This window comes from Corvus hawaiiensis, chromosome 14 (assembly GCF_020740725.1).
Source record: "Corvus hawaiiensis isolate bCorHaw1 chromosome 14, bCorHaw1.pri.cur, whole genome shotgun sequence".
NCBI lineage: Eukaryota > Metazoa > Chordata > Aves > Passeriformes > Corvidae > Corvus > Corvus hawaiiensis.
The window spans coordinates 10,905,438-11,192,864 of NC_063226.1; the positions used below are offsets into that span (position 1 = coordinate 10,905,438).

General features: G+C 42.9%; 5 protein-coding genes and 2 long non-coding RNA genes across 19 annotated transcripts in view; 5 read left to right on the forward strand and 2 right to left on the reverse strand.

The window, feature by feature from the left end:
* Window positions 1–29,316: 29,316 nt before the first annotated feature.
* On the forward strand, window positions 29,317–32,927 carry LOC125333490. Its single transcript, XR_007206880.1, has 2 exons — window positions 29,317–30,108; window positions 32,035–32,927. It is a non-coding gene; the product is annotated as an uncharacterized LOC125333490 (long non-coding RNA).
* Window positions 32,928–39,767: 6,840 nt separating this feature from the next.
* On the forward strand, window positions 39,768–63,153 carry WDR44 (WD repeat domain 44). 3 transcript variants are annotated; one of them, XM_048318575.1, is made up of 20 exons: window positions 39,768–39,897; window positions 46,255–46,288; window positions 48,707–48,781; window positions 49,278–49,908; window positions 50,506–50,636; window positions 50,733–50,825; window positions 51,766–51,902; window positions 52,900–52,983; window positions 53,303–53,409; window positions 54,394–54,458; window positions 55,955–56,093; window positions 56,186–56,250; window positions 57,521–57,634; window positions 58,411–58,533; window positions 59,456–59,647; window positions 59,808–59,909; window positions 60,171–60,286; window positions 60,739–60,866; window positions 61,507–61,638; window positions 62,077–63,153. In XM_048318575.1, exons 1-20 carry the CDS (start codon window positions 39,824–39,826, stop codon window positions 62,169–62,171), a joined length of 2,637 nt encoding a protein of 878 aa, XP_048174532.1. In that variant the 5' UTR covers window positions 39,768–39,823; the 3' UTR covers window positions 62,172–63,153. The 3 variants fall into 3 exon arrangements, with proteins under 3 accessions (XP_048174532.1, XP_048174533.1, XP_048174531.1); XM_048318574.1 differs by having other exon boundaries at window positions 39,769–39,897; window positions 54,394–54,545; XM_048318576.1 differs by lacking the exon at window positions 62,077–63,153 and having other exon boundaries at window positions 54,394–54,545; window positions 61,478–61,637.
* Window positions 63,154–72,903: 9,750 nt separating this feature from the next.
* Window positions 72,904–153,847, forward strand: DOCK11 (dedicator of cytokinesis 11). 5 transcript variants are annotated; one of them, XM_048318569.1, is made up of 54 exons: window positions 72,904–73,089; window positions 89,670–89,786; window positions 90,007–90,096; window positions 90,780–90,862; window positions 91,958–92,027; window positions 94,214–94,309; window positions 96,845–96,979; window positions 97,980–98,157; window positions 98,603–98,682; window positions 99,077–99,160; window positions 101,024–101,164; window positions 102,810–103,019; window positions 103,353–103,475; window positions 104,465–104,547; window positions 105,980–106,102; window positions 106,284–106,360; window positions 106,868–107,052; window positions 107,141–107,206; window positions 107,383–107,475; window positions 107,866–107,989; window positions 108,617–108,738; window positions 109,155–109,241; window positions 110,494–110,583; window positions 112,120–112,238; window positions 113,902–113,971; window positions 114,048–114,173; window positions 114,746–114,817; window positions 115,196–115,342; window positions 115,797–115,880; window positions 116,301–116,412; window positions 119,903–120,081; window positions 122,343–122,456; window positions 122,957–123,032; window positions 123,317–123,420; window positions 125,339–125,450; window positions 125,572–125,638; window positions 126,114–126,161; window positions 126,348–126,413; window positions 126,655–126,788; window positions 127,446–127,561; window positions 129,364–129,501; window positions 133,940–134,122; window positions 134,788–134,901; window positions 136,555–136,770; window positions 136,854–136,911; window positions 138,606–138,712; window positions 139,691–139,813; window positions 140,682–140,795; window positions 142,591–142,737; window positions 143,604–143,814; window positions 144,135–144,328; window positions 144,990–145,090; window positions 146,376–146,514; window positions 149,042–153,847. In XM_048318569.1, exons 1-54 carry the CDS (start codon window positions 72,988–72,990, stop codon window positions 149,162–149,164), a joined length of 6,273 nt encoding a protein of 2,090 aa, XP_048174526.1. In that variant the 5' UTR covers window positions 72,904–72,987; the 3' UTR covers window positions 149,165–153,847. The 5 variants fall into 5 exon arrangements, with proteins under 5 accessions (XP_048174526.1, XP_048174527.1, XP_048174529.1 ...); XM_048318570.1 differs by having other exon boundaries at window positions 109,158–109,241; XM_048318572.1 differs by lacking the exon at window positions 133,940–134,122.
* Window positions 153,848–156,692: 2,845 nt separating this feature from the next.
* IL13RA1 (interleukin 13 receptor subunit alpha 1) lies at window positions 156,693–175,114 on the forward strand. The gene is made up of 10 exons (XM_048318579.1): window positions 156,693–156,852; window positions 160,007–160,164; window positions 163,409–163,544; window positions 165,322–165,442; window positions 167,215–167,399; window positions 167,791–167,942; window positions 169,115–169,247; window positions 169,708–169,804; window positions 170,069–170,153; window positions 171,305–175,114. The coding sequence occupies exons 1-10, from the start codon at window positions 156,771–156,773 to the stop codon at window positions 171,407–171,409; spliced, it is 1,254 nt and encodes a 417-aa protein (XP_048174536.1). The 5' UTR covers window positions 156,693–156,770; the 3' UTR covers window positions 171,410–175,114.
* Window positions 175,115–179,713: 4,599 nt separating this feature from the next.
* Window positions 179,714–201,148, reverse strand: RADX (RPA1 related single stranded DNA binding protein, X-linked). Its single transcript, XM_048318577.1, has 15 exons — window positions 200,489–201,148; window positions 198,998–199,140; window positions 198,057–198,249; window positions 194,828–194,936; window positions 194,606–194,697; window positions 194,389–194,511; window positions 193,190–193,297; window positions 192,468–192,635; window positions 191,812–191,972; window positions 191,196–191,389; window positions 190,092–190,160; window positions 185,343–185,422; window positions 184,550–184,843; window positions 183,149–183,331; window positions 179,714–182,719 (listed from the first exon to the last, which is right to left on the reverse strand). Exons 1-15 carry the CDS (start codon window positions 201,129–201,131, stop codon window positions 182,574–182,576), a joined length of 2,706 nt encoding a protein of 901 aa, XP_048174534.1. The 5' UTR covers window positions 201,132–201,148; the 3' UTR covers window positions 179,714–182,573.
* Window positions 201,149–204,770: 3,622 nt separating this feature from the next.
* NRK (Nik related kinase) overlaps window positions 204,771–287,427 on the reverse strand; it is a 92,041-nt gene continuing 9,384 nt past the window's right edge. For 3 of the 7 annotated variants that reach the window (XM_048318453.1, XM_048318452.1, XM_048318455.1), the window contains 29 exons: window positions 265,670–265,726; window positions 259,780–259,905; window positions 258,898–259,008; window positions 257,007–257,097; window positions 254,818–254,948; window positions 252,772–252,826; window positions 250,635–250,713; window positions 249,779–249,954; window positions 247,961–248,033; window positions 247,350–247,545; window positions 245,828–245,992; window positions 244,886–245,047; window positions 241,361–241,513; window positions 234,867–234,998; window positions 233,985–234,052; window positions 232,777–232,892; window positions 230,256–230,353; window positions 229,752–229,873; window positions 226,033–226,126; window positions 223,813–223,986; window positions 223,306–223,435; window positions 222,750–222,908; window positions 220,959–221,102; window positions 219,608–219,742; window positions 217,765–217,865; window positions 217,061–217,210; window positions 213,836–213,995; window positions 209,320–209,459; window positions 204,771–208,540 (listed from right to left, as the gene is read on the reverse strand). In XM_048318453.1, coding sequence (XP_048174410.1) covers window positions 208,457–208,540; window positions 209,320–209,459; window positions 213,836–213,995; window positions 217,061–217,210; window positions 217,765–217,865; window positions 219,608–219,742; window positions 220,959–221,102; window positions 222,750–222,908; window positions 223,306–223,435; window positions 223,813–223,986; window positions 226,033–226,126; window positions 229,752–229,873; window positions 230,256–230,353; window positions 232,777–232,892; window positions 233,985–234,052; window positions 234,867–234,998; window positions 241,361–241,513; window positions 244,886–245,047; window positions 245,828–245,992; window positions 247,350–247,545; window positions 247,961–248,033; window positions 249,779–249,954; window positions 250,635–250,713; window positions 252,772–252,826; window positions 254,818–254,948; window positions 257,007–257,097; window positions 258,898–259,008; window positions 259,780–259,905; window positions 265,670–265,726 — 3,582 coding nt within the window. In that variant the 3' untranslated portion in view covers window positions 204,771–208,456. Of the gene's footprint in view, window positions 208,541–209,319; window positions 209,460–213,835; window positions 213,996–214,987; window positions 215,153–217,060; window positions 217,211–217,764; window positions 217,866–219,607; window positions 219,743–220,958; window positions 221,103–222,749; window positions 222,909–223,305; window positions 223,436–223,812; window positions 223,987–226,032; window positions 226,127–229,751; window positions 229,874–230,255; window positions 230,354–232,776; window positions 232,893–233,984; window positions 234,053–234,866; window positions 234,999–241,360; window positions 241,514–244,885; window positions 245,048–245,827; window positions 245,993–247,349; window positions 247,546–247,960; window positions 248,034–249,778; window positions 249,955–250,634; window positions 250,714–252,771; window positions 252,827–254,817; window positions 254,949–257,006; window positions 257,098–258,897; window positions 259,009–259,779; window positions 259,906–265,669; window positions 265,727–282,845; window positions 282,888–287,427 lie in introns of those variants that run through there. The other 4 variants (XM_048318451.1, XM_048318450.1, XM_048318454.1 and 1 more) reach the window with 4 other exon arrangements.
* Window positions 209,455–213,212, forward strand: LOC125333013. The gene is made up of 2 exons (XR_007206714.1): window positions 209,455–211,143; window positions 212,122–213,212. It is a non-coding gene; the product is annotated as an uncharacterized LOC125333013 (long non-coding RNA).

Below are 287,427 nucleotides of genomic sequence, written 5' to 3' on the forward strand. Positions count from 1 at the left end.
TACGGGTAAAAGCTCTGTTAGCAGGACTTGTCTCCAGCAGCTTGGTGCATCAGGAGAGCTGCTGGAACAGCAGGGAGGACAGAAAGAGGCAGCAACAGTCATAAAATCACAGCATGGCTTGGGTTGGAAGGGACCTTAAAGACCACTTAGTTCCAACCCCCTTGCCATGGTCAGGGACACCTTCCACTATCCCAGGTTGCTCCAAGCCCCACCCAGCCTGGTCTTGGACATTTCCAGGAATGGGGTTGTGAGGCACAGCTTCCCTGTGCCAGTGCCTCACAACCCTCAAAGTAGATAATTACTTCCCAATATCTAATCTAAACCTACTCTCTTATCTGGACATTTTTTGCATTGTCTTATCAAAGCCAGTGCAGCATTTATCTCAGAGCAAAAGATATCCTGGTTGAGATATGCTATGGGCAGTTTTGGGTTCACTTCTGTTCTCACATCATTAAGAGCAACAGAAGCAAATTCAGGCACAGGGAACCAAATCACCTCTACTCTGAAGCTGACAAGAAAATCAGTATCTCAGTTGCAGAAGAAAGCATTTTTTGTGTATATTTTTCCAACTCCTGTCCTTGAAAATGACCTCTTGCATAAGCCATTGACAGTCTCAACTTAACTTTACAAAACTTTAGGAGGAACTCACCTCTGCTGGGAAGAGACAGGGACAGAGTGACGCACTGGATATTACACAAATGTTCCCAAATAGAATATCTCCAGTATAGGAATGTGATTAGTCACAATATTTTATAAAAAGAAGGTTGCAACAGTGAGTTCTTCACCTTTTTGCTTCTTTCTTTCCATTAGAAAAGGAACTGAAATTTAGACGGACAGTAGCTATAAAACACATGCCACTCCAGATATTGCTCTTTTTTCCTACTGCTCTTTTTTATCCCAAGCCAAGGTAATGTCTCCAATGCACATTTCACATGGGTTCTCCCAAGTTCAAGCCCACAGTTCCAATGGCATAGAAACTTTCTGATCCTCTTTGCTCATTTACCTGGCAAAAGTGGTTTTTTACAGCCCAGGTTCCATCTTGTTTCGCAGTTGAATATTCCCTTTTTTTTTTAACTAAGGACTTGGCAAATGAATCAACTGCTCATAGTGCTCCAATGTTCTTCCAACAGTTCCACCTTGAAAACCAGGCAAGTTTTCCTGGTCTTTACCTGGGACCTCTCAGCACCAAATTCTAGCATGTATCTGGAAGCCCCCAGGAGCCCAGCTGTGCAGGGGAGGGCTGCAAAGCTCTGTTCAGAAGACCTAGGCTTTGTCACCAAGGAGTTCTTGAAAATATATGTACTAGAGTTGCTAAGATATTATATTGTCATTTAAAAACTTGTTCTAAGCATACTTTTCTACAAAGCTTTGATGCCTGTTATGTATTTCTCTGCAAGAAATTCACCAGAAATTTGCTGCAGACTCTGTCAGGCATCTCAAAGTATCAACACAGCACAAGACAAATACACTAAATTACTAATACAAAGCAAATTACAAAGTAAGTTTTATGCATAATTATATATTACATATTATATTACAGCAAGACAGTATTCACAAACATTTCCTGTATAAGTCTACTTACAGAATAGTTCCTTTCAAAACAGCATTCTAAGTATTTAGGCTGTCAAATCTGATACAATTTGAAAATTATACTGAACACAATTTGGTGTGATAATTTATGTTTTCAGCATCTAAGAACAGTATAAAAAATGAACAGTTACCAGTTCAGGCAGAGCAGGTTTACATCAACCTCACAATCACTTTGCATTGATATTACAGATTAGAGAGAGCAATATCCATTAAGCAACAGTATTTCCTGTTCAGAAATTATACAATTCGATTTTATCTCAAAAGAAAGCACATACCCACCACTACCTGAGCTTGAAACAATTTACTCTGAGCATTAGCCATAAATTGTAACAGAATCTATTACAAAGCAGAACACAGAACTTGGGTAGAGGAGAAACTAAGCTCTATTAAGTTTCAATTGCTTGTGACAACATTAATTCACTATTTGCAGTTCTGCAGGTTAATGTTGAACTTGATTTGAGCATGTGAGGAGCTGCAGCTCACGTGTAGTGAGTACCCACATGTGTTTAAGGCAGCATTTCTGCAGCTCTTTCAACCAGCATTGCCGGCCAAAGTGGACTGTAGCATCCATGACCCCTTCTCCAAGTGCAGGGCTACAGGTAGAGAGGCACCTATGTGCTTCCAGATGTGAAATGAGCTCCTCTGCTGCATGAATGCTTTTTATTACCTCTTACTTTCTTCATTCTGCAATTTGGAAAAGTTACTTTCAGGATTTATACCTTTTCTATAGTGAAAATATACTGTGTAGGATAGATCTGCATATTCATGCCACAATAACAGCCTCACAAAATTAAAACCATTCTAAAATGGGAGGCAAGGTGCATTTTTGTCAAGCAGTAAACACTGAAAATGTTTTGTGGTAAAAAATCATTCATTTAAAGGGTTTTTAAAGCTGACTTTCCCCCTCAAGACATCTTGATTCCAGCCACGCATGATGCATTTCCAAAGTTCACTGACAATTCTGGCTCCCTCTAATGCACAACAAAGCCTATGGAGATGGAGTAGAAAGGAACATCTGCTGAGTTCAGGCAGATCCTGAGCTCACGGCTGCTCCTGCAGGCCGCCATCCCATTCCAAAGGCCGGGACATGCAGACGGAGCAGCTCGGTGGCTGACCATCTGGAGTGGCTCTGTGAGCACTGCTCCAGCCTCCAAAAGAGAGAGAGGGATCTGAGCAGCAATACACCAGGTTTGCTGAGGCTGATGAAGCCTCATAAAAAATCTTCATTCAGAGTGGAGTGTACCTACACCCTATTCTTGGTGTTTCCCCACGGTGTGAATTGGAAATTTCCCCAAGAAGGTTATCAAAATAAAAATCCCTAGAGGACAGAGCAGTGCTCTACAACTTTGCCCTACTCCATCTCCACTTCCAACAGCACCTGGGAGACACCAGCAACTCTCCAGGAACATCAGCAAGGAAAGCCTCCCAATTTCTCAGATATTTCCTGGAAGAAAGACAGCTGACAGCCTCTCTCCCTATCCTGAGATGCAAATATGAGATACTTTTGGTGACCAGCATGAAAAATGGAAATTGCACCTACCAGCCTCATGCTTTAGGGAAGAGAAATGGGTATTACCTTCCTCACCACCCGAGCACTGGTCAGATCAGAGCCAGCTGAGGTGCGCAGAGACACAGCTATGCCTCCCCAGACAGCTGCAGGTAGCCCTCAAAAGCAAATGACACTGAAATATTTATTAAAGCTTTGTCAGAAAGATATTTGAAAGGTCTCTCCTTACACAGTCAGTGCCGTTGCACAACAAAAGTACCAGATAGTAGAGTTGTTCAAGGTGCTTGGAAGAGGAAATAACTGCCTGGTCTGTGCTAGCACACAAAAGCATTTTAAATTAAATTATAATACCTATAAATCCTGCATATGCAAGCCTCAATTTTCAACCTTTTTTTCACCATCCACAGCCATTTTCACAAATGTAAAAATGAGGGCCAAACAACAACCTAAAGATTAATTTTTCTTGATACCACTTTGAATGCCTCATCCCTCTTTGCCCTCTTAATGTTTTGTCTCTCTTTGCCCTCCACACAGTCACCCACCACTGAAATGGGAATTACTGAGGCTGCAGAGAATCACAGACAGCTTGGACAGCCTGCCCTTCTCTACCAGGCAAGCTCACAGCAGAACAGGGAAGAATTCAGCATAAACATCATTGCTCCTCTCAGAGAAACATTTCCAATGTAAATGGAGCATCTCACTGGAGAGACATAGTTAAAATATTAAAATATGTTGGAAGGGGGAGTTATTTTAGCCTCTAGCATGAAAATTCATCATGTGGAAGAAAAAAAAAGACAGAAAACATTTAGGTTACAATTGATCCAAATCTTAGGAGTTTGGGAAGACAAATGAAATGTGAAGGGAGTAGAAGGAAAGATGGGGAAATCAGAGAAGATGACTGCAGGGAGTACAGTCTGTAACTAGAATTTAGGCAGAAAGGAGGCCATCCAGAGCAGGCAGAGATTTAAATGCCTCAAGGATTCGGAGTGGTTCTAAAATTTAATCCAACAACTACAAAGAGAGAATCTGACCTAAATACGCCACTTACATTCTTACATTGTCCAGTGCAGCAATAACCTCTGTAGTTTGAGGCCATAAAGGACTGATATAGAAGCATCACTGACATTTTAATGCTATTTTTAAAACTCATACATGCTAAAATTGTTGATCGACTTATCCTTTTCAAGACATACCAGTGGATTTTACATTCTGTATCACGCCAGCTGTGCATAAAAGGGTGAAGTGGGGATCAGACAGTCAGAGATCCATTGCCCAGGGTATAGCTTCTTATGGTAGACACACAAAATGTTTTACCCACTTTGTCTTGCAGGGTATGATTGCAACATTTCCATTTGTAGCAAGGACTCCCTCATCTTCAGTTGACTAAATTGTTTTGGAAGCCTTCCTTGGGAACATAAGCACTGACAAATAACAACCTTTACCAGCTGCAGTCTGCCAGTCCCATCCCCAAGTCTTCCCTTACCTCAAAGGATTTAACTCAAAAAATAAATAGCAGTGGAACGTGTCATTTCCTCCGAAGTTATTTTGGAGTTTATCCTGCTTTTCCTCCAGCAAAAATCAGCAAAGCAGAATTTCAGATTTAGAGGAAGAGCTATTTTTAAAATATATTTCTTCATGCTATAATATGTTACAATAAAACATCACTACCAAAAGATCAGAGAGTGCTTTTCCTTAGCTGAGGTAGAGAGCCATTTGGGAGCCAGGGCAGGCTGCATGTTGTGCCTGAACTTCGTGCAGGACTCAGTCAAGACATTTCTTTGGTAATTCAGGTACTCTTCCACAGCAGCTTTCATTTTTAATACAGGAATTTTCCTTGCTTGCTCTCTTTGAGATTCAAATCTATAAAGATAAGTGAAGCAACTCAGTATTTTAGTTGTATTATTTCTCTACATGGCTTTTATCTTGATTTCCTATACATATTTTGAGGCAGTCCAGAGAGGGGTAGGAATTTGAAGTCTGAGTTATAGATTATCAGCAAGTTCAAAGTCTCAGTTATCTGGGTTTTTTTACTGTCAGATTTGTATCTTCATTGTAAACACAGTGACTTTTGTAAAGTTTGGCTTGTTTTATAGCTTTTACAGTCCTGGGGAAAAAGTAGCCAGATGGAATTCTTTCTCACTGTGAGGCAAAAAGTAGTAGTAATAGAAGTAGTGCAAGTCAGGAAGTGCTTCCAACAAATGTCAGACAAAAAAAGCAAAATACAATACTTTCTTTCAACCCTGTACATTTCCAAAATGCACTACAATAAGGTGTTTGGTATCATTCCCATCAATCTCTCTTTTATTTTTTTGAATGTCTGTACAGCAGAATGTACCAGCATTGAGCTTTGAAGTACTAGCAGAGGGATACTTTATGATTCATAAAATAATTATGTTTGCATTCACCATATACAAGTTCCAATAGCCAACAGAAATGCTGGGTTAATCAATGTCTTCTGCAAGTTCTCACTGTTCTTCTAGCTTCTCACTGTTCTTCTGGAACAACACTTTTTGCACAGAATTACTAATCACCACAGATAACTACTTCCACCACTGTAGACTGTATTCTCCAGACGAAACAATTTGTCATTGCATGCTTATGCTTTTGTTCCCTGCTGGCAAATGTTTCTAACTCCTTTCATATGACTGCAGGGCAGCTTTCAGAACATGACAGGAATTTTAAAACACTAATAATAATTCTCAATTTGAGTAAAATCACCTTACTTTTAACTCATAAAACTGGTGTTACAGGTCCTTCTTATCACCAAGAGGAAATGGGAGTTCAACAGGGCCAGGAATGCAGCAAGATAAATAACATCACTTTCATCTTCCTTTCTTTCCCACAGGTGGAGATGAACAGGGAACAAGTGCCAGCAGAGGAAACTGCTTCAGCCAACACAGTTCAGCCAGGATGCAGGAGAAGTGGCCTGTGCCAGATGGAGGGATTATATATACAATTCCCCCTGGAGAAGTAGGGAGAGCAGTAGTTCTTGATGAAGCAATGGAGCCTTGCAGTACAGCACTGCACTCCTTGTTTGCTCACTGCACATGGCATAATCCATATGCTGGTTTGATACCTGGGAATTTCTTCCCATAGTAAAGAAAGCAGTGCACCTTTGTTTCCTTATAATTAGCAGTAAGGATAGAAAATGTGGAATTCTAGAAACCCCGTATGTCTTAATAAGTTATCATTTATCACTACAATATCAAAACAAGACATGAACTTCTGTCGTGAATTATTTCTCCTATCACAAAAAGAACAATATTAAAGGCTGGATTTTGCTTGCCTTTTGCAAACACTCATGCTGATCTCTGGAGCACTGCTCGTGTGAAAGTTGTAAGATCCGACCAAAGTTGGGTGTGACAAAACCTGGCCGTATCCTGGCAGAAAGAGCTGCCTCTGACCTCCCCTAACATCACAAAAGCAGTGAAAGCAACTGTGTGCTCTCATTCTCCTCAATGTGAGCTGCTAAATGGGCTTTCTGCAGCAGATGATAGTTCTTATATCAAAGCAATCTGTCTTTAAGGTTCACTCCCAATTAGAGATCACAACGAATATAAAATAAATTATTGATCGCTGTCAGGAAATACATTAACAAATCCATCTCCAAGCAAGAGCAGCTCAATGGTTCCAAGTGGAGCAAATTTAGTGACTGTCAGTGGTGTGGAATGACCCATTCATCAGCTGAGTTCACCCACTATTACTGCAGGCCTTTGCCCTAGGGTATATCACCGTGTCCTGCAGCCGTAGGGAGGAGGAGGAGGAGAGAAGATCCAGCAGGCAGGAATTGTGCAGCAAGATTGATTTATTTAATTCTTTTACAAACTCTTTTATAGACTTTTTTCTTCACAGTCTAATTGGACAAAGGATCAGCCACCCCTTGGGGTGATTGGCTAAAATGCTGAAACATCCATTGTCAAAATATTTTTCTACTGTACCATAAACAAGACTTTTCAAGACTGCAGGTGTTTGGTTGTTTACATAACTGCTACCTCTTCCGTGAGAGAGAAAAGTCTCTCACGGACTTAGAAAATAGCAAGAAAATCCTCACTAGCAGCATTTTTATATCTACAATTCCCCCTTTTTTTTGATAACAACTCTACTATTAATCCTAAATAGATATTTACATCAGTTATTAATTCTAAATATGTCCTTAAGGCTTTGTCTTGGTTTGAAAGACAGGTGTCTGCTAAGGAAGGCAGGAACCCCCCTTGGAATGGCAGATGCAACCCCCCTTCCCTCCAAGTTATTATAATTTTGAAATCAAGGGGCTTTTAGGGAAAGATGCAGAAAATAGGAATGACAGTTCTTTACTATTAATATCTATATGTGTATAACCAGTCAAACAAACAACAATAACTATGGCAGTAACAGCAAACAATCACAAACCCAGTCCCAGCCTTCTCGGCTGTCAGGCCCTTTCCCCTCGGGTGCAGTTCCGCTCGCAGCCGGCAGGGGCGCTGGCGGCTCCCGGTGAGCAGGGCAGGTGCGGTGGTTCCCCCGCGGCTGCAGGGGGCGCTCTGGAGCGAGCTCGGGGAGCACGCGGCACCGGTGCCCTGGGATCCCGGGAAGGGATGGAACAAAAAAGCTTCACAAACCCCTGGGCAGCCAATCCTGGTGTCCAGCCGGACCCTCGGGAACGGCAGGCTGGAACGGCAGGGACGAGCACAAATCCCGGGTGGCAGACGAGATGTATCCAAACGGAGAACCTCCCGGAGGTCTGGACAGGCAGGGCGAGCACGGCTACAACGCAGCGAAGGCTCGAAGCAACAGCGGGGCAGGGCGGCCACAGCCCGGCCTCCAGCGGGGTGGGGAAGGTGGGCTTTGGGATCCCAGGGCTTCTCCAGCAGAAGGAAAAGCAGCCGAAAAAGGCAGCCTCCCTCTCTGTCTGAACGCTGGAGACCGACTGCCCACACACCCAGGTGAAACAAAGGAGTAGCCAGCTCTTTTGTTTTTCTCAAGTACCCAGCCATTTGTCCCCCTAGCAACACATATGGGGAAAAAAAAAAACAGGAGAGCTCCTAAAACCCCAACAGGCTTTAATTATCTGACTCCAAAACAAGAAATTTAAAGTTCAGTCTCTGCTTGTGGAAGGACCATCCCAGTCTCTGCTTGTGGAAGGACCATCTGCCTGATGGTTCACATCCTGGTATTCATCAGAAGAGTCATTAGGCTGATGGTCTATATTCTGGTCACCATTTGAATGGTCTGCATTCTGGTCATCATTTGGAGGTTGTCTGTTCTGCCTCTGGTGCCGTAGGTCAGGGCGAACGCATTTTGAAGGTAGCCACCGTACCCCAGTATCTGTGGAAACGCAAGCATACCCATGACCCCAAACGATAAGCTCATGCGGGCCTTCCCACTGGTTAGTGAGTAAATTCCACACCCAGACTTTTGCCCGGGGCAGTTGTGTCTCGCCTGAAGACTGCAATGAGAGAAAATGATTCAGAATAACAGGATTATTTGAATTTTGTGACACTGTAAGGTGATTAATTGTATACAAAGCTTTTTCTAGTCGGCTTCAGTAACCAAATTCAAAGGTTCCTGTGAGAATCATTGAAAAGCCATTATAACAGCCCTTAATTCAACTAACTGAGCAGAGTCTGACTCGGATTGGTGTGTTAGTCAACCACCGCAAAGGCAGTGTAGGATACTGTACGCCCGTACGCACAGTGACCCCTGCTAAAAATCTGTCCCAATCCGTACCCCCCAAGCTGCCAACACATCCCATCCCCAAAGGTTAAGGGAAGTGGTAGCAACATAAGGTCTAATTGTAACTGTGTGCCCCTCTGAGTCCTTCACCATCACAGGCCGTTTGCTTAAATAGCTCTGTGTGGTTCCTCCTAATCCTGCAATGGCCAATCCCACTGGGGCTAAAGGCCATGAGGGAGGCCACGCAGAGAAGGAGATGATAGTTACATCAGCACCCGTATCAATCAAACCTTGAAACTGAGTCCGGGGCAGACGGGCGTTTGGCAGCATCAGGATACATGTCATCTGTGGCCTTTGGTCAGAGATGTCTGCAGCCCAGAAGGCCTGCGGAAGTCCCGTAGATCCACTGCCGCTATCTTCGTGAGCTTGTTGTTCTATCCTGGGGACACAAGACTTAAAAGGCACTAATTTAGCAAGGCAGGTCTTTTCAGGAATAGTTACAGGGGGTTTTTGCGTGGACACCACAGCGCAAATCTGGCCTTTAAAGTCAGCATCAATTATTCCCTGAGTGCACTAAGATTCCTTGATGGGCAATGTCAGGTTTTCCCACCAGCATTGCACTGGATCCCTGGGCCAAGGGTCCATATGCATCCAAGGGAACCTTATAAATACTGCTAGAGTCTAAGACGACTGTGGCTGTGGTGTGGACGTCAAAACCGTCTGATCCCTGGGTGCTGTTTCTAGGGTGGCTGAGTAGGCCTGTGCCTGTACCTGTGCCACTCTCTGGGGGAACGACTGCATCGGAGAGCAATTCCCCCTCCTTGAACCCCGGTGGAAGTTTCCCGACAAAGGTAGACCATCAGCATGAGTCTGGGATCTACAATAGTCTGAGCAATGCCCTGGTCTGCCACACCTCTTGCACTGGGGGATCGGTGTGTTCTCTTTTTGGCTTGGCTTAGGCCGCTTCCGTTTTTTCGCCTGTTTGGGTTGCTTTGGTTCATGACCAGAAGATGCGTGAACAGGCTGCAGGAACGCAGCCAAAGCAGACCTTTTCTGGTTCCCAGATCCCACCTTAGCGCAGGCTTCGACCATGTCTGTTACCTCAGGATCCCCTGGCAAGTCATCTATGATTTTTCTGCACTCCTCGTTTGCGTTATCTCTCACTAACTGCCTTAACAACAGCTGCCTTAACCCATCATCCTCAACCTGCTTCTTGAGAGAAGCAGTGACTTTCTCTACAAAAGAGAGGAATGACTCTGACCTCCCTTGAACTATTTCAGTATATCGCTTTCTGGGCGCAGACAACTCTATGGTTTTCAACAGAGCAGCCATGCCGACCTGTTGAGCTTGCTGCAGGACGCTAGAGGAAAAAGTACCCTGTAGGCTGGGATCAGAGAAGGGACCAGTCCCCATCAAAGCATCCGTTCCCGCTGTCCGTCTAGGATTGGCAGCAGGGAGCTGCATATTCGCTAATGCAGCCTTGTCGGCCAGCTTTCTCCAGGTTTTCTCAAAAACTGTGAATTGTATAGGTTGAAATAGAATTTGACCTAAGTGTCTCATATCAAATGGAGCTAGCAAATCTGTATTTATCACCCTTATTATCTGCATAACCTCAGCAGAACCTAGCCCATGTTGTGCCACCTTGGATTGCAGATCCTGGGCAACCTTCCAAGCAATCACCTCATGCTTGTCATGCTCCCCTGAATTTGGGAGAGCCTTATACACTGGGAAAGCTTGGATGTCCCCTTTTGGGGAGTCACTACCATCCTGAACTTCTGGCACAGCCTGTGGATGGAGTGTACCAGCTTCCCAATTACCCCCAGAATCCTCAGATCTATTTGGCATTCCAAGTGTTTCCAATAACCCCCAGTCACCCTCCTCCAAAGCTCGCATTTTAACTGACTCTAAGAAGCGATTGTAGTGGGTCGGACGCACTGTTACTGTGCAGTCCTGAAAGGTCCAGGGGCAAGACCAGAGCAGCCTTTTCCTTTGCTGCCCGGCTACAGCTGCCTTACGACCTGGGGCCAGAACCTCATCTGCCTCACTTCTCGACAAGGAATCATCAGGCAAAGGCAACTCTGAGATGCTGGGAGCGAACAGAGGTGGATGGAGAGGGGAACTTTGGCTAGGCTGGCTAGCGGCAGAACAGACAGCACAGACTACAGCTGGCTGCGCTGCAGTTTGAACAGCAGCCTCTTTACGGGACGCCATCTCAGCCGGTCCCAACCGAACTGGTATTGCAGCTGCTGCAACTGTCTCTGGGACTGTAGCCACATCCGGCGCCACGCTCGTCTCCTGCTCTGCGGCAGCATTTGGCATCATTGTTGGCCCCCGTGCTGCAGCCGTGCCCGGCACAGCCGCTGGCCCTTGCTCCGCGGCCACGTTCAGCGCCGCTGCCGAAACTGCTGCTGTTTCTCGCTCCCCAGCCGCGTTCAGCGCGGCCGCCCCCGGCCGCAGCTCTGCAGAGCCGCAGCCGCTTCCGGGTTTTCCCACAGCAGCACTACTTCTGGGTTCGCCGCTGGCTGTGCCACTTCCCGGTTTAGAGCCGCGCCTCCTGCAGTCAGCGTGGGCCCAGCTGGCGGTGCCGGCCCGGTGCACCCCGTGCAGCAGGGTGCCTCTGGCATCCGCAGCAGCTGCTTTTGCAAGCTGAGCAATTCTCCCAGCTGCTGGCATATGTTTGGTAACTCTGTCAGCAAAGGCAGATACTGTATTAAAAGGTTGACAGCTGAGTTCTGCAGCCAGCGCCAAGAAGGGCAGCGGACCACACCCAGGCAGTCTCGGTGCAGTCACGCCTGGTGCTATGCCGGCTGAGAAGGGACATCCGGGCAGCTTTTGCTCTGCTGGTGCATATGCAAACGGGCTAGGCGCTGCCACGGTCCAATTCGCTAAGCTGCTAATTCGCGGCCCTGGATAAGCCGTGGCCGCTGCCGAGCCGAGTGACAAAGCATACTGCGCGCCCTCCCGCTGCCCTGACACCCCCGCCTCTGCTGGCGCGGGGTCCCTGGGGGCCACGGAGTCCTGCGATTGTGCAGGGTGAGGCGGTGCAGACTCTGCCTGCGGAGCTTGGTCAGAGGGGTCCCCTTCGGACATTCCTCCGTCACTCATCACCAAAATAGGTGAGCCAGCTCTGCTGCCACAGTCAAGGTCTGTTAGCAGAATAAATAACGAACACCAGGTTCGGTATAATTCTAACACTGCTGGGTCCCCAAACGGGAGTTCATGCCGGACAGCACAGCCGAGTTCCTGCCATAAGGCAAACTCCAGGGCAGTATCTCTGTCCATGGAAATCCCTTTTAAGGTAGCCCAATCTAATAATTCCCGAACTGAGCTCTCAGGAATGGAGGTGTGCATTATACTAAACACACCTTTCCAGACCATTACCACAGCGTCATTCTGTGAGCCACTGTTCGCCATTTCTCAGTCCCATCAGACCTCCCAGTCCCGAGGGTGAAGGGGAACAGCATACCTCTAGAGAAATTTGGCTTGGCTCGTAGCAGCAAGACACGTCAGAGAGTGCAGATCACGTCGGGGTCACCATATATTACCGCAGCCCTTTGCCCTAGGGCATATCACTGTGTCCCGCAGCCATAGGGAGGAGGAGGAGAGAAGATCCAGCAGGCAGTGTCACATGGACCACTGCTGTCTACAGCCCGGGCTAGCTCCAGTGGTGTGTGACAGGAGTGGGGAGCAGCCAGAGGCACGGAGCTTTAAAGCTGCTCCTCTGAAGCCTCAGTTCTACCCTGCGGAGTACCGGCTCCAGACACTGTAGCAGTCAGCAGCCCCCGAGGAGGGGAGAGATAAAAAGTAGCGAGGAGGCTTGCCCCGGGGGATAATCCAACTTTATTGAAGGGAACTCACAGAGGACAAGCCCCGCCTGCAGTGAGCCCACGCCTTACAAAGGGGGGGGTGAACAAGGGGAGTACACCAACCAGGGACCAATAAGCGGATTAGGAGGGAGGGACGCTGAAGGGATGGACTCACATCTGGTCCAATGGTCTTGGTGGGTGGAGGGAGAGGAGTCACATGCCCCAGTGGGACCTTGAGGTTTAGGGGATTTCCAAGAGGGGAGGTATCTGAGGGGGCAGGATCTTGGGGGACTGATGGGGGCCATATAAGGGTAATTAGGGAGGGCTCAGGTGATGGACACCAAACCTCCAGGAACAACAGGAGGGGTTTGGGTGATTGATAGGGAAAGAGCCAGAAGAAGGGGAGGAGAACAACCATATAGGGAGCACTGGGCGAGCGGCTTGGGTCTGGGATAAACCAACTGGGAGTAGGAGTAGGGAAGGTAGGGATGAACCACTGGGGTACAGAAAACATATGAAAATACAATAAAAACCTCGCATCACCACAGGCAGGAATTGTGCAGCAAGATTGATTTATTTAATTCTTTTACAAACTCTTTTATAGACTTTTTTCTTCATAGTCTAATTGGACAAAGGATCAGCCACCCCTTGGGGGTGATTGGCTAAAATCCTAAAACATCCATTGTCAAAATATTTTTCTACTGTACCATAAACAAGACTTTTCAAGGTTGCAGATGGTTTGGTTGTTTATATAACTGTTACCTCTTCTGTGAGAAAGAAAAGTCTCTCACAGACTTAGAAAATAGCAAGAAAATCCTTGCTAGCAGCATTTTTGTATCTACAACCCACCAGTAAAGCATCTTAGTAAACCTTCTGAGCCATGCCAAAATACGGACAGGACAACAACACAGGACTACCCAGTGGCCATTTCCCGAAACAATGCTTCAAAAAAAAGTTTCACATTGCCACAGGATAAAATGTAGTGCCTCATCACGATATTCCTGAAGGCAAGGGAATCTGCCCTGCGGCAAATTTAGGCACCCCTAGTAAAGCCAACCAGCACTCCAGCAACAACAGTGAATGGTTTATTTCCACAGAGATAAACAAATTGTTGTGAAATGTGCTTGCACCGCTGAGATGCTGCAGTGCGCACAGCATCAGCAGAACCCAGTGACAACAGCTATCTCATTACAGGGTATTTTACTGCAGGAGCTGCACAGGTATAAATCCCAAGTTTTGAGCCATGACTGCAGTTAAGTCTGTGCCTTTATTTTTCTGTGCAGCACAAAGATATTGACTGCAGAGAGAAAACAAAGATGTTCAGTCCAATACTTTATCTGCAGGGGAGCATTTCAGCTATTGCATCCTGAATAGGTAACACCAAGATCTGTTACAGCAGAGGCAACTGATTCTGCGTAAATAGCATAAGGAAGGTAAAATTCACAAACAAAAATGCAACACAACACGTATTAGAAAAGAAACAGGCTGAGCTCCTTGAAAGGTTCACAGCCCAGCTCCTGAACAGATTACGCAAGGTCTGCCCAGGAATGCCCATGCTGACCACAGAGATTTACTCTCTTCAGGAGCTTTCCAAGGTGGGCTTCATTTAGAGAGGGATATTTGACAACAAACAACAACAATCAGAGTGTAGTATCATGTAGTATCATGGTTCTAGTCCATCTTCTTTACAGCATAATGCCATGTAGAAGTTTCATTAATCTGCATATACATGTTCTGTATCCCTCAATAGGTCATCCTAAATTTTGTGTATGAGAAAGAGAGGGCACAGCAAAGAGTATCAGTACTGACAGAAACCTGGATCACCATCAGCTCTCCTGGCTGTGCCCCAACACTGATAAAATCCTGCTGGTTGTTGCAGGGGCAGTGGGGACATACTATTTTAATATTAAAACTTGATTCTCTATGTTTCAGCAGAAGTTCTCAGCAGTGTGTAATCCTCCCTTCAAGGAGACCAAATGAATTAGCGTGAGGTGGGGGTTGTAAATAACAGGTCATCAGTATTGCCAGGGAAATTATAGGTGTTAGGCAGCAGGATAAATACTGGAGGTGAACCTGGCCAATTGCTTTCGAAACTCCTTATTTACTGCTGGCCCCAGCTGCAGGCTCTGATGGCTATAAATATTGCCCTTGAAGAATGGGTTGGAGATTCCACAGAGCATCTCTCCATAGGGTAGAGGCAAACCCTTACACCAAAGAGAGAAATGCAGTATCGAAAGCAATACAATAATATGGGGTGTCTGTGTCAGTGAAACTGCGCTTCGTTTGGCTCAACACATCATTGAAACTTATTTCCATGAAACAATACAGAAAGGGTTTTCAAAATATCCTTGAAAGGCTCCTGGAAATAGTTGTGAATGTCTGACAAGGAAGCACAGTGAGTACTCCTCTTTGTGCCAGTAAAACCAGAGGCACAGGAGCAAGCCCTGAATGTCTTTCCTCCAGGGTTTTGTTGTCTTGGCTCTGTGACAGTGTTTTTTATGTGATGACTGGAGCCTGCACAGCTAGGAATTTGTGGAGCTTTACGAGGCAGATACTCCATTTTCTTTCAAATGCCCCAGATATCTGCTCTCTAACAATCCCTTCAGTGCCAGGGAGAGATCCTTAGGGAAGCTCTAATCCAAGTGGTCAGGCAGAGAGCAGAAAAGAAAACTGGTTCATTTCTCTTCAGAAGCAGAGGTTGCAACGGAGACAGTCCATGGGCTATGCCTTGCAGGCTGTCCTGTCTAGTCCATGATTAAGGATGCAGTTAATGGTCGTTTGCCATTCCACAGCTGAGCAGGATCACTTGATGTCCTGGGTGCCTTCCTGAGGATGCTGAACACTCTGTCATGCCTGGGTGTATTGTATCAGACCCATTTAGCACTCTGCCTCCCTTCCTGCCTTGTCACACTTGCCGCTATCTGGCACAGGGGCTCTTGCTGTTTCTTTCCACTCACATGTCCTGGGCACACCAGCAACAGTCGATTTTCCTTGCATGGGCAGATGTGAACCCAGGGAGAAACAGCCATTGCAGTGCAGTTGCCATCCTTCTGGGATGTTCAGAGCCACGCTGGGCCATGCAGGGATGCCCAATAACTTTGGCGGTTGGGGTTGGTTTTGCTTTTCTTTTTAATTCAGGGAGGAATTTGGAGCATATTTTAAAATTATTTTTAGTATACATGTAATATTTTTTATATTCAACTTCATTTCCTGGGCAGCCTATGTGTCTCAGTGGGGGGTTGTGCTTTCTCTGTGACTCCTCCTGGCAAAGAGTCAGTTTATTAAAAAATGAAATGAGGACTTTCATTAAATGAGAAAAATCCTGTCCATCCTGTTGGAGAGGATGAAAGTTTGGTAAGAAAGTTTCACAGATATGTAAGCTTGGCAGAAAGATCTCTGAATGTAGAAACTGAGGATGAGATAGAAATGAAAGCAAGTTTTGATATAGAGTAAAAGACGTTTTGCTGAAACACTGACCACTGAATAACTGAGAAGGCAAAGGTTGGAGATGAGTTGGAAGGAGATTTTTATGAATAGGACAAAGGTATGTGACTACAAACAAAAGACATGTTTTTCACCAAGTAAATAAGTCTCAAGAAAAGCATAAGTAAATAGAAAACATGTCTTTACCAAAAAGAGAGATATCGCAGGCAAACAGGAAATGTTGATGTAGGAAGAAGAAAAGACGTCTGAGAATTTTCCACTGCAAGCTTAAATTGTAACTTACTTACTCTTGTGATTGGATAATAATGACTATAATATGGTGATGGTAGTAGTTATGATAGGCTATAGGCGAAAGTAAAGGTATTGTGTATGGTGCTTATTGGTTGTTATGTATTAAAATACTCTGCAAAGAAAAGTATATAATGCTTTGTAACTTGAACAGAAAGCAACTTCAGGTATGCGTACAAGCTGGAGCTGACAGCTGTAGGGCTGGCTCTGGATACCCACTCCCTGAAATGCTGTAACTTCGCCTATGCAATAAACAGCTTTCAAGAGAGCCGCCTGAAGTCCAGACATCCTTCGTGAAACTTTCTCCTATACATCCTCAGAGCTTCTCTGTCTCAAGGCACCATTTCAGAGCTGCTTAACCCTTTTTTTAGTCTCCTGCATGAACTCTTTGTGTGTGGTACCCCAGAGGCAGTTCCCAAATACCATGGGCTTTTCAGGAGAAAAAAAAGACATTGAGGTACTTCCAGTGACTATTTTTTTCATCAGCAGACTTAGCATTAAAAATGCACATTTCTGACAGCAGCACTTTTTACTGTACCTACCACATTATGGCCCAGGGTGTCTGAACAAAAAAACTACTGCTTCTGCCTCACTGCGTCTTTCCTAGTTGCCCGTGGTGCTGCTGATGCCCAGGAATGCAGCAGGTATGCTGGATGCTGCCTGCTTTTTACTATGCAGCTCCTGAGGGGTAGTGAGGAATTGCACTTCAATACAGTGCATCTAAATTTTAATTGAATTGTAGCCTGCAGCTAAGTGGAAAGATATTAAAATGAAATTTCAGTGTTTCACTCCAGAGTTGATGTTCCACCACACCTCTGAAATAACTGATCAACTCTCCCACTGTCTCTGTCTTCACCCATGGCTCTGGGAGACCCTGCCAGCCGCCTGGTACAACTTCCCAGGCAAGTCACAGAGAAGTGGGTCTTGTCCCAGTGATACGTGTTCAAACCACTGCCTGATGCTGGCAATGCTGGACCACATGCGTTTCCTATATTTTAATGAGGATTACCGTAAGGACAACGTTTTCCAGGTAGGCCCTGAGTCTAACATGGGATTGTGGCAGTGTAACCTGAATCTACAAGAAAGCCTGGGTTTTGCAATCAGTTTTGCAGTCACTCCATCCTGGTGCTGCCAAATAGGTGTCAGAAATAAAAAGGTAATTGATTCACCCATCCTTTTGCCTTTGGGGTTTTTGGGCACACAGCACCCCAGAGACAAGAGCAGACAGGATGTCTTGTGGTGCCTCCCTGACATCTTGCTGATACATGAGACGTTCTGGTGACTGCGGGAGTCAGTGGAGGACCTGGTCTCTCCCAAGCAGCAATTTAATATAAACTTCTGCTACAGCAACTACATCCACTGGTCCAGGAGTGATTTAGCTCCCACCACGAGTGCTGTTGTTCTCAGTTACTCTGTGTAACACAAACATGGAAAATGTGCAGAGGAGGCTTGTAAAAGTTGCTGTTTTATCTGGAACAACATAAGAATGAGAAAAAAGCACAGTCAGAAACATGAAGCAGCTATAAATGAACAGACACAGCCTTGCAAGAGTGGAGATCTGATAAATATTTGAATATACTGACCTCTGAAATCAAAATGTTAAAAATAGTCTCTAGCTTTTGGTTTTCAGAAAGGAGAGTATCCCATTGCCAGAAGATTCCTGTAGTATTTCAGAGGTCACCATCATACCTACCAGCTGATGTGAACCTGCTGCTCACCAGGAGCAACAGAGAATATTTGGGCTTTGCAGAAGCTGCTTCCCACAAGGTGTATTTGCAGTCTCCACATCTGTCCCTGCTCCATCCCTGTCCCCTCAAGCTGCAGCAGGAGGAGAGGGCCCTTCTCCTGCACCCCCAGCTGCGTGTGACAGCAGGTGAGGAGGAGGAGGGAAGGGCTCTGGCAGCTCTGCTCATGGCATGGGAGGAACGATCACATTTCCCTACAGAAAAGGTTGAGGTTTTTTCCCAAAGCTTTGAAACCATCTGCAGAGCAGGGATGTGGCCGTCTGACCAGCCTTTGTTTGTATTACCTGTCTATGTGAAGTTGCGAGTGTGGGTGCAACACCGCAGTGCAACACAGCTGCCCTGTCACATCCCCTGCCACGCAGGGCTGCTGCTCTGTGGGGACTGACCTCTCCTTTTCCAGACAGTTCCACTGCCCACCACCATCAGTTAGCCCAGCACACTTCTTCTCCATTTGCATTTGAAGAGTTTATCTGGTATTTTAGACTTGAAGTGTGGGTTGTCTGTGCAAAGTGTGTTGGTTCCTCCAGCTCTATCAATGTCACAGAAGAAGCTGTGTCTTCATGAAACTTGTCCCACTTCCATTCTCAAAATACCACAGGTCCAGCAGTGCCACTGCTGAACATTTTCTAGCCGCTTTTCTGATTTCTCTGTTTTTTCAGAGAGTTTCCTAATTCAAAGAAGGTCGTAACAGTATAAAAAGAAACATTATATTAAAGAGCAAAACTTGCTCAGTATGTCTTGCTTCACTGTTGGAACAGGAACCATTTTTCCAGTTGCTGGTATATCATCAAGAAACTTTACAGACTGTGCTGAGGCCTCCACCAGGGACATTGCTAATTCTTGCTGCTGCTGCTTCTACAGCCTTGGCCTGTGAAAGGACATTTAAAAAATTATTTCTACAAAAGATTTTCGTTTCCATGCTACAGCTTCAGCTTTTCGGGCTATGCTCTCAAATAGGAAATCCTTGCAATTTTTAAAAGAAAATGGAGTTAAAAGTGCACAGTCCAACAAGTAGGACAGATGTGGCCAACACAAGCAGGGAGAAGACTATGGAGGAAAATGCAGTCAGAAACAGGGTGTAGTGTGTCAGCCTTGAGATTCTGATCCTTTGATCTCTGCTCCTTCTGTCCTGTTCATCTCAGGCATGGCTAAGCCAATGGCCACAGGCATTAACATGCTCCTGCCCTGCAGCCATCCAGCAGTGCTGAGCTCCATCCATACTGGGGGGTTGTATTAATTTGAAGTGCTTCGAGTTGCTCTCATATTTTCACATCTCTGTTCAAAGCATTTGCCCTATTTTGATTTAAATGGAGCATTGCATGGGTTGGGCTCTGCTGCTTTGGGCATCTGCACAAGGCTCAAGGGAACTTCAGGGAAGCGGGATCCCTTCTCATCCCCATCAGCTTTACACTGAGATTCATTTGAAGGTACAGGTACCATCACAGTATGTAATTGTGTTTACAAGCGTGAATGAAACGCATCAGTTTTGCTTATTATTTCAAGTGGTTTGGTTTTTGCTTGCTTAATGCTCCATAACTATTGTCTCTGCTGCAGAAGAGACAAAGCTATAGCTGTGTTTGCAGACACAGCTATTTATATCTTGTAATAACACTCCTCAGGATAAAAGGAAGGGTATGAAACCAATAGCATACAATTAGGACAAAGACACAACCGTCGGGGCCTTTCTGCTCAAAAGCTGTCACTAACATTACCACCTCACTTTTGTTTTCTCTGCTGGATTGCTCCTCTGCAATCCCTCAGCCAGATGGTCTTTATTCTGTTTATTTGAGCTTAATTCAAAGCAAAAGGAGTCCATGTTTTTGGGGACATCCATCCCACTTTCGGCACTAGAACTGCTGACACCTCTGAGAGCCCAGTGATAACAAACCATTTAAGAGCCTCTGAATGTTGGGGAAATCAGAGCCAGCACCGGTCAGGTCACACCCAGCTCTGCCTTTATTGCAGGTCTCCCTCTGTGTGGCCACTATGGGTTGGATATATCCCAGCCTCCTGGTCGGTGTGAACCCCCTTGCTGCAGAGGGATCCCCAAGGGAGCAAAGGGAGAAGTGACTGGTGGAAATCCAGACACATCTGAGCACTTGGCAGGTACTTACTGTGCCTTTTGAAATGTTTCCTCTAACTTTGAAATCACAGCTTGTCTTCTCAGGAGTTGGTTGAGATACTGCTTTGCTGCCCCTTTGATGTTTTTTCCTTAACGATTCCCTAAGGAGAATTGGCTGACAAAAATAAGTACTTAGTAATTCTGTGGAAATCAGATGTGGATGCTATTCCCTTAAATCTCCACTGCCAACATGAATACACGTACTCGTAGCAGGTATAGAGTTCCTTGTTCCCACTTGTATTCAGATGATTTTCTAATTTTTTCCCTTGCTATTAGCCTGTCTGCAGAGGATTCATAAACAACATTAGAGGTCCCACTCCTTCAAAAAAAAAAGTCTGTCCTAAAAGTGACTTGTAACGAGATGTGCCACAGTGTTACAGACACACACTGTGCTATTTTTATCCCTCCCTGTTTTCGTCAGTGATTAAAGCTTTTATGATGTAACCCAGCACTTCGAAAGGGCTTCTGCTGTTCCACACCGCAGCTCACTGCTCCATCCCACGTTAATCTCTCCCTGATTGCAGGGAGATGCTGCCCCAGAAGTTCCGGGAGACAGAGCTGTGCTTCGAGCCCAGCCGCCACCGCCTTCAATGGGCTTTGTTTTGAGAGGTGCCTCCTCTGGATAGGGATGAGCTGTCTGAGGTGGTCTTCCAGGTCCCTCTGGGCCTGAAGGAACACAGTTCAGGCCAGGAGATATAGGGGGATGTTCCCAGCCCGCCCTTGCTTTGTGCCTGCTTGCCAGTTGTGCCCCCCCCAACATCACTGGCCAAACAGCTCTGCAGCTGCTGGGAGACTGAACCTCTAATCTTCCCCTTCCTCTTTTTCCTACATTTCTCCCTTCAGAATACACGCAAAGGTTGACTGAAATGGTACTTGGTTTAAAAAAAATAAAATTACATTTCCTGATAAATTTGTCAGAAAAACATGAATTAAAACTCCCACAGTATTGTGTAGGATTTTTAAAAAAACACATTTAAAAAAAAACCCGAACAGCTGTCCATATTTCAAACCCCAATGCTTGTGACCAGGATCAGGGGGCAGAGCGGTGACTGTGTTTCCCAGTGCATTCCCTGTTCCCGCAAGCAGCACGCCTGGGGCTGGCCAGTCGCTCCTGGACCCACCTGCACTTCCCTGGCTTCTCCCAGTGCTCAGAGCTGCTGCCTCAGCACCAGCAGCAGGAGGGGGTGCATTGGACCTAGATAACAAATACGCCTTGTTCAACAAACATTTGGCTAGAAATGCAGACAATGTAATCAAGACACCCATCTGCTTCAGCAAAGGCTTCTGAGGAGTTAAGGTACACCCTTGCTACATCACATATCCAATTATAATTCAGCTACCTCCCCCTGGGAATTAGCATAGAAGCTAATCACTATGTAAACTGCAGAATGTGTGGGATGTGATGCAGAGTGTCTTTTATCAGCACCAGGGCTATCCCTGGGAATGGGAGGGTTCAGGCACCAGTATGCTCCCTGCAGCAATTCCATCTGCTGCTCCTGGATGCTGGGTGTTTGGGGTTTTTCATGCCCCAAGCCCCGTGTGGTGGACACCACAGTCCCCTGACATAGCTGTGGTCTAAGGTCAGGTCTGCTCCTCGCTGTGGGTGGGGAAAAAAGGATGCCAGGGCTGGTGGTACCTGAGAACCTTGCAGGGAGTGGCACAGGGATGTACAAGGAGCCAAACGGGGAGGAAAGCTCCAGCCACCAGGGCTGAGCCACTCCTGGTGCACTTTGGGATGCACACACACATATACACCCCACCTCCCACCCAGAAGGGCAGATTAATTCACCCTGAGCATCACCAGAGCTTCTGTAATACCCAGGGCCAGGGCAAGCTGTTGCTCTGTAGATAATGACAAGTCATTCCCCTCCAGAGCAGCAGCTTCCAAGCTACTGGACAGGATAAGGTTGGTTTTTTTTCAATCATGTTGAGTTTTTTACTTGCTCTTAAAAGGTGCAATTGCAAGAGTACGAAACAAATCTACACATATGGGAGAAGATGGTGCAACTTCATTTTGAGCAAGCCCTGGGAAGTCACCATTTCCTGTCCCAGAGCAGTGCTAAAAAGTTTTGCCATTTCCCACTTTACTCTTTCTTTCTCTTTAATTTTACATTTAACAAAGGCACAACACATGCCAAATGACCTGTCCCCATCACTGCTGAGCTTTGCTGAGCAAAGAGCTGCCCAGGCTTCATGCCCTGAGTCAACTCTCACCTCCCATGAGGCTGTTCAGGCTGAACCTACAAACTGGGGCTTGAGCTTTGCTGATGGACAGTGAGGCCCAGAATATGGTGGCATTGGGGATGGATGGGTGTCAGCTCACCAGGATATTTGGAAGGACACTTAGAAGAGGGTATGGGTGCCTTTGTATGCTGTTACATTACAGAAAATCTGTGGGTCATGTTCCATGATTCCTGAAGTCACCCTGCAGAGCTGCCTTTGTCTTTCTACAGCCAGGTATAATTTGTGGTTTCTTGTTGCTAGTATTGGCCCACAGCAAATAAGCAGCAAAAGTCCCATTAGCATTTTCCCACAATAGCCTCCTCGGAGCCAGGATGGTGGTATTATCTGCATCGGAGCACCAGCCAGACCCTGAGCCAGAGCCCTGATGTTCCCCTTGATTAGAGCCATGGTGCTGTACCAGGGGTGCCTGTGCCCAGCACAGCACTGCTGCACTGGAGAGCCCTGGGCTGAGCAGCCAGGCACAGTTCCATGCCAGAGCACTTCACATTAGTGGGCTCAAAGCAAATATTGCCATATTTTCACATTCCTGACTGACTTTGTGTCAGACTACATCAGCATAAGAAATTGGATGAAGCCTCAGGTTGAAGCAAGATGGTTGTTATTTAGATCTAATGAACTGCAATAGGCAGAAATACATAAATCATTCCTGGCCAAGGAGTAAATCAAATGCAAGTGCCTGAGATGACACTAGAGCTTGAATTTTAATCTGCTGAGGGCCAAATGTATCCAACAAGAGTACAAACACTGTTTCATGACAGGCTGCTTTTCCTGGCGCCCAAGTTAAACACTTTAAAATACTGACTGACCTATGCTTTCTGCTGAGATCACGGCTCTGGGACAGCCACCCCCTGTGAAAGTCTCTGACTTGGCCATCACCTATATGGAGGTGAACAATCACTTCTCCCTGTAATGTGGACAGTTCCCTGTGCTGTGCAGGGTTTTGCTTTCAGCCTCACTGAGCTTCCTTTATTCAGTTTTTAACGAATGGGAAGTAATTTGAACACTGGTGTAACCCCTTGATTCAGCGGAACTGCTGACACAGACAGGACTGGATCTGGCCTGATCCTCATTAGCAGAAAAAAGGACAGATTGTCACAGTTGCCATCAGAAGTCCCCACCTGGCCCTGCCACTGCACCCCAAAGGTTTCCATCTTGGACAAATAATAAATGCAAAGGCCAGCCTCACATCTTCCCCTTGAAGACTAGACAAAGCTGTGTTCAAACGAATTAAATCTGCTTGCTCTCTTTTGGTGATGAACTTGAGGCTGATGAAAGTGAACTATTTTTAGTGCTAGCTAGAGGCACAAGTGAATGGCTGGCAAAGCATGCAGTGCACTTCCCTGCCCTGCCAGTGCATCCAGCCAGGACTGCACCACCCTGGCACAAAGAATGCCAAGAGCCTTGATGCCATGCTCTACCTTGCCCTCTTTTATTTACAGTATGCACTTCAATGCCTGTTTCACAAGGAGAGGCTCCTTCCAGCTCAGAGCCCCCTTGGGTAGGTGAGTGCCTATTTTTCTTAGCCAGTGCCAGGGGATATGTTGCTGTGTTCAGCAGTGGGGTGCTGGCATGTGAGCCACACGGGTCTGCTCCTGAGGGAACACTGCTTTTCTGCCTTGGAGCAGCTCAATGGGAAATGCCCCAGGTGCAGCTGCCTCACAGTGCTGTGAGGCAACACTGTGACAGCATGGCCACGGACTGGAGAAGGAGGAGGAGTCTTCTACCTTTGGTTCAAGGTTGCCAATAGTAGCATGAGCATCTAAATTGGCTTCTGCTGCATGTCTTGCACCTCGCACCATGGGGTGGGGGAAGATGTTGATACTGGATGAGCTGCTATTTCCTCCAAGTGCTCTGAGGGCTGCTGCTGATTTCAGATTTACTTATTGTAATGTGTCCTTTACTGTGGTCATTTGTCTTGTTCTTTAAATGCTATGGTCTGACATTTGGTCTTTACTGGCTTCCACATTGCTTGTGAGCATAAAGGTCCTCTCTGCTTAAATAAAATTTTATCCAAGATGCTATTTGCAAGTTTCTCCAAAATGTCAATATTTGCTTTTCCTGCAAGCTGGCAGGGTGTATCACACTTACTGCCGGATAGCACTGCAAACTGCAGGTGCTCAGTGTCCAGCCAGATGGTGTTTCTGAGCCCTGTGAGAGTTTTTCTGGGTGCTGATGTCCTAGGGAGCTGCGCTCTGCACATCCAGCTGTGGCTCCTCCAGTAAGGATCTGGCTCCTTTATTTCAACATTTATACTAGCAGTTACTCATTGGGCTTTTTATACACAGATATTATCTCTTAAACTATTTTCTTCTGTTCCTTGACATATTTCTTTGTGCTGCATGCATGGAGCTTTTCTGTCTGGGATATATACTCAAAACAAAATGGGCACATCTTTCTTTATGACCTTGGTAGAATCGGCTGCTCATTTGGCTGTTGTAAAAACAAATGAGGAGTTTAAATCTGGAAGACAGGAAGATCCTGTCTTGTGTTTGCAAGCAGAGTGAGCAGGACCTATTGGAGGTGGAGGCCCCAATGGCCAGAGGGAGTTGCGAGTGTGAAACGGGGTCCCTGCCTGCAGCAGCTGCAGATTCAGGCCAGCACAGGCAGGCTTATCTGCCAGATGGCACAGTTGGAACATTGCTCCATGGGCTGCAGCTGTGCCCAATCTCCTGGTGCCAGCATCACCCTGCAAGCACTGTGCCAGGGAGGGACAGGTCTCCATGGCTTTGCAAACTGCCTTCCAAATCAGGTATTCAGACAAAACTCCAGCAGCCTGTGTGGCAAATGCTTGGGGGCCTTATACTGCTTTGGCTCTGGAGGCAGCAGGACTGCAGGGGTCTAGCAGCAGACATTCCCCTGCCTGCAGAGTGACCCTTGCATTCACACATGCTCAGTCCCGTGCAGCACTGTCATGTGCTATGGCACTGTGGAAACCCCCAAACTCCAGTGGCAGGAGGGGGAGACGAGCTATGGGTGCCATCCTCAGCACAGCACCCAATACCAGACACACTCCTGCCCCTGCTACCCAGGGGCTGCTCTGCCACAGCGCCAAGGAAGGGGGGATCTGTTTCCATTGCACCAAACTGCACCTATTTCCCCACAGCAGTATGTTTGTCCAAGTCATTCCCCCAGAAGCAATAGTGCTTTTCTGTTATACCAGAATGCCCTTTCACTGCTGCCTGAGGAAGTGGGTAGAACTGTTGTTTGCTCTGCTTTAAGACATGGTGAAGGGAGATAAGCACCAGACAGCAACCTAAGCAGCACAGAAGCTCTTTCCAATAGACACTGGCCTGCACTAGACCTCTGCTTTGTGCAATGAATCACTGTCCTTCCCAGAGATATTATAAAACATGATTTCCTTAATTCCATGATATTCAGGATACAGAGCTAAACTCTCAGGACTTAATCTATTTAATTTTCCCTGTGATATATATTCAAGAAAACAAAGACACACTCATAAGAGTTAATCCATTTTAAATTGATTTTGCCTCTCAACCTTTGTGAAATATCTGTGCAGGAGAGCCTGGGGGCTTTCTGCATTTTTTCAGTTAGGAAAGAGACCAGCCAAGTCAACAAGACACAGGGCAGATCTCAGCTTGCTTTATTGCAGATGTTCTGTATCCAGTATTTCAAATAGTACCTAAGAACCAAACTGTTGGAAAGGAGCTGGGAAAAGCCACCAGAGTCTTATTTCTTGCAGAGAAGATCAAAACAACCCCTGAGGACTGCTGCAAAGACAAGCGAGTAGAAAGGTCCCAAGGGAGTGAGCATGCTTAAGTTCAACTCTCATGCGGAGGCAAATAAACGGCTTTAAATTGCTTCCTTTGCCAGTCCCTGAATGGAGATGCAGAATCACAGAATGCTTTGAGTTGGAAGGGACCTTAAGGACCATCGAGTTCCAATCTGCCTGCCATGGGCACCTCCCAGGTTGTTCAAAGGCCCATCCAAACTGGCCTTGAACGCTTCCAGGGAAGGGGCATGATTAATTTTCACTTAAGGATGGCTTTAGTTATTGGATACAGTGGCAAGACATGGTGCCTTTCCCCTTGGAATATCAAACCCGTGTCGACTCAGGGGAAGTAGTGGCCCCCAAGCCTCCAGCGGGATTTGATACCGGGCCTTCACTGTGAGGCTCAGTCGAGGGGAGCCAGACTCTGCAGAGTCCCCCGCAGCCGCTGCGTATCACTTAAGGGCTCTGCGGACACCGCGGCGCAGCGCACATCCCGTGGAGCCCCTCGCTGCTCGGTGTCACCAGCCCGGAGCCAAGGTGCTGCCGGTGACACCGGCCCGTCCGTCGCCCATCGCTGCCGGCTGCACACGGCGGGACCCCAGCGCCACCCTCTGGGGACGTGGCCGCAGCCGCGCGGTCCCGGCTGCTCTCCCGGCCCCGCCTCCCCCCGCCAGCAGGGCCTTCGCTTCCCTCTTCAGCGTCCTTCAGCGCGGTTTCAGGGTTTAGCCCGTGCGGAGCATCAGGGACTAGGGCTGGGGCTCGCTGCAGGATGGGACTTCGGCTTCCCGGAAGCGCTGGGGATTGAGCCACTGCGCCTTTGTGCTGCCTTTTCAGCTATGGAAAGAGGATATTTATTGGTCATGTCAGAGCCAGCTGTTATAAAAAGGTGTATTTAAAAGATTCTTAAATCTCCCTCTCTCGGTTAAGAATCTCAACCTTTGGTTTGATCTTTTCACATAAAATGAGTTTGTTTGGGTTTTTTTTTTCTGTCCATTTCCCGATCAGGTCCAGCTCAAGAGAATCACCTCCAAGAGGAAGAACAGAAGGTCACTGCTGCAGAGGAAACCTTGAAGAAGTGAGACATTCTGTAGCACAGTCCTGTCCAAGTGCTGCTCATACCAATAGATATTCTGACAACAAATTGCCGTCTAAGTTTAGTAACATGTTGCAGATGTGAGCACTTCATATCTGCTTATAAAAGACTCCTCTTGTTATTTATTGTCCCTTTCAGGATTAGCTGAGGAAGGAAATGGGAAATTGTACTCACTGGCATGTCATGAAGCTGGTTGAGAGGCTGAGGAGGAAATGAAGCAGAAGCCAGCTGAGAACAACACCTTGCCATCTAACCCCACAGCGTGGTTTTGGCCCATGTGAGGAGCCAGGCAGCTTTGACTCAGCATTGCTCGGGTGAAAGTTTAAAATCAAATCAGCACAGCAGTGAGCATTTTTGCTGCTTCCTCCCATAACCACCAACTCCTTCCTGTCCAGTCACAAGCTTGGATGGAGGATCCTACTGCAGAGCTGAAGATGGTGAAAGACTCCCGGTTGCCCCAGACCAACAGTGACAATGTGCCATGTTCTCCCCAAAATCCAGCAGTGATGTGTTCCTCCCCATTCTCATGAGGGTCAGTGGTGTTCTGTATGCTGGGACACACAGAAGGGAAGGTCAAGCATGCTGCCTTCGTACTGAAGAGGGCATTTCCCTCCTGTACTAAATAAGTAGCCCTCTTGTTTTTCCTGGGGTCATGTGAGGCACAGAAAATTCTGGAGGAGGCTGTTCCTTTGCCTCCACTCCTGACTGCTTCCTTCCCATTGTTGGCAGAGCCAGAGCCAGCACAATGGGGAGAGCTGGTCTTGAACACGCCACTGCTGCTGCAGAACACTCACCTGAGTGGGTGCTCGGCCTCTGAGCGGCCTCTGTGCAGGGAACTTGATGCACAGTCACAAACAGGTATTTGTGTGGTGTTTCTTTCCCTATACCAAATGAACATTTGCCAGAACTCTGACCCTGCAGTGCAGTATAACCATGGGCAGGGCAGTGATTGTTGTGGGTATGAGCTCCTAAATCACAGCAAGAAAGAGAGAGGTGATTGCACAGCTTTTACTGCTTTGCTGCAGTCCTTGGCCAGTCCCACCAAATCAAACACCACAGGATATCTGGAATGAAAACATCAGCTCCACACAGGGACCAGGCATCATCCCTGGGATGCACCCCCAGCCCTAAGCCATCACAGCCCAGGGTTTTAGCAGGAGCTGCTTCCGTCCAGGAGAACACTGGATCTAAAATAAGTTACATTTCCTTCATTGTTTCTTGGCTTGAGCTTCTAAAAGTTCAAACTGTTTCTATTTTCCTGGTGTTAGTCATGCACACCAATTGGGAGCCTAACCTGTAATTCTGGCTTTGCTGCTGCTATAAAACATTCACACTGGGTTCTTCTAAACCAGGAGCAGAAACCTTTAATTTTATTCCACTAGAGGAGTTTAATCTAGGACTATGACATTTCAATTACCTAGTAATACATATTTAACACTCCCAAAATTAAACCAAGAGAAGGAAAAATGTAGTATATAAGCAACTACAAGGATTTTATTTACAGCCAGTAAAAACTCTTAATTTAGAACAAACATCTAAACAAAGACCTTACAGTAACTCCTTCTGCATGTTAGGCTGCATATTTTAGGGACTTCTGTTAAAAACATAATGTCTGAGATTTTAATTTCTCCGTAGTTTGAATTGAATCAGGGGGATGGGGAGCAGGAGAATTAGTTTGTTAGGAACAATGCATCCAGCTTGGTCAGCATACCAGGGCAGGAAGAAAAGATAAGAGACCACTGATAAGGGCAGAGGGAGTCTCAGACAGACATCCTGCGCTCAACCCAAAACTAGCTCAAACCAGTCTCGAAGCTTAAACCCAGGCCAGGGGTACAAAAGAGCATGCGTAGGGAAGAAAGGTGAAAAGTTCAGGATGATGAAGACTCCTGACTTCATCAAAAAGACCCTAGGAAGACCCCTACCAAAGCCGCCAAACCACACTGCGCAAGCGCAACGCGGATGTAAATGACTTTTGGGTTCATTATAATACGAAGCGAGGCTGGGTGGGGCTAGGTGATGAATATGTATAGGCGTGTTGAGAAACTTAATGAATATGGAACTTGTAACCCGATAAATACCGAGCTGAATGCAGCTGTCCGCACGCATGATTTTGGAGGAGCGATCCCCCGTGCGTCCCAGCGCTGGAAATAAACATACCTACTTTACTACTTCTTTAGTAGTGGAGTTCTGTCCGCTCATCAGAATTTTTGGCTGATAAGGGACAGAAAAGTCTAAAATATTGAAAATTTCCCTAAGATGGGAAAACCATTTCTGCAGGATGCTGGTCCTACTCTGGAGCACACAGATGTTCCTCATCCAGAGGGGTTCAGTGCAGCAATACGGGAAACCACTCAGGTTGTTCCCATCACTGCCAAGGAACACATGTGCTGGTTTTCAGCCTAACCTTCCATAAAATAATGGGATAAACAACAAGCTGGTAGTTTTGTCTGTCACACGAAGAACCAAAGCTTGCTACTCCCTCTTTATCTCCTGGTAGCTATAGGTCCTCTTTTGGTCTTCAGTGGGGCTGTGAATTCCCTTGGGCAGGGTGTTTCTCATTGCCCCATGCTGGTGCAGATGCTGGTCCAGCAAGGTGCTGGCCTAGAGCTTGGCAGTGCTGTACTGAAGTATGTGAAGTGCTCCATGGCTTGGCTGTCTTGAATAACTGTGTCACTAAGAAATATATTCAATTTTATATTATTTAACACCTCTGCTTTCTGTGCCTCCATAGATGGTTGTTTATTACCCACAGCCAGAGATGGTTTTGGCCCTCAGCACAATAAATCAAGCTCTTTTTAGGACAGCCTCAAGAATTTCTGGAGTGGTTTCAGCTCCCCCAGAACCACAGTGTGACTCAACATAGTGAACAGAAAACCAGACTTTCCCAGTAAGCTCCTATTTCTACACAGAAGTTATTGCTGGATATGGGTTGGTTTCTTTTTCATGGTGGTTGGTACTGGGGATCTTCAGCTTCTGGATTAACCTTGCCTTGGAGCAGGGCATTGCAGGGGAAGCAGGAGGCAGTCCTGGCTCTGGAGAGCCCACAGAATGGGTGCCTGGTGGGCTGAAATTGTTGGCAAGCAGGGGAGGGGCGATGAACAGCCAAGGGATGAAGGAAGAAATCCTGCCAGGCTGCAGGGATTTGGAAGCAGCCTTGTGGAGGCAGCTGTTCAGCGAGGTGAGGAGCTTCCTGGCTTGGGCTTACGCATGCACACTGGCCCACCACGTGCAGGATGCAGCTGGGTTTCTGCACTGCCTAAATATTTCTGGGATTTTTTTTTTTTTTTTTTTTTAAATCAATGCAGGAAATTAATGGAGGTGAGATTGGAAGTGCAGGTGTCAGCAAAGGAGCTGCTTTGTTATTTCTGACACAGAGTACAGCAGGGACTTGGAGCTGTTGGATAAACCACAACAATATCAACAATAGTCTTGGAGCTTCTTTTATTATAAATGACTACTGATGTCTCTATTAGCTTCCACAGCAGATATCAACACCTGTAGCAGGAAAGAGATTTATACCCAATAATAATGAATTCTGTGTTAGCAATGGGGACTAACTCAAATACCATTAGCTTTGCCTAATAATAAAACATAGAGGTCACATGGTGCCCTTTGAAAGCTCTGATGTGACTGTTGTGCTAAACTCACCACACTGCTCTCCTGCCTGTCAGAGCATACAACGATGTTAATGTGGTCCTCAGCAGTCTTTAGAAGAAAAGTAAAGACTGAACTTCATTAAATATAATAGCACATAATAAACTGATATTCATTTACTTAATCCTTATGCTATGAATAGCAGATATTGACCCAAATGTGAGAACAGCCTTATCCAGTGTTCTATCACCCAGCATTAATCCTTATCAGCTGTGTGGTCATGTTCAGAGATCTCCCTTGGTTATGTTTCCTGGCCACTATTAAACAAATAAATTGCTTCTGCTGCCTATAATTAAAGGCATATATTCAGCAGCAAAGAGGCACAAATGGAAGTGTACAGCAGGAAACTTCTGCACCCTGAGTTATCCTTCACATAGACCACGATGTTAGAATAAGACACACTCCCTGCTGGCAAAGAAAACGCAGAAAAGAGAATGAGATTAAACACTGACAAGCTGCAGCGCAGCCTCTGGGGTGCCGTAGGGTTACCACAGAAATACTTTGACGTACCAGCAAATACTCCTGATCTGGGAGAGCTCAGGCTCATTTGACTCCAACATCACTGTTTTTCACTGCTGTTATTCCAGCTTTTACTGCCACCCTGCACTGACACCTCTCTGACACCACCGCCACCACACCACCACCTCTCTGCCCATCTCTGTGCTCTGTCGACACCTCTTCTTGCACCAGAGTAAAGCTCATCCTGAGGAATTAGGCAGGTGGTTCAATGAGTGGGGTTTTTTGGTATATTCTTTCCATAAAAACTCAGAAGGCACATTTCAGACTTTTCTCCTGCATCTGTCCACCCAGGTTCACAGATATTCACCGTGTGCTCTTTCTGGGCATTGGAAAGAGCAGCAATGAACAATTTAATTTCCTCTGGGACCCAGAGTCTATTAAGAGAAAAAGCAGCAGAACAAGTCACTAGAAGCAAATAGTAATTATCATCAAAAGCACAGATTATATCTATATCTTTATCTATATATCTATATCTACTTGGGTTAAACTAATCCTAAGGTTTAGGCAGAAAACTATGAAAGCAGGAGAATTCAAAGCTGGGGCTGCCATGGCAACCCTGACTCATGCCATGGTGATTGGGCATTGCAGCATCTCCCTAAGACCTCCCAGCAAGTGCTGATGTGTGCTCTTCATTTTATAGGTGTTCTGTGGACAGGTAATGGAGCTGGAGAGAGCAGCTGGTGTGTTTGTGGAAGAGGATGCAAGTTTTGAGGGAAGAACTGGAAACCCAGATCTGGAGAGTACCAATACAGGCACAGGCCTGATAAATCTGGGCTCACAAGTGAGGCTGCACATGAACTCCTGAGCCCACAGCCCCAGCAAGCCATGGGACAATGAGAAGCTGGTCAGGAAGACAAAAGTTTTAGTAGTGAAGCTTGGAATACTGAAATCCCATCTGTGAACCCTAAATCAGTGCCATCTCAGGCATGGGTCCTGCCCGCAGAGCTACAACTTCCAGGTCCTGCTCTGCCCAGCAGGTACCTCTGTGCAACAGAACAGCTTCATTTTCCTCCAAGGAAAATTTCTTATGGTCATGGAAGTCCCTTCATACCACTGCGTTCCATTTGCAGTTATTCTGTGGAGGAATTGAGTCTAAACCAGAGACCAAGGGCTGATAAAATCTCAGTTAAAAACAGTTTGACCTGCTGGTTGTAGTCCAAGAGAGTCTGGGTTCTTCCTGCACCACATCAGAGAGGCAGTGCCCAGGAGAGCAGCTACAGATTATTAAATAGAGGTGTGATGACCAGGAACTGGAGAAGATGTTTTCTTCTTCTGACTGGCTTCATGTTAATTGTATATATAAAGTTATAACTTCCGGACTCCACAGTGTCTTTAGAAATCAGACTGATTTTTGTGAGCATTTTTAGAATGCAGCTGTTTCAGTGTGTATTTTGTCCAACATAGAAGATGTATGCAACATAATTCCTCCACTGTAATGTTATCATCTTTCCTATTTCTCTTTCCCTTTCAATGTAAGTGTTCTGCAAAATCATGTTAATAAAAGATATGTATTTGTTTCTCTTTCAACACTTATATTAATTTTGGATTTTTGAAATATTCACAGGTAACAAATTACCTTTTAAAATCTGACAAAATTCACTTCAAAGCAAGCCACTCACAATTGTTGCTTACAAAAACAGCCAATGCATTCTCTTTCAGTGTGCAGTCCAGCATTCATTGCTTTGATCACGATTTTTGGTGAGCTGCTATGAAGAACAAAGGCAGATGTTCAGAGAAAAACACAACTTCTGGCTCTGCTATACATTCATACACCAAGTCTGGTTCATAAAATAGCAGTGCGCTTTTAGGCATCTAGAGACAGAGTATAGAGAAAACAAAAATGTAACAATCTTATATGCATCCACTGAGCATTTTCAGACAAAAATAAAACATGGAAATTTGGAGGACAGAACATTTGCATTGGTGGCAAAGCTGAGACACAACTCATCTGCACATGCAGGAACTGTCAGCATGCCACGAAGAGCGATTAAACATCACGTCTGTGTTGTTAAATTCGTTTGTTTGTGAGAGCAGATGATTTAGTGCAAGTGAGAGCAGCAGGAAAATTCTTTGAATAGAAAGCCATGCACAGTCTGAGTTTTGGGAGGCCACTTCAAAAGACAGACAGGGCTTTCTCAACTGTTTCTTAACCCATTCAGCAGGCACTGAGTCTGCACTTCACCTTTGATTTAGTAGCTGCACTTCATCCTGCTTCACACTTTGGGCAACTGACCATAAAAATAACAAGGGTATTTCACTTCCAACAGAAAAGTTTGATGCTCTGCTTCTGGAAACAGGGAAATCCCCCAGACATTGCCAGTTTTGCTCAGCCCATCCTGGCTCCTCCTTGCCAGGGACCAGTCATTGCTGTTCAGTTCCAGGTACCATGTCCCTACACCTGTGGGATGGAGGCAGGGAGGGAGGCAGGATCCAGACTGGGCATACCCTGTGTTTGGAGCAAAAGGGCACCAACCTCCGGGTGGACATTAAACCTCTTCTTCCCACCTTTTGAGCCATGGGAAGGAGCCTCACGGCTGGATTTTCCCAGGGTGGATCTGGCCTTTGCAGAGAAAAAGCAAGCCAACCACTTCAGTTGCATAAAGCACACCCTGCTGGGCACTGCCAGGCATGGGAAGTGCACCTCCATAAGGAAGAAGTGCAGGGGCACTTCTCACTAGTTTGCTCAATGCCTCATCCAACCTGGCCTTGACACTGCCAGGATTGGACATCCATGACTTCTCTGGGCAACCTGTTCCAGTGCCTCACCACCCTCACAGTAAAGAACTTCTTCTGTATATCTAAACTAAATCTCTCCTCTTTCAGTTTGAACCCATTACTCCTTGTCCTATCACTACAGTTCCTGATGAGGAACCTTCAGAAAAAATAAGTCAGAAGACCTTCTCCTCTTAGTCACAACAGGAAAAGACCGCCCAGTCCATTCAGGGAAAATATTTTCCAGATCTGCTTTTCAGTTACGTGGGATATTTTCTTTCCTACAGCATGCCTCGTGCTGAGCACTTCCCATGCTTCCAGAAAGAAAAGGCATGCGTTATAGCATCATGTGCGCCCTATCAGTCTCATAACCTGCATGAAAACAAACCTGTTTCATAGCTGCTGGTGTAAATAGCCCAGGCACAGGGCTTGCAGTGTGACTTAGTAATAAGCAGCTGGCAAATGCCAGTGTCTGTTTCCACACCTGGCACATACAGCCACAGACAACATTGCCGTATCTCTCTTCGCTGCCACACCTTCTTCAGGAAGCATTTTGCTTTACATATTTTTGTCATTGTGTTTTCTGTGATCTGATTTGCTATTTATGAGGTTTTTATCACTGTTACCTGGGTGCCCAGAGCATTTCCTAGTGCAGGTACCCAGCTGGGTGCAGAGCATTTCCTAGTGCAGGTTTTCCACTCCCCTGTGCCCGGAAGTGGGTGTTGAACCACGTTTTACCAGTTATCTCTGTGTTTGCATTTCTCAGTGCATTTCTTCACCCCATTGCAGGATGATTTGAGTTCCCTCATAGCATTTTGCTAGCTGGGATCCTCCCCCCCTCCTCCAGTTTCCCCTGGTCCTTCTCTTTGCCAATACTCACCAAAGTTGCTCACCCCTCCTCATCCTCCTGTGACCCTCCTGGCACTTCTGCACCATTTTGGGTGCACACTGCACCCTGTGTGACCACACTTCACAAAAAGCTGCCTGTGCAAGACAGTTGTGAACACACTAAACCTCCCAGCAAGCTCTTCCTGGGACAGCACAGTGGCCAAGGTGACACTGTGATGGCTGTGGTGACAGGTGGCAAGGCAAGGTGCCTGAGTGACAGAAGTGATTCAACAGTGGTTTGCAGAACTGGGCAGGAGCAGTTCTCACAAAAAGAACCAGAAATCATGATTTACATCAATGGCTTGTCAAACAAGTTGGCAAAGATAGATGCTCCTACATGGTGCTCAAGGTATGCAGCTTTTCCTGTTTTCCTGCCTCTCTCAGACCTGCACAGGCTTGGTGCTCAGGATTTTGAATCAAAGGGACTTACCCTGTTTTATCTGACCATTGGTGTCATTCACAGTCCCACATAGTTGTCACATCTGGTCATCTTGGTCTCTTCTACTCTCACCAAACTCTGTATCCCCAGGGAGCAAGGTCATACAGAGAAGCATCTCCAAGCCGTGCAGGAAACCTCAATGTAATTCTTGGTTCAGCCACGTTTTGGGTTTCACTTTGACTGTCTTCATCCCATGGTAGACCTGGGGCCAGCAGTTCTTCCAGCACTTGTGCACATTGCTTCTCCATGTGCCCAGAGGGCACACAGGAGATTGCCCACTGTCTATGCTGCAGGATGGAATCAGCTCCAAGTCATCCCTAAAAATACTTTTTGCCCTTATGTGGATACAAATATTGCTGCTAGCAAGAATTTTTCTTGCTTCTTTCTAGTCCCGTGAGATACTTTTCTCTCTCACGGAAGATATTAGCAGAGTTCTGTAAGCTGTGAACACCTGCAACCTTGCAAAGCTTTGTTTATGATACAGTAGAAAAATATTTTGACAATGGATGTTTTAGGATTTTAGCCAATCACCCCAGGGGAGGCTGATCCTTTGACCAATTAGACTATGAAGAAAAAGGTCTATAAAAGAGTTTGTAAAATAATTAAATAAATCAATCTTGCTGCACAATTCCTGCCTGTTGGATCTTTCTTCTCCTCCCTACCACTGCGGGATACTGTAATACCCTTATTTTTTAATGTAATGATAAAAACCAGTTTTGCTTTAAAACCTTATGTCCCTAGGTGACCAGATGAATCAGGAGACTGGTGATATTTTGCAGAGGCTGAAAATCTACCTTGTATCTGTCTGCAGTGAGTATATTAAGATTTAGTGGAGCAAAGACCTATCTGCCAATATCAGCAGTGCTAGCAAATGAGCAACAGAGAGGGACTCCTATGATTTCTGAGCCTCAGAACCACAAAAGCAGCAGCAAACTCACTCAAAAAGACACAAGCCTTAATGCTTGAAGTCACCCTTGCCATGGCAAAAGACCAGGAAACTTCCACACATCAGTGGTGATTTTGGTAAGATGGTCCTGCTGAACACCATAGAGTGCTTGGGACAAGCTGATACATGAGCTCTGATTCATGGGAGGCCCTGGGGGAAGTCCATGTCCAAGCCAAAGAAGCTAAAAACTCTCATTACCTGGTCAGGATCAGAGAGGGTATGAAAGACCTTCAGCTGCTGGGCACAGGGCTCAGCTATGGTGTACTGGGACCAGTCTGCACTCACTTGGGTGTGAAATGCTGTCTTGGGGTGACTTTGTGATGTGTATCCCCTATCGCTGCCCCATGCCCAGGAATTAATTTTGTGCCTTTCTATGCCTTTAAACTGAGCCCAAGAGGGGGAAGGAAAAACTGAGCAAAACTTTTTCAAAGCAGTTTGCAGCTTGTTCAGCTTGTTCAAGGTCACACAGAGATAGCGACTTTTTTTCAGCTGCAGCAGGGGAGCGGGAGAGAAGGGAAGCACCGGCTTGCTCTTCTTTCCAGCCAGCTTTCGGCAGTTTTCTTCCCTCAGCTCGTTTTCCTTCAGAGAGTTGAACTTTTGTTTTCCTGGGACTTCGGTTTTTTCTCTTTTCTTTCTGCTGGACTGTTTCAACGTCAGAATACATTGGGAGGACTTTCCACCAAGGCCTTGGCCCTGGAGGTGGGCCCACCACCCCGTCTCTAGCTCCAAGGAGGGGGAGAGAGAGATCTATGGAAGGACTCTGAAATTTTCCCAGGTTTCTCTCAGCAGACCGAGAGCTTTTTATTATTTAGCATCATTATTTTTTTCCCTGTGCATTTGTTAAATAAATAGTTTTTATCTCTTTCACTTTCCTTCGAGGAAAATTTATTTTTTCCCAAACCTGGTGGGGGAGGGGTGGTAGTGCCTTCTCTCAGAGGATATATTTCTAAATTTGACCAAACAGGCACAAATGCATAGGCTAATGGTTGAGCAGGACATGGAAGTCAGAAAACAATTCAAGTAATTTAATTGTGTATGATTTTATGTTAGCAAATCCTAGCAAATGTACAATCTGCTATACCAAGGAGTCTGCCATTCATAAGGATTTTTACCTATGATCTCATCTTCTTCTCTATGTGGGTCTGGCTTTGGGAAAACTGGGCCAGGGACAATATTGGATGTAAGTCTGAGGATTTAACAGCTCCTTACAGAGCTGGCCATTGCAGTCCCTCCAAGCCAACACATGCCACTTCCATGGCAAGGTGAGATGAGCCCTCATGGCCATGCTGGTGCTCATCCCTGCCTGCAGCCTGGGAAAGAGTTGTGCCAGTTCTGGGGAGAAAGCAGCCAGGTCATTTGCAAACATTAATTATGACCTTTATCTTCTATCTTGGGAAACTTTGTCCCTGTTACGTCCAATTGTCCTCATGCTGATCTTTACAAGCAACACAGATAACAGCAGTCAGTCAGCCTGAAAACACTGCACAGCCCCAGCAGCGGCAGCAGCCAGCATAACCCCACCAGGAACAACAACTCCTTGTTCTGGCTCTGTCTTGGCCAGTGGGTTTCCTGATGCTTAGATAATGCCTTAGTAGTCACTATTATATTTGCCTCCATGGACAAATCGGGCTGGGCTGCGTTACTGTGGACCTGTGGTTATAATCCTCCTGATCTAGGGGCTCTATCAGCCTCTGAGAAGCCACTCTGATGCAAAAAACAAGGGGGTTTGGAGTGGAAAGGTCAAGACCACTGCAGTAAAGCCGAATTTTAATCATCGTGTAAGACCTGACTAAATACCAAAACTGGTCTTTTATTTGAGTGTTCCTTAATTCTGCAATGATGTAATTTCCTCTGCCTAATAAAATATGAAGTCATGCAGCTGCCATGAGTGACAAACTGATAAACAATTCAAGATGCTTTTCAATAGCATTTTTCTCCAGTTTCCAGAGCCATCTGCCTTCCCCAGCTAAGGTTACATCATTACTGACTTTAATAATTCAGAGGCCATCCTGTGTACTCTAATGCAATTGTCATGTTTGGCTGTCAGTTACAGCAGGAACTGTGTGCAGTGAATAACAAGTCAGCAATTTTCTGTACCAATTATTTACTCAAATTCTTCAACATTGAGAGCTTAAGGTGTATGCTAGGCTCATTCTTCCTTATTTTTAAAAAGAATCAGAAAAATTGCTCATGCATTTCCAGTGTGTCTCCTCCCTATCAGCACTTCTGCTGGTTTGGCTGAGAAGCATCATGATTTTTTAAGGGAATCAGACGATGTGGCCTCATGTCACCTGCATGTGCAAGGACATGTGTACATGTACATGCCTGCATGTGTACAACCACCTCTGTGTTGACCATTTGACACCAGTACCTGTCTCAAATACATTAAGCCTTTACTCATTTTACAAAAATAAGAGAATAGACCAAGAACTCCAATTTGTGTCAGGGCTTTTGGAAACTCTCTGCTTGTTAGAAGTCAGAAAAAGAGCTGTAACTGAGCTAAGGGAGCCAAAGAGCAAGGGGGACAGGACGTCAGTGCAGAGAATGTGGAGGGAAGCCGAAATTTATGCCCAGCCTGCCACTGTCACACGTCTTGTTGAAGGATCACGTGTTTTGGCTCAGGAGCAGGCACATATTGCTGAGCAAATATTAAAAGCAATGCAGGCTTGGGGAAAGCCTCTTTCCTCTGGGAGTGACTGTTGATCACTTATTGTTAGATGGGGGGTCAAAACCGACCAGAAGATCAGGTGAAAATTTATGGAAGGAAAATATGAGGAAAAACAAATAAGGAACCATATGATTTAATTCCTGCTGCTGGCTTAAAGCATTCATTACAGAAGTTAATGAGAAAAATTGTTTAAAAAGTTGTCATCATTTTGTCTAGTAGACTATCTTAATTCTCTAGCACCTGATTCTATCACAGAATCCTTCGGTTGGAAAAGACCCAGGTGGGGGTTAGGGAACCAGCGACAGGATAAGGGGACGAAGTCATAAGTTGCGCCAGGGGAGGTTTAGGTTGGACGTTAGGAAGAATTCCTTCACAGAAACGGTGATTAGACATTGGAAGGGGGTGCCCAGGGAGGTGGTGGAGTCACCGTCCCTGGAGGTGTTTAAGAAAAGGCTGAACGTGGCACTCAGTGCCATGGTCTAGTTGACATGGTGGTGTTGGGCCATAGGTTGGACTCGATGGCCTCAGAGAGCTTTTCCAACATATTTGATTCCGTGATTTTGCGATCCTGGGGTTTCGTGAACGGCCGAGAAGCGGCGACTCCCCTTACCCACCTCACCACGGTCGCCAGGGGGCGCTGCAGCGCGCGGGGGGAGCCCCTCCGGCCCGCCCCTCTCGTAGTTCCGCGCGGGCGGGGGCGGGGCCGTACCGCTCTCGCGATACCCGCGCGGCGCCGCCCGGCTCGCGGTGCCCGGAGGTGGTGGCCCGGCTCCACCATGGCGTCCGACAGCGACACCGAGGAGTTCTACGATGCGCCCGAGGACGTGCATCCCGCAGGCTCCCCCGCGCCGTGAGTTCGCCCAGTCCTGCCCTTCCTCCCTTCCTCCCTCCCTTCTTCTCTCAGCGCGGCCCCGCGGTCCCTGGGCATCTCCAGGGTGGGGGTAGGGGGGGTGGGGGGGAGGGGGGTCAGCGCGGCCTCGCGGCCCCCCCGACAGTTCGGGGTCTGCTCGGAGCCCGGAGGATGCGCGGAACCGAGCGGGGCTCGCTCGGCGCTGGTGCGGGCGGCAGTGGCCGTGAGAGGATGAGATCATACCTGCCTTCCTGAGGCGGGAGCGAGTGTAGTACTGGGAGGAGACGTGCGGAGATGGAATCGGGACCGACAGAAGTAATCCCTGAAATACGATAAAAGTAACAGGTTTTCTGAGGAAGGAGAAGCGAGCGAGCTTTGTCAGCAACAGGCAGCTGTTGCTGAGTGTAGAATAACTTCTGGTGTGCTCTGTGTTTTGTTTTTAGTGGTATCTTTAATACTTTTACTGTTTTTCGTGGGGATTGGACTAGATTATCTCCAGAGGTCCCTTCCAACCCTAACAAATCTGTGATTCTGTGTCGCTTTGATGCTTCTTGCCTTTAGCCAGTTGGTTCCAGTAGTGAAAATTTACCAGCGTTTTATGAAGTAGATCCCAGTGCTGGTGCCTCAGAACTACCCCTGACACCGTGTTGCTGGTGTCAGCCAAATATGCTCCCTCTTGTCGTAAATCTCTCTTTCTGGTTGTGTGCTGGACAGGTTATGACTTGTATCAGTTCTGTTTTTCGTGTAGCCTGGACCAAACTTCTGCGTTATTTTACTTGGTAGGATGAGGTTTCACATGGCTTGTTTATAGAGCAATAGATACAGACTGTGGGATCTATGCATTTGGAGCTTTAATAATGGACTAAGGAGCTTGTTTTAAACTGTGACTCAGTGGTCACTGGATGCCTAAAATAAAGGAAAGACTAGGTCTTTTCTTCTCACCTTCACATCCTGTATCAAAGTTTTTCTGAACTTAGCTACTTAGCTGTAGCCTGGTGAAAAGCACATTATTAGCATTCAGCTCTGCAAGATGTGATAAGCCAAATTCACAGTGCTTGTACTGAAATGAGGTTTTTCTCTAGCTGCTTACCGTCTTCTGGGAATAGTGATCATCAAACTCTTCTCTGAGTTGCTTTAACGCAAAGTAAATTGTAAACAGCTGAAAACTAGAAACAGCAAAAACTGTTCAATAAGGTAAAGCAGCTGCAACCTGTCAGGCTTGGGACAGGAGAGGGTGAAGGTAATGGATTTGTGTGACTAGAGGCCACAGACAAGAAAGGGGAAGCAGACCTTTTGGTAGAGGCAATCTATTAAATCTGCCCAACTGCACTTCCACCTTTTGTCTGATATAGATAATGCCATGTGTCCTGGCTTTGCAGGTTTCCACCACCAGTATCTAAACAGAACTTGATAATATGAAGTCACTCACTAGAAATTAAAGTGAAAGATGCTTTTAGTTTCTCTAGTGCTCTTCCATAATCTGTAATGATACATCATTGACTCTCGTCAATAGAATTCTGTGAGCCTGAGTCAAGTAAGGAGGTGACATCCATGAGCTTAGTTTGCAGTGCAACTACTGGTCTGTAATTCAGTCTATTATTGAATCTAACAATATGGACAGTATTTTCTCAAAATAAGCTTTGAGATTTTGTAAGAGCAAATTTCATGTGTGCATTGGACACTTCTAGGAAGCAGGCTGGTATTTTTTTACATGTGTAATGATGTTGAGTTGGGGCCACAAAAAGAAAAAAATCAAAACCTTCTTGTTGCAGGCAAGGCAAATGAAAACAAGTGTGTGTTACCCTCTGCAGTTTCAGATATTTTCTCCTGCATTCAGTGTTCTGATGATCAGCAAAACCAGTTGGGAATCCTTTTTGGCAGCACATGCTATAACCAGTTTTTAGCAAAGCAGTGTAAATATATTTGCCCTAATTAAAAATGTGGGGTTTGTAACTTCCTCCTTCCCTGGCCTTTGTTCTATGTGGGGAAGTCTAATAACTGCTCATAGACAAACTCTGAAAGTGGTGTCAAGTGTTCGTGTCAACTTGCTGACTTCTTTACTGTTTGTTTTATTAATTGTCTGTCTCCACACCTGTAAGAGTGGAGTTTTCAAGTTGGATGTAGGCTCCCAATTCCCACTGTTAAGTCATTAAATTACTTATGCTTTAGTCTCTCTCAGGGAAAGCACCATATCCTCATCCTCGAGTACATCTGTAACTGATGCTTTTTAAGAACAAATTGGCAGAAATTATAGAACTTGATGCAAAATGCTTCTTTCAGATTAGAATAGTGTGAGGTAGTAGTGCTCCTGGGGTAACACTTCTGGGGTGATGACTTCTTTAAGGTAAAGTGTGTTTGGAGGTGCTTTGAGACTACTGTATCCTCTCTGGCAAGGCCTTTGTGCTTCCCTTCCACTCTAGATCTTGCCATTTGCTTGTAATTCTGCTTTTGACAGGATATGTGGAGACTGTCTATTTGTTGGATAACTAAGCCCAGAGTAAAAAGGGAGAGGTAGTGTGACAGAAGATGCCCCTATGTAACCTCTGTCACTCGCTTTAAAAGCACTATAACCATGGAAAAAATTAGGAAAAGATGCTGAAATATAGAGGCCTGAACAGTCCCATGCAGGAGGATATCAGTTTTGAGAGAAGGAAAGTATGAAGTAAGGTACACTTGGTTAGATGCAGGCACATGACAGACCCTCTGTATTTTATTTATAGGGAAAGTGATCCACCCACTCTGAAACCAAGAACTGCCAAACCTAATAGGTTGTACTTCACGTGCCTAACAGTGAGGGGGGGCAAGTTTGTTCCTAGTATACTTGTATCCTAAAAATTTTTATGAGAAACGAAACAAAAGAGATGGTGTAGGTAATGAGAAATGTCCTCTGGTACTTTTGTTTAAATTCTTGACTTGTGACTTCAGTAGTCCTGTCTTTTAGAAGTTGCCTTGATGCTTTTCCTGAAGAATCTAGTGTTCCTCTGTGTAGGAAGACAGGTAAGGTTAAGTTGTGCCCCACTGACATGTGGGAGATGCTTAGTACAACTTTTGTGTATGTGAGTATTTTAGCCAACGTGCAGAGCTGATCCTGGCAGCAGATAGATGAAGTGTGAAGTGTTGGTTGTGTTCAGTGCTGCAGATGAGTTTCTGCACTCTGAGTTTGCTGAAGCTCCCACACAGGAGCTTCCCCAGGGCAACCTAAACAGTGCATTGCAGCAGTGAATCTCTGTAGGTTTGAACATGTGACTGCCATGGAGAGCTGCAGCAGGAGTAATAACAGCTTCCAGGGCAGCCACACGTTAGAGGGAACATCGCATGCAGGACACTGGTGAGCGGCTGGCTATTGAACCTGTTTGTTCTGTCCAGGGTACAGCTGCTATGTGTGCACTGCAAACCTCTTCCCATCTGCCTGCTAGCACACCTGTTGTATAACAATGTACATCCTCCCAGGAAGGCAGGCAATGTCGGTTTGGGATTTGCCCATGGCCAGTATTCACACTGTTTTTTGTTTGAAGGGCTGAAAGTTTTGTTTCCTGTCACAAAACTTAACAACATGTTGAAAATGCGAAGCCCATTTCAAACAGGTGCTAGGCTGGAGCTACCTGAATAGTGAGAATGGGAGCTTCCTGTGATTTGGTCACTATCAGGATGAATTTGATAGTGGGATAAACAATTTTTTAAAAAGTTTCTTTGTGAGTTTATTTGACTTTCAGACTAATCAGACATCTGTTTGTGCAGGTGAAATGGGATATTTCTTTGAATTGCGTTTAATCTTTGTAGATAACCTTGAAGCCTTCCTTTGTTAAACTGGTGTAAAAGTGGTATCATGTAAGATAATTTAGAAGTTATGTGAAACGTGGTCTAGAAGACGTGTGGCTATCAGTTTATAAATCCCACCTTTTAGTAAACGTTCGTACAAGATTAGTTTTTGCCTTATGTTTTCTGTGGCATTTGTCAGTTTTTATGTGCTGCCTGACCTTTCAAAACCAAATCAATATTTGATCTTTGGGTTGATCTTATGTAAATATTTCCAGACACTTTTGCCACTGTATATACTTTTCTTAAAAATGCAAGGATATCACGTACTGCATCTGTAAAACTAATGGCCTTCAAGTAAAACTGGTGTGGAGAAGGCTGGTAAGTTCAGGTGGTTGGGAAGACAAGACCATTCCAGAGTCATGTTGAACTACAAAAGATTTCAGTTACCAAGCTGGCTGACTTTGTGTAAATGTAGTAGCACATAAGCATTAACTGCTCATGACTAAGGGAGTGGTGGTGCTGACAGACACACAGCTCAAGTAATCTCAGGCAAGCCACTGAACTTACCTGGCTGTATTACAAACTGATCTGAAAGTCGGGTTTTTGCTGAACAGCTGTGGAAGCTTTGCAGTACTTTAAAAGCATGTAAATTCCATGGTAAAGCTTCTCTTTAATTGTGTGTGTGTGTTCTACACCTGCTGGTTCTGTAACCCTTATCACTCAAGCAGCTTTTTCCCAAGGTAGCTGGGTAGCCTGAGAGTGGAAAGTAACATCTGGTTTTGAGTGTAGATTTTCTGAAAAACTAATTAGCTAAAGAAGTCTGAAACAGTAGCAGTGTATTTTGAACCTCCTATTTTGGGTAACCAGCGTAGGAATGAGTTGCCTGTACCAGAAGTGAGGGGCTAATTAGTGGGAAGTGTCACAGTAGAAAACTGAAATATCTATTTGCAGTTGCAGGATTTGTCTTAAGTTGTTAAATCTAAGCAGTGTCTTATAAAATAGGACCTTGGCTGAAGCCTAGGCATTAATGTTGTAATTATAAATATATTTCATTGTTAAAGTAATCTCGTGGATTTAATAAACTGTGACATATTTCTGCCACTCCTAAGGAAATCTAAGAGTTGATAGTTGAACTGAAAATGGTTCAGTAACCAGAAATCCCACTCAGGCTGCAGCCTTTCCCAGCAATGTGTTTTGCAAGACAAAAAGTGTATTTGTTTTTGTGGTCAAAAGATTAATTTTTCTCTTTTTTTGCACATTGAGGTTAGAGCCTTTTAGGAGGATTATACCTCAAATCAGTGTCACAGGTATGGTGCACCTGAAGTGTTAATGTTTGGACAGAAGCATCTCAGTGTAACATGTTAAATTAGTTGGAATGATAGAGTGTTTATGTACCAATCCACTGTACTTTCTTGTTTACTTAGGTCTGCTGTATAAATGGGATCTTCACTTTTTGTGATTAAATGCTTCCAGATGGTAAAAAGAAGAGCTGAAATTCTTAAAACCTAAATGGAAATAGTTGTGGTTTTTTTCCAGGAACTATTGTTCCTTAAAATGATTTTGGAGGCAGGAGGGGCAAATGAGCCTGAGATCTCGATATTTGTCTGTATTGCTTGGTGCCACGTGATACTTGGGGTTGCAGAGTGTTGCTGATCTTGGTAGTCAGCTGGGATATGTGTGCAATCTAGGTAGTTCATTTGGTAGTGAGCTTTTAGGAAATTAATTTGTAATTTTGTCAGCCCAGGGTGGAAGAAGCCTGAAAAAATCATCTGGTCCAACCTTTCCTTTATGTATCAGTAAGATTCTATAGTCAGAGTAAGCAGTGTGACTCACTATTTAAATATCTTCTAGAACTGTGAAAGTCTTGTAGAAGATGTAAATTCAGGATATAATAAGAGCTGACCATCCACTAATTGAATTGACTTGACAAGAAGTAATTATTTGATACCATTCCCCTAAGATAGCTTGTTCTTTCATGTAATTAGTGTAATGAGAGGTGGTGTATGAGTGGTTGCTAATGCAAAGTCACTGTTTTACAGTGTGTATTTTGGAAAGTAGTGCATGCTGGTTCCTTCCTGTTACAATGTATTTTGTCTCTATTTATACCAAATGTCCTGATTAGAAACAAGATCTTAGGTTTGCTACAGAGTCTGAAGGGCAAGAGTGGCTGTGATAGTGTCAACTCTATGGATCAGGATTCGGGCACTTGATTTGCAGAGTATTTGTGCTTCTGCTTTCTGAGAATTTTTGTTTCTTTAATGTCCACCCAATGCTTGGCATACACATGCTAATTTTTAATTCTCTGTAATGCAAAATATTTTTAGTTTTGTACTTGGAGTAACATCTTTTTATTAGAAAAGGTTGATAGGTGATTTCTAGAAGATTCTGCTGACAAACTCAGAGTTTGTAGAAGCTATGGATCTGTGTGTGGTACAGAGTAGGGAGTTTTTACAGAAGTGGTATGAAAAACATTCACTTTGTTGCTCATCTAAATTATCAAGTATACAGTTCCTACAAAGGAAGGCTGTGTTACAGACTGTTTAAAACAAAGCTTACTGCCTTTGAACTCTACCTAAGTCTATCTTCTCTTTCTAACAGGTCACCAACAAAAGTTGGAACCCATGTAGTAAAGGTGAGTTTCTTCTTAAAATCAGTCAAGTGCTTGTTGATGAACACAGGGTTGAGTATTTCCACCTAATGTAGATGTTCTACTGTAGCCCTGACATCTGCACACAAAGGAAATTATAGACTTTCTTTGTTGTAGGTAGCAATTGTGCTTGTCTTGAAATTCCAGCTTTCCTTTTATTTAGGGTATCTTACAGTGTCTTTAAGCTCATTTTATTCTGAAATGTGTATGTGCAATTTAATTAAGCTGTATGTGATTACTAAACTGCCCTCTTTCAACTGATTTGTGAGTAGTAAGCAAGCCTCTGCAGCACCTGGGTTTTGGTCCTGATTTATATGAAATAGTTGATTGTGCTCTCTTCTGTCTCCAAAATAAGAAAAATCTTAATGTTTGTACTTCAGAAGCCTCTCCTCTAGGTTATGTGGAGATAAAACACTATATTTAGCTTAATGAGACAGCGTTGCCACTTCCCACGCAGGTAATTGGTATTCTGTGCATAGTGACAGTGTGGCTGAATCCAGCACACAGTGAATAGGTGAGGAGCTTGTGCAAATAACACTCATTTCCTGGTCTCAGAAGGGCCAAAGGTGGTGCTATAGAGCACTCTTGTGTAACGAAGGCTTGTAGTTTTGTCTGCAAAGTGTTGGGAAATCCTGGTGAAGCTAGTGTTTCTGAGCTGTCAGCAGCAATCTGCTCTGAATCAATAGTATTTTAACAGTGATACCATATCTTGTTATACCTCTTAGGGAACAGAGCCTTACCCCCCATTTTGTGTTCTGTTTAATATCCCCTTAATAATTAAGTATTACATGTGTAAGCCTTCCAAGTAATGTTGTTTTATCATTCTCACTAAACTTCAAAACTAATGTCTTCATGAATTACTAGCTATGACGCTCTCTATGTTGCTATTAGATTTTTAAATTTTTTAACGTATCTTCCTAAATCACTTGTTCAAAGCTAAGTTTCTGAAGGTGGAAAAAGTAATAGCTTCTCTGCTTGGTATCATATCAGTTCAGTGAATGTGTGACTAATGGTATAGTTTGTCTTGGAATGGGTAAGAAATATTTCCTAAGTTCAAAGTTTAATAGGTGTGTGAGTTTAATGTCAACAGAATTGGAGGTTAATATAATGGGCTTCTGTAGGCACTGATTATGCTTAAGTATTTAAGTCATCATACGTTTGAAGATAGATTTTAATGATCAGGCATAGTAGAGCTTGCATTTAGATTAGAAACACTGTGGCAGGAGGGGAAGGGAGTGGAGGGGGAGGCAGAATTTTTCTATAATTGCAGCTGTCTGCACGATATGCCATTTCTTTAGGCCAGAAGTCTTCAAGATGGATGTCAGCAAGAGTTTGAGGCAGGGTGAGGTTTCAAATGTAGCATGTTAGGATGCTCTAGGGATTGATTGTCTGAGAGTCTAGACAAAGTCTAAGGAGGAATTTCTTAAATATCTGTGCTAGACAGTCACTCTAAATAAGAAAACAGGGACAAATGATTGAAAATACCCTGTTCTAGTTGGCTTCACTTTGAGGGCTACTGGATCTCTGCAGAACTCTTACAGTGTCAAGAGTTCCATCAGATTCCACTTTAGATATTGCTGATATGTATGCTTATAGACAATGTGATGTTGTGACCTTTCATTGGACTAGATGGTCTTTAAAGGGGTTATTTTTCTAACCCAAACTCTTTAGGATTCTAGTAGTTCATGTAGAAGAGAAGGTGTATGATGAAGTTCTTATTCGTCTGTATCACCTGAGGTTAAAGCAGTATCCTATGGTGTAAAATACTTGTGGTTCTGAACCTAAAAATTTTCAGGAGTAGATTAAAATGTTTTCTCACAAATAGAATATTTTCAGTTCATCTTATTTGGATTTTGGAAGGATCTGCATGAAGATGGCTGATGGCTAAAATTGGCAATGTGCACTGAGAATAATTGTAGAATGTAAGATTCCATGTTAGAACCTCAGAAGCATATTTGTAACCACTTAATAGAGCTGCCTGCCTTAATTTGGAAATTTCTAAATAGTTTCTGCTATAGGTGGCTATTATACAGTTCTTGCATCTTTTTCTAAAGCCAATAAAGAAAATAGAAAATATTTTAATATCAAATTTCCTTGCTGCAGATTATTACATGTATTTGTTTCTCTAAACTTCATGCTGCCTTCAGTTTGATTTTAGTTCCGGTTGCAGCCTCTTATATGTAACTGCCTATTTTGTTGCATAGTGTGCAGCCTTTCTGTGTATGACTGTGAAATACTCCTCATGTGTACTGAGCATTACTGTTTAGGCATCTGACAGTGAAAATGTGAAAATGTGGCAGATTTCTTGTCCTTTATGCTATTTAATTTATTTGAGCTATATTTTTGTTAGATCATCTTACCGAAGAAGTTAGTACCATCATCTTATGACTTTTTTTTCTGTAGGATGTGGACAATAAACTACACAAAGCTGGAAATGAAACATTTGTACAAGAAATGAAACAAGATGATTCAAAAGAGGTTAGTTAAGTATTGCTTTGAGCTTCTAGCATCACACTGAAAATAGAAAATAATTTAGTGATCAATATTCATCCTGAAACTACCGTAGGTTAGAATTAGTTGTTAATGTTCATAAGAATGTTCATCTAAAGCGTAAAAATCAAACTTAAGTGTTCTAAAAACATATTTAGGATTGACCAGTGTTGAATTATTTGTGTAATTTACAGGATCATATTTAGCAGTACATGAGAACTCTGAAGAGTGAACAGCTTTTGTTTCCTAACTTTCTCTCCAAGTATGTTAAAGAAGACTGGAAATTAGTCACTTTGTTTTTATCTTTTGAATATGCCCATTTCTGCACGAAGGTTCTGGTCTCCTTTTTAAACCAAATGCATTTCGTATATAAACCAACTCTTCAGTGGAAGAGTTCTTGTGGGTATTGTGCGGGCTGACTGGTTTGTGTACCCAGGAAGTGCCTGCTGGTGACTGGTGGAATGGTTTTGGTTTGTTTCTCTAGATCATTGACAGTATTATAGAAGAAAGCCAGAAGGCCCAACAACTAGAGGATGATGCTTTAGCATCTAGAGGAAATGAATTGACTGTTCCAACTTCAGATGCAAATGCTTGGATTTCTGGAGCAGGTATCATTAGTGATATCCCAGAAGTACTAGCTGCTAAAATACCATTACCAGAAGACACTAGAGAACCAGAGGATCAGAGTGTGTGTAAGGACACTGAGTTGGAGTCTGGGAAGCTTTTGTTTAGTTCTGAGCAACAGGAATCCCATAAACTAACAAAGGTAACAAATGCAACTGACCATAAAATGGATGAAACTGAAGCACAAGGAGAAACATCAAAAAATGAGGACATAACTGACAAGAAAGAGGCAAATACTTTAGAAAAAATGGCTTCAGATTTATCTACCAAAGACCTGTCTACAACAGAAGAAATGCCCCCAGCAAAGCCACCAAGGCAGCTGACTGTAGAGCCTGACATAGTTGCAAGCACAAAGAAGCCTGTACCAGCCCGGCCCCCGCCTCCCACAAATGTTCCTCCCCCAAGACCACCCCCCCCTGCACGGCCAGCTCCACCCCCCCGGAAGAAAAAGAGTGAGCTGGATTTTGAAGTGCAAAAACCTGTTTTAGAAGGCAAGTATTCTATTTCAGATAGATTTATTTATCTACAGGGTTACTATTTTTGTGTTTTGAGTGAGGGATCATTCAGTCTTGTGGTTTTAGTTTAGTTGATGGATAAAAAATCCTTCAACAATCTTAGCTTATTACAATGAAGTAATACTCTTCTGCTTTAGAAGCGTTCCTCATTCATAGACTTTCTTGTAAGTAACACTTCTTACTAAAAATAGCTGTAGCTATGGCAAGGAGAAGTTGACTCATCAATACATAAGCTAAAAAACAGTTACTTCAAATAGAATGTGTGCGGTCTGTATTTGCATAGAAATGCAAATCAAGGTGTGGACTGAGTTCTTATGAAAATGAGTAGTCCTGGGCTACTAGGGAAATGAGTATTAAAAAAAAGGTCATGAACCTGAAGAGGCCTAGGTGTGAAATCATGCCTGAACCTCCAATCGTATATGAAATACATGGTTGTGAGTTAGATTTGGTGGCAGTTGATCTTTAAAAAATACCCAGCTGGTCAGAAAGGATGTTCAGGACTCTAACTCTGATGTTAGGATTTGATGCCTATGGCAGGTGTTATGCCCTTCTTTCTAATAAATCTCTTTTCAGTTTCTCGAGACAGCTTCATAGCTGGTGGTCTTTTAACTTCAAGTTCAGTGATAGAGGGTGTGCCCAAAGATTCTCAGCCTTCTTTGGATTTGGCCAGTGCAACTAGTGGAGATAAAATCGTCACTGCACAGGTATTGGGACATGGTTATAAGTTTGATAACTGTAACATTTTCTATTGCTTCAGTGTTGCAGTAGAGATAATGTAATCTATGTCTGCACAATTTCAGGAAAATGGGAAAGCAGCTGACGGCCAAACAACAAATGAAGTACTTGGACCACAAAGACCCAGGTCTAACTCTGGCAGAGAGCTCACAGATGAGGTATCAATGGCTGTGGTCTGTACATAGTACAATTTTGTGCTTGCTTTCCCTGTCTGTTAAATGAATTGTCGTAGTCACAGGTCACTCCTTGTTCTGAACCACTCCATGCTGTCTCCAGGAGTGCAAATAGGAGTGAGTGATGGCACAGCTGGCTTTGTCCACCTAAGCACTTTGTGGCCCCTGAGTCATGTGTGGCATTAGCCTTTGGAAGTGTGAGCTGTAATAGACCTGAAATGCCATCAAGTTCATGTTGATAACTATGCAAACACCTCAAAGGATTTGCATGGGAGGGAACATCAGCAGACTTGCCAATTTGTCATGTGTCTAAAAGGGGAAGGAGTCAGCAATACGAAAATTATCTTCCTCGAACTAAAAAATAGTTTCTTCAGTTAATAATTCCACTAATCCTGATGATATTTGGCTTTTGTAAGTTTTCATTTGTGTCTGTCACTGTATAGCTTTTTTTAACTGTTGCTGAACCTATGTAGGTGTTCAGGAGATGCTCCAAATAAACCTTTGCCTTTGTGTGGTGCTAGTTAGTTCTAAATTCCTTTTCTCTCTGTATGTTAAGTTTGCCTTTGGCTAAACCTAAGATACAGCAGTTGGAGTAGGGAAGGGGAAGACTGCAATGTCTTTTAATTACATAATAAGTTTGATATTAGCATGAAAGGTGTCAGGCAGTGGTTGATGCCTCTATAGCTGCATTTTTGATTTATGAAATTGAAGCTTGTGATATGTAGGTGCTCATCTTTGTCTAGTGGTTCATAATGTTTGCACTAACATGCTAATTTAAACTTGGCCTTTGTAAAATAAATATATAGTCAGCATCAGAACTTCACATTAAGATAAATAATTTATAAGCTTTTATGATTTCTGTTTTGCTCTAGGATTTGAAGTCTAATCAAGTTCTCTTCATTTCATATCTTATTTTTTTCCATAGGAAATTCTAGCAAGTGTAATGATAAAAAACCTTGATACAGGTGAAGAAATACCTCTGAGTTTGGCAGAAGAAAAGTTGCCAACAGGCATTAATCCCCTGACTTTGCATATCATGAGGAGAACTAAAGAATATGTCAGGTATGAATCATGAGAGCCTTCAGCTCATAAGATGCTGTTGCTCTCATTGTTTTTGCATAAACGGAGGCTGCTCTTACGCAGGAAAAAAGAGCCCCAATCCATCTGTTTGACTAATCTGAGCTAATTCACAGTTCTCAATGAACCAGGCTCCTTACTGATTTTTCTCAAGTTAACGAAAAGTTGCTGATATTGCTGAACTTGACAAGCAAATACATCTGAAAATCCACTGATATACAGTTAGCCTTTGATGTACTAAATGTCATTTCTATGCTGAATTAAACACAGTTTACGTTCAAGTACTGGATATTGTTCATGCCACCACCTTCTGTAGCTTTTTCAGCATTTCATAGGAGAGTGTTCCTCTTAAGATCTGTTGTCATTAGTACAGTGGACTACTTTGAGCTTTACCTGTTCTTAATAGAGCTTTAGATCCTTCTAATGTGTAAAACTGAGTCTTTTCACAATCTTTGATAGAAAAAGACACGTGCTTAATGATCAGAAAATCGTGTCAGTCTAGATGTTCTTTTCAAAGGCCTATATGAGTTTATAGAACAGACAATTTCTAGGGTTTTTGCATTGGTGTATTATTGAAAAGCTCACTTCTCTGTGAACAAACTATTTCAGAATTAACCACTATTAATTTATTTGATATGTGGAAAGCAAGATATGAGAACAAAGTGGCATGTTACCAGTTCCTAGTAATTTAATGGATTTTGTCTGCTCTTAGCTTTCAAAGTGTCAAAATAAGCTTAAGTTGGAAATTTGTGGAAGGGAATAATATATCTTTGGCACCTGCAGAGTGTATGCAGCTTTAGTATCAAGATGCCTAAGAATTGAAAGACCTGTTTATTACGTGATTAACGTGATGTCCATGTTTTTTCAATGTGTTACATAGAGGTATAAAAATGGATCCTAAAATGCAGAGCCTAGTTTACTGTTTCATTCAATTTAGATTCATTATGATTTCCTATTAAACAATCACTTCTGTATTTCCTAGTAATGATGCAGCACAATCTGATGATGAAGACAAAATGCAGACACAGCAAACTGACACTGATGGAGGGAGGTTAAAACAGAAAACGTAAGTGCTACTTTACGTTTTTTTCCTTTCCCTAGAAAGAAAAAACAGATTTTACTTTTCTAAGCTGAAGCTTCCCTTCTGACTACTGAACAAGTTGCCTTTTAAGTAATCACTTTATAAGTGATAACCTGATTTTACATAAGCCTGTAGCTCTGTGGTTGAAATGAAGATTGTATGTGCTGTCAAATTTACTGCTTATTTTAAGAAGCAGTAGTGAAAAAAGATAAGATTGCATTTCAAATCAAAATTATTGTTTCATAATAGCAAAAAATGAGAATTTTCCATTATTATGTGTTGAAAAAGTACCCTTGCTTTTAAGGACTCAACTCAAAAAGTTCCTTGGCAAATCTGTAAAGAAAGCAAAGCACCTTGCTGAGGAATATGGTGAACGTGCTGTAAATAAGGTTAAGAGTGTTCGAGATGAAGGTAAGTAACACTTAATCTTTTTTTTTTTTTTTTTTTTTAAATAGGATAATTTGTTCATCCTTGTGCTTTTTGGAATCAAAGCTGGCAGAGGAACATACACTGCTGCATTCTACCACTCTTCTACTGTTGATGATACAATTTTTTTTTTTTTTACGTGTAGCTTAGTAGGCATTTTGAGACAGCCAGATTACAAGGATAAATTCTTGTAAAGTAGTAGTTGAGAAACCTTTTCAGCTAAACCAGCTGAATACTTTGATTTTTTCTTGTGCTGTTAGAAAGAGGTTTTGATATTGAAATGTAAACATTTTTGGAAAGTTATTCCAGCAAAGGTAGAATTGGGGGTTATCTTCATTACTTTAGTAAATCAGATTGTTTTCTGGCAACCAGTGCCACAAATTAGAATTCTCATATATCTTGAGCTCCTGTTAGATTTCCCAACTACAACTGAATTCTCCCCTTCTTGTTTCATCAGTGTATCTTTCAGACAGACTTCTAGTGCTGCAGCAAGCTGGTGTAACCATGGCCTGAGATAAGTGCCACGGAACTGCTGCACTTCAATGTCTTGTGTTGCCACTGGCTGTTGGCCACAGCTCTTTTGCAATTCTTATGCTTCATGGGAAAATCACCAAGCCATTGCGGTGTACTCAGAGAGAAGAAACCAATAGACTCAGTTTCAGCACACATTAAACTGACACAAATCACTTAGTGTAGGATCTGCTGAATGCAAGACAGGTGCCAAGAAAGGGGCAGAACAAAAATTGATAGCAGTTCTTACTTTCAATGTTCAGTGTTTGGATTCACTGTAGCCTAAAATTAGTGCAGATGTATTTCTAGACCTTGATGCAATACAATTCTTATTTTGCTTTAAGATTTTAAAATTGCCTATAGAAATTGTCTAATTCAAGACTAATCTGCTACCAAAAAGCTTACTAACAGATTAAATGGGTGCTGCAATATATACTGCTGAATTTGTCTTCCTCTTAGTCTTTCACACAGATCAAGATGATCCCTCTTCCAGCGATGATGAGGGGATGCCTTATACAAGACCAGTTAAGTTCAAAGTAGCACATGGCTTCAAGGGACCTTATGATTTTGAACAAATTAAAGTTGTTCAGGATCTCAGTGGAGAGCATATGGTAGGTCTCAAATTCCATCTGTGGTTTTGCTGAATCTGTTCAGCCTGAGATTCAACTTTTCATCTACTTGGTGACCTCCAAAAATGACTGTCAGGTTTATTCTCTGTGAAAAACTTCCTTCTGGAAAATAATAGTCTGACAAAAAATGAAAATTTTTTGACTGGTTTGACCAGGTCTTCAGGGGATAAAAAGCATGTAGATTCCCAGGCATCAGGGATTCTCCAGAGCTCTCCTTTGAAGAGTTATGGCATCAAGCGATATTTGGGTTTTTTTGGTTCCTGCAGTTACAAATTTAGGCTGAAATAGGCTATTTTCCACTATCAGAACCAAGCACAGAGCAGCAAGCTTGACCTGCTCAGCAGTAAATAAATTAGTCTATTAGACAGATGAACACAAGTATTGAACAGAAATACTTGATAGGTTCCAAAGGCAAAAGTAGGGAGAGGTTAATGGAGTATGGGGATCAAATTGGTAAGGAGGGGAGAAACCAGGATAGGGTATTTGCAGAGATGCCTGCGGAGATTGAGGCAGAAGAGCTACCTATTCATCAGTGTTTGAAGTCTGCATGCTTCCCTATGGAGTCTGGAATACATTCTAGTATTCCTGGTTTCCCAAACTTTTACTGACAGCAGGCGTCTGACATTTGAAGCAATCCCCCATCTCTAAGTGTTCAGCTGAGGGTAATGACCTATAGCAGTCAGTGACCAGAGATTTCAAGCTTGTCATTCATAACTGAACTTTCCATACCTGCTGGTAATCTCTGTTAGTTTCCATCACACCAATATTTGACGACTTAGACCTAGGAGATTCCTCCAAATTGGTGGCTCTTGGTGGAGTCAAAGACCTAGTAACTCTTTATTCAGTAGCAGGAGGAAATGGGATACTGCTTGTGTGGTTATGTTTTATTGACTAGTAACTCTTTGGACTTTGCAATGGAGAAAGAATTGTTATCTTCAGAGGCTTTGCAAAACCCTCATGCCAATTATGAATATAACAAATATATGTAGTACCCATTTTGATTGCCAGTTGGTGTAACAAATCAGTTTCTATGTTAAAGTGTGCGAACCTCAAGTGCAGCTACAAGTACTTGTTGGTTCTACAAAGCAAACAGGAGGTTCTGAGTCCCTCTGACAACTGTGCTAGTCTTATGTGGAATTCTGTGGTAGTGCTGACCTCCTGTAACTCCTCTCCTACAGTCATCTGCCCTGTGGGCTTTTTCTTTCAAACTGTTTTTGCACATATGTTCCACAGTCTTAAAAATTACTTATCAGTGTTTTGATCTTCTGTTTATTTTACTTGTGGTATCTTGTGTATGTCTAAAATCTTGTCAATTGACATTGTAGAAAGTCTTTTTGGTACGCAGAGAAGCACTTTTTGTGACTTAAACAATCATCTCTTTATTTTGACAGGGTGCTGTTTGGACAATGAAATTTTCTCACTGTGGTCGATTACTGGCATCTGCAGGGCAGGACAACGTAGTAAGGATATGGGTTTTAAAGAATGCCTTTGACTATTTCAATAACATGCGCATGAAGTACAACACAGAAGGTATCTCTCTATGTATGGCTGGAGTTCTGAAACAGAAATTCTGGGTATTTGGAAACGTGATGTTGACCATGGTGTTTCTGTCTCTGTTCCAGGCCGTGTCTCCCCTTCTCCCTCACAAGAGAGCCTGAATTCTTCCAAGTCTGATACCGATGCAGGGGTAGGTACACAAGGTATTGGGAGGGGAAGAGCTGGGGGATCTGCACTGGTTTGTAATGCCAGATCTTCACTGTTGCTTTATCCAAACACACGTTAAGGTGTTCTTGGCTTGTGTCTTTGAGATACAAACTGTCATATCAATTGATGACTTCAATCAAATATGTTAATCCCATGTGTAAGGGGTACAAGCAAGGAAGTCCATCACTGAATTTAAAGCATTACAAAATCTGCATAGCTGTGCTGTGGCCTCCTACCAGAGGAGATTGCTGAGTGAATTGCAAAGGGGAAAAACCCTACATCACTGAATTTCCTGTCTTAGGGTTTTATCTCTGATCATTACTTGTGCTTAACATCTGCCTTGATGATGTTTCTTCAAGGAAGGCCAAAGTGAGCAGTGGGATTCTCAGAAGCATAATGATACCTGACCTATTTAAAGTTTTCACATTCATGTAGAAAAAAATGGAACATGATTGATGAAAAGTGTTCAGACACTCTTGTAGAGTTTCCAGATACTGTAGTAAACCTTGCCATTAAAATTAATGTATTTAAGGTGGGGTTTTTTCCTATTTTTGGCTTCCAGTAGTGTAAGAAACAAATGACAAAATCAGAGTTTAAGTGAAGATCTTGGCAGTAGCGTTACTTAGTGTGTGTTGTTTTGGCAGAGGGGGAAGCAGGGAGGCCAGCAATTGTTCTTTAACTCATGTAAATGAGTGGGCTTGGTAAGCCACACACACCAGCGATGTTTTGAGTGTTGGGGTTTTTTTTTGTTTGAGGGGTTTTTTTGGGGGTTTTTTTCTGGAAAGGTTTTGTATAGGAATGTCTAGGGCTTTTTCAATTACTATTTTTCGCTTATTAATTCTGAACTGGTCTCTTACTAGGAAGCTGTCATTCATGATAAGCACTAGAAACTTGGAAACCTGAACTCACAGTTTATATTCTGAAGTGGAATGCAGTTTTCAAGGTTGATGTACTTTGTTCCAAAAACTTATCTTCAGGTCTTTGCTTAAATTGCTGTCAAACTGATCCCACTGAAAAAGAGCTGAAAAATGGAAAATTTAGAACTTCTTAATTTTGCAATTTCAGGATGATGTTTCAGTGCCCACTGTACTAGACATTTACTTTGATTGTTTATTAGTGCAATATTGTTTATTTTAAAGTAGTAAGAGTTGTTCAAATTGTTATTGTCCTTATACTTTTTTTAAGCAGTAAGTGCCTCATTGTTAATTTTTACAGCTAATATTTGGTAATATTTCTGTACATTTTTCTGATAGATTTGCAGTGGAGTTGATGAAGACCCAGACGATAAAAATGCCCCGTTTCGTCAACGACCATTTTGCAAATACAAAGGCCATACAGCAGATCTTCTTGATCTTTCCTGGTCTAAAGTAAGTCATCTTAATACAGGCTACACAGTTCTTCTGTGCATTTTTCACTACCATATATTTAAACAAAGTGAAATGATCCTTGAAGTTAAGAGAAATTTTGTAAAGGCAACATTTATTCTAGCTGAAATAGTTGGAATAAAATGAGCAACCTTCTTGGGCTTGTGTAATTAAAAGTTGTCTTAAAAAAACAAAAACAAGCCAGTAACAATTACAGTTGCGTATTCAATAGTGAAAGTAAATTATTTAGAGTGGGAGGATTTTCCATTGAGGTCTGTGGTTTCTGTTTTATGGTGTTACTGCTTTTCTTGTCTTCAGTATGCTTCACTTTTTGTGCAAAGTGTACACGTTCTGAAGTTGCTGATAGTTGCATCTATCTTAAAATTAAAGAATTACCTTGTTTCACATCAGACTTATTCCAATAATTTTCCACATGGGAATGCAGTTGTACTTTTAGGAATACAGTCTGGTTGAAGCATCTCAGGCATCTCTGAAGTCTTGTCGTGCCATTTCTTCTCTGAATACTTTAACTACATTCCAAGTATTCATTTTCACTGAGATTCTTCCAGATAATTTTCTGTGACCCAGGGTCAGTGTACAGCTCTTTAGGAAAGTACCGATCCGTAATGGTAATTTCGATAAACCTTTTTATCTGAAAAGATAAAATGTTGAATTTCATGGCAGCATAGAAGTTGGTAAGGCTCTACCAATCAAATTGCTTCTGTATTTCCAGTTACTTTTGTGTCTGTTAATAACTGCGGAATTCTCTTGTTTCACAGAATTACTTCTTACTTTCTTCTTCTATGGATAAAACTGTCAGATTATGGCACATATCAAGAAGAGAATGTCTTTGCTGTTTCCAGCATATAGACTTTGTCACTGCTATAGCTTTCCATCCAAGGGTAAGTGTAACTGCCCTCTAGAGGGCAGTTCTTACTTCTAGAGAGGTAGAATTCAAAATTATAACATTCCACTCCTTTTTTTTTTTTTGAGTTTTTAAAAAATATGATTGAATAATAGAGTTTGTGCACTTTAAAAATATGCCTACTGGATAGTATTCCAGAACTTTGTGTTCATCTTCACTGAAGTTCACCGGGACTGTCCATGGGGTTTAACCATGTGTACATGTGAAGTGGAAAGTGAATTGTCTGTTGGCTGTACCATCGCAGCTGGTATAGTAACTTCGTGAAAAGTTAGAATTTCCAATGAGGGATATTGTGATTAAATATTTGTGGAAAAAAATCATAATGAAATTGAACAGATTGTCCAGAGACCACAGAATCCTTGGGAATTTTTAAAACTTGACAGGATATAATCCACTACAGCTTGATCAAACTTTTGGAACTGTCCTTGCTACAAGCAGGGGAGGTGGATCAGAGACCTCCAGAGACTCCTTTCAACTTATTATTATAATTTTTTAAAAATACTGTAATCAAGCTTCCTAATACTAATAAAACTGAAGTGGAAGAACAGTGTTTGTCAGTGTTCCCTAAACATACAGAACTACTAGATGTATGGGAAACTGTGAAAGGAGCTTTCAGCTCCTAGCAAGGTGAGTGTTGAGAGGGTAGAAGCTACCTGTGCTAACAGTGAGCAATTTTCTAACCTGAGGTATAACTGCATGTACATAATCTTGTCAAAAACCTGTAAGAATTTGAATTCCATTTGCCACAAATTTCTTAAACATTATAATCAGCTCATCTGCGGGCTCTTATTTGGGAAATTCTGTAGAGAAGCTGTTTGGAAATGGGGTGGGAAGGTTTTACGGAAGGCGGAGACATACTCATAGCACAAGCAGAGATTAAACCTTGTGTGTTTTCTCAGGATGACAGGTACTTCTTAAGTGGTTCATTGGATGGAAAACTCCGACTCTGGAACATTCCTGACAAAAAAGTGGCATTATGGAATGAAGTAGATGGGCAGACAAAATTGATTACAGCTGCCAACTTCTGTCAGAATGGCAAATACGCAGTCATAGGCACCTACGATGGAAGATGCATCTTTTATGACACAGAGGTAAAAACTTTGAGACTGTGGATGCTTTTATGTTAAATAACAAACTGATTTAGAAGTCATGATTATTTAAATATCAAGAAACGAGCCTGTTAGAGCTTGAAGCAAATGAACGTTTTTACACAATTTTTTCAAATTGGGACACATTTTAATATCTTTTCAGCACTTGAAGTACCACACACAAATACATGTGCGTTCTACCAGAGGTCGAAATAGAGTTGGAAGAAAAATTACTGGCATTGAACCTTTGCCAGGAGAAAATAAGGTACTGTCTTTCAGTGCAGCTTTGGCCCAGTATTGAAATTCTGATATTTAAATCTATTGCTTAGTAAGTTTGTGCCAAATCTTTTAACACTACTAAAATGAGCCCTACTCTTTGCTGATTTAGGCTAATACAACACTAAGTAGTGGTAAAATAGAATATATAGTCTTTTAATGACATTATGCTCTGATTAATGTGCAGGTGAAAAAATGGTTACAGATGGCTAATTGTTTCCACTCCTAAATTTATTTATTTCTTTTCTAGATACTAGTGACATCAAATGATTCCAGAATCAGGTTGTATGACCTAAGAGATTTGTCTCTATCTATGAAGTACAAGGGATATGTCAACAGCAGCAGCCAAATCAAAGCCAGCTTTAGGTAAGACAGTATTGTAACAACGGAGTTGTTGGATTTGGGAAATGCTGTGGCTGAAGTACAGAGGGTTTTGTTTAAATAATCTACATTGGCTTGAAACTGAGCCTCTGAAATGTCACTAGGGTCAGAATGCAGAGGTAAAAAAAGGCTCTGGTCAAGAGTGATGAGCTGGGAGCTCCTGTGGATGAGTGAATCCTGTTGCATCCTGTGGACAGTATGATGTGTGTCCATTACTATTGCTGGGAGTCCAGGAACTGTGCTAGAACTGAGGTTGGAAATGACCTTGGGAGATCATCTTGCTCAGCTCCTCTGCTCCAGATAAATTTCCCAGATTAAATCATCTCTACTTACTGAACTGTAGCCCAGTTAATATCAGAGTTTAGAGATCCAGAGCTACTGTAATGCATGCTTGAGCAGCTAAGAAAAGTAATGTTTTTCCTCCTGTGAATCTTCAGCCATGACTTTACCTATATTGTAAGTGGTTCAGAAGATAAATATGTCTACATTTGGAGTACATACCATGACCTGAGCAAGTTTACATCTGTAAGAAGAGACCGAAATGACTTCTGGGAAGGCATTAAAGGTAAAAACCAGCTTTTGATCTTTGTTTTATCAAAGCTCTTACGATTTGAAAATTGAAGTATTTTATTTGCCATGCATTTAGTTTGAAAAAATTATTAGCAGAATGCGTGGTAATTGGTGGCCTATCAGGAATCCTTGTTCACAGGAGACTCTCTTTGGGATGGCAAGAGACAGAGTAGCTTAGAGTTTGTCCAGCTTCAGTAAGAGATTCAGAATTAATGTAATGTTTTGCTGGCTGATTGTAGAAATCAAAGTAATTATCAAGCCATAATCCTTTATGTAAAAGTGACTTTGAAAACAAATGCAAGCTTTTTCTCTTTCTTAGCAGTCTAAAAACCAAAATGGGTGGGAAAAAAACAACTCTTTTATCTCCTCCACATACACACACTTTTTGGGAAATGTGGGGCCGTGTTTATATCAATTGTGTTTTGGACCTCTTGCCAGTTAGTTTTGGGCACTTGGAGTATCTTCTGAAATCCCTAAGATTATAGAACAATGACAATTGTTCCTTGAATTCTGAGCTTACCTGATACCACTAGCACTGAGATGCTTGGATATTTACTAGAACTTACGCCTGCTTTTCTTGTACAATTAACAAATTCTTGAAACAAGGTAATCAAAATTGGATTGTCTTTCTGAAGCGCACAATGCAGTCGTCACCTCTGCGATCTTTGCTCCAAATCCTGGTTTGATGGTGTCACTGGAAACTTCTGAAAAGCAAGAAGCTGAAAGTAAGGGAGAAGATTGTGAGATATCAGACACCATACCCTCTGGTAGGTGTTTAAGATGAGCTCTGCTTGGTACCATGGCATGAGCAGGAAGATATTGTGAATACTTTCAATATGGGTGGGGGGGTTTCTTGAGAAGAAAAGCCCTTGCAGTGGCATGGGTATATATTCCAGCTTGGCATTCCACCTTGAACATTTTGGCAGCTGTCGCATTTTTAAAAGCTGAGGATGTGAGATGAGGGGTACAGTTGCCATCCTAAGTACTTTAGGATTATTCTGTTTATATTGGAGGTAGAGCTGCACCAACCATTAATGAAAAGGCTTCTTTCCTAGAAATGCAGATGTTTCTTGAAGTATTGGCTAGAAATCAGGAATATGATAAAGGAAGAAGGGTATCACAGTGCTGTCACGTATTTTAATGAGAGCTTGATTTTTATATTTATTTTTTTAATGACCTAACAATTTATTCTCTTTCCTGTTAAGGAGCTCTGAAGACCGATCACACAGAAGTGCTTTTATCAGCTGACTTTACTGGAGCAATTAAAGTCTTCATTAACAAAAAGAAATATGTATCTTAGTTGGTTTGCAACTGACAGCATAAAGCTATGGTACTGTGGGATTAAAATTCCGTAAATAATGCAGGCAAAAGCAAAGTATCTAATATAATAATGTTACTGGCTGATTTATTTTTAAATCTTTATTTTAAGGCTACTCAAGTATTGGATCCTTGGAAAGCAGTGTGCCTATTAACACCTGGGCTTGTAGTATAGAAAGGAATGTGTGAGAATAATCTGGCCAAACATTAGACTCTAAACTTTCTACAAGCAGTTGTTTTGCAGTGTCATTGTGAACCTGCACAGGTTTCTGCACAAAAATGTGTTCGCACATGTGTGTGCCTTTTGGCATGAATATGCACGAATTGGATCCTGTATCAAAAGTATTTTAGTGGTGCTTGTGGCCACTAGATGTCAGGAACGGGGATGGGAAGGGAAGGCTGGAAAAACGCTGAATAATGTAGTCTGATCTTTGCACAAAATTCCATTTGAGAAAGATCTTGAATTTGTAGTAGCTAATATTCAGAGTTTTAAGTTATGCAAGTTTTTGATGGGTCAGCAACCATGTGTAAATGTTTTTATAAATTTCTCAACTTCAGGACGTGAAAATTTTTTTGTTGTCTTTTAATTGTTGTGGACTTTAGATTCCTTTCTTATATATAATTTTTTGCACACTGGAGCACAATACTTGTGTAAAGAATTCTCTCATTCCTTGTTCATGGGCACCAGGATATATTCACCTTCCAGATACAATTAAGCTGCATTAGAAAGTTCTTATATTTTACAACTACGTAAAATAAACTGTTTACATTTTTTAAGCATTGTAGCTTAAAGTTTTAAGTTCTTCTTGTTTGTTTAGTGCCACTGAATTTTCAAAGTCTTTGTAAATATTCATACAAAACACCTATGAAGTAGCATTCTGGGTATCATAACCCATGAACTGTTATTGATGGTCAGATGTTTCAGAGAACAAATGCATCATTAAACTTGGTCACACACTTGGAAATTGTTGCTTCTTTTCCATTTTGATTCGTTAATTTGCCTTTTGTCTGAGTAGTTTTGACCTTTCTGAGGTCATTGATCCTGCAAGCACTTACCTTCTGAGTTCTACTATTCCTTGTCACACCTTTCTTTCTGAAAGAATGGGGAATGGATTACTGCAACTGGATATTAAGCAGAATTAAGAGTAATTATATGATAGTTTAGCATGAGGAGGACACTTCAAAAGTGTGTACAGAATCCTCTCCTTCCCATTAGTGGAAGAATGAAAGACATGGAAAGGCAGGACGTAAGTCTCCCTCATCTTTTAATTCTTTCCTACTCAGGTGAATTTGGCTGTGGCTTTGTATAGAATTGTCTTGGACAAGAAAGGCAGTTGCAAGGCGTTTATCATCAGTCAAAATAAATACAAGAATGGTACATACATTATATAAAATTATCTTCAGTTTAACACAGTTGGGTGAGTTTGACTCAGAGTTGAAAATACCTGCATGGATGAAACAAGTGAAACTCTCTCAAGGGTCTTTTGTTACTTTGAGCTCCACTGAATTGACAGAAGTGAGGGGGTGGCACAAGAAGACATTTGGTTTGTGACTCCAAAAATCAGTTTCTATAACATATGCAATATCTGTAGAAGACTGTAACTTGACTGAGATTTCTGTGAGCAATTCCCTTTTGCAGGGGGGGTGTCCTGAGTGCTGGAGAGCTGGCCAGATAAACGACACATACACTGATACAATTTGAGCATCGTTCTCCGCTTTATTGTTTAACTATGCAAGCTTGTATCTACTTTGCAAAGATTCACACCCAGTCCCTCTAGACAGCCTCTAATCAGCGGGGGAGCCGACCAGTGCATAACTTTGCCAAGGACTCTCAGGGCTGCCTGCAGCCAGGTGTCTTCCAGGCTTGCCTGCAGCCAGGGGCCAGTTCAGGGGTTTTTCCTCAGCAACCGTGGGTTCTCCAGTCTTTCCAGGGATATCATATGCCCCTGTTCCACAAAGAATCCCTCTACAATTCCCAAACACTTCTAGGGTTTGTTATAGATGTTCTACATATTTATTGACTAACACAAGTTAAGAAGCTGCTTTGTGCAGTACAAATGCCATCACTTTGCTTACAGGTACCTTAATTCCAGAGTCTTGGCACATTGTGGCCTTCATGTCTCTGAAACAAAAAGTCCAGACTGGATGCTTTTGTGTGTGTGTGTGTGTGTGTGTGTGTGTGCTGCTGTTCCATTCCTGCTTTTCCCATATTATAGTTAAAATAGTAAATGCAAAAATTAGGGATGAGTAATAGGAGAAGGGAGCTCTTATTAGCTGGTAAGAAATACACAGAAGAGAGTGGGTTAAACCCAGCTTTGAGTGACTGAAGGCCTGGCTGCTGTCCACATGCAGTGTTGGAGGTACATGTGGGGCTAAGTGGGCTTCGGGAGGGATTTCTGCAACATGAATGGTCTGCATTTTGGCAGTTGTTTTACATATTCTATGCAAAGTCTCTGTAACCTCTTAATGATCTGAATGGTTTTGGGTTTTTTTTCCAACATGGCTACTTTGGAGATATAAGTTGAACTGTTAGTTTTGCATATTAGCTGCCATTAAGATGTTGTGTTGGACCTGTTAAGGATTTAGGTGATCGTAAAAAAAAAAAAAAAAAGGGTTATTGCTTTCGTTATCCAGGCAGTAAACAAAGCTGATCTTGAGGAAGACTGACTTCCATTTGTCTTGATATTTAGAATTTCAGCACTCAGAGTTCTGGTGTTCCCCTGCGCTGATCTAGTATTCTCAATGCTTTTTCACCAGTTGAACTGTTCTGCTCATTTTTAATTGTTCAGAAATCAGTGCCTCTTTCCCTCTCCTTCCAAAAGTTGTGTCAGTTAAGTGCTATTACAGTCTGAGTGGTGCTGTGTCCTGTCTGATCTTGGCCACTGCTGGGTCTGGAGGCTTCTCTGGTACCTTACACACTGCATTCTGCTTTTGTCCAGAGCCTCCAAGTTCTCCTTGCAGGTAAATGTTAAGTTGCAGGTAAATGTCAATTTCTCTGCTGAGCCTGTTTGGTTCAGGCAAGTGCCTTCACTGTCTGTACGTCAGGGAGTGCCCTTGCGCTGCAGTGATGTTCCTGGAACACAAGCACAGCATGGATGGAAATCTGTTGAAATAAAACACTTCCCTTTGTGCAGGAAGTTTCCTCTCTCTGGACTGTTTTTTCCAGGGGCCTACTTAACAAATTCTCTTAAAGAACAAAAGGTTGACATCCATGTCATCAAAATTCTGCTTCCAGAAAGTGATTGAGCATTCCCAAGAAGCAAAGTGAGGAATTGCCGTTGCAGAGGAACCTTGGTGCAGGAAATGTGAATTAACCCAGTCAGTTCCTAAGAATCAATAAAATGAGCTGATTGAAATGTCACACATCTTCAGCACCTCATTTATGCTGTAGCTGGCTCCTGGCACCTGGTTCTGGCTGTGGGTGGAAGCAAAGCTGTGTCTCTGCTACCTTTGTCTCTTTCAGAGCTGGGCACCAAGCCCCATTCATGTGCAGAGGGACAAAAACAACAGATTGAGTAGATGAATCATGCTAAAATTTGATTTCTAGATGCTGAACAAGTCATGTTTTCTCAAGTTAAAAAGGGTAGGGGTGTCTTTGTTTCTTTTGGTTGGTGAGATTCTTCTGGGTTTTGTTTTTTTAACTGAAAGCAATGCTGAACTCTGCGGCTGGTATGATACTAACACTGTTAAGCCATAGGCATGACAGAATCAATTCATCAGTCACAGAATGGCACTATGCTTTTTTTGTCTGTTATTAGCAATTTGCTGAACACGTTGGAAAATGGCCACTCTTCAAATGATCCAAAGTGAACCTGTGAGTGTAAGGAATGCTAAGCTGTTACCTTTTGAGGCAAACTTGCCTGCTGCTTCTGGCTGGAATATCAGCAATGCAAATTTTTTGGGTTTTATCAGAGTCTGTGTTCTAAGTGTTTTCTCCAGTTTCCTATATGATACCTTGCATGTCTGAGAACTTCTTATAAGCACATTGCTTCATTCTGTGAAAGTGGGAACAAACTGGAAGGATGCAGGGAAATGTTGACTGGTTCTGAGGATGTGCTGCTGGAGTCATGAATCCATGTTCTTTATGCTGATGTCTATAGCTGCTACTTTTGCTTTCCTAATTTTTCATATTTTGCTAACAGTATTGGTCTCCTGCCAAGATGCAGTGGAGGCTTTTCAGTTCACATGGTTAGAAACTGGTTATTTTTTTCTTGTATGTGCATTTGTGACAGTGCTTCAGGCTTTTGTGGGGAATTCTGCTCAGACTATAATGCTCAGTAAATGGAGCACGAAAAATGAGTGTAGCCAAGTACTATGTACAGAACAACACACAAAAGGCTGTTCAGAAAGGAACACGAGTACTTGTTTAAGCCTGTGGGTAAATTTGTCTTTAACTGTGGTAAGTGATGGGCACATGTTTAGAGCAGTGTCAGGAAGATTTTTCTCCCACTAACTGTAACTCTTTGATTTTTGTAGGGTCCATGCATAAATTTAAACCTATCCTTTAGTACCCTCCTGAATAAAGGCTGGTATTATATTATGGTGATTAACAGAACAGCTTGTTACAGAATCACACATTACTCAAGGTCCAGGGAGTCCTGTGGAGCTCTAGTCCAATCTGCTCTGCTCACCCAGGTCAGAGCGAGTTGCACAGGCCTTTTACAATCTCCAAGGATGGACACTACAGTTTCCCTAGGTAACCTGTCCTGGTATGTGACCAGCCTCACAGGAAGTGGTTGTCTTCCATCCTTCTCCCACTTACTTCCCCTGTTTGCATATCTAAATGTCGCAATGTCATTTTTGTCTTTTTAGACCTACTGGGCTTTGCTTAGTTCAGTTTGTGCCTAGGGTTTTCAACAGACTCTGTTTTTATGGAAGAACCTGCTATTTCCTTTTGCTGTGTGATAACAAATAATTAAGAGCAGTAACAAAGTAAGAAGATTTGAAAGGGTGAGAGATTTATTTTATTGGCCTGTGCAGTACTTGACTTTGCAGAGCATATTGTGAAATAGATTTATGTGAGCAATGGTGACCCCCCCTCCCTTACACTGTTTTCCAGTTGGCCTCACACATCTATACAAGGAAACAAACATCAGGGAGTTTTTTCTTCTGCCTTTTCACAGAGTTGTGAAAAATACTGGGCTGAGACAAGGCAGCAATGGCATTTTGACCTAAGGGGGGATGTCCAGCAGCTGTGTGTATCCACCTCTTAATTGCTGTATTCTTTGTTCAAGCTAGAGAGTTGCTCATGGGAGTTGTGTGAGATGTTAATAATGCTCTTGTGTGTGACAGTTACTCTAAATGATCTTTAAAGCTTTCAAGCAGAGGAAGATAAATAGGGGAGCGCTCATAAGCTGGACGTTGCTGTGTTATAGTCTACAGCAACAATCTACAGTCTACAGCTGTGTCTACAGCTTAAACTGAGCCCTGTGCTTTCCTTCCATCACTCCCATCTGATTAGTTGTACTCCAGGGTGCAGAAGAGAGGGGCAACAGCTCGGCGGCATCATCACTGTGCAGTGCTGGACTCCCCAGTACACGGAGAGATATGGATATGCTGGGGAGAGTCCAGCAAAGGGCTAGTCAGGTTATGGAGAGCTTGAGAGTGCTGGGTCTGTTTACCCTGGGAAGAGCCATCTCAGGGGGATCTTGCCCATGTGTAAAAATTCCTGACTGGATAAATGTTGGAGACTTACTGGTGGTATCCAGTGGAAGGACAAGTGGCCATAGACACAAATGAGATATAGGAAATTCCTGTGTTTAAAGAAACATTTTAAAAAGTGTTGGATTGGGGTTTTTTTCCTGTCAGAGTAGTAAAACACTAGAACAGATTCAAACATCTGCCTCTTGAAGTGTTCCAAACTTACCAGAAATTGTTCTTGCCCTTTCTCCCTGGGGTTAGGGGTAGAGCCTGCAGGGGCAGTGAGGCCGCCAAGGCAGTGCTGTCACTGTTGTGTGTAACCACGTTCATGATGTGCTGGTGCAGGCAGCAGCTCTGCAGTTGCTGTCAGTGCTCTCCACTTGTACAGTGAGACCAGTGCTGGCCCTCACCAATAACCACGTCTTGACCTCTCTCCCTGCGACTGTCTGGGTGTGCAGAATACATGGAATGAGGAGGTTTTATCTCTGCTCAGTTCTCTTTGGCAGAAGAAAAAAAGACACGTATCAAAAATGAAGAGGGGATTTAGAGACAGCTGGAATTCCTATTAATCTAATTTGTAGTTCTGTATCTGAAAATAGTTAATGCTGGGTGTTTCAGAAGCAGCATCTTGGTCTGATTTTCTTAGATATGATGAAGTTGCCTTATTTTTCAGGAGGTAAGCTTTGGGGGAATTTCTAAATACAAAATACAAAAATCTGGTGACTGCTGGGTCAATAGTGTCTCCTTAAGGCTGTGATAAGGACAGCCTGGCATATCACATGGATTCATCATTACTGGTGGTGCCTCTTAGTGCTGCTTCAATGACTCTTCATGCAATGAGGAGTTTACCCAAGGTCTCTGCAAACCCTTGTGTGCTCTTCCATGAAGGTGGGAACTGCCAGGATGCACCTGCAGCTGCTGTGACTTCCATACCCAGGAGCTGAAGGAGGTGAGCAAGGAGTACAGCAGCCCTGGCACGAAGGGCCGCAGCGTGTGATCCTGCAGAGCTGACTGCTCACCCAGAGGGTGCCCTTCTGGGAAAGGCAGTGCTTAGATTTGGCGCTCCTCCCATCCCCAGGAGCTATGGCCGTGCCATCCAGGATGAGTCAGCAGAGGGCAGCCCTTTAACGCCACTCCTTTGCAGCCTAAGGACCAGTTTCCTGCTGCACTGCTGGAGCATCCTCCCGTCACAGGCCTGGAAAAGCCAACAAGTGACTGCTTAATGACAGTGCCATTGAACAGCTCTAGCGATGGGTGACAGGGCATGTTGCACCACAGTCATAGCTGCGGTGTCTGACCAGCTGCTCTTGCCATACCTAGCCTTGCACAGTGTTTTTATCTCCTGAGATTTTCCCAGATTTCCCCTGAGCACACCAGTGGTGCTGGCTGGCTGCATGTGCAGCTGAGGAGTGATGTCTGATCAAGATACCCAAGTACTTCATTCGTCCCTTGCTTTGGCAGGAGGCACGAGCTGCACAAAAATTGTTGCTGAAGGAGTTCCTCACGTGTGGACCTGGGGCAGTCTGTGTCTTGGCTTTGCTATCAAGAGAGGTGAGTGTGCAGATGTCATTCTATGGCCACTTTCTGGTTTGTTTGGGTTTTTTTTTAAATTTTGAAGTACTTGAAATACATTCAAACATCACAGCTGTATCTCACAGGAATTTTGAAGCTGGGAAATGGAGGATGTAATGGCATGCATAATCCTCCTCCTGCTCAGCAAAAAAAGCACTTCTGGATATGGGTAACTGAGTCTGGCAGATTCCCTGCAGGAATGCAGGATCCTCTCCAATGCAGCAAAGTACTTGGTTAATCATGTGCTTAAATTTACCACATAGGTAAGTGTTTTTCTGGGACAGGCTCATGTGCAGGTGATAGAAAGGCCCACAGATAACCAGTGAAATCAGTGAAAAATGGGATTATTGGCTGATAATATTAAGTGCCTTTTATCTTGGATGGCTTGAGAAATTAAATCCTAAACCTGCCATTAACCCTTCAGCACCTTTGGGAGGTTTGCAGAGCTGGACCAGGGGTCCCCTATATATGGTTCTAGACCTTATGCCAGTGTCAGCTGCACTGACAGATATTTGTCAAAAAACAAAAGAGATTCTTCCTTAGTGCATCTTCTGTGCTATAGTGCTACTGGTAAGTGGGAAGGATCCCACTATCAGTCTAATATGATGTCCTCTGCAAATTTTCTCTTCCCGTAGTTTGTGCTGTCCAGCAGAGCTGGGGAGGAGGTGTGGCAGGTGAGCTGTTTTGCCCAGGTTGGCTACACCTTCCAATGTGTATCCTTACTGGGTACTATGAGCTGCTGCTGCTACTGCTCACCCTCTAATCAGTCAGGCAGGTGTGGGAGCAAAATGACATTGGGGACTTCAAGGCTGTAGTCTCAACAAAGAGACAAGAGGTGAAAATGTTAGCACATTTGAGTCTGTGAGATTCCGGTGGCAGATTGAGTTGGAGAAAGTTTGGTTGTCTGAGGCAGTGCAACTCCTCGGCACTTCTAGAATGCCCCTGGGTGTCCTTGGGTGCCTTTCTTATGCTGATAAACCATTACTGGCCTTCTTTCCCCGTGAAAAAGGAGATGAAAACTACAGTCCTTGCAGCCCTGAGTTTGTCTGTCACAGCAGTGCTGTGGCTGCTGCTGTCTTGCCTTAACACTTCTTGTGCTTGAGACTCTGATGTTTAATCTGCCCTAGACGGAGTCAGAGCTTTCTGCAGGTTGTTTTCACGTGTTGTGTCCTTCCCTTTGCTTTTATTTTCCTTTTCATGCTTTGCTTCAAAAAACAACCTCACTGTTCACTGGTCTTCCCTGGCTGCTGAGCTCAGGTCAGTGGGATGCTGATGGGCAACTCTCTGGATACTGGCACTGAACCAGGCTCGTAATCTTAGTAGGAACCTTTTGCTTCTGTCTGGATAAAAAGTGGAGTTTGTGCTTTAGAGAGGGTTTTATTTCTTGTCAAGTGACCATCACTGCACTCTCCCCCTGGACAAACACTCTGGTTCTCAGAGCTGTTCCTAATGTAGCAAATGGAAGGCAGAAGTGGCTCTGCCACAGGTGTTGACCCCAGTCATTGGTGCGGGCTCTCCTGCAGTGCCTAGCACCCTCTGAGGAACCACAGGGGCCAGGGGCTCTCCCCAGTAGCCAGGATGAACAGGGCTACCCTCACTCTGTGACAAGCATCGTTGTGTTACCTGTCCTTTCGTGGCCGGGTGAAGGAGACCTAATAATTTTATTTGCCAGTTCACTGCAGGGGCGTCACTGGAGCTGTGCTGTGAGTATTTGAAGTGGTTGATAAAATCTCTGCAAGAAGGTTCACAGATGTGGGGATAAGGAAGTGAACCTTACTGGGCTGCTACTGGAATTGTGCATTACAATACTTTTCATTTAACTTAGGTTTGGAAAAGCTTCATGTTTGTGAGAATGCAAGTTCTTTAACTTATCAACTTTTTCTGTCCCACATGTAATAGATATTTGATAGTTAACAATAAAATTTCAGATTTGTTTTGCCCCTGGTGTAAAAAAATCAGAGCAATGTTTCACATTAAATGGTGACTGCTGCCCCTTCAATGAACTGCTAAAAAGCAGAACAATAACTGGCTTGCATGCTTTAGGAGTCACAAATAACATTTTGAATGGTTTGGATCACAATGGCTGTATTCATTACCCCCTACAGATTGGCTCTCATAATCAAAACTATTTCTCTATATGTTGTGTGACTTATGGCATACCTATCATTCCAGTGAGATCCTTGTAGGTAGTATTTAATCAATCATATGGCACAATGAGTGTAAATTTCTCAAGCATATGACTATATGGCAACTCTATTCAATTCAATGTCTTGCTGTGAAGACACAACACACAAAATAAGTAAAAAAAAATTTAAAAGGCTTTAATGAACAAAACAAAGGCTCTCTACTGCAATTTCAAAATTGCCATCCTTAAAAGAAGTGCATAATGACAAAGTAATGAGGAGTAGGAATTGAGTCCTAAGGAACCTTCTTTTCATATCCTTACTTCTTGTTTTTGCAGCTGGGCAAGGAAATGTGATCATGGCCTCTGTAATCAAAGCACTTTCCTATAGCAAATTCTATAGGTTGGATGTTTTCTCAATTAACCCCACCTGGCAGCTCAGCTGCACACAGGTGTTCCATCCCTTCCCCTCAGTGGGATGTGGGAGGAGAATCAGAAGGGTATAAGTGAGAAAACTAAAGACAGTTTAATAGGTAAAGCAAAAGTCACCCACACAGACAAAGCAAAACAAGGAATTCATTCACAACTTCCCAGGGCAGACAGGTGTTCAGCCAGCCCCAGGACAGCAGAGCTTCGTCATGAGTAATGGTGATTTGGGAAGACACTCTGAATGTCCCCACTTCCTTCTTCTGACCCAGCTTTATACTAGTCATCTGATGCCATATGGTGTGGGGTGTCCCTTCAGTCAGTTGGGGTGGGCTATCCTGGCTGTGTCCCCCCCAGCTCCTGGTTGCACCCCCAGCACTTTTTGGGTGGAGTGAGGAACAGAAAAACTCTTGCCTTGACTGTGTCAACGCTGCTCAGCGGTAAGGAAAACATCCCTAATTATCAACACAGTTTCCAGCACAAATCCAAAACACAGCCAGCTACTGTGAAAAATAACTTTAATGCAGCACAGAGATGCTCAATAGAAAGGTCTTGTCCGGGATCCAGTTTAGCCTTACAGGAACATCTGGTACAGCAGGGAGATCACCAGCCTAAGGGGATCCGTGCCCCTTCAGCACTGAATAATGTTGTTCTCCGTCGGGTAATGTTCTGAATGTCCGGCCCCTTCAGTCGGAGGCTGCTGCCCTCGGGTGAGCCCCGCCACGCCGTGCCCCCTTGCTGGGCACAGCGCTGCTGCATCTCCGGAGCCCCACCGCGAGCATCCCCTGCGGTGGCGGCGGGGCATGGTCTGGCCGTGCCCGGCCGAGGCGCCGGAGCTCTCCGTGTGCCGGGCGGGGGTCGGGGCGCCTGCGGCAGGGACAAAGCGGGGCCGGGCGGGGCGGGGCGAGCAGGGACCCTCCCGGCCCCGCCCCGCGGCTCCGCCCGCCCCGCCCCGCCCCGGCCCGGCCGCGCCCGCCTGGCGGCAGCGAGGGAGAGCAAAAGGGAGGCTCAGGTTTGGCTCGGCGCGGATCATGTCGCCATGTCGGAAGTGAGGAAGTTCACGAAGCGGCTCAGCAAGCCGGGCACGGCGGCCGAGCTGCGGCAGAGCGTCTCGGAGGCGGTGCGCAGCTCCTTCGTCCTGGTGAGTGCGGGCAGCGCCTGGGAGGGGCCGCTCCCGGGTCCCACTCGGCGATGGGCGGCAGCGGGAGGAGCCCGGCAGCGCTGGGCAGGGGATGCGCCGAGAGCGGAGAGAGGAAGAGGAGGGGGCTGGAGAAGGCCTGGAGAAAGGGCAGAGCGGGGGATGCGCAGGGCGCGGCGGGGCAGGATTTGGGAAGGGCTGGGCAAGGCAGGGGATGGGGATCCCCTCCATGTGTGTTGTGCCGTGCCATCCCGCCGGCCTGCCCACCTGCCGCCACCGCGCCCCTCTGAGCGCTCAGAGCCGAGAAGATCACAGGGAAGCGGCTCCTCATCCTGGCGTGCATTGGTGCTGGGGTGGTGGCAGGAGGAATGAACGGGAACCTGTGAGTGCGGGGCACTGAGCAAACAGGTAACGGAGTAACAGGGTGCAGACAGTGTGGAACCGGCACATGGATAGGGCAGGACTGAAGGGCGCGACCTGGCAAGGTGAGAGGCACAGGCAAGCCGGGAGCCCGATATATCCCGGGAATCGCGCTCAAATATCTGGGGTGAAAGTCACGTGCGTTATCAGATGCGTTTCATCCCGGCATGTGGGATGCTGCAGCAGGTTGCCTTTGTTGTGCTCACAGCTGTGCAAATGGTAGTGCTGTGCATTGGGAGGATACCGGGGTCAGCTCACAGCTTCCCGGGGCTTTGTTGGATGTGTTTCACTGGTGCTCGTTGAATTACTGTGGTGTGTAATCAACTTTGACCTTGACTTTGATGGAAGAAAGGTTAGTCAATGGAATATGCAGAAAGTGAGGTACAAGTTCAGCAAATAACTCCAATTATTTCTCTACTATTAGACTGAATGGTATGTGCTGTTAAATAAATTGAGAAGTTTGAATATTTCTTTTAAAAACAGAGTTTTCTTGTAAATTTACAGATTTTAAAGCCTGAAAAAAAAGCCATGGTGATAATCCAGCCTGATTTCCTAGTGCTAGTTTTTGCGTCCTATGTGCGGTTGTTCGGGGATCCTTATGGGCTTCCATGTGATTTGCTTTCCCTCTTTCATCAAAAATACACAGGAACAAAGGCTTTGTACAAGCTGATGAAACTTTTCTTTAAAAATAAAATTGCATATTTAGGACCAGAAGAGCTTTGGTATCCTGCAGGCAAATGGTTACGTGGTGCCTGTGTCAGGTTCCTCCTCTTAGAAAGGGAAGGGATGGGTAGGACTACAGATGAAGATAAATAAAACCTTGACAGGAACCCCAAGGAGCTGTCAGAGTCCAGCATCCGTCAGGCAGCCACTCTTCTTCTGATCTTGTCTAGGGTTTTATTGTCCACACTTCCTGCCAACTTTTCTCTCTTTTTCTGGCAGGCAAATCCCCAGAGCTGCTGTGCTGCCTTGTGTGTTTGCAGTCATGCACCAGAGAAGGGTGAGGGCAGGTGTTTCTGATCCCTAGGTTCTGGCAGGGTTTCCTGCTTTTGACAGTTCAGCAGCAATGGATAAATCCCAGCACTTCTGCATCACTAGGAAGAGCCATAAGACACTGCAGTAATCCAGGAATGGGGGAGGGGGTGACATGAGCTTATAGGACTGTCTCAGATGGCATTTTGACCTTCCTCAGTGATTAAGGATGAGGTTTGCTCCAGCAAAAAGCTGACTCCTCTCTATCTACTAGTTTGTCATCCTTGTGAGGAAGGGGTGTCTGCGCACTGGTGTGCTGGTTGTTGGGAGGGTACAGAGAGGATCCTGGGAAATGATGGTGGGGAGTGGTGGAGTGAGGACAAGACTGAGAAGTAATAGTTTCTGATCTGGTTCCCAAGGTGAGTCTCAGTTTTGGAGTTGATGGTGCTGGGCAGCAGAGCATTGTGTGAGTATCTCCCCATCCAATCTACCCTTTCCTTGCCACAGGCAGTGTGGGGGAGATGGAAGGGCCCGGCATCAGGACTGTGCTAGCAGGCTGTGATCCCAGCTCTGCCTCACCCTGGGGCAGTGCTGAGCTCACCGGTGCCCCTGGGGAGCAGGGGGTGGCCAGTGGGTACACGGGTAATAGGAGTTGGTGTTTGATAAATGGGTGGAGCAGGCTGGCAGCAAGTGATGCACTGTGTCCCAGGATGTCAGGAGCTGGGACTTTCTGAAGCAGACTGGAGTTGCACTGGATTGCCTTTGCCTGGCAGGATCCCATCCTCTTCCTGCATCTTGAACACAGCAGGTGTTGAGTCAATAAAAAGCGTGTGAATAGTTTAATACTCCCTGGGTCATCCTGTCAGGGGCCTTGGCTGTCTACTTGCCTTGGGGCAATTGTAGCTGAAAGCACAGGTATCTCTGGTGGTGAGCATGAAGGAGATGAAGGGGTAGTGAGCAGAGCTAATGCTGCAGGTACCAGAGCACACACCTTCATCCCCAGGAGGAGTGGGCACTATGGGTCTCTTTCAGTGTGTTGGTTGAGCTTTGGTCATTCGGGGCACTCCTCGATACAAGGAGTAAGAAGCTGTTTGTAGTCAGTGAATGAAATGCTCATAAATGAAAACATCTCAGTGAGGAAAGCTTTTAGCATCATGGAAGTGGTCAGCTTGTACAGAGCCACAATTTGTGCTTTAAAGGAGATGTGTCTCCAGCCAGGAGCACTGTGTCCAGCCCGAGGGAGCGCGGTCTGGTACAGTGTGGTTACAAAACTGTTGTCCTGCAGGTGCAGTGAAGCCCATGCCATCTTATTTCTGTTCCTATTTTTCTATTTATGCCTGTCTAGTGCAAGGAGAAGATTTATGTTGTTGACTTTGGGAGGGCTTTGCTCCTTTGTGCTTGTGAAAGGGAAGCATTGGATATGGTGGCGGTTGGCAGTGAGGGGAGGTTGTCCCTTTCCAAGATGTCGTGGAGTACCTGTGTCCACCCACTGCCCTTTGGACCAGCTGCTAGGATGCAGTCAGTGCTGTTCCTGTCGGGGTAAGCAGGGCTGTAACCTGGAGCTGCAGCAGGGAAAGTAAGCATAGGCTGTGGTGGGGAGCTCGGGGGCACTTTGGGCCCTGTGGGAAGCATGGGGAAGGATGGAGTGCAGTTTACTTGGGGCTCTTGTTCCCTCTTACTCTGCTGCTGTTCCCAACATCCCGGCTGTCGTTCTCATTCACAGACAAGCTGTGTAGGGGGAGATCTTGGCAGGGAGGAAGAGTTCAGCAGGAATCCCTTGAAAGCAGGCACAACCCTGCACAGCAGTGTTGGGAGTGCTGGGGTGCCACAGGCAGCCGTGCTCTGTGGGAACCCTACTTCTCTCTGTGCTCTTTTCTTCAAGAGGCTGCAGGGCAGGTTGTATCAATTTCAGCTTTGAATGATCCCTGATGTGTGCTACTGATTACAACTGGAGATGAAGTTTTGGCAGGCTATTGAAAAATAATGTCACTGTTTAAATAAACAGACATTTAATGGAAGTGTTTGTTGGCAGGTGGGATAAATGGCACACTTGAAAGATAAAGGTAAATTTTAAGATTAGGTTAAAGAAAGGAGCAGTCAAAGCCCAAGTGTGATAACTTAAACCATTCTTGACCAAGAGATGACCTGCAGCTTAAACCTTGGAGCACCAACAGTAAAATACTGTGTTAGAAGTACAGCTTCAGAGCCGAAGTGCTGATTGATACCTGGGAGAGGTATCTGGGCTAGAGCTGAAAGAGAGCATTCAGGGACCTTTGGTGGTGGATGGACATGGGTGATTTTGGCTCAGACCTTCAGTGCGATCTCCCTCCTCCCATCCTTTGATGTTGCTGAGTGATAGTGGGAAAGTTGAGCAGCAAGGCAGGAGAACCCTGCTCAGAGGCACTGGCTGATGTGGGACCTGAGCAGCTGCAAAGCTCAGATACTTGACAGCAGGATGCACGTGTGCTCAGGTGTGCAGCCCTTGTTCTGATGGAGGTGCCTGTGCACCTCTCCTTCACCCCATCTGCACCCCATGGAGGGCAGTGGAGCATCGTAGAGTTGAGCAGTTTAAGAGCACGTGTGTGTGAATGAGATCCTGGGTCTTGTGGCACTGCCAGAACAACAGCAAAGGCTCTTCCTTCTGCCTCAGGATCCAAATCAGCTGCACATGGTCACTTGCTTGGGTGGATGTGAGGCCAAAGCGGAGAGACACCCTGGGCCTCCCCTGTCTCTTTGGGCTGTGCTCAGCAGCGCTGGGGCCCTTCAAAGAGAGGGGGCTGTGTCTCAACCCACATGCAAGTTTTCCAGAGGTGTCATTCTCTGTGTCGTGACAGAGAAATTAAAAGTGTGGGAGACACAAGATCAGAGCAGCAAGCACTTGACAAAACACAGATGATGCATTTTCCCACGGTGCTGCCAAACCCAGTCATCTGGTGGCAATTTTAAGTCTCGCACAATTGCTCTTGATTTTCTTTAGATCATTTCTATACAGATTAACTGAAGACACATTTACTGATTTGCCATAGAGATTTTAGAAAGGGTGCAGAGCCAGATTATTTTATCTGAGAAGGAACAGGTGCAAAGGATTTGCCCAGATTGTGTCAGCCAGCCCAGGGAGCATCTCTGGGTACCCCCAGGGCACAGCTTGGTGGTACCCAGGCACCAGGCACTCAGCTCTGGGGCACACATCTGCCAGCAATGGCAGTGTGGGAGAACCTCTGCTTACAAACAACTGTGTGGATCCTTGCCATTCAGAGGCATTCAGAGCAAGTGTCTGCTCTCTGCATTACATGGTGCTGTGGGATGTGCTCCCTGAAAGCTCCCCACGAAAGGGTAGGCAGTGTGCCAGGAGATGTGTTTTATTTGATCCTGGCTGGACTGGGCTCCTATGGGTGGCTCGGTTTCAGTCAGATACAAAAAGGAGATATAAAGCTCCTTAATGGTGATACAAAGGAAGTTTTGACTGGAGGCAAAAAGGCATTTTGTTCTTTTTGTGAGGTTTTTTTTTTCAGTTGAAACTATTATTAGTGTCTCAATTTATGCTCATGCAGAGGAAATCAGCTTTCTGCATAGAATCCTCTTTTAATTAGCTAAATTCACTTTGATCAATTTGAAGCCTGTTTATATGCAGCATTTGTAATAATCTTGGCACTCAAGAGAGACAGAATATATGCATGTTCCCCCTGGGGGTAGTCAACATGCTGTGTTTGCACAATTTATGTAGAAAAACAGACATATATGAGGCATAGGAGGAAATTCTGCCCCTGCGTAAGTGGGTGGGAGTTTTGCTGTTGGTTTAACCAGGATTTGCCTGCTGTGGCCAGGTGCCTCCAGAGTTGGTCACCTCAGCTGGCCCTGGTGACTCCTGTGGAAGTGTTTGCAGAGAGAATGTTGTTCATAGGGGCTTATTCAAGAAAAAAACTTCTAAAACATTCTTAAAATTAATCACATGCTTTCCTGAATTGGGGCTCTCCTGAATCCTTGAAGGGTTGGATTTAGCCCAGTGCTGGCCAAGTGCCATGGCACAGCCCTGGGCAACATGTGCCAAGGAAGTGGCTGGGTTTGCTCCTGCCTGAGCACACACCAGTTTTGGAATGGATGAAGGGCATGTCTTGATGGAGAGGAACAAGGCTCCGAGGACATTCTGGAGGTATGTGGGGACAAATCTCTGGCATATCTCCTACTGATACCCAGACCTTAAGAGACAGAGCAATCCCTTGCTCTCCTATGACAGCCTGTGTGCTGAAGTATGACTGTTATAGGATGAGCTGCAGCCAACGTGTCCGGTTCTCGAGGTTTTTGGAGGCAATGACAAGCTTTTGATGGGCATAAAATCTTATCCTTCTCAAGGCATCATTTAAGTGTTTGCATCCTCCTGCCTGTTACAGGAAAGCTCTAGGAAGAGGACAAAGCATCCAGCCCTTAGATGTATTTATCTCTTACCACATTTTGCTAGCTGGGGTTTTTAGCACTCACTGGGCAAGGTTGAGAGTGGTTTGTTCTGTGCCAAGGCAATGTCATGAAAATGCAGGTGTCCCTGCATTGACAGCATCTGCCCCAACCCGCCACCGTCAGTGCAGTGAAATGCCTGGAAACAGATGGTTGGTCGTGGTGCCTGCAGCCACTGCAGCTGGGATTTGGTGCACTCAGAATCCAGTGAGAGGATGGCTCCTGGGCTTTGTTTCAGCCTGTTCTTGTATCTGGAGATATTTGCAGGTATCTCCCCCACCACCAGGAGCATTTGAACCAGACCTATGTGCTGCAGTGTATAGTGTAGCATCATTTTCTATATGCAGATGGGTGACTCTTTCATCATTTCACTTAGCCCTCTGTGTGCTGATTTATTATCTCTAATGGTGCAAAATTGCACAAAGCTTTTGACATTTCTGTGGCCTGAGAATGCAAGTCACGATCACACAGAGCAGCTGAACAGCAGCCAGACATGGGGTACATGTGTGCTTCAGCATCCCTGTTTAATTGGCCTCCTCACTCCCGCTTTGTGTAAGGAAGAAAAGAGTAGTTTCTTATACCTTTGTGGCCATTGCTGTAATCTTAAAAATGCTGGAATATGTTTCCCTGCCACCAACTCTTTCCATCTCCTTCATTCCCTTTAAAGAACAAATCAAAGCTCTCCCTTGCTGGCTCCTTTTTCCTTCAACACAGCTCTGACTTATCTTTACAGTTTTTCCCTGCTTCCTACTGCTTCTCTAATGGGGTCAGGGCTGCTTGTTCCTGACCCCTTTCTCACCCCTCTCTCTCACTGAAAACAGTTTCTTCTCTCCCCTATTAATATCTCCTGTCACAGGACTGTTCCTGGGGAGTGGTTGCGTCTGGAAGGAGGCTCTGCCTGTTTTGGTCGGTCCACAGCGTTCCCCACTGCCTCATCCTGTCTCTGGCTTCATGCTGGGTGACATCCTCACTGCAGCCTAGCCTCTCTGTCCCCTGAGCAAGGACACTGCATGAGAGAAGCCAGGAAAACGACATCTCCCTTGTGCAGTAGTAGGACCTGGTGGTGTCAGAGTGCTGTACGTTGCTCTGGAGAACTGTAACAGCCATACATAAAACTGTGTTTTGCCAGTGGTCAGGAGCCTGGGATGTGGGCTGGACTGCAGCATCTGTGTGTGGAGCAGGGCACATGTTCTGGCAGTCTGGAGGAAGCCATGGCTCAGAATGCATCTGGCTGCATGCCTGCCAGGGCTCTGTCAGCCTGCCAAGCACAGGCTCTTTAGTTCAGCCTTCGGGGACATGGGGTTAGCTGTAGCAGGGACTCAAGGGAGCTGTTGTGCCAGCCAGAAAGGGATGGGGGGTCACAGGAACATGAGAGGCTTGGCAGGAGCTGCATTTGTGACAGGGACAGGTAGAAAGGTCATGGTAGGAAAAGGGAGTCTCCATCTCTTGGAGGGACATGATGGTATTGGCTGAGATGGGCTGAATGCCCACAAAGCTGGTGTTCAGGAAGGCAAACCCAGCTTCCAGCAGAAAACTGCTTTCCATGGCGCATTGGGGTTCCAGGAGAGTTGCACTGGCGTCGGACTGCCTTTCTCTCTGTGCCTGGGGAGCCCTAAATTCTCCCTTGTCCTGTTGCATGATGCTGGAACTTGTGTGGATGTCTTTATTTGGGGAAACTTTGAGGTGCTTCTGTTCACAGCAGCATTTTGTCTCTTATCTTCTGGCCTCGAAGAGTCTGTCCCTTGCAGAGCCCATCCACAGCCTCTCTTGCATTTGCTGGGAGAATAGAGTTTAACTTTAGAGCCCTGCAGCTCTTGTGTCCAATGCCTGCAGCCCAAAAATGGAGCACAGATGAGGCTGAGACAACTTCCTGAGCTGCTGAAACCACCACTGACATGGTGGGGGTTTGGCTGAACTGCTGGGGTGTTTGCTGTATTGCTGAGGCAGCTCAAAACTGGCCTGGGACTTCCTGCTCTGTTTTTCCCCAGTGCTGATCCATAGGCTTGGACAAGTCTCTTGGCCTCGTCATGGCTCTGTCCATGCCCCAGTGGGGCTGGGAGTGCTCCCCTGCTCTCCTGGGGCAGTGGCTGCACTGTTGGCTCGGCCCTGCGTGTGAGTGGTTTCCTAAGTGAAAAACAAGAGTTTAAGACAGACAGGAAAGGGAGGGGTTCTGCTTATGTGCCATTAATTGCTTTAAGATGTTCTGGCTCTTTTGGATCTGGATGCTAAATATAAAACTGATACTACATAAATAAATGATGAAATACAAGTGACATCTGAAAAGCACTTTGGGATGTCCCAGTTAAGAACCTAAATAAATAACATGTATTATTGTTGTTGCAATTACTGTTTTCCTTTTTTAGCATGGAAAAATGCCTGTGCTTACAGAATGTTTTGTGAAGTCCTATCTGGTAGAAATTCAGCTGTCCCATAGAAACCAGTACCCTTTTGCCAATTTCTATTAGCTCTGTTATTTTCGGAGGAGAAAATCGAAGCTGTAATGTGTTTGCACATCTCTCATGTTCTGCAGCAGATGCTCAGCTGGATGCAGGTGCAGTTTGGCTGAGGTAGAACTACCCTGATCCCTCCCTCTGCTCCTCGAGGAGAAGGGCTGGATTTGGCCCAGAATGTACCTATGCAGGCAGGGACTCACAGGACTTCAGGTGCTGTGGCTGGGGACTGGAGACTCCATGGCAGCGTGTACTGAGCTGTCAGTGTCGCACAGAAGCACTTGGTGATCCTGAGGAAGGTCAGGCACAGGGGACAAGGATACTGAAAGGAATCTAAGATGCATGTCCTAATGCACTGCCCTATGCAGTAACAGTGCTGGATCACCTCAAGTGTGTGTTCATGCCAGACATGGGTCATGCCCCCAGCTACCACTTGCCAGTTCTTTTCCTACTGACTCTGCACTTGCTCAAGGCATCATTTTCAGAGGTGATGTGTGAAGGTGAAGTGCAGGTGAGCTGGAGTGGCAGCACTGCCTTCTAGGCTGGGCCACTCACACTTGGGCTGTGAACTCTCACTGCTTCATTGTAATGCAGCTGTTTTCTGAGGGCAGTTTGCTTAAGTGATTATGCAAGAATCTCAGGCTTTCAGGAAAAAAAAAGTGTTCCTGCCCCTCGTGGCTGCAGAACTCTGCTTCAGAATGGGATCTGCTAAAGACTGTGAACTGTGGAGTCCAACAGTCCAACTTCTGAGTAAGTGGAGGGAAAATGAAGAGTCATATGCTGATTATCCTGGCTTCCTGTAATTTCTAAACCAGTTTGAAGATACTTCAAGGCCTGAATTCGTTTTATTTGACAGGCCTAATAATGACAGGTAAATGTTTGCATGTCTACACTGACATCAACTTTTTGACTGTTTGTTCAGGCCTTTTCCAAGCTGGTGTCTCGCACCAATACTGTGTCGCTCTCAGGGACAGCACTGTGACTGCAGACACTTGCTTTTTCATTGAAAAGCGGGCATTACATTGAAAAAGGAGACATCCACCTTACAAAATACCCAGAACCCAGGTTCTGGTGCAACCCAGGGCCATTGATGCAGGAGGGGAGAGGTGTGGGTCAGTGAAATGCTTTTGCACAGAACTTGGGCAGGGTGGAGGGAAGCACAGGAGAGGGGGCTGGGTTTTGCTCCGAGCATGCAGATGGAAAGAGTGAGTCATTTCCACTGCAAGTGTTTTCTTGCAGGGTGCCAGGACTGTGCACTCATCCTCCCCTTCCCTACCACTTAGCTTTTTATTTCTCTGAGAGCTCCTGTGAGGTGCAGCCATCTCCATGCCAGGCAGAGCAGGGGAAGAGTGGGACACAGCAGCCTTGTGCTGCTGGCACTGCATTTAGAGCTGGAGCGTCGCACTGCCACGTAACTCCTCAAAGGAGATGGGAGTGTGTGGACTCTGACCCAGCCCTCTGTCTAATGAGACCCTTAGCAATGATGTGTTGCTGTTTAGAGGTTGCTTTCCTGCTGCCCGTGGAGGGCTGTGCAAAGCCTTGCTCTGAGCTGTGTTAGCACCTGATCACTCCCTGGCAGGCCCCTTCTCCTCACCAATTCCTTCTTCCCTTCCTGTTTGCCCATGGGGCTCCTCTCCTGTCTGCAGTGCACACCTTCTCTGCCAACCCCTTGGCCTCCCTGACCCCCGTCTCCTGCCTCTTGAGCTACACAGCCCAACCTTTGCACAATTTTTGCTTCCCATGATGTGGTCCCTGCACAGATCCATCCCCAGGTGCCCCATTCTACCCTCCCCTGCACCCACCACCTTGGGCCAGCTCCTGAGACTCTTCCCTCTCCATGCTTCCCCTGCTCCTCCTCCTTCTAGTGAGGTTTTCCTCCCTTGCCATTTCACAAGATGCTCTGTGTGTTTGCATGCCCACTTTACAGTCCATCCCTCTCACCTGTTCCAGGTGCAGCTGTGGTGTCTCGGTGTTTTTGTGTCTTCAGCAGAGCCAGGATTCCTGTCTGGACATTTTTCTTGTGTTTTTAAACTTTTTCTGGCCAGTGTAAAAGTAGTTTTGGCCTGCTCATACCCAGCTTTATCAACTGTTTTTCATCCTTGAGGTTTTACCATCGTACATCTGCTACATCCAGCTGAGTGCTGGTTTTGCAGCAGGCTCATGGGCACAAGCTCCCCATCACCTGCTGAGAGCTGCCACATTGCCACCCTGCTGATTTCTTCCCAAAATGTGGCTTTGCTGAGAAGCCCACAAACCTCTTGGCATCAGCAAGGCTGCACTGTGTTGTGACTGCTGCCATATGTGCTGACTCACACTGTCTCCCTGCTTGCCCTTCCTTCCCTGATCTCTGTTCCTACCTCTTCCCTTTCTCCTGGACTTTTGAATGCAAAGTCGTTGGGGCACAGACTTTATTCTGGCTTTGCAGAGGTTTATGGCAGTTCCATAAACCTTGGATGGCCAAGCCCAGAGTTTGTTTTGTCATTATTCTCTCTTATGCCCAGCAGTCTGGAATGATTTGAATCTGAGCTTTTATAAATTGAGCTCTGTAGCCTTTCTGCAAGCTTGAGTGAGAGTGTGTAAGTGGGATCAGATGGCAGTGCAGGAACTGGGGTTGGAAAAAGTGAGGAGTCACAAATGTGATACTAAAAAAAAAGACTCTCAAAGACCACACAATTTGAGTTTGCCTTGACCTGATCTTTGAATGCCTTGCTGTGGAAAAGCTTTTCTGTGGATAGAAATTGCTCAATTCCATATGCCCATATGGTTTGCCAAGTGAGTTTGCTCAGTTCCCAGGCATCATTTAAATTCTCTCATGTACAGTCAGGTTTCTTGAGCAAAATAAAAAAATGAGGACTTCTCTGCTGTTTTTGAGGTATCCTCACATTTCCAGATTGTGCATTGCAGTGGGGAGTGGTCCCTCTGCTCTGGAGTGATGCCAGTCTCAGAAGTGATGTGGTTTTAGCTGTGACAGGTGTGTCCCAAGGGTAGTTGTACACCTCCATTTTCCCCTCTTCTAGCTTTTAATTCTCCAAATTGACTTTTCCTCTCCTTTTCTATGTATTTCACCTACTTGGTCCTTTGATATTTATTTTAAAATTGGGGCTTTGCTTGGCTTTCCACATAAGTGCACTACAGAGTTGCAACAAATGAGGCAGCAAATAGATAGGCTGTAAAATGGTCGCTAAATTTTGGGGAACAGTTGTACACTCTGAGATAATACAGTTATATTCATACATGTGATCTGTCCTCTTCCTCCTTCTTTCTTCAGCTGCTCTAAAGAACCAGCACTTTTAAAATTCATCTCATTTGTGTCTCTTGCTGCTTTGAAATGTAGATGCACACACTGGGTGGGGCTTCATTTCTGAGGATGTGAGAAAAAAATCACGTGCTGGGGGCTGCTGAACCTGTAGGTTTTTCAGTGGAAGGCCCGGAGGAAGTATTGCAGGGCAGGGTGTGTGTATCTCTGTGTGCTTGGTGGCCGTTGGAACCAGGAGAAGTGAAAGTCAAGAGTGGTGCAACTCCAGTGCTGGGCTTGGCTTCTGTCATGCACTGGCAGCTGCTGAGGACTTGTGTCACTGCAAAGGGACCAGAAAATTGGTTACAAACCAGCCTGGTTTGTCATTTTCTTCTCTGGATATTGTTTTAAATGAGGGCTGAACGGACAAGACTGAAAATACAAAAGCTTTCTCACAGTTTTCCTTTGGCTGCTACTTTAAAAAAATCCCCAGATGAAACATTTTTCATTCTGTACGTTCACATCACTTGGGTTGTATCTGTTGTAATTCTGGGAGAAATGGATCTCAGAAAAGTATTAATCATATATAACAAGAAAGTGGTGTGTTTTTATGGTATTCAGATGCAGAACACTGTAAGACAGGTGGCTACTGTTTTTCAGGCACTAAAAGTTTAAAATAGAAATGTTCTTTCCTATACTTCTCCACATGAACAAGCTGTCATTGTGAGCCTTTGTTTATAAAGCAAATAAAAGGAATTTTATATGCTTTGCAGAATAGATGCAGAAGGGTGACAATTTAATCTGACTTAAGTATCCCCCTCTTTGTTAATGGTAATTCCCTTGCTAAACCATTCCTTTGCTTTCTCTCTCTGGTGGTTTCTGTCTTGGGGAGGGTTTGGGCTCAGGCTGGCAGAGAGCAGTGGGTCAAGCAAGGCACGGAGGACAAGGACCTTACTTGAGTTTTCTCTCATGCTAGGCTCTTTGTGCTTGTGCTTGGCCAAAGGCAGAGCCTTGTGTTGGTGTTTGTGGGCATGTTTCTGTTGCAGCAATTTCTCTGAATTTCCTGTTAAAATGCCAGCCAGCTCTCTTGTGGTGGCGAGTCAATAGTCCAATACACAGGCTGTTGTTCTGCCTGTGCTGTTGTCCAAGTGGAGCCACGTGACCCAGCGTGGATGAGGTCTACAGCACAGCAGACAACCCTCTGCATGGCCCCATGCTGCGAGGAGCAGCAGTCTCGGGGCAGAAGCAGAGGACAGAGAGAGCAATGTGTGTTTTCAGGAGCAGGCTGGTGTGTGGGGCTTGAACCTGTGGTTTTTTAAAGAAGGGTGAGTGAGCTTGTCTGGGAGGATGCACTGCTCTCATGTTATCTTTGTTTAAAATCATGTTTGTTTTTCTCAAGGTATTTCCCTTGTTTTTTATCCCAGCACAGTGGGCTGCAGTGCTCTGGGCTGGATGCTGCTGCTGGGTGTGCTCCGATGCTGCATCCACAGGAACCACAGGAGAGGGCAGCTCACCCCAGCCTGCCCCTGCTGTGTTCTCAGGAGCTTGGAGGAGCCCAGGAGCATCACAGTGCAGTGTCTGCCTGCCCTGGGTGAAGAGCTGTTGTGTGTGTGCCACAGAGCAGGATACCTTTGGCAGCACTGCATGTTTTTTCCTGCAGAAATGGATTGATTTTGTTGCTGGACTGGCAGCATTTCTTTGTACTTGGGTATTGGCTTCCCCTGTGGAGGAATTCGTGGTTTCTAAGACTCTAATTGCTTTAGTGTAATAGTCTTTCCTCTGGTTTCATAATGACTTTGGTGGGTACCATCTGCTGTTGTGACAGTGCTGGGCAGTGTGATCTGAGCCCAAGGTGGTGTGGGGTATGCACTTCCACCCCCAGGAAAACTAAGACTTTGAAATCCCATTTTCAGCATTTAAAGCTTTATCTTCAGCCTTGCTGGGCTGAAGGGCAACAAATATTTGGGATGGCTCCCGCCTTACTCCACAGGTCTGTTTGCAGGGACATGAACGTGCCTGGCCCCACTGGGCAGCCTGCACAGGTCAGGATGGATGGAGGAGTTTGTTTCCTCGATGGCAGGCAGGAGCCAGGCCACATCCTTCCATGAGCAGCTGCTTTGATAACAAACAGGTTGGCTTTAGAGACATGTCTGTGGTTCCTGTCATGTCCTATGGCAGCCTGGGTGATGTGCTGAGTGTGAGCATGGTCAGTGTAACACTGAACTGCAGGGAATGGAGGGCTGCTGTGTGCTGAGACGGGAAATTTGCACACCTTGGGCAAGGGGAGCCCTAGGGACTGTGTTTCTAACAGTTCCAGAGGAGAAATGCCTGTCTAGGTGCTGCAGAACCCTTCTCAGTGGCAGTGCACAACCCTTCATCCCTGGGGCATCAGATGCGTGTCACAGGGCCTGGTACTGGTTTGTCAGATATAGATTACAGCCTGCACCATGCATTTTTTCAGTATCATTACCTACCACACTAGGGGGGCTGCAGTGAGTTTTTAAGGGTTTTTTTTCATATTTGTTGTAGGCAGTGATCTGTGAGTTTTCAAACATCTCATGTGAAGATCTGGGATCCTTTTCAGCTCTTACCCTTTAGCTGTCATTGCATCCCATGAGGATGACTGCCAGGACTTTATCTTGCTGGTCATCAGAGGTATCAGATCTAGAAAAGAAATGTCATCAATTCCCCAACTTTCAAAAAGGACACCTTTAGAAACAGAGTCCTAGTTTCAGGACCATGTTGCAAAATAAAAAAGAACTAAAAATACTGTGTGATTGGAAGGCCTGCATTCCCAAAGAGATGTGGAAGGCTTGTAGAGGGACTCTAATTTACTGTTACAGCTGCTGCAGGGTGAGGTGAGACGGGGGCTGGTGTGAGTTCTTGGGATTATCGCGCTGCTTTAACCCATCAACACCGCTGAGTTTTGCCAGGATTGCTGCAGTAAATCAGAGAGGTCGACAAAGATCTGTGTGTGTACTCTGTGGGGCCCTGGTGTTGTGGGGAGGACAAGCTTTGGGGCCCCAGACCTGCAAATGGATGTCCTGTTAATTCACATTAATTTGCAGAGCTTGGCAGACTTTCAGAAGCGCACCGTGCTATCCTGAAATAAGACCGGTGTTTCAGATGATTAACTGAATTCAATTAAGCATTTAATGAGCATGAGGCTGACTGAGAGTAAATGAGTTCCTTTTCTTTGTCTACCTGTTGGGTTTTTCAGACTCCTATTTTTCAGATGGACTCTTTCTTTTCTTATTAAAGCCCTGTACAGCTCAGGTCTTGGATATAGAAGCAAGAAGTTCTCTGTGTCCAGTGGGACTGGCAGCATTTGTCACCTCATTCCCGAATCCCCCATGGCTGAGGGAGCAGGCAGCAACCCCTGGATGCTCTGTCATCCAGCCTGGGCTCTCTGCTGACTGACCTTTGTCTTTCTCACTGGTAATCTGAGGAGTTGAGGTTCCTTTCAGTACTGTGAAAGAAGTGAAGCGAAGTTTTCAGAAAGTAGTTAAGAAGGAAACTTTTTCAGATAAGGGAGCTAATTCATGCTGGATTTCTGCAGCATGGAAAGGAGACATTTTAAATGCGAAACTGTCTGAGGCAGGAGGTGTTCCCTAAGTGCATCCCAGATCCTTAGGAGCCAAAGGTACAGAACATGCACAGGACTTTTGGCTAGGATTGGTTATGGAAGAGCAATGTTGACTTCTTTGCTTATCTCACGTGTCACAGAAAACGTTGAGTTGTTTGAACTCTTGGTGGTGTGGCTGTTTATACAGTGGTGTTATACAATGCTGAGCTTTCAGTCCTCATTTGGGACTCATTTTTTTAGGCTGCAGGTTGTGCTGTGCTGTGTTCAGCAAGAGACCCTTGGTCTCATCTTTAACTTTTATTGGTCTCATCTTTAACTCCAGTCATTGTGAACAGTTCGTCCCAGAAACGCCATTTGACTGGAAGGTAACATTTGCTGCCCGTGGGTAAGCATCTGATGTTTCTCTTCCGAGAGTGGAGAGCCCAAGCACGTTGTCCTGCAAGGATGTCATGTCCAGAGGCACATGACATCACATGCTGCTGGAGGGGTTTCATAAACACTGTCCATGGCAGGGCCAAGCATCAGGATTTTGGTCAAGGTTCAAAACAAGGCAAAGTTGATGTGTTAGAATTTGGTTCCTGTTTTAATGTGACCACTCCTATACAGAGTCATTGGTTGGCTTTTGGTGTGAAGTTTGATTTTCGCAATGCAGTGCTGAGAGTCTCACTCTTGCTCATGAAATCTGAAGTCAGGTTGGGCAGCTGAGGTGGCATTTGCCTGCTTCAGAAGTTGTGTTTTTCTCATTTTGCTAAGTTCTGTTTTCTGGACTTGTTATACAGACAAAATTGGTGCAATAGGGAATGTAATGAAGCTCTCCTAATAGTTTTTGCTCATGACTCCAGGGATTTTTGGAGAAGTTCCTCTTGCTTCCCTGAAATGTGAGTGAGAATAAAACTAGGCTCTAGCCTTTGGCTGTGTCTGGGGTGCAATTTATGGAGAGGGCTTTCCTGTCTTACTAGAGGGGTGCTGTTCTTCCTTCCATGGGCTGAGATTCTTGCTTTGGCAGTCATAGCAGCAGCCCTGCTCTCATCATTCCTAGGGGAGCACAGCTCTCATCTGCTCCTCAAACTAAACCAGCCCTGAGCTGAGCAGAACCAGCGCAGGGGCCTGTATTTCTTCCAAGCTGTACAGATGAGCTGCTCAAACGTAAAGATGCTGGATCTTGCAGCTGTTAAAGCTATGGCCTGTCCAGGAGGCTTTCTTACTCCATGAAGAGATTAGAGACTGGGCTGAGACAGAGCAGCATAGTGCTTAGTTTCTTCCCCTAGCTTATTACTTAAAACTTATCCCCTCATTTCCCTCTCTGCAAAACATGCTCATCAGTGGTTACCTGCAGCACAGGAGTATCAGAGTGCTGAATAATGGGCAGTACAGTGGTCACACAGTTTGAAATTAAGCACCAGAGGTTAGTTACTGGTTATTTTAGATGTTACATACATGTAATTTTTTTCATTACCTATTTTTCCTGCAGGAAAAAACGAAAGTGGTGGAACCCTTGGACTATGAGAATGTGATCCTTCAACGCAGAGTTCAGATCTACAGTGATCCTCTCCGGGACCTCCTGATATTTCCGATTGAAGATGTGTCTGTGAGTTTTCTCTGGCTGTTTCCCATGTTTGAGGCTCACTTGTCTCCCATCCTGGTTACCTTGGAAAATTTCCACCATTAACCGCGTGTTATTTTTGGCTGCATTACTGCCATAAAACTAGAATGACCCACTGGTGGTTTAGGCCCACCACATTTATTTAAAGTGAATGTCAAGCCCTGAAGATGGAGTTCGTGCTGAAAAAGTGTTCTTTTTCCTGCAGATCTCAATCATCGGCCGACAGAGGAGGACGGTCCAGTCAACGGTGCCAGAAGATGCTCTAAAGAAAGCTCAGAGTCTCTTTGTCAAAGAGGTAGGGGCAAAGTCTGTGTGACACCTGCCTTCAGCCCTTTATATCCCTTGGGAAGATGCTCAGCTGTAGCTCCTGATCCACAGGACTGCAGATCACTTGGCTTTTCCTTTGTGGGAAGCACTGCCAAACCTGCTGCGCAGGAGGGTTCTTACAGGCGTCTCATGTGCAGAATGTCTTTTCAATGGGTGTTTTACACAGCCAAGGTGTGTGGCTTTGCATCACTTGCCTGACAAGGAGGGGATCCACAACCTCCCTGGAGCATCTGGAGCGCTGTGGGTTTGTTGTGAAGTGCTGCTCTCCACAACCATTCCCTTCAAGTGCAGTGGAATAAGAAGCGATGATCGATGTCGAGTTAGACATGCTGTGTTTCCAAGGACAGAAAACTGGTGCTTTCCAGAAAGCAGTCTCCTCCCAAATCACTACTCCTTTTTTCAGAGCCTTGGAGTGATGTAAATACAAAATCTGTAGCTGTGTGGCAGGCCAGATGCTGTGTGATTTTTGTCCCTGTGCTGAAAAGGTTCCTTAGGAAATTCTGCATTGCTACATGAAACAAGTGAAGCAGCTTTGCCCACACCCTTCCTGCTTGTGCTTACCTCACCCTGCAGTGTGTAACTTTTCAGTCTGGTGCCAGGCTTTGTTTTGCTTGGTGTAGCTTTCTAAGAGCTGTATTGTTTTCCTTTCAGTGCATTAAAACCTACAGCTCTGACTGGTACGTGGTAAACTACAAATATGAGGAATACTCAGGAGACTTTCGGATGTTGCCATGGTAAGTGTCGTGCTCCCTTGGAATGCTAATGTGTGGTCACAGGACTTAGCAGGAGCAGTCTGCCCTTTCCTTGACGCCTGTTCCAAAAGCAGCCTCTCCTCCAGAGGTGTGTCACTGAAGATTAGAGCCAGAGGTTTGTGTTGTCATGCCATTGCCCCTCAGCTCTGTCAGGGAGATGCCCACAATATTGTATGGGTCAGTGCTTCACATCCCATCTACCAGTGTGTGCACAGCCCCTCCATTTGGGATGAGGACAGAGTGCAGCCCAGGCCTATGGCAGGATAAATAGCGTTGCCAGTGTCTGCACATCCTGACCCAGGAGCATCGTTGTCCCGCTGGGTTGATGTTGCCTGTGTGCTACACACTTTGTTCCCATGCCAAGCAGATTCTCCTTGTGTCCTCAGTACAGAGAGGCTGATGTGATATTGCTGCAAATGCTGGCAGTGCTGGGGAGTTATGTACTTGGAAACTCTGGTCTGTGCCAGTGCTTCCAGCTCCAAAGCTAATTGGGGTTTTCAGACAGGCACATACATCTCAGATTTCTGCTGGATTTTTATTTTCTCTGTGATGGTGCCTGCTCTGTTCTCACTGCCCATGCTCTGGGCATATCTGGACCCCTGTCCAGGCTGTTTGTGTGCTGGAAGCTTGTTAAATGCTTTTTCTTCTTAATTGGATGAAGTGGGTCTGTTCTGAGGGTCTCAAGGGGATGTGAAGCAGCAATGGAGTAATACTGTTGATCAAATAATGTTAAAATTTGTGAATAATCTTGTTGTCTGATCTTGCTTCTTTTTTTGGTAAAGACGGAAGTTAAACTGGGGTGCTCTCTCTTTGTTCCATAAATGCAAGTCAGCAAAAACTGCAGAATCCAACAGCTAACAAGAGAAAGCTAATTACAGACTTCTTGTGCTTAATTTCCATGAAATGCACTCAGAACTTAGCTTTCCCCAGTTGTAAGGAGCTGTAGGTCTCTTGCAGTGTATTTTCTGTGCTCTGTAGCCTGCAGTTTGGCTGTTGCTTCTGGATCCAGCATCAGCTGCTGGCTCAGACAGCCATCATGTTCCAGTCATTAAACATGAAAATATGTTGTGATTTCAGCAAATCCTTTAGGCCAGACAAGATTCCAAGCCATGTGTTTGAAATTGATGAAGACTTTGAAAAGGATGAGGTAAGGAGAAGGTTGGTTTTTTGGGGTTTTTTTAATGTATTCCTGTTAAAAAGCAAATTTCACAAAGCAAAGCCAGAATTCAGTTCTTAGGAACAGTTTTTTGATGAGATGCTTTCTGCTGTGAAAATGGGATCAAAAGTGAGGCAGTGATTTATTTCAACATATGACAAGATATAATCTCTTGCAACCAAGGGTCTCCTAAGTTATCTGGAAGATTAGTCATATTTCTCATGGCTTTTTCCCTTGAAACAGAGCATCGTAGGAAGAGGAAAGGAAGAAAACAGAGAGGAAGGCTTCCTTCAAAAGGAAGCCAAGTAGTTAGTAAGGAAAACTCTTCATGTCCAGAACTAAAACTGGGCAATCTGTTTTTCAACTCTACACTGTGATTCTGGGGTTTACCACATAACCTGCAATTTTTCATCAGTTGCTTCGACCCAGCTTGTTGACAGTGTGTCAGTCCTGCTCTGTACATACTGTGCCAATGCTGGGAGGCGTTTGCTTCCTCTGGAAGTTGGCATCTTTGTGCTCAGCTGGTTGTAGGGAAGATTTGCAGCCCTGGAGCTCCTCTGTGGGGGTGGGCTGGGGGCTCTGCCAATTGGGACATCTCAGATCTGGTGATTATTTTGGATGGTGCAGATGCCATGTTTCCTGCACGTGTATATCGCATTTGCTACAGAAGGGATGGGCAGCGCTTTTCTGTTTCAAGTACCATGTGGAGATTAATCCATGCTCGTGATATTAGGAAGTTTTTGTTTACAGAGGGAAGGATTTAGTCCAGCTGTTTAAAATTCCCATGTTACCAAGATGTGAGGAACTTAGAGAGGCAAAGGGAACTTTGTTGCAGAGCTCAAGATTTGGAGGGACTGTTTTGTGCACATTTCTGAAATTATCGGGGTATGTCCCAGCACACCTCAGGTCTGGACTGCATTGGCTTCTTTATAAATGGAAATGTTTTGTCAAGTTTGGCCTTAATCTTTTTTTGACTATGTTGTTGGTTTGCATTACGTCAGTAACTTGAGGTGCTGCCTCTTTAAAAATATCTGCTCTGGGCTGGAGACATTGCTGTGCACTGTTACCAGCATGCTTCCAAAAAAGCAAAAGGACAAAAATATATTACCAAAATTTGGAGACCTTTCTTCTTCTGGCCAGTGTCTCAAATATTCAAACAAGAGAAGTTACTGAGGTTTGTTGTGGAAGAGTATTCCAAGTGCTTTCATGGATGTTTTGACGTTTATATCTTTTGTCATGGCCATATCTAAAGGATTCTGTTACAGTTTCCTGACAGGGCATTTGCATTAGAATTGTGTAATGGAAATTCAAGTAAAAGAAATCTCTTGATGAAAAAAGGCGAACCATTATAAAGGACAAATCATGGGTTGTTTCACCCAGGGAAACAAAATATCAGAAAATTTACTGTGGAAGTTTGATATGCAAAGAGTGAAAACCTGCCCTTTCATGGCTCAACAGAGGCAGGCTAGGGCTGCCTCTGCTGCTGAGTCACTGGAAGCCCCAGGATGAGATTTTTTCATCACTCTGGGCTCTCATTTCCCTCCCCAGTGGAGGTCATGGTTAAGTATGAATAGAGAGCCATTCTCTCTTTCTGGGACCATGGGACAGGAGCAGATGGAAACCCCATCTGGTGTGCCAAGAGCAGCCTGGTTGGGTCACTTGAAACTTTGTGGTTTGATAAATGTGAAATCAGCCAGTTTACATTTCAGTTATTGGAGTTTGGTGGCTTTTGCTGAAATTTAAAATGTGAGAATGACAAAAGGAAATGACAGAATAAGTTTGGAGTTTTGCATTTTGCAACTTCCTAAACAGACCATCTTGAAAATTTCCATCTTCCCCAGGTTTTGAAATACTGCATAAGAACCAACAGGCATTGCCTCATTGCAAAATCACTGTGCAGCCCTATCAGAATAGATGTAATCTTTCTTTTTTTAAAGGTGACCCAATCTAGCCCGCTTTGCCTCTTTATTGGAAAGGGATATCCCTGATTTTTTTTTTTGTGATAGCACTGTATGCGTAGCTGTATCTGTAACACATACATTCTACATGTCACTATATTGCTGTAGTTAAAATGATATTGCTTTCCAGCGTGGACAAATGCCTTTGTCCAAGGGGAATTTCCTGTGGAAGACAGTTTACCTGACCTCCTCTTTTTCTTATTGTTTGCTGTCTTTCAGGATTCCTCTTCCCTGTGCTCCCAGAAGGGTGGTGTAATAAAGCAGGGCTGGCTGCACAAAGCAAATATCAACAGCACCATCACTGTTACCATGAAGGTGAGTTTGGTCCAGTTACTCAGGAACAAGGCATGAGGTGAAGTTCAGCCCACATCTCCAAAGCTCCCAGGAGCACAATGGGTGGGTTTGGGTTTGGATGGGCATCTGCCCCTCTTGTATCCCATGATAGACTGGAAAACCTGGTCTGGCAACAGTTTTTGACCCTCCCCTGCCCAGCATGTAAGACTGATGCACTTTGGACCACGACAGGCAAGCTGACCAAAAAAGCGAAACATGTTCTAGTAAAGCAAGATTGTTTTCTGGATGAGCAGCTGAGGCCCAGGAGGGGAAGGCAACCAGGATAAGTGGAACAGCTGCCCTGCAAAGATAGCTTTCTGAATTGATAGTTTCCTTGCTGGTTGGAAATGTGTAGAGAGGCCAGCTTTAAATTAAAATGATAAATCTTTGCTTTTAAAACAGGGGTGATATTACTGCAGAGATGTAGCATTACTGACCTAAAAGCAACAGCTGCCTTGTCTCCTGTTCTCTGCTCTTCGTCATGTGATGTGACATTGCTCAGACTGTACAGAGATTTTTAATAGTTCCACAACAGGTTTTTGCTATGGCAGTGAGCTTGTCTGCTCTCCCACCATGCAGCTGCCTTGTTACAGCATAGAGAGATTGTTAGGGAGTTATGCTCAATGGTACAGCTGAGAGATGGCTGCAGCAAGGCTGCTTTGTAAGGATATATTAAAAAAACTCAAAAAGCCTAATTGTTCCAAGGCTTGATTCAATGAGTTATGCTTTCAGGAGAAAAGGAACAGGACTGTTATTAAGGTTAATTTTAATTTGAGTTTTAAAATGGGCTTGAAGGCGATAGAACAGGATTTTCTGATCCTCTGCTTTTCCAATCATGGTTAAAGCAACTTTTTTTTCCTGAAACTTCTGGAGGAGGTATCATACATGCTCAAAGTAATCAGTTGGGTCTGATTCTCAGGACCTTGGCATCAGAGTTTCACTGGAGACTCTGGATCTTATTATTTGAACTGAAGCCAGTGTAGTTCAGATAATGTCTCTGAAAGGCAGGTCGAGGTGCAGGGCACTGAGACCAATACCACCAGAGGCTCAGACTAGAACAGACCCAACTGATTAATTTCAAATGATCGTCATCTTCTGACAGTGATTTCTGTCAGCAGTGCTTGCACGGGGGGAAGATCATAGGAATAGTGTTTGCTGTTTGATTACGCATTTACTTTTGAACAGAGTTCAGCAAATGCAAACTGTTTAGCATGAAATCCCATAACCACAAGGGATATCAACCCTGTAATATCTAGAGAGAGATCTGTCATGGGTTTCTGTAGCATCCACTGCCAAAATTCCTGAGATTGCTTCAGTGAAATGCTAAATCAGTGTTTAGGCTGGATTAATGCTTCACATCCTTAGCTTTCCATGTATCTTTATGCTCTGTTAAACTAAAGGTTTAGTTAAATCTTACGAAACTTAAAGTTCAACAACCCATGGAGCATCTCTCAGCTAATTAGTCATCCAAATGATGCCAGAGGTTACCTCTCAGAAGGCATGTGTTACAGTTCAGTGTGCGATGCTCCCTCCCAGTTCTCTGCAAGCAAGTGGGTTTACTGAACATTTGCTGGTGTCAGTAATGATAGGAGCAGGAAATTACTTGTAATCTCCCATGTGGAATGAAAAATGCTGTGTTTATTCATAGATCTTCCAGATAGACAGAACAGTAGAAATACTTGCAGTGCTGCTTGTCCTGGCTTCCTTCATGATTCTTCTAACACAGATACCTAGCAACTGTGAAATACACCCTGCTCCTTACAGCATATGATGCTACCACAACTGCTGCCAAAATGTTCTCCTGAATTATAGTCCAGTGGCTTCTGGCTGACAAGCATGAAGAAAGGTGTTCAGAGATACTGGAGAGTTTTTTTTTCTTCAGGAAAATCAGTATTACAAACACAGGAACACTTCTCCCAAAGTTACTGTTTTTTGATGTAAGAATTAAATGCTAAGCCAAAGCCAGTTTATGAAAGTAGGTTTGTATTAAATAACCCAAACCCAAAGCCACAAAAAACCCAGGCAGTTGAATGGACTGCATTGTCCCTTGGCTTGCATTTGAGTGCTAGGGATTTCCACATGCCTGTTCCTAAGTCTTCCAGACAGTTGCTTTGCAATTCTAACTGAGGTCTATATGAAAAAGACTCCGAAAGTACCTGCTCTAGGGTGGGATGGGTCTTCAAGTAAGGTGGTGATCTGAATTTACCATGCAGCATTACTTTGTAAAGATAAATAAGGCTGGAGTCAGCTGAGAGATGAGCTGGAAGCCCTGGGGCTTTAGATGGGCAAACTTATAACAACAACAAGGACATTAAAATTAAAGAAGGTGATGGAAATCTCTCTTTGTAAAAGCAAACCGTATTCAAATGGGTGAATCTGCAACACTCCAGGGTCAGCAGTGTTGTGTGTTACAGTATTTTCTCAGTAGCAGGGAAGGCAGATATGGAAAACATGGCCATGGTTTGTGATATACAGCAGAGTGAATACTTGCCTGAGCAAGAATTTGTGTTTTTACAGGTATTCAAGAGGAGGTATTTTTACTTGTCACAGCTCACAGATGGCTCCTATATTCTGAATTCCTACAAAGATGAGAAAATTTCAAAAGAATCCAAAGGCTGCATTTTCTTGGATGCTTGCAATGATGTGGTTCAGGTAGGTGTCCTTTCTGTGTAGCTCTACATGGATTTACAGATTGCAGGCTCCGAGATAGGCCTGCTCTCTCGAGTTCTGAAGGCATAGAATGGCAAACTAACCCAAAGCTGATCAGCTAAACTGATCAATGGGCCAGTAAGTAAATGATATGACTTTGTCTGGGACACCTTCCTCCTCTATTTGCTGCTTGCACCAGCTTCTTGTTTCTTAAGCTATATCTTGATAAGTCCTTGCAAACATGCAGTCCTTTGGAATTTAGGACCTGCTCAGGCCTCATAAGGTTTTAGGAGCAGGTATTTGTATGGGTCTAAATCCTGGGTTTGCTTAGTTGTGCTAGAGTGAAGTGCAGCAGTGGATTGTTGCTCTGCCTCCTGCCCCTTGCTGTCTCTGCAGAAGCTTCAAGCACTGAGTGTGGTGCAGGGCAGCTTAAATTACCCCAGTGGTTTGCTTCAGCATGGATGAGTCAGAGCCATGAGTTTCCATTTGTCTTTCTGAACACAGTAAAAGCGGTAATGCACACACCTCAGTGATGTATGGGATGTACTTCCCAAGTTGCATCAGATTTGCCTTGGCTTCTGGTTGGAAAATGCTGTTTAAAGGCCAGCACAGCTCCAAAAAGCTGCATTGTACCACTTGCTTTTTTAAGATCGATGCCTCTAAGTGTCCCAGAGTGCAGCATTACTTACCATGTCAGACAAATCCAGTTCCTGGCTTCTCTGGGTAAATATTAAAGGTCTGATGACATCAGAAGGAGATTGTTCTTGATCCTTGGTGCAATGTCTGTGTTTCAGTCTGGCTTTCCTTCACTCAGAGTAGCTGGCCATGCTCAAGCCACTAAGCTCTTTGTGATTGCAGCAGGATTGTTGTGTCAGGGAGGGTGCCTGCCTTGTATTTTGTGGTATTTCAGCTTAGGATGTTTTCCCAGAGAGGAGCTGTGTGGCAGGTGCTGTGCTGGGTTGTTGAGAAAAATGTAATATAAATCTCTTGTTTGTTTGTTCAGTGTCCCAAGATGCGCCGCTATGCATTTGAGCTGAAGACAATAGACAAGTACAGCCACTATCTTGCAGCTGAAACTGAGCAGGAGATGGAGGAATGGCTGGTAACTCTGAGGAAGATCATTCAGAGCAATACTGAGAGTTTGGTGCAAGAGAAGAAGGATGCTGTGGAATCTGTGCAAGGTCAGTTTGCAAACAAGCACCTACCTTCTTCCTTCTCCAGCAGGATGCAAGCAGTGTGCCTGGAGAAGTGTATACTGTACTGTATTTAAAGCAAGAATTGTGGCTGACACACAATATCTTGCAAAGGGGCTTCGTACAACACCGATGATAGTCTGAGGAATAAAAGTGGAGGGAAATGTGACCCTTCTTCTGGATGGGAAATCCATGGCAAAGTTTCCAGGCTCCTGGAAAATTGGCTCTGTGCTGAAGTTCTGCTTTGGACAGACCTAGCAGACTGTAATAGTACACTTTGATACTGGTAATGCATGGAAAAATCTTATTCTCAAGGAATGGAGAAGTCTCTCTAAACTGTTTCTGTGCTATTGTTAGCAAATAGTGCAGGATGCTTTCTGGCAGAGCAGTGCTCCTGCAGTTGTTTGAACATCTGTTTCTTGTGTCCTTGCAGATGATGAATCAAGCACGCAGGGAAAGTCAGAGAACATCCTAGAGAGCCTGGAGAGAAGCATGCATCCAGAGCTGATGAAGGTATTGTGTTTGCAGGATTGCTCTCCCCACCCACAGCTACTTCTGTCCAGCTTATCTGTGAGAGGGGTTTTCTACTTTCTGTATCTCCAGCTCTGACAGAGCTGAGCAGGCACCAAATCCTGGGGGGGTCTCTGTTATGCCACCTGTCTGTCTCACAGATGGAGCCCCATGGTTTGAGGCTGCATGTTCCTCAACTCCAAGTGTGGTTGCGGCTTCTGCCTGCTTTTTGCTTCAGCATAGCCACATCTCTGTACTGTCAGTGCTTTGCACCAGCTCATGTATCACAAAGGCAACCTGAAAAATAATTATTTTGTTTTGATTCAGTTCTTTCCCAAGATCGAGTCTTGGCCTCTGTGTGGCCAGGCACTAATATCAATGCCTTCCTTTGTCTTAGTATGGAAGAGAAACAGATCAACTAAACAAATTGAGCAGAAATGATGGAAGACAAAATATCTTTTCTTTTGACCCAGAAGTCCAGGTAAACATTCCCACATTTGCCTCAGTGAGTTTTTGTTCACTGTGTCATGCCTCCCTTGTTCCCTTGCATGGCCACAGCGTTTGCCTGCAGAAGCAGCATATTTTCCAGGAGAACAGAAATGTAGCCCATATTCCTGTCAGTGAGAGCAGAATGAGATGTCAGTGTTCAGGTGATAGCTCAAATACAGGGAAGAGTTGCAGCAGCCCCACACATGGCCTCCCTTCAGCTTTGCTGACATTTGTATAATGCATCTTGATGTTGCTGGATTTCAAACCGGATTTTCTTGGGGGCTCTGAGAAGTTCTCATGCTTGCAAGAAGAAGCATTAGAAGTGGTATTGCATGGATACCTGCAATGCTGTGTGGGCTCAGCACATCTGGTACAGGGAGCAGTGGTGGAAAAGACCATGACGGGTTAACAGGGAGAGCCTCAGTCTTCAGGGAGTTTTCAAATGTAGGGACAGACAAACTGAAAAATACACCCTGTGCTGGTCGGATGCACTGGAGTAGGAGGTCATTGTCTCTTGGCCTGTTTTCTTCTTGGCTTTAAACTTGAATTCTCTGCCAGGGTCCAGGTGTGAGATTTCAGTGGAATGAGCTGCAATTGCTAGCAGAGTTTTAGAGAACTGTTCCAGGGTACGTCATTGTTTCTGCTTCTCCTTCTGGCATGCTTTGGCATGTTCACACCTGTAAAATAGAACATTCTGGTTTAACAAGGAAATTTAATTAGTCTCTAAAAGGTTTAGTTGTACAAAATGAGCTTTTCTCTTGGCAATTCTTTAGAGTCTTTAACAGAAGGAAGATAAGCATCCAGGAGGCTTTTTGGTTTCTTTTTTTTTTTTTTAAGAGAAGCTCTGAGAAGCTTCCTGTATTCTAGTCAGATAATAAAAATGGAAATATTACTCAGTGTGAAGCATCTAAGAGAACTTCTTTTACCTAACCAAATGGTTAGGCTGAATTCACTGCCCTCTTTCTATACCCAGAGTTCTTCATTCTGGTGTGGGTCAGTTGGATCTGCTGTAACACAAGGCATTCAGTCTTTGCTCCAGTCAAGGCTGGTACGTGCACACTTTCATGCCTGGTGCTAAGGAAACTAGGAGAAACTAGCAGTAGAACCTGCAACATACTTTCCTCATGAAAAGAAAATAAGGGAAACAAAAATACCTGCTGGTATTTAGAGGTGTTTGGTAGCTCTGTCCCCAGTGCCCAGCATAATGGATTTGTCAAAGGCTGAGGGTCTTTGGTTGCACATGTGCCTGCTCTTCGAGGAGGGTAGATGTGGAGGCACAGACCAGGCGTGGGTGTTCTGGGTTAGGGAGGAGGTGATGGTAATCAAGTCTGTTTGGATTCCCCCGCCAGACAGTCTTTGCTGTTTCTACCCATGCCATTTACTGCTGTGCAGCTGGACATGCCTTCTGCTTTGAAGTGTTGCTCACAAGCCCATGTGTGCCTTCTCTCTATTTCAGGCACAGGGGCCATCTCTAACCTAGTCATACCTTCATGGTGGAAGATACTTTTCTGATTGTAACGTTGTCTTATGTTCCGCTTTCTTCCTCAAGCTCTAAGTGGTGTTTGGGAAGATCCCCAGGGTTACAGCAAAGCAGGAAGGAACTGAAATCATTCTGAGGTTTAGTTTGCTGTGCTCTACAAAACAGGCTGCTAAAAATTGATACACACCCATGAATTCATGTCTTGAATACCTTTGTGTAACATCACCAAATGGCACTCATTTGTGAATGTCTTGTACCTTTCGGACCACTTAAAAAATTGATTAAGATAGTATTGGCCGTAATGTGATCCCTTAACATTATTCAGGGGGTTGTTTTCTTTTTTAATGAGACCAGATTTGTTTGTTTACTGTCTAGAGACTCGATTTCTCAGGGATTGAGCCAGACGTGAAGCCTTTTGAGGAAAAGTGCAGCAGGCGCTTCGTGGTTTGCTGCCAGGACTTCTCCCTCAATCTCCTTGCTCAGCTGAGCGACACAGCAGAAGAAGGACCCACCAATGTAAGGGGAACTCCATCATGTCCTGCTTTGTCTTCTTTCCTCTCACCAGCAAGAAAATACCTTAGCAAATTAATCTGGGAGGGGTAAAACAATCCCATTTTGCCATGAGCACCACTGGGACCTGGACAGGCAGTGACTGCTGGCCCAGAGTCATTGCAGGATTTGTTTGCCTTGGTATTTTGGTGTTCCAAAAACGTTTTTGGGGACAGGGGCTGTGCTGACATGCCTCCGCCTGCAAGGAACTGGGACTGCTGGGAAACCTGTGGTTCCGGGGCACAGGGAACGGGGAATATGTGTCTGCCAAATTCTGCATCTCTGTGAAAGTCCTGTTGGTAAATGATTAAGCTCCATCTCCAAACCACTCACGGCTGTGTTTTATTTCATTTCCCCTAATGGCAAGGGATTTCCCTGTTCTGGAACCTTCTTCTGACTCCCAGCTTAACTCTATTCACAGCCACTTTATTATATGCATTGTTATTGTGCCAAAGGTGTGCCTTAGCCTAAAAACTCTTGTATTTTCTGAGCTTCTGATGTTTGTAGACAGCTATTATGTCTCACCTCAGCCTTTGTTCTGTTGGGCTGAACAGACCAGTCTCCTCTAGTCTTTTCTCCCAAAACAAATCCCTGCTGTCATGTCCTGCTCTTGCTCCTGCTCAGCCCTTTCTGCAGGAGTGCGGGGTAGTACGGGAGGCAGAGGTACCAGCACTGCCCCGTCTCTACTGATGCTGCCCTCTCTGATGCCTGGTGGAATCACAAAGGCTTTTTTGTGATAGTTTTATATTGGCAGCTCACAGCTCTGTTACACAACACCAGGCTCAGTAACTCCCAGCAGATGGATGCATCGCTAATAGCAAAGATTCTTGTTATCCATCCTTAATCAGGTCCAGAGTGAGACCTAATCAGCACATTTTCAGCATTGATGTAATGCCTCCAAGTCATGCTGTAATGTCTTGGGCATGCTACCGTTTTATCTTCAGGCTTGCATTTTTATCTTTCCACGGATGCACGGCTACTAGGATGTTTGAATTAAAAATACATGAATTATTGCTTGCCACTTGCCGGGTGCTGTCAAGGTCAGTAGCTACTAAGGAGTTGGCAGATTTTGCACATGCATTTCCTTAGCAGTGTCAGCCTTGTATTTGAGCTCTCCTGGCTGGGAGAGCTAACTTTCCTCCTGGGATAGCATCTGAGGAGATTTTTGAGTGTTACAGTTGAGCCATACAGAGCTAATGGGCTTTGGAAAATATATATAGTGATCTTTAGCAGATGATCATAAACACTCTTAAGCTGATTTCTTTCTCATTGCAAAACGATAAACAGCTCTGATAAATTGAGTTCATATTTTCTTCCTGACTTTATAGTTTACCACTTATGTAAAAAAGATATGGATTTCATTCTTTATATTTCATACAACTTTGTTCAAACTGACTAGATCAAAAGAAGGTGCAGAAAAAAATGGATCTGTATATTTATAAAGCAAATAAACATGGATTATCTGTTCATTAAAATGCTGGTGTACCAAACTAAAGGAACAAACAGAAGCAAAAGGTTCCCAGTTTCCTTATCCGGGAAAGCAATGCATGTTGATACTCTTGAGCCTGTGCCATGCATTTTTTATGACACACATATTCAATAAAATTTCCAGGTTGAGCCCTTTTTCCTAAGTTTGGCATTATTTGACCTGAAAAATAATTGCAAGATTTCAGCTGACTTCCACGTGGACTTGAACCCTCCATCTGTCCGGGACATGCTGCTGGATAACTCTGAGCCCAGAACAGAGGGCACCCAGGGACATTGTCCTGTCCAGAGCCTTGTGCATGGGATCCCTGAGTCCTGCCTGCGCTACATAAAATGGGTGAATATCTCACTTTCTCCTCATTCTGCGTCACTGCTGAGGCTTTTCAGTGACTTTGGAGTTCTCCACTGTGTTGGTATCCAGAAGCCAGCTTTTCTCTTGCGTTTTGGTCAGTGTTGAAGTTGCCACACAGGGCTCACTGGCAGTGACAGGTAAAGCGCCACAGAGAGTTTTCTAGGACTTGGCCATGCTCAAGCCTGGTGGGCCCCTGTGGTCCATCACGAAGGCAGGGTCTGTGTGGCTTGTGGAAAGGGGCAGTGGGATGATTGGGGCCAAACCCTGTGGTGCACATCGGGGTCCTGCTGTGTGACAGTTGCTGCTTCTCTGTTGCAGGGGGTGTTCTCTGTGACCAACCCACACACAGAGATCTTCCTGGTGGCCCGTGTGGAGAAGGTGCTGCAGGGCAGCATCGCCCACTGTGTAGAGCCCTACATGAAAAACTCGGACCCCGGGAAGGTAATGGGTGGGGCCATGGGAGTATCAACTGAGTAGTGTTGTGTGCTGCTGCAGGAAGTAGTGTGGGCTGAAGCACGGGTTGTTCTGCAGCTCTTCAGTTTCTTTCTGGCAAATACAGTCTTTGTCCATTCTATTTGCACTGTTCCCAGGCTGGCTTCAGTTGGGCTGTCCTGGGAGATTTTATTCCTTCCCCTGGAAAGAGGCAGAGGATTTTTAGAAAGCCAAGCATTTGGGGCCAGACCTTTCCCCATTGCACTTCAGCAAGCCAAAGCCTGGGCTGGCGGGAAAAAGTCAGACACTTCATCACCAGAATGAAGTGTCTGCATAGAATAATAGAATCCTTTATCTTGGAAAAACCCTGTAAGATCATTGAGTCCAGCCATTACCCCAGCACTGTCAACCCCACCACTAAACCATGTCCCTGAGCACCACATCTACATGTGTTTTAAATACCTCTACCACTTCTCTGGGCAGCCTGTCCAATGCTTGACTACCCTTTGAGTGAAGAAATTTTTTCCTGACATCCAAGGGAGAGGCCCTGCTGCTGCCACCAGCATCAGTCTCTGCATGCCAGGTGGAGCTGATGCTGCCTTGTTGCAGGCAGTCAAGAGTAGTTCCTGAAAAGTCAATTATAGAATATCTGGTGATGCTGGCATTCCCTTGGCACACTTTGTAAGTACGTCCAGGATGAGCCAATTGCAGTCAGCTTTGGAAAAGAAACTAATACCCTTTGGCAAATAGAGCACTAATAGCCTGACAGTTTAATCCTGAGGAGGTTTAACATGACTGCCCACAACATTTGCTATTGCTTTGCGAAGTAACAGCTGTAGGTGGCGTGAAGTGACAGACTGGTGTCTGTCAGCTGTGCTGGTGCCTGGGGAGAAGATGGAGAGATGCTCCTCCGTGGAGACTGCAGTGCCCTTCACTCCTGTTCCAGCGCAGCATCAAAGTCCTGGCACACACTGACCTGCCTTTCTCATGTTTTGCAGACTGCCCAGAAGGTCCATAAAGTGGCCAAGCAGGTGTGCAGCCGTCTGGGGCAGTACCGGATGCCCTTTGGCTGGGCTGCCAGGTCAGTGCCTTGGGCTGGGCCGTGCCCTTGGGCTAGGTTCTGCAGTAGTGGAAAGCTGCTGCTGAGAGTGATCTGGGATATGATTGGGCAAAGGGCCAAGCGACTGAAGTCAGTGAAGTTGCAGCTGAGGGCAGAGCTTGGCTCCGACTCCCAAGAGAGCTTTCCGGGCCAATCCCAAATCTTTATCTAGAATTAGAAACAAAGTACTAAAAAACAAACAGTGCTGGGGCTGGGAAGGCAGTAACCTTCCTACTGACCTGTAGCTACTGCTACCAGGGCAGAACGTTCCTGGGGACAAGTGTATACTATCCTATGCTACCAAGGGAATCACTGCAGAAATTCCCTCCTGGCATTAGCCATTGCTAGGGACAGGATGAGAGCAGAGGATGTCCCACCCTGGCAGTGGCAATCACATGGGGTTTGTTTTCCATCTTAAATTCTGCATTAATTAATGTTCTTGGGAATGGCTGAAGGTAGTGATCCCATTCCCTTGCTATTGTTTTACTGGGACTGATAAGTATGTCAGTGCTAACTCTCTTAAATCTCAGTCAGAGGAAGGCCTGAAGGCAAGATCATCCACTGCCTCCTAGTGCTAAATTGCATTTCAGTGCTGACAAAAGGGACAGGAATGACGTGGGAACACAGAAAGCTGTCACAGTGGGCTGGAATTTGGGGGTATACCAGTTGCAATATGTATTCTTGAACTGGATGTTCCTGTGACACTCATCTTTGAGGTGGTGTTTTTGGGATGCAGCTGGATCCTGGGAGCCAGTAATCAGCCCTCTTCCAAGTGGTGCCTCACCCTAATGGTGGGCTCTGGCTGGGTAAAGTGCTGCCTTTGGACACCAAGGAGCTGAGTGGCCTGCTGCAGGGAGCTTGTGGGTCTCAGAGCAAAGTGTTTGCACAGAAGGGGAGTGCAGATGCTTTAATGTTCTTATTATACACAGACACCCTTTACTTTCAAGGGTAGAGATGCTGGTATTCATCCAGGGCAGAGTCCAGTCTCCTGCTCTGGCTTCAGGAGGAAGCTGATGTGTGTCCCCAAACTGGTTTTTATTGTACACTCCTTTCCTAGGAGGATTTCTGTGCTCTGACCCCATATGCAAGTGGTGCACTAACACTTAGTGTTAGTGGGAGGGGATGGAAGAGTGTTCATGATTGTGCACCAGGCTTCAAATGGGCTGTGTCCTTCTGACCTGGCTGGATAGAGTGAAATTGTGTGATGTCCCATGTGATTTCACTTGACACGTTTTCAAGCCTGGGTGGGGTCTAAGCACCACATCGGGGTGGGAGAGCAATCAGGTCTGTGGTATTCTGAGCAGTCACAGGCCAGTGAACCTCTCACCTGATGGTCTGCCTTTCAGATGTGTCAAAGACCTCAGTGTCTGTATATTTACCAACATTTAGAAAATACACCTCTTGTTTTCTGCAGACCAGTTTTCAAAGACTCCCAGGGCACTCTTGATGCCAATGGAAAATTCTCACCCCTGTACAAGCAAGACAGTGGCAAACTCTCAAATGAAGATATGCTGAAGCTTTTAGCAGAGTATAAGAAGTAAGTGTGAGAGACTGGTGCAGGGGCTGGGCAGACATTTTAACATACATTTTTAAACAGCTAAGTGTAAGCATGAGATTACAATTTCTAAAATACTTGGAGGGTAGCAAAAAATGCTGATGATGTGCTCAGCACCTGAGCTTTCAACGTTCACACTCTTATTCCTTTCTCCCTAACACAGACCAGAGAAGACAAAACTGCAGGTCATTCCAGCCCAGTTAAATATCGTCATCAAAGACATCCCGCTAGACTTCACAAGTAAGGATCATGGATCTTAGCATAAATGCTGATGGCTTGAGCCTCAGGACTTAATGCTTCTAGGGGGGATTTTTCTGTTTTCATTAACAAGAGTATCTTGGGGCTGCAATGAGAAATGAGTAATTCAGCACAACTACTGACTTATAAGTCTTTCTGATGCATTGTGTGGAGATGTGGTCCAAGTGCAGAGATTTACCTGAGGGATTTGTCTGCTTTATAGTTTGGCCATCACATCCTAAATCCAAAGGAAGCCAGCTGCCTGCTTTTGCACCAATCTCATATGTTATTTTTGATCCATAATATTGTAGGGCTTTACAAACATGGTCAGTGTAATTCTTTACCTTGCATTTAAAGAAACGGAAGCAAAGAAATTATTTTGCTGAAAGGATGTGTTCAGTGTCATTCAGTGGGCTTTTGGCAACTCCTGTCACAGGTTATGTAGGCTAATCTCCTGTCCAAAAGGCTTTTCTAGTGGACCTAATTTTTTCTGTTCTTATCCTCTTCCAGATTGTTTCACAGCTTCTTTCATTCCTATAAAACCTTTCGGGAAGGGCTGTGAGGACATTGCAGTTGAAGTGGAGGAGCTTGTCCCAGAAGTTGCAAAATACTGTTACCCCTTCACTGTCTACAAAAACCACCTCTATGTCTACCCCTTACACTTGAAGTATGAGAACCAGAAGGTGTTTGCAAAGGTGAGTGACCTGGGGAGTGACCTGCAGCCAGGCTTGATGTGGGCCAGGGTGGTGCTGCTGCTCAACCTCCTGTTCTCCCATATTTCAGGCAAGGAATATTGCTGTCTGTCTTGAGTTCAGGGATTCAGATGAAGTTGATGCCAAGCCATTAAAGGTGGGTTAATGTTACCTGTTAACAGGGCTGCTATTTGACCACTGCTGTATGTTCTGTACTAGCCAGGCTCAGCAGGGCAAGAGAAAAGCACTGAGTTTCCATGATCACTGGTTTAATTTGGCCAGCTCATTTAGGGTGGCAGGACCCTGAATTCAGCTCTTCATTTGTGTTTCCAGTGCATATATGGCAAACCCGGAGGCCCTCTCCTGACCACAAACGCATACGCTGCCGTGCTGCATCACAACCAGAGCCCGGAGTTCTATGATGAGGTAAAAACAAAATGTGGGAAACAGCAGATTTTCCTGGATGTTACAATGCCAAGGGGCTTTTCAGGATACCTCTTTTTCAAGGGCTGGGTGAATTATGGGTAAAGATAATTACCAGCCATTTGCTTCAGCAGAAGGGCTCAGCAAAGCCAGAGCCTTTGTCAATTTTTAACATCAGTTTGTTTTCTGCTGTCTTTACTGTCATGCTTTGTGCACTCCAATCACACACCCCCATTAATAAGTAATGTTGCAAATGTGATGAAAATGTTAGGAATTATTTAAGATTAGTAAGAATGTGTCTTGTGTAACAACATAACACTTGTGAAATTAAATAGAACTAAAATACTACTCCACAACTAAAATACAGTCTGATCTATCATGATATCATTTTAGATTAAAATTGAGCTTCCAATTCACCTCCATCAAAAGCATCATTTGCTTTTCACCTTCTATCATGTCAGCTGTGAAATTAGTACAAAGGCAACATCGAAAAAACAAGACACCGTTGAAACTCAAGGTATGTTCAATGCTTAAATTCTGTTGGAGTGTAAAAGGCCAAGATAAGACAAATGTAGGGACATGAAGAAAATATGTGATTAACATATCAGGCTATCTGAATCTTCTTTTCTAAAAGCAACCTAATACAAAATTGTGATTCTAAAATGGAATAAACTCAATGTTTTGGGTTTATATTAAAACTCAAATTTTTGCTGCAGTCTGACAGCTCTTTCTGTATGTTCCTGACTTGCACAAATGTCCTGTTGTCAGGCAAGTCACCAGTAAAAACTTTCTGTGAGATCAGGGTCTTGGGGGCTGATCCTACCAAGACTAGGCATGTGCACACCTGGGTCCCACTGGTTGAGAAGCCTCTCCCTTCATCCAGTCCACAAAGGACCTTCATCACGGTGCACAGCCATGGCTCACGCACTATTCCTGCCCCTCAAACCCACTCCCGGTCTGTGTTGTGTCTGAATTTTGTTCGCCGGGTAAAAGGTGCTTTAATGACACTGACGTGGTTGATCCCTTGCCGAAGCCACTTGCACAACTGCAAGTTTGGACTTCTCAGTATGAGATAGAGCTCTTTTTGAGCTGAACATGTACCCCTGTGTGTCTGCTAACTCTGCTGCCCTGGTTGCCTCTGCAGTGGGATACGCCTGGGTGCCGTTGCTGAAGGACGGGCGGATTGCCACCCTGGAGCGGCATCTGCCGGTTTCCTCCAACCTCCCTCCTGGATACCTGGGGCTTGGAGACACAGAGTCACGGAAAGTAGGAAGGCCATTTAAAATGGGCTTAAGTGGAAAAGGAAGAGGAAAGTTGAGCTTTTCTTACCACTGTAAATTCTGGGCTTCTGTTGGTGCTTTGCTCAGCTGAAAAGATCTCTACTGCAGGGCACCCCCCAAAGCTTAAAGCTCTTAGGGATGGGAGACAGGACAACTTTAATTCCACTTTCTCTGGTTATGCAGGTTGCAGAGGGTATTTTAGTAGCAGGTTGGGCTGGGCTGTTGCAGATGGCACAGGGCAGGAGAGTGAGCCTGTGCTCTGTGTGCATGGGGAAGGTGGTGTTTGTGCTGGGGGTGAACCCCTTCTTCCACTCCAGCCAGTACCTTCTGACCAGGTGTCTGCACAGAGCCACCTTCTCACCACAGTCTGAAACCAAGTACTTGAATGTTATCTGTTCACAGCAGTCCAGCATGGATGCAAAGTGGGTGGATGGAGCAAAGCCACTGTTTAAAATCAGAATCCATTTGGACTCAACCATTTACACCCAGGTAAGTCAAGCACCTTAAAAACTTCCAGCACAAATGCAAAGGAAGGGACTGCTGTCTCTCTACTACTGCTAAGCCATAGGTGGTGTGGGACAGAGGGCTCTGGTACTTGGTTTGCAAAGCAGCACTGAGGTACTTCTGAAGCAGCATGGCTGGGATTACTTGCAGGGATCTGTTCCTTGACTGGATGGGATGAGATAATTGTGTGACTTGGGAGAATGAGCCTAGGGAGAGGCTGATGTTTCCTTGGCCAATTGCACTATAACTGGCAGGACCAGGGAAACATCTGAGCAAATGAGCTGCTTCGATGATACGAAAGAGAGAACTGGTGGATGTGAGAGGTTTCCCCAAACTGTAGAATTTTTAATGTTGAAAAGACCTCTTAAGATCATTAAGTCCAAGTTAGTATTAGATGTTTCATTAAGTTTTTTAAAAAAAAAGTTCTCTGACAACAGCAGACAAAGAAAATAACAGTCCTGGTTTCCCTCTGAAAGCAGTTCAGTCTATTTTACCAAGTCCCAGTATGTTCTACTGTCTTATGGTAGTGGTGGACTTCCATAAGTTTCACATGACGTGCAGCAAGGATCCCCAGCACATTCTCTGGGGCACCTCCTGTCAGCACTGCTGCTGGGGGAAATGCCCTTGGCTGGCTGTCATCAGCTACATTAACATTTAGAGAAAACGTGTTTCAACATCTGTTTTGGAGGTTAACTGATTCTGTACAGTGCTGAGAGCAGCACAGTCGTTGTGCTTCCTACCAAATTACATTTCCAGATGCTTTTCAGAGTTAAATAACTCAGTAATTAAAGCTAACCTTGGAGGAGGAAGGAGAGTAATGGGAAGGAGAGTCTGCCTCAGATGGACAGTAGGAGGCTGGTGATGCAGGTGGTGAGGTAGTTTCTGAGAGCTGCAGCTGTTGAAAGGGCTTCCGTTTCTCCAGGCCAGTGTTGGTTGGGGTTTGGGACTCAGGGCAGTACAAGCACAGGAGAATTTTGACACTGCTGGAAGTTTCGTGCTTAATATTGAGGTTAGTTGGGAGCCAGGGGCTGAGCAGTGGATGGGTATGTTGGAAAAGACAGGGAGCAGTCCTGGGAGATGGCAGCTGGGGATCAAGAGTGCAGCTGGCAGGGACATGGGGTTTGCTGGGGGCATGGCCCACTGCTGCAGGTTAGTCACCAGATTTCTGAGTGCAAACGGCAAAGTAGAGGCTGACAATTGTTGAGGCTGCTGAATTGAACTTGTTTGTCTCTTCCAGGACATGCACTTGCACAAATTCTTCCACTATTGCCAGCTGGTTCAGGCGGGAGCTAAGGAAGTACCAGGAGAGCTTGTTAAATACCTAAAGGTGAACAGTGCCTGTTGCTGGGCTTTGTTTGTGTTTTTACAGACTGTCAACAAATACCCAGAACCCTGCGCTGTGGAAACACACCCTTGCTGGGGCCGGTGCACTGTGTGGTACCCTTAGTTTTGCTTTATCCTATCAGATAGACTAATATTTAAATGACATGTTTTTTCATGTCCCTACATTCATTTTATCTTGTCAGACGATTGTCTGTGTGCTGCTTCCCTCTGCCTTCCAAAAGGGATAAAACAAGCAGTCAGCATCACTCTGCCATGCTCATGGCAAAGCTTCCTCCTGGTGGACTCAGACGCTCCTCCCTTGCTGCTCTAGGTTTGATTGAGACCTTTAAACTGTAGCACAATTCCTTATTTTCTGGAAGCCCATTCAAAACAGGAGGTTTTTTTCAGGCTGAAAAAGATATGTGAGATTATCAGCCAGTTAAATTTGAACAGAAGTAACCTATGACCTAGACTGAGCTTTTTGGTAATCACTGCAGCATGAGTAAGGGCCTTGGAGCAGGTCCAGCAAGGGCTTCTTCAGGGAATATAATTCTTGGCTATTTACTGTCCTTGTTTCCTTCCATAACTGCCTGTTTTTGAGAGTGCTGCTGTAGCAACAGCTCCACTTCCAGTGATGGGGATGTATCACCACAGGGTTACTTAATGTGTGTCAGATAATGTATAAGTACTTTAAGAAATAGAAATAATAGCAGGTTTTGAAGCCAAACACTAAAATCACAGTAGCTTTGTTGTGAGCATTTTGCCAGGTCCCAGCCCTGCCGAGCCCCAGAGCGCTCACTGCAACCTACAGACAGGGAGATAGGTATGTGCTGACCACAAGTGAGGGATTCTTAACCACCACTACCTCAATAATTTCAGTAATTTAAATAGATAGATACCGATTTAAAAACCTTTCATTAGATTTGTAGGTTTGAAAACTGAAAATGAAACGTGCTGTCTTTCCTAGACTCTTACCATGAGCTTCAGGCACAAGAGCTCTCTGAGACTGGTGGAGAGCATATGCACAAGATGATCTTGACCTTCACCAAGTGCCTTAAACTCCATTTTTGATAGCAAGTTATGCTCTTTGAAAAGTTTCTCTGCAAGTCATCGGGCAGCAGTTTTTCATGTTCCAAAGGCATTTGGGGAAATGGGACTTCAAAACCTGGCACAAGTGATGAGAAGACTTGAAAGCAAAACTTCAGCCTTAAATTCTGGGCTTTTCAAATCAAATAGTAGCATATGACCTCTAATTAAGTCATAGCTGCCTGGACACATCTGAGAGGAGGATTAATACCTGCCATGAGGAATTTATGTTGCTCCCTAAAGGTTTGCAGCTGGGATCTGTCAGCTGGAAGGAGGCAGCAAGTTCTGCTATGGGTCCAAGTTCCCCTGTCCTCCAGTGAGCTGAAGCATTTCCACACCCTGAAGCCTTTGCTAACATCTGTCCCATTCCCACAGAAATGTCTGCCGACTGTAAATGTTTAACATCTGCAAAATGTTGAACTAAAAGTGTCTGTGTTTTGAACATTTGTTTTAGTGTTTGCACGCGATGGAGATCCAAGTAATGATTCAGTTTCTACCTGTAATTCTTATGCAACTATTTAGAGTCCTCACAAACGTGACGCAGGAGGATGAAGTAGCTGTCAACTGTACCATGTGAGTATTGGGTGAACCATCCAGTGACAAATGCAAAGCCACAAATGGCAGTGCAAAGCAGGGTCTGGTTTCCCAGTACAGGGTGCTAAGTGACAGTACTGGCTGTCCCCTGCTGCTGTCTTCCCCTCGACCATGTGGGTGGCATGGTGGCATTGTGGGGCTCTTGTCCTGGAAGTTGTGTGAGGAAAAACGTGGTACTTTAAAGATACTCCTGGTTTGTTTCTCAAAAGAGAAAGGGTTTGGGTGACTCTGGGAGCAGAGTTATTGTCGTATCAAAAGCTCCAGAGTGCCCAGGCGTGTCCCAGCTGCAGGCAGCAGATTTGGGGAGCAATGTCGTGGTCTCATTCCAGCATGCCAGTCCCTGGTTTCAGGATTGCTCCCGGTGCCCCGGAGCTGGGTGTGTTGTGCTGCAGCTCCAGCTGTGCCGGCTCGGAGCTCCAGCGCTGCCCCGGCGGCCCCAAGAGGGCAGCACCGGCCCGGGCGGGCGCTGGAGGGAGCTCCAGCAAAAGCACCTTCCCTGCCTGGCGCCGCAGCGACACCCTGGAACCGAGAAATGCGCTAAAATATGCGCCTTCCTCCTGTGGTGCTTTCTCAGTGAAGTGCTGCCGTGCACAGGGGGTGCTGGATGTCATCCTCCTCTGGTCCCAACACATAGCGTGCATCCATGTACCAGAAGCATCCTGTTCCTGTGGAACTGGAGGCTGGAGGGTGAGCCCTGGTCCCCAGGGATGTGGTGCCTATTGCAGTCACAGCCCTGCACCATATGATGCAGGTTGTGAGAACTTCTCCTTTGTGGACCACTGTAATTCCACTCTGTTATAAGCACCAGAGGGCAAGGACAGGGGAACAGGTGACCCCAGGTACCTGTTGGTGACCAGCTCTCACCTTCCTTTCCAGAGATTTTTATCAAAGCTTGGCTTGATGCTTTCCAGTTTGTCAGTAGCTTTCTGTTTAATGAAATCTCTTTTATCATCAGATTTTCATAGTGGAATTTAAAATGCACTTTATCTGATAAATGGCTTGTAAATTCCTTGTGGTTTGGCTTGTGGGGTCTGTGACAACATGCAATAGTTTGTTGTTCCCTCTGGCTGGGAGTGGAATGTAAATCCCCAGTGCTGGCTGGGGAAACTAGGCTCTTGATGCCTTGATCAGCCATCTGGGAGTGTGTCCAGAGGGCTGGCATATTCTCCAGGGTCTGCTTGACCTTCCCACACTGCAAGGCAACAGACCAAAATAATCCAGTGCATGTAACAAGGAGCATATGATGTAAATAAAGTAAAAGAAAAAAAAGGAGGCTTCCAGAATTAATAAATTCCGGGGATGCAAGGAGGTATCAGATTATAACAATGATGGACAATGTTCCATCTCACCTCCTCATGCAAGGAGTCTTGAGTGTTAAAAGTCAGCTTGTCTGGGTGATTCCTGGGCCAGCACAGAAGTGGAGAAGGGGCTCTGGGCACCTCATCTGAGTGCTTTGTGCAAGGATGGTGCAGGAGCTGTGTGAGGGGGTGCTGGCCTGCAAGAACTGGCACTCTGCAAATCAGGCCATGCATGCCAGCAGTGAGCTTTTAGGGTTGACCCTGGTGATGTGGTGTCTGCTTTTGTGAGGTAGAGGAACTTGCCCTCATGTTGCGTGCTGAACACAAACCATGTTTCTCCCCAGGGTTCTTCTGCACATCGTGTCCACGTGCCATGAAGAAGGTCTAGACCACTACCTGCGCTCCTTCATAAAGGTCAGTCATGAGATACTGCCCCTCAAGACTCCCTGCTGGGAGCAGGCACACACTGACACTGCTGTTCTTGTCCCAGTATGTCTTTCGAGCTGAGAAACCGAGTGCCAAACAGGTGAAGATGACCCATGAAATCTTGGTCCTTTCCATGGCCACCATCTTGAAGCAGTCGGCAGATTTTCTAGCCATCAATAAGCTACTCAAGGTGAAGTATTGGCAGTACTTAGCTGCCAAGGGTAGAGGGGAAGAAAAGGGGGTCTGGTATAAAGCCCAACACTTACCCCCATCTAAACCCACTGCAGGGGCAAAGCTGCCAGGGAAACTCCTTGCATCCGTGTTCTTGAGATTCCCCCCTTAAAACAGAGATGAGTTCTTGCAGGGAACATCTATTCATGGCAGGAGACAGAAAAAGGCTGTTCATTTTGCCAGTTTTACCCATTTTCCTCCAGCCACACCTGAAGGGTGACTCACAGGAGTCAGACTGAGTTTCTGCCTCTCTGGGCCTTTGCAGGGCTTGCACCCCAAACTCTGCTAGTTCTTGGCAGGGTGCATTGGGGTGCAGAGGGGCTAAATCTGTTCCCACCCTAAGACTGGGAGGACGTCTCTGGGCAGAAAAAGCCTCTGTTCCAAGCCAACTGTGTAAGCACAGATGTGCTTACAAAAAGCCGTTTGAATGTGAGCTCTCCCTCCCACATGGGTGCTGCCCCACATACTCAGGGAATGTCAGTCATGCTCAATCCTGCTGAGAAAAGTAATAGTATTCTTTGTTCATTCTAGTATTCGTGGTTTTTCTTCGAAGCACTGGCAAAGTCCATGGCAATGTACTTACTGGAAGAAAACAAAATCAAGGTAAAAATGAATTTGGTCAATGCTGCATTACAGAACTGTCACAAACTCCTCCAAAAGCTTTTCTGAAAAGCTGTGTTACTCTTTATTTTAAAAAAAAAAAGCTGCCAAGCTGAACAGCTTAACTTTTTTTTTTTTTCACTTTGCTTTTACCTTTTCCGCCCTTTCACTCTCAAGTGTAATTTAAAAATTCCAGAAGTCCTTACGGCTTGTGCAGCCTCCTTTTCTGTTACTACCTACTGCGGTTGCAGCCAATACTTTCTTTGGCAACTGTTTTATTAGGAAGGCAACAAAAACAAATGGTAAAGAACTCGTGCCTGTGCTCAGTTCTCCCCAGGTGCTGGCTTGCAGCACTGAGCTGGGATGTGCTCTTGGTTTCAGCTGCCCAGAGGCCAGAGGTTCCCTGAGTCCTACCAGCATGCCCTGCACTCACTGCTGCTTGCCATCATTCCTCATGTGACCATCCGCTATAATGAGATCCCTGAAGAGTCCAGGAATGTCAACTTTAGCTTGGCTAACTTCCTGAAGGTCAGCAGTTTCTTTCCTTCTCTCAGGATTTTATCAGGGGGGAAAAAAAAAATAAAGATAGACAATGAGAAATATGGAGCAAGCAAGCAAATGTGGTTTTACTTTATCTTGTCTTTGTTTTTTGCAGTTGTGAAAACTCTGGGGGTTTTTTTCCTACTGTCTCTTTCCAAAGAGACAGTAACTCTGTATGTTACTGAGGGTTTTCAGGCATACCTAGCAACTGTTTGGAACCTGAAATATGTGTATTCTCATTTTAAATATTTCTGTTGTCCACTGGAGACTTAAGTAAGGTCATCCAAATAAATTCAGAGAAACAGGATCATGTATGTTTTGGAAAGTCAGCAGCAACCCAGAGGATGAAATCTGTCTGCTGGCAGGACAGCAGTATGGGGAAGATTTAGGATGATTGCTTTTACTTTTAGTGGTTGGTCACATGTTTCTATTTTCTCTCCAGCGTTGTTTGACTTTTATGGACAGAGGATTTGTTTTTAACTTGATAAATGATTACATTTCTGGATTCAGCCCAAAAGACCCTAAGGTAAGCAGTAGTTTTCTTGAAAAGTGGTTTGCAACTCTACATATCTACATTAGTCAAAGCTTGGTAGTGATTATTTTGTACAATTCTTGGAGGCCTTTTAGACTGTTCCTGCAGAGTCTTTTGGACCTCTTTGTCTGGGCCAAAAACCTGTACCCAGATGTTCTTTAAAGTAATATAAAGAGTCAGAATTAAAGGAAAGAGTGGTTAATAGACTGGATGAAAAAGACAAAGCAGTCCCAAGTGACACCCGTATGCGCTGACACTTACGGAGAACAACACAAGAATTTGCCAATTAATAGTGAGTTTTCACCATCTGTGCTATTTATTAGATTCTTCAATCCTTGTGCAACAAGTACATTGAAGTGGAAGAAAATGGGTCAAACTAAAAACATAGTTTGTGTTTGTCTTTTTTTATCTCAGCTGCTGGTTGAATACAAGTTTGAATTTCTTCAAACTGTTTGCAATCATGAGCACTACATTCCTCTGAACTTACCAATGACATTTTCCAAACCCAAGCTGCAAAGAGTTCAAGGTATGTTCTTTCTTAAGAGACTGGCTAAAGAGCTATAATTTATTAGTCTTGATGGCTTCTGACTAGATGAACTTTGGTTTGGTGTCAAGGAAATGTATGTCCTGGTTAGGACATTAACCTCAGGACAAGATGCTTTTCTGTCAGGTTTACATCGTTTTGTTCCAGAATGGTATGCAGTCAGTCTTTTCAGTATTTCCTATATTTTAAGTTTTCATGGGACTAACAATATCTGGAAGACACTGCCTGTGTTTCAGTAAATACACAAATTGTGCAATGTAATCCTTTGATCTCAGGAGTGTCAGTCTCCCCTGAAAAGTGTCTGTCTCATTGGTGGGTCCTGTAGGGAATGGAGATGCAGGAGAACAGAATGAACTCACTGCCCTGCTTCCAGCTCTCCTTGTGGCCACGAGAAGGGGATCTAGGTTGCCTTCTGCTTTCATGTTGAACAAGGGCACAGTAGTGCACAATGTGTTCATGCTTGTTCTCAAACCTGAAGGCAGTCAGCAGAACTTGAGCCTGTGCCAGTCCTTGGTGCATACCAAGGGTATTTGTACTGTGGCACCACCACACATCCACACTGCTTTCACTGTCACACCGTGTCCTCTTGGGTCCTGAAGCTGCTTGGCACGGGGTGGATGGGGCTTAAAAGGGGCTGAGCTGAGGCTGTGTGCAGGTGTGGGTGGCTGGAGCTCTGCCACTGATGGCAGTGCAACCATCACTGGCCCCCAGGAGTGCTACAGACAGTCTCATTCTCTCTGGGTCCTAATGTCTCATCTATGCTATGTAAATGCAGTAAAGATTGCCAGATTGGGATGCCAATAGCCTGGTCAGTGTAAGTACTGGAGAGGAGAGTGAGGTTTGGGATTCGCCCATGTAAAAGCCCTGTGGATTTATGATTGTATGATTTATTCTGCTGGAGTAAAGGGGATGTTTGGTTGTGTGTCAGGGTGAAGTCCCAAAGTGGTTCCACACACACATACAGGTGGCAGAAGCAGTAGTAAATGAAATATCCCTTATTTTGGTATATATCTAACGCCTCAGAGCTTTCTGGACCAACTGCTAATCTCTTACATCAGTTTGGCTACTTGCCTGGCATTGTTTAACAAAGAGTATTGCTAGAAACAGTCAAGAAAAACATGTACACAGTGCCTCCCTGATGCTTGTTAGTGGCATGGTAACATAAGGATGCTCTTTCTTGGTTAACTTTCACCTTTGCATTTGCGATGGTTAAATCGAAAAGCTGTAAGGGCAGCTCATCTTTTCTGCTGCGTTTTATTGTGACTGGACCTACCAGCTGAGGTTCACATACAGCTCATGGCAGTAAGCAGCCCACGCTCAGGTAGCAGAAGTGCCTTTGCAGTGGTGCCTGAGCCCTGCCTGCCATGGTAGAGCCATGTGGGGATGCACCTTCACTGCAAACTTGTCTGGCTTTATGGACAGACCTGTGGTTACAGGGGACAGTGGGCTCAGGAGAGACCCTGCTGGTGTGTCTGACCTCTTCATCAACTTATTTGGATACAGAGAGGGGATGGCCCAACCCCTACTGCTCTGTTTCTAGGAAAAGAAGGAATAGCCCCCAGGGAGGTGGATAGAGAGAGTTTCTGCAGCTTCAGCCAGTGCAGATGGGCAGGCTGGCAGATGGGCAGCTCTGCAACCCTATCCTGTTGAGTTGGAGTGTTGCATCTTGGAACAGTGACTCTGAAATCTCCCAGGTAATGCAGGGCTGGTTGTTGGTCTGTCCCTGATGCCTCACATGGGGACATCAGCCAGAGCAAGCCCCAAGCTTGGCCTCACGGCCAGCAGCACACAATTAGTTTTGCAATGTTGTGATGGGAAAAAAATCCAAGGGATTGACAGAAGTTGGGAGTTAAGAAAAGGCCTCACAAATAATATTAAAACATGACATACTGTCCTGTTTTTCCAAGATTTGGAGCATTACTTGTTCCTGTTTATTTTTGCTGTCTTTTTATTTGTCCGTTTTCTTTTTACACATAATTAGAACTTTTTTAATTTGCTGTGGAACGGTTCACTTCAGTAGGTAGGTCCAACTGGAATGATCAAATCCTCTAATGTCAAATTATGTATGCACTTTCCAATCGATTAGCTTGCATCCACTTAATGTAATAACCATGATGTGTGACAATTAGGCATTTGCTAACATGACTAACAATGAAAGCTAGGTAATGTTCCAGATTTCTTTTTCTTTCCTCTGAATCAGAGTTTCACAATCCAGTAAATGCTACTTATGATTCAATGAATTAAAAAAATCTTTTACAGCCACAGAACTGTTGGAACCCTTTGGCTGGGATTTTCAAAGCTGTATTCACCCTGCTTTACCACAGAAGAACTTTCATACCTGTGGGGTTTTGAAAAAACAAAGCCTGAGCTGAGCACATGGCATTTGTATCTTTTGGGGGAAGAACACAGAGCTTGGGGGTTATCCCTGTGGTGGTTCTAATTTGGTAAATGGCCTGGCAGAGATAATGGTGAGAGATGGCAGAGACAAATGGCAGAGACAAGGCCATTCATAGCAGCCCCAGTGCACATGCACCCTGCACCATAGTCAGTGTATCTGTCACTTCACTGCTGCTCTGTTCAGGCACCTCAGTGGAAGTGGTGCCTTTTCCTGGTAGCAGCCTCTGCTTTGATCACAGCATCTGCCTGAATCTGTGTGAGATGCAGGGTACAAGTTAAGTTAAGCAAGGTGATGACGTACTGAGCTGGCTTTCTCTTGGAAGTCAGCGCAGCTTCTGAGGAGCTGTGTTCAATATCTGCTTCTGGCAAGTAGCTGCCTGGAGCCCTACCCTGGCTCCCCGGTCCATGCAGCTGCCCAGCTGTGCAGACTGGGATGCAGCACTGGTCACTTGGCACCATGTCCGCATTTGCATCCCTCATCCCAGCAGCACTATATGCTTTTGCTCTGCTCTCTGACCTGGAGAGGAGGAACACAGATTCATGGAGGATGTGGAATGAGCTGCAGAGCAGCACTGCTAGGGCTGGGTGGCCAGTTAAACCCACCATTTCTCCTGCCCATTCCCACCCTCACAGCTGCTTGGTGGAGGTTGGTATCTCCACTGCCTGGGTGGTTTGGGGATTTACAGGACAGCCCCCAGTCAAGAGCAAAGCATCCCCAGGCAGTAAGTCGTGCTGTCTTTCCCCATTTCAGCCATCTCTGACTTACAAATTACTTGTTGGAGAGAGAAGCTTTGCGGAGCATCACATTGCAGAAATCCTTCCTTGTGGTGTTGCTAAAACAGTGAGGGCTGAAATTAATGAGCAGCCTGAACTGGAAGACAAGTTCTTTGATATGACTTAGTTCACTGGTGGAGAAAACTGTATGGTCAGTTCAGCTTTATTCAAAGATCAGTGCACTGTAGGAGAGAGTGGTGAACACTGCTCAAGGACTTTGTGGCTTAAGTGGCTGTTATGTCTTGCTCTGAATAGACTCTTGGAACATTTCCCCTAACCATTGTCTTGTTGTTTCTTTCAGATATAAATCTTGAGTACAGTTTAACTGATGAGTATTGCAGGCATCACTTCCTCGTGGGGATGCTTCTTAGAGAAGCCTCTGTTGCCTTGCAGGACAATTATGATATCAGATATACTGCTATCTCGGTCTTAAAAAATCTCTTGATCAAGCATGCCTTTGACAACAGATACCAGCACAAGGTCAGGCCTGTTTTGTTGGCTTTTTAACATAATGTTGAATTTTATGAATAAAACCACATACCAGAGTTTTAGATATTTCATGGTGCGCAAAGGGTATTCTAATTGCTTTTCAGAGAACTGTTTTAAATAACTGATAGTTATGGAATAACAGTAATAGCTCAGAAACCATCTAGGAAACAATTGTAGCCCTCTTACTCATGCTGAATATTTAGGTAATTAAGCTCTAAGCCATTAAGGAACTTGAGAAAGTCATTAGCCAAGAGTTGTTCAACAAAATTAGGACATCAGTGATGTTCTGGTCTTGGGTTTAAATTCATATCCTGTATTAATATGCTATAATCAGGAAACAGAACTGATCTCTGTTGCAAGTCAGCTGCATGTTTTATTAATTAGCAACTCAGAGGAGAGGATCTCGATTCTCGTGAGGTGCTGGGTTTCCTCTGGGTGGATCTCAGTTTTCTTTGGCCAGAGGCTCAGCATGTGATGATGCTGAAAGAGGCTGGAAATGGGTTTGTTTTATCCTGGTGCTGCTCCCTGCTGACCCATATGCCCTCCAAAGTACCCAGCTATCTGTGCAGATATTACCTGTCTGTTGCTGCCTGTTCTGAGCTTCCCCTCCCCCTCCCAAAGAGACGTGCTCCTGCCCATGTGCTCCGAGCTCCTTTGTTCCAAGCGCGGGCAAAGCCAAATATAACTCAGACTCTTCAGCAGTGTCTGATTGGCCGGTCACCCCGGGTCCGCCCCCAGTCCTCCCCTTTCCCCTTCTCCTAATAAAGATGGTCGAGGGGAGGCTCCGCCCTCTCTCTCAGCTCAGCTACTTTCCTGTGAACATCTCTGGTTGTCTGTCTCATTTGAAAGCTTCTAACTGCAGGGAATTGAGCGAGCAGGGAGCTATATTTCTCCCTCTTTGCTTCTGCTGATGGTATTTGCTCTGCAGCTGATACAGGTACCGATTTTAGAGCTACTAAAGTGCTAGATCGCCCGTGCTACCTCTCAAGGCTGCTCGAGGCTTTCTAAGGCATTGAAATACAAGCGCTAGCTGGTATAAAGCTGAAAAGATACCTTCCACACCTGTCCTTGCTGTAGCCTGTAAAGATGCCTCTTTTTAGTTTTGGTCCCCACATTGCTCCTAGTGTGCTGCATTCTTGAATGTTGTCTGGGAGCATGGATAGCTTCCTGGCATGAGGGGTGGGAGGAGTGCCCCAAATGTACCTGGGGCTCTCACGGGCCTAGAGCCAGCTCCTCTTCCCTCCCTTCTCTGCCTGTTTGAAGGCCTCAGCTGGATGTGGGCTTGTTTGTCTCTGCAGTGAGGATCCATGACTAACTCAGGAGCTGTTTACTCCCTCAGTGTGCAGCATATCCCTGACTCCTCAGAAACTCTACCTGTCTTACTGTTGTCCCACAGGATATTTGTATATGTGTTGTGCTCCAGGCAGTGTGACCAGGAAACTGCCTGGAGCCAGGGCAGGATGCTCAGGTGGTGTCCAGAGATTCCAAAGTAAAAAAATTACATCACGGGCAGGACAGGCTGAGCATGTGTTGGCACAGCCTTGCTCCAGCCAAGGAAACCCCAGCTCCATAAAACAACCCATCAGTGTTTTCAAGATTTCTTTTATCTTTTGTCATACTGAATCAGAAGAGAAAATTGGATTTGTTTATTATTTAAAAGGTCCACCCAATTTGCAAGCCTTAAATTTCTTTTTTTTTTAACCTTTCAGCCAAATCCAGAATAGTATATGTTTAACAAAAAAGAATTGGATGTAAAAGAGTCCTCCATTTAAAAAATGTCAACCCAACCGTTTTTGATCTGTATCACTTAATCCGTACTTCTTTCTGTTTTCACTAGAAGCATTTGCTATGGAGAACTTCTGACTGGAAGCACTAGCCAACACCAGGCATGGGCAAATGTTTCTGTTATATTACTCCTGGGTGTTGCACTTAAAAATCAAACTATGTGAGTCAAGTGCCAGTTGAAGAGTTAGGAAATCCAGGACTTAGCTTGTCACACATCCTGTAGGACTGGAAATGTTATTTAGCCTCCAAAACCCCTGAGTGCCCCAAGCTTGTTGCTAGAACGGTGATACCTCTCTGGCAGCTCTAGAAGTGGAGGTGAGAAGCCAAACCAGCTCACGTTCTCAAAGACCATATAGTGCGTAAATACAGATATATATGTATATATGTTTTGGCTCAAGAGCTCCCCTTTGTTCACTCCATTGGAAACCTGGGCTCCTAGTGAGATTTTTCTCTGTGCCTGCTTTCAGAACCAGCAGGCAAAAATTGCCCAGCTGTACCTGCCGCTGTTCGGGGTGCTCCTGGAGAACCTGCAGCGTGTGGCCGGCCACGAGGCACTGACCTCCTGCCCTGTCTCCAGCCCTGTGAGTAAAGCTGGGATGCCTCCATGTCTAACATGTTTTTTGACAGTGTGTGCAGTGCTGTGAGGGGAAGTAAGTCCCTCCAAATGCAATGAGCTTGAGCAGGATGCAGCCTTGGACTCCAACTGTTCTGGGGAGATGCCTGTCTTCCCGAGAGTTCTGTGTGTGGCTACCAAGTGGTCTTAGCCTTGCAGACTAGACTTTCCTCCTTGCTGGGGCAAAAGAATAACAAATAGTACATTTGAGAAAAACAATACAAAATTTCAACTTGATGAAAAACATAAAGGAAAACATTGCTGTGACTTACTTTAATATGTTCTGCTATTCTTTGTACTCTTCCCCAAGTCCTTTGTCTCCTTATTATAGAAGTAAGGAAATTCCTGTTTTCATTGGTTTTGTTTTTAAAACCTGCTCTAATTTGTCATTTTGTATTGCATTGTTTCCTTCTGTAAGAGAATAGGTGTTATCTTTTATTGGTTACAAAACCTTATATTGCTTTACAGGCATCCAGGGATGAATTCATATGCAGTTTTCCATCCCCCTCAAGCAGATCCAGCCTGATTGCAGACAAAGATCCAGGTAAATTGATTTTTCTAAATTATAAATTTCCCATTTATTTTTAACATAGCTATTACCAGCCTGAAACACTCAAAACCCATTACCCAAAACCTGAAACAGTCATTTCCTAAAAGACCTCAGAGACTCTGCATGGTTTTCTCCAGATGTGGTGTCACCCTAACTGTCCTTTCCAGATTTTTCCTTTCCCAGCTTTTTAACATGGGGCTTTGGCAAGCCCCTATGTGCTGTCTGTGCTGTGCTGACAAGTGCAAAGGGCTTAATTGTGGGGTCTGGTGTTTTTTCAGCCTGCGGAGCAGCCCTTCCAAATGGCCATGCAATAAAGCGAGAGGATTCAAAAGGATCCCTGAACTTGGAAGGAGCAACCAGTTCCCTGGATCAGTGTGAAAATGTAACGTACCAGGGGTTGGGAAGAGCAGTGCTCAGCCTGCAGGCTGCATCAAATAAGGGGGAGGGAAAAGGAGTTCCCTGTGGTAACAGTCTCCAAAGACAGCTTATAGATATCCTGGAAAGAAGCAGATTGATGTTTAACAAAGGTCAGAGTCACGGGTCTGGTATGCTTTCCCTCTTCAAACATCCCTGAGCCAAAAATAGAACTGTTGACAAATTACTTGTTGAAGATAAAAGGCAAAATCTGTGTGGAAAATCTCTGCTCCTATGGTGCATTTATCCATACTCAGATGTGCTCCCTGTGTGTGGGCGGGTCTGAGCCTGGCTAGACCCCAGTGCCTGGTGCTGGGAATTGGTTTCCAAATATCTGAGAAGCAAAGCACCATGGTGTGAGATTGCCAGTCACCACTGACTTAAGGTAAAGTGTTCGCAGGAAAATCAACCCAGGCAAATAACCACAGGCCCAAACTTGCAGAAGGTGACTATGGTCATGCCAGAAAGACCTCTTAGCCTGCTATTCAGACAGGGTGTACTCTTCTTCTTGGCATATTGCACACATGGAAGTCAGGTATTTGTGCAAACCGGTCCCTGGTTTTCCTCAAGGCAATTTCCAGTTGTCTTGGGTTGGTGTGAGTCATTGATGCATTCTTCAAAAACTTTGGCCCTTGCAACAAGCAAGGCAAAGATTATCTGGTCTCATGGCTGTGTCCTGACATGCTTAGAAGAGGTGGGGCCTTGCAAGCTCTCCTCCATAAATCACAGAGCTACAGGACCGAGTACAACCAAACACTTGACTATCCAGCAAACCCCTGAGCCATGTGCTCCAGTGCTGCTGATGGGGTTTGCAGGAAATGGTGTTGCTTCCAGCTCAGCTCTTCCCCCATGGCCAGACATCCTCCTCTTGAATGCTCTTGAATGTTTTTCAGAGTTGTTGAAAGCAATCTTTCTGTTAGGGAATGCAATATCCACAAAACCATGTAAAAGTAATGCCACATGGAGGAGCACAGCTTCAACAGTGCTCTGCAGAGACAGACACTTTGCTCATTGCCCTGTTCCCATGGAGTGAGTTGTGTGCTTACTTGGTAGTTTGGCATGGTCAATAGCAAATCTCTGGCCATAGCACCATGTCTCCAACTCTAAAATGATTGTTTATTTCTGCTTTATTATGACTCACATCCACAGCTTATCCCAGAATAAACAAGATATGTGGATCCCTCTCCAAACATGTGAGGCAAAGCTTTAGGAGAAGCCTAGGGCTTAATCGTATCCATTTATCGAAGGATACAGCTCAGGCAAGCACAGAGAATGCAGAAGAAAATTGATATAACTTTAGAAGTCATGCTTCCCACCACACAATGCCCAAGCCTTTCCCATAGAAATTGACTTATCAGCAGGATTTCATTTATTTTGCCTGAGTTGCTAAGTGGGAGGAAAATCGAAACACTTCCAAAAATCAAGGGGAGGAAAAAGTTCTTAGGCTGAAATGTCCTCCTTTTTTAATAACTGACATTTTGGTTTGGAGTGTATGTTTTTAACAGAAAGTCAGATTCTTGCTTTAAATGGTGACAGCCAGTGAACTTTGTTTTTACAAGAACTGGCTTTAAAAATGTCCAGGAGCTTACATGCCACAGAGAGCAGGGAAAATGAAAGCAGACTGCTGTGTATTTTGCTGGATAACCTGTCATTCACTGCTCAGACATTTTCTCTCTGAGCAGAGAAGTGTTCGGTGATGTGCCCAGGATTTCCAGGCTGCTCATCACTGGATGAACTGTTTCCAAGGCGTGGTGCTGTGGGGGGCAGGAGGGATGCCAGTACACCTGGTATGTGCTGGGTTTGCTGTGCCCATGCTGCACAGCCTCTGTTGCACAGCGCAGGAACCCAGGGCCATGGCCCTCCATGTCACACCTGTGTCCCAACAGATCCGCAGAAGCTCCATGAGGAGCAGCGTGTCACACTGCAGCCGGCTAGACCAGTTTGAGATCCGGACACTTCTGATGTGCTACCTGTACATTGTGAAGATGATCTCTGAAGGTTGGTGCCTGCTGCTCACTGGGGGCAGCCAGAAAGACAAGGGACCATCAGTTTTGGTCTGTAAAGGTCCCCCCTTTGAGTTTTTTTAAATCTCAGTGCACTGTTCTTCATTTTCTTTCAGATACTCTTTTAGCTTACTGGAACAAATTCTCCCCCCAGGAGCTGATCAATGTCCTCGTGCTTCTGGAGTGAGTATCATGAGGCTGCTATTCAAACACTGCACCTTTGTGTGGTCAGAATGGCTAAGGAGGAGACCACAGTGCACGCGCTGTCCTGTGCAGCACTAGGGATGTCTGGCCAGGTTGTAATGAAATTCTCTTCCTCCCTCTGAGGAGAAGCAAGTGTATATTGAGGAAGCACGGTGCAGTGGCAGTGCCCTGTGCTCCTCCTGGGGTGTGTCCCACTGTGGGCTCAGCTTTGCCTGTCACTGTCATATTCTCCAATTTGCAGCAAATTTGGGGGAACAGATGGGTGAGAAGACAGGAATGTGCCACAGAATTTTGAAACCACGGGTATGAGGTCAAGTGACTTGTAAATACAGACCCAAACCCTTGTGCACAGAGAAGTTGTGTCTGCAGGCAAGAACAGGGTAGGTTTTAAATGTTCTGGATTGTTCCTGATCTGCAGGATCTGTAACAGATACATATTTCATTTTCTTCCTAGGGTGTGTTTATTTCACTTCAGATATGTCGGGAAGAGAAATATTGCCAGGTACTGCATCCTTCCATCTGGTGCCGGGGTGTGGGCACCGTCCCTGTGCTCCCTGCCCCGTCTGAGGCAGGAAGGGCTCATGCACACCCACACCAGGCAAACTGCAGCAGATCTGGGCTCTGCTCAGCACCGTGCCGTGAGCAGGGGCCCCTCAGCTCAGCACCCTGCCCCTTCCCTCCCCTCCAGCTCCTGCATGAGAGCCCCAGGCCCAGGCGAGCGCAGGTTGGCAGTGTCCCCCCCAGCCAGTTGCAGGTGAGACAAGAGTCCTGGCTGCATCCCTGCTTCCAGAGCAGCATCCCTGCTCTTGTATTAGCCCTAGGGCCTTCTGGAGCAGGCACAATCAGCATGGTCTGGTCAGTCCCACTGGGATTGTCCCGGATAAACCAGATTGGTGTGTTGTAGAGAAGAGGTCTCCATCCTGGTGCCTTGTATAATCCCGTAGTGGTGTGGCTGCTGCTGCTAGCCCAAACCCTATCTTTGCTCCCCCCTGCAGGGTGCATGATGCCTGGTTATCCAAGCACACAGCAGCCGATAGGAAATCCCAGACGATGCCAGCGCTCCGCAGCAGAGCCGGGGTGCGGCTCCAGCATCTGGGCAGCTTGGAGACTTCCTTCACCCTGAACCACAGTACGTACAGCAGAGCCAGAAGGCCCAGGGCATGCGTCAGCCTGATGAAAACTGCATGTAGCCGTTTTCCACTTGCTGCTGGTTGCTTCAGGTTACTCAAATTCTACAGAATTGCAGTGGTCACCAGTCCTCCCGGCAACATTCCTAGGTGGGTGAGGGCAGCTTTTAAGACAGCCCCTTAAAAATCACCCCTGGGACTTAGGACTTGTGTGGCTTTCTGCTCTTGCCTGTCTTGGCTCAGCTCCTTGGCTGAGTGTGTGTGCAGGTAACACCTTGGTTTGGTAGAGAGCAGGGCAAGCAGGAGCACTGCACTATACAGAGACTTGTGCTGGGATCTGCTCTAATCCTCTCCGTGTGGGTGTATTTTGTCCCATTGAAGCACTTTGTCATTTCCCCTTTCTGGAGACAGTTTGGACACCTCATGCTATGTCTGGCTTTAAAGACAGTGATATTAAGGGGCAATACTGATACTGTTTTTCTGGTGTGGCATCAGGCTGAGGCAGCTTCTCTGAATGGAGTTGGCATCTTGCTATTTTTGTATCATCTCCCAAATGCAGTGAAGTGCAAGGGGAAAACCTTATCTATATCAGCACTTGGATTTTTTGGGAGCTGGAGTGTTGAACACTTGTTTCCTCCTGATTTTCTCTCTGTCCACAGATGCAGGCACCTCAGAAGCAGATATTGTGCACCAGGCATTACTGGAGGGCAATATTGCCACCGAAGTCTGCCTGACAGTCCTGGATACCATCTCTTTTTTCACTCAGAGTTTCAAGGTCAGCACTGAAAACAAAAACGTAGAAAAGTGTGCTGTGTTTTTATATGTGTGTGGATTTTGGTGATCCATTCTCCTAGAGCAGAAGAATATGGAAGGCTTTACAAAAGCAAATAATTTGCAGCTTGTTTATTTTCCAAAATACTGAGTGTTTCATGGGGTCTCAGAGTAATTATACCCTTAAGCAATCTTGCCATTTCTTCAAAACTGCGAGGCCGGAGAAAATCACATGGATGTTATACCATGACTTTTTGTAGGTATTACAAAAAAAGAATAAGAGGAAATGTACATAGTGTAGAAAGGAGGGACTAGAGGAAAGGGAAATGAATGTCCAACATTTTTAGAACAGTCACTGTTTCGTACCCTAAATTACCTAGAAGTGATCCCCAGATTTCTTTGAATCACTGTACATTAATATCTCTGAGGCTGAGGTACTCCAGCTGTGGTTACCAGTGCAGACAGGACCAGAACCACTAGTAGAAGTCTTCTCTTCCATACTGGGATTCATGCTTTTGGCAGTTACTGCCATCTACAAAAACCAAAGCCTCTGTGGTAAAGAGAACCCTTGGATGGCAGTGAAATACTGTTCCATAAATGTTCTTCCTGAAGTGTAGTCAGAGGAATCCTGCCTGTAGCAATGTGTCTTGCATAGTTTCACAAGAACAGCTCTGGATTTCAGAGCAAGCACGATGAAGATTTCCTCTTTAGATGGAGACGAAGAGAAATGTCATCATAGCCTCTGCTTCTGTTGCAGAGCCAAAAAGCCATCCTGGTGCAGACGTTAAATTACTCCTTAGAAGTTTGGTAACAGCAAAAGGATTTCAATGCAACACTTAAAGCTTGCTTGACTTTCTCAGCTGCTTTTTTGGAATATTACTGAACCACAAAACAATGTGATTTTCAAACCACAGGATAGAATGGATTCCCTTCTGCTTTAGTGGGCTTCTGCTTCGCTTTTATGGTCACATGGTGCTACCACACACAGGTGGGTCCTGTGCTGCAGCAGCAGGGCTGATGCTGTTCCCCTGCCACAGGAAATGAGCTCAGTGTAAAAGTCTGGATCCTAAACTTACCACAAGGTCTGTACAAGGTGTCAAAATCTGAGCCAGCCCAAGGACTGGCAGTGGGATGCGGGCTCTTGATTTCCTGTCAATACAGGATATCCACATTCTTGTGTCATGTCCCAACTTCCTGCACAATCCTGTGAGGATGACAGCAGGCACAGCCCACCTGGTCTGACACCAAACTGTATCAATAACCCCCAAGTAATTCCTTTTTACCATAATCTCCACAAGGTGCAAACTGGCAAAACTCTGCAGGAAACAAGGGAAGTGAAATGACCAATGACAGCTGTTAATCTACCCAGTGAAAAGATGGGTGGGGTTTTTTTCTCCTTCCCCCTCTCTTTTGGGCTGCAAACAAAACAATTTTCAAGATAAATAGAAAGAAATGGAAAAAAACAAGTGTGATAATTACATTGGTAACAGCATGTTTTATTTAAAATAACTAGATAACCAGTGAAAGTTTTACAGATTCTTGACTTAGGTTTTGGAATTAGTGATGCAAAAGTGATAAAATATTTTAGGGTTTTTTTCTGGTACAAAAATAGCCTCTGCTAACTACTTTAAATTTGTAGTGATTGTTTTATTATTTTAATAACATTTTATTGGTTATATTTTTATTGAAGGCCTTGTTGCTTATCTGGCTTAAGAATTAATGTGATTAATTATGCAAAATTATCTCTGTCATTTCCAGCTTCAGGTGCAACATTTTCGCAAAGTAAATTCTTCTGTTGCTTTCCAGACCCAGCTTTTAAGCAATGATGGTCACAATCCACTTATGAAGAAGGTTTTTGATATTCATCTGGCTTTTCTCAAAAGTGGGCAGTCAGAAGCAGCCCTTAAGCACGTGTTTGCCTCTCTGAGAGCTTTCATTAGCAAGGTATGTAATACATGACAAGGGTGTGGGAGAGCTTGTAAGTATGGCAGAGGCACCAATATGACAAGCAACACCTCACCCACTGCCTGTGAGAAATGATAGCTCTTGCTGAACCTTTTTCTATCTGAGCCCTGGCAGATAGTGAGGCTGTTGAATGCCCCAAGCTCAAGCAGTAACAAAGCCATAGCTGACCACAAAAGACCAGTGATTGATGCTATTGCTGACATTGCCCTTTGTGCTTGTCAAAACCTGCCACTGCTTATAAGGACATTTTCAAGACCTGATGTATATGCAAACACCATTCCTCCCAAGCTGCACAGTTATCATAAATACAAAATTAATTAAAACATCCAAATCCCTTGAGTGCAACACTTCATTAATGAGGAAAATCCATGTGGCAGATTGCAGCCAGGCAGGGCACAGTATCTGAGTGGTAAGCAGCAAAGAGTAACTTCCAAAGGAGCTTTTGCACTGGCTGCTGAGCAAAGTCTGATTAAAAGAAGAGACTGCTAAACTGTTTCGCAAAGGTGGAAAAAGTCTGTGCTTTGCATATTTTGCTATAACCCCACAGCAAAGCTAAGAGTTGGTATAAGTCTAGGGCTGGATTTTGGCTTGTGCTAAGCAAACACATGAGAAGCAGAAATGCAGAGGTCTTGCTGGCTTCCTATCTGCTCCAGTCAGCATGGTCTCCTACAAGGTCTTTTTTCCATGGGGCTTCTTAAAGCCTGCTGTATTGGCAACTGGCAGGGGCAGGAATCACTCCGTTTTTCTGCAGGGTTCAGTGCATGTTTATGGCTCTACCTTTCTTTTAAATTTTCTGCTTGCCTGTGATCTGCTTAGCCTTGAGATCCATCCTGCTGCAGATTTGCACACACCCCACTCTTCCCCTTGCTAGACAAAAGTTTGGTTAGCCAGAACATTTCTTTTGTGCCTATAGCAAATAACAGACGTTCCTTGCCTTCCTGGCATATTTTCTGTGGGTTTTTTTTTTTTTTTGTTTTAATGTGAAGTCAAACCTGCACACCTGCTCAATTTGATCTCACTGTCAGCCTTCAAAGCCTGGAGCCCTTCAGGGGTTCCACACTTGCTTTCCAAAGCACCAATGACAGCAGGGAGGCTGCATGCTTGGCTGCTGCAAGGGTGGGCAGTGGGATTGTTTTCTTGGATTTATGCCACCCTAAATCCATGCTGAATTCCACATCCTGGGTCTTTAAAGATACAAATGACTGATTTCAGCTTTCTCACATTTCCCCTATGACAGGACAGTTATGGCTTCTGTAAAAGCAAGATATGAGCCCAGCAGATGGTATCTATAAGGTGGAAGTGTTTTCTTTGCCACCTCTATAACCACATGAGTCCCAAACTTCCTTTTAAGTCCTCTCACGGGTTCTTTTAAGGCGTAAAGTGGCAGTGGTGGCCAAGGCAGGTGGTCACTGCATTTTATGACAAGTCAAGGATGACATGTTTTCCTGCAAGTTTATTTTCAAATACTAGCTCTGCTGTACTTCCTAACTTTGAGAAAAGCAAAAGTGAGTTATACCTTTGTCACAGCTAGAATGGAAAATTTCTCATTTTTATGGCCTTCTGTAGCTATAATTACAATGAAAAGAATCCCCCTCTTATTTGTGGTCACAGCAAATGGTTGCTGGAGGGAAAAAACTCATGAGATTTATTCTGCATCCCAAAATTTGTCTTCTGCATTAAATCCAGTTATTTGATAGGCAAAAGACTTAAAAAAAAATGTTACAAGAAAGCAAAGAACAACAAACTTCTGTAATTGTTTGCATCTTTGTTTTTGATTGCATGCATTCATTCTGGGAATTTGGGAAGAAAGCTGCCTCTGTTTTACTGGCTGACAAGAACCAACAAAAGCTAGATTGTTCTTGTTTCACACTCTAGGTTTTCTTAAGAACTGAATCTGTCTTTTCAGAGCATCACTTACAGATAAATACATATATAAATAGCTATATGCATGCTTAGGAATGGTCTTTAAATTAAAGGTTATAAAGGAAAACTTGCATAGAGGAGGGGTCTGCATTGAAGACCAGCTCAGACATGTGTTCTGCCTGTCCCCCTGGCTGTCCCGCCCTCACATCCCTTTGTGGCCTTTCTGGGAGCTGGCTGCTGGGTTGACTCCTGCTCTGTTCCATTGTACTGAGGCTGGATCAGAAACGGGCTCCTCCAGTGTGCACAGTCATCACCACAGGGGCTGTTTCATGCTCTCCCCAGAGTGTGTTCTCGGCCAGCTGGAGAGCCACAGGCAGCACCTGGCTGGTTCTCCAGCAGGCATACACCCATGGATCTGCATCCCTGAACCTGGCACCAGGACGCATTGTATCTGCTTGGGCTTGGTCTCCAGAAAGGGACACGGGTTCCCTGTGAAAAGGGCACAGGTTTTCCTCCAGAGCTGATATGGTGTGGAGGGGAGTGCACAGGGCTCCTCCTGCAGCAGATTCCCAGGCAAGGGTTTTGTCCCTAGCAGTGGGTTGGAAATGTCTGGAAAGCCTCTGCAAGCAGGCTGTGTCCCTGCTGAGAGCAGGTGCCAGCCAGCTCTGTGGTGTCTGTGCATCCCCAGTCACACAGCTGTGCCTGCTCTGGGCTAAGCCCAGTGCTGACCATGACCCTATCTTGCCCCCGGGGAAGGACTGCATTGCAGTGGATACCAGTTCCTTGGAAGCTCCTTTTCCAAGTGCACACAAGATCTTCGTGGCCCTGTGTTATGATGATGTTTGTTCGCCTCTTTCTTTCTCCCATTTTGTTTTTTTGAGGATATTTTTTGGCCAAAGGCAGTGAACACAAAGTATTTTGTGTCTTAATTCTGATTTCTTGGTGCAATCCCAACATCTTGCTAGCCCCAGGTCCTAGATCCCTGTTTTAAGACCCTGTTGCCAACACACCATGGTGGCGGCCACGGCAGTACCTACAAGTTTTCCTGGAACATATATACTTAATGCAAGGAGTAGAGGGCCACAATAACAGCTTCAGCCTCTGACTGACACTATTTACTGTCATATCCCATGGGCAGAAGGTAGTGGGGCAGATAAAAGTGGCTAATGGACCATGCCCCATGAGGACCATGGGGTTTCAAACGAACTGAACACATCTTTCCTCTGAACAGGTAAAACCATAGTTGCCTCTGTTGCCTCTTTGTGTGAGGAAATTTTTTGGGCCTGGTCGCCAGCTGCAGCAGAAGGAGCAGCATGCTGCTGTGCAATGCCCAAACAGCCTCCACTCCCTTGGAAGGTGTTGACATCTCCCCTCCCAGCACAGCCCTGTGGTGGCTGTGGAAGCGGCTGCGTGCCAGCACAAAGCCCTTCCTTGTTCTGCTTCCCTGTGCTCAGCCTGCTGTGGCCGGGGTGGAAGGAAGCCCAGTGTTGAGTCACCTTCCCGCCGGTCACCTCTTGTGACCGCAGCCAGATGGACACACCCTGGCATCCCCAGGAGGCTGCTGCCCACTGAGGCAGGGCTCTGCTGCAGGTGTTCCTTTCCAGGCAGGGCAGAGCTTGCCCTGACAGCCGTGCTCAAGCATTTGGTGGGGAGACAGACAGGCCACCAGGGTGCTGGTGTTCCCCTTCTCCCTGCTGCAGGTCCCTGAGCCCTGCTGTGACCGAGGGAGCTTGCACTATGGTTTGGCTTCGTCCTGCTGCTCCCTGGGTGGCTCTGTCTGGGGAGGCAGGGCAGGTCACTGAATTTTAGGGTCTGAGGGACAAGCCAGTCTCTTGTTTGCATTTCTGAGGGCATGCAGGCATGATTTTAGATGTTTTTGAGGGATCATGTAGAAGTAGATGTGTGAGGATTGCAGGTCATGTTTCCCATTGAGACTGGATTCCTGGTTGGAACCAACCCATTGAGCAATTGCAGCTTGCTCCAATTTCACACAGAGTAGCTGCCAAGCAGAATAGGGGAAATGGGCAGTGTTTTTATGGTTCCATGGTTATCCTATGACCTAAAGGCGTAATGGGAACTTCCATTAGGTGTTTAATTGTGATCTAACAAATTTATAGGTAGGATATACCTGGTTGGGCTCCGATGGATTTTCTCATGTTCCAGATAGCAGCTTATGGTGGGAATGTCTGTGGGACCTCTCCTCTCTGTCCTACTGCTGGTGATTATGGCTTTTGTAAGAACATAATTCTGTCAGTCCAGTTTGGTGAGAATATGGCAATAAATCCAGATGTTATCAAGGAAGGGGTTAGATGGACACGTGCAATCACATCCGCAAGAAGCATGACAGCAAAGTTCACATTGCTCTAGGAAATGTGGTTAAAAATAGGCCCCAAATTCATTCCTATAAATACTTTCAGGCTCAGAATTCTGGCAGAAGTTTTGCTGAGGCTGTCCAGGCTGGAGCTCAGTTTGTTGCCCTGTGCGCCTGCCCATCTGAACCCTGTGCATGCCATTTAGTGGTGTATTTTCTAATATTTGCATGTCTCTTGTGAAGTTTCCCTCAGCGTTTTTCAAGGGAAGGGTGAACATGTGTGCTGCCCTCTGCTATGAGATCCTGAAGTGTTGCACTTCCAAGGTGTCCTCCACAAGGAATGAAGCCTCTGCTCTTCTGTACCTCCTGATGAGAAATAATTTTGAGTTCACCAAAAGGAGAACATTTCTGAGAACTCATCTTCAGGTCAGTGGCTGAAAAAAAGCCAGAGAGCAGGACACCTCAGATTTAATGAACAGATACAGCAATAGAGCTCTGTGCCCTCATACCTGCAGAGGATTCTGCCACTGCCATATGGACAAAAATCTACCTGCTTTGCAGGCTGTGCCTAACTCCTATTTCCAGTGACTGGTCCAGGCACCTTTAGGTAAAATAATTGCCATCAAGTACTCCAAGCTGTTGAGTTTTTAGAGTATCAGACACCAGACACATCTCTGTGCCAGAGGCTGGCTGGGATGGGGTAGAAAGGACAGCTGCCCTTGAGGCAGGAGAAGGGATTTCCTTGGAACAGCTTTTCTGGCATTGGTAGTTTTTGAAGCAAATGCAGATAGATACCTAGTGGGACAGATGAATACCCTCTGGGTTGTAATGAATCCCAGAAGAAGGTAGCTAATGTCCAAACAGGGATTCATATTATAATAGTTGGATTGTTGGTTCTGTTCAGCAAAGCAGTTTGGTCCTCTGGGGAGTGTTTGTCCTTGGGAGACGTGAGAGCAAAGCCACAACACCAACCACTGCTTACATGGTGGGAAAGACGTGATGTTTTCCTGTGAGCATTTTATTAACTGTGACCTTAATAAAACCCTTTTATTAGGGCTTGTTTAAATAAAGCCTCTACCTTGTCCCAACAGATAATAATTGCAGTGAGCCAGTTAATTGCAGATGTGGCCCTCAGCGGTGGGACCAGATTTCAGGACTCCTTGCTCATCATTAACAACTTTGCAAACAGTGACAGGCCTATGAAGGTGAGTTGGAGACGTCACATCCCATTATGTGCAATCAGCCATTTATGCAAGGCTGGGGGCAGACTCCAGGAAACTGTGTTTGAGGGTTGGGCTAATAATTGGAACTGTGATTCGTGGGTTCGTAGTGGGCTGCATTTGTTCATAAACAAATGTTATGCCAACAGCAAGAAGACCACCTGCTCAGGCAGGTCATGCTCCAAATGTGACGCCTCACGCCAAGAGGAGGGAGCCCAGCAGCTCAGGTTGTGCTTTGCAGTGTTCTGCTTGCAAGGTTGTCCAAAGAGCTTTCCAGAAACTCCCAGCTTTGAGAGAAATGACAAGGGAGGTTCTGGTATTTCTGTTGCCTGAAGGTAATAATTAGCAGGATTTAGTTTTAATTAACTGAGTGTCAGTAATGTTAAGAAAGTGCTCTTATGTGGAGATTAATGGTTATATTTCTTTGGAAAATAATTGCCTATCTTTGTGCTGGAATTAGTGGTTTGTACCCAACCCATTGAGCAATTGCAGCTTGCTCCATTTCACAGAGAGTAGTTGCCAAGGCAGAATAGGGGAAATGGGCAGTGTTTTTATGGTTCCATGGTTATCCTATGACCTAAAGGCGTAATGGGAACTTCCATTAGGTGTTTAATTGTGATATAACAAATTTATAGGTAGGATATACCTGGCAAAAACCTCAGTTCTTTTCTGGCCACAGATGTTGGTAAGGGTTTCACTGAGCCATACTTGTAATTTACATCATGAGATGATCATTATATTGAGTTTATGTGTTTGTGTAAGTGCAAGAGTACAAGAGAGATTTCAACACGCTGCAAAGAGTGCCATGCACAGCCACAGCAGCAGCTGGGAAACAGGTGTCTGAGAAGAGGGAACCTAAACCAGGCTCATCACAGAGGGGAGAAAGCTGAGGGGGAACCTACTTGCAGCTTTCCACAGCAGGCAGTTCATAGAGTCATAGGCTCTTTTCAGAGGTGTGGAGTGCAGGACAAGAGGCAGTGTATGCAAGTTGCAGCAAGGGCAATTCCGATTTTGCTTAAGAAAAAATTATTTCCTAAGAACACTGTGCAGCCCTGGGGCAGGGCCTAGAAAGGAGGTGGATTTTCTGTTGTAGGAGATTATAAAATTTGGCTGGACAAGCCTTGCTCTAACTCAGTGATGGCCTTGTTCTGAGCAGGGGATCAGATCAGAGCGTGTGTTGCTCTACTACATTCCTGTGGTGGGAAGCTCTACAAATGCCTTCAGTGCTTTAGGAATTGAAGAGAGACCACATCAGAGCCTAACAAGCCAGATGTTGAATGACATGAAAAAATACTGGAGCTATGGTTTGTGGTCTCATCCAGAGATACTTGCATGCATGGAGCACTTCTGTGTTGCTCTCACACTAGCTCCTCAGGATGCCAAAGTGGCACAGGAACAGCCAGCCTGGCATCCTGGGCATGACCTGGAGAGATTGGCCTTGTGCATGTCATGACTGAAATGCCCGTAAATGCAGATGAAACACTGTATACCGTGTGCAGTGTGAGTTCAGTAAGGAAGAGTTAATTAGCCTTATCTACCGTGTTCTGTGTTTTCAGGTAAGTGGAGTGTTGGCTGAAAGGGTCATTCCTTGGCAAAGCCTGTATTTTCTGTATTAGCTTCTAATTCGTTTTGTGTCAGGCAACCGCTTTTCCTTCTGAAGTCAAAGATTTGACAAAGAGAATCCGCACAGTGCTCATGGCTACTGCTCAAATGAAAGAACATGAAAAGGACCCAGAAATGTTGGTAGATCTCCAGTACAGTTTAGCCAAATCCTACGCAAGTACCCCAGAGCTCCGTAAAACGTGGCTGGACAGCATGGCCAAGATACACGTGAAGAACGGGGACTTCTCAGAGGTAATTTGTGCGATTAAAAACGTGGTGCGCAACAGGACAGATTTACAGATGACATTTTAATAATTTTCCTTTGTGCTTTGCAGGCAGCCATGTGTTATGTTCACGTAGCAGCCCTCGTTGCAGAGTTCCTGCACAGGAAGAGTAAGTGTCCGCTGTTTGGGAGGCACAAGGAAGATGATGGTGGGGCTTGGGGGTGTCAGAATCTTTTTGAAGACAAGCCTCTCTTAATTTGGTAAATTATTATTTTATAAACAAGCTAAAAAGGGAAAAAAAATATTGCAGTGTATTAAGCTAGAAGATCATGAGTATTTTTTAAGAAATTACTCCAGTTGTTCATACCTGTTTACTTAGACAGCTATGCTATCATGGTGCTGAGTGAAATAAGAACTGACACATCATGTCTTGGTTTAAATGTTCACTTGTATTTTACATCAGGAAATGTGTTCACAGGGGAAGGCCGTGTTAAAAACTGAATCAATATGATCATCACAGTTATTACTATGGGCTGTACAGAAAACTATATAATAAAGCAGTCAAAATTCAGTCAAAAAATGAGACTGTAGCCTGACCATACATATATGCAAAGAACAATCAGAAAAAAAGGAGAGTTTTGTGGCTTAGTGCAAAACAGGAAGGAAGGACAGACCTGTGTGTTCTTAAGTTACACAACATTGCAGGTTTTCTTTTCAATACCTGTTTCACAGTTGATATATTGACCTCATTTCTCAGTTCCATGTAAGGGAGTAATTGTTGAAGTGGACCCTTAACATTTCAGAAAGTTAAGGCTGCATAAAAGCTGATTACTTGCACTGCCTTGCTTGGAAAGTTCTTCAGTGCCTTGCTCAGGAGGCTTGGAGTCCCTCCAAATTCTGTACTTTGTCTTGGCAAAGTGGAAAAATTCAGGGCTTGTTCTTGTGATACATATGCACATTTCACATGGCTGCAGAGAGGAGGGTATTGAAAGTTCTCAATGTTTTATTTGTACACAAAGGCTGCTTACCACAACTAGTGGTAAAGGAGAACTCCTAAAAGGGAAGAGGAACAAGTCCAAAGGAATATTAAATGAAGTTTGAACACTGAGTTATTTCTGTCACTGGCACTCTTTACATCTACAGAGGCTGGAATGGTTCACTGAAGGCTGAACTACCCAAAGTTTTGGGAGACATAACTGTGCTTCCTTGCTAGGAGTGTGCAATGCTGTCTGCTTACCACCCAGCTCTCCAGCAATAGCTGGATAGGGGTAGAATTACTTTTATTCCTTGGTAGTTGGTGCTCTGTTTTGGATTCAGTGTTAGAGTAATGCTGACAACGCTCTGCTGGTTTGGTTGTTGCTCAGTAGTGCTTACTCTGAGTCAAGGACCTCTCAGTGTCTCATGCGGTGCCAGTGAGGAGCTGCACAAAAACCTGGGAAGGAGAATAGTTGGGGCAGCTGACCTGAACTGGCCAAAGGGATATTTCACATCTCAGAATGTCATGCCCAATATATTAACTAGGGGAGTTACCTGGAAAGGGGGCTGGTCTGGGAATGGGTTTGGCATTGGTCAGTGGGTGATGAGCAACTGTATTGTGCATCATTAGATTTTCTTGAGGTTTATATCTCTCTATCTATTTTTATTATTATTATCATAGTTTACTTTGTTTCAATTATTAAACTATTCTTATTTCAACCCATGGGTTTTACTTTTTTTCCCTGATGCTCCTCCTCATCCCAGCAGGGTTAAGTGGGGCAGTGAGAGAGTTGTTGAGCAGTACTGACTTGTCAGCTCAGGTTAAAGTACAGCAGCACGACACATTTGAGATAATTCCGCTAATCCATTTGCTTTTGTCTGCTGCAGAACTCTTTCCCAGTGGATGCACTGCCTTCAGGAAAATCACTCCCAACATTGATGAAGAAGGTGCAATGAAAGAAGATGGTGGGATGATGGATGTACATTACAGTGAGGTGAGGTCCTGTACTGTAGATACAGGATATTTGATATCTGATTAGGATTTAGTTTTGGACTTTGTTCATGTGAGCTCTAACAAATTGCAGTTGTGCACTGCTATCTGTAAACAAGACTGTTTGTTCCGTTGCAATTTCCCAAGAGAAATCTGCTCTGAAGAATTTTCTGTGTATGATTCAGACAGGTAAAACTGATGTAAGTTCTTGGTTCCTATGAAAGGCTTTTCTAGCACTGAGACTGAAAAAGCTGCACCACAACCTTTGCCTGCTGTGTTATGCAAATGCTAATGCCACCAGCACAGGGCAGCACAGCCAGGTGTGGTATTTCCAAGGAGGGACAGAATGAAGTCAAGCTCTGCAAGGGAGAGGTCATCTTAGGGTCCTCTGGCATTAGGGCTGTGCTGCTGGACACCATGTTAACAGAACAATCCAGAAACCATAGCAAGGCATTGGGGAAGTGGGTAGATCCACCCATGAATCATAAAGTCTCATAAGTACTTCTGCACCGTTGGGTCAGCCACGTGGCTGAGCGAGGTGGCCCTGCAGCCCAGCTGCCCATTCATCAAGACTTGAGGATCCTTGGCACCACAGCCCACTGCTATTGCACGCATGTTCCTTGGACGTGTTTCTTAGATGCACACCTCTGACCTCCAGTGCTGTCATGTCCATATGCTCCCAGAGGTTTTGCGGTTTCCTGGGGAAGTAACTAAATAACCAGGACATACTTGCTGGCTACTATGCTAATGATTTATGAATATGTAATGAACTTTTGAAAAATAGCTTGTCCTTTTTCTTCTTCTTCCCCCTTCCCCTCCCCAAAATTTAGAATGCCTTTAGAAAGGCCAGGAATACACAGGGTTTAAACTTACGTAACTGTGATTACTTATTCTGGGATCTGATAAAAGTATCTGAAGTTAAAATGGTTTTATCTTCTAAGTTGGAGTGTTACTAACACCACCCATTTGGTTGCTCTCATAGGAAGTCCTGGTGGAGCTGCTGGAGCAGTGTGTAGATGGCCTGTGGAAAGCAGAGCGTTATGAAACAATTTCTGAAGTTTCCAAACTGATCATTCCTATTTATGAAAAGCGGCATGAATTTGAGGTGGGTATTTTGAACTCGTTTGCATAGAGCAGGTGATTTTCTAGACTGCTAAGAAAAAAACAGGGGACTTCTTTATTTTTGAAGTTACAAATTACTGAATTGGTATCAGTAAAGCACACACTGTGCTTCATTGTTGGTTTTTAAAGAAATTAGTGAAAGCAATGATCTGAAAGGTAATTATCAAAGCTAATGACATGGATGACTCATGTTTAGTGAATAATTACCACCGTCCTTCCTGTAAAATAGAACTGTTGTCATTCCATATGCTCATCAAAGCTAGATTCTTTTTGAGACCTGAGGTTTTCAAGGGTTAAAAACAGAATGAGAACAGTTCAAAGAAAAGACTAGATCTGTGGGTAATTCAGTGGCAAGTGGAGAGGAAGGAAGGAAGGAAGCTGTTCTCAGCCTTGCTCCTTCCCACCACCTGCTGTGACCTGTGCTTCAGCTTAGTACTGGTCCCCTTTCCCTCCCTCTGCCATGACAGAATATCTGGCCATATAACTGAAGCTGGGGGAAGCCTTGCCTCAATCTATTTTTTTCATTGTAAAGCTGTTTTTAATTAAAAAAATATTGCCAGTTGCTCTGTCTGTGAAGGCTCAGTCAGGAAACACGCTGAGACAGTGCACTCAGCCTTCTCTCCAAGGGTAGTGGTGTTACTGCAGTCTCTGTTACCCTGCAGACCTGACACTAAGCATGTACTTAAAACCAGGTTTTTCAAACAAGAGTGCATGAGTTCAACCTCTTTAGAAATTAAGGTTTCAATTCTCCAGAGGATTGTGTTCAGATATCTTAGTAACTTCTGGTGTTAGCTGGAATGTCCTGCGTGCAAAATCCTGCTTTCATCATAATGTCAAAATCTGATTTCCAGAAACTCACCCAGCTGTACAGAACACTCCATGGAGCATATTCTAAGATACTGGAAGTAATGCACTCAAGGAAGAGGCTTCTTGGAACCTTTTTCAGAGTGGCCTTTTATGGACAAGTAAGCATATACACTGGCTTGCCAGCAACCCCTCACCAGGCAATCTGGCCCCAAAAGCTGCTGCTCTGTCAGACCTGGAGCTGAAAAGCTCCTCTGGTGCAGCCAACCAGTGTGTCTATGTGAATGTTTTGGTGTTGCACACTGGGGATGAGGGTTTGTGTCTGTCTCTAGGAGCACTTGATTTATTACAAAGTTTATGATTCTGCTGGTAGGCTTTTCCTAAAACAACTCAGCAGTTAGGAAATGGCTTAGTGGGTTCAGAAAACACGGAAGGGTTTTTTGTAATTACAGTTTTGTAATTACAGTTACACAGACACAATTTAGTGTGTATAGTATATAACCAATAACAGTATATAACCATAGTAGTCTGTTACAGTAGTAGTAACAGACTTTTTTCTACAGAAAATTGGTGCTCCCTTCTAGGTATTATCAGAGTAAAAGGTTATGAGAGAAGCTGGAGGCAAAATATCTATCAGTGTTGGTTACACACATGTAGAGATAGGTAGTATTTTTGTTAGCTGAGGTAACTGGAAAACTGAATAAAATCTGGGGCTCGGAGTCCCAGGAAGCAGCATGATCTTATCATATCTCGTGAAGTCTTCTGAGCTTAAAAGCAGTTGTGGTTTTATTTTTTCTCTCCACCTATAGCAGTTAATCTAATAAAGTGTGATACCCTCATGTCCTTTCTGTCTCTGAACAACCTGCTTCTGCTTGTGGACTCATAACCATGGGGGAGGTGCAGGACCCCTCTTTAGAAAACACCATGTAAATTATATTAGCCTTGCCTTTTTTCATTCTTTCTTTTAGAGGAGATGATGAATACCCCTGAAATCATCATGAGTTTGTACCTTTGAATGCCACTGTCACTACACACACAACATATCCAAGCACTGACTGTTGCTGCAGAAAACATGCATTTTATATTTACTGTCATCTTCTCTGTAACTTTGAATATGTAAAAAGTAAATAAGGTTAGCAACAGATAAAAGGAAACAACTGCTAGCTTAGTTTTCCAGAAGCTGTGGAAATAACTGGATCAGCCCTTAAAATTAGGCTGTGTAGCATCCTGGCAACCAGTACTTGATCCAGTTTTGCACTTTAAAGCTTTTCTGGGTTTATATTCCAGCTACATGCAGATAGCTTAATGCTGTGTCACAAATTATAACTGGAACAGCTCACCAAAGCATGAAGTTCCCATGCTGTTTCCATTATGGGCAAGATTGGTGATGCAAGCACAGCCTTTGATGCAATTTTGTCTCTATTTACAGTAAATACACCAGATCCCACTTCCCTGAATACAAGAGGAATTAAAGCACAGGAAACCCATTTCTTTTTTTATTGCTTAAAGTCTCTCTCAGCCTACACAAATTCCTTAATTTCAGACTGTTCCTGTGGCTCTGCTGTCAGGGCTTTCTCAACTTACGTATCTTTTTGTTCCTTCTCTATACCTTGTTTGTGTATTATTTTCTCCTGCCTGTCTCTTTCCAACCTTCCAGAAGTTCAAATGCTGGCCAAACCATCTTCCACATTGTTTAGATTTCTCACTGGTTGTCCTCAAGTAATGACGTGTTGTGTTTGTGTTGGTTGGAGAATTTTTTTTTTTAGACCATTCTTGAAGGAATCTATTAAACAGGCAAAGTTCAGTGATACTTTGTGAGCCATAGCCTTCCAAACCTTTTTGGCTTTCTGAAATGTTAGTAGAAACTTGATTTCCAAGTAGCAAATCTAAGATAAAAGTTTTCCAAATGAAGAAACACGGCTATTCCTCACTGCTTTCTTTTGTGGTTAATGCCAGACATTCTTTGAGGAAGAAGATGGGAAGGAATACATCTATAAGGAACCTAAACTGACAGGCCTCTCGGAGATCTCCTTCAGACTTCTTAAACTTTATGGAGAAAAATTTGGGTCAGAGACTGTAAAGATTATCCAGGATTCTAATAAGGTAGAGTTAAACTGCATGCTTTGTGGAGCTGAAAGAAGATGGCAAAGCATCCCTTCCTTCTGCCAGTGGGAGGGGAAGAATGAGCCCTCTCATCCACCTTCTTACAAACACCCTGCTTCCAATTGCCCCTGGCATTCTCATGCTCCTGTGTGTGGACATGTTGCACAGCTTGACAAGTGTTGGTGTTGCTCTGGCTCCCAGGTGTGAACTATGAGTGGGAAATTGCAATCCCCATCGCACTGAGCCTTGTTGAAGGCATTAGAAACCAGCAAAGAGCATCAGGTGACTGGAAGCAGAGCTACTTCTCGTTGCTTTGATGCTGCAAGTCTAAAAGAAAATCTCTTTGGGCCTTGCAGCCTTAGCTCCTTCCTTTTCATATGGAGTACTTATTTATGCTCCCTGCAAGGGCTGTTCATATCCTTAGGCTGCAGTGGGATTTATCTGGGTTACCAAAGACAGTGCTGGTGATCCCGAAGCTGGTTTAGTGCAGGCTTGCAGGTTTGCCTGCCCCAGCACTGTATGAGCACTGGATCACGGTCTGGAAACTTTGTGGTCATATTAGAAGGGCTAAGTAGCCCAGGCCTGTGCTGCATCAATGGATATGGGGATGTGACTGCCTGCTGCAGGAACAGCTTGTTTGGCACCAGGTGATATATTTCTTGTGCCATGCCTCCTTGTCTTATCTGCTGGTGGATGGTCTAGACATCCCAGCTCAGGGCAAAATGAGCATTTGGTGTGTCACTGGCCTTCATGCAATGAGGCAAGGTCAGCAGGGAATTAGTGTAAAACAGATCCCAGTGGATAGATTAGCCAATTATAACTTACTAACCTTTGCTCCTCCTGTGAGTAACCCTCTTATTTCATAGGTCAGCATTAAAGACCTTGATCCCAAGTATGCCCATATTCAAGTGACTTATGTGAAGCCCTACTTTGAAGACAAAGAAATGTCTGAAAGAAAAACTGAATTTGAAAGAAATCATAATATCAATAGATTTGTATTTGAAACTCCTTTCACTTTATCTGGAAAAAAGCATGGCAGTGTGGAAGAACAATGTAAAAAAAGGACCATTCTAACTAGTAAGTACAAATATCTGAGCATGAGACAGTATCAGTAACTATTAGGAGACTATTATAGCTCATGAAAATATTCCAGAAGTGTCACAAATTCTCTCATCTTAAACAGAATTGTGAGACAATATCTGGTTGGGAGGCGGAATTTACATTGTGTTTTTATGTGCATATTTTTAGAGATTAAAAAATCGTGCTGGTAAATTATAGCCTTGTTTGGGATTTCACTTCCCCAGGGGCAAGAATCTGCTTGTATATGTTCTGTGAAGAGTACGACTGTGTGCTGCATGACTTTTCAATCTATACATTTCTTTTGCTGTTTCTGCTAGCTTTGAACTCCTTTCCATACGTAAAGAAGAGAATTCCGGTCAATTATGAACATCAGGTTAATTTAAAACCAATTGATGTTGCTACTGATGAAATAAAGGACAAGACAGCAGAGCTGCAGAAACTCTGCAGCTCTGCTGGTGATGTTGACATGATCCAGCTGCAGCTCAAACTGCAGGGCTGTGTTTCTGTGCAGGTCAGTCTGTTTGATGTCTGTTCAGAATTGCATTTACATACACAGCTCAGAGTGAGGCATTGTCACAACACAACACATTTACTTTCCAGAAATCATTAACTACCCAGGCTTCGGGGCTGCAGCCACCAGCCTCCAGCACAGCTTCCCTGTCATGTTCAGTGCTACAGAAGTGGGTGGCTTGTGGGAATAAACGTTTTCTCCAGTGGTGTTTACAGTGTCAAGTTCAAGTGTAATTGCACATTAATTAGCCATAAGTAACTGCTGAAATATACTTAAGTCTTGAAGATTGTACTGTAAGAATCAGGCACAAACAGCCTTTTTGGAAGCCTGGATTCTCAGTCTGGGTAAGTGACCTTAGGACTCAGACCATGTTTATTTTCCACGTGGAAATAAGGGAAAAACATGAGGAAACAAACTTAATCTCTCTTTCTATCTCCATTTAACTTTTCATCTTAAAAACATAGATGGAAAAACAAATACTCAACTTTTGAAACTTCAGGTGCCTCTGGTGACATTAGTAATGCAGAGTTGATGGCATTGAAATAGAAATAGTATGCTGATCTTGGGTGGGGCTTTTAAAAAATTATTATTATTCCTTTCACAAGTGCCTTGAGCATCTCAGCAGGAGTTCTAGCATAAATGATTTCTTCTTTCATTCTAGGTTAATGCTGGTCCTTTGGCCTATGCCAGAGCTTTCCTAAGTGACAGCCAGTCCAGCAAATATCCTGCTAAGAAGGTGAATGAGTTAAAAGAAATGTTCAGGTAGGATTTCTGATGTAGTAAAAACTAGCAGCTGGCTGGAAGATGGTACCTGCTTTGGTTATATTTTTGTCTGTCTCCAAACTCAGCAGATGCTGGATGCTTAGATATGTCATATAAAGTCTTATGGGGTTATAGGTGCTCACACATGAAAAAAGCCAATGAAATTATATTTATCAAATTATATTTATCAAGCCCAAGTCCAGGGCTGTGCTCTCCCTGGGGAGATTTGCTTGAACACTTGCTTCAACAGTTTGTGTGGAAATTTGAGATTATCACATGAAGTGTGTTTGAAAACCAGAGATCTGACAGTCCTGTATTCAGGGGTCTTTGATAATGTGCATTGTTTGCCAGTTTTGCCCAGGGGATTTTTTGCTAGCTAATGACGAACTTGAAATATTTTAAAGCAGATCCTGTCCCAGTTTATGGAAGAGCACTGTTCTTGTTTCTGTTGCTAGTTTTTGAAACTGTGTGACTTGCACAGGTGTTTTTCTAATTTCTGTCCCTTAGGGTAAGTTTTACCTCCCACTTGAAAGTGTCCCCCAATTTATGATTAGGCAACTTGTGTTTTACCTCAGGATGATGAGTCTTTGCCACACTCTTTTCTGGACCTCTCAGGTGCAACCAGTTATCCACCAGCCCCTGCATTTGTTACTCTGTGCTGATGACTTCCATTTCACCTATTTCTCCATTCTCATTGTATGGAGAAAGCATCATTTGGGCTAATCTCATTCTCCTTCCATGTATCAAGTAACTTGGATCAGGGAGTAATCCCTGAAAACATGCCATGCATGGTTTTACTTTCCAGCCTTGCAGTGCAAACACAATCTCCATTTCAGTTGTGAATGCATTTTCATTGAGTTTTATAAAAAAGGAAAATATGTGTGTTAAATGAAACAACAATGAATAACAGACCCAAGAAAGAGCATTATAGCTCCCCATGGTGTGAACTTCCTTCAGGAGGGTGTCTCTGCTGTTAGGAGCCTGACCTCTCACAGCCCTGCTGTGTCACATGCACCCAGCTCTGGCCAGCCCTGCAGGACTGGCTGTCCCATCTACTGAGGATCCAGGCTCTCAAAGGAGCTCCAGCAGAAAGCCCAATACCTGTGTTTCAGTCCCTCTCCATTCCCTGATTTACTGTGCCAGGGATAATCCTGGAATATGACTTGCCCCAAACACTAAAGAAAAGGAGGTGGGAAATACTGAGATTTGCGTGTCTGTTCAGTTGCTTGCTTTGGTAGAAGGCTGGACTGTTGTAATGCCCCAGGTTCATTCCTTTCCTCCCCAGGAAATTTATCCAAGCCTGTGGAATTGCTCTGGAGCTCAACGAGCGTCTCATTAAGGAGGATCAAGTGGAGTACCATGAAGGGTTAAAATCAAACTTTCGGGATATGGTGAAAGAGCTTTCTGACATCATCCATGAACAGGCATGTACTGCATGGTGGGAGCCCACAGAAGTGGCTCTCTGTGCTTGAAAACTGACTAAGCTGAAAACTGGCTGGGAACTAACTGAAAATGTGATCACTCCTCGTGTTCTGTAGCTAAATATAAAAGGGCAAGTAAGCAAACATGAAAATTAAGCAGTATATTTGGTGGATTCCTAAAACTTCTTTCTGTTGACTGAAAGACTCGGCCTGATGCTGGTATTCAGAGTGCTGCAGGGTGGAGTGTTCAGTGACACACCACTGCCTGCTGTGGTCATCAGAAATCCTGTGCCACGTTTTGTATCATGTCTGCAAATCATAAAGAGGTCACAGGTCAAAGTTCTCTGGCAACATTTCCATTTCCTCAGTTATATCCAGATTATGGGGTTTTTCTTAATATGTTATTTTTCCTTACGTATGTTTTCTTATAATTTTTGCCTAATGCCAACATGCCATTTATATGCACTGTTAAAGTTCATGCTAATTTATTTGATCTGTGTTTTTATGTTTTCTTGGATCTTTCTAGGAAAATACATTTGAATAGTAGCATCATAGAGGTGAGAGATTCAAAGAGCAGTTGTACTTCTACCTAATACCATGCTGTGAAATTAGATGAGAACTGGCTTTCTGAAGTAATTTCCATACCTCTGCTCTTTCATTTTGACATTAATGACAAAAGAAAGCTTGTTGTAGATTTATAGCATCAAGGATATAAAATCAGCAGTACAGATTGCATTGGGGTCCACAGAACTTGAAATTTAGAAGAATGTTTTCAGGATCTCCCAGTTAGTCAATTTACTGGCAATGTGTGACTGTGAATTAAAGATGTAACATGTTAACTCACTAAAAATGGATAGGCAAATTCCACAGTCAGTTGAGTAGTTGTTCACACTAATTGAAAAATTTGCAAGTGGCAAAATAATACAACTGCACCAGGCTGCTGTTTGCAAATAAGGTTAATTTACAATAAAATAATGCTTGTGGGAATCAGAGTCTTGTTGTGGAAGAGTACAATATCATTTCAGGGAAACAGTCTCATGATGGGATGATTTTTGTTGTAGGAGTGTAAGGGTGCATCCGTTTGAGAGTGACTGCTACATTCCTGTTTCTTTTGTTAGATTCCCTTTCTATTCTGCTCATGGCCACCATTTTTTTAGTTTGCAAACTATTGATGTTGCATATATGCCATACTGGTTTTTTCATTGCCACTACCTGCATACTCCACTACTGAACTTTGCTCAGAGAGGCTTGTTCGTAAGAACTGCCACCTGCTTACTCTAAGCTGTTTGCCAGTGCCAAGACATCTAATTTGCATGCAGCTGCTGGAACTTCTGTGGCTTTTGAATTTTGCAATAGTCAAATCAAAAACAAATCACTCAGTCCTGCACTGTCACAGTACAATAGTTAAGATTATTTTAGAACAAAGAAGCATTGTTAAAACACAATGTTTTAACACATTCCCTGTTACCTCAATGGATTTATCCACTGCTGTGTTGTCTTTGGTTAAGGGGCAAAATATGACTGCAATGTCCAGTGAAGGGCTCCCTGGGAAGGATATACTTTTCACTTTCTTCTTGTAATAGCTCAAAAGGCAGCTTAAATGACTATGTTTGTGAACACTGTTTTTCATAGTTGCACAACATTATGTACAACAGCTGACTTGAACTTTGCATTGCCATCAAATGACCTAATATCTAACAAATTCAACCTATTGGAATGAGTTTTCTTATTTTGCAACATTACTCAGTTAAACATAAAAAGTGTAGTGCATTAACTTAGGTTCTCATTGCAAGTAACATATGCTTTTCTAAATATTATCAGTGTCCCAAAGCAACACAGGCAGTGCCCTTCGTTTGAGATGCAGGGGCAGATGGGAATCACTGGGTCAGCCTATGACCTTATTTACAGATCTTTTAAGCTAAAATGTAAAGACAAAAAATTGGTAAATGGGAGCTGAACAGGTCCAGGAAGTTTCAGAGACTGGCAGAAAGCTGGATGTCCAGAAGCTGTTTATGATGGCCAGTGATCTCAGTTTCACTAATGCAAGTTAAAGGTAACTTAACTTGACTGGTGAACCACATGGTGAAAACAAATACACAGTCAGCTCTGCCAGTCCAGTTGGATCGTGCACTGTCAGAGTGTCCTTCAGGCTACAAAGTACAAAATTTGGACACAGATCTCACAGTCTGTGGGATTTAGCTGCACCTACTCCCCATGCTTACAAAAAAAACTATTAGAATTCTGTTACTGCTAAGACATAATATAAAACTGTTGTACAGAGAACTATTTCTTTCCTACAGTGCATAGCTGTAGCTAAAAGTGATCCAGTAATACACAGAATAGTGTGTGATATATTAATGCTACAGAAATTGCTAAACTACTCTTCTTTCTTATTTCTTTGTTATGCTGCCTTTGTGAAACAGCTTTGAAGACAAGGTTGGAAATCTCTTTTGCATACCTTTTTAAGCAGCTTGATTATCATAATGAAGTGAAACCTGTATTGAATTTGTGATTGTTTTGCTTTGTTTAGATCTATCATGAAGACACAATGCATTCACCATGGATGCAGGACTCTCTTCATGTCTTCTGTGCGATCAGTGGAACCTCTAGTGATGGAAGTTACTGCTCCCTCAGACCCACTGCTGACATATAAACGTATCAGTCATATTTTACAGAGCCTTCTCAGGAATTCTTGGAACTGTACAAAGGATGTTTAAAATAATCCATGATGAGCAAAGATTCAATTTTGCGGTGATGTGGTTTGGTTTGGGTTTTTTTTTCCACAAAAAAAAGTTGCCATGCTTTCAAACAGATGCTTGCTTACTTTGCTGAGCAACATTGAAAGTGCCTGGGCATTGCATCACTGTGCTTCTTTTCTACTATTTTTTTTAAGCTAAATGAATAGCAGGATGTGGAAAGGCAGTTATCTAAATATGTATTGATTTGCTGAACTATGAATCGAAACAATAACATACTATGTAAAGTTGTACAATGGAATATAGTAAAATGTAAAACTACTTTGTATATATAGGGAGTATAGAGTATATAAAATTTACCATTATATCATATTTGCTGCTAAAAGATTTGTTGGACAGAAGACATGAAGAAGAAATTGTAATCACTGGTCAGAGACCTTTCTCTTCTACAAAGTGACTTGGGTCCAGATACCCCTATTGCACTCAATGAGAGTAAACTTGCCCTAGTCTGGAATAACTAAAACCTAAGTCAGAAATTAAAATTTTCATACATCCTCAGAGCAGATATTTCTAAAGTAATCTCCATGAAAGTTGATCTTACTGTAGCTGATTCTAGTTTTGGGTAGTCTTTCACAGCTGCAGGAGAGAATAGATTGTACTCACTGAGGTCAAACCTGAGAGATGTGTCATTTGATACAAGGTTTCATGCTTGCCACTCATGGTCTCGCACAAATATAAACTCTGAGAACAGCCTAAATTGAGTTGGAAATTATAAGGTGCTTTAACAGCTTTCAGAAAAAATTCTAATAATTGGAGAGATGTGGTTTAAAAAATTGCAGCCCATCAAAATAACTTATACAAAGTTGAGGGATTTGTTAGCACCACAAGTCACGCATGTTCCCTCCTGTTAAACAGATCTGTTCTCTGAAAGCTCATTGGTTTTGTTTCATAGGTGGTTGGAGAAAATGTATTTTCCAGAATTCTTTTATTCCTTCTTCCTCTTCCCAAAGCTTTCATACATTCTCTCTTTTTTAATAATACACTTCAGATTCAGGAAGAAGAGAACAGTTCAGTAATTCTTTTATCCAGTGACATTTTTAACATCCGTGTTTTTCAAAATCCTATCAATTGTAAATATGATTCCAGTAGTTCATATGGGAAGGGTGGGAGTTTTAAGGATATGTAACAAAATGCCATAATAAAAGGACTCCAGCTGGGGTTTTAGCTTGGCTGTAGTGTCTATAAAATGTTAAGCTTCTCAATCTTTGTGACAAAAATTATCTTTGAATAGTAACTGGACCACATTTCAAAATGTTTATTATGCATGATTCTAAATACCTACAATTATTCGTATTCTGAGAAAATAATGTTGTGATCCATAAATTCACCCATTAGCTGTTTCAAGCAAAATACAGATGTGCCTATAGCAAACCAGACACATTTCTGCTTCTATGTGCTTTTGTGCCAAACGGGCTCTAAATTTAGCACAAACAGAGGAGGAGAGACTAGTGTGTGTAAATATGGTTAGCACCTTCCTGATTGTTCTGTTTCAACAAATAATATTTAAAAGCATATAGTGACAGTTTTCCAAATTGCTTTACTAAAAAGTGCGAAGCTCATTAATAGTCAATCCAATACAAGATACTTTTGGAGCTACTTGACCTGTAAATATCAGTAGTAAAGGCATATCTTGACTACAGTCAGCAATGATGAGATATGGACATCCCAAAGCTCTTGCACCATAGCTCTTTCAAATACTACAGGTAACCTAATAGTTTTCCTGGATTTGCAGGGAGATCCTTATGCATGTTTTTTGATATCTTTAATGTTCTGAGATAATATTGTTGTCTGAATTTTTGATTTCTATTCCTTATTTTTACTGGAATTCCAGTGAAATTCTTACTTGTATATTCAGATGTCTTTAATGGTCCGAGATGAATTTTCGTCTGAACTTCTCAAGCTGTTGATATTGGAGTTGTCCTGTCATTTCACTGTCATATACTGGAAAGCTGTCACGGTAATTTGGCCAAAAAAGAAGTGCTTAATACCAGTCCAATTAGAATATATACAGTCACTGCATTTCAGAATATACAGTTTTAATGAATTACAAAAACGATACACCCTAAGGATTTGCCTTCTGTCCTCCTAAATAATTTTTCTTTATTTTCTACAGAAAAATCTCCTTTTTAGATAGGTTATAAAAAGACTGGTAACAAACCAGCTTGTTTTTCCTTTATGTATTCACCGATCTAGAAAGGATGAGGAATGGCCATTATTTTACAGCTGGTTTTAGACAGTGGTGCCAAGAAGATGGTCACATTTTCTCTATCCTTTTCTTACGTAATTGTCCCAGTTTAAAGAAATCCTCCAGATGTTTTCTTATTTATGGCTGAAAGAGCTTAATTCACAGGTGTATCTGGAGAGTGTACTATATATGTGCCTGTTTTATGTAGCTGATACTCACATTGGGTACATCCTATTTGCTACTTTTTTGAGAAGAATAGAAATGTCTCTAGTTCATTAACATTTTTTATTTTCTTATATTGCCTGAGGAAAGGCAGGATTTTTTTAGTCTTGAAAATTTAGTGGAACGTATTTCAAATTATGTCCTGGCACACACTCTTGCTATATCTCTGTTTGGCTACATTACATATTTTATCTGAATGCCTCTAATTATTTTTGCTGCAAAACTGCTGTGTAACACATCAAGTCTTCAGAATGGATGTATTGATAATTTTGCATAAAAGGAAAAGAAATGGGATAAATGGGATGTGAGGATTAAGAGGAGTTCGCTACTCTCAGTATCAGGGTTGGTTTGGATAATGGTAGGTGTCAGAGCCAGATGGTTTGCAAATAGGACATACAAAGCAACAAAGGGTCTGCCAGTATTTTATGTACAAGAATTTGCTTTTAGAGATTTAGAGAGTAAGAAAAGTGTAAACATTTTCTCTCTTTGACCTACTGCTTTTCTCTCTGCAGAGGGATTAGAAAGTATTTTAAGAAAAATAACCTCAGAGCTCCATTTCCTTCCCCCAAAAAAACCTGAAATGAAGAACTTACTGCAGTGAAGGATGTATTTTTACATAATATTTGGTGTTCTAAACTTCTTCTGATATCAGGACTTTTCATGAGATGGGCCAGCAAACAAAAAAGCATGGATGAGAGAATACCTGTAGTGTGTAACATGTTTGGTTTTGTTCCAGAAGACCGTTGAATGTACACAAGACAGTATTTTGATATAGAATAAGACTTTACATAAACATAATACCTTTGTCTCAAAGTAGGTAATATATGTTTGTTTTCCCTTTCTAAAGAGACAGAATCCCATGAACTCCACATTATGATTTGAATAACTTGGCCCAAAAGAACTGGAGAAGAATGTAAGTGGAAATTATGGACTCAAAAATTTAATAGAAATTAAACTACATCTTACCCGATTTACCCACTTGAGGAGAGTAGCACGTGTTGATGTTCACTGAGCTGAGTTTGCTAAATAAACAAGGGGTTTTTACTGTGTTGAGGAGCACTGTGTACAGCTAATTCTCTGCAACCAGAGTGTAGTACTTAAATAGTATGCATGTGCCAAGCAGTGGCAAACCAATTGTGATACGCACATAATATTTCAGGTATTTTGGATGTAATTTACTCCCTTTTCATGTAAATCTAACACCTGCTGCTACATAATCATAACAGGAGTACTTTTATCCTGCATGTTGTACCTACATATGTTGTATGAGCCCTGTTTAAACTTCTGTGTATGAAAGAACAGCACCTCCCATATGCCTCAGTTCTTAACTGATGTACTGGACACAGAGGATGAACAGAGCTGCTCAAGATCTTCCTGAGATCAGCTATCCTATACTGCTCTTTTTACTTTCTTTTTCTTGAATAATGAATGATTTTTACAAGAAGCCAGGGAAAAAAATTGCATTGCAGTCAAGTTCAGAGTTTATTCCAGGTCAAAATAAAAGACTACAAAACCAGGAAAAGTAAGTGTTGCAAGAAACATGTTTTGCCTAGGGTTTTTTTAATTTTCTCCTCATTTCACAGAACAGGGTGAGTGATCAGAAGCTAATACCAGTGTAAGATTCATGGTACTAAACCCTAGTGCACTGAGCTATCACATATACTCCCTCTAAAGAAGATTACCATAATAAATCTTCAAACACAGAAGTACACCAAGTGAAATGGTGAACACTAAATTATTCAGCAACAAATGGAGGATGTTGACTTAGAAATCCTAAAGGAGCATAAGCACCGCAGCATCCAGCTCAGGGAAATCCCAAAAACATGATTCATCGGGAAAACAGAGACAGTCATACACACAAATTTATCAATAGAAACAAGATGTGAATCACAAGTAAGGAAACATTGCAGTAGATCACCTCACTTTCCTAAAGCATATCCAGTAAGTTTGTGGTTGGGTTTTTGCTCTGTTCTGGAGTTACAATTTTCAAACCAAGACTTTTGCTCTTTGAGGATGTATTTATTGTTGCTCTTCAACTAACTCAACTTACATGGTGGGGAGACTAATGTATATGCCCAGGCAGTTGTACCAGCTCTTACATGATGATTACATGTAAGTCAGGTATAATTATTATTTACCTTGCCAGAAGATAAAGTACAAAGTGCTTTTTCTACTTCTGTCTTCTGAGGCTTCTGTATGGGGCTCTTGCAAGCCTTGGCCAAACAGCTGTAAAACCAGGCTTGTGCCCTGCCTCCCTTGGTGGGTAAAGGAGTAAACTTGCCAAATAAATAGGTGAATTAAATAGATCTTGGTACTTTGGGAACAGTGAGCAGAAAAGTTGATGCATGGGCTTGTAATAGAATTTATCAGAGGGGGATACAACATTTGCACAAACATGCCTGGTTCCATGTCCACCCAAAAGTGCTCTTCAAAGAAGGTGGGTTTTATTCCACATAGTTTCTGATTTCCAGGGGCTTGGGCAGCAGTTCAGAGAGAGTTTGAAGAGTTCATGTCTGTTGTGAACATGTATCACAAAATTCTAGATGTCCCTAAAGAACACTGAATAAAGAAGATGACAAAGGTTGAAAAGGGAGAATTCACATGAGTCAGACTGGGGTTTTTTCAACACAGTTTTGGATTTTTGTGCCTTAGATCCAACTGTATTCTATTTGAGCCCTTTTTTGAACTGACCCCAGCCATCTTCTGAAGAGTCTGTAATTATGTCAGTTGAGACCTAAAGTATTGACAGAAGCTGGTGCAAAATCAGAAAGGAGGAATCTCAACATTGATGTGGAGCAAGTTCTGGTCCCAAAAGGGACAGTTCCCCATAGCCCTGTGCTACTAATAATCATTGCCTCTTGCTGGACGTAGTAATTGTGCAGGACCACCAGGCATTGGCACCATTTGTTAATCTGATTAGAGATATGCACAGGAAAAAATCGTTGGATTTTTGTTTCATTGCATCTGCAAACTCACTGCATGGCCCCACAATCACTGGCTTTGGTTACGTGGGTGGAAAAGGCAGGAACACACAGCCAAAGGCAGGTCAGTAAGATGATTGTAAATCAGTTTATACCAAGCATGAAGCCATAGCCCAACTATGTGTTCAACAGATCATTTGAAAGATACCTCAGGTGTGTCTATACGAGTCCCAGTCACTACTGCGCAGGTGCATTGGCTCACAAGAACATGAACGAGCATGAGATTTACAACAGAAAGATGCAGGACAGGACTTGGTGAGATTGAGAAATGGGAAGTCTCTGGTAGGTGGCAGGGATCAAAGGCTCTGGCAGCAGTTGTGATTGCTGTGAATCGGGATGGGAATATGACAACGAGCTGAGCATTCGGGGAGAAGGAGGAGAGAGAGGGGGAAAAATGTTTCAGCTGCCGACAATGTTGATGGGCAGGCAGCCAAAAGCAGTGAACGATTTTATATGTGTTTGGCACTGCCTCTCCTGGGAAGAGTTGACAAAACAGAAAGAAGGAAAGAAAACAGCAGCAAGGAAACTGAAAGCAAGTGAGGGGTTGTATGGATCAGCTCTGCTATACAAACGTCCTCACTAGCAGGCGTAGTCCACGCTTGCTCTAAGTAGTTGCACAATCTGATCTCTGTCACACAGCTTAAATGTTCCACATCCTGGAACTTTAAACCACATTTTTATTTGATTATAATTGCAGGTCCTTGGGCACTTTCTAACAGCAACTAGAAGTCCTCTTATTTCACAGGGAAACAAACAGGCAGAAAAGCAAAAAAGCCCAATATTAACACAGGATATTCCCCACCCTGTCATAAAAAGATCCACTTCCCTTTTTCTAGAATGAGTGTCTAAAAAGCAGATGAACTCTTGCAAAACTCCTTGAGGAGCTGAGTAAATACTGAAGCATTCTGTTGGCTTAGGAATAAGTTAATTTTAGTAAGAAATTTTGGGTTGCCTTGAAACTCAGCCAAGTTTCCTCCCTGCTGGATCTACACTATTTTTAGAATACCTGTATTTGGGTGGTAACTAGGACCAAGCTTGCTAGCCACCACAAAATTCTAGTTCAGAAGGAAAAGCCTTATCCCAAATATTTTATTCTCCTGAAATTTATCAAAATAGAACTTAGGTCCTATTCCCAATTCTGTGAAAATTTTGGAAAACTTGCTGCATCACACCCATAAATGTGAGAGCAAAATTCCAAGTGACCATATTGTATTTCGAAGGGGCTGAAGCAGAGGGCGTTTGGGGAAGTTTGTAGAAAGCAGATCTGCAAAAACAAAAAAAAAAAAAAAAAGAAGAGGAAGAACAATATGCGTTTTTAGCACAGATGAGAACTGTAGGAATTAGCTGAATTTTCAGGAGGGACTTCAAAAAGCGGCATTCTGCCAGGGGGTGAATCCAGTTCTCTGGACATCCAGAGAACTGCTCGGGGATGCGCTAACGAAGCTGCTTTCGTGGGAGAGGATATGAACCATACCCCGTCTGGGGCACGGTTCAATGGCTGTAGCAGACAAGTGTAAAACCGGTTGTAAAAGGAAAACTACTTTGACTCACAGAATGAGATCTTTGTGAGTCTATGGCCGCGCTGCAGTGCCATGTGAGGGGAGACGGAGGGCATGGGGCTGGCGGCGGAGTGGGTGCCGTCCCCGCAGGGGCTGTGCGGACACCGCCCGCGTCTCGCGGCATCGCTGCGGTTCCGCGATTGCGGCACGGCCAAGTCCGGGCTCGGGGAGGCACCGACGGCTCCAGCGGAGGGGAACTCAATGGTCTCAGAGTCTTTTCCAATCGAATTGATTCTGTGAAGTGTCTCTGTGCTGAGCGTGCGGGAGGCAGCGACGCGGGACAGGGAGCGGCAAGGCAGGGGCCGTGGGACGGGAGACAACAGAGGGAGAGCAGTGTGGGGCCGTGGGACGCTCGCGTCGCTGCCCAGCCCTGCGGTCCGGACGCGGTGCTGCCCAGGTGGCGGGGCCGGGCCCGTACTCCCGCCCAGCTCGGATTACCTGGGCGGGCCGTCCCGTCCCGTCCCGTCCCGTCTTGTCTCGTCACACAGCCCTTCCCGGCTGGCCCGGCCCCTCGACGGGAAGTGGGAGCGAGGGGCCGCCCTGGGGTGGCCGAGCCATGGCTGTGCCCGCAGCCCTTCCGTTGCCCTGCCCGCTCCTCCTCGCCGTCTGCTGGGTGGTGGCCGCGGGGACGGCGGCAGGTAGGAGAAGGAAGGGACGGCGAGGAAGGGACGGCGGGGCTCGGGACCGGCTGCCGGCTGCGCTCCGTGTCCGCAGGCGCGGTGCCGGGGCTGGAGCGGCCGCTCCGGGCTCTTCCCCTGCGCGGGTCGGGAGGCTCGGCCGTGGGCTCCGCGCACACGCGGGCATGGATATAAGGGAAATGGTTTGATTTTGTAGTAGAAATTGCCCGAAGCTCGTCAGCCGTGTGCGAGGCAGCGCCGGCGGCGCGCCCTGCCCTGCCGCTTACTGGTTGTCGGGATGCTGAAAATCTGCTCTCTTCTTTCAATAAGGCAGCGCTTGACAGGGTCTGCAGAAATGTTTTAAGCTCCATCTTCGTTTCCCGGGACTGTCTCTGCCTTAAAACCCCAAGCAGAACCCCCCGCACTCCTCCCGGTGCTCGCATCTTGCGGCGGTGCGGAACCGGCTCCGCCGGGTGCGGGCACGCAGAGCCTCCCTCGCCCTTGTGCCTTCGCTCTTCCTTCAGTATTCCCGATTTTGGAAGCACGAATGTTTAGTTTTAGGAAAGATGCGTGCGTGTCTGTGAGGGCTTCATAAGGACCCGGGCTTGAAGCTTTATTTTCTGCTCATGTTATCCAAAAACCTAGCTGCAGACATTAGAGGATTGTTATTTTCCAACTGTCTACAATTCGGTTTATAACTATGAAATCAACCTTCAGAAAATGCAGGAGGACAAAATAAAAATGTGATGAGTTTTTTATTACTTTACAACATTCACATGGTACTTGAAGCAAAGGATTTGCAGATGCTTCCACGTTAGGGCTTTTAGAAATACTATGTTTTCTATGCCTCCGCTATTCTCTGCTGGCTACTGCTGTGCTTCTTTTCTTAAAAGCACAACCGCGGTTTTGCTTTTTAAGAGTGAAATAATGGCTTGCCTATGTTTTGTAGTTGGTCATTGGGCTGTTCTGCCAAATTGCTATAGAAATTTTAATAATGAAAGCACGAGACTCTATATTTTACACAGACAAAAGTATGAGATTGGCCTAACCTATGAATAAAAGCTGAATGTAACATTAAAACACAAGCTTCAGAATTCTGTAGATTAATTGAAAACCTACTAGATTTAAACTTTTTATGCTAATACAATTTATTGATTAATTTATAAACTTTGCATGTTCACACTTTGTGTGGCTGGAAATCTGCAAACTTAAGTACAATGGCTTCTAACCAAACCTATTAGAAGAAAATGTTTAGAACTTCAGAATAGCAATCAAGGATGACATATTTTTTAATGGTTTGTGCCTATTGTAGGTAAAAAAAGTATGATCATGAAAAAATGGAATACTTAGAGCTGTGTGATCTTATTTAAAAACTTTTTTTTTTTTTTTAATATGATCAAAAGGACTTAGTATTTGCAAACTTAATGCCCCAAGGATGTTCCTAAAGCCTGTCCTAAGATTTTGTAAGGGGAACAGGTAATAGGCAAAGATGTTCTAGCTAGGTTCAGTTTTCTCACTGGAGATTGTATTTTTGCAAAAACAAAAATTTCTCTCTTCTGCTCCTGATGTTCAGTTTTACATCATCTGTAAAACTGAACAAACAAACAAAAATCCCAAACGTTTTAAATATTCAAATAAACTAAGCATATTCAGACTAAATTAGTGAATCTTTGTAATTATTCTCATTATCTGTGCAAGCATCCATTATCCGTGCATACACATGGACACATGGATGGTAATGGTGCCTGATCTCTACCACTGCCTGTCCTTGAACTATGCAAAGGTCTGAGAGAGCTCCAGAAGTCTGATGAATTCCCTTCAAGATTTGGCTGCTCTGGCTTTTGGGAAATGTAAGATAATGGTGTAATGGATGCTTTGAGCAGAATTCTTGGTCAAGGAAGCTCTTTTGCTTCTCTATCTTCCCTCTTCCTTGTGCTAGCAGAAGGAAACAGGGCTGCACTGTGACCTGGATGGGAAAACTGATCTTGATGGAATTATTCTGCCTTTCTCCTATGAGCTCTCTTAAATGTTGGGATGGGTTGAGCTTGGTTCCCTGGAACAGCAAGACCTGCAGCACTAGCTGATATCCATTTGAAGTGTTTGTGAAACTACTGAGTAACAAGGGTGCACTCTGTCCACAGACAAACAAGTGGTGGCTCCTCAGTGATGATACCTGGAGATACCCTGAGAAACAGTCTCATTTGGCTTCTGGTTCAATATCTTTTCATGGTACATAGAGTAGTCCTTTAAAAAAAAAAAATCCACTTTCACTTTCTTAGGGAATTCCCAATTGGTGATGTTTTCTAGAATTGATGTCTGACACATATTTTTCTTTTTCCTGGAAGTTTGCCATTTTCTGCCACATTTCCCTTCTTTGTTTTCTAATATGACCTTCAAGCTGTGTGATGGGTCTTGAATAGGCATTAACTCAGTGCACAAAGTAAGGAAGGGTTAATGCACAAATGGATTTATCACTGTGACTGTCTCTGAGTCATGGCCCTGCTCTGCTTCTGTCTGGCTTTTGGGGAGGTGAAAAAATGTACCACTGAAGTGTGCCAGCAGTAAATTACTACTTGTCCCACACTGGTTTTGCTCACTGTGCCGGAACATAGTATTATATGTTTAATAGGTAATTGAAAAAGTGATGTAGTTTCCTCGTTGTTTGTTAACATTCTCACATTTGCTATCTTTGCTTTGCTTGCAATCTGCTTAAATTGTGCTTCTAACATACAACTGTTGCTTGCAAGATGTAATTGCTTATCTTTTTAAGGATTTATCTTTAAAACTGTGTTGATGGATAACTTTTGGGGAGAACAGAGTATTAATTGCTCCACAAAATGTATATACTGTTTTTACTAAAGTCTCAGCACGTGGCTCATCTTCCCGCAACATGCAAAAAGCTTGAGTACCACAACCACTACATTGTTGCAGGCTACAATTTCTTAACGATTACTTTTGAGTTAATTTGTACATATTTAAATTATTGATGGGTTGAGGTAACAAGAATAATAGAAACACTTTAGTGAGCAGTAGCTTATCTGATAGCAAATATGAGCTGATGAAGTTGAGAAGTTATTTGTGTTCTTTTCTGTCAGAGAGTTAAAAATCTGCCAGTATTACTAATAGTAAAGTGTGGTCCAACAGGATTGTTACGCTGATAACTTCTTTCTTCTAGGAGCAAAAATTCTTCCATCTCCATCCAACTTGAACTATTCATTTATCCATATCTGTACTCTGAACTGGACATGGAACCCTCCAGAGAACATCAGCAGTAGCTGCAACCTGGAGTATTCCAGTGACATCGTCATTAATGGGGTTCCTGAGGACAGAAGAGTAAGTACATCATCTCTTTAAACTCTGTGTTCCAGTAAATGTCTTACTGTGATAAAACTCTTTGTGTGAGCATATACACATATATAAATACAATTTTAGTATAGCATTTCATTCTTATCATGGGATCAAAACCTCAAAAATGAATCATACCAGCATTATGGGATCTTCAGATCAGAAAAATCTGTCTGTTGCTCTCTGATAACTGAGTGCTGATGGTAACACAAAAGTACTGTAATAATAATCGGAAAAGTCTTGTTTCAGTCTTTGCTTATGCAGCTTTCTAGAAAAAATAGATACAGGGCAGTCTACATCATTAAGAGTTAAATGAGAATTTGCAAAGGCTTGTCTCCTTTACTTTGAACTCATAAGAGACTTGCAGATTTAGCTGTGGTTTGACAGCATTTTATCTTTTGGAGGTAATACCAAGTATTAACATTCCCCCATTTGCCCTCTCCCTGCCCTTACAGTTATTTATGGGAGAGTTGTGTTTTGAAGACAATATGGAGCATGTTTTTTCCCTGGAACAGAAGTCATACTTGTTTGTTTTGGGCTTTCATTTTCCGTGTTAGATGGTGTGCAAGCCAGATATGCTCCTTGTTGTGGATTAGCTGGTGTTTGGTCAGGGCAGTGCCATGGTGGCCATTGCTATGGGCTGTAGGACAAGTATTTTTACAATTTATTGCCAGTAAGAAAATAAATCCATAATTCCGAACCCTGGGAATTTGAAGCCTTTGGTAGATGCCAGCTGTGGGGTAGGCAGTGCTGCTATTTCAGATATGGTTACAATTGATATGATGCCTCTTGAAGCAGTCCTTTGTTGTTGAGCCCTGTTACAAGTCTTACAGTCTGATGCTTACATCGGCCTCTTCATGCTCTCCACTGTATTTTTTCTCACAGATCCAGGATATCCTGAACATAAGTAAGGATGTCGTTTGGCCAGTTTGGATGGAGCATTGAGCAACCTGGTCTAGTGGAAGGCAGCAACCCATGGCAAGGGGGTTGGAACTGCATGATCCTTAAGGTCCCTTCCAGCCCGAACCATTTTTGATTCTGTGACTCTGTGGTTTTGCAAACAGCTGAGCTAATTTAATAAAAACTAAAACAGTGATGTTTCATTTTTGATACTAATGATCTTCACTGGACCTTTAGATGAGCCAGTTGAACCTGCTAACACAGCAGAAACCTATTTACCTCTCTTGATTGGCTCATTAACAAATTAACAAACAGAAGGTCTCCTTGGTTAACGAGCCGAATGAGTTTGTGGAAGGGTTTAACAGATGTTAAGGTCGTCAGCAGTTTCACAGGACAGGATGAACCAGACTGTATCATCTTGCTGCATCCTTTTGCTCATAGAACCCGTTGGAGGTTAGGATTATTTTTTTTCTTTTCATCTTCTTTTGGTGTTCTTTTCTTTTCTTTTTTTTTTTCTTTTTCTTGTAGGGAATTTTCTCCCATGTGTTGCTATGAGATGATAATGACCAGTACTTAAGAGAAACAAAAAAGTGACCAAGGTGGGGTAACGGGGTGCAGCTGGCTGCAGCCCCTTACCTGGGGGCTTTTCTTTTGGGAAGGGCAGAGATACTTCGAGATTTTGGCTGGGGGGTGAAGGGCTGGGCTCAGCTTGGAGCTCTCTCTTGCTCTTGGGACCAGAAGGTGCAGTCGCTGTGGGAAGTATTCGCCACCACTGAGGAATCTTTTCCCCTGCTATTTTCTCCATGAGCGAGGCTCTGCTCGTAAGAGCAGCTGTTGGACTGGGACCTTATTAACACCCTACCTCACTAGAAAGGACCCTCACCATCTACTTGGGTACCTCAGGGGAAAAAAACCGGGACCCCGAGCCCCTCCAAGGGAGCCTCTCCCAGCCATGTTCAGGAGCTGGGCTGCCGCTGCCCACCCCCGCCGCTTCTCTGCCGCTGCTCTGGGTTTTCGCTACACCGTAACCCCGCAGCCCCTGCCTGCTGGGACACCCCCGGTTCCAGCTGCAGCTGCGGAGTTTCTGATACATTTTATTTATTACTCTGGGATTTTGCTCTCCTCTGCCATCCCAGCCGCCGCTCCGAGGTTCCTGCTGCAGCCCATTCCGCCATCCAGCCCGCCCGCCATCACCACCTGAGGGTACCGAGCTCGCGGCACAGCGCCCCCTGCAGGCGCGGGGGAACCATCGCAGCCGCCCTGCCCGGCCGGGAGCCGCCAGCGCCCCTGCCGGCTGCGAGCGGAACTGCACCCAAGGGGAAGGTGCCGGCAGCCGAGAGAGGCTGGGACTGGGTTCTGGCTCTGGTTGTTGTTGCTGCCGGTGTTGTTGTTTGTTTGCCTTGTTATATATGTACATACTGGTAAAGAACGGTTACTCCTTTTCCCATATCTTTGCCTGAAAGCTCCTTAATTTCAGAATTATAATAATTTGGAGGGAATGGGGTCACATTTTCTATTCCAAGGTCCCGCCTTCCTTGGCAGACGCCTGTCTTTCAAATCCAGACAAACCTAATCTGTACATTTGTTTGATTTCGTTGCCCTCTCATTAGTGCCAATATTTATTATTTTTATACATGAGTGGTTACGGAATTCTTTGGCCATAACAAAGATATTTTTATTGTATCCAGTTTCCAGTTAACTAAAATTCATCCTCCTAGCCCAACAAAAGATGCTCAAGAAAGTTTGTGATAAAAGGGTGAGCCTTTTTCTCACACAAACATACTCGAAAATGGAAGATCATGAGCTACTTGGGCTTGATGTGGTGTCACTGCATTTAATAGCCATATATGGGTTTGATTTGGTAGGTTTTTCTTTTGCTCCTTAAATCATGCAAACTCTTCTCACTGCTTTTTGGTTGTGTCTTCAAATGTTCTTTATTCTGTTGGTCATGCTCTCATGTGCACACGCACAGAAAGGTGAAGGTCAGATCTGTAAGCATATAGTATAAACATGCTTATTTTGCATTTTCCATGAAGACTTATTCTAGGATCATTTTCCTCTGTGTTGTACCTATTTCTGGATCTCTGTGTAGCCTTTGCTTATGTCTGTAGGTCACAGGGGTGGAAGTAGTTTCTCTTTGTGAGTTCTGACTGGGCCTGAGAAGGAAAAAGCAAAACCAAGTAATGCTGAGGCTTCCCATGTAGTCAGTCCTTTGGCTTTGAGCTGTAGTCTTTCTGAAGGGCTGTAATATATCCATACACTGGTTGGAATTCTCATGTGTCTGAGCTGGTATGATAAATGTTTTGGTTTTCTTCCCCTCATCTAAACCCAGGAATGGAGTAAGAGTTGCTTCCGTGTGATGGATGCGCGCTTGAATGAGGAAATGCGCCTCAGAGTGAGAAGTGAATGCAAGAAGGACAACACCAGTGAGCCCAGCCCTTGGGTGGAGACCTCCCTTCCACCAAAAGGTAGCACCAGCAACAGCCAGACCCCTCTTGGCCTGAGGACACATGGCTTTTTCTCTGCTCTTTTAACAAGAAATCATAAAATACCTCATAAAGGAATACCAGACACAAGGGCTGGTTTGATTGATGGAGCTTAAATAGAATGATTATACCACATTAAAACACAACTGGGTCTTCGGATGCCTTAAGTCTTCTGGGCAAGCTTGTAAAATTGAAGTGCCCTTCCAAAACAGTAGTTCCTGTTATTTCTCTTCTTCCTGCTGTGTGGTGGTTGTGGGATGAGAGATAGCTTAGACTCCATTAAGCCTGCTGCCTTTGTGGATAACATCTAAGTCAGTTAATTTTGTATAATTTTTCTGTGTAAACAGAAGTCCCTAAAATAACCCTACAATTGTCTGTATAGGAGGGAGGAATCTAGCAAATTTAACGACTTGTCGAATAAATTACTTAAATAATTGTAATAGGGCTCTGTCTTTTTCAGAAGAGATGAGTGGGGTCTACACAGCATAGAAAAATGAATAGAGAAAAAGCATTTTTTGTTTCTTGGCATACAGAAGTAAGGGGTCCACAGCAAAATTGTTAGGAAGGAGACTTTGAGGAACAATGTATTTTGCTGAATGCTTGAAGTTAGGATGTATAGCAAGGAAATGCACCTCTTGCCTAAAAGTCTGTCTTATCCCAGGAGCATGACTTGATGTGGACGAAAACCACGTGGCTGAGAGAATCAGAGACCTTATCAAGCCTGTGTGTGTGTCTGCCAGAAGGGTTCTGGAAAATCGGGGAAGCAGATTGTTAGGACAGCATGTACTAAACAGGCTGGGGATTTTAAAAGCCTGTTTGCAGATGAAATATTTTTATATACTTCTTGGAATAGGAAAACCAGTTTCATTTCCCTATACTCTTAGTTGCTGCTTCAGGGAGAATGCAAGCCGGACATTCAAAGTAGATCAGCATTTAACACGCATTTAGTTTTTAGTTCATGGAGATGTTGCTACTTTTTTTTGTTACTACAATTAAAAAGTATCCAATACAATGTAATATAGTAATACAGTGTAAAGAACTCACACAGAAATGCAAGATTGAATATGAAAGACTTTATTCTGTAATTGCTCTGCCTGGGCTGCCTGGACGATCCACAGACCTATTCACAGTTGCTATGTACTCATTTGTATTTATGTGATTTGAGTTTCCAGCTGTTGAATTTTAATGTCTAAAGGTATATGGGTCTCAATTAGAAAGTCAACTTACCTGGTGTTTCTTTTGTCAATATTTAAGGCTCAGAGGTATTTCCATATTCAGAATACCAAGCAACTAATATTGTGTCTGGAGAAGATAAAAATAGTCAGCCTTTAATTCTGGTTAACAATGATGGCTGTAATCGCATTTAGCTTTGTTATAGTTTTCCCTGTACTTACTACCTACTTTGACTTATTTTTAAAGTATCTGTAGATTAATAGAAATAAATATTTTCCTGACTCAATGCCTTGTCCTTAGCATCAGGTAACTCTAAGTAGCAATTCAGGCATGGTGAATGCTGGGATTTTCTGCTGTGATCGGCTTGCCTCTAGAAGTTACTCTTCTGAGATTTCAGCCATTGTAAGCTCTAAACAGCTGAAATTCATGATTTGTTGTGCTGAACAGGCAATGTGGTCTGAGAGGTAACCAACCCATTTCTGCCTTCCAGTTTCAGTTGTGTAAAATGAAATGTTTTACTTCTGGAAGCAGGGGAGAAGACTTGGACAAAATAAATCTTAGAGAACCTTTCCAACTTGCCTTGCAGGTATTCCAGGTACTGCTGCTGTTGACTTGAGCTGTGTTTGGCACAATTTGGAGTACATGGCTTGTACCTGGCATCCTGGGGAGAACGCAAGCAGTGACACCAACTACACCTTGTTCTACTGGTTTGTAGGAGACTTGTATTCCCAGCTCTAAAGTGCTTCTGGGCTAATCTTTAGTTTTACATTACACATTCCATTTGTCTGCCTCCTGTTGCTTTGAAAGCTCCCAGGGCATTGTGTCCAAGTGCTCAGTCCCATCCAATAGAAAACTTCACCACTGAAGGGGCCAGAAGCTGCTGTGGCCAAGAGTTTTTGGGAAGTTTTTATAACTGTTTTGTGTCTGCTTCTGTAGCCCATATTAACATAGCTGCTATTGCTTTCTGTATTTTTTTCTATATTTTTCTAATTGGGCACTTGATTCAAAGCGGGAATAAATAAGAACTAAGCTAGACCAATGTATTAATTGCTTTCCCTGCAGTCCAACAAAATCGGCTGTTTAAGTTGGAATCACTCGCCAATGTATGTGTTAGTTCATAAACCATTGGGTAATGGTATGAAAGCATTAATAACTCTTAGTAGTACTTTTGTTTGCATCTTCAATGTCCTAAATAACTGATTCACCTTTAAAGTTATGAAGAACATCTTTTTATCATCATCATCATCCCCGCTGGCCAATGGACTGCCATAAATGGTGTCTTGTTCCAAAGGAACAAACTTGTGTGAGCCAGCTCTTGGCATTGATAACTGTACATGCTAATCTTCTGCACCTTGATGGGGCTTGTGAAATGCCAGATTGCATTAGCTTCTGTAGAGATAGTGAAGTTTTCTTTTTGAAAGCCCCATGTCATAGTTTTAACAGCTTTCTGTCTTATTTGATCTGGCTATATAAACTTTTTGCTCCTCTTCTCCAGTGGCAGTCTCACAGGCCAGCAGTTCAGTTCAGAGCATTTGGGCAGCAAACAGCAGAAAACTTGCTGCTTTAGTTAAACGTAGGGGGACTGTTTGTTCCCTGTCTGGACTGCTACTCAAATTTTTTCTTTTGTTACAAGAACGGGACCAATGCAGGGTTGAAGGTCTGAATTTCTGGGAATAGGGATACTTACTGGAATAATACTTTAAATTTGAGCTATATATTCTCAACCTGCCCTTAATTTTAATGGAAGATGTAGCTGCAGTGAATGCAAAGTGTTTTAATTCATGCTGCTTTGAAAGAATAATAACTTTTAAATTTTAAAGCGAAAAGCTAGGAAAACACTTCAGTTTTAGACTGAAAGATGTATTTTCCACAGTGCCGGTGAGGTGGGTTTTTTTGGTTTGTTTTTCTTGGGAGGAAAGGCTACAGGTGTATTTTCATTGATGCCTGGGCAACAAAGAGAAGCAAGGAAGAAGCTTGTCTTCCTAACTTCTCTATTATTGGAAGGGAATACTGACATTTTGAAAAGCAAATCAGGTAAATAGGTGAAACTCAACTGTCTCAAGAGCTGCAATACGTGAGGCAGAGCTAATGGAGCTTGATCAGCTCGTTCTATCACAGAGGTGAAATTCTGTTGACAAGAAGTGGTTCAAATTAGTTTGTTTTCTAAATATTCTTTATTCCTTGAAATTGTTCTCCCATGTGGAAAATGTGAACCAAAGCTGACAGCAGTTGTTCTCTTTGATATAAAACAAATCTGCCTCTCTTTCTGCTCCCTGGCACTCTTCACAAAAACAATACTCTTTCTAAAGCTTGAGATAAATTAGAGGCTTCTTACTTCACTTAGCTTTACTTTTTTATATGTATAGTATAGCTTTAATGAAAGATCAGTCTTTAGAATTTGTAACACACATTTAAAAACAAGCCTTCCCCTTTCTGTCCTTTTCTTCTGAAGTTTACAAAAATAATTTTATTCCTCTAGGTTTGATGGCTTGAAAAATCCTAAGAAGTGTGGCAACTCTTCCGTAGACCAAGGAATCTTTGAATGCATTTTCAATCTTACCTTCCCAAAAGACACTACAACTTACCCTGCTATAAGTATTTTGATTAGAGATGATTCTGAAGAAATTAGGCCTGTGTGTGCAAGTAAAAATCCTACCACCCTTGGTGAGTTTAATACCACATCATAAAAATATAATTAAAATAAGAAGTTTGGTAGTATATAGTTGTGTTTGAGAAACTATCACCTCATAAAGTACGGATGAAACAATGTGATTAGATACTCGCTTCTTCTATTGACCTTTGATTTGAAATTATATAGACAAGAGTTTGTTTTCTGTGGGGTGGGTATCTGAGGGGGAGAGCGGAGGGGTAATTTTCCACTCACTTCTACTCTTATTCTTCAGTTGGATTTATTCTTTTTTGACTTTCTGGTGCTAACTTTTCCCTCTTTCTCTTCTTAAACTGGTATAAGTGTAATATTCTGCAGTGTAGAACTGAACAATTTTTTAAGCAGTGAAATAGACTTTTGAACTAATTATTCCATTTTGCATTTCAGTAAAACCTGCTACACCAAGACAATTGACATTGTCAAAGACTAATGATAAAATTGATGTAAAGTGGAGTGAATCAGAAACTTTTCCAAAAAGTTGCTTGCAGTATGAAGTTAAATGTTGCAATGGTGATTTGGACATTGGTCAGATCATTCCAGTAAGTTTCATTACTGGTTTTTTTTTTTTTTTTTTTCTATTAATCTTTTGTAATATTTGCTGTTGAAAATGAGCAGTTGCATGTGTTGCATGTGAATGGGTCAGGTGCCAGAGCTCGAAGTGCTGTGTGAATGTAGGATTTTTCTCTCATACTGTAGGTTTATGTTAGTAAAAACTGTACATCAAAATTCATGCCAGTCTTACGAATCCTTCCCATCATTTGTTAGGGTGATTCATTAGTGTGTAAGAACAGTCTGATAAAGAAGGATTTACTAAACTATCAGGAAATGGTGCCTGTTTGCTTCTCAGGCATATGGGCTCTGGTGTCTTGGTGTTGGGTTTTCCTGCTGTTGGTCTGTGTGGTCTGTGTGTTCGTCTTGAACAGTGTGACCTGATTGCCCTAAAGAAAAATCTGCTGGTCCACAAAAGAACAGAGAATCTCTTACAGAAAAGCAAGGGGATAAAGACTGAGGATGGGGAAAGAAAGAGGTGTGCACTCTTAGATACACTGATTTTAGTGTACGTATAAAAAGCATTGAGTTCAGTGTCAGGATGGACTCATGCTATATGTCCATAGCCAAACTGAATGTACTGTTTGATCAGAATGGTAAAAACAGTGTGATAAATTTCAAAGTGAGTGGCAATCTTCTCCTGTGGAGCGTGTTTAGTTGTTTATTCTATCCCAAACTCGAAGCTATCAACATTCCCCAGGGAGACTGGCACTTTGGATAAAAAATAAGTGCAGTTCGACCCTATCTAATGCATGCTCTTATCTGTAGAGGCATCACAGAATGCTTTGGTATGGTCAAAGTTATGCTGCCCTGACAAGAAGGGAAGGCAGTGTAAATCACAGATGTTTTTCTGAAGCAGGAAAAAAAAAGATTAAAAAAAGGCACTGTTCCAAGTGCTAAGTCTTAGTTTAATCTTTCATGCCAAATGCTGCATGAGAGATGTAGCAGTGAATGAGATTCAGTCTTAGCTTTGGAATGTGCATTTAGGCACTCTGTGCTTGTTAAATGCCTCTATGTCCTAGTTTTAGTGAGGTATCATAGTCATGAAAAGGTCTTCCATCAAAATATTCAGAAGACATTAGCTGCACAATGTAAATAGGCTAGTGTCTGAGAATATGTTGATAATTGAACAAAGCTAATTACCTTTTCTTTTTCATCTTAGTCTGAAATTAATTCTGTGTCAATTGCTGGTATTGATGCTAATAGCAAGTACACCTTCAAAGTGAGAGCAAAACCAAAGCCTGAGTGCTACAACAGTGATTTCCATAGTGACTGGAGTGAAGAAAAGAGCATTGGTGAGAGCACTTGTCCCTGCATTGTGTTGCACTTTACTCTTCATCTGTAAGGTGTTTAATACGTTTCTGTCTGCTAAATAAATGGGAGTCAAAGATCATCTTCTTATGTATCTATTTAATTTTGAGTGAAAAGAGGGCAGAAGAGCTCTAGTCCTTCAGCAGCACCTCCAGTCCCAGCCTATACTCCTGTATACGTTGATGGTGGTGCCATTTGTGTCGCTGTGCAATGTCCAGTGTAGCCAGTTTTTCAGCCCTGTGTCTTGCTCATTTGCATTTTCTTGCCAAATACATCTACATTATAATCCCATTTTTGAAAAATGAGCCTGTCCTTGCCTACGAAAGTGCTAGTGTACTTGAAAAAGCAGTCTATAAACAAATTGGAGAATTAACTAATTTGTTGTCATTATTCCTAAAAAGCTTCTCAAAACATCCCTAAATTTCTACAATTTCTGTTTTCCAGGTGAGAAGAGGGACTCTACAATCTATTTTGTTCTAATAATTACCATTCCTTTAATAGTAGCGATATCTACAATAGTTCTACTAGTTTATCTGAAAAGGTAATTAATGATATACCTACATTTGCTGCTGTTTTTGTCAAGAGTGAAAGTTATTTAGAATCTGTCTGTGTAAATGTTCCCCTTTCCTTTTGTTTTGGGGAGTGAAAATAAGAAATGGGTACAGTTGCACTGAGAATGAAGGCTGGCTAGTGATGACAAAGCTGACTCCACAAATTTTCTTGACTGTACCCAAGCATGATTTTGACATGTTGATTTTTAAATTAATATATCTTTCATCTAAATATTGTTTTTAACTTTATGAAGGCTGAAGATATTAATTCTTCCACCAATTCCGGACCCTAGAGAAATTCTTAAGCGCATGTTTGGAGAGCAAAATGAGGATTCCCAGGTTAGTAAGAAGCTATAAATCCATTGAACTGGGATCTCTAGGCTTGCAGTTTTCTTTTTCCTATTTCTGTCTTATAACTAACTGTATATAAGTAAGTATATCGTATGAAGATTAAGTATTTACAATACTAGGAATTATTCCGAAACAAGCACTCAAAACTTAGCTCAAATTGTATATACTTCTCTAGTTAGCTTAGTAGAATGGCATTATTCTGTTACTCCAGAGTGTAGTAAAGTTTTTTTTATTTAAAATTGTTTCAGGTTGGGGTTTTTTGGGTGGCAGTTTTCTGATTGTTGGGATTCTTTTGCTGTGTGGGTTTTGGTTTGAGGACTTTTGTTTGTTTGTTTTTGCAACTCCATTAAGTGACTTTTGAACATTCATGTCTTTTTCTGCTACTTAATCGTATTTATGATGCTGAATGAAGCTATTTGTGTTTGACTTCCAGAAACTTACATTTTTAGCACTCTCATCTTTATCATTGTTTGTAAGCTAAGAAGTAAATCAGACATTTAGCTTCTTGTTGGCAAAAGAACAAAACCAGCTATAGTTGTTTCAAGCTTTGGTTGATGAAAGACTTGCAGTGGTGCCTTATTTCAGGGAAAATAAACATAATACCCATTATGGACACCTATTTCTAAATAAATCTCTCTCAGTAGCCCTTTATAAAATCCAAAGGGAAGTACACTGACAAGCCCTAATTCAAACCTTTACATGAGATGGTGAATGTTGTTCTCCAGGATGGGACTCTTGGCCATGAGGGTCATAGCTGTGGTAGCTGTTACACTTTGTTGTGCTTTCACAAGCACTTTGTTACTGCCCCAAGTAATTTTCTCTGTGTGCTCAGTGAAAACTCTACAAAGTGTGTACATGCTCAGTTCTCCATCCTCCTGCCGGAGCTTCACCCTTTGGCTGTAGTTGGAAGCACCCTTAAAGGTGGGGACCAACTTTCAGTTCCTCATCTGCAGAGGACATCTCTTCTGTCAGCCAGGCTTAAGCCATGGCTCTGAAAAGCACAATTTGTTGCCCAGCTACCTTGGCTTTTCACCATAATACAGGGTATATGTTGTGGAACAGGGGTCTGTCTTATTGGTTTGAAAAAACAACACTTGCCATGAGGAAATACTGTTAAAAATGTTGTTCCTCTCTTTCAGAGCTCTGCAAAGGATGATCCCATGAATGCTTATGATAGGTTAATTATAGAAGAAGAAATTAACTCTCTAATTTTATCAGAAACTTCAGAGACCACTAATCCTTAAAACGAAAACCGGTAGACTCTGCTTTATCAGTGAAAGAGGAAGGAAGCTGACTCCTGCTCCCATACCTCAGGTGACTGTAGATGTGAAGAGGCCTGTGAGACATTGGCCGGCTCTGACCTCACTGAGTCCTTCTCTGGTGCACAGAGGATGCATCACTAACAGTGGCTGTTCTTCCATCTCTGCCAGAAATACTCACCTGAGTTCAGTCAAGATGAAGCATGTGCATAGTTCCATGTGACTGCATTGTGGATTCCCTGTACTGGCTTCAGCCAGCTCTGCCTCGTACTTGTCACTTGCACTTGTGTTTGTGCCTCACACCAGACTGTCGGGGTTTTTTTGGAGCAAGCACTTTGACTTCTCTGAAGTATTTGGCTCTATTTGCAGTAGGTGAAGTGAGGCTGGTTTACAGTAGATGGGTCATTAGTGCTACCATGTGGAGCTGCTGCCAGGTGGGATGGCAGAGCATGGACTGTTTGTGGATAACCCTTTGTGTTTGTGTGCCTGGGCTGGGCACACTCTGGAGGGCACTTACAGACTGAGCTTCTTGTGCTTCTGTGCATCAGCTGGGGCCTGGTGAAATCCCACAAAAGAGGGTATTTTTTTCTTTGAAAATGTGTATGAAAAACCTCTCTGCTTTCCAGCTGGTGTTCAGAATATTCTTAGAAAAGGCTTAGCTTTGTTATCCTGTCAACTGCCTGTCCTCAGATGCCTTGCCTTCATGGACTTCTTGGGTTAATTATACTTTGTTTAAAATGAGGAATTTTTTACTTGTTCTGTGCAGTAGCATATAACTATATTGAGTCTCACCAGGGTGTGATTCTAATTTGGCCATATTGGCCTGAAGACACCTGATTTTTAGCAGCTAAGTAGTCCTGAGTCTGTCCAGCAAAAATACCAGGATGGATGCATGAGTCTAAGGAGCTGTGGTCAAACTGATTAGCAAATGTTAAACCACTGAAACCCAGCTAATTCAAAGGCTTCAAGACCCATCCTTACTGCCAAGCTGATGGATTTGGGGAAGAGGGGATGACAACCTTGACCTGTTTTCTAAGGGATAAGTTTTATTCTTTCTATAGTGATGAGACTCTGATTGAGCTTCCCCTCTAGGACTTAGCAATTTAAAACAAGGTGCTGATTTGACTTCTTTTTAAAAAAGCTTTCTTCTGTATTTTACTGCAACTGTTTGACAGGTGTTTTTGTCATTGTTTTGTTCATTCTTTGATGATTTTGTTTTCAGGGTTCTTTACCCAGCAAAGCCCAGCAGGTGTTTCCTGGCACAACTGTGACATTTTCCTGCTCTGCATTCTGAGCATTAGTTTCTGCCCTGTGCTGCAAAGGTGGTTACAGTGGTACCTTGATTGTGCTGGCGGAGGAAGGTTATGTAATAGGGAGAAAAGGATCCATGGAAGCCCTTTATGGTTAATGCTCAGGGATTTCTTGCTCCTTCCAGATAAGTGCAGACATGTGAGTCATGGACATAGGCAGTCTTAGCAGACTGGAAAGAGATCTTCTGGTAGGTTTTCTAGGAGCAGACTTTATAGCCACTAACCTTTTAAAGTTCATCCCTGTCTTCAAACTCCATTCAGTCAAAAAAGTGAAACTAAATGCTGTGTTTTTTAGAACATATTTTTCTGCAAGAAGTAGAACAAGTGCACATGCTTTTTAGCTACAAATATGCATCCTTTATGCACTTAATGTATTCCCTCCTTATCAATAAATCCAATTCTTTCCCCATTCTCCACTGAGCCTCTCAAATACAGTTTTTTCCATGTCTCTTATCCACCTTTTGTTAGTGGTAGAAAAGGGAGGAGAAATATAGCAGAATTAGCAGATGCCCTGTTAGCATATGCCTTTTACCTCCAATCAGGCTAAAAACCCCCAACATTATAAAAATTAATAAATGAGACAAAATGAAAATAAAGCCTCAGGGATTTCAGTGAGATAAAACTCAGGTTATATAAAGTCAGCTAGTAGCACTATCTGAAATTCCAGAGATTCAGGAATAGCATGAGGGAAAGAGTAATGACATTCGTTGCCAAATTCGTTCCCTCTGCCCTGCAACACGTATGTCATTGTAATGATAAATATTCTTCCAGTCTACTTCATCTAGAATGTTGCTTAACACAGACCACTAGACAAACAGAAATGTATCATTTCTAGATAAGTAAGCACAACAGTGTAATGTAAAGTTTTGTAGCTTTCAGCGTAGCAATCTAGGAAAACCAGTACTTAGCCGTAAATTCTTCTGACTTTTATGTTGGTGTCTGTGACAAGACCAAAATTTATTTGTTTTTTAAAAAAACAAACCAACAAAAGCCCCTATACAAATTCATAAAGCCAGAGGAATGAAAAAAAAAAAAAATGGATGGAAGGTGTTAGGCCAAAAGGAAGATTTAAATGCAAATGATGGTTTAGATCACTATATAGAAGAGTTTTGAATAGCAGTAGTTGACACACTTCCTCATGGATTCATTTCTTGAGCCTGTGTTTCAGCATGTAAAACAAGTGTCTGAATATACTTTCATATTTAACACTTTTTTTTAAGGTAAGAGGTTTTTTAGTTTGAAATTATGCAAATTTTGCTATAATTTGGTTTTTTCCTTCATTGCAGTTACTTGATCTGTAAATTTTTTCAAAGAGTGTATAAATATGATTGAATGCTTTTCAGTGTAATGGCATGGCATTTTGTTCTTGGGTTGAGGAGATTAAACTGAGGCCAAAGAGATGGGTTTTTAATGAGAGACCATGTTTGAAGCATGCAGAAGCCAGAGAAGAAAATCTGAGTTGCTTTGCCCTCTTCCCTTTCAAGAGTGAACTCAACCCACACATTCAGTGTGGATGGACTGCAATGGCCATGTTTTTTGGCTGGGGTAGTGGAACAGAGATTGAGGTGAGCACAAGGTTTGGACTCTCACCCTCTCTGTACTCAAGACCATTCTACTTTCTGACATTGGCATGTTATTTTAACGCTATAGAGACTTAAACCATCAAACTGGAATTTGACTGAAATTGCTGCAGCCTTCCCCAATGTAGCTTCAATATTTTACATCTTTGTTAGTTACTGAAGTTACTGAAAATGCCAGGTTGCTAAACTGATGAAAGCCATGACCTTGTCACTTTACCCAAATATGTTCAAGTGCCAAAAACACATTAGTAATGGCTTCTTGGAAAGATTCAGAGAGAGAATTGTTTTTTCCCTTCAGTTCAGTGAGCAGATCATTCAAAATTAAGATACAAACTATGACATCAAAAACTAAGACTTCTCATATTTCTCTTTCACAATTTTAAAGTTTTGGTTGTAATAATGAGTAACAATGATTTTAGTCACTCCCCGTAAGTGACCTTTTATTATTTTAATACATTCTGTTAAATAATTTAAGCTTTCTGTATTTGGCATCCTTGAAAAATTGAACAATTAATTTCTGGTTTTTTGTTCATTTTTTTTTGTTTAAGGGATGACATGACACAGTTGAATGGCTTTAAAGAAGTTCTAGAGGAACACACCAAAGTGTAAGCCATAGTGTTTTAGTGCTTACTGGGTAGAACTATTCACAGGTTGGGTATTTCCGTTCACTGGAAAGTATTCAATAAACTTAGTTCTGAGCTGGAACATCAAAGACTCAGAATTTCCCTTGGAAAGGAAATGATGGGGTTTTTTTTTTTCATTATAAAAAAAACAAAACAAAAAAACCCAACAACAAAACAGAATGAATTTTTTGTTTTGGAGGGTTTTCCACTCAAGCTCAAGCAAGAACAGGAGGTAGGTGAGTAGGAGGGTGGAAATGCAGGTATGGTCAGGATGTTGCAGAAACCTCCCTCCCTCCTTCTCACCCAAGTACCGTGGTCAGGCAGCAGCTGAGATCCTGAGGTCCAGGAGCAGGCAAGGTGGGACTGGGAGGAGCAGTTCTGCTGGGTTACTGAAGGTTCAGCAAGATAATCCTCAAATACTTCAGTTTTATTCAATATTTGCAAAATATGTTTTAGAGGAGCAAGCCCCACAAGCTGCATTGCCAGCTGTAGAAATGCAGCTTCTAGATAATACTGAAAATCCAAATGCAAAACCAGAGTAAAATCTCTCTATTTGGATGAACTTCCTGCAAGCTCTGTTGAATCAAGGTGATAGCAGGAGGCTTAGATCACGATGTAACTAAATCCACGCTGTTACCACAGCAAAGCAATGTGGGTTTGGGTGGGTGGCACAGGGAAGAGAAACTTTCTTTCAGGTCCGGAAACTCTGCCTCACATTTGTAACATGTAAGAGCCTGAAAGCTTGTTGATGACTTATGGGGCTTTTTTTGGGTTGGTTTTTTCAATCTGTTTTTCCAATATGCTGCTTAGGTTAATGAAATCCTTTCTCTGTGTTTGTAAACCTTGTGGTGTTTATCACTGAAGCACCCCTTCTATGGCCATTCTCTAATTATTGCCAAGTAGTTTTCTGAAGTAGTAATTCAGTGGGGAAAGACAATTGCTGCTGTCACCACAGAGCTGAAAACCAGCCAGCGTACTCTAGTAATAGTCTCTGCTCCTTGTTTGACTTTTGCTAAAATAGTGCAATTATTTTGATGACTCTTGCGCAAAGCAGCTACAAAAAGATACTTACCAGTTAACCAGGGCTTCCTGTAATCACATTCTTAGCTTGTTATATCAGTTTTCTTCTATTTAATTTGGCTCAAACAGCTAAATAAAATAGCAGTTTATTTGGCTAAGTGCATGATGAGATTAAAAGCTTAGTGAAAAAGATGTTTTGTTAAGATCAAGCACTGTCACTTTTTGGAATCTCAGGCAAAATTTGCAAAGCTAGATCAAATGTTAGGAGCAGCTTGAACCAGGAGTTAAGCTAATGCTTTAAAAGTAGAGCTGCCCCTACATCTCCTGTGCTGAAAGACAAAAAAAACAAACCCACATAAATATGTGCTCCATGGTGGGAAAAAATTAGGTTGTGCAATGGGCATGCTGTCCTAGTGATCTACTGAAACCGATATGAGCAATTTCTGTCTCAAAGTTCTCTGCTCTGAAACACCAGAACTGAGCTGTTCTTAAGACACTTAGCTATGTCATTGCTACTTCTTAACCTTAGTTGTAGCAATAGAAACAAAATCTGCCCATTTTCTTTTTTTTTTTTTTAATGGCAGAAAGCACCAAAATTAGCTTGTTTTGCCCGTTGGAGCCTTTCTCCCTCCTGTACTTCAAAGCCTTTTAGCCTCACTAGTTTCCTTTCTTCACACAAAATGTCAGTGTGGAAACTTCTAAAATGCCAGCAAGGTACTCTTAAAAGGTGTGAAACTGGTTTGTCTTTCAAATGTCAAAATCAGCTACAGGGAAAGCTATGCAGGGTATGGCTACTTAGTTTTAATGTCATATCCTGTCATGTTCTAGGAGAACATTCAGCTGTAGGCAATCTTGCCTATGCTGGCAGATACTAAGGCTGAGCCATTAGTCGACACTTTTCCACAGCTGACTTTCATAGTGCTTTTCTTGCATACAACACTTTGTGACTTGTTTTCCTAGGAGGAATAAAAGGTAGAAATGCCAGCAACATACCAGGCAGAGAGAGAATGCCATCTGCCTTTCTCTATGTGGAATTTCAAGGACTGTGTTTGAGCTTGGTTTGGAGTAAAAATCCTGTTCCTAAATCCTTGGGAATACTGGGCCGTTTTATTAGGTGTGTAACAGTAATTCTTTTGTTTATGGGCTACATGAAAATTATATTGATCACCATTTATTAAAGCTTGGGTAGGGCTGGAAGACTTGTTAGGGCATCCCCTGCCACGTTTTCTTCTGCTGAGTGGTGCCAAGACAGAGTGCTCTTGGTGATTTGTCAAACTTGTCTAAAGAGTCTCCCAAATGTTTTGTCTCACTGCTGTTTTCTCCTTAATTCAAAAACTTCCCCACCAACTAGCCTGCTGATTTTTACTGCAAATTAAATTGCCTTTTCCTCTGTCCTCCTCTCACCAGGAGAGTTTGCACTCTGATCTGCTGCCAAGTTCTGTTTCTGTTCTGCTTTGAGAAAAAAAACAAAATAAGAAGCCTGAATCTCTTAAGTCTAATCCCTTGAGTTTTCTAAATCATTTATTGTCCCCTTGGTCTTCTCTAGAGTGTTGCCCTTGAAGCCAGACTGCATCATCCCCAAACCACCCTGACAATTACATTTTTTTGGTTCTTGGTCCTATCTTCCCCATCTTCCTCCAGAAATCATAGCTGCTACTTTCTGTGGCAACAGCTTGCTCTGGAGCTGTACCTCAGTTCGTGGCTTTCTATGATTGCTGGTCTTTTCAGTAACGCTGCTGCTCTGTCAGCCGCTCTTCACTGCAAAATCCTTTTCTCCTGCCTAAGGGGAATGCTTTTGACAATTTTATTGTTGCTTGTGTTGCTGTGCCATTTGGAAAAACTGCTGCAATTTTTTATACTCTTAATAGTGTCCCTGAACATCCTTCTAACCATTCCTCCTTGGCTATAATCCACAGAGGGTCATCTTCCAGATGATCAAATGGTTTCAAATGCTGAATAAAGCTACTACCCTGACAGAGTCCTGCAAAGCAGCAGCATTTGCTGTCCTGCTGGGTGGTCAAGGAGTTCTGGGGGGTTTTTTTGTTTTTTTGTTTTTTTTTTTTCATAGCTGCTGTGCTTGTATTTCCTCAAGCTGATTAGGAGGATGGTGCTCACAGGCCTATCAAAAAGGGAAACTAGACTAGTTTGGCACAAACTGTTCTTGATGGTAGTAAAAATGCAAAGAAGGGATTAAAAAAAAAATTGTTCTAGAGTTACTTTAGGGGAAAAAAGTTATACAAATGGACCAGTAATTTCTTGGATGCTTCCTTTCTGAAGACGTGATACTTGTCCTTCAGATTTTAGACTTCTGTTTTCTACAGACCTCAAAGAAAACTGCCCACATTCCAGGTCAGATCAGTGTTTAGATTATTATGTGCTGAAGGATTAATAAGGCCCTGCCCACCTGAAGACATCCACTTTATCTGATTGTTCTCCAGCCTCTTTGTCTAAATGTATTTGCTTGTTAATTTGCTCTGGCTAGAGATAATCTTCTTTGAAAAGACTAAAATAAAACAAAAATTGACTGCACCAACCTTCATAGCAGCACATTCTGACCTTTCCCATCTGGTCTTGAGCCTGCAGTTCATCTTCCTTTAGCCTGTAGTGTAGTCATACCCTTTTCCAGTGTGTTTTGGCCCTGGTCAATCAGGACTGAGCCCATTGCTTTCCAGCCCTCAGCCATGTTGGAAGCTGTGGTTCAGGGCCCCATTCCCAGTGGGGTGAGGGCTGGAGGGCAGAGAAGAGGCACGCTCGGGGCAAATGAAAGTCATCAGTATTCACCCAGATAGTGGCCACAGATTACAGCACAGACATAACAGCTTTTATTGTTAACTGCGTGCCAAGCCAGACCTCCTTTGGCCTCGTTTCTCTACCTAATATGGTACAAGTGCCTGGTAGGACTGCAGGGAGGCAGAACCCTGCTGGCTGCTCCTCAATCCCTTTCCAACATCCAGCTTTCCCCTGCCCAGAGTGCTCTCAAGGTGGCTCAGTCACTCCTAAATAGTTAACTGCCAGAGGGTTCAGGTTGCTGTTGTGCTCATACAAGTGCCAAAGCTGTATAGCAACGCCAACACCCCTTGATGCACGAGTTTTGTAGTGTTCATTTTATTCACACAACTTTCAGAGCTGTGAACAGACACAGCAGCTGGGTAGTCCATGAGGATTTGTGGATGTCAGTAACACTGGCTTTATCAGATGTCTCTCCTTGGGTCACAAGAGGTGTTGTTTGCAGACCCTGGAGCTGATTCAGCTGCTGTACAGAGTTTCTTCCTCTTGAGGAAATGTAACACCCTGCTGGGGTGGGGAAGCAGCTGAGAGCTTTGTCACTAGTGCAGAGCAGATCTTGTCCAAGCTCTTTCCCTTCCTGCAGGTTCACAGAGACAGCCCAGGAAGGGTTATGATGCCAGTGTGTCCAGAGCACACACAGCTGTAGCATTCCCAGCCCATTTAGCTGACAAGCAGCCAAGGAACTGGCTCCTATCCCGCTCTGCCCAGCCTGGGGCGCAGCCCTGGTCCTGAAGTATAGGGGCGTGAAGGGATGAACAGACACCCTTTTTCCTGTTTTTCTACAACACTCATTTCAAAATGGTGTTGAAAGCACAGAGAAGCTGCAATTGGTGGTACAGTTGTTGATGGAAGCTTGGCCTAGTTCTCCTTTAAAGTTTCTTGAGTAAACATGACTGTGGAGAAGATGCTTGGAAAATTGAAACAACTTTCAAGAAGTAAAAAGGAAAGAAATGGAAAGAAACAATCCAAGATGTTTACATATATTAATTCATTTATTTATATTCTCTGCTTTTCAGTGTTGCACAACTTCTACATCATATTAATTCAAAATTAATATTATCTTTATGATCTATGACTTAGCAACTTTTATACACTCAAAAGTATCACTAACTACATATGCTCTACCTTCCTCCATTCTTTAAAATTAATGCTGAAAACATAAGAAACATGTACATGTAAGGTTTTAAAGTACAGTTCTTTGGTCAGGTACAATTTCCACAGTTAAGGAATGTACTCTGATAGTATTTTACCCTCAGCAGTAGCAATACACAGCAGCAAGAAAGGTGATTCCTATGATATTTTACAGGAGTCATGACTGTATCTTAGCTTAACATGGCAAAACTAGCATGATTTGACAGACTCAAGATCAAAAATACATTGGTTTTACACTTGTGTTAATAAACACCAAATGAAGTAAAACAGCAAGTGGTTTCTTTGCAGAGAGGACCTTTGTTCCAGTCTGACAGTGCTGGATTGGCAGGGAAGAGGGAGACAGCAGAGCAGTAGAATCACAGTAACACTGCAACACATATTAAGTTCAGTGTTACTTAGCAGGATAGTGAGTGACTCTACAGATTGATCCAGAGCAGTAGAATTCCAAGTCTACTACAGGCATTGGATATTCACCAGCTGCACACAGAAAGCCTGTGCTTCCAACACTGGCACCCCATTCAGCAAGAGTAAATATCTCTCCTTCCCAACTTATGACATGAAAAATTTCTAACACTTGTGTAACATAAAATTATATCCTTTAATGTTTTAAAGACATTATCTATATTCCACACAATTCTAACATTTCTTTTAGAGTTAGGAAGTCCTAACATATAAGATGAAATTATTAATGCTATATGTTTAAAGTGTCCTAAGCAGTGCAATGCCACAAACAGCCTTTGGCTGCATTTCTATGGCATGGGATGGAGGGAGGTGGCTGGACCATCTCAACAACGTGGCTCTGTGACAATGTCAGCCACATCAGTCCTTTTATACAAAGATAATTCCTTTAAAAATTGCCTTAAGAAAGAACAATTTCATTAAAATTAGACTTCGATCTGAAGTATACGTAAATAAAAAACATTGGCTGACACAGTCAGCATGGCTCAGTTTGGAACATGAAGTGCTGTGTGACTCTCACTCCAGAGCAATGACCTCTCACCTTCACATATCCATAAGCAACACAATGACACAAATAATACTGCAAGCAACACCCTACTCTTCCTGGGTTGGTATCTTTTCATTTTGCCTTCTGCGGGTACTCTGAAAGGCATGAGTTGACAAACATTGCTCCAGAACTAATACTTCTGATTCATATAAAACACAGATACAACACAGTCACATTTAATTGACTTTCAGTCCCTGTGCAATTTAAGTTAAACGACTCTCCTCAATATATTTTTAAACTGTAAACTACACTAGAAAGACACAATAATTTAATTAATTTCATTACTTTTTAGCTGAAGTTGCCTGTGAACTTGTATGTAACAAAATCAGTTACATTTCTCTGGCAAATTACCATTAACTGAAGACAGGGAACAGACTTCAAGTACTTGAGGACTAAGTCCACTGTCCCCAGGGCAGACAAGTGAGCTACTAGTTGAAAGAGGTAATCTCCAATTACCAACAGGCTGCTAAAATGTGCCTAAGAATCTATCTGTTCCTATAAATTAACTCCGTGGGCTTTGGTCAATTTTGGTACAATTTACCTGGCAAGTCTCCGTAATTCTTTCTTCTCCAAGAATTGAATTGGGAGCAGCATTTCAACTGGACAAGTAGCCAAACTGCAATAAGCTTCTGCTTGAAAATAATTTCGTAAGAATCCAGCTCTTTATGTGATTTGAGGCTGTTTAACATAGGAGAAAAATGTGCTACTTGATTCTGAACCAGCAGGAGCCAGTTGCTCCTTAGTACAGGCAAAAAGTTGGCAGAATTTTCCAGTCTTTTGCTCTTACGGAAGTAGCAGCTTCTCATAGTTGCTGAACTCCTTCATATACTCAGAATACATCTAAAAATGATGTGGCAAACCATGTATCCTGCCATAATTAGCGCTTCTTAAAGACAGTTTTTCTCTTGAAAAGCTAGAAGCAAGTTCCAATAAAAATTTTTCTTTTAAAAATATTTCATTACTCTTATTAATGAATAAACTATGTTAAAAACTTTTGGATGCTATACTCACTACCTAACACTCTGTGTACAAAAGCAGACATATAAAGACATAGCACCTGACCTTGCTCAGGTGAAAAGAACTGAAAGTGGTTTCCTGGATCATGGTACTAAAGGCATCATGGTATTTAATCCCTTTCACAGTAAGCTTCAAGCCTAAAGAGCAGTTAGGCTGCCTCTGGTAGCTTTCACTAAAAAAGATCATTACAGAACATAAAAATTCTAATCCTCAAAGTTATTCTAATTTCCAGCCTAAATTTTTATCACAGCCAGTTAATTCTTTTGCAAACACTGCCTTAAATATTAGGAAAGCTTGCCTCTCTTCTCAGTTCTCATCCAGATACATACATTTCCTGTGTATGTTTGTGCACAGCTGACAATCACTTTTACTCCTTGGAATCCTGCCAAATGACCAGTTCACTGTACTGCCAATTCATCCTTCTTGAACATCAGTGACCAAAACATGGTCTAATCTGTTTCAAGACTGAACAATAAAGGCAACAATTGTCCTTCCCACTTACATGAATGACCATTACAACTGCCCTAAGAATCATGATTTTATATATGTTTCTGCTAGTTCTAGAAAAGTGCAATGTGTAGAGGGTGTATTCAAGTTACAGCAATTTTATTTCCCTCCTTTTGAACAATATACATTTGAAAAGTAAGTTTTAAATTACACTGGATCCAGTACACCCGGTTCCACTGTCTTGTAGATTTTGCTCAGAAAGACTTCCACCTTATCATCACCCAAGTGACAGATGTCCAAGATGCAGATAACATGTTTGCCATCGAGTTCCTTCGCTGCTTTTACAATTTCATCTAGAAGTTAAGGAAAGGTAGTTTTAAAAGGTGTTTGCTGTATACCCTGTATACAATAAAAAGGCGTACAGAATTGATAATGTTTTCCATACAGTAATGTGTATATGTTCAACCTTCTTTCAGCGAAAAATTTTATTAGTAAATTCCATCACATCACAGAAATGACAGCATCAGAATTAGATATTAGTTTGAAGTTTGGATATTAAAATACTGTCTTCAGAGGATGAGACCAGCTCCAGCAAAAACTGCCTTGAAAGTTCACTATTACAGCAATTTACTACAGCTGGTGAAATAGAATTTACATATCTTTCCCTGAAGAGGTGAACAATGTCTGACCTACACCAGAGATTTCTACAGAGGATTAACTCTTGCACTGAAAGATAAAACAAGAAATGATAAATGATTATTGTCAGTGAAAGGCAGTCTCACCTGAAAGAGGAAATGTGTCACGAAGCCTCCCACTGCTAGTAGCCTTCTGCTGGCGTGCAGTGATACAACTCATACAAGACAATAATGTATCATTCTGAACGTCTTCTAGTTGAAATAAGTGGGGATTGTCAGGGCAAAACAGTGGAAGAAAAGCAACATCTATTGCTATGTCATGGTTTATACCTGTTGAAGAAAAATATTTTATGTTAGCAGAAAACTTCATATTAGCACATCAGCAACTTTGTGCACCACTTCTCTTTTTTTTAAACAATTGCACTGATTTTTATATGTTCTTCATCCATTAGTTAATAACTAATGTCTAAAAATATGTTTTTATATATGATTATACACAAGCACATTCAAAATGATATGATGTTATGAAATACTATGGTTTAAGGCTAACAATGCTGATAGTTCAGAAAACATTAAACTTTGGAAGCCATTTCATCCTCATTTTAACTTTATCTGCAAAGGCAGAGAAATTAACTTCACAACCAGTGAAACTATGCAGTGTGCAATGCAGTGCTACTTTCATCTTCAATATAGTATTGTCAGTCCCAGGATTCTAATGACTTCAAATATTCAAACACCTTCTCTGCAAATGTCCCTTAGCAAATAATGGAAACTTTTAAATTATGGGAACTTAACATGAGCATTGTTAAGCAAGGCAGTTTCTGTCTCCTTTTAATGGGAAAACAAAATCAAACAGATTAATAACCCTCAATAAAGCTAGCAAACAGATACACATGAACTTGCAAGTTTATATTTTAATAAATAAAAATCAACCAACTGACACTTCATGTTAACCAGAAGCAGCATGGAGCAGTTAATGACTATGGCTAAAATACAGCCCTTCATTTTCTGCCATGGAAGGAAGGTACTTTAGGAACAACAGTATGAAAAAACCAACTCAATGAGAATAATGCTGAGAAGAAGCATTTATAGTTGTCTTTTTCCTTTTAAGAATACTAACTTGTTTCTGATAAACACCTCTCCAGCAAAAAGCAAGCTGACAAGTGCAATTGAATAATTTGCCTGATTATGTCAAGTTGGAATAGCGAACAGGACTTACTTCTAACTTAAATAATCAACAGTTTAAGGACTATGCACATTCTTCAAATGACATTCCTAGGATTATACAAAAAACTGAAATTATACGAAAAGTGATACTAGAAACAAGATATTCAGGCATTTCATTGAAAGGTATGTTTAACGAGAATTACAGCTTTCTAGTAAAAAAATTACCCTAAATGAGGACTCTAACAAAAATCTAAAATGTCAGTAATTTTTCAAACTTCAGGAAATACTCAGAATCAACTGATTCCTTTAGAGAAATTAATTCAGTTTCTGATGAACTTACACTGCTCTTGCTTAACCCTTTTTACAAGGCAAACTACTTACCCAGAACTGTCACTTCGTAATACCCAAGGCCATTAGCACTTTTAAACTCACTGATGTTTTTATCTGTCCTGGCTTCTGTTGGCTGGTGCACTGCTGCATGAAGGTTGTACTGTTGCATAAGTAAGTCTTTGTGCACATAATCAAATTTACATGGGATACTTTCTGGGAAAATTTTGCTGTGATGAAAATAATTCATTAACTTGTCTTTCACTTGTGCCCACAGGTCACTCTGCCAGGAATCACAAGTTCTTCCAGTCTCTTCAGTTTCAGGTATATCACTCACTCCTTCTTGGTCTATTATAAGCACAGAAAACATTTAGTTGCTTATATGATTATATAATTGTATCACTCCTCTGTTAAATAAGAACTACATTTCATTAGAACATTTCAGTTATGAAGACATGGCAGAAATTAAGAACATTTCAATTATGAAGACATGGCAGAAATTAAAAAGGCCAAGAGAAAATGTGAGGTCTTATGCCATAAAGTGCTTCTGAGGTACTAAACAAACTTAAAACTTGTATAAAGATACACTGATAATTTACTGCCCATAATGGGAAACAATCCAACACTGTCCTTTCAGCCATCCCTTAGAACACAGCAGAGAAAATTGAGTAGAATGACATTGATGATACATTGCTACAGTGGTTCCCCAGAGGCTGATGCAGCCAGATGTACAGGGAAACTGTATTAACAAAGGTTATAAGGAGATCTTTGTTGCCTGGTTTGGACCTGAAGAAAAGAAGTAGTCTTAAACATTCTAAGGTTAATATAACAACTATTTTCAACGTACCTGTGCAGTACCGCAAACTGTCTGACACAGCCTGTCCACTTTTATCTTGCACAGTATGTCCATGTTGATATTCATCCAAGCTATAAAAAGAACGTTATAGTGTGTATACATACATATATATCTATATATATATCTTTATTTATTTTAAACCTAATTAAACTCTATGCAGCAAAAGACAGATTTCTAGTGATAAATGATACAAGCTCGAGTGAATGAGCTGATTCCTTGAGAGCTGTATACAGCAGCTTCACACAGTGAAACCTACTGTGCTCAGTAAATTAGCTTAGCAGAGTTTAGGACAAGTCCTGCCGGATTCCTGGCTTTGGGAAACTGATGGGGAAGGATTTTACACTCACAGCCCGGTGTCTGCTGCCCTCTACCGGCACCTGGCAGAAACACCACGCGTAACACGGCCAAACATCACAGGTGATCAACAGGTGACTCGACCTCAAAAACCTGGTGCTCAACATGCGGCTGCACTGTCCTATCATCTCCTTCAGCACTCAAAAGCACAGCATGAATGGAGCCATGTCACCACTCTGGAATCCAAAATGACAGAAATGCCAAATCTGTATTTTCCTGTGGACATACTGTCCTGTTGTAATGATCAGTTCAATGAAGCAAACTAGGTATTTGTTCGACTTTCTTTTTTTAACCATAAAGTTTTGAATTAATGATAAGAAACTATTCTTTATCAATCTCTAACAAATAACCTAGGATATTATGCAGGAGAAAAACATAAGAGGCAATCTTCAAGCAAACATGGTAAAATAAGCTCTTAGGCCCATTTATTCCTTCCTTCTTTGATCCATTTCTCTTATTAGAATAAAACTCACCATGATGTCTGAAAAAACTTAGGGAAAGGCCTATCTTGATTATCTTGCATCACAAAAAACTGCAACAGGTAAGATTTGTTAAGGCACCATTAAAATTCCAGACTATCAAAGTAGTTAATAATAATTACAAGATACAGACAGTAAAAAAGGAATCCTAGATGAACATGCTGTTTAGTGGACCATACTGTATTTCATAAGGATTCGCAGGTTTTGTAAAAATTTTTTCTATTTCATACTAGGGTGTATCTTGAAAATTTCATATCAACATTTCGTAACAAATGGAAAATATCTAAAATAGTATCTAGTGAAAAGATAAAAGGAAATACACTGTGGGTTTTGAGTATGAAAGTATACTTTATGAAATGCACTCCCATCGTGGATATATCATCACTAAAGTGACCTCCTTGTGATGTCCAAATCTAGGCACAAAAGAATCTTCACTTAAGCAGTATGACCTGTGCAACTACTGCCCACAAAATTAATTTTCACTTTTGAGATTTGGACCTGTCAAACACAAAATGAAACCCCAGCACAGTGTTAAGAAAGGCTTGCTCAGAGACCAATGTGTCAAGTTAGATACATGCCAACTCCTCATTAAAGCAGAGGAATAAACCAAGTCATACTGCTGACAAGTGGATACCATGGAAAGTGGATATCATGTTTCTTTTTCTTTTAAAATTGTCCAGTTTTGGAAGTGAATAGGCTCTAATTTAAAGCAAGTAGAGTCTCAGGAAAATATGAAAAAAAATTGTCACAATTTTTCCCCACTTCTTTCACAGATCTGTTGCTGGGATAATTTCTACCTGCCCAACACATTATTCCTACAGGCCTGCTTTGTGCTGGATGTGTGAACAGCCTAACTCGAGCTAGGCCTGTAAGGGAAGCTACTTGTCTATACACATAGTCCATGTGCTTCTTTGCCAGCCACTATGTCTGAAATGCACCTGAGGCCACCCCAAATCCTTCCATTTACTGCAATATGCTCCTGCTGTTGTACACCAAACACTCACAGCCTATTTTACCCGTGCCAGCTTTAGGAGAACTTGTGCCCTGCCAGATTTGCTGTTCCCAGCCTGCATTCTGCAGACCCCCCTTTTCACAGATGCCCACTTGCAAAAAAGCCTTTATTCACTATTTTCAGATACATTGATATTCAACTTCTCAGTCATTTTACTTCAAAGTACTGTCATCAAAAATAACATCAATCAAAACATATAGCAGATCAATATTTTCAGAAACTATTGGGAAAATAAGCATGTCCCATGCTTCACACCTATTTCCTAAGCACTGGGACTAAATGTGATAAATGAAATTAAGAAATAAAACAGTTAAAACTCGCAGCTATGCCCAAACAATGCAAGGAAGTACAGTGCCTCAAAACAAGACAACAGAACATCCCACTCACTGATAGAACTGGTAAAACTTATTTTGTAGACTGGTTTGAAACTAACTGTTCTGATACCATTATGGTAAACACACATCTACCACAGCAAATAACAGAGAGACCAAATAGCCTTTTATGATAAACTTGACAGGACTACACAAACTGATTTTTGGCATCTACTGATTTCTCCCTGGCAAATTCCGATTTATGTCAAAAAGGGCTGTGAAGGAAACATCACAGTCTGTGAAACTTTTGGTCCTACAAACCTCAAGCTGAATTTCCCTATACTGTAGAGTGCCCACCCCCTAAGCTGTCACATCCATGGGAAGGAAAAAGGATAAAAGGGTCTACATGACAAAAAATATAGAAGTGAAACTGCAAGGATAGAAGCATGCATACAAGTTACTTTCAAGCAGTATGGAGTGGGAGCACATAGTGCAGCAGCAATTCCATGGTAACATGCTAAATTTACAAAGATTAAAATTCCAAGAAAACTACTGTGCTTTTTTCCACTTCCACATAAAAATAACCCTTTCTGAAATTCCTGATCTTTCTCCATTCACAATCACTTCATTCTCTATAAATTAAATTACTTTGGAGTACATTGAGTGCTTCAAAGTACCATTATGTGGAAGATCTTGACTATCAAGGATATAAATATCAACAATAATACTAAATTACCCAGTTTCCTTGTTCTTTCTGAAACCCTTAATGATCAAGTAGGTTACCTCAGAAATGCAGGAATTGTGGCTGTCAATAAAAAGCCTCAAAATAAGCTATTACTGCTTAAAAAACCCAAAAATGCAACCACGTGCTGAAAATAACATACAAAAAACTTGATGCAGAATAGTTTAAGTTAGAACATGTACTTCAAAACGTATCTCTACTCTTGGACTCAATGATCATTGTGGGCCCCTTCCAACTCAGAATATTCCCTGAAATATGTGAAGTTTGTTAAAACTACTGCTGTTATTTAATCAGCATATTAAAGTATTTCAGTGAGAGCTGACATTCTGCTACATCGAAGGAACAGAAAACAATGCAATTTTAAGGTATGTCAGCTAACTTTCTATTTTTCTTTGGCAATTTGGAGAATTCAGCACAATTCTATAGTTAGTTACAGAAATATACGAGTTACCTTTTAATTATACAGAGTGAAACAGCTTTCCATAATCCAACACAGACTTTCTCTTCCTTTAGCTGGGGTTCTAGCACTAATGGCATAGAGTAGACACACAGGTAGTGAGGAGAGTAGCAGATTGAGAAAAGCAGAGAACAAAGTAAACATGCCTTAACTTCTGGCTTCACCTAGAAGAAATGGGGAGAAGACATTCTTCCCACCCTCCCCCCCCCCCCGGAAAAAGGGGAACATTTCTCAGCAAGCAAAAGAAAACAGGATTCCTTACAGTCAAGGAAAACCTGATTTTCCTATAGATTTGTACCACAGTCCCTGCAAACTCCTGCACCACCTGCAGAACTGTAACCTTAAAGCCAGGTGATGCTTTTAACGAACCAGCTGCAAAGTCAGGTAACCGTTTCTCCTAGAAAACACAGTTTCTACCAAAAGGACCAGGAAACAACAGACACATGGGTTCAAAAGAGCCTCATTTATCCCACAGAAAAAGCTGTTGCAAATTAGCTTCCAGTAAATGTGTTTCAAGAAAATAGGCATGCTTGTAGGGGAGCAATACTGGCAGAATGGTCAACAACTTTGATCAACTCTCTCATTACCACTGTTGCCCTATTCCTAGCACCATGATTCTCAGGTTTAGGGGAGAAAAGAAAGAGATGCTTAAAAAAAAGTAAACCAAAAAGGCAACTGAGCTGTATATGTAGTTATGACACAAGTCCAGATCACTGCCAAAATACACAAACATCCTAAATTACTGACACCAAGGAGTTCAAATATTCAAGTTGCTCATGTTCTGTCTGGAACAAGTGACAAGAATTTACGGCCCTTAAACAAAATGCACAAAGTAAAGTAGCTTGTAGCCCCGGACTAACAAATAAAAGCACACATTCAATTTCCTTAATAATTTCGCTCTTTTAGTTATTTCAGTAGGTTCCAGACTTGAGAGGGCTCTGGATTTGAAATTCCAACCTGGACTTCAAAAAACCCACACCTTCTCTGGATCCAAACTGAGTTATGTAACAACTGAGTGCTGGGGAGTGAAAGAAGCCAGGGGTGTGGCTTTCCAGTGACAACTATACTTACACCTCTGTAGCCTCAAGAAAAATGTACAGCTCAGCCACCACCAGAAAATCCATAATTACCATGATGAACCTCTGTTACTATATATTCCCTTAGCAGTAGTAGTGGCAATATAAGATGTTTAACAACACACTCAAAATTATGTTTCAGATATATTTAGAGTCAGTGTAGACAAGTGAATAGAAAATATTAAAGTCTACCCTCATCTGTTCTTTAATTTCACTTCCATACAGATACCTGATCTGTAATATTTTTACTTTAAATATTTTTGTTTCATTATTGAAATTATTCAACACAATTAATTTCACAGGACTTACCCAAGTTTTCTTCTTACAGTCCGCGTAAAATAGGGGTAAGATGATACAGGACTAACAGATGTACCTCCCCTTAAAGTAGGAAATTCACCATTATTTTTAAGTATCTATTTAAATGGAAATTCACAAAGCAAGGAACTTTGATGTTTTTCTTTCAGGCAGAACTAAACTAAGATACTCAAATGCTGGAAGTTTTCATATGGAATAGAAACCACTAAGTCTGCCGTAACACTGCCAAGACAACTTCTATTCACCCAGGTTTTCTTAATACTAAATTTTTATTCAATCCTAATTATATTTTTTTTTAATTTTCCCTCAAAATATTCTAAATATCCACCCTCTTCACACATTATAACTTATGGATGTGAAAAGTCAAGAAGAAAAATATACCCTTTATAGCATGAGAAATCCACTGCAAAAAACCCAGATGTGACTGGCCTGACTTTTGAAACATTCCACCTGTCAATGTATACACCAGGCTCTCAATAATAAGTATGGGTGTACTAGATTTTACAGAAGTGTTGCAACAAAGGGCAATCTTATGCAAGCAGTTACTTTACTCCTGAATCTAATATAGTTGTATGAGACAAATTACAAGTTATTTTGAGCCCTTAGGTTAGGATGACCACCACCCACTTTCCTTTCTGACAGCAAGTTACAGCTACATGCAGTACACCCCATTACTCAGAAATCAAAAATAAGGTGTGTTTGAAATTAAGGAACAGGTATATCTGATTCTGCATTTTCAGTCAAGATACCTGATTTCCTCACACCCCTGTAACCATTGTTTGTTCCACAGCTATGTCACTAAATTACATTTGGTTAAAGTATTAACTACTTTTATTTCAAATCTGTGAGCTTAGTAACAAAGTAGTATAAGTATTAATCAGAAGAGAGCACTGCAAACCTGCTTTAATTAATGCTTCATTAGCATGAACAGTGTAATTGTCAGCACCTGATGCTAGGAAAAGTACATAGCTACATTTTAAAGAATAAACTGTATATGCTTTTAAAGCTTTCTCATGTATTTTCTACAGTCTGGGCTCTGGCCTAATTTCTGTAAACACTTTTTGGAAGATCCACCACATATTTACGAAGAAAGCTTACTGTTCTGCATCTCTACTGAATCTGTGTGGTGTCTTTCTCTTGACTGAACTCCCCTTTGACAGCAGAGCTTGGTGCTGATGTTCCCCAGGAGTGCAGGGTGGCCCCAGGAAAGACTTAACTTCTTCATTTTTTCCCTTGTCAACACAGTCTTCTTTGGACACAGAAGAACTTCCAAGAGATTGAGAAGTATCTTGCTGCAACAATAGTTAATTGTTTAAGACTTTCAATGTGCTTAAAGCTATTGCTTCCAACTCAAAAACCTGCAAATTTCTGACAGTCTCCTTATATCTAGCAGAAATTATCTTCTAATCATATTAATAAGGTAAATTCTGTCTAGAAAGTGACAAGTAAGCCTGTTGCAGCAGTTGCCTCTCCCACACTCCAATTTACATCAGGTGATCAGTCAAACTAGCAACTTTTAAACAGTCACAAGTTTTACAGAGGACTGCCAAAATACTTTCAGAAAAGCACTGAATCACTGCTTTTCAAAATTTTGCTCTCAAAAATCAAATTAAGAGACAATGTAATTAGGTTCTGAACTCAAATGCAAAATTCTCCATTCTAATTACAATCATAGCTGCTTAAGTGCTATGCCATTATCTCTCACACGCTGTACCTGGACAAGTTCCCCTCCTGGGGCTTCTTCAGCTGCATCTCTACAGCTTATGTATCTTATGGCACTAATTATTCCCTGAACAGCAATTCGCTTGTGTTCTCTGTAGTGCAGGTCTTCAATCTCTTTCCCTATTTCACCTATGGGTTTCAAAATTGATTCAACTGCAAAAAAAGAAATTTCCAGAATCAAGTTTTAGAGAAATATAATACCAAAATTTCTGAACACAAGACTAACAGAATGATTTATTTTACTAAATACTAAATTTATTTAAACTTAAGGTTTTAAAGAATTCTAAACCTTTTTGTTATCCACATCACATGGAAAAAAATTCAAACAATAAACCTTTTAGCTCATAAGCATCCATTAGGTATGCATTATGAGACACCACAATTTCTGTTTCAGGTGAAATTTCCAGCTCAATGTATCCCTCAGAATAACTATTTTTAATTTTGATTTAGCAGAATATTCAGAGTAAAACTTCTGGGTATATCTGTAGCTCATGTAAGCTTCTACAATTCTCCTGCAGCTAAAGGTATGATATTTTCTGTAAGGTGAGGATTTAGCCTGTGAAACATCTAGTCATAAAAGAGAGTTTTTCTTGGAGTAAGACTGACTGAAAAAGGCCACAAATCTTACAGATATTTGATATATGATACCTTCATTGTTTTTACAGTATTTCAAAAAGCTATCAGGAGGTCGTGGAAAAGGGTAATAGCCACCGATGACAGTTTTCTTTATTTGATCAGCTTCACTTTGCGATTTCATCCACTGAATGAAGTTTTTCACTTTGGCATCCTTGGTGTATGGCTGGCCCTTGTGCCACCCTTTTAAAACAAAAATAATCAGGTATCAAACCAAAGCAGGTTACTGAAATCTGTTCTCATTTTGAAACTTTCCTGAACACTACATAGAAAAAATAAACTAAGAAAATCTTGACTAAAGAGTACAAAAGATGTCTTTTGTCAAGAGTGTTTTACAAAATGAGTGCCTTGAATTCCTTGACTACACTTGCATTTGACACTGAAAGTCAGACAAATGTTAAATAACAGAAGAAAATAAAACAACTAACGAAAAAGCTCCTAGAAAAGGAAAGCTACAAGTGTTTTTTAACGTTTTAAATAAGTGGTAATTGCCATTGCTACCCTATCAAAAGATTAACAGTCTGACAGAATTAGTAAACATATGTCTTAACCTAGTAATACTTTTCATTAGATAAACCCATTTCAATGCCTCACAAGAATGCCATTTGCCTGGTTTTTCTGCAGTGATGTTTCATTATTACCTCATGGTCTGCACTGATTATTTTGTTGTAAAAAGAAAATACCCTTTCCAAAGAAATACATGAGAACTACATAAAACTAGAACTAGTTTAAGTTACCTGTAATGAATATTTGACTTTCATTTGAAGTCGTAAGGTAAACTGTCCTGGAAGGATTCTCAGTGAGGTCCTGGATCACCCTCATCTGTGTACACACCAAGTATGTCACTGGAGAAAAAAAAATCTTCATTTTTTTTTTCCTGATAGTTCATTGATTTTAGAACGGCAAGACTGACACATACTGGATTAATTTTATTAAGTGCTCTAAACAAGACAATTTAGTTCTTGACCCTACAAATGTTTCAGAATGTTTTGACTCTCCATTATAAATTGCATGGAGATATAATTAAATCTTCAATTTAATTTCAGCATAGGTATTAGAACTAAAACATGAGATACTTCTTAAGGATAAAAGTATAAAATCATGAGAAATTACGACATGCCACTGCAAAATTTCTAAACAGAGTTCAAACTCACTCTTTTGTTAATATCTCAGTTAAACACTGGAATGTCGTTCTTTCCCACTTCCCCAGAACACTTGAGATGAATGCAGCCATATTCTTAGTAGGGCTGTGCAGCTGGTGCTGCATCATATGATATAAAAAATGCACATTGACACCAACCAGTGTTAAAAGAAGGATGAGTGCTTGGAGGAAAAGAGAAAGAAGGCAAGAATAAATATTTAAAGCTCTTTTAAAATCCTTCATTAAGGATTCCCTAGTTTGAAATTTATTAGTCTTAGCTCATGTGTGATAACTAACACAGCTGGGTGATAATTGCTGTTTGGGCAAATAATACTGGTTCAAAAAAATGAAGCTTTTCCACTTCCACCTCTCTCTTAATTCAATCTTCTTATATTACTCCTGTCTATAAAAAACCAGGTATTTACAGGTCAAGAGGAACACGAGATTTGACCAGCTGCTGCCTTTAATTGCCTCTGATGCAAGTGATGTTGCCCCATGTGCTGCTTAACTTTTTGTCTGAAATGAATGAAATCAGAGGAGCTCCAGGCCCAGCTGTCCATCTAATTGTTTAAACTAACTGACAGACTGCAATTTGTAAGGGTTTCAAATATTTAAAGTATTTTTTACTTTTTAAATTTTAACTTCTGATCAACTACCTTCTGCTTGAGGAGATAAATCGTGGCATTTTTGGCATTTTTTTTATTCAGTGGCAACTAATCTCAGAATTAGAAATTCGCAACTAACTAGAAAAACATTATAAATAATTATTAGTAAGTATTATAGAGAGATGAATACTTGGATGAATATGCTCAAACACATCTGGCTGAGAAGTTGCAAACAATTCCAGTATGAATGGTTGGTCTGAGGTCCCATCAATGGCATGTGCCCAACGATAGAGCCAGAAGTCTTCACTGTGTTCTATATAAACAAATATTAAGAAATACGTATAAGCATTTACTCAGAAATTTAGAAACTATTTGATAAATTCTCAAAGTCATATTTATAGAAAAACCTCTTTTTCTGGCTCGCTCAGCCCTTCCTACAAACGTCACAAGACCAATAACATCACAGGAATGATTGTTTGGTAAGTCATCCAGTTCTGACCTAAAACCAAAATAGAAGAAAGCTGGGTAAGCTTTCTCAGAAACTTTGCAAAAAGCATTTCCAATTAACATTCACTGTAAGGTAGTGTAATTTAAGTTCCAGCTTGATAACCAACAAAATTCTATTTTACCTTGTGATAAACCGATATTTAACTTCAGGCAATCCCCACTCTGGCTTAACCATTTCTTCTGGAATAATACTTATTTCAGTAGGAGGATCTCGAACATTAAGGCTAATTTCTGACAAAGAAAAAAAAAGTCAGTAACATTTAAAGCATGAATACAAATTATCATCATCATCGTTGTTGTTATCGTAAAAATGTAACAAAAATAACAACAACCCATAAAGAAACCAGGGTAAAGTTTCTTAAAAATTCCAACTTTGTGAAATTATTAATCAATTTCTCTGACTTCAGGTTTTCATCAAAATAAAGTACAGAATTCAGGTACAGCATTCAACAAAGCAATTTTATCATCTAAGGAATGTTAAACTTTCCAGCTGCCTACATGAGCCAACTAGTCCAATCCAGACAGTATTTTAACAGAAACTAATCCAACCATACTGATTAGATACAAAGTACTTTTTACTAGCTTTATTGTCAAATGTCATTAAGGTCTGAAACTGATGTGCAGACAACAAAGTAAAACAGAACTAGCACATGAGAATTTCTGTATTTGATGCCAGTCCAGGTAATTATTAATAGGATAGAAATACACCATGGCCATGGAGGAAAACAAAAGGTCTTCTCATACCTATTCTATAGCACCTGAAAATTTTAATTTATTAATCAGATTGTTTAGATACTAAATTACAAACATGGTGGAGCACTGGGGCAAGCAAGGTGCTCTTCAACCAGATTAAAAAATACAGGAAGAATGGCTTCAGCTTCTAGAATACACAAGGCAGTACTCTATGGTCTCATAACAGGACAAAACTTGCTGGTATATAAAAGACAGATTCTGATGAAGTTTCTTGGGTTTGAGTAAGGGATTATTCAAATAATGCACCTAGAAAAGTAATTGCATAGATATAGATAATGTATACAACTGTTTACGTAATTATATCTGGCGCCTTACCCTGGCAGTGCAACATTAGAAAGGTGTTATCATTCAAGTCAGACCCTCTACTTAGGAATATTCTGTAGGCTTCTGCTTTCTAGAAATTAATTTGGAGGACAATTGTGGTTTTGCATATGGTCTTCTAGGACAGTATCGCTGAGAAAATTCCTGAAACAAAACTTTCCCATGCATCAGAACTACCTATCAATTGTTTCATTATTTTGAGATTAGATGAAAGTCATATACTCAAATCAGGATTATATCATAGGATGAGTCAGGAGCTAAGGTCAGTCCAGGCTGTCATTAGTGCCACACAAATTCAGTGATGTGTGAAATTAAAACGTGCACTCTGCCTGGCAGTGGAATTCAAGGCATTGGTACTAAGTTCCAAAGGTTTTAGGTCTTGCAATGGCACCTCTCAGCACATCCCACAATGCTGCAGCTGCAAACAAGGGCCAGCGATGCAGAGCTACTCCACAGAAGTCTAGGGATGGGCCTGAAGCATAGAACCTTGCAGGACTCTCAATTTGGAAAACCTTTAATACTGGGGCCTAGGTAACTCTGCAGATCTATTGTACAGTATTTGCAGGTGAATGGTTCTAAGGACACACTGCCAAGTTGGGATCTGATGGAATTACAAACTGGATATAAATGAAGAAAAAAGTAAATATTACTTAAGCGATTCAGTGTAATTGAAACCTGAAATTGTCCAACATTGGGCATACACAGAGATACTCAGTGAGGTAATAAATTTCACTTCATCTGAACAACAAAAAAAACCCTCATGCAAAGAAAGTTGCACAAAATCCACGTTACAAATGCTCTAAAATTTTTACTGGATATTCTGTTCTCTTGAGACTCACTTCTTATAGGACATATGGTCATATCATCCATTCATGCATCATGGGATTATGTATATTCATATCAAGACAAAATTCTTGGCTTTGTGCAAAGAACTGAGATTCTGCACATAGTTTTGTATGAAACAAAGATTTACAGTTTCTGCAGTTTACCTGTGGTCTGAAAATACACCATGGCACTTCCCTGTGGAGTGACTTCTAGCTCTTCCATTACACATCTAATACCCTTTACAGCCCAGTGGCTGAATTGCTCATTTTGATCTCTTTGTTACCATTTCTACCCCAATAATGCTTGCAAGAAATCAGAAGTGTAGAGTGAATAAGGCCATGAAAATGCAGAGATATTTGCCCATAGAGAAAGTCACCTCAGATGGCATATTTTATTCTGTCTTCTTTGCACAGAAATGTTTTGTGGCAATTATAACTGTTTACAGGGTTGGCTTGTAATTGTCATCACCTTCTCTCACAAACTTCCATTTCTGGCTGAACATTTCTATCTCCTGGCAAGTCATCACAAATACTTCAGACACTGAGATCTGGTTTTAATGCAAATATATATCAGTCAGGGAATATATTGCTTCTAGCAGTGAAAACACTGCTTATTTTTGTGCACTGTAGTAACTCCTTTAGGAAACTGTCATTGTCAATAAGTTATACATACATCATCCTTCACCAACATGCATATTGTTTCAAGAAGTTACTTGAATTGTCTGGGTGTTGGCTGTCATTTTGTTCTGAGTATAAAAGCACAAAATGAGAAAGAGTTCATGTAGAGTGAAGAAGGAGAGAAAAAAACCCCAAAGCTGATCAAATCCAGTTTGAAAAGGCCATTACTGTTATATTGCAGGACTTGTATTTTGTAGTATAGCTCCTTTGAGTATCTGCCACACTAAATGACTCCCAAGTAAGAAAATGCTTTTTCATAGCCAAGGAAAATTCTTCATACACACACTCCCACGGTGATGCTCTTTCAGCACACAGAAGTAATCAATGCAACTTTTTATTCTGTGGAGCTGCGCAGATACTCTGGGCCTTGACAATATACACTAAAATCTAAAGTCAGATGAGGATTGAAAAGGTGTGAGCAGTGCACGAGTGATACGTGTATTATAAAGCAGGAAGTAGAATCAGATTAAAATTCAGTACCAGAGGCCTATCTTTATAATCTCAGTTCCTGATATCAGGGATACTTTTTGTATTTCTTTATTTTTTAATTAAAGGTTTTAACTAATTGTGGCAGTAAACTTTGTAGACATGATTCAAATATAAACAGGGAACACCAAGAACCTGGATGCTCAGACACCTTTCAGAGGTACTAATTAAGGATTTATACCTTATCAATTACTCTCAGCAATGGATCACTTTCTATTTTATTTCTATGGAGAACTACTTTGCACAGCTGTATTTCATTGATTCAAAATAGGATTCTGCAATACTTAACCAATTGTAGCAAATCTCTTCATCTGTGAATCCCCTGGGGTGGGGTGTGTTTTAAACGGGTAACTGGTTTTGATGGTATACTTGTCAAGGAGGAGCACTGTGCCAACCTTCATACTGTGATACCACTCAGGACACAATGAATTCCACAAAACCATTGACATCATGCCTGAACCATCAGCAACTTCAAAGTAGGCCTGAAGAAAAAAGAGACAATATACAGTCATCTTTTATTTATTATAATTCTGGTATGTATTTATTTTGGATAATGCACCAGGTACTTGACTCATAAACTATTTCCCTGTTACAAATGTATATAGAGGATATTCCAGAACTTGTACTGAATAGTAGAGCTGAAAAAATCCCCAGTTTTTAAACTGGGCAAATGCTGAATCTGTAACTGAGCAGACCACTAAGCAGTAAAAAAAGATTTTTAAAATAACCCACCACACCTCCAGTCTCCTTTTCCAAGAAGTTCAACACAAAAATATCATAAGTTAAATATATTAGAAAAATGATTAAGAATTTTACAGTAAATTAATCTATCTGAAAGTCACCAGATGAGAAAATCAGGGGCTAGAAATCATTTAAATGTATTGGTTTTGTTTTGTTTTTTTTTTTGACAGGACATACTAACTCCAACTTTCAAAGCACAGAGACAGAAAAGTTTAGGCTGTTAAACTACTAAAACCTCCAAGTATCTCTTCACAAAAAGCTCAAATTTAACTACAGTAACTCAAACACATCCACTAAAGTTTGTACACATATGATCACAAAATTCAGCATCTCCTACTCTAGAGTGCTCAGCATTTTTGTACAGGCAGCATTTTCCATATAAAATAGCTATGAAATAACTTTATGTGCTTACTATATGGGAAAAATTATTTTCAAATATCCTACAGCAATTTTTTTGAGTGTTAACCTAATGCATTCATCCCTCTTTACCTGATAAGGCATATCCATTTTTTTCTCTGGTTTTCCATAGTACCTTAGTCTAGATTTGTGCAGGATTCTCACAAGAAGTGGATGGAAATGCACTCTGCTTCTCCATGTCATTTCCAGATGACCAAGATTAGTCAGTTTGGAGACTAAAGTTAAGGGGAGGGGAAAAGAAAAGACCGAAAAAGAGCATTCATGATTGAACATTTAAGTTTTCAGGAGTAAAGTGCCAGGATATCACATGTATTTTATTAACGTTTCTAAGATTTAAAAAAGCTCATTTGCTGATATCATTCACCAATAAATTCTGTTATGAACTATCTGCACACAGCATAGTTTTGCTTTGGGTTTTTGTTTACTGAGAGTGATGACACATTTTAAATTACACAGAAGTGTTGTCAGATGAGCAGAAGAGCTATTACAAAAAAACACAGGTGTCAGCCTACCAGGGCATCACACTCATGCAAAAGTCCTGTTACACCTCTCTCCTCACCAGGCTTCGTGGAATGGCCTGAGTGCCTCAACACTGACCATATTTTGGGTGGCGGCTTCTAGGTGTGAGCATCCCGCCCCACAGACCAGACACAAGACTACTACTGCACCCAGTGTTTTTGACACCTCAGAAGACAGGGCACAAGCACCACAGCAACATATTTTCAGTCAATGTTTCATAGAGTTTAAGAAACTCTCTCAAAGCAACAGAGAATCATGGAAAGGGTTGGGTTCAAAGGGGTCATCTTGTTCCAGCACTCTGCCATGGGAGGGACATGCTCCACCAGACCAGGTTGCTCAGAGCCCCATCCAAGCCGGCCTTAAACACTCCCAGAGATGGAGTATCCACAAGCTGGCAACTCTGAGCAACCTGTGCCAGTGCCTCACCATCCTGCCAGGGGAGAGGTTTCTCCCACAGGAGCAGGTGAACACAGGTGGCACATTCCCAGTAGGGCCAAACCCAGCTGGAGAATCACCAGGGAGCTCAGCCCTGCTGCACAAGCAATCACAGAATCAATTAGGTTGGAAAAGACCCCTAAAAATCATCGAGTCCAACCCATGACCAAACACCACCCCGCCAGCCAGGCCACGGCACCAAGTGCCACCCCCAGGGACGGTAACTGCATCACCTCCCTGGGCAGCCCGTTCCAATGTCTAATCACCCTTTCTGTGAAGGAATTCTTCCCAATGTACAAGCTAAACCTTCGCTTAAGACTATGTGCCCTTGTACTGCCGCTGGGTGCCTGGGAGAAGAGCCCGACCCCCAACTGGCTACATCCTCCTGTCAGGTGATTGTAGAGAGCGAAAAGGTCCCCCCTGAGCCTCCTCTTCTCCAGGCTGAGCCCCCCCAACTCCCTCAGCCGCCCGTCATAGGACTTATGCTCCCGACCCTTCCCCAGCTCCGTCGCCCAACGCAAACAACGGCAGCACCCCTTCTCTGCGTGTACCCCGGGGCGCCTCAGGTCGTCCCTCCCGCACCTCTGTAGCCGCCGCCTCCGGGCTTACCGTCCACATCCACCTGCGCCGGGGGCCTGTCCGGCACCCATACGTCTCCATAGGGATCCTCGTTGTTCCAGAGCGGCAGGTAGTGCCTGTTGTCCCCGCGGAGGGGCTGGAGCGGGCGGTGCCCGTCAGGCAGGGTACCCGCGGCGGCGGTGGCGGTGCCCCCCGCCCGCTCCAGCCCCTCCAGGCAGAGGAAGCCGCGGTTCAGGCGCTTCTCGTCGTAGCGGTACGAGCAGCGCGTGAGGCGGAGGCGCGTGCCCGCCCGCAGACGCGCGCGCTGCACAAGCCCGTTGAGGCGCGGCGCGAGGTGGCAGCGGTGCCGGCGCGCGCCGTCCGCGAGCGTCACGTCGTACCAATATTGGTGGGGGGCGGCGGGCGGCGCCTGCGCCAGGTACCGCTCCACCGCCACCACCGTCACGGCCGGTGGCTCCGCGGGCGCTGCGCTCAGTTGCGAGGAGCCCTGCACCTCCTCAAACACCCTCTGCAGACAGGAGGCCCCGCCGCCCTCCGCAGAGGCCGCCGCCTGGCTCTCTTCGGCGAGTTCCGGGGTAGGGTCCTGCATGACAGCGTCCTGGCCGCCACTCCCGGGCGAGAGCCGCGGCCCTGGGCACTGCCGGTGGCGGCGGCCGCGGGTTCCCGCTGTCATGGCTGAGCAGGGGCGCCGCCCCCATGGCGCGCGCGCGGGGGCGGGGCGGGTGCGCGCGCGCCGTTCAAACCTCCAACGGCCGGGGCGGGGGCGGGGACAGCGACATGGGGACAAGGATACCGGGACAGGAAGGCGGCGGCCGGGGAGCAGCTGCGGTCGGGAGTAGGGGCGAAGCTGAGGCCCGGGGAAGCGGTGGGAGGGGCGGCCGCGGGGTCACCGGCGATAAGCGGCCGGGTAGCGGCGGCGGGCGGCTCCGGGTGTTCCTCCGCTAGGCCGGGGGCCGTGGCTGCTCCTGTGCTGGCTCGCGGCCCTCCCTCGTCGGGGCATTGTGGCGGTGCCCAGGATCGGGGATGTAGGTGACCCCCAGCGCCCCGTCAGTGGGACAGAGGTGGCAGGCTTGGCAGCCCCCTGAGCAGCGAGTAGCGCCTTGGTCCCTCCCTCCCTCAGAGAGTTCTGCTGCACCTGTTCCTGGTTCCATTTAAGTGGATGTGCAACACTCATCATTGCTTCTTCCTTATCATCAATGTGTTCCGAGTTGGGAGAGTCTTGTGCCAGCTCCTAATACTGTATTTGCCTTTTACATAGTTGCAGTGTGTGGTTAATCGCAGTCATCATTGAAACGGTCTCCTGAGTCTTCTTTGTTGCTCCCATCTTCAGAAGAAATTCTTACTAGTAGTTGCTACGTGTGTGACATTAATATTAATTCTTGTCCCATTGCCACTATCAACTTCTTTATCATACCATAGAATCAAAGAATGCTTTGGGTTGGAAGGGACCTTAAAGGCCATCTTGATCAAAACCTGCCATGGGACACTTTCATTAACATCGTAAGTAGTCCAATGAAAGCTTAGAGAGATCATGAACTTTGTATTTAGTGTTTTATTAGTGCCTGTATTTTTTTCAACTGGAGGAAACACCTCTTATGAGGAAAGGTGGAGGGAGTTGGACCTGTTGAGCCCAGAGAAGACAAGACTGAGAGGGGATTTTATCAATGCCCACAAATATCTCAAAAACAGGTATCAAGAGGATGGGAACAAGTGGTGCCCAGTGACTGAACAGGGCAAAGGCACAAAGGAGTTCCATCTGAGTAGGAGGAAAAATTTCTTAATTCTGAGGGCAGAGGAGCACTGGAACAGGCTGCCCAGGGAACTTGTGGAGTCTCTGTCTCTGGAGATACTCAAAAGGTATCTGGATGAGATCCTGTGCAACATGCTCTGGGTGACCCTGCTTTAGCAGGGGAGTTGCATTAGATGTTCTCCAGAGATCCCCACCCATCCCAGCCACTCCAGCAGAACAGAGTGAGGAGAGAGGGGTAAAAAAAAAAAAGGCTAGGAAGAGCAATTTCCAGTCTTTGTAGTGTCACTGGTCCAGATAGCCTTTGGAAATCCATTAAGTGCGGCTGCAGCTTTGGCAGAGCTGGCTCAGGTGCTGGGCCAGAGCAGTTCTTCCAGCATGAGCACAGTTGTATTCTTAGGCTACTGCCTTTATTACTGTGGAGCAGTTGCCATGGGCAAATTGGAAAACCTGTTGCCTGAACCATTTAAAACAGAGCAAAAAACTAGACAAAGGGGTATAAAGCACAAGCTTTTGCTAGCCTTTAGAATTCTCTAGGAATGATACGAGATTATGTATTTTATGTCAAAGTGAGAAAATTTAAAACTAATCAGTCATTTGTGTTATGTTGAAGCCAAGTATTGGGTAACACTTCCACGTGATGTCTTTCTTCCCCAGTAAACACGGCTTGTTGTGTGAACTGATAAAATGGCATTTACAATTAAAAAAAAAGAACGTGATCCAAAAACCTTCTCAGTGAGCTTGCACAGGATGTGATTTCACATCACATACAACCCTTACCTGGAGAACTACAGTGTACACTTTTTTTAGTTATTAAATAACCTGCAGGTACAATGAGGAAATCTGTGGACTGCTCCCAGCTTATCTCCACTTTTGTTTGTGCTCATGATGTGATTTGCAGAAGAAACTTATTCATACAGAGGTGATTGTTACATGTGCATTTGTTGCCAGATTTTGTAATTGTGAGTCACCGTGGTTTCATTCATTGAAGCTGAAGTTTTTGTGGAGCAGTAATGGACTGATGTGGACTGACAGCAAAGTTAATGCTTTATACTGGATACATCTGTCTGTATTACAGGTTCAGATAGAAGATAGTTTCTTCTCTTAGGAACTTGCTCCTGCTGCCTTTTTTCTCACCAGCAGAGGTCCACCTAACATACCAATTTCAAAACCGGAACAAGGGTAAATCTCTTGCTGACAGTGTGTCAACATATTTTAAAGAGTGGTTATGTCTGTGAGTTCCTCTAGATGTGACTTCCCTACCGTACCTGAACAGTGGGACCAATGTGATTGTATTAGAAACTCGAAGTTCAGAAAACAGAGAATCAGTAATGACTGGAGAGGAGCCATCAGCAGATGGCTGTATCACATCACAAGAACTGACAGCTTTTTGTTATGCTGAGCCTGCTTCATCACGGCATGTAAGCAGCTCAATGAAGACAATGTGATTTTTAAATGCCTGCAACCAAGTGTACTAAACCATACTTGTGTTCACTTCTGGTCAATCAATAGTCTCAAATTCTCAGACATAATTAGCAGTCAAATATCTTGGTTTTTATATACAACACGCCTTAAGAAAACAGCCTTTATAGCAGTGACACTGAGGAATGAGCTATGCTGAATAGGAGGATGTTATTACATTCTGTTAAGTATTACATCTAAAATATGTTGGAGAAGTGAAAGGCACAGAATGGTGCGCAAGATCATAAAACTTGCTGTTAAAGTTGTTCACCACAAAGTGTTTTGAGGACAAAAATAGGAAAGTTTTTCTGATGCATTTCACCATTATTGCCCAGGTGCTTTTGTTAAGTCTTCCTAGAAAATAACATAAGCGGTTAAGTAATGTTAAAATAACATTTTAGGTGATTACCCAGCTGACATCCCCTTGGCCTTTAATCAGCTCTCTGCACTTTGAAAGGCAGTGTAAGAAAGTGGTGGGCTATCAGCAGAAAAATTTCTTACCCTTTTGGTGTGTGGAACTTTGACTTAGTGCACCGGTTTTAAAATCTGTAGTAGTATTTTCTGTAGACTGCAGGTTTGCTTTTGCTTCATTTAACTTAAATACAGCTGTTTAAACATGGCACTGAACTTGTAAGCCAGCTTTTATGACTGTCTTTGGAGAAACAATTCCAGTGGCAATAAAGACTGCATGAGCTTACCTGAAAAAAAATGACTTGGGCTAACCTGGCACTCCAGCAAATGTGCACAAATGTCTTGTAGCATCAATGACTGCAAGCTGTCATTTTGCTGTAGTCCACTGTCCTCATCCCACTGGGTGTTTGTGTAAAGAGAAGGGTGGAAACACAGAAATTCAGTGAAGCTCATTAGCAGCACACACATCACAGCACTGGCTGTCACGCTTAGGAGCACTCTGTCCAGTCTGAACTCTCACACTATCACCTGGACATCTTTATCCATACAAGGATATGTATTTGTTTTGTCCCTACAGGCAGATATGGATGTTTCCCTAAGGACAGTGAGTGGATTTGGAAAACAATAACAAAGGTTTCTATGATTTTTACAATAGCCGATGTCAATATAACAGAATCATTACAAGCATGATACTAGTTTTGATTTTCAGAGTATTTTTATTACTGTTTCAATTGTACACTTTCAATATTAGAGAACAATACATAGTGTACAGTATGTAGCTCGCATGGTTCCCAGGTTTTAAAGTCATGTGCCAAGGTTCAAGCTGCAGGAGAGAGTTCACCATGCCTAAAATGAAAGCAGGCACATACACACAGTTCTACACTGCTGCAGCATTAGCACAATCTTGTGTGGCAAATGCAACATTATGAGCACCACCTGCCATTAGGAGACTGCCTGTACCAAAGGGCTACTGACATGGATCCTTAACATTCTGCCCCTGTAACATTTTTTCATGTCAAAGTGACATCACTAGAAAAACACCTCAAAAAGTGAAATTACAAATCTGATATACATTTTGCATAGTTAAAATTATGTCTGGATAACCTTGGTTACTGGATTTTTTTCTTCTGGCCTTTGTACTTTCGCTTTGAGCTGAACAGTTACTCAAAAGACTCCCTCATTCAGTGCCCCCCAGTCACTCCAGATCTCTTTCCATTTCTTTGGCTGCTTTCTTTTCCTTTAACATCTTTTAGCCTTTTGTATTCCTCCTACAGCAATATGCTGTGCCAAACGTCCATTCCCTCCCGTTTGGGCTACTTCTGTTTATTTTCTTCAGCTTTTCCCTCCTGTTCAGTCACTTCCCCTCTCTTCTGTTACTCTTCTTAACATCTCTGGGCTCTTTCTTATCATCAACCATTCTGACTACCTCTTGATAGAGAGACAATGCCACAGGTTTCTCCTTGTTGCGTCCAGTTGCTATTGCTATTTGCAATACCACTTCTAAATCCTTCAAAAGCATTCACCTCTAGGTGCCTCATTGTTTCCATAATTACATATGTAATTACAATTACATTCTTTCCATAATTACATCATGGATGGATTTACAATTTACTATTGTAAATTCCAATAGTTTTTAATGGTTTTTTATAGTGAATAGAAGATGAAAATCCAACTCACTGTCTTGAATTGTAGCTAGAAAGAAAAAGCAAATAGAGGGAAACAGAATGAAAGATTACAATCCCAATGTAATAGTGCACATTCCCTCTTGAACTTGGGGTTGTTTGGGTTTTTTCCCTCTTAGTATGGAGTTAAACTTCTTCACAGCATGTCAACTTATTGTCACAATTTTCTGCTACAGTAAATTTTAAAAAGTTTGATCACATTTGCTTCTTTAATCTGTTGATATGGGTTGTTGTTACAAATTCCCACTGTTCTTTGCTAAATTCTTTTTAACTGGTCCCTAGCATCAGGAAAATATCTGCCTCCTGCCTGTTGATACCAGAACAGGGAAGGGAAAAAATTCACATGCATTCTCTCTAATGCAGAGGCTGATGAGACAAGTACACTTTAAAAATATTACAGGGCAGCCTGGATCACTACTTATAGCACGAGCAGCTTTGCAAGTTTTCCACACCTACTGTGTGCAAAATGAAAGCTCTTCTTCTTTCACAGTCTCAGACTTTTAAGTCAAAAGCAAGTAAGTTGCTTATAAGTTGATTGTCTGCAACTTACCTTTTGCCAGTAATTGTAACTTTGATCTCCAGTTCTGTTATAGATTTGGGCTTGTTTGGTTTGGTTTTGTTGTTTGTTTGTTCTGTGAAAGTCGAATGCAACAAGCGCAAGTGTTCAGCAGCATAGGGAACCAAGCCAGGTTTTGCTCATTTGCCCCAGCCCTGGCAACAGGCAGGAACATTACTACAACCAGACAGAGCTCCCGTTGTCACACAGCTCTGCCCAAGCAGTTTCCATTCAGGTTTCAAGTCTGCACACAAGCTAATTACTCACATACATGAAGAGCCACTTTGAGTATTTAAAGGTATTTTTTTAGTATGGCTTTAGGGCTTATTTTTCTGTTAGTTAAACATTTAAAAGGAAAATACTTCATTTAAAAACACTATACATTTTGAGATAAGCTAGTGCCTGTGAAAAGTGCTAGGTTAGTAACTTTGGGAAGTGCAGTCCTCCATATCGCCAAAAATACAGATAGCAACAGTGCAGGCACCTCTGATCTGCCTGCAGCAGTGAGGTGCCCAGCACAGGGAACAGGGGCAAGGAAGGGTGATTAGCCCCCAGTCTGATTCCCTGCTGACATACACAGGGACAGCAGTTCTAAGCACCTGTCAGTCACAGCATCACTGCCAACACCCGAACTGACGTACTGGACAGTACAGCTACCAGTTCCAACAGCTCTTATTTCTGCCCTCTTAGTCAACACAGAATCATCATCCTTGAGGTAGATGACCAGATATTCCAACACACTTTCCCTGCACCTTTCAGTATCAAACATTTCAAGTAAAAAATACCTATTTTCAAGCACTGGAACTAGTGATTTCACTTTTGCCCACAGTATTATCCCTACTGTGTCATGTCTGGAATGAGCTCTTTTGATGCTTTACATTTTCAAAGTCCATCCAAAAATCAGCTGAGGATTACATTAAACCCTACAACTGAATCATAGTATATGATTACATATAGTGTGTATGTATATATATATATAATATCTCTATATTATGGCCGACTTATAAGCCCCTGAGAACAGAGTTTATGCAGAAACACTGGCACCAATAACACTTGAGGACGCAGCTTTATTTAGATATAACTAGCATAGAAAGCACCTGGAATTATTTATATTTTCTATTTATAATAGATTAACTCTTTGGATATTTTCATAGCTATATTAAGAATACATTTGTTAATCTTAACATCCATCATGGGAAGTTTATATTTACATACAAATACATAAAGACTTGAAGCGAAAGAGTAAGAAGGAAGAAAAGAAAGTGCCTGCTCTTGTGCCCTTATTTATATACATGGGTAGTGCTTTTAAATTGATTCATATGAGTGTGGGTCCCAGGTGTGAATAAAAGTTACAGGTTCTGTTTCATAATGCTTTATACATCTATGGTTTTGACAGACTATTTAAACTATTTTTACAAATACATCCTACGGTAACTGTGTCTATGGCCTCAGGCATCCAGCCCTGACAGAAACACAAAGTCTGTCCCCTGCATTTGTAAAAATCTCCCAGATGGTGCACATGTTCAGAATTAACTATTTTTACAACTCTGTACTGAAACATACCTGTCCACCCAGCACGGGGGATGATCCCTCAAGATCCAAGGAGGGAGGATCCCTCAAGCCTTCTCATCTATGCTGGGACCAACCACAAACAGTTACTCTTTCACTGTTTTAAGACTTGGACAAGTCATTCAAGTTCATCTTGGTGACACAGTAACAGCTTGCTTAAACTGCAAAACGAGCCCAAACCCAACTCAAAATAGATTCCAACTGTGTATCTACCTACAGCTGTTGCTGTCCATAAAAAGTGCCTTCAGTTCAAGATAACAATATTACATCACCTGTGAAAATGAAACTATCCATTTTTCAGAGTACAGGAGCTTCTTATATTGGCTACATTCTTCATTAAAGTCTACTAATACAATCTTGGTTTGCAACATACTTTGAAAGACAAACTAAACATGTTTGTAACACTTCAACAGGAAAATGGAATCCTTTCCAGACTGGAAGAACATGAATTTTGGTAAGTCAATAATGACAACATTTTTGTAGGTAAAAAGTGCAAATTTGTGTGTATTACCTCCGAGAATTTTACACTGCTACCTACAGGGAATTTTTCATTTTCTTCATTTTGACACACTTTACCAGTTGAATAGTACATTTTGACCAAGAGTCATAAAGTATATTTGACTGCTGCCTCCTGACTGTACAGATGCAAAGAACACCTTGAAAAGGGGAAAAAAAAAGAAGAAAAAAAAGATGCTACTGTCAGTTTGTATTTATGAAAATATTTTTACTCCTACAGGAAAGGTGACAGAATGCCAGAGGCCCAAATACAAGGATATACATATATCACAATTGAATTTTAATCCCATGAGAAACTTTTTAAAGTGAAACTGTACTTGTGATACAACTGCATTTTTAAAATGTATTTCTTTTCCTATTTGAAAAGACATAGGAGAACATTTAAAAATAATTAATCTAAGGTTTTAGGGCTTCAGTTTTCTAAATATGACAGTGGGACTAAACAGATTTCAGAGAACATTTATCAAAATTGCTGTATGTAAGAAATCATACCTGATTATCCATACCCTGGTGTCTGCCAATTAAGAGTGCTGGGTTTTTTTTTCCCCACGATGACTGCTCTCAACTGCCTGCAATTTCAGTAGCCCAGGAGAGGCAGTCCTTTAGCTGGGAATTTTTGGGGCTGACTCACTAACCCGCCCCACTACACCTGTCATGCTGTGCAATTCACAATGCCTGTATTTGTTATCCCTGATAGCAGTAAAGGCTGTGTGGAACAGAGTTGTAACAGAGCTGGTGGTGGGAACATGTGCAATATCCACAATGGGTGCTTTGTGGGATCAGTTACTATGTTGGCTTTGAATGGGGAAGTTATACCAAAGTAGGAAATAACTAATAACGAAGTTACCAAAATGAACTGGTCTGTCAGTCAGCTATTGCTAATTTTTGCTAAGTCACCACACTGTAGTCATCTCTGTACCTTGTCATTTCTTTCACATAGAAATTTTAGCTTCTGTGCTTTCTTGTGCATAAATACTCCTTCCAGATTTCCTGTTTCCACAGAGCGTAGTTCAATTGCTTTTTCTCCCCAGCCCATGACCTGATTGGACTGAAGGTAAGCTGAAAGACAAAAAAGAGACAAAAACCCTTGCTACTATTTAACAGCTGACAGACTGATTCTTGCCTCATTTATGTTAATTGTGGATCTGATGCATTTCTCTTTGATAATATATTCTGAATTATTTGTATTTTAAGTTTACACAAAAAGCCTTAGGAATAGTAACTAAATGTCAGTTTCTCCTCTCAGACTTATTTTGAACTCTAGACATAAATCTAAGACATAAAAAAAAAAAAAGACTACTACTGTGTATCTTAGACTCAAAAAAGCTTGGAGGAAACCTCTGAAGGGCATCTTGTTTAACCGCTGGCCCCAAAGTGGGGCCAAATTAGGGTTGCTCAGGACCTTTTACAGATACGGTTTGATGGATGTTTCACAACCTTTCCAAGACCCTGCTGCAATGCATCACTACTTTCAAGGCTGATCATTTCTTCCTAGTATTTTGGTGCAACTTGTGCTCATCTTTGCCTATCATCCTTTAACTGTTCATATTCAAGGAAAGTCTTGACTGTCTTCTCTGTACCCACTGTACTCTGTTCCCATTAGGAAGGTGGGTTTGTATTTACTATGGAGTTCAGCTTAGTCTGAAACCTAAATACTTCAGAATCTGAGACCATGGCATGATTTATTTGGTGTCTTCCCATCACTGGTTATGTGCAATATTTCCAAAACCAAAAGAAGATATTCTAGCACTGTGGAAGCTTACTACAATACTCCCTTTAAATCTGGCAATAAGAAATTGGAATAGTGATGAAGGAGTTAACACCACAGACTTCAAATTAGGCACAGTTTCAGTGAAAGCCCTCTGATTGGTACTTGTATGGGCTTCCAATGTGATCACATTAGTTATGCTCTATTGGTAGTCAGTGCTCAGAAATTGTTCTTGCTCAACTATCAACTGTTATTTCATTAGTCTGAGAATTCTGGTGCTCTAAAATGATGTAGAAGGAATGTGTGCACTGGACTGGGTTTTAGCTTCAGTGGACAGTGCATGCCTGCCCTACATTTTTAGTGTGAGCAAGATCTGCTTCTTAAAACCTTCCTTGTTTATTTAGGTTTTTGTCTAAAAATTAAACTTTTAGTACAGAAGCAACAGCCTGCAATCCTGCTTGAGAAGGACAGCAGAAAATAAAGGCAATATGCCCATGTGACTGTATATACTTCTAGCAGGGTTGACTTAATATTAACTTGGAATCCTTGCTTTATAATTGTTGTTAGAACAAATGTATGAAAATCATACCTCCCTGGAAACACTTAATAGTTTGGTTACAGTGTTGTGATTTTAGTTTCCTCAGAGTCTATGAATTTCCCCTAAATCTGCTCAGAAGACTTTCAGTTATTCTTTGTGCACACTAAAGGCTTCCCTGCCACTAGTGCTGAGAGCAAGATAATTCTTTCCCAGTATCCCAGTCATGAGGAAAGAGAAACAAACCAACCTGTTTTAAAATTAAAAGCAAAGCAGCAGTGAGCAACTGAGGGTAAGTGGCAAAAGAGGAGGAGGAGTATTTTCTAACACTCAAACACATGAAATTAATATATTTTAAAATATTTTCTTTATGCTTCAGGCTGTACAACAGGGCATCATTGCTGTAGGCTGTGAAGAAACTGTCATTAACATTTCTGAACAATGCAGCAGTAGCAGGATGAGCCCAGGGCAGCACCCATGCAGTCTACAGTGTCTGAAAAGTAAGTCCAGACCACACATAAAGCGAGAAACATAAAAATACTCAGACTTTTGCCATTTTTTGTACCAACTGATATCACATTAACCTTTTCAAACTTTGATTTTGAACACAACAGAGACAGAGGCACCCTGTGGTTCTGGGGGGTGGGAAGCAAGGCAGGTGCATGTATATAAACAGCATGAAACCATTCTGTGGCTACACTATTTAGTATAGGTCATATAGGTCTAGCAACAAAGAACTAGTAAGTGTCCTGATCTTTTCCACTACATGAAATTTACACTCCAGGTGTCAACTATGTTGTGTCTGTATCTGTGCCTTTGGCAGATTTCAATTTGATAGCTTCCTTGCAGCTCCCAGTAACCACTTAGTCTCTGCTGCAACCTCTAGGTCATCTGCTGGACCACTTCTGCTGTGTTCTGAAAAGATCTGACCTCCAGGCAGTATTCAAACAGGAACATAACAAACCAGATATGCCAAGTTCAGCCTTGATGGTCTGCTGTCTGGCCAACACCAAGAACTTGTCAACTGACAATGGCAGGTTTAAGTACAAGTAGCATTTTTGTAGCAGAATCAAAAAATTCTTTCCCAAATTTAATCTGTGAAACAGCATGCAAACAAAATGGTCTCATTACACCATTTGCACAGTTGTCCAGTATAAAGGACTTATCTATACATGGAGATTATTTGAAGGATAGCAGGCTGTGACTTCAAAGGTCAGTACTGAGTCATGATAATCCTCCCATGTAGGAGCTCTTAGAGGTGTTTCATGTGAGATGAACTGAGAGCAGATACTCAGAATAAAGTTGTCTTATTTTGGAACAATAGCTCCTACACAACAAACAACTTGGGAATAGTTACTTTGAGTCCTCTTTCCACCGCAGCTTTAGATAAAAATATCTTATGCTTCCAGCTGGTGTGTTGTAGAGCACAGAGGCAGTAATTTAACTACCTTTTGGTAACACTGTCTGTTTCTCTACAGAATAGTCTTTTTGCTTCTAAAATGTACAGCGAAGAGGAAATGAAGACTTTTACTGGTTCCTCTGGGAATATCCAGATTTGTGTCAACCCTCTATGGCTACATACTGTAAATAATTCATTACTCGCACAAAAGGACAAGAGTGCTCCCTAATCTTATTAACTTGATGTTTCTTAATGCCCTTTTAAAACCTGTTTTATAGAAAGAAAGTATTACAGCTATATTTATATTTAGCCCTACATATGTGTATATCATTCAGATTAAACATAGAATACTTTTACAGTTTTAATTTCCCATGGGATTTGAGCTTCCTGTCTCCGGTTTCTTATTAACGGATTGGTCACAGTAGTCCCAGTTTAACACTATGAATAAGGTGACCTAAATCCATCGATTATAATACAAACTATTTTTTATTTTTTGTATCAAAATACTGTCACCGACTACGAAAGTTTTCTTTCAAAATACTTGTTTAAAGAAATCAAGAAATGAGCAAAGGATGACTAGAGAGCACCCTGACAGTAACACAAGACCCTTCTATCTCTGCAACACAGAGTGAAAATTGAGATAAGCTCATACAGACTTCAAGAGGTTTGAAATGGATCTAGAAATCCCAGGAAAACAGGATCTTTTAAGAAACTGTCAAGTTGCCCCTAAGCTGGGCCATTCAAATTAACAGTTATTCCCACTTCTCTCATAATGTTTTTGTCTGCAGCCAAGAATATCAAAGGATTAAGAAAATTAATAGCATCTAGTGGTAAAATTATTAATATAACAATTAAGAGGTCCTTATGTGAAGTTTGAGTTGTATGTTTATAGGCTAGGTTAATTTTTAATGGAAATGTGATTCCAATCAGAAGTCAAATTTGGTTTGTACCACTTCCCAAAGATGGGCTTTTCCTAAAACTACTCAGGTAGAAGTGAAAGGAAGAAGGTGAATATCCTTGATTTTTCACTGTGGTATCCAGTTTCCTCCAAGCTAGTAACAGGCTTCTGTGCAGTCTAATTGTCTTGGGCTTGTTTTGTTGGTATGCTTGTTTTAAAATAAAGAACAGGAGTGAGACAGAAATTAAAAGTAACAAGTAATGAACCTGTAATCTGCCTGTGTTGTTCTTCATTTTCCCCATACTGTTAGCTTGAAGACCTACGGGAAAGGTGAAACAAACAGCTGTCCTGGCTTCAGTACAACCAGAATCTCCTACACAGCCAACTGTAAGCATGGGAAGACTAAGAATCTATCACAAATACCCTGGGCTGGCAGCCCTGTGAATTTAAAGTGATAAAATGAAGGGGCCATTTGACAGCAGTTAAAGATCTCTTCAGTAACTGACCCCTCTGTAGCTGTGAATTTCTACATAAAACGCTGTGAGCTATGAACAACCAAAACACTTTCCCCTCTCTGTAATTCACATAATTCTCCCTGTGAAAACTGGTGGTAAGCTGCATCCTCAGTGAAGTCCATCTGTATAGTCAATGTGTGATGCAATAAACGGTGTGACAAGAATACGGACTGTGGTCCAAATAGGAAACCCCTATTGCAATCACTGGCTGTATTAAAACAAACACCTACAAATCTGTTTACTCTTTTACACATCTGGTTTGCTCAGAAGCTGCTTTATGTGCCATACAACCATTTTCACATAGATACAAACCTCATAAAAAAGTCAGGCTTCATGCAGCAGAATTTTATATTTAATAAAGGGCTATTTTTCATACATACCTACAGATGCTGGCATTTCTCCCCACTGTAGAACAGTCTCCTTTGTGAAATGCCCATATATATCAATATAGATACCTTCATCTTCATAGGTGAGCAGGAGCTCCATGCCACTGGTGTTCGGGAGGATGATAATGGCATGTGGGCGAATTGTCCCCTGGATCTAGAATCACATTTAACTAAGATTTATATCAGAACATGGGCTGCAATTTCAGTGATGACATCAATCTAACTAGCTTGGCAGAGCAATAAAAAGAACTAGCTCATGGCTCATGGAAAGTGAAAGAAAAGCCTGTTCTCAGAGGCTATATAGTTTGCTAGTTAGCCTCTGAAACAGACTTTCTCCCCTTCTCCCCCCTTTGTATATGACAGTAGTTTTGCAAATAAATCAATGTTCAATATTTCACTTTAAATTTACCAGTGTTAATTGGTTTCAAGAAGCCATGGAGCCATTGAGACACAATAATATTTACTTGGTCACTCACAAAATACTTGCATTATATAAATAGGAGAAGGGTGAAATAGATTTGAATTCACAACTTTTTCAGAAGATGGAGGAAGGACAGAAACTTCCACATTCCAGGAGATCAGTGCTTTCACTTTCCATGATATTTCCCTAACCACACTCACAAGTTAAAAACCTGCAAATTTAATAATACTCATCTTGCTGTAAAAAGTTCCCTGGACCTTTTCACTCATTCTTCCCTTCCCACATCCTTCACTACAAATAGCTGCCCATCTGACTGCTGTTGGGCACGCCTCTGCATGCCACAGGAACAGTGCATTTCACTCAAACGAATCTCTCCCAGAAGCCAACATATCCCAAGCAAAAAAACAAAACCAAAGTTAAAGTCTACAACCATGAAGGTGGGGTTTTATGAAAGCATTTTTGAAAGTAAAAGAGGACAGCCTTAAAAAAACAGTAACAAAACATTTTCTTGTTTAAAGTGCTACTCAAAACAGGATGTTAAATAGTAAATTAAACCACCATGATTAACATTTTTATAGGAAGTGAATGACTGGAGCTTTACATCATTCTCATAAGCCAGCCATACAAAGGTCTTTTTTTTTTCCTCAAGCACAAACATTTACGCACACTGTAAGGGCACAACGAACAGTTAAAGAAGCACTGAAGCTGTACTTGCCAAACTGAATACACTCAGGCCACCCACTTGACTCCGTGCCTCCGCAACAACTATCCGTAACACTAGAACGGGGATCCAGAGCCGCAGAGCAATTTTAATGCGTTGCCTTGGTACTCGCATGAGCGACCGGAGCAGGTAAGAGGTGAAGAAAGAGGTGGGGAACCAGGAAAAGAGGCTACCAGAAAGCAAGAGTATTTCAAGTCAGCCTGTTACAGTCTAGGCTATTGCCACCACAAAGCTCCTTGAGAGAATTATCCAGTTCTAGCAGATGCTCTTTTAAAATAATAGAATTCCAAAAAAGATAGAGCTGCTGTAGCAGCTGATTTATTTCAGGTCTAAGACTCTGAAAGGAAAATATATTTTTAGTCTGTGCTAACTTGTGGCTCAAGAGCTCACAAAAATGCAGTAAGTCTCAGCTGCCCCACATATTCAGGGCAGTCACCTGGGAAATTTCTCTCATCAGGTACCTAATTGTATTTGCAGCCTGTTGAAAAAGTAAAGCCTCTAAGAAGGTTCACTTTTTTTTTGCGTTTCTTCTCTTGGGCAATTATGCTAATGATCCTTTTGACAAGTCACTGTTCACCTTGCTCAGCAACCCACTTCCAGAAAGGCATGTGGGTACCACGCTTCAATTTAAAAACTGATGTGAATTCATCGTAGCTGCATAATTAACAAAGCTACTGTCAGATTGAATAAACCCTCTAACAAGACAAATACTAAGTAGCTTACAAAAAACCAACACAGAAATAAACAGTACCAGCCTTTAGCAGGTGATTCAACGGTTAGAAAAGTCATTTTTCAGTTAAGTTTGATAGCTTCCTTGCAGCTCCCAGTAACCACTTAGTCTCTGCTGCAACCTCTAGGTCATCTGCTGGACCACTTCTGCTGTGTTCTGAAAAGATCTGACCTCCAGGCAGTATTCAAACAGGAACATAACAAACCAGATATGCCAAGTTCAGCCTCAAATCTAACAGCCATCCTCACACACTCTGTCCATCAGAACACAGTTCTGACAGAACATGGAGGCCGTGGCTTGCAGGGGCAGCAGAGTGATAAACTCTCTCTTGGAGAGAGTTTTCATTTGAGTTGAAAACGAGGGGCTGAGAGTGGAGAAAAGTTAAAAAATAGATGGATTCACGGCACAGGCTGCAACATGCAGATCTGGGATGAGATTTCTTCAGACCTCCCAAGCATAACTTTGGGACACATGGCCTGGGGATGCAAGGAGGCCATGGTACCCTCAGCCCCTGTGGCATGCTGTTGACTTCAGGGAGGGTTCAAGTGTGCACAGAAGTTTCTCTGTCAGGAGCCTCCCATCAGACTGGAGCCAGTCTGGAACCTGCCAGTTTGCTGAACCTAAGCCCCCAAGATTCTCTGGCTTTTGGGACTCACAGCTTTGAAATAACTATCCAGAACAGCTAAAAAATAAGCAAACAAACAAAAATCCAAAAATATTAACACCATAGCACAGACTTCATATTGGACAGCCCTATGCCAGCCATTCACTTCTGCAGGAGAATTTGCTGTTATCTGAGCTTAAGCAGGAATTTAGTGATCATCATCACCTCAGAGACACAATGCAGGATTGTACACATCAACCTGAAATCAACACCTTCATGCCAACTTACTGACAATCTAATGAGAAAGTCCCAAGGAAAATATAAAACTACTTCTGAATTTACAGAGTGGTTTCATGGGCAACTGAATGGCAAGAAGATCAGCAAATTTATTTAGTCTGAAGTTGGCTTCTGCAGTCTGCACAGTGGCAGATTGTAAAAGCCACCTAAATTCATGTAGATATTATTGTGTCTTTGACTGTTTAAGTTCTAAATTTCCAGGATAAATAAATTAAAAATAGTACTGTCTGTACAATAGGCTTTCTGACATTAAACCACTGAAATTGATATTCTGAATGTGATAAAAGCATTTAAACAGGACTTCATTGTTATAAAACTATGTGAAAAAAGGTTTTGTATTAGCTGCCACTAATTATTTTGAAAAATAGCACAACTCTTAACCCGATCATCATCAATACACAGCCCAAAGAACAAAGGCATGAATGTAGTTTTTTGGATTCTCTTACATGTGTTGGAAGGTACAGGTCATACACAGATCCAGAGTCCACATCAATGGCATGAAATCCTACTACTGAGCCATATATGACCTTCAGTCTTTGCCCATTTTCAACAGTCAGGTCAACTGACAGTGGTTTGTGATGAAGTGAGGTAAAGGACTGGAAAAAAGAAAAATGCAGTATGTAACACAATAAAGCTGTTGGTTCACAGAACTACATTTAGGATCCTAAGAATTCAGAAAACCCAAAAGTTAGACAGCTATTTTTGTTAAACATAGGTTACATTTAAGGAGCTAAGTATCCATCATCCACTGATTTGCAAGGACAGTTGGATAATTTGTTTGTGGTTTGAAAAAGAAATCAAGATTCTAGAAATGGACTTGGCAAAAATTAGGCTGAGTACCATTGTGTTCAATTTCCTCCCCTTTTGAGGGAAAACAACATCAACTTTGGTAATTCAAAGGCACATTTTGGCACAGCACGTGCTGCGTTTGGCTGGGGTAGAGAGAAACAAGTTACTCACATCTAACACTCATGACTGTGACAGTTTCATACTTGCCATCTCCAAAGTATGTCAAATGAGCTACATTTCCTTTAGAAGAATACTCAGTTTAGTTAGAATGTGATACAAAACAACAAAAACAAAAGCAGAGAGTAGATGAGAGATAGTGAGAGACAGTGACACATCTGAACCAAAGTGATGTTTCACTTACCTTAAAAGCCATGAATTTGTGATAAGGCTTTGGAGCCCAAGCATAAACCTCTACTGAGTTTTTCAATGCGATTACAAGGAATTTGATTCTCTCATATTTTACTGTAATACAATAAGAACAATTCCTTAGGTACCAGATAGACACTTAAAGACCATCTCATCACATGAAATAATTTCAATGGATTACTTGTAGAGGTAGACATTATCCAGCAAGGGAGACTGATGCATTCTGGACATTAATGTTTAATATCACCAGTGACAATACCTTGACTGGAAACCTGTAATTCATTTATTTTCAGTAAAGCCAAATTACTGTTAACAATATTTATATATTCATTTTAATATAGTAATGAAAAAAAAAATCTCACTAGTCAGAAAAATAGGTTTTGACCCTGCAGCTAAACCAACCTACTTGATTTTTTAAGTATGAACACACCCCTGGCTATGAATAAGCTACTGTTGGAGGACTGGTGGTTATTGGCTGAACAATTCTGTCAGACTTGGCAGGATGAATTTTCATTTCACTCCTCATCTGTGGGTTAAATCCCCAGGTGTTGTGTGGGCAAAGGACTCCCATCTTTCTGAGATGAGTAAGCATTTAAGAGATGAGCAATTTCTCCAAGACAATTAAGGTCATGCTGGGCCCATTGAGAATAAATGAAGAATCATGCATTGAAAATTAAGATTTCTTTGTGCATTGTGTTTTCACTCTGCCAGAGACAAGCATTTGGAAACAGGATGCTATCTCACATAGGCAGAGAACAAGAAAATTCAGCAAACTCCACCAAAATGCAGAACAGTACATCCTTTTCCTTTTCTACCAGGAAAAATAGCTGTACAACCAAAGGTCAAGATATAAGAAGATTCACCAAGAGAAAAACAGCAGCAGCAGTGCTGTCAAAATTGCAAGAGTGGTTTGTCATATGTAAATACAAAGGCTCCTATCAAATGTTTGTCTAATTTTAGGACAAGTTTTGTTTTGTTTTTTTTTTAAATGCACCAAACACAACGATGAGCAACTGAAGTGGAATATGTAGGTGCTTAGTTGTAATCACAGTTGAAGTAACAACACACATCTGTTTCACATTCTTTCTTGAGTTTAACCCCTGCCACTTCTAAAGCCAAAGGGCAAAACTATCAAGCAAGGTATTCATAAGAAGCAGCCACCTCACATTCCCTACACTCCTCTGTATCATGGCTTTATTTGACTTTGAAGAAAGTGCCACTTTCATATACCATCCCTTACCAAAGCAAAACTTGTGCCAAACATCCACCCCCACAGTTAAATAACAGAAATCACAATCCTCATGTTCACCTTCAAGAATGAGCTGCCTGAAAGCCAAAGAAAAGCAAGATGGTATCATTTCCAAGGTGTTTAAATAAAGGTGTATTTGGGTCTTTCATGAGAGAGAAAGGGATGAGCTGATCTACCTAAAGACATTTGACAAATATGATTCACTAGGATTTGAACTAGGTCCAATTGCTTTGCAGTTACCTAGGGTCAAGAGGGAAGCTGAGGGTGTGGAAAACATCAGTTCAATTAAAACCTTAAGTAACTACAGAACAACTAAACCACTGACTGAGCACAGACCGTGGCTGGCACTTCCTCTTTCCAGCCATTACAAGGAAAAGCCGTAACATCATCTGGTAACTGCTGCAAGAAAAGATGCTGCCTGAAATGACAGGGAGCAAAGCATCTGCCATGTAAAACAGGGAGTCTTGAAAGAACTCATGAGATATTCAGCCCAATACAATCCTGACACAAAGCTGAAAAATGCTGCTGTCACAAGATGCAAAAGGAGGATGATTAAGCATCTCTCTAAGGAAAAACAGGAAATCCTTACCAACTTTGTAGTGCACACAGCCTTCCAGGTCACCCACGGACACCCAGCCTTGTCGCTTCTCCACCTCTGGATCGTTGCGCAAAATTTTATTTCTCAACCATGACAAGTAATACACCCTCAACTTATTCTTCCTCCCTGGGATTTGCAAAAAGAGACAGAATGCTTTAACTCCCTGAACTACAAATTCTCCCCCACTTCCAAAAAGCCAGAGTTTTGTGACCTTGAGTATAGCGGGTCCTTGTGCCTTGCCAGGGTGAGAGAACATAGCAAGGGACAGGAGAGCCTGGGGTGATGGGGACACAGGGGGAACTGGCGCAGGAGCAATCCTATGACACTGAGAGCATGTGCACTTACCTTGTGACTCAGACTTCATGTAAGATTTTCACATTTGATTAAAATTCTTCCCTCAGGCCAAAGAACAGGTTTCTACAGACACACGTATTATCAGAAACCATCACACTATCTGTTTACCTTGGAACACGGCATGTCCTACAGTGGGCACTTTGAATAAGCTATTAATTTCTAATTAACTGTCAGTCTTCATTCAAAGTAGCTATTTTTCTTTTGGATGCCTTTCCAGGTGAGAATTATTTTGTCATCCTTCATCTCAATCACTCTTTCTGTTGCATTAGTTCATAAGCATCTATGGTCAACAGCACTCTGGGACCACAGATTACTCTGAAGAGAAGGACTATGTCATGTCCCAGCATCAACTGGACCTGGCCATATGGGACAAACAGCTCTTGCCTTTGCCCACCATGATGAGTCTGGATTGGAGACAAGGAGCTGCTATTCCCTGTTGGACCCACACCTCTGACCTTGGTATGTATTGTGTATCCCTTGAGGCCACTCTCAGCCACGGGGAATAAGGCCAGAGTCCAAACTTTTTCCCACCAGAGGCTGAAGACCGCCGCATAATGTTATTGATGCTTTCACAATACAGAATACAGATCACTCTCATGATGTTACTGTTCATATCTCTTGTTGAACACACGATGAGGTTATTTCATGATATGTTAACAGAACTGCATAGATAGATGCCTACCCATCATAGAAACAAGAAAAGTGACAAACTATAGCTTGCAGAGAATCAGTCCATTTTAGGAATATGAAACACTCTGTACTTCCCACAAACCATTTTACACATTAACCAGGCAATGAACTGTCCCAAAGCCACTCTGGAATGAGAATGTAAATGTTAAAAATTCAGGAGAGTTTTCCTATTAACAAGAATAACTGTCCTGTGATTTTCTGAAAGAGGAAATTCCTCAACCTAGTTTATAACCTAATTATTCTTTTTAATTGCTTCCAACCCCAACGTGGGTCAGATACTTTCAGCCACTGAACCAACCTGATATAGTAATTAGCACATTGAGTCCTTCCAGAACATCCATTTGCTGGAACCGTCTCCTTGTAATCAGCGTATAAACTCTTCCTTGCCCACTTCTGTCCAGCAGCCACAATCCATTCTCTGTTCCCACCAATAAATTTACTCCTGTAGATACATGAAAATAATACTGCAGAAGTCACCTAATGATTCAGAGGTCAAGAAGTGTTCATAGTTTCGAGAATCGATTTTTATTTAATCTCACTTAATGGTACATGGTAATTTCTCTGTTGCTCTGTGGATGACTTCCCAGAAAAAAAAAGATCTCACAATTAGAGGTTTTACTCAGCAGAACACCTGTATACCAATGGAACTTGAAGGATGAGTAGTTCTGCTGAAGTCAATGTTGATTTAAACAAAAAGGAAAATACTCTTTGAACCTGAACTTCTCAGGTGACCTTGGAAAGTATCTGTGACCAGTGCAAAAGTCTCAGTCCAGTACCATTACAGTAGTGACACAGGAGACCCAACTAATTGTTCTAAGGATCCCTATCAATTAAAAAAAAAAGTAAAAGCAACCAAAAAATCCCCCCAAACTCTCTTATTCCAAATATAACATTCAAATAACGGGAGAACCAAACTTGTGGGAAGAAGCACTGTGTTACATGGAGGTGCAGGGTTTTTTGAAAACAAGTCTCTGATTTGGAAGAATGCCTTCAAATGCCAAATTAAGGAGTGAATCCATCTGAAATGCAACTGCTGCTAAGGAAGAGAAGGCTCCATTGGGTTGCTGACATCAGAGAATGTCAGGAATTGTGTTTGGCTGGAATGACATCTACGTTTCTAATCAGCAGATTCTAAAGACACAACATAAGGTAACCTGCTGTAACAAGCACCCCCCTCCACTGGCAATGCTCTGACAAGTACCTGGTGCTCTTCAGCCCCAATGCACATTTAATTACATACCTTGCCACACAACTCTGTTCTTAATTTAAAATTTTGGATTCCTATAAACACACATTATGCAAAATTTATGAAGCTATAAACTGGAAATCTACATTTGCTTGGATAATTTTCCATCTACTTCATTCATCTACCATTCCAGGCTCAAAAAGTGAGGAGTAAAAGGCTGGGCAAGTCCCGTAGAATACATCTGTTCTTCTGAAGCAGAAAGATGGTTAAAACAACTCAAGAGTTTAGCTAATGTGCAGCTGGGACAAGGTCTACAGCTGTTGAGACATGGTCTGACTGCTGTATCTTGGTTTTACACCATGTGAAGCTGACCCTGTAAGAAGCATGTAAGTTTAAACAGTGGTTCAGTGATGTTCAGAATAAGCAGTGACAGCAGGAACTAAGCAAGACAGGCTTTTGGAAAGACCCGACCTGCTTTAGATCCTTGGAATACCTAACACACATGACAGCAAAAGGCTTTGTGTTTGGATTATTTCCAGGGTCAGGGCTGTGTGATCAGCTGTACTCGTGTGCAGCTCAGATGAGTCTCATGAGCCACAAAAGCTGCTGAAACGTTTGCAACTTTTGGCTCTCCCAGCGAGCACAGTTTCAGCTTGGTGCTTGATCAAAACAGTTCCTCATTCTGATGCACAAAGTCCTTTGCAACTGTAATTCATGTGTTTGCCATCACGTCCCTGGGAAGGCAGTGCCATGTAAGTGACACAGGTATCAGGTCAAGGATCCATTCCAGCACTCTCTGCCAGGAGACCTGCAATACAACTGTGATATCTGCCTAGCAGACACTGCCAGCCTCTCTTGTTGTGCCTTCCCCTCCACACACCTGCCCAAGGACTCTGAGCTTACCCCACAGAGCAGCACATAGGACCTCCGAGTTGAATTTCTTCTTGTATTTACGGATTTCTGGGCTGTCACTTTGTGGGCGGATATTGGTTGGATTGACATTGACAACGGAGCCCTTCCTTGCATTTTCTCTCCTGACAGGCTCAGGTTTGGCACTGGATGCTAGAATGAAAGCATATGCAATTGTGGAAGATGTTTGGCTACAGCTCATATTTGACCCACCTTGTTTGTGGGAGAACAAAAGAAACCCCAGAGGGGTGAGAAAACACCCTGAGAGCTTTGTATAATACAGCCAAAAAAAAAATCTGGAAAATTCCTCAGGCATTCCTAAGAAAGCATGGTGGTAACACAGCGGCAGAGCACAGCAAGCCCCACCTGAAAGAAGGGCAGAAGCAGTACAATGAAAATTCCCAGTAATGTGAAGTCCCAGTTTCAGGAGATTTTACTCACAGTTTCCATTTCCAAGCAATAAGCCCTCTCCACACCTGTCAAAAGAACCAAACCAACCGACCAAAGAAAAACAAAACAGGAGGAACATTTTAATGCAAAGCACACTCACGAGAACTACAGGAAGGTCCCACTGGACTGGTGGGAGGGGTGATTGGCAGAAGTCTCGGATCTATGAATGATGTGAAGGATGTTGTGGAGGATGTGCTGCTCTTGGCAGGTGGGCTTTCGGCACACGGGCTCTGCAATGAGAAACAAGAGCTGCCTCAGTGCTCGGGGCACACGGCCCTCTTGTGCCCTGACAGAGCTGTTATCTGCCTCCAGTGACACCTCTCCCCACAAGCCCACGTGCACAGAGCAGAGGGTGTGACCCGTCTAGCTTGTGCAAAAGGGGAGGAAAAAAAGCAAGGAAAGAAAATGGAGCAGAGAAGGAGATCAGGGAAAATAAGTGGAACAATGAAATCTGTTAGGTAGCTCAAGATTTATCATCTTCCTCCCAGATAAAACTTTTAAAGGAAAGAAGGGATGTGGTGAAAAAACTCATCCTAAAAAGAAGACAGGATAGAGGAACTTAAAAAGGCTGGAGTTCAATCCAGTCAATCTGTAATTTATCTCTTACCTTAGTCAGAGGTTTGTTCTGAGGTTCCAGGCAAGTCAGTGGCACCTGTGGTGGGTTCACTGAGGAGTCTGTAATTTGGCTTTGCTGGAGGAGATCTGGCAGGAGATAGTTCTGGTTGTTTACACTCCAAAGGCCTTCATGGGTGTTTGGAATTTGTTTCCCTAAAATCTGATCCTGCATTGACAACATACAGTTAAACACCACATCTAGTTTATTTCCAATGCATTCTGCAACTCCAGTTAATTAGGATGATAAAAAATGAGCACATGGAGAGGAGTGCTCTCCCTGATGCATCATTTAAAGACAAACCCCGCGGTAAAATTAAAATAAAAAATTAAATACTAAAGTGTATGGCAAACACCTGAGATAATAAATTTGGGATTTACTCCTGAAGCGCTCCACAGATTTTCTTCATCTGCATTACCTCAAACACAGAAAAAGAAGGAACTTCAACCTCAGAGATACCAAGTCAAATGATTTGCTAGCAAGTTTCACACCTGACCTTTGCGTACTGCAGACAGAAGAAGGCACTTCTTTGTTCTGGACCTGCATTTGGTTCAAAACCCTTCACCATTCATTTCATTGCTACTTTCCATTTACTGAATTAGGAAGCCGTACTCCAGAAAGAGGACATTTAGTAGGACCCAGCATCAGCACTTCCAGTATAGTGACATTTGGTTCTGCAGATGTCCTTACAGCATCCCGTGTGAGTTTTGTGAGGTACCACACAAACTCTTTCCCTGACAGCACAATCCACAGAGTCAGAGGTTGGTTTCTGAGAATACATTTTATGTTTTAATTTAGATGTAAAAACTGAAATCAAAACATGCAAGTCAGTATTTGAGATTGGGGAACCAAGCCAGTATGGGGCTTTTTAGTTCAGTCTTCAGTCACACTCAACTGACCTAAACTAAACCAAACCAAATTCCCATTTGAATCATTCAGGGTGGTTTGGTACACCCTAACCACTTTAAAGCAGTTCATGCTGATGGGATAGGGAAAGGGATGTTGGAGAAGATGTGGAGACTCATGGTGGCTGTGGCTGGTGGGTGAAAAAGGGTCCAGAGGAAAGGACAGGAGGCTCCATGAGAAGGTGGGACAAGACTAGAAGGCAGCGGAGAGATTTATGAGGCAAAGTGTCAGCCATCTGCCTGCTCTCCCTCCCACACTCTTTTCTCCAAACCCACCAAAACATGTGACCTCAACTCTTTATCATCCTCCCTCATCCTCACTGTGGGCCTCAAAGACCCCAACATTCTCCCTTCCCTCAAGCAGCCTATTTCCAATACCTGGATATCAGGGGAAAGAGGAAACACTGGGCTGGTTTTTCCACGAGAGAAATACTGGTTCATGCCCCATTTGTAGTTCTTTCTCCAAAGCAGAGTCTTTTCTCCTTGAGGATGGTAGGACAAAGGCCAAATAGAACTCCCTCCCCAGTTAGGAGGGCCACCACTGTGGTCCGAAGTTTAGAGATATGAGAGGTAAAGAAAACTCCTTTTTCTTTCTACCCTGCCACAGCTCTGGAGAAACTAGTTTCACAGCAATTTATTTTCCTATTTGTGAAGCAAGAATACACTCAGTAATATCTGAAAAGGGCCCTGACACCAAGTACAAGTAATATTACTGTAATTTTTTTCTTGTTTTCAACCACAAAGAACATTGTTCTGCTTTGTCTCTCTTCATCTTTTCAGCGCTAATATTTATCACAGGGGAAAATCCACATGACTGGAAGCCTCTACTAGAAACTACAGCTGGAAGGAACAACAACATGACATATGAGAAAAGTACTTTTGCTAAGCCAGCAGGGAGAGATGAAGTGGTTTTCCCCTGTTCTGGTAATGTTTTAAGCAGCAGGAGGTAGCTCACTTTAAACTGGAATAAAAAGAAGTCAAGATTTTTAAAAATAGCAACAATGCACACCAACAATAAACAAAGCTTTTTGCCCAGTGCCTTCACAAAATACCTTAACATCAGAACCTACTACAGGTCAATAAGAAGGACAAATAAAGAACTGCAATTTTGTACCTAAATACAAACATTTCTACAGGAAGCACAAAACCTGAAACTACACTTTTTTTTTCAAGGCTTATAGCTATAATTTGCAATGACAGAGCAGGAGTGAGAATGTTACCAAGAAGTAATGGATATGGCGTTTATCTTGCACACTAATGACTTGACTCCCCCTCACTGTCCCCACCCCCTTACAAATGGCCAAATTACCTTCTGTTCTGCCACAGTGCTTTGGGGTTTCAGTTCAATTCCATCTGGTACCCTTGTCCTTGAGAAATCTGCAACTCTGCCGCTTAGCAGTTGCCTGGTAACAAACTCCAATTAATGAACAGAACTACTTCAGGGGAAAAAAAAAAGAAAGAAAAAAAAAGAAAAAAAAAGAAAAAAAAGGAAAAAAACTACACATATTCATGTTCAAAAGTGAACATAATTAACATTCAATAGTTACACTCAAAGGTTCTTATACAAAAGCAAGCTGATTAGTCTGTGGATCTGCCTGAATGGACTTGTGCCTGAGGACCACTCACACACAGCAGGAAGCTCTCCCCACCTCGACAGAGAACATCCCTTCATCTCCCTGCATTTCATCCATCATCTTTCAGACACTGCATAGCTCAGGCAAGTCCCTCAAGCTGTCATTTGAGAAGTGCCTACTTCAAAACTTCTGTCTCCTGTCACACATTCCCCTGTGGGGTGTAATTATGAGCCACCCTGCTCTCCAGAGAGAGCACCAGCTGCTCTGCCATGTGCTGCTGTCAGGGACCTCTCTGCCAGTGCCTACTGGGACAGGCTACACTGGAATTTCATCCTGTGAATCAGTCCCTGAAACACAGACATCCTCACCTTAAAAGGAAACACAGAAAACGTTGCCCAGTGCACAGAGAGACAGAAGAAAGCAAGAGCTGCTGGACTGGCTGGGGCCAAGGGCCCTCCTAGCCCAGCATCCCGTTCTCCACAGTGACCAAAAGCTGGTACCAAAAGCAAGGGTGAGAACAAGGCAAGTGTCTGTTGTGAATTCCCAGCACACTACTGCTTCCTGCACTGCCTGAGGTATCTTTGCATTTTAAACTTTTTCACCCAAGTGGAACTGCTTCGGACATGTCTTGGCCCCATTTCTGTACATCTCCACCGCAAATGATTTATTTATCCAATTTATTTATACTCCTATCTTTATTACTGCAATTCATTTAACCTATTGCATTTTTGCTTCCTTTCCAGTAATTATAAAACTGACTGGATTCAGGATGCCAGTGTGAAGGGCTCTACAGTGCTATGTGCCAACTGGTAGCAGACTGTAATGTATTTTTTTCTTTTAAATGATGCCCCATGCGATAACAAAGAAGGTTTGGTGAGAGACCTACTGAATTAAGATGGGTGTATAGGAGTAGAAGTTTTTGCGGCACTTTTTGTTGTTTATCTTTTGGTTTTGGATTGTCCCCCCATTCTATGTGAGTGGGTAAATATTTGCATACTAAACTTAGAAGGAATGACAAGATGTGGAGTAGGATCAATGGTGAATGCCAGGACCTGCTCTTATCAGGGAAGCAAACAGCAGCTGATCTTAAATAACGTCAACCTCCCACTTAGGGAGCCAAGCACACACCTGCATCCACCTTGTCCAAATGCTTGTAGGAAACAGCATTTAAAGAGCAAAGAGAGGAAACTGAACTATACAAATGAGCCCCAGGATATTCAGTGTTTTAGGGGCATTGTAATACTGCAGGCACTGAAGGAGGAAGCACTCTCAGTAAAGAAGAAGAAATTAACATCAATGGAACAGATGTGCTAAACAAATAGGTAAGACACTGGATCATACACACTGACACTCTTTCCTTAAAATTAAAAACTGGAGTGTGGGAGAAAGAATTCTGGCTCATCTCACTGTAAAGAAAAACAAGACCAGAAGTTGCTTTACTGGCAAAAGACAGCAGCCCTCAGTCCAGCATCCTCAGAAACGAGCCTTCTCAGGGTGGTTAATAGAATTCATCCAAGAACATAGGAAGCTCCTTCTCTTGTGTATGTCCCAACTGTAGTCCTTCTGGGCACCTCCAGGAAAGCTGGAGTGTAGACATCACGTGCTGTTCCACAGCCCGGGCAAGAACAGGAAAACAGAGTTTGGTTTCAGTAGTCCACAAAAACTTGGCCCAAGGTGCTTCAGCCAGAGCCCCCACAGAAACGCTCCAGCGTGCAAGGGGCTTCAGATCCTATAGTCACATGCTTTAGAGAGCAAAATACCCCCAAACCCTTCCCTTTATCCAGAATATGCAAAGTTTCAACACTTTTTTTCAACAAAGGCTGCTCCTTTCACTCTGATCACTATCCTTTTTGCTATTTACTTGGCAGCAATCAGGATATACTTCCTGATGTATCTTTTAGTATAAATGATGTTCAACCAAGGTGAAGGGACTTTGTTAATAGCAAGATTATATCTTGATTTTACAGGGGCTCTTGCAGTGGCTGTGTGCACAGGAAGGTAAACATGACAGGGAGCATCCTGCTAATTGCACCTCTCCAGAGGATGGGTGGATCTCGCATACAGAGGAGATGCAAATAACACATGCAGAGTTCCAAAGGCAGTGATACCACTCCTTCAAATCATTACAGCATGCAAGGATCACAGCAATCTAACACTTACACAGCAAAGTCATTGCTACAAGGCAAATCCATATTTTTATGTAGAGTCTTTCTGAGGTCTAGGATGAATTCTACGACCTAGAGTGAATAAAACTTTTTACACATCAGAGTAAGGTGATTTGGAAGAGGATCAGTAGGAAAATAAAGGCATTACTGTTAAAGTCAGCTCTTTCAGGCGCACTGAGTAAACTACAAGATTTTTAACATTCTTTCTCCTCACTTCCGAAACACAAATCCGGAGCATATGCAGGCACAAAAATTCTACCTCTTCAGAGCAGCACTGGGGAAAGGACTGGTACCAGCCCAACACAATAACCTGCCAACAATGCTCCAAATCTGGAGCCTGACAAAACTGCATGTTTAATTCTGTCAGAAGAGCAAGAGCCCCATCCCAGAGAGCTCTGTGGCCCTGGGATGTGCTTCAGAGTAAATCCTAGAACTTGAATTAAACTGAAGTTTCTTTTCAAGAAAATCAGAAGTTTCATTCACCAAGACTAAAAAATGTTTTTGTTTGCTATTCCCAGCAGCAGGACTGGCCAAGCAACCCCGTGACTCCCTTCTCTTGGAGTACCAAGCTATTCTTTCTCGACTATTTCTCCACTATTTCAGGGGAATACACATTTTGCATGACAGGTAGAACACCACAAGATGTCAGTCACAAAACCAACAAGATAAACTGCAAAACTAGAGAGAGACAGTTCAGGTGGGATCAGCTCGGGACAAGCCACAACATCAGCTGGAAACCATAGCAATTGAGCAAAATGTCAGTATTAAAAATACAACATATTTTACAAAACTATCTCCCCTTTTTATAAACAGCCCTGGTGAAGGAATCAACTTTTCAATGGTAATTATTTCTCCCAGAATGAACAGACTACGTGAATTCAAGGGTCATGTTTGCCTGGTTTTCTCCACTCTAACCTGTATTTAGCATGAAGGCATACAGCTTTTCAGTTTTCTTTCCCTCTCCTTTTTTCTTGCAAAAATTCCATATAAATGTAGATCAATGTGAAGTAATCCCTATAAAAGCACTACCCAGTATATCCAGTTAAAACAAGACATTTCCTCATTGTCCCAGGGCAGCAAGTCATCAAAGTGTATTATTACGCTGTGCACATCTGATGGAGCATTTACCCCCAGGAGTTCATTAAAAAGCAATTAAATTGCTTAATTACAACTGACATGAGTGATAGTAACTTCAAAGGAGGAGGAATATGTATGCCAGCTTTTTCTAGATATTTAGAAGTGTGTAACAAGAAGAAAAGAATATTAATAATAATAGTAATAAAGCCAACCTTGTGTGGTTCATGTCATCTTCATCACTGCTGCTGCTGACTTCATCACTTGAGGAGGAATAGTCTGCTGCTTTTAACAAGGAGTTGGCACTGTCCTTCACCTTGGCAAAGGAGCCTGGACTCTGAGCAAAGAAAACTCAGTTGAAGAACCCATTGTTAAACCGCATGTGCCATATTTTACTGTCCCAGCATATACAGTTATGGTCACTTCCACACCAAAAAAAGTTTTACTAGGAAGCTGATGCTTCTGTTGGTCCATCACAGGTGGGTGTCTCACACAGGAAAGTGACCAGAGCCAAAACTGGACACCCTGCTGAGGACCTGAGCTGGACACAAGTCAGACCTGGACTGAAAGCAGTGAGCTCGAGCCAGCCCCACACACCCCTCAGGTCGACTCACAGGTGACAGCAAACTCACGTACCAAAACAGAGCTGTCTGCACAGACAGACCCTCGGTGAAAATGATGAACAAATCAAAAATATCAGTGGATTTAAAAGAACCTACTGCAATCTGGCCTGGATGAGAAACTTTTTCAGGCTTCTGATGCAGCTGCATGTGGTTCTGGGACAAAACATTCTCTGCCTTGGCCAGTCCTGGATTCCCTGGGGGGTAAAAAAACCCAAAAGTGTCTTTTTTTAAGTGTACATGCAGTGGGTGAGAGAGCAAGACAAGCACACATAGCTATGACCCAAAGCAGATACCAGTCTCTGCCAACAAACTTCTCTTTTCTCTTCGTTGCAAAGGAAAATCTCATTCCTTGTTTCTCAGTGGTTCTGGATGCTGCAATATTACGTACATAAATTGATACTGGTGCAATTTAATGCTGCAAGGTTGCAATTTAATTTAAGACAAGCAAACCAAACCCTTGGCAACATACTCCCACTGCACATTAGCCACAGTTCCATGGAAAGGGAGCAAGGGAAGAAAGTGAGGGCATCCTAATCCCTTCCTCTGATCCTCTTCCTGAGGAGAGACAGCTCGTCACATCAGCAACTGCTGGTCATATTCCAGCACCAAACAGCCACGCAGCTGTATTCCTGTGACTGCAGACAGGGGGCCAGGAACAGAGTTGAGGAGCCTGAGCCCTCCTACACACCTTTGGGAGCAAGCGGAGGTGCTGCCAAGATTTGGCCCTCATAAAACTGTTACACAAAAACAGTTCAAAGAGTCTGATTATCTAAACCCAACAGGGCTGAGGGCAAACAGCTGTGCTAAACTGCAAATCTTCCTGTTAAATGTGGGCCCCCCTATTGCCTGCAAGCACTGGAAAAAGCAAAACAAGCCTTGAAGGGATGCTCTGCACACAATCCCTGACACAAGAGAAGGGAGGGAAAGCCACTGTACCCTTGCCCTGCTCTGGGACACACTGGCCAGCTCAACACCTGCCTTTTTCAGCAGTTTTTCCTATGACTATCCCACTGTTACCAACAGGAGTCCATGCAGGTTAAGGGGGGAGAATTCAAGCTCACACAAATTAGGATTCATATTTGGTAATTTAGATAGTTTTATCACAACGGTTTCATGTCTTCATCCATTTTTCAAAGCTTTCAAAACTCAGAATTCCTTACTGGTCAATAAGCACCTAAGCAACTCAACAGAACTAATAGCTTTAAAGTATTTATAGCCCTTTCCTGTCCAATTCATTATTCCTGTGGGTTTGGGAAAGCAACAAACTCTATCTGAAATGCCATATGCCAGAACTAGCTGTAATTTAATGACACTTAAGAACTCAAGGAGACAGTTTAAACCACAAGGGAGGTTTTCTATTCTTTCCATTGCTGGTGAGATTTTTGTTTCCCCATGCCAAAATAGCACAGGAGTTACACATCACATGGACCCTGCAAAATTGAGCTGGGCTGTTGTTGTTCAACTCTGTTATTCAAACACAAAATGACATAAGAACAAAAGAAACAAAACCCAAGCAATTTAAAGTGTGCTTTGGATTTCTCTTGAAGAAAAGCTTCCTATTCTGTGTAGCTAGTAAAAGCAAAACTGGCTTGATTTTGTAAGTGTAATAAATAAGCAATTTGTTCCTCATTTATGAAGGGCTTTTAAATTAACAATCTAAACCTCAATATAAAAATAAATGACCTCATAAGCTCACAGGGGTGGTTTCAGAATATTTTTGCATCCACCCTACTTCGACTTGGGCATGTGCGATTCCCCATGATCCCAATCTTTAGTAGCCAATGTGGATGTTAGGCCTTGTGACACACCACGGCTTCACAAAGGGCTACACAAGAAACTGCCCTGCAGCTGACCCACAGAAAACACCTGTAGGAATAGCAAGAGAGGAAAAAAACTGTCCACTTTTCCAGTCCCCATCTGCCAGAACCTCAGGAACCAGAATCTGTACTGCAACACAACCACAAGCAGGCCACTGCATTCCTCCGCCACTACCAGTGACAGCAAAGGAGCTTACTAAGCTGTACTTTGCCTAAATCAGATGGTTTTCCTTTAAACTTCTTTTGCCCTTTTTTCTTTTTCAATTCCATTATCTTTCTGCACATAAAAGGATACTGGAGGAATATTTCATAATATGCTGTAGAGAGAGACTTACACTTCCTTTTGCCACTACATTATTAGAGTGCAGAAATATTAGTGTACATCAACTGCTCAACTGTATCATCTTATCAGTGGGCAGTGTGAAGAGCAGAATTTGGCAATGGGTGAACATCAGTACTGAATTACATCTGTATGTCTGGAACATTGGCTCTGCTGAGTTTCAATTGTGTCACTAACTGCAACATAAATTATTTTTTTTCAATTCTTAATTGAGGCAATTCAAATTTTCCATATGCAAATATATTCATAGTCACTTTTCTGACTCAAAAGAGGAAGTGCTTATATTTTAGGAACACGGAACCAAAAAAATCCAGAGGGCTTTCAAAAGCCTCTCACCAGAGGATGTCATTAAAAGGACATATCCCATTTGCAATGCAGAACTTGACACCCTGCAGAAGACCACTTCATGTGATAGGAGGTTAGTACATTTTGACTGATGGATCTTTGACTTAGGAATCACCTGAGGCTGACCAGCTGCTCTGATGAGATCCCATCTCCCACCGCTTGGTGCCAGGAGTGTTGCTGCTACTGTTTAGCTTCAGAGCGTGTCCCCTGGGGGATGACTGATGAGTATTACTAAACAGAAAGACAAAAAGCAGATCAGACTCATGTGCAGGAACAGACTGGAACAGAGCTCCTGGGCCACCAGATTGAGCTCCCTGCTGTTACAGTACGAGATCATATTCTGGATAATGAAAAGTTTATCTTCACTGCTGCTCAAAGCAGGGCCACCCAGTAGTGAGAGAAGATTGTGGAGGGGAGTTTCCTCTGGGCAGTCATTCTGGGAGATTACAGAGATTCCCAAGTCATTACAAAATATCCTTTTATATTACATCTCCCTTGGACTCTTCAGACCTGTGTCAGTCCTGATTCCAAAATCTCACGGCTTTTACAACTCAAGAGAACTGCTCCACTACCTTCCTAGAAGATACATCAGCAGTCACTTATCAGTGGAGAAAGGAACGCATTGAACAGTAAAATAAGTTGCCAAGCCAGTGGTTCAAACAGAAACCCAGTCTCAGAAGCCACTCGTAACACTGACAATTACTTACATGTTTCTTTTCTGCTTTGCCTCCTGTAATTCCCAAGTGCAGAACATTTAGGGCTTGAGTTCACTTGCAAGTTATTTCAGACTATGTTTCTGACTCTGGCTCATCAGAAATGCTGCACATCACTGTGTTATGTCAGGTAAATCTGCTTCACTTTCCAGCCTCTCCAACACATTTTGTTCCCTGATTAGACATCCAGTGGGGGCTGCCCTTTATTGCTAAGCTCTAGACATCCTTGGTCTTTTCTTCTGGGATATGAAAAAAAATACACCAGCCTAAGGGCAGACTGCCAAAATTGTCAAGATACATCTACAGGCGGCCTGTTCAAGCTACTATCAGGCAAAACAAGCACCACAAGCTGTAATTAGAAGTGCCTGTACAAGGAGTTGAGGCCAGACTCCCTCTCACCAAAGCACCCAGACACCTGACTTTCCTTTGAAACCAGTTCCACTGGCAATGAGGTAGAGCATCTGCCAGATACTTTAGTTTTCCTATTGACAATAAAGCAGCATAAAACAATTAGTTTAAGCATGAAACACAGTATAAGCACAGTGTACGTATGTAAAGTATACAGTGTAAGTTTAGTTTTAGTATAAGCATAAAACACTTTAGAGCTTACCTTGAAAGGCATCTCTGATAGCCAGGCTGATCTCTGCTGTAAAATTTTGAAGTTGTCCTTTCTGGAACCTTAAGGATTTAATCAAACATTTCAAGGCTGCAATTGATATTTTAGATTTAGTCAATAAACCTAATGCTTATTCTGTATCAATGAAAAGGCTAACCAACAGAAATGAACAACGGTTCAGTGGGACCTGTAGGGAGGTATTCCATGATATCAGCACTGAAAGCACAAGTCAGCAGCAGCTGCTTCCAGTGTGCTCCAAGCCTTTCAGTCTTTCAGGGTGCAGACAGAAAGAGGTTTGCACCTTTACTCAGAGTCAGCATCATTCTTGGTCAATATTTAAAGCAGACAGTGAAAGGCATCCGCAGTCACTGAATGCAGCTTTCCACAGGTGGTGGATTACCTTATGTTGCTACCACAGGCTGGGGGATGGGACACACACGCCCCTCAAGTGCAAAGTAATAAAATAAATACACACATGGGCATATGCATTCCTGCTCAAATAGTCTTGGACTTGTTCTTAGAAATTCTGTTAGAAAGAGAAATACACCATCACCTCAATTGCACAAACTAACAAGCTTTTCTGCAACAAGACAGATTTTTTCACCAAATGGGCTGCTACAAATACCTGGTCTAACAAAACAGGTGTTTTCAATCACAGATCCTGCAGATATTATATGTGTGCAGATATTATGCACATACACATAAACCCAGACCACCAACCTGCCTGTAAATTTGCATTTTTTTCCTAGACTAATGTGACCCAGTTCACGTACAAACAACGAGACTTTCAGAGTTTTGCGAAGTGCAGAGGATGGATACTAAACAGAGCAGTGCAATCAACTCCCAAGAGTGCCAAACACCCCGAGTTTCACCCACCTTTGGGGGCTGCTCTTCGCTGTGACTCGTGCTCCAGAACACGTCGTCCTGCCCGGGGCTGAGCGGTGCTGTCACCATGTCTGATAGGGAGCTGCTGTGGTACACGTCCTTATTAGCCCGGAAATTCTCACACTTGAAACAAACCAAACACATGTTGAATTGCACTTCCCTGCCTATGTAACAGGTCGCGGTCTCAACAGAGATGGCTCTGCTTGGGAGATTAAATATTTGCTAAGTGTAGCAGGAGTACTCTGTTTGGATAGAGCCCTAATCACCTTGTTCACTGTGCAGTGAGTTATTCATTTCCAGCATGTTAGGCACAAATCTTCTAAGGTGAAGGGTACAATATAAAGAAATAGTAAACAAATCTATTCTCTGTATGTGTGTGTATATATATATATATACATACACACACACACACACACCCCTTTCTTAAATCTCTAAGAGAAGCAAATAGGTCACTGGCAATGCACAGGGAACTAACAACCTGGATGATGCAAAAAATGCTGTTGAGTAACTACATTTCATTCAAACCTGGATGATGCTTCCACTGCAGAATTTCCATAGTCTAATCACTGTGGGAACCCGCCTCACCTAACTTAGATGTTGACTTCCAAGCTATTCTTTGCATGCCCACCACCAACCCACAGTCAGTGGAAGCAAACTGCCAGCTGCAAACACTTTTAAGTGCTCCAGTGATTATGAGGGGATCCTGGTCCTCCTCTGAAACAAATTTTTCAATTACTTGAAAAAAATAAAGAAAGAAAAATCGAACTTGAGAATGCAGTAAGAAAGAATGAAATTATGCCCAGACTACACCTTCATGGGTGGTCAAGTCCAGGAGATCCCATTGCAGCCGCCTGTGTTTAAAACATACCTCTAAAGGTGTCTAATTAGAGCACTAGGATAGCAAAAACCCCAGTTATAGCAAGGGAAGGGGAAGGAATCAAGTTACTTCCTTACAAAGTCTTCACTCCAAGGGAGCAAGAAGTAAGCAGTGCAAAACTCAAACTGAAATATTCAACATTTGGTCCTCTGATTCTTTCTATACGTAAAAGAAGAAATCTACACACTAATAATCTGCTACACCAGTGTCTTCCAAAGAGGAAGAAACTCAGAGCTAAATGTGTCAGCTGAGAGTACTGCGTTCCTGAAATGAGAAATCCTCTTGGACACAAGACCAAGAGAGAACACACAGAAACTCTGTCTGAGCTGGGCCTGTCTGCAGGGATTGCTATGCTAGAACCAGTTTGATATTACAGAAATAGAAGAAGTATTAGAGAAATGTCTGAAGCTGTACCACTCTGTGCTTCACCTTGTCTGATCTCCCATGCAATGCAAGGCCAGGGCTCTCTGGGAGGTGCTTCTTTCTCAAACACATGGCAAGATCAGCACCTCCAACACTTGGAGGCCTAAGAATGAAGTCTGCAGTTTTTGTTTGAGTCATCGAGGACAAACTCCTGTGTCCCAACTGAGTTACTGCAACTTAGTCCAGAAGCACCTGTAGCACACTTTCCCAAAAGAATGACTCAGATGAGTATTTTATTGATTAATCAGCCCAAGTTTATAAAATTCTCCAGTTTCTCCATCCTAAAAAGTAAGTAACAGTAACTGGAACTTCACACAGCTTTTCAAGAAGATAAAAGGACTGTGAACTCTCTATAACTGCACAAGACTAAATTTCATGGGAACAATGTTCAACGTCAATTAAATATTGACAGGCAGTAATTCTAAAACTAGATAAAGGTGTCAAAGATGTCTCATTGCAACCTCCCATACAGTACTGCAAAGTCAACTGCCAAAACCAGTCCTGAAAAGTTCACGTAAATTATTCAGGGGGTGTTTTTCCTGCCTTTTTGGGACAAAATGTTCTGTTGATACTCTACAGAAAACAGCTTTTTCAGCAGTTGTAACATCTCATAATCTATGTCCTTTCAAAATACCTTTTTGTTCAACACGATTATCTCTAATAATAGTTTTCAGTTAACCAGAATTATTTGAGTAGCAAAGTGTTTACCTGAAGTGATCCATTGTAGGTACAGAAACAGGTTTTGTAGCAGGTATATTATTATCAGAATATAGGAGGATTTTCTTTTCCTTGCCACTTTTTCAACAAGATACATATATTCCTTTCTAAATTACAGCCTTTGAGTCCTGCAGATTACCAGAAAACTATTTTTGTTTACGAGCATGGATGAGCTTTGCTGAGTCATGATATAAGTGACTGAATGAATCCAGACTCTGCCCAGTACACTGGTTCCATGTAAAGCCAGGAACAGACACCTGCTTCCACAAGCAAGCCAAAACCATCTCAGATAAGCCCCAAAATCAGGGTTTGATATTCCCCTTAGGTTTGTATAGGGAAAAAAATTTAAAACCCCCACCTAACAACGATTCTAAACGATCGAGATTTGAACCTTAAATTGTTTTTCTTTTAAGTAATACCTAAAGAACAGCAGCTCTCCTCATGCACAGAAAGCACTGGTAGAGAAAATGTTACCTACTGCGTGTCTTCGAACCATAAATGGACACATAACTGAGCTAAGGAAAAGAACACTTTGATCCACGAAATGGTAACATAAGGTGATATAGCACAAAAGACTCATTACCAGAGTTAGTTTAAAACCATTTAGAAGCAAGAAGCTTTAAAAAGTCAGGCTGCACTGTTTTTTGGAGGACGCCCAAGTTACTCATTTGAACTGAATCTACATAGAGGAGATAGATTTAGTGCAAGTGTTCTTATGAAACAGCATAAGGAAAAGGAATTTCTTAAACTTCTGAGCAGATGTGCTCTGGGATACTAGGGCAGTCCATGGCTTTACCACACAGCTAGCTCTTGTAATATCGTTAGTCTTCTTGTTCTGATTCAGTCACATCATCTAACACAATAGAGAAGATCTACCTAGCAAATCCTATAGGTAAACCACAAGAGTTAATTAAAAATGGAGTTCATTTCAGATGTGAGCTGAATTTTTCCACTAGTCAGGCAGCAGGAGATGCTGGGCAGAAGATCAGACTCAGTGACTTTGTTCAAGAAGCCTCCGTGAAATTCTGCAGGCAATCCAAAACAGCCTATCCCACACAATCCCGCCACAACCAGAGAGCCAGATCTGCTACTGTACTGCAGCAAACACAAACCTGGTACAAAGCAGGTGGAATTGGTACACTCTGAACAGGTAGTATCTCACATTTCCCTCAGCAGATTGGATGTAAGGCATTGAGAAATCATGCTCCTTTCACCTCAGGAGCTGTGTTAAGTTTTCCAGCGAAATAACTCTGAGAGAGATTTGGGCATCCAGGATGCGCCACAATATATATCACAGAATACAACGGTTGAAAATAAGTCATTTTTGTCTGAGCAGAGCAGTGATGGCAGATAATCCCTCTCTGACAAACCTGTCTGGAAGCTCTCCAGTGCAGCATCTGTGATGAATTCAGCTTGCATTTTAACTCCACAGTTCACTTTTATTTTAAATCAACAAGGCACCCACATACTGAACTTCACAAGTATATTGTTGTGCTTCTAATCTCCAGGTGACTACCTGACCCATCACTTGTATCGCCCAAACACCTCATCCAGTTACAGCAGGCAGCAGGTCCAAACATGCTGCCATTAGCATCAACAGCTGCTCCCAATCAGCAAAGGGAAAAATAAGCCTTCAGGGGATTTATAAATTACCCACTGAAGTTCATGTGGTCTCCATGTGAACACAGGCAGCAGACTGGCTTCTCCCTATCCACGCACACCGTCAGTGGGAGCTCTGCCTTGTGAGGGGGTACCAGGGCACCTCCCAGCACGGAGGGAAATCACTTGCTGCTATTATCCTTAAGTAACATCATACTCTAAACAGCATATTTTTTTTGTAGTGTAGTTTCCAAAAGAAATGTGAAAGAAGTTGGTAAAATACTGCCTCATTCCTCACCACTCCCCTCAGCAGCTGGGAGAGATGCTACAAAACAGGAAAGCACTAACAGGATGCAGAGGAATGATCACTTGTCCCAGGTGAAGCAGTCAGTCTAGAACAGAGCTCCTCTCATCCCAGGAGAGGCACCTTAGCAGGGCAAGGCTATCCTCTGTACAGCTACCATACTCCTGCAGAATCCCAAATGCCCTGCAATAAACTACGGATGCTCCCACTGCTATTACAGGGCTGAAATATTTGCCTCAGGCAAGCTGCCAGCCTCTGCCCAAGGCTAAGATACAAATGCCCTTCTTGTAGACCTTGCAACAGCTCTCCAGTGATTTGATGTTACAAGCCAGGCCATCAACTCAGCCCACTTACAATACTTGTGACTTGAAACAACAAACAGGCCCTGGAAAAAAGGGATGTGAGAAGACACACATAAATATTTTTCCAGGTAAAAGCTATCAGGTGAAATGAGGCCCTTCCGCTCACAACATCTGTCTCTGGTGATTTTGCCATCATCACCAAACAGCAAAGCAACCTGAACAGGAAAGGCACAGGGAGGCTTTGACGCAGAGACACTAAGAGTCTGCTTTTATCCACCTCCCAGACTGGCTCCAGGGCACAAACCAAAGCAGGATAGGGGAGAGCTGCTTCCCCATATCCTGCTGGGGAATTTCAATTGCTCCGGTATCTGCTGGGAAAGCAGCACAGTGAGCTGTAGGCAATCCAGCAGAGTCCTGGAATGCACAGAGGGTAACTTTTTAAGGCAGGTCATAGGCAGCCCTGCCAGGTGGGGCGCAATACTGGTTCCAAGGGTCACCAGCACGGAGGAGCTAATCAGTGACGGCAAGGTTGCAGGCAGCTGGGGCTGCAGTGATCACACACTGGTGGAGTTTACAGTCCTGAGAGTATGGCTCAGGCAAAGAGCAAAGTCAGAACCCTGAATTTTAGGAAAGTAAAGAAATTCTTACGATGAGGGGGGTGCAACACCAGAGAAGGCTGCCCAGGGAGGCTGCAGATGGCCCCTCTCTGGAAACATTCAAGACCAGGCTGAACAGGGCTCTGAGCAACCTGATCTAGTTGAAAATGTCCCTGTCATGGCAGGGGGGTTGGACTAAGTGACTCTTAGAGGTCCCTTCTGACCCAAACCATCCTATGATTCTGTGACCTTTCATGCAGGATGTTCACCTGAAGCTCATGCCAAGCAAAATCAGCAATGAGTTTAAGAAACATTTAGGATAATACAACATGATCTCATAATAATAACCCATAATTACAGGTATGCTCAAAGAAGTATACAGGCCCACACTGCTGCTTTGGTCAGGCAGTGTGACATGCTCTGAAAGCAGTTGAGCTGAAACCAATAACCCATCCTCTGCAGTCTGACCTTCCCTCTTTGACTCCTTGATCCAATGCAGAATGAGGCCACAAGATGCCACAGCAGCACACAAACAATGCCTAAGCCTGATGTGAATCTCACTCTCCTGTGGGTAGCACTAGCTAAATCCCACAGAAGCAACTGGAGAGATGGATACAAAAACTACATCCATCCATCCACCCATCCACGCATTCAGGAGTCCAGCAGAAACTGAGAGCTGCCAAGAATAAAACTAGTGCTATGACTGTATGTCCCCTCTGAGGGGATGAATGAATGCAAAAATGAAATACTATGTAAAATGTACAGGCAATGAGATTATTCTGGCCACTGCACACTTTCAGAATAAGTGGAGATAGCCAGGCTAAATGAGTTGTGCTCCCACTTACAATAGTTTATTCCATTTTTACTTGCTGTTTGGTTTTTCTTTTGCTCACATATGCTTACAGTCTTTTTCACAAGAGACTGGAGAAAAAAAACCCTGCAGCCACTTCCAAGCCACTTCCTTCATGCGCTATGAGTAGGATGTTGAAAGGAAACTCGGTTTGTGGGCACATTGTGAGAACCATGAATCACCTCTTCCAGAACTGGTAAAAATATCAGGAGTTAAAATGTTTTGAGAAAAGGATTCCAATGGAGAACTTCATCAGAGTGCTTTCACTGCATAGGTACTGTTTAGATCCCACTTTACCTCTAATACTGGAAGTTTAAAAAGACTCAGACTTTCTGGGCTCTATCCACAGGCAAAATCTGATTCTGCATTGCTACTTATTGTATCTCCACATACTTCCAGATTATTTCAAAAGATCACGAAAAATCTTGATTGTTTACATGGTTTCACTAACAAAAAATTTTGGATTTGGACTTGTTTTGTGAAGTGCCATATACACTTATGGCACCATATAAATAATACATCATCCAGGGACTGCAACAGCACTGTCACTCAGACTTTGTGAAACATCTGAGAGGAGTCTCATGGAATCAACAATCAGGCATCAAGGATAAAAAATAACTGTTGTCTAACCCTGATCTACAGTGCTTAAGTATAATTCCACATAGAACTCAGCAGCAGAGGCGGTACCACAAAACCTCTGAGCTGGTTTGCACAGGCCTCAGTCATTTGTGCCAGAAGCGAAGGGGATTCTGTTTCTGATGGGTTGTCGTGCCTAAAACCACCCCAGGCCCCTCCTCCCCAGCTGGGGCAGCAGTACCTGCACTACCAGGGCTCTCTGTGGTGCGGGGGTGCAGGGGCTGGAGCTGCTCCCGGATCCCATCCTGGGGTGTGGAGTGGCCTCGCGCCCCAGCACCGCTGGCCACTGCGGGGAGGGCTGGATGCTGTCACTCTTCTTTGCTCGGTCCTCGGCCTGGGAAGGACAAAAGCAGCAGCACATTGCACAAAGAGCCCCAGGCTTTGCAGGCTGGATGCTGTCCCATAGCAGCACAGAGCACACCACCTCTGATGGACCTTCCCATCAAGGAGGACAGCCCTGGCACAGTACAAACCACTATTTCCTCTCCATTTGCAACCCTTCCTTTTCCATCAAGCTTCCAAGCTGCAGAAAAGAGAAGGGCCTGAGTTTCCACCTGTTGCATTCTAGGCCACTCCTTTGGAGACAGGCTCCTTCGGAGGAATCATCTACCCATACTTACTTATCTTTGACAACATGCAGCCTGTTTTGATGTGCATTTATTACCCCCTTCCACAGCACTGACATTACTGCATGTTGCTTTCTACCTTAAAACACTTCTAACACTCTGTTTTTTGGTGTGTTACTTGTACTGTGAGAAAGACTGAAGAACATGATCTAGAAGGAATAAATTTCCTGAGGGCATTGCTCATTACAAAAGTCTTTATCCTGTGGTTTTGACCCCACTACTCTTTTCAATTCTGTTCAACATGACTAATTCTCATTCTCTAGTGTAAATCTTGAGCATATTCTCTGATTCAGCAGCCTGGAAACAGCTCTACACAGTAAACTAGAGATTAATGCCATAAAAATACCCTGTTATCTGTGTTGGGGTGGGCATTCTTAATGGTATCTCTCAGTATATCTAGATGTTTGTGCCTGTATCAGAAAGGCAAGCATATTCTTAGCCCAGCCTAGAAACTGCTGAGGACATGGAAAAATGATTCCACTTAGTCTCACAGATCCCCACTGTGGGAAAAAAGAAGACCAAAACCTTTAAAAAAAACCCCTTAATAAACAAGCAACAACAGCTAAACACCATGAAATTCTAGCCCCAGTGAACAGGCTCTTGAGGCCACATTTTCATTACCTGCAACTTGTAATAATAAAAGGCAAATTTTACCATAAGCAAGAAAGAAAATGTAAAAGCCAGATATGATAATTCACCCCCCAGCTCTGTCCTCAAGGGGAGCTTGCATGAAAGGCTTTATGATCCAGATGCAAACTCATGCAGGTGACACTTTTGGGCTGCCAGAACTGATGCCAGTTGCCATCCAGGCACTGAGCTAGTGCAGTATCAGCCCGAGCTTGGAGTCTTTGCCTGTCAGTTCCTTCACTCTGGTGCCAGTGGGACCAGATAGAGCACAAAGTAAGCTCACATCTGGGCACAGATGTGCAGGGCAAAATTGTCCTGACCTGCTGGGGACAAGATAAGCACAATGGCAAAGATACAGAACTCCCAAGAGTGGGTTCTGCACCCCCAAACATTAAACCTGAGGCTTTGGAGGGCTTTAGGATTCTTTGTTTTTAATGTCTCAATGAAACAATAATTCTTGAGGGTTTCTGTGTATAGATGATTGGTTCTAGAAATGCCACTGACCCCTAAAAAGTACAAACAAACTCACTCTTGAGTAGGCTACCACTGTCCCCAGGCAGGTCCCTCTCAACAGAGGAACAAACACTTATCTGGATAATGAACCGGAGATGATCAGCATCAACAAGAGCAAAATCACTGACTTATCCCTGTTAAAAACAGTTACAACTTTAAAGCATTCTTAAATTGTCACAAATAGTTACGACTGCTGACAAAAAAGTCTCAACCAAAGAATGCAATCCTGTACCACCAATTACCAATTTAGTGGAAGGATCTGTGACTTCCAAGAAGTTCTGAGATTAACTAATAATACTGTACAATATCCTTAAAACTAGAATACATTATGGTAGCCATAATGACAAAAGCCTCATGCTGTGAACCTAAAAAGCAACTAATGTGCAACTAATGATAATGTATTTCACTACTAAATTAAAAGCTAACAGTGACTGCACACTAAATTCTGGAACATATTTCATTTTGCTATCAAGGAGTTATTTACAAAACACACGCTAAAACCAGAGATGCGTATCTAAGACAGTATTTTATTGGTTTTTTGTCTTCTAACTAAAATAAAGTAGAAAATAAATTAATCATCTGAGCTGCATTTTCACCCACTAAAGACCTAGTAAAGGCAAAGCTCTTCTATTGACTTTAATGTTGTGTATTTAGCAAAAGCAGCTTACTTCTCTGTCCACACTCAATTTACTCCTCAGCTGGAGTAAGACCCAGCCCTCCATCATCAAACAAATAGTGATTTCAAGAGAAGTTCATTAAAATTTCAGTAATGATTTGTTTCGTCAGTCAGTACAACAAAGCCTTTAGAGCCAGGGCATTTGTGGTTTTGACAGTTAAGTTGTACTTCAAACAGAATTACTCTTGTTTTCACAAACTGCTCCTCTAACAAGGAGCTTAATATCTTTTATTCTCCTGACTTCATGTTGCTGCTTGGCTGTTTGCAGACTCTATTCAGTTACTAAAATTCATCTTTTCACCAATCCTAGCAGTTACATTTAACTATTTATCAATACAAGACATTTCAGCTTTTGGAATAGTTGCAGCACACACACACAAGAAGATGACAAAGATGGCATGTGCTTAAAGACAGCAGCAAGGTGTTAAGAAGCTGCACTCTGCATTTCTCCTATTTACATGTGCATGAGCTTTCTTCATGTCTCTGCTTGGGCATTTTGGGAAGATACTTTTGCCATGACTGCAGAGAACATCACATCCACTCTTCTACTGAGGAGGGACTGTGAGCTGCTGAGATTTTTGACCCAGACTTTAGTGACAAAACAAATCACACCAGCTGGGTTAACCAGTTGAGATTATACAAAAAAAGCAAAATAAGCATGCTAGGAATGAGGAGATAACATATGGAAATGGACCCACAGTTTTTCATGATATGGTGACAGTGACCAGAATGAGTTGATGGGTAGAAATACTGTCAGAGTTAGCAAAGGAGGAAAATTGATTACAATATAGGCTGACTATATCCATCAAACCTTATCCTGGGACATAAAAAACAAGAAAAGGCATCACTGCCTGCTGATGGGGCACAGAGATCTGTGCTCAGGAGGCAGGATGCCATTCTGTGCCTGGGTCAATTCTGTGAACCCTAACATCAGGCAAAGACCTCATCTAAATCTCAGATGGTATTACCTTACTTCATGCCTCTTTGAAAGATGAGGGAATGATACCTACTTGACCAGAAGAATCTTGTTTCCCCACTCATCGATCAAATCCTTCTCTCAACTCAAGCAGAAGTGACAGAATAATTCTTCCTTTCCCTTATCCTCTGCATATTAATGGAAACTGAAGACTGTAGCATAAGTGTGTAGTAAGACATAGGTCAAGCTCCACATGCAGGTTTAAAGATCAGTCTGCTCTCTGCTTCAGCATTCCTACAGCATCGTAAACTACAAAGCACCAAAGTGCTGCCCTGGCCAAGACAGTACCTCTTTGCTTGTGCTGCTTGATGGAGGATGCACTCCTGTGTCTGAACTCGTGGAAGGCTCCTTCTTCTTCTGCTTGTGGTCATGCTGGAGAGACAGCAGCTGTGTCTGATCTTTGGGGAGAGTTCGGTGCATCTTCCTGTTGTGCTGCCCATCTTCCATCTTCTGAAAGCAGAGAGTGATGAACTTCAGAGACAATTATGCCTTGGAGGACAACCAAGAGGCCTGCTGGAAATATTGGCTTTTCAAAGAACAAAGTGACCACAATTCCAGCAGGGCCGACAGAAGAGTCAAAACCCCGAGCAACAGGAAGAATGAAGTGGCACCAAACACTCTCTGGCTTTTTAGACAGCAGGTCAGAAAATCGTATTTGTTCTTTTTACTTCTACTAAAACCAGAGGTCTTTAACCAAACACCGCATGATTCTGTTTGATTACAAATCAATTTGCAGCTGAACATTAGAAAAACATTGTGGCCAAGGTGACAAGACTTGATAATGACAGTTCAGCATTAAAATTAACCTCTGCTCCATTGTTTTTGTGAAAAAGAAACAGTCCTGGTTACAATGTGAATGCGAAATGGGGAGTGGAGATTTAAGCTTAGGTTTAGCTGATGCTGGAAGCTTTCAGGGTATTTTATTTATTTTTATTTATTCCTTTTATTAAAGGAAATTTAATCAGACTGAAGATCCTTTCAGCACAGAGAAACAGCAGGGACAAAAGTGGGAGAGGCAGTGTCCCTGCTGAAGATAAAGGAGGGTGACTCAGTAACATCTAAGTTAACTCAAAGGAAGGCTGAACCTGAGAACAAGAGGAGTAAAGGCATTAGTGAAGTCCTCTTTGGTCCATGACTCAGAGGATGGGAACACCCTTAGGGAACTGAAAAAGACATCAGATACAGACACAGGGAGCTGCAAACTGCTGTCAGCAAACACCCTCTTCATACCTGCTTCTTTTCTAATTTCCTCTGTCCATCTGCTATGAAGTATTCATCTTCCACAACTCTTTTGTCTTCTTTACCCCTATCCTGTTTCCTCTGACTGACCTTCACCTCTGGCCACCTCTGCTCACACTCCTGCTTCCTTCTTAGCTCCTGCTCTTGCCTTTGGTGCTGGAAGAGAGCCAGAGAATAACATTGCTTATTTTACTTTACTTTTGTACCCACCAATTACTGATGTCAGTGATCATACATCACAAGGCCCATTTCCTGCTCTGCAGTCACTAAGGGGGGAGACACCTGACACATCACAGAGCAAAAGTGGGCAGGGACAAGCTGCCACCACCATGCCTGCCAAACCGGAGTGGAACCTCTGCCCTTTTGGCAGCCCAGGGCAGATCTGTCATTAATGAGGCATGTGAGATCTCCCTGACAGCCAGCAACTAATCTAATGACAAATGTCTTCCCAAGATTTCAAGAAGGAAGGGGTTTTTTTCCAGAGTGTTCCCATTTTGCTGGAGCAGCACTGCTTCACAAATGTCAGCTCTGGAGTGTTCACACAATGCTTGAGTTTTACCAGATACCCAAGAGAAGAGACATGTTGGTGATTTCTGTGTTGTGCCACATCAAGAAAGACACTGAGGGGTTGGAGTGTCTCCAGAAAAGGGCAACAGAGCTGGGGAGGAGTCCGGAGCAGAAGTTTTATGAGGAGCAGCTGAAGGAGCTGAGGGTGTTCACCCTGGAGAAAAGGAGGCTCAGGGGGACCTTACTGCTCTGCACGACTCCCTGACAGGAGGTTGTAGCCAGGTGGGGGTCGGGCTCTTCTCCCAGTAACAAACAAGTTGTGCCGTGATAGGTTTAGATTGGATATTAGGAAAAATTTGTTTACTGAAAGGTTTGTCAAGCATTGGAATGGACTGCCCAGGGAAGTGATGGAACCACCACTCCTGCAAGTGTTACAGTATGTGGATGTGGCACTTAGGACCAAGATATAGTGGTGATATGTGATGATACAGTGATCAAGATATGTCAGTGCTGGGTTAATGGTTGGACTGGATCCTAGAGGTCTTTTCCAACCTTAATGGTTCTGTGATCTTATGATTTAGCTCTGCCTCTAAGACAACAGTGTGACAGGCAGCTGAAAAGGCAACCAGCTGTCTTTTAATATCTTAAACAAAAGCAGGGCCAAGACTCTGGACCAGACCAACAGACTGCAAAGTGGGAAACGCATATGAGAAAGAAATGGGCATCTCTCATCCTATCTGCTGGGGCTACCACCACCAAACCTACTCAAGCAAAATGCCCTTCCTCTTCTGCTCACAGTTCAGGGCATGTCATCAGCAGGAAAAGAACAGAGCCCACCTAAAATCATTGTGTTCAAAAGTGACACAGTTATCTCAAGGTGCAAGACTATGATCCAGGTTGTGCTGACAATTTAACACAGCCCTCTTGCCTTGCAAAGCCTACTCCCTACAGGCACATCTTTCATTTGTGATGAGACATGGAATAACTACACAAGCCAGCCCCCTACATCCTCCAGCCTCCTCCTCTGCTCTTTCTGCTGCTCGATGCGCTTCTGCCGCTCTGCCAGCAGCTGTTTCTTGTACTTCTCCTGGTCCTTCAGCTGCTGCTGCTGCCGATGAGGGTCAGAACGGTTTTTGTTCTCCTGCTGCAGCCTCAGAAATTCACGGCGGAGAGTTGACTCCCCCGGGAGATTAACTATGGAGCTGAAACAAAGAGGACGTTTCTAGGTGACAAAACATAGCATTAAAGAGAGAATACAAGGTGCTTTGGGAATTGTTTGTTGCCCTGTGCTAGCAAATCACGATATATCTCCACCAGTTCACCACCACCACTGCAGCCACACTTGCTGGGCTACAAACCAGCCTGAAGCTGATTATTGGGTCCTTCATTTGAAGAGCTTCCCCCCCGCACCGCAAGGAAACTAAATCAGCAACTTATTACAGACATTTTATACTCAGCAGTTATGTTTGACAGCTGCAAAACAGTTAAAGCTACCAAAGGGGACCCAGGAGATTAGGGATTCAGAGCAAGTTAAGAAAGCTGTTCTGGCTGAGGAGAGCTGCCTTCAACGAGAACAGCTTGGGCAGTCAAATTTTCTATTTCAGTAATAGAACTAACCTTGGTTCTCCTTCATCTTCATTCAGCTCATCATCTTCCTCCTCACTGCCACTGTAATCATAGTCTGTTTCTTCTAAAAAGGAGAATAAACAAACACCAGAGGAGGATGCTGTTAAGACATGATCTTGAACTTTGTTTCTGAGCATTCAGCCTGAACTACAAGCTAAGCAGGAACTGGAATTTAAAAGTCACATGTTGTACTGGGAGGCTGAGGGGAGGCAAAATATCCACATACATAATTCAAAAGCTAGTTCAGATAACGATTCAACGCAGCCCCTTTATGCACACCCACCTTTTCCAGTGACTGACTGTATTGGTTTTGCAAAACTAACCTACTTCCATTATCTGAAACAAATTAGGCTAAACCCACAGAGAAACCCCAAACCTCACAGCACCACCAGCAGAGGGGTTCTTCAAAAAGGACATAAAAGCTTGCACTGCCCTACTCTCGTGCTCTATACCTATGTCATGGCTATGCTGAGGCCACCAGTAAATCCAGGTTTCCTTTTGTATCAAAGGGAATAATTAAGTAAGCAAATAAGAAAACAAAAATTAATACTAGTTTCAGCACAAAGTTTCAAAAGCTGACCCACAGCTTTAAAGTTCTCTTCAAGATGAACATGAAAGCAGTTTTTACGGGGTAATTTCAAACTGGTCCTACCCTGCATTGTTGGCTGTATTACATGCTAAATTAGCACTTCATTTTTTTTTAAGTTACTATTTTGAAGTGTGTAGTCTGGCAATTCCAAACTATTCTCCTTTTCAGGGGAGTTTTGATTAAAAATAGCATTTTTCAGGTCAAAATACAACTATTTATGAAGAAGTGACTGTTATCATTGCACTTCACACCCGTCTCAAGGGCAGTTGTGAGAAATTCTAACTCCCTATCTTTCCATTCCAGTGTGCTTTGAGATTCATAGGTGAAAGAGGTGGCAGAATTTGCAACTACTACTGGAGTCAGTAAATCTACTTTGCAACAGCAATTTAATTTTAGGCACAAATACTCCTGTTGTCAAATCAGAGAATTTATAAGACACCTTCCAACACCATAGCACTTTCCAAGTTTGCCCTGACAGTCCCTGATCCTCACAGTGCTTCTGGCACTATAAAACATACAGGAAGGAAAATGGGGAGAGAGGGCAGGGTCGTTGGTCAAAAGGCCACATGTCTCTGCCCCCTTTGCACAGCCCTTAGTCTGCCATGCACATGCATTTTCATAAGTATCACCCCCATTCCTGCACTGCTTCTTCCAGCTTTTGCTCTGAAGGGTAAGGCTGGCATTTGGAACAAATCTAAACTCTCTTTTTCTTCATACACTCTGTGAAGCAGGTGATTCATTATAACATCTGTATTTAACTGGAGCTTGGAGGTCTTCTCCAGGTCTCTTTTTTGCACTCCATTGCCAAACACTTGAGGAGTCCTGCTGCCCCCAAAGAACTCACGAAATAAAATTATATGGAGATCCAACAGGTAAATCAATTGGATCTGGGACAGAAATATGAAATGAGAGACCAGGAAACACTTGTGGAGCACTACTCAAGAAAGCAGAGATTTTACTTGGAGTCCTTGCTCCCTGATAGCATCAGGGCTGCTCTCAATGACTCAAGGTTCCAAGGACTTTACCACTAAAACACCATTAAGGACTCAAAATTTCTTTGACAAAGAAATCTTCAAAATGGCCCCACCACTATCAAGGACAATGCTTTCTCAGTTTTCCTGGTTCTAGTATTTCAGCTCCATCTGCCTTGTGCTCTGCTGTCAAAATCTGAGGAGGACATGCTCTCTGAAATGTCTTTTATTTTCGTTTTGCCATGTTACCCTTTTCTCCTTTTTTCTTCCTTGTCCTGTCCAAGTGATCCTTCAGCATGATGCGCACTTGCCGCTCGTTCTGCATGTCTCGGATGAAGGAATGCTTCAGCAGGGTCTCAGTGGATGGACGATGCAAATAATGCTTTACAAGGCAACTTTCAACAAAATTTAGGAACTTCTTTGACCTGAAAAAGACAGAACAGTGGAGAAAAACCAATAATCCTTTTCAACTTGTGGACCAAGCACTACCCTCGAGTGATGGAAAGCAATAACTTTGCAAGGTTTCCTTCTACACTGGAACTGAGAGACAATTTGAGTTCTGCCACCAGTGAGACTCCTGGGACCAGCACAGTGCTGAGGGTGAACTCCACCACCCTCTCAGAGGAGCTACCTTGAAGTACATCCTGATCAACAAAACCACAATCTGGCCAACACAGGCCTTTTAAAAATGCCCTTGACCTTTTGATAAGGTGAAGATTTTCTTTATACACGTAATTTAAAACAAAAAGTAATTCTCTGTAGGGTAGGTGACTGCCATTAGCCCCACAATGTCCATGCAATCTTCTGATAAACCCTGATCCCAAGCAGCCCATCTATGCCTTCCTTGCTTACCCTGCAATTTCGGCCACAGACAACAAAATGAAACGACTGCCACAGTTTAGGCAGAGTTTAAAAGAAAGGTGTTGCTTCCCAAAGGTAAACTCTATCTTGCCCTCTGGCTTAATCTAGCACTTAGAAACAGCTTAGGAATCACCTCCTAGATAACTGCATGATTTAACAAAATCATTGTCCCTGGACAAGAGAGCTGAAAACCCTCCTAAGCCCAATGCAGCGAAAGTACAGGGTTTTTTACACATCTCTTTACCATTTTCTGGATTTCAGCTTTGGGGGTGGGTTCCTTGGGATGAGAAAGAGTGCCCTCATGGGATGCATGTCACACAGGGCTGCAAAAAGAAACCACAAATTACTGAAGGATGCATGTACCCCCTGTGATCTCACTCCCCCGTTCCAAACACCACCACTTCCAAAATCACAGCATCTGCCCCAGAACCCCACCAGTAGCCTACTAAATTCACACTACAGCCAAGAAATCAAGTCTCTGAGTACACAGAGATTTCCAGCTAAAAGAGATTCAAAAGAAAGGCTTCAAGGCAAGAACAAGTACAACTTTCTTCATATTTTCTATATATACAGCTTCAGAAGGACATAAAAAAGCTCACCTTTCCCATACACAAAAGCATGTTTGCACATAAACAGAAGTTAAAGCTGAGACTGAAATACTTAAATAGTTATTATGTCTGGCTTCTGGTTCAGATAAATGATAAGCTCCATTCTAACCAAACTCTTTGCCACATTGTTCATGGCATATGAGAAAACCCAGGATGAGGAAAAGCTCATACAAAGCATACAGCTCATAACCTGCACCACAGCACACAGCAGAATGACTAAGCACACACTTCATCCGTCCTGTGCTCTGGGAATGGGAGCACCATTATCAGGTAATCTGCCAGAGATTCCAGTCCTGCATTCAGAAGCTACCTTCTCTCCAGCCCACTGTACTTCTCTTTAGGGCTACTGTTGAGGAAAGTTGAAGCTACAAGGAACTCAGCAGAAAGCAAATACTGTCACATCTCATCTATTCCAGGCACTTTGTATGGAATTTTGAGCATGCTTAATCTGACACCAAGAAACGTTGAGGGTAAAAGGTCTTCCTTCACCAAAGAGAGCTACTGAATGAGAACTGATAGGAACTACATGGAGGCTGATTTCTTGTAATATTTAGGTGTTCAGCAGTTATGCTCTTAACAGAAATGGACTTAAAGCATTACAGAACCAGTAGAAGTGACAAGACTATGCTCTGGTAAAGCCTTCCCTGCCTTCTATTAATTTCTCTGCCTGCATCCACCTGCCATAGTTTCTTGCATTTGGTTCTGGCTTTGACTTTTTCCTTGGTATGTTCAATAGTACAGGACACAGTGGAAATGAGGGGCAGAACTCTGGTTTCTAGCTCTGGGTCCCAGACACTATTGTTCTACAGTAAACAAAAGACAAGGCAACAGAATACAATTCACAGCATTTCCCTGTCAAAACTAGGGAAAACATCAAATACAAATGGCAAGAGGAACTGGCATGCAAAGTTACAAAGTCTGTCCCAAAGAAAACTCTCCATGGACTCACTCATGTCTCGGGACTAAGCTTCAGTCAGGCTAAAGCACAGGGTCTGAAAGTGCTCCTGCTAAAAACCAAGTCTGATGGGAGAACAGCCAAGTGTGTTCTTTAAAAACAGCCTACATGCTCTCAGGCTCAGGCCAGAGTATGACAGATTTCATCTCCTGTGCTCTCAGCAGTGACCAGTTACTCCACATATCCCATATGCTCTGCAGGAGCTGGGGCAAAGCCACCAGCCCTCCAAGCAAACAAAAATTCATGAGGACTTTGCACCCACAGATCTCTGCCTGACCTGCAAGAGGCTCTCTGGGGGAATGAGGAGGCAGCATGCTGTAAAACTATGGCAATCTGCTGTCAGGCTGAGAGTGTGGTCATGGATCAAAGCCATTACATGTGAGCAAATGCTGTATTACTCCCAAATCTGTGAGAATCAAGTCAGTTTCAGAGTAAAAATATAACCTTTAGGCCTACCTTCTTCCACTGCCATAAATTTTTTTAGTGACCTAAACTCAAAGCCACTCCTGCCAATATTCTCTGCTGACATATCAATGACTTCTGCTCCGTTGTATCCACAGGCAGTGATTAACAAACTGATGCTAACAAGAGCTTTAAGAAAAAAAGTTTTTTTATCCCAGGAGATGAAGGCAAGGAATCAAAACACAGACTGAAAGAGTCTAAAAGGAAGAAGAAAGCAAAAGAGTCCAAAATGAGAAAAAGTCATAGAGTGTTTTCAAAGATAAAGACAGAACCAGAATTCTGTGCATTAGTCCGTTGAGTACTAGTATGAGCTATTTTAACACAGAACACTCCCACCTATACACAGAACCACTTACGAGGAGCTCCTTCAGCCATTTCAATAGCAGTGATTCCCAGAGACCACAGGTCACTCTGCAGGAAAAGAAACAATGCAATTTGCAGCTTGCAGCATTCAAGCTTGTTTGTTTTCTTCTTGGGTTTGGGTTATTTTTTTTTTTTACAGTTTCCCTCGATCTCTCCTGGATCATGTTGTTTTACTTGGAGTGACAAATATTCTGCTCCCTCCCACTCCCTACTGAGTTTTTAGGAAATGTGCTAATAGCCAGAAGGTTCCCATTTCCCATGTAACTCTGAACAGCTGATTCATCATTTAAGCAGCCAGTCCCAAAATGCAGACCTTCTGCATTCAAAAAACAAGAGCCAGATAGAATATAGCAGGCACTGTTTAAATATATGTCTTAAATCTGTTTTCATGAGGCAGCAACACACAGCAGTGCCTCACCCTTCTCCTTCTGGCCAAAAATAATTCTTGGTCTTAATGCTTTTCAGAGCAGTCATTGCTGAATTTCTACACTGATGGAACAGGAATTATAGTCAAGCCTTGGGGTCTGATTTTTTCTGTCTACAAAGTCTCCAGTCACACGTTTTTGGGCACATGAGAGGAGAGTACATCATGCAGTCACATTTATGTCACAATGTATGTTCAGCTCAGTTAATAGGGTAGAGGTCCCTTTATCAGCTGATCTGGACGCCAAGGGCCAGGTTTTGATCATGGAAGGTAAATTGCAACCACCACCAGTGGCTGTAAAAACTTCACACATTTCCACTTGATTAATCATGTGCATTATTTCATTTTTTTTTTGTCTAAATGTAGCCAAATGAGAGGCAAGTAGCCAAACCACCTTGCAGAGCTTCTCTTAAAACTTACCTTTTTAAAAATGAGAGTGATAGAAAACCTTCAAATATTAAAAGGAATAAACCATTACCTGAATAGCAGCTCATACCCAGCCCAGCACTCAATCTAATTTTACCAACAGAGCCCTCTCAGTCCAGCTGCTCTGAACTCCTCACACAAGCTGAAAGCCAGTTCACGTCACAGTTTGTGGAGGGATTCAGCAACAAAACTGGTGAGAATTTCACAGATCCACGATACTGACTTGTTATTAAGTAAATGACTGAAAATTAAGAGTCCTATCTTCTGGTAAGTACACATTCTGGGAAGGAAATCAACTGGGGACAGGGAATGAAGACAAGAGATTAACTTCTTGAGGTTTCAGCAGAAGATTGGTATGGTATGCAAAAAAACCAAAATCATTCCTTGGGCATGACTAACACACACAACACGACCTCACTGGGCCAGTGCAGCACAGAAGGTCTGAGCAAGGGAGAATCACAGCCTCTGAATCACTAGGAAATGGAAGCAATAACAGGTTCTTCTCGTAAGTATTTCTGAAGCCACAATTGGAAGGAGAGGTGCAAAGTGGCAATGGAGAGAGCACCTGAACTGAAAGAGTGACTGCAGGATCACCCAGAAGATACCTGCTCAGAAAGCCATCCCTGGAAAACATGCTGCATGGTAAGGACAAGAGGAAATGCTCACAAACTGAAATACAGAAAATTCTGTGCCTTCTCACCTCAGCCACCCTGCCACTGACCAGAAATCATTCTGGGATGGGATGGGAAACCACTCACAGTCACATGCTCATGAATGAGCAAAGGGATACTAATTACTGCCAATTAACTCAGGATTCACAGCTGACTACAGAGCAAAACAGCTCTATCACAGAGTGCAGTAACTTGCCATATTAATATTACACTACTTCAAGTATTCCTTTGGAATTTCTCTCTTCCTTTCTTTTTTATTCAGACCTGCAACCATCTTAGCACGTTTTTATTGCAGAGAAATAAATGGAAGTGTATTTCATGTATTAAAAATTTGCAAAAAGTACTCACAGTGAAACGGCACTCTTAAAAAGAGCCTCTACCCACATATTACGAATACTTCTATTTGTACAGTTCTAGGATTACTGTGGTTTAAAAGACAGGACGTTTGAACTTTTCAAATGAGCAGGATTTCAGCAATAACCCACGTTTTCTTACCTTATGAAGAGTTTAACACTTACTCTGTAATCATATGTAGAGTCTGGGTTCTCCTCACAAGCAATGACCTCGGGTGCCATCCAATACGGTGTGCCAATAAATGTGTTTCTTCTCCCAATAGTCCTGTCCAGCTGAGCACTTACACCAAAATCCACTGAAAAGCCAAGAAGAGGTAAAGAAATTAGCAAAAAGTTGTATCCACATGGCAGAGCGTGTGCTTAGTTACTTTCATACTGTTTAGAACACCAAACCTTTGGGCTACAATATATAGGAAATCTGAGTTCCTCCAGCATATCTTATCCAATAGGTGAAATTCAACTGCCTCTCTTTTTCCCTTCTTTTTGACAGAAGAATTAAATAAACAGCATGTTAAATCTGCCCAGTGTGTTACAGCAAGAGGAATTGCTCTACAAGACATTACAGAATAATTTATGCTTAATTTAAATGCTACATTGAGTAGGACTCATTGAGTAGGTCTTCAACTAGGCTGAAAGAAAAAATAGTATCTACACACAAGGCAAATTTGGATGTGTCTAACATAGCCACTTGTGAAAGCTGCAAAGAACTACCGTATCATTTCATTTTGAAGTGTCTGGAATAAATCCTTCCCTACGTTCATACAGTATCTTAGAACAAACTGGAGAATTTACTACTTTATTCTCATCTTAGATCATTGTAATGACTGAATCATGTGGTTCCCTTTGTGCTGAAAAGGGTGATACCTTCATAAGGACTGTACAGCAAAATGGTTTTGTTCAAATATGAAAAGGGTCCATACAACCAATAATTACATGATTGTATTTCTCGTTGAACAAAAACCCATGATACCTTAATTGGATCCACTGGGATAGCACTGGAGTGATATTCACAGAGGAGACAAAGGAAGGGGGAAAGGGAAGGACTGAGAGGAGACAGCCCCATGGTTACCATCAAGGAGCAGATTTTCTCATTGATGTTGCCTCATTGCAGATCATCTGCAAACCAAAATCATTTGTACTGCTATAATTTCATGTGCCTGCTCAGCAAACCTTCTCCAAGAAGAAGGTGGACCTGACCTTTGGGATCATTCTGTGCTCTGTGCTTCTGATGGGAAGTGCACACTTTTACACTGAAGTGGAATAGAATTGAATTGAGAAACTCTTGGTTTTCTAGCTTCTTTGCCTTAAGACACATGAGCTAAATCTCACTGGAAACAACTTTTTTTTCATTTTTAATCTTTATACTTAGTAAATCTGTTTCATCTTTACCCAGAGTCAGAAAGGTTTAACTGTTTTGTCAACCATGTGAGGAATGGTAGAACTAGTAACTATACAAGACCATAAAAACACACAACACCCCCATCTTACCTGTTTTAAGAGGGAACAGTTGACAATTAGTTCATATGATTTAGAGACTACAAGCAAGATCCTGCCTTCATTTAATTTGACAGCAAAACTCCCTTTGACTTCAGTGAAGCCAGGTTTGTGCCAAAGGGTTAAACCATAATGAGATTTAAAGTACGTATTTTTAGTTGCTCCAACCAAACATCCTACCCCACATCCACAAACCATGTTTATTATTTGTTGTTTTCCAACTCTACAGTGAATTTTTTCAGTTAAAGAGAGAGGGACTGTAAAGACCATCACAAATGAGAAGTGCTCCCCTTGAGATTTCTTTAAAACACTTCCCTGTGGTGTCTTTCCAAAACATGAAAGACATGCCCTCCTCAAGAGAGATAGGTATTTGAGTTTAGTTTTAGGAAGTCAGAAGTTGTCAACACTGACAGGTCGCAGCAATAAAAGGAAATGAGTAAACCCTCCAGCTTTTTTGAGAGATTACTGTTACTCAGTGGTAGCCACTTACACTGTCAGATTTATGAAAATCTCTTATACCACTTCCTTTCCAGAAATGGATTAGCGAAATTTGTTCCCCCAACTTTTTTACTTTGGAATTCTTTTGCATCCCAGGATCCTCTGTGAAGGCCTGATGGTGCTGTGACTTACTGGACTCGTTCTGTGTGTGACTGCCTGTATTGCCCACAGGCTGTGAGGGACGCCCTTGAAGAACACATCACATTTTCACCTCTTTCTACATGACAGACACCTTGTAATCACAAGCAATACGATACTTGGTACACATGCTGCGCTTAGGTTACTGAAAGTTTTTTTTGAGTCAAGATGGCAATCTTAAATTTTAACAAACAGGTTTCTAGCACACATTTAAGGAAACTTACCCAACTTTACTTCTGCATTTTCTGTGAGAAGAACATTCTGTCCTTTAATATCTCGATGGATCACATGGTGAGCATGAAGATGTGCCAATCCCTAAAAGAAAACCAGATTTTCCTTATTCTTTCTTCCTAATATTACCATGAGTATGGCACTGTTGCCTTTTTACACTTCTATTCATAAGGAAAGTCCTTTACATGTTACTAGCAACATTTTCAGCAAGAAGAGGACAGCAATCATAAGTCTGATTGTCTGCTTCACCACAGGCCTGACAGTGGTGGAGCATCTCTTGAGTCAGGTGTGAAGAGAATGAGGTAGCAATATTTTAAACTTCTGTCTCAAAAACCAAGGCATGCTCCTTACACTCTATGTTAAAAGCAAACAAAAGAGAAAAAGAACAAAGCAGAATGCCCTGTATGAGGACCAGAGACAGCAGCTGGCTGGTTGTAGTGGCCTAAATTTTGCATTCAACAAAATGGGAAATTCAGTAGTAAATGGACTAGGGAAAGTTAAAAATACCATGTCAGACCTCTTTTTGAACACAGCAAATACTGTTTTCAGTCAGCTAATATTTGCTATCTCCTCCTGCATTTCAAAATTGCCCGTGGTTGAACTAGCATAGACATAAAAGAACATGCTGAAATAACCCGTTCTGGTAATCTAGAGATGCTTCACTCACAACATTTAGCCTCTCTAATATTAATGGCTTCAAATAGAGTTTCCACCCATCTTGTATATTTTCCAGAAGGAAACATTGTCAATCCATGTGCAATTGGGCCATTCTGTTTTGCAACAAGCATGATTAAATCCAATCCCTTGCTTTTACCAACACGCTGTTACAGTTTTCAGTTGCATGAGCATAAACCTAATGTTTTAACATCAATTGCTTTAACAGAGACATTACAGCCACACCAATGATGAATAACCTGACCACACCATTAAGGTTTTTTCTTTTGCAGAAGAACTCCCCATACTCTCCAGATATAATGATCATAATCTGCAGGCTAGTGCCAAATCCCTGTAAGAAGGCAAATATTCTCTATGGAGCACATTTCTCAACTCCTATGCCCCAGAAATAAAGTTTTACACCTATTCAAGCATTACTTCAGCATGCCATCTAAATTCCAACTCCCAGAATACACATTTATCTTACCATTACTTAGAAAAGATGTAAAACTCTATTATAGGGAAGATGGATCAGTAATTCTGTAATAGGTTTTGAATTTAGAATGACTGGCTCCAACATCCTATTTTTTTTCCAGTTCACTAGATTACACTTGGGAATTGTTTTATCCTCTGTACTTTCCAGGGGAGGGGAAAAAAGAAAAAAAAAAAAAAAAAAAAAGCAACCCTAAGCTTGCACAAAATGAAATATAGCCCGAAGATTTGTCATGGGGAATACTGTCCCAGCAGGGCCACCTTTAAGATTTTGGAATGCTGTTATAGTGAACACTGTCTCTAATAATGTGGAAAAGAGACCCCTGAGTGTGCGCAGGTAAAGGAATTATGAACAGAAAGATCTTACAAGCATGAACAGCTGAAGCAGTGAGCAGTAAGATCTGCTGATGTAGAGGGCAGTCATTGTGAAAACAGAAAATTTATTTACCTTTCTAAGTGCCCCCTGTCTGGAATTTCAGAAGACAGCTATTTGCCATAGGAAAGAGGAATTTTCTGTTCTTCACACAGAAAATGGGATTAACTACAACAATATGGGATGTCAAGCAGCCATCATGCCAGCTCTCAGGGCTCTTCTGAACTCTAGGACCATAGCCCATGAGCCCCATGGATCACAACCTTTAAACAATAATGCTCATTAGTGACCTATTTTAGCAACCAAAGGCTTGGAAAGGCCTTTTTGTTGCAAATGAGCAGCGAAGCTCTGCTGGCAGGACTCACCCTGAGAACCTCTCTGCAGATGTAAGCAATCCAGTCTTCCTTGAAACAGTTCCCTTTTGTCTTCTTTACCAAGTCAGTGACAGAGCCTGCACCGCAGTACTCCATCACCAGCTGCAGGGAGACAAACACACACAGGGCACCATCACCACAGTTCTGCCAGTGTGCAAACAGAAAGAACACCTGCAAACACCCACTTCCACCACAACCCAGGCATGGCAAACTACACGTGGCCTTCTTGGATACCAAGCAACTTAAAATCTCATTTTCTGTATCACATGCACTGCTAAATAAATAAAAAACCTCACTAGAGCTCCTCGCCTATTGCAGGTTTTAGGTAGGTTTTTTTTTTTAATATACACGAAGTTGGAAAAGCAAGAGCTAACAGCACTGAAAAACGTGGGAATTTTTAAAAAATTTGAAATTTCTCATTTTGCTGCAGAGCTTCAAAAATCTTGCAGCAAAAAATTGGAGGATTCATTATTCTTCTTTTCTTTATTGCCAATTTCTCTGCTTCCTTTTTTTATTTTCCATCTGAAAAAAGGAGAGGAAAGCAACAAGAATGAGGAAAGAAGGGATAAAGGACAAGGTCTTTCACTTCAGTAAAAAAAAAAAATACAGAAGCATTTAATTTGAAAAAAAAAAGGTTCAAGCAACAAATCAGAATGACAGCACAAGTCACAAGAATCATAACATACTTTATGCCCATCCTCAAAGGAAATCATGGGGATGGAAGACATCTAGGGAGGAGTAGTTTTTCTCTTTTAGATGTTATTCTTCAGAACAATGACTTCAGAGCTTCACTAAGACAGAGTCCAAGCCAAGCACACTGGAGATCTAAAGAAGCTGTAAATCTGATGAGCAGAAATGACACTAAAAACTTACCCAGAGCTGATCATCTTGGCCCACAGGACTTTTCTTTACAAAAGCCCCATAATATGTAGCAATATTCCGGTGATGGGAGTACTTTTTTAGCATATTTATCTCCAGCTTGATTTCCTCCTCTTCATTCTGTAACAAAAGAGAGCAGGAGGCTCCTTAGGTTACCAGATATCACTGAGCCCCAGGGCTGCAAAGCAACCTCTGTCTTTAGAGGCCTCAACATGCTGGAACCACCGTGAGCAACCTGGTCTGATCCCATGGCTGACCGTGCTTTGAGCAGGAGGTTGGGACCAAAGTTACCCTGGGATTATGAGACTGCAGCTGATGGACAACTCTTAAATTGACAACCGAATCACCCTGATGTATGGGTCTAAACCAATTAATTACTAGGGCTTGACCTAAAGAATCAAAACCATCCCCACTTGGGCATAAGAATTGCATATTGTCTCCTCAGGAAGCTTAGACAGGACCTATTACTCCCCCATTCATGGTTTCTGCATGCAGTAATTTAGTCTTGGAGAAACTAACCAGATTCAAACAAAAATAAAATTATTCCTAACACTCCATTACTTAAATACTTGGAAAAGCACTCAGTGCACACATCAGCCAATTTGTCTTCCCAGTCCTGTGGAGAGTCCAGCTAGGAGGAAACCAAAGCCAGGGGCAACTTGCCACAAATCAAACTCCAGCGTAAGCCAGGGTTAGTAGGATCTGCTCTTTCCTTACAGCTGTGAGGCTGCCTATCTGGACCGTGAGCTTTTTCCCCCTCCTAACATCACGCCATCCATGAAGCCTCTGGCATGCTGGGGGCTAGCATTCCCCTAGACATCATCTTCCAGGCACCAGCTGCCTGTTCTCCCTTGTCTTTGTTTCAGTCTCACCAGGGCAGACGTTCTCTTCTGCTCGTACAGCATTGTGCACAATAAGACAACTAATGGAAACACAAGTTTTAAGAACTATAAGGAAATGCCCTTTTTCAGAGAGAACTGCCTGATTTGGAAAGGCCCCCTCAGAGCCTGTTTGCTATGGTGCACAACACCCAGTGAAACACATGTAGGTTTTGCCATCTCAAACACTTCAGTAGAAACAAGTGGTGCTGCAAGGTATCCTTGTATCAGTTAAAAGGAGTAGGGCAAACTTGAGAATTAATTTACCTTGTTGCAAAAGATCCCAGTCAGCACTTACTAGCTGAAGGGAAAGGAAAAAAAGAAAAAAAAGAAGAGGCAGCAAGAACAATTCAGCCCCAAAGGACATTTTTCTGTGGTTTTCCAGTAGTTTTGCCATTGAAGCACTCCTTTGACCATCACAATGGACTGCTTACAAAGCCAGACACATTGTCCTTTCTACCTGGAGCAACACATTAAAGCCTGACAGGCTAAAGCCAAATTCCCTCAAGAATATGCATATGATGTGTCTTATTGAACTTGACCACACAAAAATCATTCCCAAGAGAAGGGCCCAGTAAGTTTTCCTCAGTAATATCAACCCCCAGGAGACACGTTACCAGACCAAAGCCTAACTGTATTAAGCCTTCAAAGATGTAAAATAACTCTAGTTAGCTATATGAGCTATTTCAGGTTTCATAATAATTTTTGTTGAGCACAGGCTCTCAAGCTGCGCACATTAAACTGAATAGTTTGTTTATCTTTTGTTTGCAGTTAGGGAGAAAGGAGGACCCTTAATCCTCAGCTTGATACAGCCCTGGATGTTGCATGACTGAATTAGTGGGGCTAAAGAGGAGCCCAGTGCAGCACCTGGAGCATCCAGGAGAAATGGGAGCTGACTCCCAGACAGCATGCAGGAAATCCTCCAGGAGCAGGGTCTAATTTCTCTCTGCACATGGACAGAACACAATCAAAGGGAGGGGAGATGAGAGCTTGTGCTGAAGGGATAAAAGGCTCTACTCCTTTCGGGACTCCAGACAGCGCATGTGAAAGGGTGGACACAAGCAGGTAAGGATGAGGCAGAGAATAAGGACCTGGGAACTGTGATCCTGGACTTGACCACAAGGGTTCTGTCATCTACACAAGTTTCTGGATCTTTAGGGAAGAAGGGCAGAAAAAGGAAAGAACAGAGAGGACTCCTTTCTTCCTCTGCTGTCCCTCCTGCATTCTGCCCACTCCTTCTGCAAACATGCGGAGGGGCAACATTCATCTTCGGTAAAGACCTTCTCCAAATTACTTAAAATATTTACAGATGTTAAGGGTTTGGTTTTTTAATTCTGCCCATCTGCATCAAATTTGTGCTGGTGGAGCCCAGCTCCCTGCTGTGCCCTCAGCACCAGCCTGTAGCTTTCACAATTCCCCTCAGGGAGCTGGCAGATCTCAACCACTTCTTCATAGCTGCTGCCTTTTTCAGCTCCTCTTCCTTTACCCAATTAATTTTCTGGATGTTGGAACCATACTGGCTCTTATCCAAGTACTTCCTATTCCTCTGCAATCTGACCTCCATGTTTTTAAAACAAAACCAAGCACGTGGCTATTCATGAACACAACCGGGATACCGTGTAGGCTCTTCCACATCCACTGGCAAGAGCAAGAGTAGCTGCACATGTGTAATGCTCCTTTCCCAGAACCAGGAAGATGCAATTCCTGCTTTCTCTTGTGTCTTTATTTACCCTGAAGGCCTGCACCTGCTCCTCCTTCCCCTGCCCATCCTGGCCTATAGGGCCCAGGTAACACTGCCCAGTACAGGTGGAGTGCCCTGGGGAGACACTACTTGGAGCAGACAGTGGGGCATTTCACAGACAACTGCACTCTGGCTTCCCAGTGCCTCAGTGAGTTTTGGGAAAAATACTCTATGCCATGGAAAAACCAAGGCAGAAGGGTAAATGTGAGTGATTGTGCCCCATGCGTCATGTCTGAGGCCCACCCAGGAACTGAACCCAGACTTGCTAAGCCTCAGTGCTATGTATATCCTTCAAGCAGGGTGACTGGGGATAAAAGCACCCTCAGCTTCTCAGTGCATGCCCACACTCAGAATTTCCACTTTCCACCACCCCTCTTGCCAGCATTACCATCAGCCCCATGTCTCAGGGGTCTACAAACCTGCTCATAAATAATGTTGCTCAAGGAAAGGAAACAGGCTCGCAGATGTGCAGGTGCAAAAAGCTGTTCGCTTTCACAAACCAACGCGTTCCTTTGTGCAGATGGCTGTGTGCACAGAGGTGACAGCCTCATGATCAAAGGCTGTTTTTGAAGATGTGGGCCTATCTGCAATAGCATTAGAACTAGAAAACACATGCCTCTGACCGCAAATGGAAACGAGATCAGATCATCAGCTGATAAATACTGCACCAAGAGACCCCTCAGTACTGGGGCAGGTCTAACAACAAGTCTCACATTTAAACGTTATCCTGCTCTCTAGAAAGAATGAAAGCAAAGATAGATGCAGAATGATGTGCTGGAGAAGAGCTCTTTGATCACCTGCACCGATAGCTGAAGAGACAAGCAGCAAGAATGAATCAGTCAAAAAACAGGAAGCAGAGCCTGCATGGAGAGGCACATGAGCGCACGTTGCCATCAGCTCCCCTTTAACCATTTCAAAGGGCTCCCCCCGCTCCCTCTGAAACTCAACACGGCAGCACTTCCTGACAGATGTCCAGAGGATGCCACAATGACCACATCATCCTGCTGCTGCTCTTAAGAAACCGGCTTGGGGCTGCAGCTCATGACAGCAAAGGGCAGATTTGCTGAGCTCTCGGAGTGCCCCAGATCTGAATAATCACAGCTGGAGCTGGTCAGGCAATTTCTGATGAAATGACTTCTTACTGGAAAAAGCCCTGTAGATTTGGTGAAAGAACCAGAATCTTTTGGTGAACATAAGTGGCAGAAGTAACAGAAGTGACTGCATCCAGACATGCCAGCCTGTGCCTTAGCAGCACGAATACAGCCAACTCTGCATTAGGAAAGTGGAAGTAAGAGCAAACAGCCCTGCACTCACCCTGTGCCAAGGCCAGAAAGCAGGAACACTTGAGCACAGCTGAGCTGGAATTATTCAGGGTTTACTGGGGGAAGAGCACCAGGGAAAACCCCTTTGGACAGCTGCACTAACATGCTCCTCACAACTCCCAAACCTTCCCATGAAGGGTCTCAATGTGAAAACAGCATGACCTGCTATCACTGCCCCTCAAACAATGGGACAGGTTCCCCAGTATGATGCTGGCTCTGTCACCTGCAGCAAATCAGACCTAAACAGCTGCGTTTTGTTCTCAGAATCCTGCAAGTCTACTAAGGTGATTCCTGAAGTGGAACCACATAGTTGTCCTCTATTTAAATTTTGTTTCCATGTAAGTAGACATTACTGGATGCTACAGTTTGTTGCTTGCATACAAGACTGTTATGTATAGCAAAAGGAAAGAAATCTTTCCAAGGTTCCCTTCCTGCAGTCTTTTCTTCAATTGTTTCATCAAGGAAAGGACTGTCACTGGTGTTAACATGACAGCCCACAAGTGACACCTTTAACCAGTCCTCACACACTGTTGACTGACCCAGCAAAACAGCTCTGGATAACTTCTGAGTCTGTGCCAGGATCCATCCTATCAGCTCCTCTGTCAAGGCAGGGAGGTGCTCTCAACTCAGGAATCTATCATCCAAATCCCATCTGCTCTCCCTTCCAAAATCCAGCAGCCTCACATTTGGTGACTGTCATTTTTTAAAGCCAAAGCACCTGAGGATATATGTACCTACAGACCTAAAAGCAGAAATCAAATGTAGCACTCATTTAAAAAAAAAGCACCCTCCTCAGTACAAAACTGGCAATTCAACCACACGCACCTATTGTACGAACAGCAGCCATGGTCAAACCAGCCCTTAGATGTGCTTTGTACACTACAGTAGCATCCAAATTCAGATCACTTGCTGCTCCGGGCTGGATTTTCACACCATCAACAGAGAGAACTGTTCTGGACCTGCTCTACGTGACAGGACCAACACAGACACCAACTTGGTCTGCGGCCTTCCAAGACAATCAAAAGACACATGAAAATGGCAAGCAAGGCTTGCTTGTGCTTGCCCAAACACCACATGTAGATGACTGGCAGACCTGGCCCAGAAGATTCAGAGGATTTGGCCTGTTTTTTTTTTAATTTCAGATGATAACCCTTCCGTAATATCGCAAGAGGAGCTGGATTTCTGTTCTCCATATCCACATTGCCAGAGTGACAGAGCAGGGAGCTGATCTTCAGTGAGTCTAAGTGCATCCTACCAAATCAGACTTCTAGGAAACTCAAGAGGAAGAAGCAGGGAGTCTCCCCAGCCTTCCTGGGGCTCAGGCTAATGTAGTGTCAAGGAGGCAAGCTGCTCCACTACTGGCTATGCTCTTAAAAGCACACAAAACCCAGTATTAGCAACATTTTCAACACCCTGTTTCAGCACTGACACCTGTTTACAAATGTGAGTAGGGACAGTGCCAGTTAAACTGTCTCCTTCCCTCAATGGTCAAATCACAATAAAAAAGCACTGCATTTGCATTTCTAACACGTTCCTGCTTGCTGGCTGTCAGGGCACTTCTCTGAGGAACAGCTTGCATGCAAGGCGATAGGATGTGATGAAACACAGCAAAGGCGGTGCAGAGCTACAGGAAATCTTTTAATTGCTATCTCTGACAGCAGATAATCAACTAGAAATAAGCAGGAATTGACTTCTTGTCTTTCATATTATTGACCACCAAAATATATGGCAACACACTCCCTTATTGCTTTGTCATCACTGATCAGCCACACTTAAAAAATATGGTTAACATCACTCAGTACTTCATAAGACACAAACCAGTGCTCAGAAACCATGATTTATACCAGTGGATCTTCTTTCATGAGCTGTCCACCTTCTCATGATCTGATTATTTATTTTTCCTTGCAGCTTAACAATGACCTTATTTTTGGTTTTGTACTCACCTCAGTAACATTCATCACTTTGACTGCTGCCAGCTGCCCAGTCTTAACATGGCGACCCTGTTAAAATAATAGAAGACACTAAGTAAAACATATAGGCAAACTATGAATACAACAAATTAGGCATGTAACAACTACATTTGACTAATTGCTTTGAATCACGTTCAAGGCAATGTTCTAGTTGAAGGTGTCCCTGCTGCTTGCAAGGGGGTTGGACTTTTAAAGGTCTTTTGTGACCTTTGAAAGACCCCTTCCAGCCTAAACTGTTCTATGATTCTATGTACCAAACAACCTTCCAGCGACATAAAACTACCAAGGTGAAGTTTGGTGATGTGCTACCAGAGCCACACCCTTACTGTACTCTAACAGCTACCTCTACGGGGTTGAACTTCCCTTTAGCACAAAGGAAGCAGCAATGCTGGGAGACCTCTGTTCTCACAGCACAACATGGCACAAGCTTATGGGTCTCCAACTAACTTCTGTTCAACAAGTGATGCCAGCCCTCAAGCCTCCTCTTCTAGGAAATCTCAGCACAGTCCCAGAATGTCTGAACAAGAGCCATGTTCTTGTCCTGCCATCCATGGCTGAGGCATGCTGAGGAAGCTGGAAGGCATTGGGCAGTTGGCTCTGCCCCCACCTTGATCCCAGACATGTCCTGGCACACCTCAGGGCAAAGACAAAACTCTGGGTTCCAGTACATCAATCAATCTGGCAACCTGTATGTGGCTGCCAAGAAACTAAAGTTTTATGCATGTTTTTGCCTTTTTTTTTTAATGCTTTTTACTTCAAAATGCTTAGTTTTTATGATTCTTACTTCAGCTGAGTTAACTGTATCTCAGCTACTTCACCAAAAGCATGCAGGAGCTTTGAATTTAAAAATGTCATCTGTGGTGGTGGGGAGAAACTAAACCAGGACTTTGACTGTGTGGGTGCCTACACATAAACACAGTTTATTATGAAATGCCCACACCCCATAGTCACTTTTAAACAACAGACAACTGGTAACTTCAGACTAGGTAATAGGCTTGGTTTTGAAAATACAGTGAGGTAAAGGGAGGTAACAGGAAACAAATCTATTAAAAGAGCAAACTTGTTACTGAGACTGACAAAATGTGATTCACAAGAACATGCATCATGAACACAACCATGAAACTTGCTGTCAGTTGCAGTTTCTTGCTTTGGTTCGGTCAAAGTTGCTCAAGAGATACCACAGATGAAGTCTTTTACCATGATAACCAGCACTGACCTCACACTGGAAGATAGTATCAAAAGATTTGAATGAACAGTGGGTTTGCTATACATCCTAATTACTCACGTCCATCAAATGTTCAGAAATGGGTTTGAAGCTTTGAGACTGCAATTTTATTCCTGAAGTAGAAGTGCCTGTGAAGCTGTATATCGAAATAACTGACACCAGTTAAGGAAGCCACTGAAAATCAGGAAATCAAATATGAAATGCTGCAGTTTGCAGATAAAATGATTTGCAGGTGCAAATTTACACCTGCAAAATTAAAATCTGGGTTGATGTAATTTTAAAACTCAGGTCCTATCTGCACAAAAGTGCACACAAATGTTATTTCTAAGACTAAGGAATTTTGCATCAAAGAAAAATGATTCCTCATTCTCAGGCAATATGTCACAGTCATGTTTTCTTTTACAAAAAATGAAATCTTGCTGAGTTTTTTGCATATTTAGAAGTGTCCTCTTTCCATGGAAGCATACCTGGGATTGCAAAGCATTTTCTCATGAAGTAGAATGATAGAATTTACTTATCACACAGACCTCAGGAGGAAGACAAATAGGGCACACTCTCCCCAGGCCACACATGACTTGGTGGGTGAGTGTGGATGGGCAGTGACCAGTGCCAGCCTGAAAGACGCTGGTGCTGGGTCAGCAACCCAGGTCAGCAAGTTTGTTCTGCACAGCCACAGCTCCTCTCTTGGAGCCATTGTCTGCAAAGGTTCCCATTTACATTTATATTAAATTTCTTGGTGAGAGGGCCTTCCCCAAAGCACAGCCACCCTGTCTTCACCCCAGAGTTTGTCTGGAGACAAGCATGATGGTAACTCCATGCCTCTGGACCCCACACACCAGGTGACAAGCCCATGGAAAAGAGGAGTCTCCCCTGGACTGCTATAGATTCTGCAAAGGATGGCACCAAGAACTAACACTGATTTTCATCACTGTAGTGAAGCATGGAAACCTGCTTCTTCATTGAAAAAAAATAAATCAATCAGTACTAGGCTAACACTGCACTTGAATATTCATCAGAATAAGGAAGAGGGAAAGGCTCGGCATTCAGTCCTGGTTTTGAAGCATAACTCCTGGTCAAATTGTCCCTCTGTATAACAGATACTGGTTATTTGGCTGCCACAGTTATTTCCACTGTATGCAAAACCTGCTGCTCTCACTTACTCTTATCACTATAAATGTGAATACTAAATCCCCCTCAAAAAGGTTTGGAAACTCATTAGTACTTATGGGAAAGAAAACAGCAAGTCCTTTTGCTTTGTGGGTTGTGATTCACCTTTGCTCAAAAAATGTGTCCCTGTTAACTAAGATGCACAGCTCAATCTTGCTCTTGCATTAAGGCACAGACTATGACTGTGCTGGCAGTTCAGAACAGAAGTCACAGATTTCTCAATATTGGTCTTTTAAACTGTTTTGAGTTAATTTTCCTTAACACCTCTAAAAGCAGTAAACATCCTGAACCCAGCCCTGCGCTTCTTGTTAAGAGATAGAGAGTAATGCCTTAGCAAGGCAAGGTTTCAGTGCTGGTCCCTTATTTTTTTCGTTTATCAATAAATCTCAGAGGTTAGCCAGAGTTCATGGAAACTCTCACAGTGCTGCTTCTGCTGAAGCCACAAGTTGAGCATGTGTGAATTGTCTTGAGAAAAGTGGTGTTTTGATTTTCTTTAAAGCTTCTAGGAGCAAACTGGCTGTTTTAACTCTTTCACAACCTAACGAGATCAACTGATTCACTTACTTCTTGTGACAGACATGCGGTAGTTCATCCTTATTAATTTAATCTGAAATGGGAAGAAGAAGGAGAGGCATTGCCCTCCCAGCCCTCTGTTCACTCTGCCACTGCCCATCCTCTCCAGATCATTAGAGTTCAGCCTGTTGTGATTCAAGATCCTCCACTGCACATTTCCCCAGAAACTGGCCAGAAGGCTGGAATGGTCTGTGGGCTGGTTGCCCTAATAAAAGGTTTCATCTTTCACCCAAATGCTCAGTATAACAGCAGGTTTCAGCTCTGGAGAACATAGTAGCCAAAACACCCAACAGTCATTTGCAACACCCATACTCCTATCCAGGAGTACAACATCAAACTCCATCGAGCTCATACAGAGCTTAGACACAATTCTGAGACTCAACAACTTTCTAAAACTGAAGTCCACCCTTCATTTTGATGAGGTAACCCAGTAGGAAAAAATTCTCCCATTAGCTCTGAATCCCGCTAAATTCCTGGTCTCCTCCAGAAAATAATTCCGCATAACATCCGCTGTAGTTGCCAGTTAGTCCCTACAGAAACATTCAGCAAACCTGGAGCCAGCACACACATTTTTGAAATCTACAGACTGCTCATTGCAGCCGGACTTGTGGGAGATGCTTTATGCCAAAGATCTGGTTCTGATGAGCTCCAACCAGGTATCTCTGCAGGGAGAGATACATGGAATAGGGCAGATCGCGCAGTGTTATTTCTGTTGGACGTGTATGTATCTTTTCACCTCAGATAAAGCAACCACTTATCCACACCCTCTACTAAGGGTCAAGATATGTACTTTTCTGTTTGCATCAAACAAGAGTGTCAACATCAGCAGCCAGCTATTAGCTGATAAAGGGGCTTTACATGAATTAAGTGTATTTACAAAATTATGCGTTCGGTCACGTAGAACACCTTGTCCTGTTAGGTTCCAATAAAAATTTTGGACAGTCCCTGGCTTGGGCTGTGATTACAAGAAGAGACCCAAGGTCCCAATGAGATTATAAGGTTTCAAGTCATATGCAGAGAGCTTGGTTTAACAGCTTCCCTCCTAGATCCTGCACATATCTCTCTTCCTGGGGGTGGGAAACAGCTTCCATCAGCTTCTCTCCCCACTTGGGACTTGACAGTTTTGGAGTGGACAATTGCAAGTCCAGACAGCAGAAGCCAGTTGTCCAGCTAAGTGCTGCACGCTGCGCCAAGGCAGTCCACAGCAGTCCTGTCACAGGCTTCCTTTCTGTCAACAGGCACTCATTAATGTTCACGTGTTTCTGGGTCTGTCAGATGAAGCTGTAACTTGTAACTGCAGCAGGAAAAAGTGCATGAGACGGGCAGGGACTACCTGCTGCAGGACATCAAGGCAGCACAGAGCTGGTGGGTTTGACCACACAGAAGTCCTTGCTCTTGCCCATGTCCTGTCTGCAACCAGAAGCACCACCTCACTTGTCTCTCCCCTAAAAAGCAGGGATTTCAGAGATGCTGTCAAGTGCCTGCGTGCAGAGACACCTCCCAAAAACCAGAAGACCCGGACACTTCCCAGTTTGCACCTCTGTGTCCTCCTGAAGGGCCATTTCATACCGAACACACTCTGCTATCAGGCACAGACACAACCAGCTCACAGCATTAGCACAAGGGTATGGGACTCCTGGGTGACCCATCACAGTGCTGCCTACCTGTGTAATCCCAAAAGCTGATATACACCACAACTTTAACTCTTGGGACCTTCTCTGGATCTTCAAGGTTTGCATTTTAAAGCAAGATGTGGCTGTTGGAGGTGTGGACCTTTGTAGGCCAGAGATCTTTCTCAACCAGAAGCATTCCTTATCGGATAACAGATGTAGCTCACTGCCACCCACCCTTTGGGAGCAAGGTGAAGGCACAGCTGTGTCGCTGCAAGCTCTCACTGAAAGTGAACTCAAGCAAGCAGATTTCCTGTTAAAAACACACTGATGAACTCTGAAGTTTGAGCCCATCTTGGGTAAATCTGTGCGGCCCTAGAGTTACTGGCAGCTTGCCAGCTCTGCCTTGTGGGATTGGTATCCACCGTTTTGCCCCTCTCCTCTCCGCCCTTTCCATCCTGCTAATACAAGAAAAGCCTTTAAGAGATTATGAACTGAGTGAACAATGCTCTGCATAGGAATCCAGGAAACCCTATGTCCTATTCCACGTGACCTGAACAAAGTCACGATCCTTCTGTTTCCCTTTCCACCCGCATACGACTTTTCTACTCAGACCCAGTTCTTTAGGAGGGACGAGCGATGTTTGGTAATCCCAGCCCCAGAGCCACTGGGAACACAAGCTCTGCCTGTTTACACCGCAGATAGGCAGGAGCAGCCTCCCATGCAGCTGCAGCGTGCTCCCCAGTGGGTCAGCATGGCAGAGAGGAGAACCCCAAAACCAGAAAACCGGCAGCTATGCTGCTCCTATGCTGCAGCTTAGACACAGCCACCGTTCTACAGCAAAAGGCTGCTCATACAGACATCCTGCCATCCCTCAGGGTCTTCATGATGTAAACAAGTGGTCAGGGCTTGCACACCTGGGGCTGTGTCACCTGAGAAGACCGTTTTTAGGTGAGCTCTATCAGCAAGAGTAGTCCATACGTTTCAATTCAGCAATTGCAACCATGTGAGACAACCCACTGTAGTCGTGGTTGGAGCTCTTCAGTTAAAAATATAGCAGTAATGCAAAACTTGAAAGGACAGGATTATATTCCAAGGAAGAAGTAATCAAGAGCTTACAGCTTGTTTTTGTTAGATAGCAGCCCAAGGCAAAGTTCAGGGTCAGTCATGCACTGAATACTAGCACTGGATTTCATGAACAATCCATTTCATTGTAGGCTATGACGTATTCCACGTCAACTCTGATAGTTTAAAAACCCCAAAAACACAAACAAACCCGCAAAACCCCCAAACCACAACCACCTTGGACAGATGAATACTAGTTTCATAAAGTCTTATTTTTTTTTTCTAACCCCCCACAAAGAGCTTGGGACACCAGCCAGGTGGGAACACAGCTATTGTTTTGATTACCGCTTCATCCTTTTAATCACACAACTCAGGCTGCAGAAGGCCTACATTGATTGATATTAAAAAGCTTTGGTAGCACTTTTGTCACATCAGCTCTGGATGTCTGTTGTATTTCAGGGCTGTAAATCAAAGAATTGTATTCCCCTAGAGCATTTCTTTTCTTCTTTGTCATCCTGGGAGATGCTGAGATTTCGGAAGCTGTTCCAGGTCACTTCTAGGCCAGCTCTCACCTCCATCTCCCAGCTGGAGCACACCCTTCTTTCCTTTAAAGTGACTGCTTTCATGCCAGCAGCGCAGGATGCAGGGACTGCCATAAAACCACAATTCAGCTGCAGTGCCTCAGTGCTGATGTGGATGCAACACGTTTGCCCTTTCACCCCCACATCTGCCACACAATTTCCAGACAGTCCCAGGTTTCATCCAACACCACTTGGGCGGTATAGCCAAATACTGTGTTTCCTCTTCCCTATGCTCCTTTAACACACTCTGGATAGCTTTGCTGCCATTAACTGTGCTAATAGGTGGAAGAGCACACAGCAGACTCAGCACCAGCTCCTGAGATCAACACAAGGCAACACAAAAGTCCTTTGTTGCTCTCAGACAATCCAACATTAGACACCACCAGGCACAGTCCCCCATGTTGGAATAGGACTGCCTGGAAGACTCCAACTTAACACTGCCTTCAGAGCCAAACCTAAATGTTTCCTGCCAGGGAAACATAAGCACATCACCTAAACACTTCAAAATATCACCCTTGTCACTGCTGGTCATTGGTGAACAACATAAATAGTAACACACTGTAGATAATCAACACATGCTCTTCAAAGTTTATGTTGTATTGGTCTTTTTTTCTCCTATATGCTTAACCCCACTATGATTAGTTGTGTTCTAAGAAGTCAGCCAGAATTTATCACTTTAGGTATAGACCATGCCAATAAGTCAAATGTTATTTCACATTTGATTTGGGTTGCAAAATATCAGTACTAAACCGTAATATGTCTGCATGTAGATATATAAAGAATGAAAGTTAGTTAATAACATTCAGTGCTCTTTAAGACAAGGGCTGCTACATTAATGAAGAAATATTAGGGATATATACGATTTACAAAGGGATTTAAAATTTTTTAAAAACTCTAAAATGTTACACTGCATTCCAAAAAAAAAAAATTTTGTTAAGTTTATCAAATTTATATAGTAAAAATGGCTTGAATATTCAGTGAAAAACAAATTCCATCCCTAGCAAACACCACCATCCTATTTCTGTGCAGAACAGGTCATTTTATCCCTCCTATTGATTTTTTCTCCCTCCTCGTATCAGGAGTGGCAACATATTTACACTCACTCAAAGTGAAAATATTAGTTTTATTAATTTTTCCAAATGAAGTTTTAGATGTTTCAGGGATAAAACGTATAAAAAGAAAATCAGGAATTTCTCTCAGGGCCCCTATTTGTTACACATGTTTAAAGAAACAAAACAAAATACCACTGAAGATAACTAAGTTGGCAGTTGCATAGGAGAACTTCCTATATACTAAAATAGCAACACATTAGCCAAGAGAAGAGATTAGAAAATATAACTTCCACCAGTCACTTAAAATTCTACCCACGTCCACATTGTCTAGAAGGGAGGGATAGATAAGGGTCATTTCAACAGTACCAGATCAGATCACCTTGATCTCTGGAGGAAAACAACAGTTTTTCATCCCCACTGCAAATGTCTGTACCACAACCCTCATGAACTGTAAAACCCAAGAGGCACCAGAAGCAGTTTTTCCTGTCCAGGTTTTTTTCTATCTTTTCAGTTCCTATTTCCTCCCATTGTATGAGTGGAAACACAGATTGTTTGCTTTGCCTAATGTCTGTCTGTGTCTGACTGCAGAGCAGTGGGAAAAGAAAATGAAACAAAGGAACAAATTCAATCTCTTTCACAAACACATATTTGAATATCTGCATTTTTTGCAATATCAGTATGTTCACTTGATCATATTACCATCCTCATGCAAAACACAAACCACTCAAGGCTACTGCATACTTGTATGAGAATGGACTAGGGACTGATCTTTTGGGATATTGAAACCTGCTCCCAAATGGGCCATTCTCACTGTGATCAGCAAGATCAAGTAAAGCACCAAGCTCTTTTGAAAATACCATTCTAGTCATAATACAAAGAGGTTTGTCCTCTACTTATTTGAAATAAGTGGTGTCTGTAGCAGAACATCCCATGTAATCTTCTGCAGCTCCATGCTCATTTGGAGGGAAGCACCCATTCCTGTGGCTTCTCCTTGCTCAGCTAACATGTAGACATGATGTTTTAGATCTCCAACTGCTACTTAAAGTTTCTGAACAATGTGAACAATGTGCAAGAAAGAAGAGCAGGAACACTTCTCCTAGGACACGTAAAACCAGGGTGGCCTGTTAGGGGTGTCAGTGGGAAATTGAGAGCTGCAGCACATAGAGCACCTTGGAGAAACAACCTTCAGCTGCCACACTCGGCGTCAACCTGGCTGGGGGTCACAGGGTTACTGGAGGCAGAGCTGCTCCTGGTGTAGGACCAAACTCCCACTGACTTTGATTTGGTCCAATTTCTATCTGGTGATACTTCAGTAGCATCTGAGGGGATGACAGACACTGAAGCTCCAGCTCTCCTCTGTTCAAAAGTCATTCAGGTGCTTGAGTTTAGCAGGAACTGCAAGGCCCCTGAGTGGAAATTGCTGCCAACAAGGAAAGAAAAGCAACATTTTGGGGCCATATGTGGGTCAAGTAACTCAGACAGCAGCACAGTGAATAGGAGGAGAGGTCTGAGAAACAGGTTGTGCAGTTATCCCGTTTTCCTCACACTCCACTTATTGGGACATAAAGACTGATTTTGTTGAGCCTAAATACCAGTATTTGCACATGTAACAGCTTCAACAGCCTTGCTTTTCATCCTGGTCTTTGGCATTTGTCACACCCCTTCATATTTGTTGAAACACTCTCAAGTTTCCAGCCTCGGACCCCCATCAGGGCTTGCTAACCCTGTCAGGGGCACAGAGACTCTGCAAACACAGGTGGCTTTTCTTTTCCCGTGCAAGTTCTGGCTTAGGAGCACTGCGCTGGTGAGGTGTTCAGGACAGCACAGGGCAGTAGGGATGCAGGGCAGTGGAGATATGGGGTATTTGAAGCCCCAGGGCTCCTCTTTTTTTGAACAGGAGGGTTGGAACACCCCTGGCACAGAGCCAGTCCCACAGAGCACTTGGGAGCCCAGTGGTGATTTATGACAGCAAAGGTCTGCTGCACCGGAAGTCTATTTATCCAGAAAAATAAACAATTTCAGGAAAGTCTCAGCCTTTGGAAAGCTCTCACTCTGCAGGACAGGGGTTGCTGAGAAGCTAAGTCTGGGGTGAGATACAAATCCCTCCACCCCAGTGAATTTTTGCTGCCTGACTCATATTCATCCATTTACAGAAATACAGGGTGCTAGAGAAAACCTGTTCATAGCACATCTCTGCTGGATAAGGTCGCAAGCAGCTAAATGTGTCCTGCCAGCCCCATCCTGATGCAAGGAAGTCAGGGCTGGACTGCAGGAGGTCAGCTGATGGGTGGCCAGATTTTTGGAGCAAGAATCCCTCACAGGAAGGTTTTTTGGCTCACCATCGCTACAAAGCTATGAAGGATAAGCCGCACACAGGAATTACAAACCTCATGTTAGGAGAAGTAAACTTTTACCTTTTTAAGTAATGTAGCTTTATTAGCCTCCTATCCCACATAAACACAACCTTGTGTACACATTAAGCTCTTAGCAATTATATCACTGAATTTTTAAAGATCCTTCAGCATTCTTGTGAACAGCAACTGTAATGTAGTTGAATTTTCTTTTGCATATAATACAGAACATGGACAAGGCTTTGCACAGGTTAAAACTGTGTTGTTGGGTTTTTTAAAAATGGCTTTGAGGCAGGCAGGGTACACAGCTGCAAGTTCCAGCCTAAATGATGACAGAGCTACAACAACCTTAAGGGTGATTTCCTTCTCCATTCCAATTCTGCTGGTGTTTTTCTCACACAGATCGCAATACCATGCAGGTATGCACCTCTGCAGATGCCTGTGTACAGCACACACAGTATAGGACAGCCTGGTACTAAAAACTGGCATTAACAGGGTTTCTCTTACAGTCTCAGAGTCTTGCTTTCAGCATTTCTTGGCCAATACACTCCCTATGACTGTTCACCTGAGGTGAATCCTGAAATCAAAACCTCTGCTGACTAATACCATCAAGTTCAGAAGATCTGAGGTTTGCTTTTGGAAAGGTCATATTCTTTACACACACACCAAAGTCTTCGCAGGGCATTTAACTGAGGGAAGAAAAAAGAGCATCTACTCTCAGTGTCCTTTCATTTGGCTCTATCTGGTGAATCCTCTCCAAAAATTAAAAGGGAGTTAATGAACACAATTAGTCTGTGAAAAAACACAATACTCCAGATTTCTGAATGATTTCTGTAAGAGATGAGCTACATGGCACTGATCTCACAGCAGTAGTCAATTCCCATTTCCTTCCAAAATCCTATTGGCCAGATGGTCCACAAAACTCAAGGGAAAATTACTTAAATGTTTGGAAGGGCTTTCAACATTAAGTTAGTCTCCAAAATGAAACTAGACTACCCTTCTAATTAGTCTTACAAGTGAAGTATACCTTGCTTTTCTAATGAATTTAAAACAGAGAGGCGATTCCAAGTTCAAAACAAAAAAACCCCTGAATTAATGAAGAGCCTTGGTGTTATTTTTTTCTAAACTGATCTAATCAGCTTTGTACAGCAGAAGCCTGGCTGGCAAAGGTTCTCTCAAGCAAACTACAGGTCAGATGCACAGTAATAGTTCCTGAACAGCTACAAGCAGTTACTGTTCAATGCTGTATCTTCTCAATTTCTGTATTACTTGTAGAGATTGAAGTCAATCACAGCAGGAGAGAAATGAACAGTGAGCTCTTGAGAGGAAGAAAGAAAGAAATACCCCTGGAGAATAACTTCAAGAAAATGGCTAAACACACATTACAGCTGAAGAACCGCAGAGCCTTAAGCAATGCAGCTCAGCATAATTACCAGCACACATGAAGAAAAAGCAGCAATGAATCACTGGAAGAACAGGTCACAAGAGGTACCAATAGTTTCCTGAAATTAACCACTGAACAGCCTTATTGGATTTTCAAACTCTCATCTCTTTGTCTTGCCCTGTTTAAACAAGCCAAGTTCATTTTGTACAGGGCAAGATGAAGCAGTGAACTACACAGTGAACTGTGTGTGGGTGAAACAACACCAGAGTCCCAGCACATGCTGGGGACCCCCTGCCCTCCTCCCATGCACTGCTGGCTGCACCTCCCAGACGTTCCCTGCAGCACTTCTCACCAACAGCTGATCATGAATTGTCCCAACACTAAGGTTCTCACACACACTTCTGGCTCCACTGATGTCAACCAGACAATCTTAATGATTCTATATCCAAAGGAATTTCTTCTGTTGAGTTCATTAGATCTGAATTTGTCTCATAAAGAGTCAAATTTCTCAAACAAAACAAACCTCACTTTACAATGAAAAAACAAAGTGTATTTTCAATGGTTTCTCTGTTGGAAAAGGTGCAATTGCACAGATCCTCTCAGGTTTGAGCCAGCACTTGTGAGGCAAGCAATAAACCTAAGCCACTGCTGCATTGTGTCCACTTGTGTAAAAGCATCTCTGACAAGCAACTGCAGGGCTGCCACCCAAAGTTCACAGCTGACAGGAAGTGAGGCTCACCATAAAACTACAAATAAAGGCCAGATGGAAACAGAGAACACTCACTACTCTGACTCACACATTCACATTCACAGGCATAGGGATTCGACGGGATTGCCCTCACTCAGGATTTGTCAGCTGGTGTGTCACGTGAAGCTTTCACATGCAGCAATGGGAAACTGTGAACTTCTTACATAGCAAATACAACAGGGCCCAGGTACTACAGACAAAAGGGCATGCACAGAAACAAATATAGAAATATTCAAAACTGAAACACTGAAATCCCCTGGCCTAGCCCAAGGTACCACAAATGTCAGTGAAGCTGCACCAGAACCCTTCTCATGATTGAGTCTCAAAGCCATTTTCCAAGCTCTGAACTCTGTGTGCTTCCTTTACCTTGTAACAGCAATAGCCTGTCCAACCAGCTGCATCACATCTACAGCAGCTGTCAAGAAAGACAAAATCAAAACAGCAAAACAACCTCAACATTCCACAAGGCATCCAGCTAATGCCAGCAACTTGCTGGCTTACATCTATAATATGAACTTTAAAAACAAGCATTTCTGCTTTAACATCTAGTACTCACTTTAAAAATTTACTTTAAAAGTTTAACCATCCACAAGTTTCCAAAAAGCTTCCTTTTGCAGCTCCTTTGCATATTCCATCATCTACATCCAGATGCCAATATACACCACCAAGAGCTCATTGCTGCTTTGGATAAATATGGTATTACGTGCCAGAGGAAAATTCTGCAGGATCAACTAAAACTCTACAGCATTGCCAATGCACAAATTTAAGTAACAGAAATTTAAATAATTAGGACTCTATTTACAACAGAAGTGTCATTAAAAAAAAATCAAATTGCATATGAAAACACACCAGAAAAGCCATCTCCCAAGTGCTTTGTATTGCCTTCTACCTTCTGAACCTTCAGCTTCAGGGGAGCACATGAGATTGCAGGAACTTGCACTACCAAAGCCAGAAGCTCAGCCAGGTTTTTTTAAGAAAACAGAGTGTATGGGATTGCACTGCTCTGACATCCAATCATGTTTTAACCAGTTAGCGCATTCCAACCAAATCTGACATCTCCCAAGATGATTCTATTCCTGCGTGCTTTGTGCAAATCAGAGGAGACAAACTCCTTTCCTCCTTGCACCACAGAGGCCTACAGAAAATACCTATTAATACCTATTTTTGACATGTTTGCACAAAGAAAATAACCTATTACATTCAGTAACAGCAGAGTAACAGAAAAACAAATACCTAACAAGAAGAGGTTCTGAAATTAGTCACTGAGTGACCTTTAGGGACTGGCTCCCCTGCACTGATTCTGATTTGCCATTTACTCTGTAATCAAATGAGTGCAAGGTGAGCACAAAGCACCATCATGCCACTGTTAGCACTTCACATCCTCTCTGAATAGGTCAAACAAATAACATCATGTGCAAAGGACTGCATAAAAACAAGGTTTCATATAATCATTTTTAAAGACCTGGGTTGCACACATGGCTTAACCCAGTTTAATTAGAAATATTGTTTCCAGCTCCATTTTGTTAAGTGTGGACATGCTCAGTGGCCTGAATCAGGTTGGTTTGTCATTTCCCTTTCACCGATCCAGCCACACCAGTCATCAAAACGCACATCTTTTGCATAACTCCATTTCTGTCCACTTTCACAGTGGCTTTAATAGAACAAGATTCCTGCTCAATTCTCTGAAAATTTGTTTACTTCTGTTACCAGCTCTTTCTTTTTAAAAGAATTTATTTTAGAAAAGCCAGCAATTAACATTGATGACAAAGCTGACTAGAGTAATTTAATACTCGCATGTCTCATGATCCAATGAGAACATGGGTTTTGTCACTAACTGGGACAGTAAATGCTGCCCACAGCCAGGGGTGGGTCCAGCTAGTGGTTTTGCCCTCACTGCACTGATATGTGAGAACACGATTTTGTGGCAAGGCATCAACCTCCTACCTGCTAAAGCTTCCTCTTGTTTTCACCAAGGAAAAAAAAAAAAAAAAGAAACTATTTTCTGTCATACCTCAAGAGAGCTGCTTTACCACCAGGTCCAGGCACACACCCAGCACCCACAGACCTACCTGAAGTACGCTGGCTGGGACCGCAAAACCTCAGCAGCACATCTGCAGAAATGCATGGCTGCACCGAAAGCAAACACAGTATGGGCAGGAATAACAAAAAAACTAAACTGTGAAGTCCTCTGTGTCATCTCCTGTATTGCAAACACTGCTTGCTAATAAAGGGTCCTTCACAAACATGGATGTCCTCTTTGGCAGGCAGGACAGGAGCCAAATGTTGCTTATCAGATCACAACCAACTCCTAGAATACACCTAGAGAACTTCACAGTCATCACCCTGCCCCAGGGTGAGGGAGAATGCAGAGGCAGCAGCTTCCCCATTTCTCTTTCTGATCATGCTCCCAATTCTATAAGGAGAAATCAAAATACATCATGCAATCTCTGGGGACTTTTCACATCACACAATGGCTTTTCACAGCTCAGACAACAGGGCACTGTACGATGACATTCATGCTACTTGCCTGGCAATAAAGGAAGCCAGAAAGGAAAAAAAACCCACTGCTGGTATATGCTCACCTAATCTAAAGGAGCAACCCCTCCAGAAGATCAGACAGCATTAACACCAGAGGATTCAACCAGACAGGCTCCCCATTAAGAACCACAATTTATAGACCACAGTGTCATCTCCAGCCCAAACTTCACTGGCACCTACAATCCCTGTCCAGCCCTGGTGCGGCTCAGCACTGCCTCCATCCCAGCAGAGGTGCCTGGAGCCTCCCAGCCACACCTGACAGTTGAACTAGAAGGGTATCTCCACATGATAAAGAATTACTCCATTTTAATATTAGTAACTTTGAAAGGGAGAGGTCTGCCAGAACTCCGTAATCTAAATGCAGGATACAGCAACCACAAAAGCTTAGCCATAAGCAGGTATTTCATATGCTCACTATGACATTCAAAACCCATCTGTGTGATAGACACAGCAAGTGCCGTGCAGGCTCCAACCATCACCCAGCACTGCTAAGGCCATTTTCTTTCATTCCTCGTCAGAGAACTGTGACTTTGGCAGACGTAAGAAGCCAAATGACATTATAAGGCCTGACCAGGAGCTTGCTGTGACTCTTTGAAAAGCCTCACGAAGGAAGTAGGTGCTTTGCAAATATGGGCAGAAACCTGAGCATTCACACAATGTCTGTACATGCTGACTCCCCTGCCAGCATGAAAATAATGTAACTCCATCATGCAAGCCAGGGACACAGGCCATGTAAAGTATTCCAACCGGTGGGTACCTAGAAACTAACATAATGTAAAGAACGGAAGAGGGGAACATAGGAAAGGATGAGTCCCTGTCATAGGTTAGCAAGCATAGTCCCGGAAGGGACGTCCTTGCTAAGGGGTGCTTACAGTTTCCTCTGGGAACTGAAAGAACCTATCAGCTGGCCAGTTTGAATATGGACAATTCTCTAAGCCACTTAAAGTTGTGATCACCTCTGTGATCCACATTTAAGAATAGGCAAACTCCCCCTCCAAGCTCTCTCTCGTTTCCGGCGCTGGGACAGGTGGCTGCAGGGCCCGAGTGGGGGCCAGCGGGCCCGGCCAGGCCCTGCTTGGGACAGGCCGGGCCGGGCCACGGCCATCCTGGGTCGATGGACCTGTTCCAGCCGTGGAACCCCCCCCACTGCCTTGCCGTGGGCAGCCGGAGCGGCTCGGCTCTCCCCCCTCTCCACTGCGATAAGAAACATTCAACATTCCAGCTGCAAAGCTGCAAGGCCGAGGTGAGAGTAACCCTTTTATTGCTGTGAAGAGCTGAAAACCTGAGGGAAGAGAGAGAGGAGATGCTTAAAGCTGAAATTCTGTTGTGAAGCTATGATATATCAGAGTATCCTGTTGTAATTTCATGAAGATATGGGGGGGTGGAGTGTTCAACTCGTAAGCAAAAGCACCTGCGCTGAGATAGGCAGATGCTGATGCAGCTGTAATTTCATGAGAAGTTTGGACAGGGAGAGATGAACCAGATGAGGACTTTTGCTCCAAACGGGAAAGGAGAAAACCTCAGTCCCTAGAGATGCTCCCAGAGATAGTCCTAACGATGAAGATGATGAAGACCCTTTGCTCCCAGGGAAGGAGAAGGGCCTCTGTTCTTGTTTCTGAACGGCTCAACCTTAAAATTGTACCCCAAAAAACTTCAAGAGTGGACCCTCGAAAGCAGTTGCGGGAAAAGCTGCAAGTTGGGGGAAAGGACTCACACGCAGGCAGAGAGACTCCTCTTCCTAAATGGACTGAACGATATTTGGAAGTGGGCGGCTGTCTCGTTGTGATAATGTTTTCATAGCATGAGCAAGAAGAGACTTCTCTTTCTAAATGGACTGAACAAGGTTATTATGGAAGTGGTAAACAGACTGAACATCTTAAGGGTTGTCTTTGAACATTGTCAGTGGGAGAAGGGAGGAAGGTGGGGGGAGGAGGAGAGTTCTGAAGGTGGTATAATTTTTTTTTTCCCTTCTTTTAGGTCTGTTAATAAACTTCTTTATATTCTTTCAAGTTTGGTGCCTGTTCTGCATTTCTCCTAATTCTTATCTCACAGCAGATAAACAGTAATGAGTATTTTGGACCAAACCACTACAGTCCCAAATCCTCTCTGTTCTTTATTCTCCAACTTGTGCTATCGGAGACCTGAGTTTCCAGTCCTTGTATTGTGTATTCCTCTACTCATAAGAGTTGACTGAATTTTTCCAAGCGTCCCAGAGAAAGTTAGTGCATCTCTCTATTCCTTCATCCCTTTTCCATTTTCAGGCACATTTTTGGAGAGCAGGCTACCATACATTCATCTTCTCCACACGCAAGTCCTTTTTCTGCCAGGGAAACTGTCCCGGCTGGGCACCCAGCAATCTGCACATGCACTCCCAGCCACCAGCATGTGAGCGAGGAGCTCAAATGCCTTTGGGAAATGTCAGACCTGCTTAGGCTTATCTGCACATGCACAAAAAGCCCAGTCTACCCTCAGTGCACCACGTTCACTGGCTCGAACCCCTTCCATGACATCCAAGCCATCCCAGGCTTCGCTGGGTTCACTGGACACCCCTACTCCTTGACTCCCATTGTGCCTGCCTGCAAAACTTGGCCATCCTCCACTGGGAGGGATGACAAAGCACAGCCCAGTGTCTCTGGAAACAAACCACCCTTCATCTCAAAGGGATGCCAAAGCAGGAATGGTCTGGTGCCCACCAGTCATGCACTGGTGCTGCCTGTCCTCTTCTGCAGGGCAAAACACAGGAAAACTGGAAGGCCCCACCACAGTAATCTGATTTTCAAAGCATGAGGGATAACGCTGACCCACAACTCCTAACTTTACCCTCTAATAGTAATAAAAGGTAAGCAGATACCTACTGATATGATTTGGCTTTTGGAGGCAGAATGTTTGCAAGAAGCCTGTTATGATAAATATTTCATGTTAGACTGCAAAAAACAAATATTAAAGCAAAAGTATTTTTCTAGCTCTTTCCTTTTTCCATATAACAAGACAACATAATGAATAATCTGTGTAAATAATACATTTGAGAATCCATTATCTAAGTCATATGCATGTTTATTTCATTATGGTTTTGTTGCATATTTTAGTATAATTGTTCACAGGTTTAAAGCCAAGAGTAAAACAGAAGTAGACAAATCTACTGCAACAGAAATAATTAGTAAACTGGTTACTCTTTTGTTATTTTTAAATACTGGGGAAATGCCTTGCTAAAATTCAGCATACTAAATAAGAAAGATATCTACATTTTACTGAACTTGAGCAATTTTCTTTTCAGAAGGCCACCACACATTTCTCTTACGTCCTATTACTCTAAATGTTTCCACTTTTAACAATGGAGATACAAGAAAAAATTGCATTAAAAAAGCTCATATCAGATATAGCAACTGCACAGCCAGAAAACGGAATTCAGTAAATTCCAGTATTCAGTAAACACCAACAAAATGTCAGTGTTTTGCCAATTGGTCTCGCTTTTGTTTGCAAACACTCCCCTCAGAATAGAAAGTCAGAATAATTCACATTAATATTCACATTTCTTTTTGTCATGTCAAATCATTTCAGTATGGCTATACCTTTTTCTCCCAATCTATTAAACATCCTGCTGAATTTAAATGTATGTTCAAATGAAGCAAATTAAATGTAATGTTTTGACATTTCTGAAGCAAAGTTTGAAAACAAAAGCCAACTCATTTCTTGACATTTTCCCACTACGGTTTCACTTGAACCCATGTTTGGATTCAAGTGAAACTGTTTTCAAACAGCATGTTGTTCAGTAAGTGGCTGCTAATCAATTTTCACAAATCACCTCCATAAGCACACTAATTCCTCCTAACCACAACCCCAAGATGCTTCACAAAAACAAGGGCTGCCTCCATTTTAACAGCTACACTCATATGAAGAGCTCCATTTCCAGCAAATTCATGGTTTTTAGCTATGATGGGAAGTAGAGGCAAGAAGAGAAGCAAGCTCTCCCAAGCCACAGCTGTCCACATCAGCCCCTCTCTTATCTTTATGAAAAAGCGCATTTTTCACACACTGGGAACGCTTAAAGGCACTGCCCCACACCACACCCCAGCTAATACACAGGAGCTAAAAACATTATTTATGCAGGACACTGAAAAGGCCACAGTTTGCTACAAAGTGTGTCTTCTGGACTGCTCACTTGTAAGATCCCAGAAGTAACTAAAATTTAGTATTTTCAAGGGTAGGAAGTAGGGGATGGGGAAGAAATGGCCTTTGAAAAGGTGCTTCTAAAGTAAATCTTGAAAACCTTTCAGGAATCCCACAAGGTCAGTAGGTTACAAGGGTAGACTTATAATACACAAAAACTTTGAAAAGTAAAAAGTATACTACAAACAGCTGAAGAATAGTTGCATCTTCAATTTTAGGAAACCAACTGATTCGTTGTTCATTATGCTTTACCAGCTGCAGCCCAAAGGTACCAAAGAAGGACTTTGAAAAAAACATACATGTACTCTTCAGGACATTAAAGCAGACTTGGAAAGTACAATTCATAAGGAGCTGTAAGAATCAGAGACACGGTGACATGTCCTCACCAGGCTCCAAAATCCTGCAGTTCATTGTGAAAAAGGTAGTTACTAAAGCTAATCTGCCACGGGAATCAGCTCAAACATCTATAAACAACACAGTAGATTTTCTGCTGTTTAAAACTAAGTAATATCCTCTCATTCATTCATTAACAGTCACAGCTCATTACATGTCTGGGAGGTGTTCTGGACTGCAAATAGGCCACTATGAGTCTTCCCCTAGTTCCACAAATTTATATATTGTATACAATGCAAACACTTCTGAGTAGGTCAGATATTGCAAAACTCAGACCCATGAAGCACTGGTCACTCTGATGTGTATCTGCACATTGGCATGATTCTGGATGCTACTGAGCAGCCAGGATTACTGAAATCAATGTCACTAGTGAGGTGCTTAAAGCACAGCAAAGTGCTCGAGCAGGGAATTAAGAGCTTGAACTATTTCCTCCTATGCTCATATTACCACTAGTGCATTTTTAGCATATTCTCTTACCTTCAAAATAGCATGACCCAGTGACAAAATCTGAAGTGTTATGCAACATGAGCTCAAAATGACAACGCTTTTTGATGAAAATGCATTGTACTCTCCCACATGGACTTTTAGGTCCAAAACATGGAGGACCTGAAAGCAGCAGGCCTGCCTACAAATTATTTGCAAGGATTTTACTACTCTCTAATAGCTGATATGGCACATCTAATTGTTGTACTTTGCTCTGTTCAGTCAGAGTCTTTATTGTATAGAGGCACTCCACAGCTGAGAGGTTTTTTCCACAACCTTACTCTTCTATTTTTGATAAACTAGTCTGACTCCCAAGAATCTTAATTGAGTTTCTCTGAAATATTCACTAATTAGAACCAGGACTTCACAATTTCCTAATTAATTTTGCATGTTTGATCCGTTATTTTAAAATTCAGTGCTGAATACAGTTTGGCACTGCCATAGGCAAATAGGCAGGGAAGCCAAGATTAAAAAAAACCCAAACACAATGCCACAACCCTAAAAAACCCCAGCACAAAAATGCTCCTTGCTCTGACAACTGAATACACACAATAAACTATTTTTTTTTCAAATACAAGTAATTTTTTTTGTATCCTCCAAGTTAGTAATTCACACTCTAATAGGCTGGGTTGATAGTAGGTATGTCTTGAACTCAAAACGAGATAGTAAAAGACCTCTGGGAACACATGGTCCCACCTTCTGTTAAAAGCAGGGACTTAGGTTACATTAACCAAGACAGTGTCAAACAGCCTTGGATATTTCCAGCAAGAGTGACTCCACAACCACCACGAGAAATCTATTCCAGTGATGACTCATTCTCATGGTACAGAATTTTTTTCTTACATCCAAATGGAACTTTCTCTTAGCAACCCATTTGCCCTGTGCACCTCCTATACAAACCATCATTGAAGCACTTGAAAACTGTGACTAGACTGCCCTCAGCCTTCCCTTCCCGAGGCTGAAAAAATCCAGTTCCTTTAGCCTTTCTTTCTTCAACCCACTAAATGGTTTGGTTGCCTTTTGTTGAACCCTCTCTGGTTTCTCAATGTCTCTCTGGAATTGAGGGAGCAAAGATGGGACACAGTATTTAGGTGTGGCCTAACAAGAGCACTGTATCTCATGATTCGCTCGGTAGGCTCTTGCTGATGCAGTCCAAGGCACAGTTTGCCCTCCTTGTATCAAGGGTGCCAATTCCACACTCGTTCTGATGGGGGAGGAAAAGGCCAATCATGGTGTGGAAGCAGTAAGAGAGGCATGGAGACATTTATGGGAGCGTATTTAGGAGTTGCAGACAACTGAGTGAAAAGGAAGAAACACACTTAGTAGTATGCAGACTTCAAGGGTCTTATTAAAAATTGGAGGCCTGAAGAAGTTCAACACTAAAACCCCAAGCCACGCCTCTCTAGTGTATTACTGGTATTGCAGCCCTACACGCTTCAGTTTTCAAGGCAATCCATTCATAAGCACAACAGCATTTTAGATCTTGTTACAATGGCAGCAGTGCACATTAAGTTCAGACTTATTCCTGAGAGAGATCCCTGTGGCTGGGAGCAGCAGACAATCCCCGTTATTTGTTTGCACTAGAGAACCAAGGATCTGTGCAATGAGCTGCTGACTCCATCCCATGCACTGTGGCAGTGCCTTTACACACTGTTGCTTCCTGTAATTAACTAGTTTTTCATGTGGACAAGATAATCAGCTGTTCTACCAAAAACTGAAATAAAGCAAATGGATAGACAAACAAGCACTTTTAGCAACTGCTAGCGAAACAGAGTAGCATTTTATCATTTCTATAGAGTACAACTGATTTCCCTCCTTGACTCATCAAACTCTCAGTCCTTGAAGACTAAGATTAGCTTGAAAACTCTTAACTGACCACAAATGACAACAAAACAACCTGAGATTACGTGTCATTTTTAACGTCTCTGCGGCACTTTGGAGACTCTGAAATTGCCTTTCAGCCCCAAAGACACATTCTTTGGAAAGTGGCGACTTCTGACCCACCCACAGAAGGGATGGTTTTGAAGTTTTCAGCTTATACACATTCACCATCTGGATTATATTGAATGTAATTGTAATCTTTCTTACATTTAACCTTCCAGGTGCTACCATTAATTAAGGTTTTCAATACTGTCCACGGATTGTGACACTCCATAACTTAGCATGGTCTGGTGATTCTTTCCACACACTAGCCAGTCTCAAAAAGCACCATGTTGCTTCCCCCCCACCACTCCCAACTCAATTACATCAGCCAGTTGTTCAGTGAAATAGAATATGAAGATCTTAACAGACTTTCAAATTAACATAAACTGAAATGTCATATTCATGTTTTGCTGCACTCCTGCCACTCTACATCAACAGCAAAGTAATTCATAACTCATGTCAGCAACTGAA

Coding starts and splice junctions, on each gene's coding strand:
- IL13RA1 (XM_048318579.1), top strand. CDS start 156,771: ATGGCTGTGCCCGCAGCCCTTCCGTTGCCCTGCCCGCTCCTCCTCGCC. Junction 167,400..167,790: donor TAAAAATCCTACCACCCTTG/GTGAGTTTAATA, acceptor TTTGCATTTCAG/TAAAACCTGCTACACCAAGA. Junction 167,943..169,114: donor ACATTGGTCAGATCATTCCA/GTAAGTTTCATT, acceptor TTTTCATCTTAG/TCTGAAATTAATTCTGTGTC.
- RADX (XM_048318577.1), bottom strand. CDS start 201,131: ATGACAGCGGGAACCCGCGGCCGCCGCCACCGGCAGTGCCCAGGGCCG. Junction 193,298..194,388: donor GTTTGAGCATATTCATCCAA/GTATTCATCTCT, acceptor TTTTTTCTCCAG/TGACATACTTGGTGTGTACA. Junction 185,423..190,091: donor ACTGTAAGAAGAAAACTTGG/GTAAGTCCTGTG, acceptor TTCTTTTTATAG/CTTGGATGAATATCAACATG.
- WDR44 (XM_048318574.1), top strand. CDS start 39,824: ATGGCGTCCGACAGCGACACCGAGGAGTTCTACGATGCGCCCGAGGAC. Junction 54,546..55,954: donor ATCTCAGTGGAGAGCATATG/GTAGGTCTCAAA, acceptor TTATTTTGACAG/GGTGCTGTTTGGACAATGAA. Junction 59,910..60,170: donor CTTTGCCAGGAGAAAATAAG/GTACTGTCTTTC, acceptor TTTCTTTTCTAG/ATACTAGTGACATCAAATGA.
- DOCK11 (XM_048318569.1), top strand. CDS start 72,988: ATGTCGGAAGTGAGGAAGTTCACGAAGCGGCTCAGCAAGCCGGGCACG. Junction 104,548..105,979: donor CCCTTTGGCTGGGCTGCCAG/GTCAGTGCCTTG, acceptor TGTTTTCTGCAG/ACCAGTTTTCAAAGACTCCC. Junction 129,502..133,939: donor TGAGAGCTTTCATTAGCAAG/GTATGTAATACA, acceptor TCTCTTGTGAAG/TTTCCCTCAGCGTTTTTCAA.